At 41.7% G+C, this 216528-nt stretch overlaps 4 protein-coding genes across 21 annotated transcripts; 2 read left to right on the top strand and 2 right to left on the bottom strand.

Annotated features, from left to right (window-relative positions):
• The first annotated feature begins 5342 nt into the window (after positions 1–5342).
• apba2b (amyloid beta (A4) precursor protein-binding, family A, member 2b) lies at positions 5343–65535 on the top strand. Of its 5 annotated transcripts, none has more exons than XM_035159590.2 (15): positions 5343–5531; positions 18330–18380; positions 37472–37972; positions 38296–39422; positions 44146–44226; positions 45882–45921; positions 46441–46580; positions 52666–52701; positions 54761–54847; positions 57480–57665; positions 59508–59687; positions 61265–61477; positions 61617–61736; positions 62254–62394; positions 64135–65535. In XM_035159590.2, the coding sequence occupies exons 3-15, from the start codon at positions 37492–37494 to the stop codon at positions 64204–64206; spliced, it is 2904 nt and encodes a 967-aa protein (XP_035015481.1). In that variant the 5' UTR covers positions 5343–5531; positions 18330–18380; positions 37472–37491; the 3' UTR covers positions 64207–65535. The 5 variants fall into 5 exon arrangements, with proteins under 5 accessions (XP_035015481.1, XP_035015457.1, XP_035015465.1 ...); XM_035159566.2 differs by having other exon boundaries at positions 46435–46580; XM_035159574.2 differs by lacking the exon at positions 18330–18380 and having other exon boundaries at positions 46435–46580.
• A 1078-nt stretch (positions 65536–66613) lies between these two features.
• On the bottom strand, positions 66614–70924 carry sord (sorbitol dehydrogenase). The gene is made up of 9 exons (XM_035159610.2): positions 70748–70924; positions 70606–70639; positions 69920–70084; positions 69459–69618; positions 69198–69316; positions 68272–68337; positions 68002–68180; positions 67713–67834; positions 66614–67054 (listed from the first exon to the last, which is right to left on the bottom strand). The coding sequence occupies exons 1-9, from the start codon at positions 70799–70801 to the stop codon at positions 66889–66891; spliced, it is 1065 nt and encodes a 354-aa protein (XP_035015501.1). The 5' UTR covers positions 70802–70924; the 3' UTR covers positions 66614–66888.
• A 679-nt stretch (positions 70925–71603) lies between these two features.
• terb2 (telomere repeat binding bouquet formation protein 2) lies at positions 71604–75273 on the bottom strand. 2 transcript variants are annotated; one of them, XM_047340634.1, is made up of 7 exons: positions 75186–75273; positions 73671–73752; positions 73436–73575; positions 72474–72535; positions 72355–72401; positions 72166–72254; positions 71604–72028 (listed from the first exon to the last, which is right to left on the bottom strand). In XM_047340634.1, exons 1-7 carry the CDS (start codon positions 75196–75198, stop codon positions 71943–71945), a joined length of 519 nt encoding a protein of 172 aa, XP_047196590.1. In that variant the 5' UTR covers positions 75199–75273; the 3' UTR covers positions 71604–71942. The 2 variants fall into 2 exon arrangements, with proteins under 2 accessions (XP_047196590.1, XP_035015725.2); XM_035159834.2 differs by lacking the exon at positions 75186–75273 and adding an exon at positions 74414–74603.
• Positions 75274–94714: 19441 nt separating this feature from the next.
• tjp1a (tight junction protein 1a) lies at positions 94715–197414 on the top strand. 13 transcript variants are annotated; one of them, XM_035168550.2, is made up of 33 exons: positions 94715–95123; positions 116243–116456; positions 166736–166792; positions 167834–167958; positions 168093–168195; positions 168394–168706; positions 168975–169078; positions 169792–169960; positions 170179–170314; positions 170789–170800; positions 171687–171725; positions 174048–174187; positions 174552–174657; positions 175008–175158; positions 177052–177160; positions 177279–177498; positions 178596–178780; positions 179125–179220; positions 180069–180095; positions 182282–182364; positions 182759–182969; positions 183973–184073; positions 184250–184600; positions 185511–185762; positions 186958–187788; positions 187958–188040; positions 188249–188422; positions 188957–189063; positions 189217–189476; positions 189767–189921; positions 190007–190227; positions 191614–191757; positions 195032–197414. In XM_035168550.2, exons 1-33 carry the CDS (start codon positions 95032–95034, stop codon positions 195124–195126), a joined length of 5466 nt encoding a protein of 1821 aa, XP_035024441.1. In that variant the 5' UTR covers positions 94715–95031; the 3' UTR covers positions 195127–197414. The 13 variants fall into 13 exon arrangements, with proteins under 13 accessions (XP_035024441.1, XP_035024827.1, XP_035024577.1 ...); XM_035168936.2 differs by having other exon boundaries at positions 168972–169078; positions 191614–191697; XM_035168686.2 differs by having other exon boundaries at positions 168972–169078; positions 191614–191718.
• Positions 197415–216528: the final 19114 nt, after the last annotated feature.

Here is a 216528-nt window from a genome sequence, read left to right as displayed (position 1 = left end):
GCTGGTTCTGCTTTGCAGCACGTGAGGAATCTTCTTAATCTATTGTATTCACAGAGCATTCATCCTTGAGACATTCGACACAGACGGCTTTTTCCAACTCCATACTTCACATTGCATCAGCTCTCTTCCTCACGCCCTCTTTTTTCTCCCACTATCTCTGTGATGAATATTTATTAGCCTGTCACACGGTCTTCTCTGAACTCAAAACAACACATTCATCAGCCCAACTGCAGCCACGCTTTAATCCTCCAGCAGTTTTCACTATATTGTGTAATTTCTCAACAAAGACTGGTTTAGATTCCGGGACGTTGAGAGCTTCTCACCAAACTCCAGGTAATTTAAGAGCCATTATATTCCAATCAACACCATTATCACTATTGTTATGAGCATTGAAGCAACACAGCTGAGCACCTCCACCTTGGGAATAATGGGCTGTATTTTTCCAGCATATTTATAGGCCTTAAGATATGCACGAGAATGATACAACAGATGAGCAACAAATATGAGTCCATGTACACATGTATCACTGTGGTATAGCGTAGAGGGTCAATATCATGTTATTCATATAGTCTTTCATCGCCATCTTAAGTGCCCAGACAAGGTTTTATCCTCCATCATCCTCCACCATCCTCTGCATTTGTGTGACAAATGAGCAGCATTTTATAGCCTCTTCATAGATGGTCAATGTCACATCAAGAAAAAGAGAGATGGACCACCTGTCTCATGTAGAAAACCACTTTCAAATATTGATGTATTGAGATGCTCTGGAGACCTATCGAATCTCCTCCTCTTTGAAAAACACATAACAGCAGTCATTTTAGAAATACAAGCTGTAGTGATGATTTGATTCCGGCAGTCTGCTTTGTTGTTTTGTTGTTCTGACAATAGAGAAAGGATCCTTTTCTTTGCATACTCCAGATGAATGAGAAGACAAGAGTTATCTTAACACTGGTGCAAATACAGTACAATGATGTATCCAGGAAAGGATTTTTCTTTCTTTTATTGTTAAAAAACATGAATAAGACGATCATTTTGGTTCAGTGAAATGCAACCCTTTTAGTAAAGTGCTGTATTGTTCCACAAGTCCTTGACAATAGTATTAAAGTATTTAGAAAGTGAACAAAATACATCCTGGATCCACACCAAAAATTGATGGGTTCTTCCTTAGTCATGTCCTTCCCTCCACAAAATTTCAGATTTTTTAAAATTTCCATTTTGTTTTTTGCACAACTGTGCTAACAAACAAACGCAGATGTAAACATAACCTCCTTAGTGGAGGTAATTAATCTGGGTCACCAAACTGTTTGTAGTTGAGGAACATGTGGGATATGAAATGGACCAACAAATCTACATCTGACCTGCGATGAAATAAAATAAAAATCATGCAGAAGAAGCATTTCACATAAAGAGGAGGCCTAGAGAGAACAGAGAGGTCAGTGTTCTCAATCAAGCTGCAGTTTCAGTGGGTTAAAGAATGGCCATGACATGTTCAAAATTGCTCAATGAAACATGGATAAACTAATGCACCAATGAAGGCAAATCACTGACCCATCAGCACAATATTCAAAATACAAATCACATCTGTTTACTATGCAACCATCAAAACAAGACAAGCTCACATTGGTCATGTAAACAGTCATAATTGGAAAGGATGAAGCCTCCACCATGTGGCCAGCAAGGTCACTTTGTTCAGGAGGAAGTGGGCAAGGTGAGCTAGCTTCCGATGTAGCCTCTGTAGGTGGAGCCTCTGGAGGAAGTAGTAGGCAGGTAGTGAAGTAGGCAGGGTATTTCCTCTGTGGTTATTGCCAGATTATGATATTACACATTATTCCACTTAAAATTCTTTTAAATGTTGTGATAGTGGTGTGAACCATTATGGTTTGAAACTCTTTCATCTTATATAATATCCTTTTGTACAACAACATTTGATTTTGAATGTCCCAATAAAGACGTTTGCACTGAATCACCAAAATCGTGTCTAGTTTTAGCAAGATCAAATGTTTTAGTGGTCTGTCTGGGAAGCTACAAGTATTAATTATCCTCCAAGGCTATTTCTTTCATTACATTTAAAAAAAAATGTGAAACAGACCAGAGATCACCGGGGGCTAAAGCTTGCCATCATTACACAAAATGAAAGAAGAGTGTCAGAATAACAAACCTCAGTGGCTGGGGAAATTTTTTGCAGCGTATGAGATATTCAAATGAAGGAATGAAAGGATTGTATGAGACTGAAGGACAGGATTTATGAAATATGGATGCACTGACCCATTCAGAAACCTTTATTACGCAGCTTTGATTTGCTGCACATGTTTCGCCTCAATCTGATGCATGTCTTTTTTTAGTCCCTTCAGAAAGAATCCACACCCCTTAACTTTTCCCCCATTTTCTGTTGTGGAGATTAATTTATCAATCCCTAATTGTACCCATACATCCACACTCAATAAACAACAACGAAAAATTGAGAAAAAAATAGACTTCACATAAATATCCTTTAGATTTGTCTAGAACTCTATTGGTGGATGCCTGTGGAAAATTGAATTGATCGGAATTTGTTCAGAAAGACACACACTTGTGTAGATTAGTCACACTGCTTGTCAGGACAAAACAACATATGATGAGATCCAAGAAACTCACTTCAGACCTCTGTAAAAGAAAAACATGATGATGCATACATCAGGATAATGGTGTAAAACAAATGTTAAAGCTTTGCTGTGTTCCCAGGAGCACATTGGCCTCTAGTTATAAAAAAGGAATAAGGTTGGAACCACCAGGACTCTTCTTAGAGTTGTTGGTCTGTCCAAACAGAGTCACTGGCCAGGGAGGTAAACAAGAACCTGAAGACGGACTAACATCTCAGCAGTGCTCCATCAGTCAGGCCTTGATGGTCAAGAGGCAAGTAAGAAGCCAATGTGAGAAAAAGGCATATGACTTCTAGTGCCAATTTACAGAGATCCACCCTCATCGCCGGCTTTCAGGCTATGTTTCAATGTTGCTCCACCTGTGCTTCTGTCCAACCTCTCCAGGGGCTCTGTCTTTGCTACAGAGTTCCTGTTCATTCTCCTGCTTGCCTCACCATCCAGTGCACTCAACCACCTGCACATCCTCCAGAGAGTTCCAGTCTTAATCAATGGCCTCGCTGCGTTTGGAGAGACCCTGCCTTTGCCCGTGCCCTCCCAAGTGGCTCAACCTGTCCGTTTGGTCTCTGGGTCATCCTCCCAAGCAGCATGGCAGGTCTGTTCAGCCTGGAGGTTAGCTCTCCTGAGGTCGTGCCCTTCGGTCGGACACCCAGGGTCTCCTGCTTATTGGTTCTCCAGCCCTCAGGCCATCTGCTTGAGGTCTTCTGCTGTGCCCCTGCTCAGTGCAAAGGTTATTGCCCTGAGATTCCAAGCCCTACTTTTCTGTTCCCTGTCCACTGGCCCCCTGTGTTCCCATCAGGAGGGATGTGTCCGCAGAGTGCCCTCTGCTGCCCCTTTGTCTAAATGATGATGCACACAGGAGAATATATTGTAAGTGATGGCTTACAGGTTCAGAGTGTAAGATTAAGGTGAAAGGGATCTGTTGGCAGAAATTGAAAATAAAATAATCCTAGTGATGTTTTCACTAATGTGTAATCATCCAAATTGTACACTTTATTAATATTACTCTGTATTTTTTATCATATTTGATATTTAGATCATATGTTGCATTCTTAAGAACCAATTATTTGTTGGTAAAATAATGTCTTAAAAATGGATCAAGTCTGGAATCTTGTAACATTAGTGGATTTCTCTGCTGTAATGTTGAGACATGGCCACTCAGTGGCAGTGCTAGCCTCCAGCTGACATCTGAGACAGAAATTCTGTAGAGGCAATATTTCTTGTTAGGTGCTTCAAGGGTCTAGTTTGTAGTATTTAGGGGAATCTGTCAACATAAATGGCACATAATATTCATAATTGTTTACATCCGTGTAAAATCACTTGGGGTTGATTATTTGTTGTGTTTTTATTACCTTAGAATGAGCCCTTTATATCTATCTTCCATTGTGACTGACATGTTTCTACTGTGGTCCAGAATGGAAAAATCCAACACTCGCTCTACCTGAAGGGTCAGGGGTTTCATATTCTTGGAAGGGGAAGGTGACTGGAAGGGTATTCAGTTGGATGTAATATGCTACTTTACCACTAGATGGCACTAAATCGAATACACTTAATTTAAATCATGAAACCACAATGACCCCTCAAAGACCAAGTCGATCCATTGTCGTTTATGGGTCATTGCAAATTTGGAAGTTATTACAGATAATCAAATTTGTTCACATTTTACTAGCTATGCTTTATTGTAAGACTTTCACGCTTTTTCTGAAAATGTATATGATAATAATATTCAATGGTTTCTAAATCTTGTTGTAGTGCAGCAGATAACATTTCACCCACATGGTTGGAAGAGTTTTTGAGGAATCTGACCATGTTGTTAGGGCAGCAATATGTTTTATTTTTGGTTTTTGAAACATTGTTTTGTTGGCTACCTCTGTGACCCGAGTTTATACACGTATACACATTTACATGACAGCCCTGCAACTGGGGGCCAACTATAGACTGTATTTAAAGATAGACAATGTGACTGTACCCTAAAAGTAAAACCAAAACATCATGATTGCCACCTGGTGGCTGCTGTATAAGGGCACGGTTAGAGACAATATCGCATTTTCATGGAAGCAACGCTGCGATTGGCCTCGCCACAGGAAATGAAGGTTTTATTTACTTTCTTACTGAAATTGGAAATTAATGGAAGGCAAAGATTTGTCACTGATATATCTGTCTTCATCACAACTCCTGGCTCCTCGATGTCAGTGGTTAAAGTACACGTTGAATAACTTTTTCTCAAAGATGGCTTCAGTTAATTAAGGAAGTTTATTTGGTTATTTCATGTGTTCAAATGTCTATGTTATTTGATGCTGTAAGAATGGAGTGAAACGTCACGACTGACTCCTGATTGGTCGAGGGCGTGTATCAACTACTGCGCAGTGAGGCTCCGAAATGCGCAACATGGCAGCGTTAGCATCCGGGATATTTTAGCTTAATTCTGGATAGTAGTAGGAAATGGAAACGCGTCGTCCACGAGGATAACTTATCACTAGGAAGCTGTCAGCTAATCATGAAGCTAACATATACAAACTAATTTGAAACAATTGAAATCAAATTAGCTTTAATACAAGTATGTGTTAATATGGCGTCAATTGATTTTCGAACACATTGGGTTTTTGTTTGTGTTGACGTTTCTGTGGTGACGTCCACGGGTGGAGCTGCCCGGGCGGGGGTAGCGGGCTCTCGCGGGGCGGGCGGTGTTAATTCTCGGGGGCAGCAGACAACTGCAGTGGGCTCGCTCGGTGCTGTTATCCAGGTTCCGGGGCGCCGCTGCCAGCCGCTGTGCCTCCGTAACGTGACGCTCCTCAGTCGGTCAGACACACACCGAGTGATGCGAGAGCGGCCAGCGCCACCATCCCTCACTCGTCCGGACAGGAGGTGACTCGTTCGGCGCATGAGATTCCTCAGGTAAGACCCTGCTGTGGTTTAATAAATATGTCACGACGAGGAAGCTAATCGTCGATGAACCGCTCGGTCGAGCCGTTTAGCGTCTCTCCTCTCCGGAGGAGGAGGAGGAGGAGGAGCGGTGGATGGATGCTGATCTCCCCGCAGCCTGTGGATGTGTAGCCTGGGCGTCGGTGCTAGCAACGGGGCGCTGAGCTCTGACCGATAAAAACAAACGCATCTTCGGGTTGTGGAGAGGGATTCAGGTGGAGCGGCGTTTAAGAGACGAGACGCCGCCTGTGGAAGTGTGTTCACACCTAAGACTTCAAAACCCACGGTGATTCATCCCTGCGCAGCCCCGGTCTACGCCTCAATGTATCGATTGTACTTCTGTTAACCACAGGCCTTTAGTGTCTCATCTGATGGGGAAGGTCATCAATTTGTACGTGTCCTCAATGGTCCAAATTCCTGCATCGTTTAAAGCTTCATCTGCAGCTGCTCGGAGTTCTCTTCAAATGGCTTTTTCAACCCTGATATGTGCTCCTGTCTTTATTATTCATCCCCTTAACACACACTTGTCTAATTTAATGACACATTCTTTTGAATTTCTCCCATCCACGGTGCCAATCTATCAAATCTGAAGTTGAACACTGGAATCACTACACCCCTGCATGGAGCATCTACTGTAAGGTTTCAAGTTGCGTCGGTCCTCAGTGAAATTGATCTGAATCCTACACTCGGTGGAGGATTTGTCTGTTTGTCTGTTTGTCTGTTTTTTTGTTTTTTTGTTGTATTGCTTTCCTTCAGCGCCTTGCCTGCTGTGTACCACTCTGAGCCAGCACCAGCCACCGGGGAGGGCAGTTGCTGACAGGCGTTGTGTCTGGCTGTTCATTGTTCAGAGGGAGCTGGGGACATGGCTCGCAGCCTCTGCTTTGCATCATGCAACGTTACATCCAAACCATCTGCCCCTTGCCCTCACCCAGTCATGCAGAATGCTCCTCGGTCAGCCACTGTCCACTTGTGATGTGATATGTCTCCGGGCTTTTCCGAAGTCTTGTTGTGTTTGTTTTTTTCTTGTAGCACTGAGTGTGTGGTCCCTGTAGTTGATGCAGTCAACAGTGGGAAGACTATACACCACATGGTGTACATCAGGGTAGTAGCGGGAAACCTTATTGATGATACAGTAGGGTTTAGTTCTTTAAGACTTCCATTCAACATTCAGCTCTATTTCAAATGATAAAACATGATTGGTAGGCTCAGGAATATATAATCTTTTGCTCAGGCTGCATCAAATTTGACACTCTCATAGATGTCAGATGTTCCCTTAATATGTCCAATTGTTTTTCATCAAAATCCATGAATTATTCTCTGGCGAAATAACAAAATGACCATAAATGGTTAATTGTTAACAAAAGCGATACAAATATTCCTGGTTGTCCCCCTTTTGTCCAGATCTGCCCATGCATGGCCCATCCTTCCACACAAGTTTCGTGGAAATTAGTTCAATTCTTTTTGTGTAATTTTGTTTACAAACAAAAGAAGAAGTGCAAAAACCCACCAACAAACAAACTGATAGGGGTGTAAACATAGCCTCTTTGGTGGAGGTTTTCATACAACATGATTGGTTGAATCATTAGCTCAGCGATATTTAGATCTATTATAGTATATAAATCTAGAAGTAAATATTTGGATTGCAGGTTTCTGAGAATAAAAGCCAGCAGTTGGGAGAGGAGACGGAAGGAGCAGGGAAACAAAAGCTGTGGTGCAGTTGAGGAAGAGAGTGACGACCAGGACTATGGAGGATGAGGGCGGATAGAGGAGAGTAATGTATGGCTCTTAGAGAAAGTGAGGGCCCCCCGGAGAGCCATGATGGAAATCTATAAGGCCTTGGAGGATGCACACAACATGTTGACCTGCGTTGCTGTGTTGAAAAGAGGAGAAGCTTAGTTTTCATCATTATCCTGCTCGTCCTGTGGCTTTGTGTTGGTCTGTCGTCTCTTTTTTCCACATTGTCCCCTTGCGCATTTATCTCTGTTACACCCCTGTTGCGTCTCTCCATCTCTGTAGCCAGGGACAGCTTTTCTGAGTAGCACCTGCACTGAAGGACAAACACCCTCCTTACAGTCTGCTGCGTGGGCTCTTACTCCTGCTGCAGCCTGAGGATGCTAAATCGGACTCTGATGGGGGAAACAAAATAGGGCAACTGCCTCAGGCCCTGCTGCACAATTTATGAAGGATAATAACTATTTGGAAATGTGTGATTAAACCATTATCATATCAAATCGATCTAAACACTAGGTCTCATCAAACAACAATATCTCTTTAGGAGGAGTGAGTCTGTTTCTCTGTGGCAGCACGCATGGCCGTGCTGCAGGGAAATCAGTTATCTGTTACATAATATCATGTGTAATGTCTTCTTAAAAGCTTTACTCTGTATGCTATGGATTTCACGTGCCGTACATTTACATTGTCTCTGCTGTCTAAAACATGTTAGTGTGGGCGGAGGGAGAATAACACTCTATCGTGCCCTCTGGCAAAAACACGATTCCTAGATGATAAACCTACAGATGAAGCTACAGGGTGGGTGTTGATTTGCATGCAGCAAAACTGTTAGAAAAGGCAACTGCAATGATGATTTATGAGTAGGCTTTTTCAAGATAAGTGTTTCTGCCATGTTATTACGGACAATTGCGGTTCTTTAGAATTGCCTTTTGAATGAGCAATTGAGGCAAGGAAATTTCTGTCTATCACAGGATTTAGCTTGTGGACTTTAAGAGCTGTAAACCACACAGTCGCTGTGGTAACTAGCAAACAGAGACGTGCAGAGGGATTACGGTGTTTTACACCTTAAAGCTTGTTGTAGGTTAATCCACTGGAAATTAATTTATTTTAACATTATTCTTTACCTTTTAACTTACAGTCTTAAGTTCGCCTGACAGAAAAAGACTGCACGTCCACCCAAAAAAGGAATTAATTAACTGCATATGTTAAATATATTTCTTATCAATTAGGTACAATCATTTATTTAATTCTTTACTTCTGTCATCATTTTCAGAGACCAAGAAGCTTGTACACTCAAAACCCCAAAGATGTTCAAGTACAACTGCATGTGTGGCATTTTTTCCTTGATACTAAGATAACTAGGAGACTGCATACCTCCGGCAAGGCTAATTACTTATCTCACCATGTTAAAGAAAGTGTAAAAAACATCCCGGATTCTTAATCAGCATCCACTTTAACATTTAATGGATTTTCCTTGGGTCATGCACCACCCCTCCGCTTTTTATTTAATAGCTTTTGAGTAATCCTGCTGACAGAAACACAGACAAACAAACAAATATCCAGGAAAACATTACCTCCTTGACATAGATAATTATTCCTTGAGCAAAATAATTTTGCGTTAGTTGCCAGTCATCCAACTTTTTGATTGTTTCAGCCCTTTTTGGACTCACAGCCTGTATCATACACACCACTCTGGGCGCCATGTTTGTTTACATTCATGTCCCTGGAAGTAAGCGCCAAGCTCTATCTTTCCAATGATGATACATAAGAAAATGGCAAATTGTGATTGGCAGTCAAGAGTAGTGCATCATAGCTCCTGGTCACGATGCGGCAATAATTTATGACTCAATAATCTGACCATAACAGACCAAAATATCTTGTCGTCTCACCGCAGCATTATTCACCGTCTGTAGAGGATATATGTCCAGATGACATCATCACTACAGTCTCTCTGCTGCTTTGATTGTACAAACACTGAGCTGTTCAACATGTAGAAAATAAGATGCATACGAATCACATGCATCGATTTTCATACACTAATTGTAACTGCGAAACTTTAAACGATGCAAGTAAGTGGTCATCAGCTCATCTCTGGTGGTTGAAAATATACAGAATCTGTCTATTCTTTCCTTTCTATCGACCTTTATATTGTACAAGCTCATTTGAAATAGCACTGTAACCTGAAATATCTAAAGAGAGACTCAGTGATCGTCCTGCATTGAATATCTGCTGGCTGCTCTGCTTGCATCGTAATGACTTTATTCTTTGGCTATTTGCTTCCAAACAGATGCTATTCTTTTACTTTTTTCTGCGGGTTTATGGTTCAATCACAATTCACTGTTCGTCACAACAGTCCTTTAGTCAACTAAATGACTAAATGATGAAATGACTTACCATCCTCTATCAGATGTTGATGCTGCTCTAAATCAATATTCACATCACATCTACAAAGTTGACCTTTTGGATTTAAAATTCTCCACTACCATTAAAAAATGCCATGTTATATAACAGTTAGTCCATTGTCTATAAGCATGAATATCTTTGCAGGAGATGTGTCATCCCTTGTTGTCCAGCTCATGCCACTTCTAGTATTACACACATTAATATGACAGCCATATTAGTTCTTCTCAAGTTGTTTTGACAGTGCTGTCGCGTTCGATTTGGGTTTTTCCTTGAAAGTGTGATCTTTGCCTCTGCCTCTGTCGTGCTTTAAAAAAATCTCTCCAGACTTGATCTGGAGACAAATCTATTGCCTGTAGTTTTCATTTACTTGCTACTATGATCTCTCGTGGCTTGATCGGTCTTTTGAGAGGTCGAGGGTTATTCTCCATGAAGTGTTGACTCTTAGCTCAGTGATATGACCTGTTATTATCTTTAGTAACAGGTAAAGTAGACTTGTAGAAATCCAGGTCACATCCTGTGGATCAGTCAGGCATGGTGAAGGGCGCGCCGTTTCAAGATTTAGTCTTTTCATCGTTTGTGACGGTTCTTTAAATGTGTGCTAGTCTTTGAACCGTTGATTCATTGTTTTTTTTGTCGGAGTAGATAAAAAACCCAGGGTGCTTCAGCTACTGTATCAATGCTATATCGATAAATTATCCTCTCTGCCATTTTTATTATTATTCCTATCTCACTGTCTCTCTTTCCTGCTGTAAACTCTTTGTCTGAGAAGTCAGTCTCCAGAGTTCCTGAAACACCTTTCTTTGCTCTCTCCACTTTGTTCAACACATTAGTGACCTGTACTGTTACGTAATCAATATTGTAGCTAGTTGAGGCATGGAAAGCTTTGTGAGAGATGTTCCTGGCCCAAAGCACATGTTTTGTGCACTTTTCTCTGTATTCAAAATGACACCGGGTTGAGTCAAGTATGAACTTGACTAAATCAGTTCTTAACCATTTTATTAAATGCATGGTATTAAAGGAGAAAGTGGATCCTGCACATGCACTATAAAGTCATAGTAAAAACCCAGTGTAGGTTATAAATATGTCAATAAGCTAAGAGAACATTTGGTCAGAGATGAGGAACCTTTTTCCCATGATGAGCCTTTTAAATTCTTAGCCTTCGACAGTACATCGTGGGGCTGATGGACAAGTCATGTGTGCCTGAACACATGTAACACCTACTCTCATGACAACTGTATTAGTGCTTTTTAAGATTTTACTGTCAATCCTGTTTAAGCCAAATGTGTCCATATGGTATGTGCCCTAACCATTTTGGTTATCGGGTCAGGGTGAGGGAGTGCGGGAATGACCAGCACTAAATGGTCCGACCAGCAGGGAGTCGACCAGGGACCTGCTACTCAAGGCTTATGCACCATCATGGTATGCGTCCTAATCTTTGGTTTATCGGCTCACCCCAATGTTGAGATTTGAAACCCTTTAAAAAAATATAATGTGTCTGTAGATTATAAAACACAACTCTAATTTATGTGTCTCTTGGCATAAAGATGATGCTGAAGCAAGCAGAATCATATCCTGTTTCAGCGAGTTTCAGTATCCACAGATGATATCTACTGGCAATCCCTGTACTATATTTACAGTGAGCTCTATCTGGACCTGTTATCAGGTTTTCATTTCAAACTGAATATATTTTTTTGGACATGGCTTGCAGTCTGAATCAGCTGAAATTAAGGACCACTTTTTTTCCTAGTCTGCCTCAGCAGGATGGTTTAACACAACGTACCCCTAGTGGAAGTTAATTCAAACCATACTCAGTATGTTTGCTGAAGTTGCCCTCATTAACAACAATGTCAAGTGAACAAACATAATCTCTCGATGTCTTGTGTGAGTTGTAAGTAGTTGAAACTGCAGTTAATTTTCCCAAGTGTAGTTGTGTCCCTTGGATCCAATGAGGTGATGTGTACACACCTCCCTTTATTGGCATGCAAATGAGTCCAAATCAGTTTCACACTCTTTGGTTTAATCAGGTCAAATTGGGAGGAAAGCAAAATGGCTAAAAAGAAAGCGAGAGAAAGGAATAAAGAACCAAAGAAACGCTTCTCTCGCAGTGCTCTGTAAAAAGAGAAACCCATTCTCAGCTGCATTAATCATGGGTGACGCAAAAGAATCACTCCTCGAAAAACATTCAGTGAGAAAGACTTAAAGAATAAGAAGCACTGAAATACTCGCTGACTGGCTCTGTCTGACTTCTGTCCTCTTTCCCTTGTGTCCTCTTTGATATATCTGATAATGCTGATCTGATAAACTTGACCAGATGAAAAAACCTACAGTGCAATTGTAGGTACTAGGGTTTGAACTAGTTTGGCATTTGGTACTTCACTAGCTCTGTAACATTTGTCACTGTGTCACAGTGTTTGCATAGTGCTTCCTGTAAATTGGTATCCTATTAAGGGCACTCTTGTACTATTAGTGTTGACTAGTGCTGGTACAAGTGCTAAGCCAATTCAAAGCAAGATAGTGAAAAAGTCCAGTTATCTCCAAGAACAACTTAATCCAACCAGCTAATTACCCGAAGATAGCCCAGTTTTCCTTCGGAGCCTCGTCAGCCTCCTCTTCTGTCGTTAACTCATGCTCTCTCTCTCTTTTGCTCTCTTACCCTTTTGCCCAGATGTGCTCACAGGTACCAACATTAGGCACAGTTTAGTTTAACGTGAATCAGTTGGTAGGATTGAGTATTATGTTCCAACCCTTGTAACTTTACTGTTCTGAACCTCATGAGCAAGAAGAGATTAAAATATTTGAAAGATTATTTAGCTTCGGAGTTTAGTGGTGAACATCTTGTCAGTGTGGGACTTAATCCAAAATGGAATCCAAATCTATTGAATTTTGTGGTACAGTATGTTCGGAGTGCAAGAACATGAACACAAATAAACCATAATGATACGGTCAAGACCACTAAACTAAAGCGGATCAACTAAAATCGATATTAGTCAACTTTTATATACTGCATTTACTCAGCTGTTCATCATCCATTTGGCTTTCCTCGCTCTCAGCATGTCTTTGCAATTTTGATCATGTGCTAATATGTTTTCAGGCAATTCTCAGGCAGCATACAGCAAATGTTAATGGCCTTCAATTTGGACAAGAATAAGGATTTTAAAATGTATGCAGACAAAAGAGGCAGATATCGTTACTGACTATGTAAAGGCTCTGATTTGAAAAGATGACGTTTCATTAGAGCTAACCTTGGCTAAAAGTCAGCATTGTTAGTTTTCAGGTTATGTGAGTGTGTGTGCTAACGCTAGTGTGTGCATGACCTTAATAAACCCATTTTACCTTCCCTCCTGCTGTGCCGTGTGTCATAAGACGACTCCGCTCCCTCTGTATGCTGTCACTTATCTCATTACTTAGACCTTAGATGCATTCACCAGACCTGCTTATTAGGTAGCACATTTGTTTGAAGAGCAGCATGGCATTAGCATGTAGATGTGCAGAGAGCTTCACCTGCTGCTGCTGCTGCCTTTGTTGGGCAGCACAGACAAATTCATGAATTTCTTTTTTCAGCACTGGCAGATGGCTGCTATTGGAAGAAACTGTGTTTTTCTTTGAGATGCAAAGGTAAATGTTCTTCCATATGAAATGCATCCTGCTGTGATAAAAATAACTTTATTTGAATAGCACTTATCTAAACAAGGTTGCAAAGTGCTTCACAAAAATCCATGGCAAAAAGATGAATTAACTAAAATAAAAGGTATTCAATTCATTTAAAGTTTAAGAGCCAAATCATAACATAATAAGGTCAAGATCTTAAAATCTTTAGAGAAACACAACAGTTTCCACAATAAGCAAGCGTGATTGTGAATCAGGCAGAATTCTGTACCAGCTTCTGGGCCATTATTTCTACAACCAGACAAGTTTGTTGATTGACAGCATAGATGATTGTTCATTTGTGGTGGAACTGAGACCAAAACCTTGATACAAATGTCCACAATCTTGTTGTTGTGGTACTGAAAGATGGACCCGTGATACCTCTAACCTCTGTGTACCCCCATCCCACTCCAACCCTAACACGTTGACCCCGGCTCCAGTTGCAGCTTAATGAGCTCTCATTTCTTGACAAATGTAACGATGTAATTTATTAATGATTTAATTGAGTTTGTGTATGAAAACATGTAATGTGCTCACTCTGAGGTTAGAGTTTGTGAATACCACAGGAGTGTGGGGGGGGTTAATGCAGACACATCTAAGGAACACTGTAAACTTGATGGACTGTATACAAATGGCCCATGTGGAAGTCCCTGAAACCTGTATTCTCTCAAATTAACAGCAGAATGTGACTCCACTGGTTGCAAAAATCACTCCTCACTTGATTTATATTGTCAGTAAACATATTCATGAGGCGGCTCATCAGGCTCACCTTAACCATAACCATCTCCAAATGTGGTGACTGCAAAATGCCAAAGTTGTCATTCGACGTGTTATTGACAGCAGTTTCCATCTTTATGTTTTGTTTTTGTTGTGAGGTTTACCTGTTATTTACTTTTCTATCAGGGGTTGTTCCCTTTGGGCTCATTGCTAAATATCAGAGGAAGCCATTCTCCCTTCTTTAGTTGTTTCGCACACCATAAGCACATATAGAGCTTAGCTGTTGCTCAGTTATTGCTCTGGGACAGGACGTCACGTCAGCAGGGCAGTGAGCAACCTTGTAAAAATGTTGACGCAGTGTTAAATGTCGGGGAACAGCTTATGCAAGGTTTCAGAGCGAGCAGGGAACTGTGCGCCCTTGCCTTGTCATGTGAGACAAGGGAGAGAAGTTTGAGATCAATGGGGATAGATTTCCTGCTGAAGATTGGCTTTGATGAGCTGAGCTGTCGGCGTTCATACAGGTGTGTTGTCTATAGGTCAGCTGGTTTTTATGTGTTTGTTTTTGTCCTGACATGAGTGTACACGGTATTGAGGTATGCTGACTTTTCTCATCAACGTGCTGTTCCATCATATATTATCCCATAGGACTGAAATCCAATAATAACTGTCACTACTGTTTATTAGTCTTAGTTAATAGACCAAATTGAACAATTGACTGATTCCTAAATAATAGACAGGGCCATCAAAAATGATTTTTAGTTCAATTCCTAATTATGTTTTCAGTCTCGTAGTAGAACAGTCTCTACATGTTTGGGTTGTGATTTGTCAATGAAGTGATTATTCATAAAATTATTTTGTAACTAGTTGATAATCAGGTTCAAGAAGAAATGTGAATCAGTTGATTGTTTCAGATTGTCATTATTTTTGGCCACTTATTGAAAGGACAGAATCTTAGTGTTAAAGGAGGAAAGAGAGAGAGAAGGGAAGAACATTGCTGTATATTTAATATTTTGCATTCTTGGTCAAAGAGAAAGATGATTATGTCACTCCAGGGTTCTAGCAAATTATTAAATTATTTTAGTTTTCTGATTAATTTTATTTTTACAAGATCAAAGCATTAATCAGCGACTGCTTTGGCCCAGGGAAATCATAAAGTCTACTTCTGCATAGTAGAAAACTGTTGGTTTCTTTGTGTATAATGAGCCACAGTGGCCTGTTGAAGAGTTGCTTTTTTGCTTTTTATTTCTTATAATTTTGACCTACACTATGTTTTCTGCAATATCTTATATTTAGTGCCAAGCCTGAACTACTACTGTAACAGATAATAATGCTAAACAAGCCTATTCATTATTTAAGAAACTGTTTCTATATATTACCAATGTATCTTGAGGATGGAATAAGCACAGGGAGAAGAGATACAGGTGATGGAGTTGTCTCATAATCAGTCCATGGACCTTTGACTTGTTCATTTTCCTCTGTGAGATTCTCTGTTTTGTATTCATTCACATGCCCATGTGCACTCTCCTCGGTTGGACACTCATGGTTGATTGTTGCACTGCAGTAAAACAACTCTTGTCTGTAATGAATCTTGACTTTGGCAACTGAATCCAGGAAAAGATACACAAACAACAATACCAGCAGTTAATAATTAAATGTTTCTTGTTACCGAAACTGTGAAGCAAATATGATTTGGCTTTATTTACCTCACAGTTCCAAAGATAACCCACCGCTGGGAATAAGGCTATACAATCGTGTAAAGTTCCTAGATTGCAGCAGTCTCGAGTATCTTTTGGATTAGTGGTGAGTGTGATTTGCTGAGTGTTTTGTCTCAAACGCTGTTTAGCTGCAGTGTGCTGCAGTGTGAGTTGGACCTGTGGGACCAATACAAGCCTCAGGGCTGTATGCAAGTAGGAGGGGAGTCATGGTGAACTAGAGCAGTGGTGAGATGAGAGAGGCGCTACCATTGTAACCACTCCTAATGCACTCCTTCTCTCTCTGTGTTACGTTTCTCATGCATCTTGTGTGGACAAAAATCTCTTCACTGTGAGGGGACACACCCAGCATCTGAAAATAACTGGGTCCTTATAAGATAAATTTATTGTTCTATGTTCTATGACTGAAAATGAGGAGGAAAACACATAGGCTGTCATTTTTTGTAGAAATCAAGCTGGTACAAATTTGACATGATACGCAATTCGTCCAAATATATCTGAGCGTTCCCTCCTGTGCACGCAGTCAGGTTGAACACTTGACGTTGCTCCGTTCGTCTGTGGGGCCTCCTCTACTGCTGCTAACAGCCCTTTTTTGCAGATGAGCCTGAAGATTTGTTGTCAGTGAACGGTATGGTACGGCAAGCTGCATGGTACAAAAACGAGAAACAGCTTTACCTTTGTTAGTTACTTTGCCATCTGTGCTTAATGGCTTTGTTTGCTAGCATCCTCCATTTTCATAGCAAAACAAAGACTTACTTAACTGTTCAAGAAGGCATGCAATAGGTCAAGCTGGCAGTGATCGCCCTCTTCTGCATCATAAGGCAAACTACTTCAGATGGTCTAATGCGCCTGTTGACAGTATATTTTGAATTTGAACAGACATTACAGTTCAATAATGAACTATGACACCCACGTTCAAATGAATGTTTGAACTTCAAGGAAAAAGTGACAGCCCTAGTGTATAATAGTCATTTATAGCATTTTATTTTGGTGTGTTTCAGAGGAAATTTCTGGAGAAGCACCTAAATGGCTTTTTTCATTACACTCAGGCATTGCTCATGTTTTCTTTTCTCATGTTTCTGCCAAACTTCGTATTCCCCTGGAGGAACGAGTTCGCGAGTGTAGATCATTTGCAGTTCAAACGCTCATTTTGCTTCTCTCTTTATTCCCTCACTCTAACATTTGGCCAGATAAATCAATGCATCTCAGCTGAGGACCATAACATGTAAGTTGTTTAGAGTTTTTGTTTACAGCCAGCTGTTTTTGAAGATATTCGGTCACTTTCAACAGTAATTCATGCATAATCAAGTGTAAATCTCTTGATATGGTTTTGTGTCATCTCATGGGAATTGCAGCGGATTAGCTATTCTGTTATTTGGTAAATAGCTGCCCCTGTTGATATCTTCAACACATCTTACACTTTTTTTATTGCCTTCTGAAGGTACCACTTCACTCAACACATTCCCGAGTGGCTGCAGTGAAAGTGCCGTCATGCTGACACTATGCTGCTGCTGGTGTGTTTTCTGGTCAATCTGAACCAACTGCTGAGTCGGGACAGTAACCTTGAGGCTGTCACAAGGGGACTCAGGCCGTGAGGATGAGATCTGACATGTGGTCTTGGCTTAGTCGCAGATGGTGAAGCCCTGCTGACAGTTTGGAAAAATACAGCTGAGCTAATGTAGCTCCTTCACAAGGTTCTGCTGTAGAAATGTTATTGCAGGGCACTCCCTCTAATGTAGCCACACATTTGTCTCAAACAATGGAGGTCCAGAAAATGTTGCTTCTCAGATGCTTTGCTGTTGTGATTGTCTGCATAGGCTCTGATAGGTCAAGAGGGTATGCCATGGGGTCAAGTTGATAGTGAGTGCCCTCTTGAGACAAACCACCTCAGACGGTCTAATGCCTTGTAGACTGTATGTTTTGAACTCGAACAGGTCATTACACCTCGATTCACACTGGCAAATACATTGGAATGAATCTTCAAATTTCAAATAAAAAGTGACAGCCCTGCGGCAAGGTGATACGATGGTTTTTGGTATCGCTGTGGTGCAATGGTCTGTGTGGAGTTTGCGTGTTCCCCTTATGTCTGCATGAGTTTTTAATATGCAGATCGGGGTTAGGTTAATAGGAGACTCTAAATTGAACATGTGAATAGTTAAATGTTGGCCCTACGGACTGGCAACCTGTCCAGGGTGTACCTAGCCTCTTGCCAGATGTCAGCTGGATTTGTGGTATAGATAATGGGTGGATGGATATCTATAAATGTATCTCCAATCCAACATCATCTTCACTTCACTACTTATTTATTCCTGCACTGCAGCAGTGGCAGCTGGTTGGAGTTGCGGTATCGCAGTTCCATCGTCCTGCACTGAAGATATGAGATTGTCATATCTCTCTCTACTGTGACCCAACAATCCCATTTGACCTCATCTCCACTGGTACTTTCTGCACATGCAGGCAGGAGACAGTTCAAAGCTCAGTGTTCATGCCGAACTGTGTGTGTCTTCATGTGGGTTGTCAGTTTGATGCTCAGCTTGACGCTCTCTCTCCTTTTGTGCTTTAGGTCATCGCCTGGAGCAAATAAAAGAGCTGCTCTTCCTACCTACGGATATCAGTAAGTTAGCTTCACTGTGCCCCGGCATATTATTACAGTATAATGGTGTACTGAGTACTGTGGTAGGAATTCTTATAGTGTCACAAGAAAGTGATTTTAGTCCTCCCAAACTGTAGAGATGGTTAAAACTTTGGCAAACTTGCAGAACAATAATGACAGAATGACTTCTTCATAATGTGTGTGTTTCTGTGCACTGCTGAACTCAGACCTGTTGCTGGGTACTGAGCAGGCATAGATGCAGCAACCTCTGGGCCCGAGAGAGCTCCTTAACGTGCCTGGCTGTCCACTGAGTCATGCCATTCTGCGATACAAACAAACAGCAAAGGGAGGAGATGAGGAGAGGGGGTGTGACTAAAAGGTTGGAAAACAATGGTGAAGAAAAGAGTCGAGAGATTTTGTTTTGTAGAGGTTGATTTATAAAGGTAACATGGATACTTTTTTCAGTGTGAAAGGCTGCATTAAAGCTCGTATCTGTTATTTTATATCCATGTGTGTGAGTATTACAAAAGCAGAACACCTCTCCATAAGTAATGCTGTTACGGCAGTCCCAGCGACAGTGCTAGCATATTATGTGTTTGAGGCATAATATCAGACTTGTCCAGCTTGGGCATTATTATATTGCTGCAGTGGCCGGCAGAAAAAGAAACAACAGGCGACCACACAAATTTGGTGATATGGGTGTTTGTACTTCCCTCCACCAAGGCTATTGCCCCATCTCGTCATGTCAAAGCACTATTTCCCATTAATTATCTTGACTGTGATCGGCCATATTCTAATTTGTCCTGCCACAGTTTCGTAATGAGTACATTTGTTTTTCTCTTAACTTGCTGTTATGCTCCGTTGCTGCATTGTATAGCCGTGTGCAGGGCTATTTGCAGAAGCTATTTTGCTGCGTGCTTGCTATTGTCCATTGTCTTTGACGATGGTCGGTGTACCTGTCACTCAGCATCTGTTGCGTGCGAGAGTGACGATTTTGAGAGTCCACATCCCTTGACAAACAAAGTGAAAAAGTAATCTCCTTGGTGGAGGTAAATAATGTAAAATATCTTGTCCACATCAAGCTGTTCTTTAGAGGCACCAGTACAGGATGAGATGAAGTAGAGGGAGGGAAGCAGTAGGCAACTGTTGTGCTGATGGACGAGGAGGCAGAGCATCATGGGAGAACTTGGCTGAAGACATATTTTACAGGAGCGTAGGAAGCGCGTGCAAAAACAATTGAGCACCGTGTTTTGAGCTTCTCAACGCTGCCTCTGCTCATCATTTATTAAACTTCATCTAGAATATTCATCCACCCTGGTACAGCGTCATCCTCCTAGAGCGAGAGAAAATAACAGTGACTGTATCGTGCTGACACTAGAGGTGGGGAAATTAATCGGTTTTTTCGATGCAGTGACGGAAAGTAATCGACTCATGTTTTCCGGTAGGTTAATTTTTTTAGCGATGTCCCACGGCTGCAAAATTCGAACCACCGTTGCTATAACCAAATACATGTGGTTATCAGTTTTTGTGAGCAACAGGACAGACAAACACACACACACACACACACACAAACACAGGCTGCAGGCAGGAGGGTAGTACTTCCCCCAGATTATCACACAACGCAGAGTTTTTTTTTACTTCACTGTTGCCAAACAAGCGACGCCCTGTTTATCCAGGAACACAAATATTAATTCAGCAGGTTTACATAAAGACCGGCTCTAAGTGTGATTGATTAGAAAAAGAGCGGAGGAGCAGAATCTCTTGTTGACCAGCAGCGTAATGCGCCTCGATGCTGCCAGGCGGGGCCGCCCTGATGAAGGCTAAAGATGCAGCACACAGGTCTAAACTGAATGAATGTCAATTCAATGTGGAGAACACTGACCACTGTTATAGACTGACTGTTGTAGTCAGATGTTTGAATTGAAAACGTTCTTTTGTAAATAACAGCACAGTGGGATAACAGTAATGGTCTAAAATACTTTTTTAAAGCACAAATCATGAGGCTCCGTGGAGATGCACACCTCTCACAGAGTGATACAAAAATAATATTATGTATAGATATAAAATTCTTTGATGTATCGACATGCATCGATAAGCGTTTCATCATTAAATCAAAACCCTCTGAATCGGAATCGAATCGTGAGGTGCCTCCCCTAGCTGACACTCATCACAAACATTCTATCCACTTCAATATCACCCATTATTGACCTACTTCTTCCTTCCATTTCCCTTTGTCTGTATATTCTGTGTTTTCTTTTGACTTTGACGTCATCCTCTGTGGAGGGATTAAAGAGAGACAGGGCGGGGCTGTTTGTTCTGAGTTTCAGACTGTGGGTCTGAAGGAGTTTTGACTCCAGAACCAGATTATTGTCATGAGCCTCACACACACAAACACACTCACACTTGAGTGGGTCCTTAATCAGCCTCAAAATAGGTCCCCATCCATCTGCATGTCACTGATAGTGTTTATGGGAAATTCATGGTTGTTATGAATTCATACAGGGAACTTAGCCCAAGACTAGTTTTGGGGAGAGCTGCCTTTTGAATTTGTGTCAGCGCAGTGATGTGTGCTCACTGTGCCAGCTGCTCTGCTTCACTTATTCTGATTAAATACTTTGCAGAGGGAAGGACGGACAAAGAATCTGGTGGTCCCCGAACTTGTTATGAATCATCAACAGCCACAGTGTGTGCAGTAACTGAGAGTCACTGGGGAGGTTGATGCCTTGCTGGGAAGTTAGTCACATGCATCATCAGACTCGCTGTTAACTGTGCGAGGAATCCTCTGCATTTTTCTCATCATGAATATGTAAACAAATATATCAGTCAGTCAGTATTTAGTGTATATATCCAGTTTTATTGTTTGTGTACATGCATCATAGCATGCCAACCCACGAGCACAACATGTGGGAGGTTGCCATAAATGTTTGAGGTCCTGAGGAGGCTGTGAACAAAAACAATTAACATTTTATGGTTTCCATCAAGGCAATCTGACGTTGCCCTGCTCAGCTGGTAGTCCTGCACTGTGTCCCTCTACCATCGTGCAGCAACATACCACTGTTGTCTGTGTGATATCTAAAACCTCATAAAACCAACCGCTCTGTAAAAAATGCATTTTATGTGATTTTATGAGACAAAAGTATCCTCACAAACAGCATCATTTGAATTTACTCTTAATTTTTACTGCTGCATTACCCCTTAGGAATTTCTGGTTGTTAGCTAAAGATATAACTACTAAATATTGTGCGTTTTTCCTAAATTTAATCTTACTCTTTCCTTCAAGAATTTTTGAGTTGAGATAAGAAAAAGGTCAGGGCTTAGGGTCAAATAGGGAAGACTGAAAGAGGAACAGTGGTTTTTCATCAACATGCTCATTGAAGCCTCTACAAGTGAACATCCAGCTGAAGGACAGCATTGTTATCCACATGGCACTGACCCTTGGACACTTAAGCTACAACTAGATAGGGGAGAGGTCCGCAGTGCAGTTTACGAGCCAAGCAAAAAGACCAGATACAGAGTGATGTGATGTAAGGGGATTCAAATGAGAGCCGCAATAATCCCGATTTCTGTGGTCATGGGATCAGCGCAGCCGTTAGCTCTGTTTGTTCAGCCAGCGCTGCCGAGCACTGTCAGAGCCTCCTCTGTCCTTGCTGTCTCTTATGATCCCTGGCTCCGTCCCCAGGGACAGTGAAATTAGTACTCAGCACACCACAATGAAATGACTTAGGCAATGTATCTACAAGCTGCCATCTTTGGCATTGATTTATTTCTCCTCCGAACTGACCTTTCGTGGAATAAATAAAAGCACGGCAGTACTCTCAATGAGCAATTAGTACGTAGTGATGGAACATAACTCTGGATTTACAAAATGGCTCCAGATGGTTTCCTTTTGAGAAAATTCTCTGAAAACATGTAATGGTTATGCTACTATCTCTTCAGTTCACTATCATTTAAGTGTAGGAAAACTGGGATTTCAATATTATTAGTATACTTTTTTCGCTGCTTTAATAGCACTCCATACTATTTTGTACAACTGGCAGATGCAAAGTTGATCAAATAATGTCCATAATTCTTTTCTGCACTTAGTTTAATTAGTCATGAACCATTGCTGCATTTCTTGTCTCATCCATTTCATAAACTTGAGAGCATGAAAGCATTAACGTCTCATTGTGACAGCCATCAAAAATATGCTGTTGAATAACGTCTAGCTGTGTGAAGTCTGACATCTGCAGTGCCCAGATTTATGGTGTGTTTATTATGATGTGTGTCTCTGTAATCTGTGCCGTCTGCATTTCTACTTTGTATGTCTATAATTTTATACTCCACCTGCACTGGTTTATGCATTTGCTGATTTGCTAGTTTCTTTATAATGTAAAAGCCATAAATACAGTTTTATGGATACAGTTACTACTGTAGATCAGTGACTTCAGTTAAATGTATGATTTGGCTTCTTTTAAATCTGTGACACAGCTCGACATTCATTTGCACACGCAGCACAGTTCGGTATAGTCTCCTTTTCATTTCCTGGCGCGATGCTGCAGCATCTCAAAAAGCCAAACAATCGTCGGTTCCAGCTTCTCGTTTGAGAGGATCAGTTGCTTGTTTTCTGATAACGTGAACATAAAATGAAGATCTTTAGGTTTAGGGCTGCTGATCAGCAAAATAAAGACATTTAAAGAGGTCACCTTGAACTCTTCTCTCTATTCTCTGACATTTTGTTCACTTAACTATTACTGTAATCAGCTAATTGAGAAAATGATGACTAGTTGTAATCCATAAACTGTATATGAGGGTTGTGAGTTTTTAACTTTGTAAGTTCGAATGAATTTTGCATGTCACACGAGCCTGCTCTACTGCTGCTGACACGTAAGCCCACATTTATTTTAAGGCAGTTGCATGGTACAAAGACGTCAAAGTGTTTTGATAGTGCACTTCAAATACATTTTTCTCAAAGAGGATTTCTGTCATTTTAGATTATCACATTTATGTTTTGTATATGTAGTCCTCATTTGTCCCGGAAGTTTGGGTTTTAATTCGTTATTTTAATGCTATAAAAACAGGGTGAAACGTCATGATTGAAAGTTGGGACTGAAGATCAGCTCCATCCCCAGATTCCTACTGCGCTGGCTCCAAATGTGCAAGAAGGCACCATTTTTAATTGGGATATTTGGCCTTATTTTTGGATAGTGGGAAGAAGTGGTCATCCATCTTTCATTTAGAGTCTGTTTTCTAACCCAAGAGTTAATGCAATCAGGTGTCATAATGTGCCCACAGTCAGTCTCCCAGTCAACAATGATAAAATAGCCTCATCAGAACCTTGTATTTTGAGTCTATTCTTTTCTTTTTTGTTCCCTTTTTTAGTTTCAACAGAGTTAAACTCGTATTCTCCATAAATCTACCAAAGATTCTATGTGAACGTTTTGTGACTTTGTCTTCTCAAGGGATATTAGTGAGTCTTGTTTTTAATCATAAAATGACACGAAATCCTTAGTCTCCTTAACAGCTTATTTGATCTTAATATATTACCCAAGTCATTATCTCTTGACTCATTGGGGATTTGAAACGTGAGAGAAAAGGAAACAGATGTACGTAGAGACAGCTGTGATCAGGTCTGCAATCCGGCATATGTTTTTTTTGGTGTTTTTTTTTTACGCTCACCAGGGCAAAACCAGTGTGATGATGCCAAATGTGAACAGATTAATGTGCTCCCACCTTGTCTTGGTTTAACCCTGATTCTGAGTCAGCCTCATTACTAAACAGAGACTCCAACTGTGTTCTTGTTTCGCACGGTTTCCACTGAGCGATGTTAGTGAGATTTCCCCAATGAAATCTAGGTTTAGCAAATCCGCAATCTTTAAATAGCTTTGAATCATACATTATTACATAGCGGGGCCTGCCTCCTCTGTCAAACTGCACTTTCTGCCATGATTTCTGTCTCCTTGTTTTCTCCAACCTTCCACATCTGAAAAGATTCCCCAACCTCATTAGCATGGCTTTATAGTTGATATGAAGAGACTCACGGGCTTTTCTGTCTCTCTCAAAAGTAAATGCACTTAAAAATGGAACCTTTGTAGATTATGCAACACAAAGGAATCGATGTGATAGTTTCAAGTTTGAATGAGGAAGTTGCTGGGGGAAAATGAAAAACACACATAGTCGCTATGTGGGATGTGAGGGAATGTATTTGTGTGTACTCATTTTGGGTACCTCTTTAGGACCTTTCCCAGCATTAACACTGATTTTGTCAGGATCAGCAGAACTCCTTTGGATCAAAGCCGATCCTAATGGGGCAAAACGTAATTTCTGAGGTCCTGGGTAAGGTTAGGGATACGATGTGAATAGTTGTAAGGTTTGGGTTAGGCAAGAATTGCTCATGGTTATTATGGTTAGGGATAAGGTTTTTGTTTGGCTGTAAATGGTGAATAGCAGTCAATGCAAAGTCCTGATATGGATAGCTGTGCAAACTTGTGTGTGTGCTTCAGATGGTGGGCAGATTTCAATCTTCCATCCCGAAGACACTGTGTTTCCCTTGGGGTCAGTAAAGCATAAAGGCTGCTGGGAGGTGTGACACCCTCTCCTGATCCTGCCACTGCTTCAGGAGGATTGATGTGACAATTTCCACACTTAGGACACACACATGTTCACGCCACACTCAGGCAGTCAGGTGCAACAAGCTAAAGCCAATGTGTCAGCTCGCACTCACTGTCATACAGATCCAAGACGCGAGTACACACATGCACACACACAGATAAGCGAAATGCCAGCGCAACATGGGAGCGCACCGATTATCAGAAACCGAGCGTCTTTTGTGTCCGTCTGTCTTTTGTTCTTGTCAGGAGCGGTGCTGCTCCTCTGTGTGGCCGAGCAGCCGCTGTCTGTGTGATTAATCCTCAGTCTGTCAGCTGGCCAGCGGTGATACTGAGACCAAACAAAAACTCGCACAAAAGCGTCACAGCGTGCATGCTCTCACGCTCCATTTCAGGATGAGCAGATGTGTGCAGGTCGGACGAGCAAATCACATCACCGCAAAGGAAAAAGACGAGGAAAAGCAGAAGACGCATGGGAGCATCATGCTTTGTTTTCAATCCACAGTTAATTACAGTCAACACTTTGGTCTGTTGTTTTCAAGGCATTTAATTCGCAAATGCACGTATAGCCTAAACAAATATGTATAGATGAGGAAAAAGGCAAGCTCGAGCTGATGGAATGTGCAATACGGTGCGTGTGTATGTGTTTGTGTGCGTGTGTTTGTTCACTTGTGCGAACGCTGATGAATATTTCCCTCCTCTGTTCCCTGAGGGGCTGTGTGATTGATCGAACCCAGAAGTTATTTCATGTGCCTGCCACCAAACTGCATTAGTGGGCCCAGCCGTTACCACTCAGCCCGTCTGTCTCTCAACAAGATAAGGGGATATTTCCTGGCCCCAATATTGCTCGCTCTGTTTTGCGCTGTCACTGGTTACAATGACCGTCACCACATTCAATGAATATTATTAGCATTTTTCTCAGAAAGCTGTCGGCGTGGGAGACAGCATTGTGGGAGGAGAACTACACTGTTTTCGCCGGCGGTCTGATATCTGAGCGGACTCTTGGAGAATGGAGTGACCACTGCGGCGCATTGTCCAAACTAAATACAATTATGAGGAGACTGTCAATCATCCAATATCACCTTAACAAGAAGACTCCTGGCTCAGCATTTTTAAGCCGCAGCCGTTGTTCTGGTATAAAGGATCAGACAGAGGTTAAGAGAGCGAAGGCTGCTGTGAAATAACTGCTGTTGATTAAAAGTTGACAAAGAACGAGGATTAGAGGCCAGAGGAGAGAGAGCCGTTTCCAGTCAGGGGTCGTTCAAAAGGACTGTGAAAGACCTCTGACTGAGGGATCAGGTGGAGCATTGTGTCAGCGAGGGAGCAATTTCTCACCTTCATCTCGCCTCAATGTAATTGACAATTCAGGAAGAATGTAGCAGTATGGGTTAGAGGCTGGCTGTGTGCCAGGGTCCATACAACATGAAATAACTACTGTTCATCTGGTGACATTTATTCATGTGGTTTTACTCAGTGGAACTAATGGCCACAAAATCCTATTAATACTTAAGACGTAAGCCAGGATGTGTTGCGGATGTGCCAAAATTATGACAGTAGTATAAAGTCTGCTCTGGGGTATTATAAGAGTTTTATAGTCGGTCTAATTAGTTCTGAGGGTCACCACTGACTGGACTCGATGATATGGTACATGCTGCCATCGCTCTGTTACATAAGCCGTTTCTCAGACGTGAAGAAAATGGATCTGGAGATTTTCATTGACACTGGCATGGGCCCTTATCACCAAATGGTCCCAAATGATGTGGTCTTGCCAAATTTACATATTCATCTTCATCTTCTACGTGAATGGCACCTCTTTGTCCTGGAATATTTGTGTTCATGCATTAGAAAGGTCATCAACATGTTAGAAAGGTCATCTGCAATACTATAAATACTATAAATTAGTATTCATTTCCTGGAGACTTACCTGAACCATAACCACTACTTATTATTACCCAAGTTTTCCCCAAGTATCTGGTCATTAACACACACATTGACACACCATCTGGTTTTTAATCAGCACCATCTCCATAATCTGTATTATCCCCCTTTTTTATTTGACTATTGGATTAATATCTATTGATTGTGTTGTCACTCTCTAGTCTGGTTAAGCCAGAGCTGTGTGAGAGGATTTGTTGTTACATCCCAAAACAATTGTTATCCTGCTGCTGCTAATATGTTGATGTTTTTGGTAGCAGTGCAAACAATGAATGGGTGTTAGTGTGACATCTAAGCCGCTTATACCGTTTTACCTCAAGTTCATGGTTTTACAGATACTAAAAACTTAATGCTTTTTTATCTGTCTCACTCATTCTCATCAGTAACCAAGCCCAGTTGACAGCCTCAATTAAAGCCTGTGAAATCGTCCCAGTATGCGTCTCCCTCTGGGGACATTTAGCTGTGTTTAGCTCTCTGCACGCTGGGCTTGTCGCCAGGTAAACTTTACAGAGTGTTTCATGTTGCTTCTTCAAATGTAGGCCAACCTAACCCCATGGACCACCTGGCCAGGCTCACAGCCCACAAACTGAAATGTGTTGGCACTGTGAGTTAACCTGGTTGATAATTTCTTCTTTCTTTTTATCTAGTGGTCACATGCAGCATGTTTTTAAAAAGGCAAACTTTACAGTCCCGCTGCTTTTTATTCAGCTGATTATCAGGGCTCCAGACTAACTTTTTACATTGATCCAGTTCATGATATGGGTGTTCGTGCATGTGTGCATGTGCTGTCTGCAGTGCGCCCAAAATGTTTCAATGCGTATCTCATAAACTCTGGAGCAAATCAAAGAAACATAAAGTTAACTTCATAACTGTTAGTCCTTGGTCCTAATAACTTGTGATTAGTGTTGGTGTTTATTTTTAAAGTAAAAAGTGAGTGTGGAAGAGAATATTATCATACATTTAAGGTCACTGTGTCAGAAGCTGTAACATTCAAATGCAATCACATTGATTATTTTGACCGTGGTGTGGAGCCATGGTATCAAAGTTATGTCGATACATGTGCTCGACCAATCACGAGTCAGTCTCAGATGTCAATCATGACATTTCACCCTGTTTTAATAGCATCAAATAACTAATTAAAACCAAACTTACCAGAAAAATGAACACTTTGAACACTTTGAAATTTAAATTCTCAAACTGACAGAAACCATCTTTTAGAAAAAATTGATTTGTACATGTACTTTGGCTTATAAATTGGTCCATGTCCCATTTGCTAACGTGGAGGAGGCAGGGTTTATGACCTATACTGCAGCCAGCCACCAGGGGGCCATCAAGATGAATTGACTTGTCATGTTGCCCTTCTTAGTTTACAGTCAATGCCTGCGACGTACAGATAATGACTCCTTTTAAATTCCTCATCACAATGATCAATGCGATAACCAGTTCAATACCACCTTCCTGCCAAATGTGTAATAAAGGTAGAATTTTAAAAGTATGTGTAAATTAAACCTCTCTTCTTATAGGGGTGCATGGCAAATCAATGGTTTGTAAAATACTGTGCTCTGAACCAACAACAAATAGACATTAGGGAGTTGTATGAGTCTGAAGCCATGCTAGCAGCTCTGTCAGGCTTTACTGAGGCACAACGTTGCTCTGAGCTAAATGCTAAGGTCAACATGCAAACATGCTCGTAACTCCAATGCAAATGTGCCGAGGTTTACCCGATGACCAGAAGCGGGTAGCGTGTTCACCATCTGGGTTTAGTGTGTTACCATGTCAACATTTGCTAATTAGCAGTAAACACAGCTGAGTACAGCTGACATGAACGTCATTACTTTTGAAGGAATAAACAAGTTTATACATTTTCCCTGATGATAGAAGAATAATCAGGGGATCAAGGTAAAACAGTTGGTGGACCTGTGCCAACCCCAGCAACTACCAAAAAAACAAAATGTCAACAAAACGAAAGAACCTAATTGGGGAAACATTTCTTTGATTTCTTCCTTAATGAGTGTTTTATCCTTCTGGGGAAGGTCTCCCCTTTAGCTGTGTCTTGGATCCTGTTTTACACCACAGTGAATCTGTGTGGAGGCTCGTATGTTGCTTTTGTTTGTAAAGCTCTGAGCAAAGTATTGAAGAAAATGTCCATCTGCTGGATTCATTCTGCCTTCATTTGTTGTGCAGGAGCAAATTTACTCTTTACACCCAAAGTGATGCTGTTTCTTATGTTTCCAAAACTGCTAGATAAATAAATAATGTGTGCGAGCGTGCGTGTGTTTGCTCTGTAGTGGGGGTTATTTGATGATTGGCTGAGGCAGTCCTCCCCTGAGAGACTGCGCTGGAAAACAAAGGGTTGCCATGGTAACAGTCAAGGGTGAAGGAGGAGGGTGTGTCCGTGGTGTTGTGCTTGAAGTGGCGAGATGGACATTGGCAGGCGGAATGGCGGGGGGAGCGTTCTGTGGTCCTGTGCCATTCGTGCAATTCACCAAGTCTCTGCTCTGCCTCTCTTCCTGTCTCCAGCGTCGCACCCTTGTTGTCGTCCTGAAGCGAGTGGGAGGCTGTAAGGAGAACAAACGCTGCATCTCAATGAGACAGCTGGGGGGAAACTCATTTTCTCGCTCTGTCTCTCTCTGATGGGGCTTTTATTCTTTTATTTACAAGCCACATAACTCGGCATGGTCAGGTTATTACGCAATTTATCAATACGCTGTATGTTTAATGACGTGGAAGCGTTGTGAGGGTAGTTTAATTAGTTATACAGATGTAATCTTTGCAGGATCGAGTGAAGCAGCGATTACTTCATGGATCATGGAATTTTTTTGACATGCTCAATGTCTCAGAAATTCCTCTTCTCCTTATCATGCTTGGATGTGCTTCTCAGTTCTTTTTGGTCGCTTCTCTGAAAAATAGAATATTAGTATGGTACATCAGGAAATGTGGCAGCCACCTCAGGACACAGGATGGCTGGCTCGTTATTAGTGACCAAGGATTTCTTCTTTCCCAGTTATATGTCACAGCAGAGCTTGACCAAACCATTTAATGCCTGCATTTACATTGTTCACACTCTGGCTGACACAGTGCCCCTTTCTAGTACCCACAAAAAATAAAACACAACTGAATTTATAGCATAATGAGCCATGTAATTGAGGCAGATGGGGTAATTGGGGTAAACGTGGACATATAAAATAAGACGTTTGGGAAACAATGACGTGACAGCTTACTTCACAAATGCCCGCTGTTGCTTTGTGTAGTGAGCGTGTGCAAGAAACAAAAACAACAACGATGCTCACAATGTTCTGGTATTTGCTGAATCAAATCATAGACTTTATTGCTACCTACTTTTTGTGTTTCCATCTGGACTGAGATATTTTGTACAACTAAGGTCATGTGGACGGAATTTTTTTTAAGACTAAGTGGTTCAAAAATATCTGCCCTAGTGTAGACAAGGCCTTTGACCATAACCCTATAACCCGATACTGTATATAATATCAACCATAGAGAATCTGAATTTGTTCTTAACATGAGGGTGGTTTAACTGAGTTTAGATGTGATTTTCTCCATTCCATGCTTGTCCATCGCTGAAGAACAGAAGTATATGGAATAGATATGTACTGTAATTATAGAGAGAGAAAGAGGGAGAGAGGGCGTGAGAGCACACCTCAAATGAAACAGCAATTTCCTCAGTAGCAGCAGGTAGTCAGGTCTTCATTTTTAAAAGACATGAAGTAGAAATGATTATTTCTCTCCATTCTCACTCTCTCTCACAGTGATCTCCTTCATATTCCATCCCTGTTTGTCTGCTTTTAACTTTAGTAGACAGGTCTCATCTTTTTGACTTTTATTGTGAAAAATTGCCAAATAGCAGTAGTAAGATTGAATAGACTGGAAAATAAAATGACCTCAATATCCATACAAAGGTGCTCACAGAAACCTTGAATAATTTATTAACTCTCAACAATTGCCAGTTTTGAAAGATTTGGATGTAGCTTGTGCCTATTTCATGATCATAAGATCAACCTGATATGGGCACGGTGGTTCAGCAGTAAACTATGTTGCCTCACAGGTTCCTGGTTCAAATCCTGGTTCGGCTGGTGTCTTTCTGTATGAAGTTTGCATGTTCTCTCCATGTCTGTGTGGGTTTTCTCCAGGTACTCCGGCTTCCTCCCAAATTCCAAACACATGCAGATTGGGGTTTGGTTAATTGGAGAGCATATAGGTGTGAATATAAGAGTGAATGGTTGTTTGTCTCTATATGTTGTCCCTTACACTTGCATTGTCCAATGTCAGCTGGGATTGGCTCTAGTTTGCCTTCAGACAGTCGGCCATAACACCTGCAAGTTGCAATATATACTAGAATAGATATTATTATATCATAATCATAATAAGAGGACTATGAAGACTACACTTGTATTTTATATATGTGAGGCACTGAATGTCAAACTCACTCCGTGACCTGGCTCGACTTTAGGAAAAGTATGAAAAAGACAATTATGAAAGAAAAAAGTATCAGTGTCATAGTAGAAGGAATGAAGGAGACGACATGAGTCTGACATGGATGGAAAACAAGCCGTGATTCAGACATAATGCAGAAAAAGTCTTTTGCAGAATGCGCAGAGAATTTTTCATTAATGTAGAACCATCAGAAGAATCTACTGCAGGTTAAACAAATCTGACAATAGATCCAAATGGAGTGAGACACTCTCGGGTCAGTAACAATGAAAAGCCAGTGGTCCACCTAACGCTGCAGTTAACAGTGTGGCGACTGCAGCTGCCTTTTTGCCTACAGGATGTATCATTACTGAAATGAACTTGAACAAGAGAGAACACGATGTTTAACCTTTCCAGTGAGCCCACTCTTTACACTGTTACTCCACAGAGCTCTCATATGGACGCTCCTCATTGCAAACAGCTGAGCCTCAAGCAAAGGTGTCAAAAAAATGAGTTGGAAATTATTTTAATGAATCATTTTAACTCATTAAAAAGCAGATATGTCGTAGGTCATAACTATGTCATCGTTTCACTCCTCCACGTATCTGAGTGTTGGTGACCTCAGTGATTTTGACACCCTAATAGGATTTATTTGTGCATATGCCAAAGGAATCAATGGCGACAGTCATTTCTGTGTCACTGCATGTAAAGAAGACTGAAGCAGAACCATTATGTCAGAGTATGACCGATGCTCCTCTTTCTTCACGGTTCTTTCATGCTGTCATCACTCCTCACCGACCTTCCACAGAAACATTAGTATTCCCAAGAACCGTACTATGACCGAACCATCTGCTGTTTCTGCACTACTCGTCTTGCCTTCACTCTCCTTAGCCGTTCTTTAAGGCACACACACACACACACACACACACACACACACACACACACACACACACACACACACACACACACACACACACACACACACACACACACACACACACACACACTGAATAGATGAGATGACAGACCTGCACAAGTGGTCCCCAGCTATAGCTTAAAACAATTTAGATACTGCAGACAGGGTGGTGTGCTGCTGTTAGTACTGCCTCTGTGTGTTTGTGTGTGAGAGAAGCCTTTCTTAGTGATGAAGGTAATGGCCTGAATCAGTTCCTACATTTCAGTGCATTGTGTAGGAGAAAGATATTGTGTGTGTTTGTGTGTGTGTGCATAGAAAGAGGTACACAGTGATTGGTCCGGCTGGATTCTGATTTCTTTTTGTGCCACTCATTTTCTTTAGCCTGCTCATTTCTATTCAGGTTCGCATGAGCCTGGAGCGTATCTCTGTGTACATTAAGCAGTAGGGAGAGAAAGCACCTGCCTGGGGGAGACTCACTCAGACACAGTCTTTTAAAATACCATCTGCGGCCAAGTGCAATTAGAGATCTTGGAGGAGCATACTGTAGAAGAGAATACCGTCTGATTTTGTATTCGTTTTCAGAAAAGGCTGGACTCAAAGTGCAGACACCAGAAAGCAGAGACACAAGGTGTTTTGACATGTTAAATAGAAAATTTGTAACAAGACTAAGAAGGTAAATAGGCAGGCAGGCTTCCAAGCTAAGAGATCCAAGGGAACCAGGGCCCTGGTAGCAGGATTTGCGGTTATCTGGGTAACTATAGGTTTAGTTCAGGGTTTCCGGTCCTAAGAAGCTTGTTTACCTTTTAACTTATGCTGAACGGCTAACCTGCTCCGGAGCAGGTTGAGGTGGAGATGAGAGATAAACCCATATAAAATCTCCACCCACTGACCAATCAATTATTTCTCATCAACATGTCATCACCATTCTCAGAGGATCACGTTGAGCAAAAAAAAGAATCATTCAACAACTGTTCTCTCTTTGAGACTCGCTCAGTCAGTCCTCACCAAAATGACACTGCGCCGTGCACATTCTCCTTAAAGGGAAGGATAAGTGAAGTACCAATCGATGTCTGGTTGGTTAACACATCCAGTACATCTCAATCCCCCCCTGTTTCCAGATGCGCCAGGTGCATCCTGTCACCAAAATACCAAATGTGCACAGTCACGTTCCAATAGCTCCATATGTTTTTATTGACTAGTAATTGCAAACATTGCCACCACAGTGTGTCCTCAGAGTCAGCGCATGACAGTGTGTGTCAAACTCAAGCTCATTATAGAGGCTACATCATGTGATTGAGTGAAACGTTTTTCATCTCTCATCCAAGATGCTTCTTCACTACAGTTCCACAGGTCTCGTTAGTAAAGAACAGATTCATATCTCGTGTCCCTGAGTTATTTATCTCGTTCCTATTCGTTATTATGTCGTGGCCACTTATTTTATTTTTTTCCAAATGTCAGCAGGGGGCTCGGTAACTTACAAATTCACACAATCAGAGATTTTTTACCAGCTGTTCTTCCTGCATCTAGCTGCTGTAACTGTGCTTCTTTTAGTCTGGATAAAGTGTTTGTTCTCCTTGTACTCTTAAGTTTGCTCCTCCTATGTGAAATATGCGGCTGTGCTGCCAGTCAAACTTGTCCATGTCGGTGATTGGTCACATGCCGTAAACACCACCCCTTTCATGCATGCGCTCAGATCTTGATGAGGCAAACCTGTGTTGTCTAACCAAGTTGATAACCAGCTTCATGTGACCGCTTGGCCTGATTAGGTTAAGTTCTGGGTTGAACTCTCTTCGTAGTACTGGCCCCTGGTGAGGAAACCACACACAGACACAAACGTCCAAATGTGGACAACAACATCCAAGAGGGAAGGAGAAAGAAGAAAGTGGGCAGGAGAGGAAAGGTAAACGGAGCTGGAGGGTTTAAATGTCAACAATTCTGATATATTAAAGTTGTAGAAAAAGTCCAATCCTCTTGACCTAGAGTTTAAGATGCAGACCATGAAGCCGCAGTATCCTCAGGTCAAGTTCGACTGGGTTTCTGCCACCTCTAAAAACAACTGGCCAAATATATATATATTTATATAAAAAACTTATATGCAACATGCACAACAATAGTGTGGACAGTTAAGGGATTAAAAAAAATAGGGCGTTTCAAAAGTCATGGTCAAAGCCAATATCAACTGTTGGTGACGAAGGCCGACTGCATTACTTCACATCACCTAAGGTTGCTTTAATTTGCCCAAAGGTTTCATGTTACACAAATCACTGAGGCTACGTCTGAATTCAACTCCAAATACCATTGCAGAGGTGGACAAAACCAAAAAGTTTCGGTGCCACTGTAATAACTCTCAGATCAAATTGGTGTCACCGTGGTGCTTTGCCTGTCAAAGACGAGTAGAAAACACTTGTACTGAGGTGAAAAATACAGAGAAACTGCTGCAGAAGGAGATATAACAGATTCTGTGAGGAAGGTTTCCCTCACTAACTTCACTCTATGACAGTTCAACATCGACAGCCGCTGTCTTCAGATGACTGGAGCCACCTGTTGTGTGGCTAGACATGTGCCGATGGGACCTGGCTGTCAGCTGCTGGCTTATACGGTTTTCAAAAGTATATTATACCCAAATCTGAAAGTAGGGATGTTGTGTTGAGTAACGTGGCTGATTATAGGTTTGTGGCTCATAATAATTAAGATTCTGCCTTTAATGACAAATGTGGTGGAGCTTGTATGCAAAGTCATAACTATAACGTTGTATGTTTAGCTTTGTTTTGAATAGGATGATTGTTCTCATTCAGTTGAAGTCGGGTTGTGGATTCCTTGGTAAAAGGGCAAATAGGCAAAAGTCATACGAGTTCAGACATCCTCTGTGTATAAGCACGGTCTAACTTTTTGTATGACATAGAATATTCAGATTCTGTTCTAATAGTCTTTAGCAGGTTTGGCAGATCTGAGTGTGTGTTTTGTTATTATGGCATTATACCATTTATGTACAAATGCATGCAAATTCAATAAACACAGTCAAATTGGAAATACATGCCAGACAAAGCAGATTTGGGAAAAGCCACCTGGCTGGGGATTTCTAGGATTTCCAAATTTACTTGGCAGCTGTAGTAGCATTCAGAAAAAAATTGTTTAAAATATAACACAGATATGAAACACAGATGCATCAACAGTCGGTCAACACCGCTGCAGAAAATAAGGGCTTGTGAATGCATGGAAGCCAACAAAGAGAGGGTCAAAGGGTATCAGTTCCCAGGGGATGCGGTTACCCATAGTTACCCATCCTTACCCTCAGCTCCGGGGGAATTGGACGAGGCAGGGCTTGGTCTCTGCAGGAGGATGCTGGAATATAATGTGGAGGAAGGAGGAGGGTGGAGTCAGGGAGGCACATGCTGGGTAGCAGCTGGTGGGGGAAGGGAGGAGCAATGACGGGGAGGGAGGTAGGGCCGTTGTTACAGCGGATCCCAGTGCTTTTGTATCCTACATCCCAGCTCAGGACCTGAGGTAAGACAGACAGTCCTGATGTGTCTTTTTCTATATTTTGTCAGGTGCATTGATCATAGGTGTCCATGTGTCTCTGTGTATTTATTAGTGTTTATGACTAAATTATTGTCTCAGTGCATCTACTGGTGCTCTGACTTGGCTACCTGGTGAACAACTGTGTGTGTGTGTGTGTGTGTGTGTGTGTGTGTGTGTGTGTGTGTGTGTGTGTGTGTGTGTGTGTGTGTGTGTGTGTGTGTGTGTGTGTGTGTGTGTGTGTGTGTGTGTGTGTGTGTGTGTGTGTGTGTGTGTGTGTGTGTGTGGTGTACTAGGTTGTGCAGAGCTAATTAAGCAGTGTAATCACTGGTGATGGAAAATGTAATTATGGGGAAGTAAAATGGGGGAAAGCAGCAACAGGATCTCTCTGAGGACAGTTGTTCATGGCAACTAGGTGGCACAACAGAGCTGGGACAGGGACAAAATGGATGACAGGGCACCAAGGGCACACCTGGCAGAAAGAAATATACAGTAAACACATACTCTGAACTTAAAATGCTAAGAGAAATGTGCTCTTGTTGGTATAATTCTGTAATCTATGTGTGTTTTTTTCATTCATGTTTTGTAGGATACCTTTATCTTATTTGAGAAAATGTATGTACTGGGAAAAGTAAGTTTAATACTTGTATACTTGTTTGCAATGACAAGTTCATATTAAAAGCTACTACTATGTTTATAAGTGATGATGCCACCAAGTTGGCTACCTGCTGACTTTTCGAGTTTTTATTCCGTCTTGAGATGTTGCGTTCACATGAATCAAGTGTGATTATTCCGAAACCATGTTGAATTTAACCAATGACTGCCTTCAGAGAAAGCTACTATTTTATAGACACCGTAGGCTATCATATTTACGCCCCATAAGAAGACTGCTGTCCCTCAACTATTAAGAGACAGTTGTTATTAAACATAAAAGTGCTGGAAAAGACCGGCCTTTATTTTTAACTATTTCGTTATTGACATTTCAGAGCTGAAGATGTAGCAACGTATTTCCTCACTCACTTATTTCATCAGATACTTTCGTCTTCGCGCTAACCACAGAAACTTTTCTGTCTTCTCACCTATTTAACTCACTCTCGTACAGGAGAGGCCTTCATTGTCTCCCATGGTGACCATTCTCACTCACCAAGCTACTGGAGAATCAATAATAGTCTTGATTGAGCTGATCATTTGCAAACCCAGTGGTATCAGTGCACATGTGAAGATGACCTTGATTTAACTATTGATTCTTTGTGTTGCAGTGTCCCTTTAGGTTTATGTGAAGCTTGCATGCTTAGAAAGACTCTTCTCTTTGTGTGCATCGTTCAAAAGTTAAACCTGTGCAATATATCAGCACACTGTTGTGTATTTGAAGCCAAAGTTGTGCTAAGTAGGCACAAGAGAATTTCTCTGACTGTGGATAGACTGAACCAGTCTGCAGTGGTTTGCAGAATGTAAAGATTGAGAGAAAAATGCAGGATAGTGTTTTTAAGGATGTACTCCGTGTACTCCTCTTTATGCAGAATTTGCCATTTTGATGAGGGGTGGTATCACTTTCCTGCTGAAACACACAGTTGTACTTTTCCCCCTAAAAGCTTGAACGCTCTCTGGCTTTAGCCCTTTTTTTACTCAATTCTATTGCACTGCCTCTTGTGTATGTGTTTGCATGGGTGGATTAACAGTTGTATTTGATGTTGCTCTAAAGCTTTGCCCCCGTGTCTCCTTCTCTTTCCCAGGATCAAACCAATAAAAATGCATGGCCTGTAAGGCGCCAATCATGGCTCACAGGAAGAGGCCTGGGACGAGTGGAGGAAGCAGTATGGCTGCTCCAGGTCCTGTGTCCTGTCCTGCCCCTCGTCCTACAGAGCCATGTGACCTGAAACCCCTCCCCCCTCGACAACGCCCAGTTCGCTACCCCAAAGTGCGGCGTGATCCGAAACCTCTCCCCCACTCCTGCAAGGCACAATATTCCTCTGCCGAGACCCAAGACGTAGGTTGCGTTCATTCAGATGTGGATGTGGAAGCAGAGGTGGAGGTGAAGCGGAACAGCACCCAACCAGACGCAGAACGGGAGGATCCGCTGCCAGTAACACACTCTACGCCAGAACATGAGCAGGAACGAGAAAAAGACGACCACCACCCGGCAGACGTCCACGGTGGAGCTGACAGCCTGGATGATGACTCCAGCTCTGACTATATCAACAACACCTCAGATGACGAGGAAGACTATGATGACGGTGAGTGTGACGTCAACAATCTTCATTATTGTAAGCATTGAAAGAATTTCCTCCACTTTCATTGTTATTATTTTGCATCATCAATTCTACTAATTATTTAGATTCCGATTAAGCCTCCCAATAAGAATGTTGGGCAAACAAAAAGAGGATCTTTATGTTTCGTATACACTTTCTTTCATGTCAATCCCCACATGAAAACAAACTTGAAAACCATGCCTCCCAGTGTTATTAAGTGGTTTGAGATTAATGGGGAATCAAATATGATTCAGAGATGACCCAAAGATATTAAGAAACATGTCTGTTTGTGACCATAAACACCCCAGGACTGGCAGAGGAAGACGAGGGTGTGACTTACTACATTCGCTACTGCCCAGAGGACGACAGCTACCTGGAGGGTGTTATGGACTGTAGCAGCCAGGGTGACTGCAACCACAGCCAGAGCCACAGCCAGGGGGACTGCGCCAGCCCCACGCAGCCCATTGAACCCCACACAGACGAATGCCAGGAGGCTGTGGAAGGTTGGGCTGTGGAGGGAGAGGGAGAGGGTGAGGGAGGGGTAGAGGTAGAGGTAAGAGAGGAAGAATGGGTGGAAGATGAGGAGGGAGAGGGAGCAGTGAGGGAAGAGTGGAGAGAGGAGGAGGAAGAGGTTAGGGAAGAGTGGAGAGAAGAGGAGGAGGAGCCTAGGGAAGAGTGGAGAGAAGAGGAGGAAGAGGCTAGGGAAGAGTGGACAGAGGGTGATGAAAATGCGAGGGAGGAGTGGAGAGGGGAGGGCGAGGTCAGGCAGGACCAGTGGGCTGGGCGAGAGAGGCACAGGGTGGAGGAGTGGGTTGAGGAAGAGGGGAAGGTTCGCTGCGAAGTGGTGGAGCAAGATCCGGATGAGCAGATATACAACGGAAGGCCTGAACCCATCCTGGACCATCACCACCACAAACCCTCCCTGCAAGACCCCCTGCACAACCGAGGTGAGGAGGAGGAGGCAGAGAGTGAGGAGTACTGCCCTAATGAGGAGGAAGATGAGGAAGGTGACGAGGAGGAGAGACACGAAAGGGCCTACACCGGAGACTACTATGCCCCCGAGGACAATGGGAACTCAGTGCGAGTCTCTCCGTACCGTGGCCGTAAAGTGGTGGTGGTAGAGGGGGAGACGGGGGAGGAGGCTGAGGAGGACATTGACCAAATTGTCGCTGAGATCAAGATGAGTATGAGCATGGGGAGTCTAAGCAGCGGTACCGACCAAAGCCCAGATGAGCTGCTGCAGGACCCCGCACCGAGTGACTACTCTCTCGCCAAGCCCGACCCGGCCCCCTACCCACCTGCTCACCACCGGCACGACAGCAGGCCCAAGTCTCTGAATCTCCCCTCCATGCACCACAACAACCCTGACCTCCAGAGGGCGATCAAGGTGCATCCACGTTCCCCTGAAGACAGACAGAGATGGGCTCAGGAGCAGGTGAGCTGTGTGTGAAACAGAAGAACACGGATGTTGTTTTACAATGTCCACATTCACCTAAACACAATTATACTTGCTTTTATCTTTATACAAGCATCTGAGGTCACATGTGTGCAGCTGCACCACGATTTGTTATCAAGCTACAGTTAGCAAAACTACAGCACAGATTACAACAAAACTTAAGATGAGATGCGTCAGGGAAGAACACATTAGGTTTCTGTGCAGATCTGGATCAGGGTGCAGGGTAATCCAGGATGAATTTTTGTCACTTTCTTTAACATTGAGAGATGGGGCATTTTTCACCGTTTTGGGTGATTTCTCAGACAATGATTTAAGATTCTTGATGAAAAAAATCTGGCATGTTTTGGGAACTGATATTTACGAGTGTGTGCAGTTAAGTGTAGATTCGAAAATCTTGACTAAGTGAATTTAAACATGGTTTCATAAGGGGAGTGTCGGGTGAAGGTATGCATTACATTACATTACATGTCATTTGGCATACGCTTTCATCCAAAGCGACTTACAATTCGTTCATTCAACATCTATGAGGGGCCATTTAGGGATTCAGTATCTTGCCCAAGGACACTTCGGCATGCAGATGGGGAAGACTGAGGATTCTCTACCCCTCAGCCACAGCCGCTGCACTGTAGTTACTATAGTGGGATTGCCTTGTTTAGTTCATAACCAAAAACAAAACTGTAATCATGTTAACAATTTTCAGTCCAGTGATAATGTTTGCCAGAGAGTTTGCAAATGAAATTGCTTTAGTAGATTGCAACGTTTTTTCTAGTGTAATGAAAAGGGAGATTACTGAAACTGGTGTTATTGTAACCATCATAACATAAAAAATATAAAACATACAGTACAACATAAAAAAAGATATATGAAGGCGCTTATTAGCTGTGGTGTGCATGGACTCCATTGCTCTCCTGTTAGGTGTAAAAACTGTGTTAATGTATCTGCATCAACTAAGAAACTAACACATTGGAGATTTCTAAATATACAAAGGAATACCCATTATATAGCTCATGCAGTTAATTCAAACAATAATAAAGATCATTTTTCACCATTACCTTCAAAAAGGGTTACATTTAAGTTACTGCATTAATTCTCATGCAAAAATATATTTGTCCTTACTTTCATTAATCGTCTGATTAAATTTTCCTCTGTAGGTAAAGTGGAAACAAAGGCTCTAAGATGAACAGAAGGAAGATGTAATAAACACTACAACATAATAGTAACACAACAAGGTTAATCTGGTCAGAGCCCATTTAGAAAATGTTCTGTATAATCAGGTTACTTTACTGCTCTGTAGCACTGGGGGTGTTTAAAGGATCTTTGTGGTGAGGAGCTGGAGATGAGTTACAGGTGACATGCTCCACATTACCATCCAGAGAATAGCTGGAGCCTCACCCCTCCCCCACGTTACCTTGAGATGTCCTGCTCCTCGTCTCTCTCCCTCATACTGCATGAATGCAGTGTGTGGAGTGTATTTGCACACACACACGCTCACACACACACTCACTCTACAGACACCACGATAGACTCAAACACATGCTGGGCTCCCCCATCTTCTAAAAGTCAGATGGTAAAAGGAGAACAGTGATGGTCTCCTGTGGGCATCCTGGTGATACACACCTGCTCCACAATGTGCACATGTGCATGTACATTCGCTGTGTGTGCCTCATTCGTAACACAGAACTGGGTCACTCTGCGTAACTAGATTAAACTGAAAGAAAGAACACTGCAGATTCAGACGATTCCCAGTCTCACTCAAATGATTCTCGGGTTTTGTCCTTCGCTATCAATGAAATGTTCTCTCCGCACGACTTCAACTTGAACCTCAAACGAACTGGGACAACGATGAATTTAGAATCAGCTTTGCTGCAAACTGTGAAGCCAAAGGATTAGAGTAACAAAACAGAGGCAAGTCATCAAGGTGCACAGTGTGTTGGTGTGACATATTTGGGCAAAGTAAAGTATAACACCGGATTTTAATCTCATTTTAAATTGTGCTGCACCCGTGTGTCAGTGTTAAGCCCGTCTGAAATATGTAATTCTATTTTGAATCAATCATATTTTATCACTGTGTTCGACAAGGGAACTCAGTGGCCTCAGTGTTACCTTTAGCTGAAGGTGCTAACCAGAGGAGTAGCATATGTTACATCATTTATGAAGTATCCCGCTAACTTTGTCCTGTTGTGATCACACACGTTGGTAGAAGCTGCCAGTTTATTTCAGTGGTGCTCTCATGCATCTATTATGTTAATGAGTTCAAATTCATGCAGTGCTGACTGATTGATGATGAAGTTCTACATGTTGAACATTTGTTATTACAGATGAAGGCGTGTTAAAGGCTTAACGGATCACTGGGGATTCTGCACATGACAATAGTTTTGTCGAGCATTTAGCATTCCATCCCATCCAACAACAGAAAACACAAATCTCATCTTTAATGGTTGTTTGCACAATTCATCGGGCAACACGATGAAAACTGATGGGGGCTGCATGTTTCGATTTCTTTTTGCTAAGGAGGCGGCTGATGTCATGTTTGTCATAATTAATTTCATTTCCAAATGCACAACAGCACAGCGTGTTCCTCTGAAGTTCACTTTGTCTCTGCCAGGAGGAGGAGGTTTTTATTGGCAGGAGGATGTTAATGAGGAGTTGTGGATGGTAGAATGGATATCCAGGGGAATAAATGTAATCCTCCCTCTGTGGGATTATATGATGGACATACTGTACATATTAATACATATATGATGAGAGAAGAGACAAGAGAAAGAGCCGGCTGAAGGACGAGTGAAAGACAAAACGTGTCCATGTGCCCGACAGCAGCTTATCTTTAAAAGAAGGCTTCAGCTGTTAACGGATGATTTTTTTGTTTCTTACCTCCACCAGGGAGGTGATGTTTTTACCCCTGTCCGTGTTTTGGTTTGGTTTGTATGTTTTTTTTTGTAAGCAAGATTATCATATATGATTCTTCAGGTTTATCATCTGGTGTTGTTCCAGAGAGCTCTAGCTGTTGTATTTTTTTGTTTTGTTTCATGTCCGGGACTTGTTGGTCTGGTTGGATGAGACTTGTTGGATACATGTTTAAAGGTAGGGATGGTAAATCTGGAAAATGTAGCAAGAACAGGCTGCACCTCCTCCAATCGGTCCGCTTGTCAGAGCTATTCAACCTGACTCAAATGCTGCAGAAAAACAATTAATGAGGACTCGCTGTTATATTTCAATTGACGAGCAGTTTTCTGTGTATTCTGTGAAAAAGTAATTTTACTTTTGCATATTTCAGCCATGAAACAATCGCAGGGTAAACAATCCTCCTCACGTTAGGGGCGTCCTCCTTCAGCTTTTCTGCACAGGAATCATTAAACATCTTTCATTTTTCTGCACAAGAGAAATATCCGCCTACAAGCTGGAGCAGAACAAAATTATGACATATTTATATATTTTCTTACCAGGAGGGTTAACTGGCTGAGATTATGTTTGTGTAAGAATTGGATCACGTTTCCAAAATTGAATTACTTTTTTGAGGTGAACAAAATATAGTGAAAATAAATGATTGTATTCTGTTCTTTGCTCAGATTTGAGGAACACACAGTATCCCATTGTCACTGTCAGTAAAATTACAAGCATGGGCTCAACCAGCTTTTGAACATACAAATCAATCCACGTCATCATAACAGAAACACAAAGCCTTTCAAATCAATTCTGAAATCCACAGGTAACCAGTGCATTGAGGTTTGAATTTATAATGTGCTCATATTTAACGTTCACGAGAACCCATACTGCTGTATTTTATAAATGAAGAGGGTCGAGAGATTTCAAGGAACGTCAGGCAAACAATGAGGAGTGGCTGTGGCTCAGGAAGTAGAGCGGGTTGGCAGTTTGATCCCAGTCTCCCCTGTTCCGTGTGCCAAAGTGTCCTTGGGCAAGATACGGAACCCCAAATTGCTCCTGACAGCTGAACCGACAGTGTATGTGTGTATGCTGACATATGATAGAGAAGGGGCTGCACATGGTGAATGGTTGATTGGCAAAACTGTACAGTAAAGCGCTTTAAGTGGTCGTCAAGGCTAGAGAAACAAACCATTAGTTGGCTCGAAAATAAAAGCAGTAATGATCATTTGTCCATCATTAAAAGAAACTAGCATGGCACTCAGCAGAGCACATCCCTCTGCCAAGGCCCAACAGTCCCCTTATATTCAACCAAGCTGCACCAAATTTCACACACTATAAATATCCGTTCCCTAAATGTGCCAGATTTTTTTTCACCAAGATCCATTAATTATCCCCTGGGAAAATGGTGAAGAAGGCCTTATCTTGCAATGTTAGAGAAAGTGATCCGGATCAACACATACCTCATCCTTCCACTAAGTTTTGTGTGAATCTATTCAGTTGTTTTTGTGTAATTTTGTAAACAAACAAACAAACCAACAACAAGCAGACAAGGGGGTGAAAACATAACCCCCTTGGTTCCCCACTTCAGAGCCTAAGCAGAGAGATATTTGTTATCATGCCCAGAGGAACCTTTTTTATACAAGACTGAGCATACAAACATTCAAAGCCATCCACGTGTGAGTCTCTTGACCTTTCCTCCAACCTAGCTACAAGCTACAGAAGCACAGAGGAAATGTTGAGCATGCCTTTTTATTGTTTTTTTAAAATTCTATTCTACTTCTTATCCACTCACACCTGCTCTTGTGTGGTGACCTGCCAGGTGAGCAATGGTGCAGAGCAACCCAGAAAGCAGCAGCGCTCCGACCTCAACGTCCCCCTGGAGAACAACAATGTACCAGAGGTAAGATGTTGTTGTGTATTCTGTCTGCAGCGAATCCTTCATCATCTTTTAGATCTGTTGTGTGTTTTTTTTACACATTAGCGGGAGACAGCGGCGTTGTGTATGTGTGCAAGCCTGGTTGTGTGTACATGTGTGTGTGAATGTCTGAGTAATTGTGTAATTACAACATCAGCTCATGTCCTCTGCTTACGGCGTGATAGCGTCCTGGTAATTTAGTAGCGTGTCTGCCTAGGTTTTATGAGAGCCATTTTTCACAGGGATGTCTGCGGTTGACGTTTCCTGCACAGGCTCCACCCACAGTAGTGTGTCCTTGTGGTGGTGTAAACTTTGCGAATGTATAGTGAGCAGCATCCTACAGATCCAGTGTTTGAATCCCTTGAATTACTATTCACAGCTCGCTCTGTGGCCTCTGTAGCCTCCTCTAAATCCTCTGTCGTGCACCCTCCACAGTTTATCCCAGTGTGTGAAGTGGATGGATAATGATTTGCACCCTGTCTACACCCACTTTTGAAGTCCCCTTGAGCAAAGTGCATGTACACATCTCCTGCAGCATAAGAAGTACTGAGGTGTAAATGCATGTAGCTGTGTGAATTCAGGGCAGGACACTGCAGAAGAAAATAGAAAAGTCTGAATATTTATGATGCCTATTCTAAGCAGAAGCACCAAAGGGAATTTCTCTACAGGGATCAAGAGTTTAGCCAGTTTCCTGGCCGCACTGTACGTGACAGAATTTTCTAAATGCCCTTTGCGTCATCAATCTTTGAAACCAGGTGAGGGTGGGATGATTTGCATCTCTGCAAGTCAAGTAGAATCACATCAAACCTGCTGCTGAAAGCAACATTGATGCCAATGATGGAGAGACAAGGTCATTAAAACAACCCAGCTAAGCTGCTTTCAGACATGCACTGAACTCCGGAGATCCTCCGCAATTTCTCTGGAGGACGTGGATGTGTGAATGCAAATGTCCGAGTGAGATCCTCCAGAGTTTGTGCGGACTTTCTCCGCCTAGCCCTAAGTCCACAGAAAGTCCGGAGGATCTGATGTGAGAACACAGCAGGAGATCCCTCCCTGGATTCACAGCGACCAAGTGGAGGGTTGATGACGCTTTTAACACGCGACAGATGCAAAACTGAAAAATACTAAAGGAGAAATTAGGATGAAAAATGGGGCCATACAAGTAAAAGACACTGATGAAGATATCAAGAGAGTTTGTGGTGATAAGAGCCGACACAGGTGTCGATGTGATATAAACAAAATCACATGATCTCCAGAGAAGAATAAATTTACATTACAACCTAGCACTGCCTACTGCACCACCACTAGCCTGAATCCTGCGGAGAGTTTGTTGCTGTTGTGAACACGTCAGAGCAGAGAGCCTCCTGCTGTGTTGATCATGTGTGAAAGGCAAGCTGCGGAAAAAGTCCAGACCCAATTCTGCAGCGTTCCTTCGCAGGACATGTCTGAAAACGACTATTTTTGTGGTAGCAGGGCGACTTCTCATAAACAAGTGGCGGACAGGCATGCCAGCCAAACATTTCATTCGGATCGAAGGGTTTGATTGGTGGATTTTACTGTTTTACCTCCACAGTCATGTTTAATTCACTGTAAACATACTCACATCGGTTTATCTGTCTTGTCATGTTTCTGTCTTACAGCCAACGAAGAAGGGTGCATCATTCCCCAGCTTTGTCGACGGTAAGTTCATCTCTCTGCACATCTGTTTGGCGATAAAATCTAAATATTATAATTGCGTGGAACAATTCCATGTATTGCTCAGGCCTCAGTCTGTCACATCACAGGCCTGATAAAACTCTTCCAGCTTTCTCTCGCTGCCTCTGGGCGGATTCTGGCTCTAATAATGTGTGAGGGGCTGAGTTGCCTGTCTGCCCCCTGACTGGGCGTCTGAGAGTCCATATCTTCATATCACAGAGGCAGATTAATCTCAGCCCGGCCTCCCCACAGCTCTGCACCTCCATTAGCTCACAGCCTGTGGCCATCTCGCCGCTCAGTCCCACCCGGCCTGTCATCATCATCTCTCCATCTCCAGAGAAACAGTGTTTGGCTCTATTTCCACCACACTGCACGTCGACTGGAGTGATTACAAATAATACCCTCACCCCTCGCACAGCCGACCCTTTCAGTCTAACCACACTCTCTCTTCCCCCATGTCTCCATCGCTAACCACCGTCTCCTTTGCCTCTGGCCTAGTCCCAGGACCGTGTGAGCCAGAAGACCTGATTGATGGAATTATCTTTGCTGCTAACTACCTGGGCTCCACTCAGCTGCTGTCTGAGAGGAACCCGTCCAAGAACATACGCATGATGCAGGCGCAGGAGGCTGTCAGCAGAGTCAAGGTACTGAAAAACAAACCCACTCACATCAAGGCACACTGACTCAAACATGCAGAGAAACAAACCATTCCATAATCAGCAGGCCGTGTTTTCTTCAGTTATGCTGCTGTTTTCCCCTGGATGAGTGATACAGATCTAATCTAGGAGGCAATATAACCTTCAGGGGGATTTAGTAGCTGTTTCCACTCCACAGTCTTTCCCAGGGACCAAAACCCTTCCAAGGAACCCAGGACCTTTACTTTCCTTTGCTCAAGAGAAACCAGAAACTATATTTAGCTGCTGCACAATAGTTTCTGGTCCAGGAGTGAGACTTTAAATTAGTTCAGGCGCGGTTGGGATGGAGTCTGCTGGGCTTAATGTTGCTGACTGGTCAAACACAGACACTGCAGCTGCTTCATTCATAAAATAAGGAGGTAATGGGTCCCATTAGTATAAATGTTGGGATGAAAGGTGGACAATTCTTGTACTTAATTAACATTAGAAACAAAGTTATGTTGTTGGCTTTCTGAATAGTTAAAAAAAAAAAGAGAGATATTGAACAAAAGAGAAAGGCGGGGTCGAGAGATGAGAGAGTTTGGAAATGAACGTGGGAGAGGGAGCAGTGATGAGAGAACAAAGAGCATGAACTAGATAAACAAATCTTTGTTCTATGGGAGAAAAAATTAACCCTGATACAGTCAGTAGATTGTCTATGTGGAAACAGCGTGGAGTTTTTTATTCTACTTGTTATTAATTTATTACATCAGACTAAAACATCAACGCACAAAAGGATCAATGTGCTTCAAACAGTTATGTCGTTTTTTCTCATTTGACTGGTTGTATTTGCCTGATCTGACGCTGTTCTTCAGAACCAGGTAGAAAAGCAAACAGGATTGTGCAAAATTGACTTTCAGTTTCTCACTGTTTTTCCTCTGGCCCATTAATTGCTGGAACTACTTGATAGTCCCCTTGTGTAACACTGATTCAGCCTGAACAGCTGTGAACATTTGGACAATTATTCAGGTAATAGACAATCAAACATGTAGACGACGACAACAACCGAGTCGACCTGTAGTGGTTTGTGTTTTACATTTGTCTTATGTTTGAACGAATCTGCAAGTTTGGAAGTCAACCAGACACTGTAACTTATTAATAAACAACGATGTGAGTGACCGTCTCTCCTCTTAGAACTCATTGTACTGATAACTAATGCTCTTAATGCACAAGTGAATGGTTTACACAAGTTTGGTTTGACCAGCCAGTAACACAGTGATACAGCCTACCACCTGAATTTAGGTCCAGAGTTTAAAGTTCAGTTTTTGGTCTATTGGCTAATGGCTAATAGAACAAATTTTGCAATCTTAACATTTGTAGTATGTTGCAACTACGGCTTGAATCAGGCCACCCGGGTCCCATCACAATTTTTTTTCCATCTTTCTGTCTTTTCTCTGCGCTCTCTCCTTCTCTCCTTGCCTCCTCTCCTCCTGTCCCTCCCTGAGCTCTATCTTCCATCCCTTACTCATGTTTTCTCTCTGTCCATAGACGTAAACAAAAACTTTATAATAATATGAATGAATAAAGGCTGGTTATTTTTTAAGTGACAGTCAACCTGTTTCCAGTGCGTCCCTCAACAACTAAACAACAACGAAACTGCACTAAACTGAGCAGATGTGACTTAGACCATATGAATGGTCAAGTTACCAAAGCACTGGTTGTCTGGATTCGGAAAAAAACACTGATAAGATACCGGCAATGTGCCACCACATACTATTACACAGGCTTTTATTAGTTAGCACTCACTGCTACATTTAGCTTGTTCCCGGTGGCAAAAATGACACAACATTGTATCAAGCTGTAGTGACGGTGAACAGTGAGAGTCAAAGAAGAATCACAAAATGTAGTCAATCAACAGTCAATGATGTGTGTTATAGTGAAAGATAAGTGACGTAGGGTTTTTTCGGCAACTGCCCTGATTTATTTTATTCACCAACTTATAATTGTAATCTATACAGAAGACCTGTTAAGCAGCTTTACATGGCTAACACTGCATGTTTGACCCTATTTGTCACACGGTGTCTGAATACATCTCTCATGTCTCAAACGTACTGTGAAAAGCAGGATTAGTAGCTATTTTTAAACCGGGTCCTGATTGCTCCTTATAAAATTGAAATGGACATCAGGCTGTTTGGAATCCTGTTCATATACAAGGCATGCGTGGCCTTTTAGTGCAGCTGAAGAACTTATCCAGATTAGGCCGCGGGGCATGTGTCTGACACAGCCGGCAGGATAATGGGGCCGCTGACATGTGAACCTTATATTTCCCTTGTTGATCCCTGCTGTTCTCTAATAATGTTGTGATGATGATGTCCTCCGTGCAGTCTCAGAGAGATACTGCGGATGGGTCCAGTGCAGCTTAGAGGAGCTTGACTCATAATATTTTTGATGAGCTTGATTGTTTTGTTCATCACTGTCCAAAGTGCTTGTGTCCGGCCTTAGAGAAACTCAATAACTCCCTGTTTCTGGAGAGAGTTTTTACACACGTTTTTGCATTTCAGACACAAACTCCAGGATATAGATTGGGTCCAGAGGATTTCTGGACTTTGCCTCTTTCTAAGCCTGTTTGGTTGCACAGTTTCTACCCAAACATGTTCTCTTTTATCTCCCGATCATGTGAACACAAGCCTGGCTGGTATTTTTAAATATTGAATGACCTCCTGTGTCGTGGACTACTTTTAGAAAAGTACACATCTTACAGAAACTTGTAAAAAAGCCAACAGCTGTCTCGTGGGATAGGTCGGGAATTAAAAGAGTAGAGAAAAAATGCGGACACATGGAATCTGAACTATTAGTTCAGAAGTATGGAGTGAAAAAGTACATAGAGGCCAGTTTCAATGAGCTGTAGTTGTTTTTTTGGTGAAGAGATCTGTCTTTGGTTGGCTCTAATTCAGACACTTTTAGGTTTGTGTTATGTTAGGTAAATAAAAATAGAGAGACATGTTTAATTAAGAGCCAGACTGATAATTATGGCTCATCCTCATACTTCCCTGGTCCTACCACTCAGTCCTATCTTTCAATTTTACAGGCTTCACTGTAATTTGTCCCACTTCTACTTATAGGATTGAGGGTCATTAGTTCTCGTGCAGGCTCATAAATGAGTCTCAATGTATATCAAAGTGTGGCTGAAGAGCGGTTGATGCCTGCTGGAGTTTATATAATGATGCAAATCTGCTGGAATGTGATGGAGATACATTTGTGTAGACTGATACAACAGCAGGAATGTAGTACAGATACAAAATCAATACTTATTTTGACTCCTATCTTTGAGAAATATACATCAAACATGTTTGTCTGCAACATGAAATAATGTGAACGTTTTAAATGTTGTCAAGCACATTTCCTGAGTGAAACATCAGTTTGGCCTAAAACCAAAAAATATGTTTATATTAATATCTTTCAGAGTTTAAATTGTTGAATGTGTTGAAAGAAAATAGTACAAGAGGGTCTGATGCTAACATCCTCCCTACAGTCCTACCAAACAGCACTTGTTTTGCTTTAATATTGAGCTGGGAATAGTAAGTACACATGGTCGGCATAGTAACCATGAATGTGGCATGAAAGACTTCAAATTCACATTATGTAGTTTTTTTAATCCGATACTGACAAAGTGGAAATTCTGTCTTGTTAAAGATTCATTTCTAGATTCATTCTGAACACTCATAACTTAAAATCAAACGTCTCTCTGAAACCAAAAAAAAAGGACGACAGGGAAAGTTACAGACCAGAATCATAGTTTTCCTGCGTGTTCGCTGGTTTCAGAACTTTTTCACTGAGTGAGGATGCCCATCATGTCCACATCTGTCCAATCTGTGTTTGGTTCTACTCTTCCTCACTCCCTCTCTGTCATGCACAGCTTCCTAACCTGGAAACGTCTTGTCAGGATTAAAACCATGACAAACGATTGCTTTCACCCTTTTCCTGTTTCCTTCTGCTCAGAACGAGTCCACCGAACAAGAAGTTGACCGCAATCTATTTGTTCCTGGTGGACAAATCAAATAAGTGCACATTTAGTCTTTGACATTGAAACGGTCCACTGCTCACAGATCCAATGAACCATGTGTGCAGTGTGCAGCAGTCATGTATATTTTTGCAGAGCATCCAGGATCCCGATAAGTTGTGCGTACAAGTACAGGGCGGCACTCAGACTCTGCAGTGCTGAACTGAGCAAACTCAAGTTTGCCACATAAATTGTAGCAAGCCAGTATTGGTTATTTATGCAGATCTTTTTGGCGTGATGCTCTCTGTTTGATGTAATATTTATGCAGCTACACACTCACTCGTTCCTGCTGTCTAACCCTCCCCCCTCCTGCTCCGCTGCTCAGCAGAGCAGTAGATGCAGCTGAAAGCCTCAGATGCCCGTCTTTGCATTAGAGCCGGTCACGGAGGAGGAAACTTTACAAAGTGAAACCCCCGAAAAAACAGACTTCCCCCCCTTTGGGCTGTTTACTCTGCTGTTTTTTCCCCCAATTCGACTTACAGCTCTTGCACAGCTCTTGCACAGTGACTCATGCAGATATCCAACCTCATGTTCACAAATAAGATAATTTCCTCCAGTCGACGGCTGATGAAGAGAGGGCGCCACAGCTCAGCTTGAACCTGACACAAAAGATTTGCTGATTTGGGTCTAAGTGCTCAGAGAACCCGAAAAAGAGTCCAGCAGCTGCAGGGCCGAGTCCAACAGAAGATTTCCTGACGAACTTATCAAAAACATTAACTGTGTAAAACCGCCTCCATTTTGATCCAAGCTCCATTAGTGACTCAGCCTTGAATTTCTTTTGATGCAGTCTAGACAAAAAAAAAACAAGCACACAATTTGAATCCTCGCTCAGGGCTTTGCCCCGTCCCCTGCCTCTGTGAGTGTTGTTTATTTGTTCTCTTTTTCCGGGTAATGGTGTCTATAGATCCACACACACAACCTGAATTATTGACCTGTATTATTGACTCGTGAGCTGGGATGTCTGGGATAAGTATCATGCCATGTTCTGGTAAGTCTACTTGGATGGTAAAAAATATTATGGCTGATGATCAAACCACAGAACCACGCTGTTGAGCTCTACTGGTGGAGCAGCCTGTCAATCCCAAATAACCTTGTATAGGACATGTGATTGGACTGATTTCATCAAAGAGCCAACAATAGGTTAGGCGCAAATGCCCGTGCCTCCAGGACTTTTTTCCGACCATCAGTTTCGGAGTTTCAGATCAGAACTGCGGGACAATGCTCACAAATATCAGGGCAAATCCCCGAAAAGTGGGTGTCATACACTCAACTCTGAAATAATAGACTGCAATCGGAGTGCAGATGTAAGTCCCTAAAGTTTCTCTTGAAACTCAACTTCCAACATTTCGGAACTTTTAGATTTTTCTTCCAAGATCAAAATGTGTTGAAGAAACATTGCGAAAATAGTGCAGCAGTTTTGAAGAAGGAAAATCAAAATAAAAACAAAAAACCTTTAAAAGCCTTTATCCCATATTGAAGCTTTTAGAAATAAGAGCATTACCCACTGTCTTTCTTTTTTGGGTAAATGTTCTGACAACAAAAACTGACACTTGACACATCAAACTGATTAAAGAAATCAAAAAAAGCATTTAAAAACCCTCTTGAATCTCATATTTGAGCTTTATATAGACGTCAAGAACGCAGGAACTGTGTCAATCCATGTCTGCACGCTTTTCATTTGCTGTATTTAAAAATTAGAAAAAGCAATTACTATCCTCTGTAATTGCTGTTTTGATTTGTATCTGATAACCAACACGGCTGTGCAAAACGCTACCTCCAAAAACACACACATGCATATACAGGTACACACACACACACACACACACACACCCCCACCCACCCACCCACACCACTTCTCTCTCTCTTTTCCTCTGTCTTTCTCTCTTTCCCAGAGAGCAGCGATAGCACCTGCCGTTTGGTTTGAGGCTTTACTGTCTTACCTTCTTTTATTTACCTTCTTTATTTCCTCCTCCTCCTCCTCCTCCTCCTTCTGTGTTTTGTGCTCCTGTATCTGCTGACCTTGTCCCATCCCACCGCCTGCCTGCTGCCTGCCAGAGGGTACAGAAGGCTGCCAAAATCAAGAAAAAGGCGGTGTGTAATAAACAGAGCAAAAAGAAGACCCTTAAGCCACTTTCCCTCCACTCTCACCTTTTTCTTTTGCATTGCATCCGGCCTGTGTGCGTCTGCGTTGCCTCTTTCTCATCTGTGTCCTGCACATTCCTGAGTTCATACAGTGAGTTTAACAAATCTTTGTCACGTTTATTTCAAGAGCTCAGGCAAAGATGTTTTGTTCAATGCACAACTTTTTGTGCTTAAAAGCAGGAGAGGTTTTCAAACTGAGGTCCCACTAAGGGTTTACAGGTCCATACAGTATTGTACACTAAGAGCAGAATCTGGTGTGAGTTTTCATGTGAACACAAGGTCAGTTGGAAACTATTCACCAGTCTGTGCTATTTCTCTGGTTTCATTTATTAGTTATTACGGTGAATTAACCTGTACTATAAGCTGTGGGAAAGACTTGTATGGAGTCAACAACACTGTGTAATGGTTCCATGAGAGCAAAGATGAATGTTACAGGTAAAAATGACACATTGTATGTTCAAAACATTGAGGTATTGTTCAACAATAACCACCTCCCCAAGCGCTGATATATTAGTTGTATCTGATCTGTAATTAATTCCTGTATTTCACACTATGAATTTACCGAGATCACGAGAAAAGATAACAGAATTTTGTTTTGGTTTAGAGCAAAACATACTAAATATAAAAAATGAATGCATTTCACCTTAGGGCCAAAGAAAAACAACTTGATTTAAAACAAGAGAAAAGCAAAGAAGAAGCACTTATCACACTACAACGCTTATGTCATCATCTGCTGCAACTAGAATGTGTTTGCAAAAACACTATAAACACTATTTTCAACTACTTATTTATACATTGCACTTACATTGCCATCACCCTCCAGTAAGTTGAATTATGTATTTGTGAGATTCTGTGTTATTAACATAGTTTAAAGCAGCTACAGCTGAAAGTAAGTTTCACTGTTATTCTCAGTCATATCCTGCCTCTTCTCCCACTGGTGATCCTGCAGTGGAAAGAGGAATAAGACTTAATGTTATTACAAACTAAGGAGAGCATAAAAGAAAAAATAAATTCTGGCCCACATCGTTTAAATGGTTATTTTTTTGGGAGCATGGTACTTCTGGTCACGTTCTGTTGTTTCGCTTAGTTTTTCTTTTTTATCTTCTATTCATATGGGATATCTTTTATATCAGTTTGGCTTCAATCAAGTATGTCAGTGATAAGCGTCATATTTTAGTATCTGCTCTCGGAATCACTGAATTTCTTCCCTCAAGACTTCTGGATGCTTCAGTTAAACAGACGACTGATTCTCTTCTCACGTTGGATGAAAAAATCTGTTCACTGTTTTGCACCAAATCCATAAGACGAGTTGGATTTTGAATATGGAGCATTGCTGCAATCATACATACTAATAGATAGTTCTCACAAATCCTGTGCCCATTTGCTAATCACTGATATAATACAACATGTTACCTCAGATCATTCCTGAGTTTCTGTGCAGACTCAAATAAATTGCACACAGTTTATGAGATGAAATACTTAATCAGAGTTATATCTGTTTTATTAACAGTTTAGCACCATCGCCTCATTAAAATGCATCAGGCAGTTTTTATTCAATGAAATAAAATATAATTTTATTAGAGTCTGCAGTGATGAGAGGAATCTGTGCACAGACTCGCTCTGTGCTGAAGTGGCGTTGCTCTCGCTGGTGTCACAGCCAGCTGGTGAGGGCTGAGTGTAAAGCTGCTCCCTGTTTGTGTGCCAGCTCCCCGTCCTCGTGCCAGGACAGTTAATGTAAACTAACACCACTGCCAGACGCTTTTCTTTTTCTGCCTTTTTTCCCCCCACCTCACCTTTAGACTTAACCTGTCCATCTAACAAGCATCGCCCACAGCAGAACTTGAAACTACACATGCATGCATTGTGGATATTTAATCCAGGACCTTCCTACATTTAACCCCGGCACCATTCAGGCAGTTACAAATCACTGTTTAACATGAAAAAGCAAGTTTGGTACAAAGATGTTTGGAGTCAGAGGAGTTGATGTGTCTTCTGTTTGTTTGTTCAGAATACAGATGGAGACGCTCAAACCGTCACTGAGGTCGATCTGTTCATCTCCACCCAGAGAATCAAAGTCCTCAACGCAGACTCGCAGGTGAGTGTCAGAGGAAACACGCCCTTCATGTTTCTATGTCTTTGTCCATCAGCTGCAGGAGGAGATCTAGGAGGGTTTTGTTTCCACCCCTGTTTGTTTGTTTGTCAGCAGGATTACGCAAAAATTACTTCACAGATTTCAACAAAACTTAATGGAAGGATGGGACATTGGCCAAGAATGAAGTCCTAACATTTTGGTTGCAGACATGGATTAAGGGCCGGATCCAGAATTGTATCTCTTTCTATAACATATTGGATTCTCAGAGAATAAATCATGGATGTTGATGAAAAAATATTTGGGGACTGATTGATGAGTGTGAGCAGTTTGATGCAGTATCAAGAAAAAAGTCTGGATTTAAAAATGGTCTCTTGGGGGAGGGGGGGGTTCAGATGCTGGACCTTAACATATATGGCTACAAACTTGTAACTGCCACCAATATGTTGTTGAGATGTGGATTAGGTACAGAAACATTTTATATGTATCTTCACTAGTTTGACAACTATGTCCAAAAGAACTCGATGGATTTGGTGCAGAGTTAGATCAGTCTGTTGGGCCTTGGCGGAGGTATGCACCATACTGAGAGCCACTCTAGTTATTTATTTATGAGTTTTAATCTCATGACATCACTCTCAGAATTCCCTTTAACCGAGGATAATAATAGATTCTGCAAAGCCAAAAAATGTTGCACAAACATCTGTGCATGCAGGGTGACTCAGAGAGCGTGCACTGAGTAAGCTGTTTGACTGCAGCACAAGCTGCTCCTCCATGTTTTGTTTTTTTCATACATGAAAATTGGTATAAAGAGCCAAATTATGGCCACTCCTCTACTCAATTCCAGAATGGATTACATATGACCTTCTTCAGTTATGTTAAAGCCATACCAAGTCAAAACTTTTCAGATTGAAGTTTGGCTGTGAAGGTCCTCATGAATGTCAGATTATTTTTGTAATTACCATTATCAGTGTTTGTTGATCAGCAGGATTATGCAAAATCTAATGAACTCATTTCCATGAAATTGTGTTGAGGGATAGGTCATGACCCAAGAAAGAACCCATTGGTTTGTTTGTTGGTTTGTTTGTTGGTTTGTTTGTTAGCAGATTTATGCAAAAACTGCTTAAATTTCTACCAAATTGGACGATGGACGGGAGCTGGGAACTGATACAATTTTGGTGTGGATCCATGATTTTTCTTTTCTGTGAAGCATTGATGCAGATCACGAGTATTCAACCTTTGTGGAGTTGTGCGCTCAACAGAGTGCAATGCTAGTTTTTTGTTTGTAGTTTTTAATGAACAAAGCTTCCTTCAACTTCTGTAGAAGCATTGTCAAAGTTTTCTTACCATAAGCCGCTGTTTGTGTTTAAAGCAGCAGTACAAGTCTTCATTGGAGGTGGAGTCTTTGATAGAAGTAGAGATGTCTGTGAGAGCTCTGTAGTTCATGAGATCCCAAATCGAGCTTTGCAGTCACACTAACTGTTAAATGTATATGTGTGAGATTATGATTCATTTGCACTATTTCTGTCTTGGCTGCTGTGTCAGATTCTGTGTGTGTGCGTGCGTGCGTGCGTGCGTGGGCAGCCGTTTGGCAGAAACCAACGTGCTGCAATGCAGTGACTATCTTCCTCCCCTGTCCATCTGGTTGCCACTGGTGCTGGCGCTCTCGGCAAAGAGAGATTCTGACTAAAACACCTTCGTTGTGCAATTAAAAAGCTTGAAGCAGCTTGTATGGGCTTCCTGACATTGATTTATAATAAGAACAACTGCGACTGTGGGCTGGAACAACAACACTAATTAGGCTAATGCAATAAAAACAGCAGAAACAGTTAATGAAGTGAACTCAACTCAAATTAAAATCAGCATACTATCTTCAACAGTGAAGAAATACAGCTTCCTCTCAGCAAACCCACAGATTCTCCTTCAAAGTCTGTATCCTCTCTAAGTTGCTGCTTCATGTTTGTGTTCAGAAACGATACCTCATCAGATTTACATTATGACACAAGACAGTTATTAGGCAGAGTGAACAAATACGATTAAGCCATTTAATTCAGTTTGTTTCATCAACACAAAAACTCCATATGTCCAAACCCATTCAGAGTTATCCTCATTAATTCTGCATAAACAGTCTACTGAGTATTATTGAGCTATAATCACATTATACAACAGGTTTAAATTCTGGCCTGTAATTTTTTCTTCCAGCAATACTTTCATCTCACTCCGAAAGTGAGAGAGTTTTGACAAAAAGAGGCAACAAATACTGTATACAGTGTTTTTATTCTCAAATATTAACCGAAACAGGATGTTTACTGTTTGTCAGAATAAAATCCAGCGACAGGTATTTTGTTAATATGAAAAAAAGAAGATATTCCCCATAGTTTTGTTACCATAATGTACCAGAGATGACTCAAAACCTTACAGTAGAAATATGCATTAATACGCCATTTTGTTATCTCAGATGTACGATTGTTTCAGTTTGTGTGGTCAACAAGTATGTCAAGATTAATTGTACATAGATGATTATTTCACTTTCAAATTCACAAATTGAAACTCTAATAACTTTTATGGAAACTCTAATGTTGATGTTTGACAGTTGATTTTGTCTCAGATGTGTGTAACTCTGTGATTGTTGTGTCCACAGGAGACGATGATGGACAACGCTCTCCGCACTATATCCTACATCGCTGATATTGGGAACATCGTGGTCCTGATGGCGAGACGCCGGATGCCGCGCACGGCCTCACAGGACTGTATTGAAACGACGCCCGGGGCACCTGAGGCAAAGAAACAGTACAAGATGATTTGCCACGTCTTCGAGTCTGAGGATGTAAGTGAGTCAAGTGTTGTCACAAAGCTGTTTACGTGTTTATGAAAGAAAGGATTTGTTTTAAATCTCCACGACTAGGAGCAGGTGAGAGGTGACACAGATGAGTGTACACTGATGTGACTAAATGTTATTATACAATGTTATTTATGTCTTATTATATAAGAGGACGCATTTGGTAGATGAAATCTCTAAAGAGATGACACTTTTTTACTGACGGATGGACGGACATTTTAAGCCTCAGCACCAGTGAATTGTGAACGGGATATCTCAAGAATGCCTCATGGGAATTTCTTCTTATTTGGTAAAAGCATTAAGTTCGACTGGAAGATGAACTGATTTGATTTTGGTGTTCAGCGATCAAACGGTTAAGGTCATGTGACCGTACGTTGTTTTAAACACGTTATATCTTGAATGCCCAAAGGGAATTTTTTTATACGTGGCACATACATTCACTTGGACTTTTGGACAGATTTTGGTGGTCAAAGGTCGAAGTTGCTGTGACCTCACAAACCACAGACTGTAGTCTTCAGGGTATAATTCTAGTTTGCTTTAAGTGTGATTCGATTGTTTTATTTCATTTTCCCCCAAAAACTCTTAATTTTTCTACCTTTTTATTACAAATCTCACTTTTTTAATCTAAAAATTGTTATATCCGACCTTAAATGACCAGTTAGAGCAACCTACTGATGTGAAACGCTTTAAATTGGCTGGACCCTTTTCATTTATTTTCTGACCACAGAGCTGCTGCTCATCTCGTTGAAGCAGATCCTGCAAAGACTTGGCAACATTAACAATGTCGCTCAGAGGATCCAGCAACTCAGTGTCTGTGCCAGTCAGTGAAAAAGGCCAGACTCCAATCAATCCTCTCTTCATCAGAGTTTACTGCCAGGTTTTAAAGACTTCTTACAGTTATAATAGAAACATTTAGCTGCTCGTTCATCAACTTATAGACTGTGTCTGTTAATGAAGCTCCACTGGCTGCATGCACAGTTTGCCTAAGTTTGACTTTTTAACTGTTCTGCCAAATTCACAGTCTATTGATTTCAAGAGTTTGGGGCATTAATGTCGGCAAACTCTGTGTGAGATTTTAAGCAAGTATAGAACTAAGTTAAACAGGAAATGAGGTTAAACAAGGCTTTTTAATCTCTTGATCTATATTTTATCTCACGGCCTGGATAAGCCCACAGTTAGAATTTTGTACACGTCCATGTTTTACAAATTTCACTTTTTCCAAACTTCAGCTTTAAAGCCAAATTACTTGGGATGGTTCATAGCAGTGCGATGTAGTCACAGTTTATTTGTACTCAACCTCCACAACCCAATCAGATGGCCTCTTACTCAATAACCCCATAATGTGTAAAAAGTGTTTGAGCTCATTCTTAAACAGTCATATTTCATCCACTAATTCCAGTAACTCTGTTTGTCTGTATGTGGCTTTCATATCTATAACTGTTCATCTTATCAACTTCTCACTTGTTATGTGTATTGTACTGTTAGTGGCCCATGGTAGTGCAGTGCTGAATGTTGGACACGTGATATATTCACTGAACTTTGACTCGACAGGTGAACAGCTCTTTGTGCAGCAGGTGCTTCAGAGAATTTACTTTGTGTAGATTTTGTTTTTCTCTTTCCTGTTTTCCCTTCTGCTCTCCTCTCTACCAGCTAATAGCTAATGACAGTGAAAATCTATTTATATTATGTCTTAACGTATTCTTGGTGCACTCTCACTAACACTATTGTCCTATCAGATGCTTTTTTTCACCCCTGTGTTGTTGTATTTGCTTCTGTGGATCCAACAAAACACGATCACCAACACGTTTATGATTCCTGCTTTTCCTCCAGGCCCAGCTCATCGCTCAGTCCATCGGCCAGGCGTTCAGTGTCGCTTACCAAGAGTTTCTGAGAGCCAATGGCATCAACCCCGAGGACCTGAGCCAGAAGGAGTACAGTGACATCATCAACACGCAGGAGATGTACAACGACGACCTTATTCACTTCTCCAACTCCGAAAACTGCAAAGAGGTGGGTCGATATTAAGAGTAAAGTACACACATTAACACCATGTTAAGACAGAGTATTAGGGGCCATGTTGAAGAAAGAAATGTTATAATATTACTGTGCTCATCAAACAAGTCAGCCAAAAGATCTGTGAAACCTGAACTAAAGTTACAGTTAGGTTTAAAGTAAGTTATTAAACTCACCAAGACGCTTCTCATTCCTAATTTTAACCCTCAAACATTACGTGTAACCTAAAATTCATCATATATCATTTATTATGCCTTTATTCTCGTAAAATTACAACTTTATTCTGTCAAAATGATGACTTTATTTTTGTAAAAGTACAACTGTATTGTTGTAATATTTAAATGTTACTCTCAAAATCTCTGATTTTCCTCTTTAAGTGGCCCTGACACGTTTTATCTTCAAGTCAGTGTCTTTTCTCTGCAGATGTTTTTTTGTTTGTGTCAGTGCAGGAAAAAGACGAGACACAAACACTGAGCCTTCACATTTGTGGCACACATCTAATTATGCTACAGGCACTTCAGGGAAACACACGAGTAACTAATTAGACAGATTAAGAGGCGGATGGTACAGTAAAATCTACTGTTTGCCATTTAGCTTCTTCTTTACCTAACACTGTGCACTGGAAGCATCACTGCAGGTCTGAGGAGAGTTAGAAAGCGTGAAACAGTTTCTGCTGTACGAGCAGAGAAGCTCCACCACACAGCTGCTGCTGCGTTTCAGGCACACAAGCAATTTGTAGTGATGAGGAAACTGGGCTTTCCTGGAGCAATAACGCTTCCTAACCAACTGTGATGAGAATAAATTCATTATTCAAGGCTCCACGTGTGAGGAGCAAAAAGCAGGGAAATCTATTCTACATTAGCCCAATGGTTGGATGTGTAAAAGACTGTGAAATACAATACTCTTGGAATAAAGTACTAAACCACCACTAATCTTTGACTCTTTATGCTTAAAACAAACACACATTCAACCTGAACAGAAACAGTTTTACTAAGACGACACCAGGTGAAGGTTTGAGGTGCAGATTCAAAACTGTTCATTCAGCTGCTGAGGAAATTTACATTATGATTTGTCTCCGCTGTTAAGTAACTAACACACATTTGTATTGATAAATTGGTCTCTAGTCTATGTTTACAACTACACCCAAGTGAACTACACCCACAAGTGGAGGCTTGTGTGTGAAACAATAAAGTGAAGGATAATACAGTACAACACAGTTGTATTCATATTAAATATGTTTTCATGGGAGAAATAACTGTTGAGAAATACTGTTAATTAATGAACAATTAAAAATGTCCTTATATTCAGTCATAAAAAGCTTATATACTGATAAATGATAAATAGGGGGACAAGGTGTTTACTGTAGTGTTACTATGTTAATGAAAATATCATGATCATGATACAACAGATTTCTGCTCTGATCCATGGAAAAAGTCAAATAAGGTATCAGAAAGGAAGCATCTTGCTTTAAGTAAAAATAAGTTTTGTATGTGTTCTCTGCAAATACATGATGAAAAATAGACTGATGCAAAAAGACTGAGTTTGTTTCCCCCCCACTTGCTCCCGCTCCACAGCTGCAGCTGGAGAAGAGTAAAGGGGAGATCCTGGGTGTGGTGATCGTAGAGTCCGGCTGGGGATCCATCCTGCCCACAGTTATTTTAGCCAACATGATGAACGGCGGGCCGGCAGCTCGCTCTGGCAAGCTCAGCATCGGAGACCAGATCATGTCCATCAACAACACCAGCCTCGTGGGGCTGCCACTCGCCACCTGTCAGGGAATCATTAAGGTACAGAGACACTGGAGATGTCCAGGCTGCAGGAGGCAGCTGAAACTGGGAAATACATCTTCAGATTGTGCTCAGACATTTAACCACATTAACCTGTGGTAATTAACATGTTTGTCCATGTTTGCTCTGTGTGTTAAAGGGCTTAAAGAACCAGGTCCAGGTGAAAATGAACATCGTGAGCTGCCCTCCTGTCACCACTGTCCTCATCAAAAGACCAGATCTTAAATATCAGCTCGGCTTCAGCGTCCAGAACGGCATCGTAAGTTTGAATCCGACATCTTTTTCACCACCACCAGCATGTAGGTGGGCCACTTAGATATTAGTACAATTAGCAAACAATATGCTAAAATTAAAAACAGTATTAATATTGGCTGCTTTGTTGTATTTTGTTCCCATGGACAAAATATTGTATGTATTGGAATCGTGCAGCACGTGTACATTACCTGTCTCAGTTAAGATTAATCTGCTCATTATTTTAGTTCCTGTGTGTTGGAGAAACAGTGTCAGTGATAAATTACTGTTTTGACTCAGAAAATATTTACTCACCTAATACATTGAAAAAAAAAAAAAGATTGCTTTATCTTCAACAAGGATCAAATTGAACATGGATCTAATGTGCTTCTTTGTTCCCTTTTTAAACTTTGAAATAAAAACTTCTGTTGTGAGGGTCATACGCGTAATGCTGCAGTTATTTGACCCTTCTAGAGGCTTTCATTTTGCGATAGATGACTTTCAAAATGTTTATAACATGAGGACTTGTGTGTTTCACTCGTCAGATATGCAGTCTGATGCGAGGAGGTATCGCTGAGCGCGGTGGCGTCCGGGTGGGTCACAGGATCATTGAGATCAATGGGCAGAGTGTGGTGGCCACAGCACATGAGAAGATTGTCCAGGCCCTCTCGAACTCCGTTGGCGAGGTGGAACTGATGCACACAAATACACACATGCTCACACACACTCAAAGATTCACACAGAAGATTCAAGATTCAAGACTTATAAGAAATAGAATATAAAGACTAAAATAAAATACAATAAAATATATACCTTAAATATACATTTTTAAACTAAAATAAAGTATATTACTACCGAGTAGACTGAATGAATGAATTAAAGGAATACTGATATGAAATAAGTAATACTGATGAAATAAGTAATACTGATACTGCAAATATTGCTAGGTGCAGAGTTTAGAGGAGTGACAGTCTTATGGCAGATTGGAGGAGTTTAAAAGTCTTGTGGTCTGGGGGATGAAACTGTCTCTGAGCCTGGTGGTGCCGGCCCGCATGCTGAGGCACCGTCGGCCAGACGGCAGCAGGCAGAACAGTTTATGGATGGGGTGATAGGGCTCTTTGATAATCCTGTTGGCCTTCTTCCTACATCGCTCGGTGTAGAGGTCCACCATGGATGGCAGCTTCGTCCTGGTGATGCTAATGCATAGCAAATAACTGTGTTATTTTTATTGCTGTTTTATAATGTTAGGAAATGACTGTATTGAATAAAAGAGGGTGCACAGGTTGTGTATTTATATAAAGGGGCATTCAACAGATTATACACATGAAGTCCAGTTTACTTAAACAGGTCTTGTCAACCTGGGGCCCTGAGATCTTTTCTGGGGGTTGCAGAGAAAAACCTGATAAAAATATTCAAAATAAAATTACATATTTTAGAGTACGAATTGCTCAACCAATCATGAGTCAGTCTCAGCTGTCAATCATGATGTTTCACCTTGTTTTTAAAGCATCAAATAACTAAATAAAACCAAACAGACAAATGTCAGTGTGATAAGAACTAACTAAAAAGACAGACACCATCTTTGAAAAAGCTTTGGCTTCACATTGGGAGCTGACATATCGTCCATTTTTATGATCATGACTCAAGAGGTGGTAAACCACTGTACTGCAATAACTTTGATGAGTTGTTTAAACTTTGGCTTGTAGACGACACATTTTTACCAGAATTCCTACAAACTGAAGTGTTGTTGAGCTTTTACCAGGCAGGTCAAGTCCAAGAAAATGTGCAGTTCAGTAGCTTCATGGGAGCTGAAGGATCCAACTTGTTTGGACACTAAAAGTAAAAACACATCTCAGTCTGCATTTTATTTTGACGTTTTTGTTTTGGGGGGGTTTTATTCTGTCTCTGTGACAAGTTCCCACAACTCTGTGGAAGAGCAGATACTCCATCACTCTGTCACATGTCACCCTGCCAAAGAAAGAAAAACTGTGTGGAGGCAAGTGTCTGCTGTTGTGGAAGAATTCAACCTGTCACCAACTCTACATGAAAGAATATGTTGGGTTGAGTTTGTGCACGAGCGGATAAAGTTGTGATTGACTCTGTCGCTCTGGAACTCGGTGTGGTTAGAATACAAATTTTGTGACAGCCAGATTTAAAAAACACAGATTTTTACTGTCTGGAGGCTACGTCATTAAATATCTTGTTTATTGTCCATTCATTTTACTCTGCTAAATAAGGATATAAAAACTAGACTCTGAAACAACACCACAAAAATAAAACACACTGTTAATCAGGAGATTATATGTGATATAGAATTTTTGAAGAAACAACATAAATTATCTTTTAGGGTTTAAAAGTCACTTTAAAGACACAGCATTAAGCAGATTACATTTTTAATAATGTGCTTTTGTTTCTCTCACTCTCAGATCCACATGAAGACGATGCCGGCGGCCATGTTCAGACTTCTGACAGGCCAGGAGACGCCTATGTACATATGAGCGCCGGCCAGGGACCGTCCCACAGGACGTCGGCTGTGATTGGTTATCAACCTGACCAGTGACAGGACGGCGACTCCCCGTCCATTCCTCTCTCTCTATCTTGATTTCTCTCTTTCGTTGAGCTAATGACTTCAACTCTTCATCATTCCGTTGTCTGTGCTTAACATGCAGCAGCCATTTGATTGACATGAAAACCCTTTTTTTCCATATTTCCAGCTGGAGAGACAGCGTGTGTGTGTTTGTGTGTATATACATATATACACTGTTTATTTAATTTATTTGTCCTCTCTGTGCTTTCTTATGTGAGTCTGTGTGGACGGATGGACTCATCGAGTGAGTGCATCTCAAGTAATATTTTTTGTATTCACGTAATGCAATACGATACTGAAACTATACACCTTGTATACTTTCATTTTCTTCTCCGTTTATTTATTTGTCATGTAAATACATATTTTGCTAATATTGTGACTAGAGGCGGTGGGGTGGGGGGGGGGCCACGGCTGCTTTGTAAATATGGAATCTCGCTGTTGAAAGAGGACACGGAACTTGATGAAGGCAAAGACACAATTAAATAAAATGCCAGATATCATTACAGTTGCCATGAAAAGGGAGTGTGGGGGGGGATTATTTTAGTGTTTGATATGTTGGTAAGTTGATATAATGTCCATGTGAATCAAACCAATGCTTGCAGCAGGGGTTTATGGGAGAAACGCCATATCCATTTGATTTCCTTCATTTTACGGCAATACACAAGTTCAACCTCCGAGTGACAAGTTCAAGTCTTTTCTAAAGCTCATGTATAAAACACACTCACACCCGTTTAAATAACACGCAACCCAATACAACTATTAACACGCGTTAATTATGCTTTTGATATCAACACATCACACGTATGAAAAATATGACGTTTCTTTTTTTGCGTGCTCTCTACTGTGTGTTCATCTGTAGTGTTCCTGACTGACGCTCATGGACGCCATGAGTGGATTGTGAATGTAACTGTGTCGTGCGAGCTGTCCCATTGCCATAAGCAGTATTAGAATGTCTGTACATAAAGAGAAACGTGTCTGGTGTTGTGCTCATGTTAAAAAAACTAAACGACACAGCAGGTTTAGTCACTGCAAACATCCTCACACCTGTACGTTGGCTTTCAGTCTTGAGAGGGAGCGAGAGTGAATCACACACTGTGAAAGAAAAAAGAAGCCTTTACCGCAGAGTAGCGGCTTTACAATGCATTGTAGTGAAGTGGATCCATATGAACATTTTCTGTGTGCATGCCTCGTAAAAAGTAGTATCACGTCACTGTGGCAAGAAAATAAAAACTGAGCTAAACCTGCCTGGTTTTATTCCACTGGATTCTAACAGCAACCTGTGTCAAACTAAATATTGTCGTCCTGTGAACCTACTTTTGTCTTTTACAATTAGTCTGTTTAATATAGAGGTGAACAGCCAACATCCATCCATGATCCATATACTGTTGGTCCTGTGAGAGCTGGAGACAATTCAGGCTGACACTGGCTGAGAGGCGGGGGTGCACCCTGGACAGGTTGCCATCGTATCACAGGACCAACATACAAACAACCACTCACACTCACACCCACAGTCTCCAATTAACCTATCAAGCAGAACATGCAATGTCCCAGCAAACCGGGATTCAAACCTTCCAGCAGTGAAGCTAAACACTGGCACCGTTTAAAAACATGAAAAGTTATACACGAAAAGAATAGTTCTGATAAATCAAAATTAAATGAGCACAGTCAAACTTTAGAGCAAATTTTGCTCCAATAATCAATCTCATAAATTTGACTGAACTTTTATCTTTTGCTTTAGTGAGATTTATTTTCAGTTAAATTCTGAATTGTGTTTAACTGTCTGTGATATATATAGGAGTTCCTACGTGTTTCACAGTTTCACACCACAGACTAATTCCAAGTAGAGTTTGAACATGTGGAAATAAAAGCTGCTCACAGCAACTGGAAACTATTTTACCAGCGTAATGAACACATTATGCAAAGTGCATGTTGTCATTATGTCATGTTGAACTGAAGCAGGTCATGAGTGCAGTGAGTAAATGTTAATTAAATCTATAAATTAAATGTACAAAATGTCAATAAATTTAAATGGTATTTCAAAGATGCAGTTGGACCGACATGAATCTGAGCAGGGTTTTCTCATGTCCTGATTCCTGCACAGTTAAGTTCATCAATTTATTGTATACAAACGATAGAACTGTATATCATGACCATTATTATAATCACATACTGTTCAAGGAATTGATACAATTGCCTGTTCACTTTAAGGCTCTGGTTCCCCCTAGTGCCTAGAACTAGGAAATGCAGGTCCTGCAGTCTCGCTCATCTAGATATAAGTATAATTATCTATCTATGAAGAAACACAACACATTTTTAAATTTAAGATTCATTATATTAAAAAGTTTAATTACTTTGTGTAAACAAACTCTGCAATGTGTAAAATTTGCAGCAATGTAAGGAAATTAAAATGTTGGTTAATATTCGTACCATTTAATGCTGACTGTCTGATCTGCAGGTGAAACAACAGTCAGATCTGTTATTAGCGTTTCTTTAAACTACCTCTATTATCTCTCTTGGGGTCAATGTCCAGTTTCTAGTTGTCTGCTCGTCATGGTGAGTCGCTCTCGTGTGTTTTCGCTGCACTGGGGTCAGATCAGGGGTTCTGGTCGTTCTGGTCACACTTTAACATGACCTTTATCCCAACGCCCTGACGCGTGGTCTCGAAGGCCTTGGCTGCCTGCTCCAGAGGAAAGCGGTGGGTCACCAGGGGCTTCACGTTCACTTCACCTGACGCCAGCATGTTGATAGCCATCGGCCAGCTGCGATACAGGGAGACAAACGTTTTACTCAAACAGTTCATTCTCTGTGACCTCATCTCTACCTCCTTCAAGGACGTTGTCTTTTCACCACTGACTGTGTGTTGGTTAGTTTGGTGGAAGGATGGGTCATGGGCCAAGAAAGATCCCACTAAATATTGGTGCAGATCCGAACAAAGGTGCAGATCCAGAATTATTTTATCAATTTTCTTAACATTGCGAGATCGGGCGTTTTTTAAGATTACAGCGATAATCTTATATACAGTTTATATATATATATATATATATATATATAGTATATACAATATACAAAATACAGTTTACCAGGGAGAGAAATTATTGGATCTTGAGGAAAAAAGATCAGGGGACTGATATAAAAAGTTTCCACAATTTGTTGCAGATTCAAATAAAACTCCAGATCTGGTGGATTTAAGTACGGTTTCATTACGGTTGGGCTTTTTTCAGGTAACATACAGGGCTTCAATCTTCAATAGTTTCAGGACTGTGCAGAATAAAAAGCGACAGTTGGGGCTTGGCAGAGTTCTAAGTTAATTACTTCATGGGTTGAGCTTCAGTCAAAGACGTGCCTGGACCTGCCTCCCGTTTTGCTTTGAACATCCACATAAAGAACAAGATGTGAAACCAACGACTATTTTCTTACGTGTTGCAGTAGCGGAAAACTCCTCTGATGTCCACTTCTCTCAAAGCAGCATCGATCAGAGGAACAGTGACCATCTCAGAGCCGAGACCCACCAGCACCACCACGCCTCCCGAGCGTGTTGCCTAATAAAAAAAATGATTATAAAATTGATTATTTTATGAATCTACAGATACTGGAACTCTAAATAATGTGAGACCTAATAGGCGGCAGTGGAGAAAGAATTCTGATCATTCTTAATCAACAGTAAGAACACAACAAAGTGAAAATACTAAAGGCGAGCGTCACACACATAGATGGCCGTCCGGATGCAGCTCTCCACACCACTGCATTCAATAGTGATATGAGGCGGAGCTCCGAGCATGTCCTCCACACGCTTGGCGAGCTGCTTGGGCTCGTCCTCTCTCTTCACTGTCACCTGGAAGTCCGCCCCCAGCTCTTTGGCCACCGTCAGACGTTCTGGGAACAGATCTGAACGTGGGAAATGAAGAGTTGTAGAGACCAAAGGAAATCTTAATCTGAATGGTGTGTCATTAAAGTGTTTATAAACTGCGTGTGTTACCAGTGATGATGACCTGTGAGGCCCCCATCGCCTTGGCCACAAGTAAACAGACCAACCCAATGGGCCCTGAAGAAAAACAAAAAACAATACAACACCTCAAGACAGATTTGTTTTATTATAAACATGTTTTGAATTGGAATCGTTAATGTTGACATGTAAGTAAAAAGAGTCAATTACCAAATTGAACCTACACAGTACAACTTAGTGGAAATAATAAATAATACATTTAATAATAATAATTTCGTTTGGAGAAAATAATTACGACAAACCAAAACAGTGTAGCACAACATAACATGAAGTGGGGGGGACTAGATGGGTACTGAATGTGCTTTACCTGTCATGTGTTTAGTTCAGTTTCCAGATGAACTGGTATTGTAAATCTAATTATTTTTGAATTATTGAACAGATCCTAAACAAATTCGCAGTGTTTTTGTTTTTTGTATTTCTGTTTGTTTAGGTTTATTAATCATTCAATTGCTTTGTTGTTGTTGTTTCGGGAGGATGTAAAGTCATGTTTTGTATTATATTGTGTGTGTTGTTTGTCTGTTTTTAATTCCTTTACACATGTGACAAAATGTTCATTAGCTTGTTTTCGCCACGGTGGCTTTGTTAAATATTAACCCCTGACCAGCCGTGTTAAGGTTCACTAGGTTCACTAGGTTCACATGGTTTTTCCCTTGACTTTTGTTTAGTCAGTATGATTCTCACTTTTAGCACAAATGACTCAGATTCCTCTCAAGCAGCAACATGTCACTTAAACACAGACCACTCTGCTCTTTTATATGATTCTGCTCCATGCCCTGACATGCACTCTGTAATATTCCATTGGAATATTACAGAGTGCATGTCAGGGCATAGAGGAATATTACTACAATGGTTGCTAACTCGTTTTACCGTGTGGGATTGATGATGTTTTTTTATTTTACCTGCACCACAGATGAACACGGTGCTGCCGAGGGTGACGCCGGCTCTGCGGCAGGCGTGGATCCCCACAGACAGAGGTTCAATCAGAGCTCCCTCCTCATATGTCACATTATCAGGCAGCCTAGAAGAAAAGACACAGACAGCAGCAAAGGAGGAAAGGATACACGCAAAGGTTAAGCAAGTGAGTCAGTTGGCAGTCAGAGATCAGGCAGTTGTTAAGTAACATCTGATGCAATGCCGTGTAATCCTTAAAAAACAGGTACTTGTAGCAGAAGTTGGCGCTGTGCTTGTAGTATCTGCACAAGTTTCCGTGGTCAGGGGGTGTGGCACAGAAGAAGATGGTGGGAGACAAGTTGTATCGTCCGTTTTTGCAGAACTCGTCCATCTCACGGGGGACGCCGGGCTCAACGGCCACTCTGTCCCCTGGACAAACACAAGTCAGGGTCAGAGCAGGGGAAATGTGTGTCCTTGGGGTGGCTCACAGTGAACTTGTAACACAACATGATCACTAAGAGTGCTAAGGATTCTTTTATTTACTATACTCACTATAAGAAAACATGCTCCACACATCCCTGTTACTTTGTAAGGAAATAAAGGAATACAACCTTTTCAAATTCTACACAATTGTTTAAACCTTAAACAGACGATTACTGCAGTGCACATTACACAACAGACAGCCGTTATTATCTCACAGCTCTGACACACACACACACACACAACTTACCCACTTTAAGATGCTTGACTGCTGACCCGACCTTCACCACCTGCCCTGACGCCTCGTGGCCCAGCACCATCGGCTTGGTGACCACGTAGTCCGCGATACGTCCGTGCTGCCAGTAGTGAACATCTGATCCGCAGATTCCCACAGAGTGCATCTTGAGCAGAACATCTGGGGACAGGCGGGACAGGGACACGGTGATAAGGACTCATGTCCACACAGGGTCACTTCAGATGAGCCAGATCCCAGACCCCTCAATCATTTTCTACATATCTGATTTCTTGATTTGTTCAGCTACCCAAACAGATTGATATTCTTTTGTTATTTCTGTCTAGGATCAGATAAGTTTTAATGATCTCACTTGTTACAACAGCAGATAGTAAAAATTAGGTAGACAGACTAGCAAGTGAAAGTATAAAATAGATAGAAAACAGACAAATACAAGGAATATGTACAAAATATACACATTTCAGTGAATGAATATTATGGGTATTTTAAGTACTATGTAGTGTTGTTATGTCTATTTAACTTTTTTTGAATCTGCTGACAACTGACCAGAGGGAAAACGTCAGAAAATGTTTTGACACCTGTGCATTGTAAGTTGACTTGCACAAATAAAAAAATGCATTAATTTAAATTGCAGCTAAATTATCAACAAGGTGCATTTTGTCTTCTGAAAAAAGAAAAAGTACCATCAGGCCCTGGCTCTGGAATTGGAAGCTTTTCCTGTGAGAAATTGACAAAATGCATAAGAAACAAAAAAAGATCAATTGACTTCCAACAGGTGGTGAGTGACATGTGAATGAATGATCCAGGTCTGTGGCTGTGTTTTACCAGTCTGAGGTCTCCTTTCGCGTGCAGCACCACCGACAGATTCTCCTGAGCCATTTCAACAACTGAGATCAACCACAGGAACCACAGAACCACAGGAACCAGAGGAATCAAACCTTAGACTGACTCGTGTTTGTCTCAAAGTACAGATCTCTAGTTTACTTCCTGTCAGTCAGAGGGGCCGCCTCCAAAACAAAGCTCCTGATTGGTCAAACCTCTGCGGACCGGTCCACTCTGCGGGGATGGACGGTACCATGGAAAGAAATGGAGTTACGCGCATGACGTGACACGTTACTCTCACCGCTGCTGTTCTTTTTCTCAGAAACATGTTTACATTGTGTTGTTAATGATTATGAGTTATTATTGAGTCTGTGTCTTTTTTACATAATGCGAGATTTGTAACATAAACACCCACCACCACAGGCTGGAGATGGTACACGCTCATTTAAAAATTTCCTTTTATGCCGTTTTATTTTTACACCTATTGCATGTACACTATGTGTTATACTCTATAACGCTAATAAATATTACGTCTGTATGTATTTTATATATATATGTAATAATTGTGCTGTCTTTTAATCAATACAAAACAATAAATGTCATATTATATCATTTAGTTTTAAAGTTTAAACAATTCTTTCAAAAACATATGATACATTATTAAAGATATATTTAACAGTGATAAATACATGTATATATGATTAGAGCTTATACAGAAATAACTATGGAGTTGTATTCATTACTCTTTGATTTCCTTTCATGTGTGTTCCCTCTATACAAACCAAAATAAAAAATTGACGATTGTTGTTTGAAAAATTGAAAAAAAATGAAATCCAGTTTACTCAATTGACACAAGTACTTGAGTTTGTTGCCATTTCGGCCCCTCTATACTTTTTTATTGCAATACATGTACAATTCAAAGATTTTTGCATTCAAAACAAATGAAGAATCTACGGAGAACATTTGCAACATTTACCTTTTTCAGAACATGAAAAATCAAGGACTGTATTGACGGATACGACGAAATGATGTTGATTGAGTTCGAAAATGAGATCTGCCAAATCCCATTCATTTATTATATGTTTAAACACTGCATATAATGCAGGAAGATAAATCATTTTCTACGTCTTGCAGCTGATAGTAACACAACTGGTACTTGTTCCTCTTCAACACACTTTCCTCTCAGTGAATGTTTGATTTAACATTTGGAGCAACGGTAACACTCGGCATGGAAATCACACAGATCGCCTGAATATCTCTGCAGCTCGTCCATGCCGACATAACCTTGAGGGAAGAATTGAACAGAAAAATTTGGTGAAATGTTAACACAGCCAGATAACTTATTCCAACGGAAAATGTAAAATGGCTTATAATCTAAAAAAGTAAAGAATTTTCTCATGTAACATAAAACAAGGCTTCACCTGTAAGCGTGTTTCCAGCTGGATAATCCTGCAAATAACCACACGCGGCACCTTCACTCTCTGAGGACTCTGTGTCAGATGGGTCACAGCTGTAAAAAGATTTAAGACGTTTAGGGAATTCATTAGTTCACCGCACAGTTTACAATTCATTGAGATCTTATTCTAAATATTTATGTTGAAAACACACACTTGGTTCTGCTGACTTCTCCTTCACTGGACTCATCGTGTGTAAAACCCTGTAAAACAGAAACCAGCTGAGGAGTTAACTCGTTTATTTGTCTCTGTGTAAAGTTACTTTGTGTATTTACCTGTGTTGCTGGCTGCTCGTCCTCACACTCCCAAATCAACCTCCCCACTACGTTCCTCACTTCTGAAATTACAACCAAAGAAACACTGTATGAATTATGATTCATAAAATCGGTTTACTTTGAAATTAATCATTCATTAGTTTCCTTGTATTTTTGGCTCAACTATTCTTATCCCTCCACAAATTTATTATATCTATGAGTGATCTCTCAGATTAGTTTTTAGATGACTGAAGAAGTAAAACTACACCGTTTTTTTAACTGTGAAATAAAAACAAAGATTAAACATAAAATATGAAGAAGAAAAAAGGTTTGTGTTTGTGTAGATGTTTTATACAACCTCATAAATATCTTGGGATCTCGTTGTGGGTCCTGTTCCCAGAGATGGGAACTACTCATTAACCACAGTGAACAATAAAGTATAGATTAACTTTGTACCAGGGCTAGATTTTGTTGTTGGGCTCCTGCTCTTCCCCACTGCACGTGGCAGTTTCATTATTTTCCAAGGCATCCAAAAATGAACCAGTATCTTTTTAGCAAAAACGTGAAGTTCTGTTTGTTTCCTGGTTTTACGTGATAGTAGGCAATTTAATCCGATATGTTAACCTAGGCTTGAGGGAATAACCATGGGTATTTTTCACTCTTTTATCACATTTAACAAACTGAAAAATCAATCGATAATTAAGAAAAACTGCTGTAGAGGAAATATGTTTGAATAATAAAAACGTTTTTGAGAAGGGGAACCTCGACAAAACCACAAGGGCCACAAGATGGAGGACGGACAACCTGTTGAAGCTGATATTCTCCATTTGCAATTCAATTATTTAGACAGAATTAGAGTTGAGTAAAACTTCAACTGCCTGGAGCTGGAGCTTTTGAGGCCCCTGAAGGTCTGGGGCCACGGTTGGACGGTTGGTAATCCAGCTTTGTTTACAACTAATGAATAAACATAGAGTGGTCCTCACCGTCCTGCACGGAGGCTGGCGGCAGCACATAGTGACCAATGCACACCGACTTTACGCTCTGACGCTTCTCACAGGCCGACAGAAACAAGCTGTGAAAGATTGTCACCTTGTTCCACAGGTAATCTCTGCTCTCATATATCCTGAAAAACAAAACTCAAGTTATATCTTTAATGGGATTTTATAAAAAATACAACTTTTAAATAACAAATGTGCATATTTTTGTTTGTTTTTTCACCTCAGAGTATCTGGACATGTAGCATCCTCGCTGAAAAGATAATCTGCCGTCCTCCAACCAGCCACGGTCCCCCCCTCAAGTGCTGCAAGAGAAATGTTGTGGCCATAAAAGGAAGCTGAGACGACCAAATCAAAGTGTCTCAACAAACGTCCTTGTAGGGTCACAGATCCTAAACTAGATTTGTGGTGGTATAATTATTCCCCTGAAATCCATCCTGACTCATGATTGGTGGAGTGTGTCGACGGGACCATAAAACCACAGCTACAGCTCAGACTCTGACTGGAGGTGGTAACGAGTCGTCCATCTTTGTTAAGGTCAGCGATTACGGCTATTTACTTCTCAAGTGATTTTGATAGCATTTTTTTTATATATCATACACAATATATTTTGTTCACGTGTTATATTTATATAATGGCTATATAAAAAAGTGCCAATGCATTTTATGAATATTGATTTGTTGTTTTTGATCAATCAAATGTTATTACAGTGCACTTCACTGTAGTGAACTACAATAATCAGTGTATGTTTGTACTGTTGGTTGAATTCACTTTTTTGCAGACACACAGATGCATATTTAAAATAGCAGTGTAAAATATCTTTTTACTCTTGTTTTGTTTTCATTGTTTTCAGCCCATAAACTAGCTGTTAGCTGCAAACCAGCTACATGAATGAATGTGTCACAGTTATCATCAGGTGGTTAGCAGGTGAGCTCGAACCAGCTTCTCCATGTTGATGATACTTACTCCAGAAGTGGTGACGTGTCTCTGGCACACTGCAGGAGAACCAGGCGGACTTATTGTGAAACATTGTGTTTCTGATCATTCAGACACAACTCTCCAGATCATCTGGATTGTTTCTGTCTTTATTCTGAACTCTGGTGGATGCTGTTCCGCTTCCGTCACTGGTGGTGGCGCTAAAACCACCGTGATGCATTCACACACACTCTGAAACTGTCGGAAAAGTTCAAATCCGTGCAAACATTCGATGGACCACACCTGAGATTTACAAAGGGGGGAGAGATGGTGAAGATGCTGCGTCATGTGACAGGTCTTCTAAAGACGATTGTCACCGTTTGTGTCATAACTGAACCTACACAAGTAATTTTTAGTTTTGTTAGGACTGATTCTTCCAGTTCTGTGATTCTCTCCCACATCCAGGGACCAAAAGCTCCATGAACTCGCTTAGGCGCCCGAAAAAAAGATTACACGGGAACTCTCATCTGAATCCTCACGTTTATACGTTTTCTTCCATATCAGAGTAATCCAGTTATATCCTCAGTTTATAATGGTTCCCACACAAAGGTGAACTACTCAAAGCCAATTCGGCCAACAAGATTTTCCAAAATGTAAACAAATATAGGCTAAAACAGGGTAAATTTAGCCAACAGCGTAATTTACGTAACACACAGCAACATTTACGTTTGACATTACTTCCTGGTCGATGGAAAAGTTGAAGGATTTTCAACAGGTAATGAAACATCCAAAAAAACATTTAATTATACTGACATTTACTCACGTTGAACCCACATCCCCACATAGAGTTTGGCCAGTGTTTGAATAATTTGGCTACTATGTAATCCGTTTTGTTACCTGGCTGTTTTATGGCTGTTTTTTCTTATTGGGTACTGTTCAATCTTTTTAAACGACTTAAGATGGCAGCCTCTAAGTTCTTTATTTGATTTTTTATTTCTAGAAACACAGTCTGGGCAGCAAACGTTAAAATTAGCAAACCAAGACAATGCTGATAAGTATGTTTTTCAGGTGGTGCGGTCCATTTTGGTCAAAGTGGGTGTGAAATTGTGTCTTATTAACTGTATTACCACATTCAACTTTATGGGTGACAAATATTTAGTTTTTCTTCTGTATTCAAGGTCCTTTAATGTAAAAAGTAAGTATAAAACAGGTCTATGTGCTATACTAGTCAAAATGCTCAATTCGCAGAGAAATACACAAAGCTAATATTCTGAAACTGCCTTAAAATTAGCTGTCAGGACAAGTTTTGTGATACTGTGACAAAACTGTCACCACCCTCAACCATGTCGTCAGCACAGGGTATTTTCACTAGATCTCCATTAAGGAGTCTTATCAGTGTTTCTTTTCAGCCTCCTCTACAATCCTTTTAATCTTTTTAAAGCTATATCCTCCTGCTGATCATTGGATTACTTTTATCTTGCTGTTTTAAGTTTGCTGCTTTACACTTGAAAACCAGCTGTTATTGTGGCTGCAAACTTGCACCCTCACAGTTATAGGGTAAGGATGGGATGAAAGAAAGATAAACTGCTTGATGGCTTTGTCTCCAGATCAGCGACCCTGGCAAAGCGTAGTCCCAACTACCTACTTTTTCCATATACTGAATGCTGTCATGTTGCCGCTGGTAGATGTTCCTTTCTTGCACATAATTTTCTCTTTCCTGCAGTCCAAGTCAAACCATTCAAACATCCGCAGGGTTTCTTGACAATGGAGCGGTGGACCGCTCCTTTTACTGGTCATCCACTTGCCATTTTCTACTCTTGCTGTCCTAGTTGCCCAGTCTCCCACTTCCCTGATGTCCCAGATGATCAGTGGCCGTGCATGCTCTCGTAGCCCAAATCATACTGGCACTGCCCGAGGTCCGCTCAGAGATTCTTGCAGCTGAGGTGAGTGAGCTGGAGGCAGTGGTAGCAGGGCTCCACCGCTCCTGCGTTGAACCTCGATGCTGCAGTACAGCTGTCGCTTCCAGATGATCCAGGGGTTTGCAGTGGATCCAGGCCCGAGGCCCCGGTGTGGAGCTTCACACCAAATCCAGCTGGAGCTTTATAGACCAGATTTAACCGTCTGTTTGGCTCATCTCAGCACTGACCGACCATCTCTGTTTGGATTTATCAGTGACCTTTTTCACATCATAGTAGTAGATTACAATTCATTATCTGTGGTTGGCTGGGCTTTGTGTCTCACAGAAAGCAGCCAGCCAATCAGAGGAGAGCCTCAGAGAATAGAGACTGAAAAACTGAAAAAAAATCCTTTCCTGTACACATTGATAATGTTCTCAAATATATTGTGGGCCTTGTTCTACTCACCAAGTTGTAGGAATGATGCACCTGGTCTCCTCTGTGCATGTTTCCTAGATTTCAGAGATGTTATCTCAAGGTCCAGAGTGCTGTCTAAAATCTGAAGGTTTAGGTAGGTAGAGATCTGGACCCCGGCATATGATTCGCATCATTTTCAAGCATTTGCATTTGTTATCTTTCTCCTCATTTATGTACTGTTACCTTGGCTTGTCTCTGTAGTATGTTCAACATGTCACCACCAGGTGGGAGTATTTTACTACATATACAGTTAAAAACAAAGACAGTCAATTTTATGGCTTATACTAGGTCAGTTTTTGACAGTATAAGTAAAGTAAAATCCTGTATTCTGTTTCCTGTAGAAGTTTTGACCTGAGGTTTTTTTCAGTAGGTAAACCTGTTACTGTGTCATTCAAAGATCTTGATTTGAAGCTTTCAGTTCATAGGATAAAAGGTTTACCCAGCATTTAATTAGCCACATGTGGTAAAAATAACTCAAATTATCATATTATTATGTAAATCTACTCATGTCCAAGGACCAGAAATGGATTTGATTTGTTCTTATGGATGAGAAGCTGATATAATGTGTTTCATATCATCACTTCACTTGTGCTCATTAGTTCACACACAGTAAGATAATCGGATGTGCACTGACTTGTAGAATCACTCACATTTCTGACAGCACTCTTCTTCAGTACGTTGGCATCAGCACTTTGCTTTATGTTCTCTAACCTCCTCACTGGGGTTGTCTGCAGGTCAGGCGCTCTTTGCTACCACGAAGCAACACGCAGAGAACCCGCTGACTCCTATTTACAAATCCCGGTAATGTCGTGTAACCTTGTGTTTTATACCAGCGGCAGCCTATTAAGGAAGATATTGCTTCGCAGCACTATTGGAGTGATGCTGCAGGTATAACTGATGGGTTATGGTTGTTTGAACTCTGTGAGAGAGCCCATCACTCTGGCTTTACACCCTAGCTGCTATGGGTGTGCACATATAGAACTGCTTGGAAACCCAGTGAGCAAACCTACGCTGCCAGTTCGAGTGTAGCTGCTCTGCTTTGCATTATATTGACATAGCACGCACAGAGGCCGAGACTCCATGTAGGTTAACGATGATTTGTAATATATTGGGCAGCTCGCCTGCATATACTCGCGTTTGGTGACCGAGTTCCCTCACACCATACACACGACTAGTAGAGGGGGTTCAAAAGCAGTGATAACTCTGTTGCCATGACAACAGCGAAGCCACACCCTGTTTCTTATACCCAACCCCCCACGAACACGCTCGGTTCAGAACAAAGCAGTGGGAAGAGGAGCTGGTTGGTGATACATGTGCTGAGGCTTAATACGAGCAGAGGGACAGGAGACATTAATCATCCATCTCCTGTTGACTGACCTTCGGAGTAGAAAAAAAACCTGCTTGCTTTTCATAATAATATGAAGAATCTAATTTTGTGTTGGTTTTCCCTTTTTTTTTCTTGCACAAGAAGCAGTAGAAACCCCCCGGCACATTCATTTAACTATTTATGAAAACCATTCACTTTCTTGTTCAGAATTATTGTGCTAATTATCACCAAAACATTAGAAAAACGTATTTCTACATGTATTTCTTCACCAAATACAGTATATATTAAATGAATACTCAAATCTATAATACTATACATTGGCTAATTGCTTTATTGTCTCTTTTTATATCATTTTTAATTTCATGCAGACTGTTGATAAGAAAAAAAGAGCAAAATGAAGATGCCACATTGGACCATGGAAAATAATGTATGAATGAATTACTTTTTTTCTGACATTTTGTAGTTGATTCATCCCAAAAAAAACATTTGTTGTGTTCATGATTAAAATGGAGCACGGAAACAGTCGATTAATTGAAAAGATAGAAAATTATGGACTAGTGATAAAATGATTTCCTTTGGTCCCTGTGTTTTGAGAAGACATCATTTTAGTCAAATAGTTTTTCTGGTCTCTTGCTCTTATATTTGACTCAGGTCTCTGGTGTCCTCTGACATCCAGGAACTATTCACACTGTCTTAGTCATGTAAAAACTACAGGATCTGTCCTCATCTCTCCCCTCTGTGTTTGCTGTTGTGCTGTTTTTGTCCCTTCAGCTTCTCTCCTACTCGACAGAGAAAATGTCCTGCGGTGGCAGATCTGGCTGCCCTGGCCTCATCCATCTCCCCTCTGTCCCTTGCAATGCTGTTCCATTGTGTGGTAGCCTATTCTATTGGTATTGCAAGAGCTGTTTGTGGCAGTACATTTTACATCTGCAACCAAATTTGTGTTTTTCTCCAACTCGTTCCACAGATATTTTCTGGACTAAATTAATATTGTTTGCTTTATAAGATGTCACAAAATGTCGAAAATACCCAACACATTACCCAGGGTCCATAGTGTCATCTTTATGTGACTTGTGTTGTTCAAACAATAATCCTCAACCCAAAGTTACTAAATTTGGTATCATAGAAGACTGGAACATGAGCAAATATTTCCATTGGAGAGGCTGATACCAGTACTTTTCGTCTATTTTGCCAATGAGGTAATTGTTTCAGCTCTGGTGTGTAGCTGTAATAGTTAAATATGAAAATCATTATGTTATCGCACAGCTTTGTCTGTGGTATGATTTTCTCTTAGCTGTAGTCCTGGTACAGAGGTTCAGTTTTCCACGGTTTTGGTTTGTTTTCTGCTCTGATCTTACCTGATGTCAACGGGAGTCTTGGGTGATCAGGTCACAAATGGACAGATCTTTGTTCATCAGCTCCCACATGGGATTGGAATCTTTCTCCATATGTATCTCAAGTAATCACTTGTGGTTGGATCTCACTTTGCAAAGACCAAATCAGTTTTTGTTTTTAACCAGTCTGACCTCGACAGACAGCTCTATTGTGTGGGTGTGTGGGTGTGTGTGTGGGTGTGTGTGTGTTTGTGTGTGTGTGAGACAGAGAAGAGAGAGACAGCCAGAGTGGGGCAAAGAGGGACTGATTGAATCAATGCACTGCACACAGCTCTAGACGAAAATAAGATTTCAGCCATTTGAATCCGAAAAAAATAAAATCAATACCCTGTGAAACGGTCAATGTTGATATTGTAGCTGGCCACCAAAAATAAATGGAATCGCTAAGAAGTGTAGAACTATTTTTGGTATATTTTGAAACTGTAGAAGACTGTAGAAGAAGGCATTCCCACAATGTGGCCCAGGATGCATTAGTATCCACACAGCTAAAGGAATACCTTATCTTACAGCTTGGGACAGCTGTAAGATTAGGTATTCCTTTAGCTGTTTATACCATGCCTTCACAGGGTCTTGGACTCCATGAGCCTACTATATTTGAGATTGAAAAATACAGTAAGAAGAACTGTGCTTCATATTCTAGCGATAGCCACATTCACAGTGAAATTCAAGAGGATACACTGACACTGTTATCTTTAATGGAACATGTTCACCGAAAAGCTTCAATAACGAGCAGCGTAATTAAACATTACTCAGAAACAACAACACAAGAGCAAAAACCACAATCCCTAATGATTTATCTTCTATGCGAGGCCTTCAGAGAAATAGTGGGATGATTTTCCTGTACAGGGAGTTCTGGAACAAGGAGTTAGATCTTTTAAATAGTGTCCAGATGAGTTTCCAGACAAGCTCAATAACAGCCAGTGTCTAAATCAAGAGTTGCTGGCTTTGAATTCATATATTTACTGCTTCCAGACACCAGAAGATAGCCAGTCAGCATTCTCATATAGTACTTTGTCAGCGAGATGGAGCAGTAAACCTTCCAGGGGTTATATCTTTCAAGAGTTACAGAAGAGTTGATTTGCTATCCAATTTGTCACTTGCATTCAGTTTTGTTGTGAGTTAACTGAACAGTCTGTTATGTCCCCGTTTCTCTGCCTCTCTTTCTCTTTCCCCATCAAGTCTCTTTCTCTCCCGCTGAGCCAACAACATCAAAGCAGTGTGCTTCAAATCGCAGGTGTTGAAGGATTAAGGCCACCGCAGGATGGGGTTTTATTCTCAGCCTCATCTTTGATGTAATGTCTCTTTCACTCACCTGTGTCTCTAAACTGTAAAACAGACAGTTCGCCTGCAGCGTCCACTGCTAACCTGAAAATATGGAGCGTTTTCATTCTCACACAGCAACGTTCAGCGGGTTCAATTCAAAGAGGCTGCACCCGGGGAGAGAGAAATGTGTGCGACCAATGTCAGTAGTTACACAAATGACAGCAGCATCTGACAGTAAGAGGTTGAGACGGAGATATATCCTGTCAGATCATATACATTTGTCTTTAGTCTGAGATTTCATTGCATTGTTTATGTCTCTGTGAATCAGGTCATTGGAGAAGGTTTTATATGATTGAATTTTAGCCATGAAGTGACTGGTCAATAACTTAAAGGTTCAGTGTGTAGAATTTAGTGACATCTAGTGGTGAAGTTGCATGTGGCAGCTGAATACCCTTCAACTCACCCTCCCAAACATGAAAGAGAACCTGTGGTGGTCTTCAGTTGTCAGAAAAATTGAAGGTGTTAGTTTGTCCAGTCTGGGCTACTGTAAAAAACATGGCAGCCCCCGTAGAGATGACCCACTCCCGATGTAAATAAATATATATATATATATATATAGATGTAAGTATTTAAATATATAGGGCCCATTCTAAGGTAAAGAAAACAACAATTTGATTTGACAATTTAGATACAACACACTAGCGAAAACATCACTGGGATTATTTTTAATAGATTCCTTTCACATAAATCTTATACACTGGACCTTTAAAGTCTTGATGTGATCTCAATAGCTGTTGAATTCATGGTGCCCAGAGGATGAATACTCTTGATTTAGAGGATCCCCTTAAGATTGGGATCTACTGTACAGATTCCTCACCTACTATACCTAATCTAAATAATCTCATAAAGAGTTAAAACCAAATTGCAATGTGTAAATGTCTAAAAACAGCTCTAAACTCTCACATAGCTGAGTGAAAGTGAATCAGAGGTGAAGAGAAAACTTTTCCACAGTGACCGTTCTGGTGTGGCCCTAGCTGTAGGCTCCTAGCTGGCCTTTAACCCTGGCTGGGTTACCGGGGTCTGTTGGTGTGCTGAGGAGGGACAGGAGGGTACATTGCTCCCCAGACCGTTAAGAAACCATGCAGGCAACAGCTGAGCAGCGTCTGACGGTAGGTTGAGAGGAAAATTGTCACAGGCTCCACAGGCCTACCTTAAGGGGAGCAGGCTCACTCTTTGGCAAACATATACTGTAGACTTGCGTGATTCACGTGCACATGTATGCACGTGTTTATGCATACGCAAGGCTGCACAGAGGTATCGGTTAGGCAACACAGTGAGAGATGTATTTGAACAGAGGACACCTGCGAGACAGAAACTGCCAACAGAATCAAAGTTTTGAGTGACTGTAGCCAAGTTTGTGTCTCACCAAGGACCCGTCATGCTGCTCTGCCACACCATGTGTGAATGTTATTTGCCCTCATAGTTACTTCAGTCCACTGTGAGTCATCTTTCAGAGTTTGGAGGATGGCATCATTGAGAAATGGCTGCTCCCTGGGCTTGTCCCCCCACTGAGCACCAGCCATGTAGACTAATGACCTGACCTTCTTTTCTGTCTTCACTTTTCTCCCGTCATCATCTTCGTCTTGTTTCAGTCCGGCCTCTCGTTTAATGAAGCTACATTTCATCCAGCTTTCTCGGTTAGTTTTTCCTGTTTTTCCCAGCAGACAACAGTGTTTATATCCTTCACTTAAAGGTCCCAATGGAGTTTTCTTCTAACAAAACAAAGTCGTGTAAATTCAGTTTATTTTTTATCACAACACAGTGTGCATCCTTGAGGTCTAGCGAATGTGTTGGACACATATCCTGCAAATTAAATCATTGGTGAAGTAGATTTTTATGAAGAGTTTGCATCCTTCTTAGTTTATATCTATGTTTACTAGCTAGCAAATGTCTTTTTCTCTGCCTTTGTTGGTGCTTTGAAACACATTTCGGTGCTTTACTGCCTCCTGTTGATTAGTGGAACAGAGTGAAACCAATAACGTTTGGCTGCAGTAAGGTTATAAATCCTGAGTCCTCCATGTTAATGTATGGGACATGGACCAAACTAAAATGTCAAAGTACACACCAAATAAATTATATTTGAGTTTGATTTCTTCTTTTAGTTGGTATATTGTCCTCTTGGTGTGGTGCACTAAACTGCATTAAATAGAAATATTTAAGAGAAGTAGTAATACTTAACTTAGAAGTGTACTTTGTGCCGCTACTGGTAACAGAAAAGGTGAAGGCTTGTGAAATTATCCTGTAACATCCAGATTTTAAAATCTCACTCTGGTTTCTGTTATGGATGTTTACATCATTGCTGTGTCTGTAGCATGATAATTGTAACTATTAATATTGACCCATAGCCACTTATATGTTTGAAAAGTTTTCATGTGAACAAAGTTTACATAAAACATCAAAACTTTATCGTCAGCTTCTTTCATTTATTATGAACCAATGTAAACAGAAAGCAGACAGGAACGACCTAAAGAATATTATGGGACATCTGGCTTCTTTCTAGTTCTCTGACATGCTGTGATCTGGAGACCTGTTCCATCTTATTCTACCTTCACAGGATGCTCCTGTCTAAACACAGGCCCCAAATATCCTCCCATAACACACACACACACACACACACACACACACACACACACACACACACACACACACACACACAGCCATACACATACATAACCACACACACAATTTGTATTTTGGCACTGTCTCTCAAATTTAGATCTGTTTTGGCTAACCTGCTCTTTAGGAAATAAAAAAAGAACACATCTAAACTGTCTCCAGTCTTCTGGCATGTCATTTAATGAAGTTGTCTGTCTTGGATTGTGGAATTGGTACACACATTTAGGAGACATTGGAATCAATACTGTACCTAATAGGAATAGACAACCATTCATTATGTCATGTAGAAGGAATGCCCAAAGCCTAAATTAAGGAATGTTGTTACAAACAGTTTAACGATTTGCTCTGGTTTGTATGAGGTTGCTTATTTTATGGGTTTTCTGTTGCTTGCCAGCGCCATGCAGCAGAATGGCTGTGGCTATCAATATTGTGGCAAATTCTAAACTGTTGAGACTAATATGCCAGTTTGTGTTACTGTTGAAGATCTCCCCCAAGAGGCAATAGGAGCAGGCTGAGTGGAGTTTTTTGCACAGTGGAGCGCCATTTGGTTAGTGTTTCTGACTGTTGCTCTGCTTGTCACTGTGGGGCAGGAACGCAGATCGTGAGTCAGCCCACCGTCGAGATCCCTGACCGAAATTACCCACTAATTTACCTGGGGACATTTATGATTTCATCTTTAATCTGTCACTTCAAAACTTGTAACTTTGCGCTGATGACCTCAGTGATGATAAAGACGTGGCTTCCCTCCAGTAAGGATAATGATTTGTTGGCACTCTCACCCTTTTAACATTAATTAAGGTTAGGGCTGCAATGGTTATTAAAATGATGGATTCAACTCTTTTTTTCATCGAAGGAGTAGTTTAAATTCTGGGGATGTACTTGCTCCATTCTTGAGTCCATGCCAGGTAGGTGCCTTCTCCATGAGCCGACCTCAGACACTTCTTTTTGTTTCCAGACATTGATAATTGTCATTTTTGGTCGATTGATAAATCAATTAATCAACTAATCGTTTCACTGCTAATTGAGTTTGGGGAGGGTGTTGAATCGAATTTGGCCTCTTGGCTTGTTGTGGTGGATCACTGATATTTTCAGGAATTTTCTAATCTGGTCTACATGTGTTTTAAGGATTTCAAAAGTACTTATAAAGCTGATTTCTGTGACAGCTTGTGGGAGATAGTGCAGAATACTTGAGTCTTTACATATCTGTTGCGGCAGCAAACACACCCTGGTTAGGAAGCTCTGTAGCCATCTGGAGATAAGTGACATAACATTGGCAACTCTGCTCTTCATGGAGGACGATGTTTTGGCTTCACTGTAGCATAATCTTCAATATCTCTTAGTTTTATACATTGAGAGGATCAGCCTCTCTCTTTTACCTACTGAGTTCATGCAAAGTTCATGTTAAAAATAAAGGTACAAGCTTCCAACTTGTAGATTGTGTTCATGTCAACATCAATGTCAAAATTATAAGTGGAACACTTACATTTTCTAGAAGATATCTCTGACATACAGATTGTTATTCCTCCCAGCTGAAAACCACGCTGGCACATGAACTTGTAAACTCCACACAGAAAACAGGGTTCAAGCAGGTTCGGTTGTGAGGCAACAGTTCTAATTACTTCACCACCCTTGTTCCATCCATCCACCTACACCACTTATCCTTTAAGGGTCGAGGGGGTGGAGCCAACCACAGATGACATTGGGTGAGCGGCGGGGTAAACCCTGGAAAGGTCTCCAGCAGATCACAGGGCCAACATATAGAGACAAACAACAATTCACACTCACATTCATACCTACAGTCAAGCTACCATCCATCCCATATAACATGAATGCAACTTTAAACAAATTTACTTTTGTGCACGTAAGGAAGGAGGATGTCTTGGAGAAAAAATACAAGCTATTTATTGTATTGTTGGTTTCCTCCCAGTTAGACTGGAAAACATCCAAAGAAGGTGTCCTTGTCTGAACCACTTCAACTGGCTCCTTTCAACACAAAGGAGCAGCGACTGTACTCTGAGCTCCCTCCAGATGTCCAAGCTCCTCACTTTATCTCTATAGGGCGGAGCTATAAGACACTCTATGGAGAAAACTCTTTTCTTTTATCTGCAATCTCAGTCTTTCGTCATTACCCAGACCTCATGTCGGAACATACATGTCGATTGACTGGTAAAGCTCTGCCTTCCAGCTCATCTCCTTCTTCATCACAACGGTCGTCCACATAACTGCTGACGCCGCTTCAATCTGCCAGTCAACGTCCCGCCTCATCTTGCCCTAGAGACCCAAGATACTTAAACCCCTTTAATTGGGGCAGCAACTCACACCAAACACCTTATTCAAGCAGAAAACCATGGATATTTGTAATAATAATAATAATAATAATTTGTAAATATACCCTCTGTTGATCTGAATTAATTTGCCTCACTGGCTTCAGCAAAACTGAAGCAAATTGGGTTAAAATCCTAGGTAGCTTGTTAAATGTAATTCCATTCTCCCTGTCATTCTTGGAAATTCAAATAATTTACCAGCCAGCTCATCATATCAAGAAAGGATGCATAGTATGAAAGAGAAAGTCCCAAATCCTCCTTGCTAGACAGACATGTCACAGTTTAAAAAAAAACACTTTGATTGAGCTGATTACAGCATTGCTAAATATGGTTTATCCCTGGTTTTTCACATATTTTCTTCAATCTCTTGTCTCCATTAAGCCCTTTTTCCTGGGTATTTTCACTTTAACAATACAATATATATATGTGTGTGTGTGTGTATATGTCAATGTCAAATATAGTATACCAAATGTATAATGATAATTTAAAGTATGAACTTATTGACAAGTTAGTCTTAACTTAACAAATGCCTCCCTTTGCAGAGGTGCAAACTCATAACAGTTCACTAATTGAAAACCTTAAAAGCTGGCATTTGTCCACTAACCACAATAAATCGACTTTTGGGACATAAGACATAATATTCCTTTTGCTTGTGTCTTTAATTGTACGTATGTTTTGTCATATCTCTTTTAACACCAGCACAAGGGCAAGTCTATTTCATTTCACACCCTGGCTGTAGATTGTGCGTGCTCTCATGTGCTGCAGTTGTTGGTTCGGGTTACCTCTGCCTGTGGCGGGGAAGTAAGCCTGCTGTGACCTTGACCTTGGGCCTGCAGATCGACTCAGTGCAGCACAATCTCTCTCCCTCTCTCCTACACACCTATGCATATAGTCACCTTCTCACCCACTCCCATATACATCTTATAATTTAGTTTCAATATTTATGCCCGTAGGTATATCAGGCCACTTGGTGTAAATGGACTGCATTTAAATAATGCTTTATAGTCTTAACGACCGCTTAAAGCACTTAACACTTAAATTTACATCCACCCATTCGTACGCACACATTCATACAACGCTCCTATATGCCGTGCTTTTTCTGTCGCACTTCATTCTCACACTGCCATAACAGCAAGGGCAATTTAGGATTCAGTGTCTTGCCCAAGGACAGCTCGGCGTTCAGACCACCGGACATTCTGGATAGTGGACAACACACTCGACCTCCTGAGCCGCAGCCGTCCCTGTACGTTGGTGTGCGTAAGTTTAGCATTTTATGCGTTGTTATGTAAGAAATTCAACACAGTGCAGCAGTAGCAAACGGCAAAGGACTCTGTCATGCACTTACTTGCACACTCCTTTCCAATGTATTATCACAGGACTGTCTCATCTCTCCAGTCTGTTTGGTTTTTCCCATCCAAGCTTTAAAAATAATAATTCCTACAATTTTATTTGATTGATGCCCCTACACTTTTACCAGCAGAGACAGAACTCTATTAATAGAAGCCTACACAGATCAAAATGTCTCACTGCTGTTATGTCTTGACTCCATTTCAAACAAAGCACCTGGAACATTTATTCTTCTACTGTAAAATCGAAAAAATATCTAGGTCATGTTAATCAGAGAGATGGTTATTTAAGGGGATATCGTATATAACATTAAGGCAGCGACTGTTAAATATCTAAAGAAGTGTAGTTCTTCAGCCAATAAGCAACTCTCGCCATTTGAGAGCAATTTACTTTTGACTTTTGCAGGGCACTACTACTAAATAGTATTTCTACTTTTACTCATAGAGATATTTTGACATTGAATTCAAATAGTAATGAGATGTAAAATGCTTTCCAATTTTCTCTGGACTTCATTTTCTTTATATAAAAATCATAAAGCATCTTTGCCTCAAGATTTTATATGATTGAAGAAGGACTCTGATGATGCTTAAATCTCTAGGTCTCTAACATATAACATATATATAGCTGTACAGGTCGGACCACTGATACTTTTCCTCAACAAGGTATTTGTTGAGCAGTAATCTTTACACAGTCATACAGCAGCAGATATGCCTTACGCCTTACACATATTTGTAGGTATACACTGATGGTGAGACTATTTTCACTCCTCACTGCTATCGCTTTGATAAGATACACAGCGACAGCTAACACAGCACATGTAATGCTGCATGGCAGCACCTACAGCTCTGTACCATATGCAAACAGAGCCAGCGACATGCATGATTAGTTTAGACAATAATAAAATCTACTTGTGCCTCTGTGTGAGTTCATTTCTAGCAGCAGGAAATACTATACCAAGTTAACAACAATGTCAATAACTGTCTGAAGATAGAGGTTGTACTGAGCAGCTCCCAGGTGTGTATGTGCACAACTGTGGAATTGTAAAGCTGGCCATCGAATAGGTCTATGTCAACAAAAATCCATGGATTGTAACATCTGTTTTCTCATTCCGCAGATGTTTAAAATCACCGGAGGGTACTTCGAGCTTGACCTAAGGTGTTTTGACCAAGGCAGCTTACCCATTACCGATCTCTGTCTAATTGTCTTGGTCTTCTGTATTTTCCAAGAGTCAAGTGGCATCATGCTGCTGCTGGTAGACTTTCCTTTCATTCCTTCTGCCAGCAACAGAAAGGGGGACTGTTCCTTTCCTTCTCCTGTTAATCCACTTGCCATAATCTACTCTTGCTGTCCCAGATGCCCTATCGCCCACCTTACTAAAGTCCCTGATTGTCTTGGATTCTGCAGCTACAACAGGAAATGGGCAGGTGAGATATAAAGTGGGCCAGTACAGGTGAGGTGATTGCCCCCAACAGCCCAGGCTGATCAGGATGGCATTGTTGAAAGTCCAGAATCGTGGATTCAGAAGATCCCAGAATGGCACCCAAGAACTATCTTCAGGTCCAAACCCTCTCCAGTCAACCAGATATTGCAGCCTGCGCCCTCAGTTTACTGTCAGCAGCATTTCGACTGGCTCTACATTTACTGCAGGGGAGGAGGGAGTCTGGATGGAGTGATCAGGGCGTTTGACAATACAGGTGTGACCTTGGAACCATGGGAGGTGGAGTGCTCTGTTGTGGCCTCGGAAGACAGAGTCTCACAGCCACTGAGTTAATTACTTTAGAAGTTAGCCAAGGGCCCACTAACCTGGGTGCCAACTTGGGGGACACGACTGGGAGAGAGAGATCCTTGCTGGACAACCGCATCATTTGTTGGGAAAAGGGATTGTGGTGTTGGGGTGTGGTAGTTCGTCCGCCTTTTTCTTTGAATTGTGTTGTGCCATATGAGATACCATCTGCGGACCAAAGCCTAACACGATGTTACATTCATTAAGCTATAGTCTTTAATCTGTTATTTGCCTGGCCCTGGGTCAAACTGTAACTATCAGCCAGCAACCAACCTGTCAAAAGCTCTCCAATCCTTTTGTCTTTCTAAGTTAACCTCTTCTTTGGCATTGAGGAAAATGTCTGGAATTCAGTACATGTCTGAAAGTTGATTTAAAGAGTGAACTTAGGACTTGAAATAGGGGAGGAAGCAACCCGACTCGGTGAAATGCTAAATACATCTGGCCACCAGTACCTCTGCTCCCTAATCAACATGACATTAACAAATTGTCTAACCATTAGATAGTACCCTTAACCCAAGATGGATTATCCCAGTTCCAGATGTCAGCAACAGATCAGCCCACCTGGCACTTAAGTCTTTTGTATTATAGTGTGGTAAACAGTGTATATTGCTGCTGTGTGTTACTTGTGAAGTGTTTTCTGTTTACCAGGAGGGAGAGCTGCCCCCTCCCACACCTCTCTGTGCCCCGTTCATCACCTACCTCAGCAAATCTGAGTCTACACCGGGACACTTGGGAGAGAAAAAAATTCTCCACCTGGCAGACTGTTAATAAAGGTGACAGTGGGAGGGCGGGAGGAGAGAAGGCAGCAGGTGTCAAACTCTGCTGACTGGAGACACGGGGGCACAGGGCTTCACTTTACTGTCACGTTATACTGTCTATCAACACATACTATGATATGGTCTCACACACAGTTATCACGATGATTCCGTTTTCTTTACAACTGTCAGGGCAGAATATGTGTGTACATGTATCCCTCTTCCTAAGGAACCGTCCTTGTTTTCCTCGTATCCCTACACCCATGAAGCTGTGTCATAAATCACTGTCCCAGCGGCAACAGCAGTCATTTAGTATCCAGGGCTCGTGGCATTCGTCCCCCTCTGTTTAGCTTCCACCTCCAACACCTCACCTCCTACGGGCGCCACCTTAAAACTGTGTGATGCCGAGTGTTTTTTTTACTAAAGTGAGGAGTATCCACCTGTTACTTAACATCGGTGGGACTTTGGAGCTTTTATGGCTGCCACAGAAAACTGTTTCTGCCTTCCTCCCTCCCTCCCTGTAGTTTCGACCCGTGACAGAGCACGGGCAGGCATTTTGAAGTCGACCGACTGTGTCGCGTGTGTATGTGCTCCCACGTGAGCTGTGCATTTCACATGCATCTTTGTAGAAACAACAGCAGGCAAATTCATTTCAGCAACTGTTTCATTTACATATTGCATTACCCTTGGTTGGATTCATGTGCTTTATGCATCCGCAGCAGCAGCAGCAGCCTGCATGTGCTCTCCCATCACATCACTGCTCCCTGGCAAGTCTCACATACGTCACAGGCGTCTTTTTATCGTGCAGATGCTGCTGTTAATTATTGCTTTTTCCACTGTACATTACAGTGCTTGTCTCTATATTTTATGTGACCCTACATACAAGGGACAGGTGCTGCAAATGAGCTTCAGTTAGACCACCTACATACATCCTGTTGCGTTTCCTCATATAACAGTTTTTTTCTGCCTCATCTCTGTCAAATAAACCAGTGATATAAATATAAATAACTGCTTTAATGACTTCCTTTTACAGCACGACATTGTACCGCAGCAGTGTTGTTCCATTATTAGATAATCTTGCATTTTAAATCAGCTTGGAAATGGACCCAGTGCTATCTTAGATCTAATTTTAGCTCACCATTTACAATCCAAATTAAAAAAAGATGATCCCCTTAGTGACTCGTTGGTGCTGCTTATATTATTTAATTCACTGTCACATTTTAGTAACACGGCCATGTACATGTAATGGTTCTGTGCCTTTACTCAAAATTAAAGGTAAGCTACATCCAGCCTGACATATACTGTATGTGCACGCAATCTCTGTTTTTCATTTCATTCAGATTTTATTTTCGGCTTTCGCAGAACAGAAATCATAGTGGTGAGATGCAAATCATACCAATTGGTTTAAATTCATTAAGAAGCTTGAAACGTTAATATCTTCGTTAATTTTTCATAAAAATCGAACTAAACAATTAACGGATTAGGTTGCTTATTCTTTTTGTCAATGAATAATTTACTAACTGAGTAAAAGCTTCTTCTTCTTCATTATGCTTTTGCATTTGAAGCCATACAGTATGTTCTGCCAGGGCCATGTTAGCCAAGCCCAGAGCCAGTGTTACTGTGGAGATGTGCGTCTGGCAGAGAGCGATGAAAGCTCTGCAGAGGAGTGTTGAGTTACAGGATGCGAACAACATCCATCCCCGCTGCACTGACTGAAAGCTGTAGCCTGCAGTCGGTGTTGAGGATGGGTGGTGGCAATAGTACAAGTAGTGACAGATAACAGGTGGATGGTGACACACACCAGCCACTCTGTGACTAATTTCTATGCTGACAGTGTGTGTCTGTGTGTATGCTACTATATGCTCTGCTGATGTTGTCCATGTGTCTGCTATCGCTGTGCATATGCTTGTTTGTGTGTTTGTGTGCCTCGCACATGAAAGAGAGGCAGAGCGAGAGTGAGACAGGAGAACAGTCCAAGGCTACAGATTTAATCTGGCTGCTGTGGTCATGTGATTAATCGTGGCCAGGGGCCAGGGGATAGTGTAATTTATGGTGTGGGGGGGGGGGGAGTGTCAACACATTTGGATGGTTGCTGCTCCGGAGGGAAATCTCACTCTTAAACCAATCCAGTATTCTTCTCCATCTCCTCCTGACCCACTATAATATCACCGCTGGGTTTTGGGCGAGTTAGCCATTTAAAAGATGATGTAATAGACTCCGGCTGCAGTTTAAGTAAACAAATGTGTACAGTGTAAAAAATGCGTTCTGAAGATATTTGCTTGTGGCCATCAAGCATGTATCTCAATGAGAGAATACTGAGCACTTTGAACGTGAATTTATTTTGAATATTTGAGTTTATATTGAAGCCATTTGCACCTCAGAATAACCCAGTTCTGACTTGCAGAATAACCGGTCAGTTGATTTTTGACAGCCTGCTGTGGACTGTGCGTCACTCACAGTCTCTACTGTCCTTCTGGCTTAAAACCATATCACTGCTGTGGTGACCTCACCCTCCTCGGTCTCCTTCAGGCCACTGGTGTGCTTGTGCTTGTGTGTGTGTGTGTGTGTGTGTGTGTGTGTGTGTGTGTGTGTGTGTGTGTGTGTGTGTGTGTGTGTGTGTGTGTGTGTGTGTGTGTGTGTGTGTGTGTGTGTGTGTTTACTTAATCCTCTTTCCAACTCCAAGAACTGTAAAGTCACATCAGATGAGTTGGAGGAAATGCAAGGTGGGCTGTGTTGAGGTTTTTCTTTTTTGGTGAAACTTGCGTTGTTTTCATTGCTGCCAATATCAAGCAGTGCTGATAACAGCAGTTTCCCACTGACCTTCCCCACCAGCTGCTTACCACCTTGCACCATCCAACCGGAGTTACCTGCGTTTCCACTGGCTGTCGGACTTTTCTCCTTGGCAATTTTTGTCGTGGTGTTATTCATTCCTGTTAGAGTTTATATCTAGATTTACTCTTTGCGGCGCATGGGCCATCTCAAGAGGACAATGGTTTATACGCGGTGGTTCTTCCTTCCTTCATTCTGTTTATGAGTCTGAACAAATATGTAAATACAGGGACAGTTATGTGCTGTCTTGTCTATTGGTGCAGTTTCATCGTGCAAAACATGCGACACGATCCAGATTCTCTTTCAACTTCTTCAAAGGTTCATGGTCCTGCCCACTGGGTCTAGATGGAATCTGTGATCAGTCTTTATGGTCTTTACAGCCTTAAAGAAAACATACCAGCACACAGGGAGTCTCTTTGACTTAGATCTTCTGCACATGGACTCCCCTTCCCTGATTTCCCCCTCGTCCTTGAGGACGCACTAAAGACTCGTGTTTACTAGGAATTAAAATTTGATACAGAATCAATGAGGGAATTGATTAGCATCTGCAGGGTGTCCGTGAACCATCAGCCCCCATAGGTAGAGTAAAGGTAACAGGAACCTCACATTACTCTGTGAACTGTCAGGAAGAGATATTGCACATGAACATGTTTCCATAGAGACCGGAAAACAATAGAATAATAGTAGAGAGCAAGTTTATGAATCTGACAATCAACTTAAAAATCATTATGTATGTCTATTGGCATTTTTATGTATTTATACCGTACACAATTGATAAATAATTAAACACAGATATAGATGACACATAAAATAAACAAGATAAATGAATGATTGTTTCTACTGTTACTTTTGTCCTTTCAGTAGTGTTTTCTAATTAGCTTAACCGAGCTCAGTTTCACTGAGCCGCTGATGAGCTCATGTTGACTCTTGGTCAAACCTGCAGATCAGGACTGTGTGCACGGCTACTTAAGGAGATTGACATTTAGGCGACAAGGTCAGTAGTGGTTCAAGAGGACAACAGTCTTTCTAATATGTATAAGATGATTAAATATACCTAATATAAAATATACCTTTTACTTATCTTCAAGGAAATGTTTATACTCGATACGCATTGTAAAATAAATACATAGCCACACTGAGACTTTTGAGACCAATATCCATAAAGAAAATACTTTAATGTTTGTTAAATGTAATTCATTTTGAATAGCGACCAATACATCTAGTGAGCGTGACATTTAATATTTGGAAAAAAATATACAGTGCTCTCTGGTGGACAAGGTGTGACATAGTTTCCAAATGACCTCAAACATCATGTAAAATCTTTTAATTTCTAATATCACAAACAGCACAACAACAAAATAAAGAATGTACACGTTTCTTTTTCAAATAAGAATAAACCTGGTAAAATGAAGATAGCCACTGTGTAAATGATGAGATGATGAGATACAAGTTACAGTGTCAGAAATTATGAGCTGAGCTGAATTTGTTCAGCAAATAATTCAAATTGCATAGAAATACAGAATACATCGAATTAAACATGCACATAAACTCCAAGTAATCAGACAAACAGTTGGTATGGAAATATATATTCTCGGGAGTATATAATATAGTTGCTTTTGACACTTCACAGCAATTTGTAGCTTTATATCTTTAGGTTTGTCTAGCATCGCTGTTGACTGGCATTGGAATTCATTATTTTATTTGGCGGTTGGCTCTCATGTTCTCTACACGTTTCACTCTTGTGTTCCTCACCTCCCTCCTCCATCCACCTCCATCCTTCTCCTCTTTACCCAACTCCAGGTTCATTTCACTAATTGCCTCATTATAATAAACCTTGTACCTCATGAACCAACGTTTTCACCTAAAATGACGCTTCTGCCTCAGATTTCACAACACACAGATTTCACACAGCATTGGTTAGGTTCCCCTCTCTTAAGCCATTACATCGCTCCCTCTCTCCTCCTCTTCCTCCCACCCTCCCCCACCACTCATATCACTCCCCTACTCCCTCTCTCTCTCTCTCTCTCTCTCTCTCTCTCTCTCTCTCTCTCTCTCTCTCTCTCTCTCCTCTCTTTGAACACACGCGCACTCTTCCTTCCTACCTCGCGGACGTTTGGGTGCCACCGCCGCTCCATCCCTTCTCTGACTCCTGTTATTCTTTTTGACTCTTGTACTCCACACACAGACAAGGCGGAGTAAACAAAAATAAAAGAAAGAAAAAAAAACAAAACCAGAGAGAGAGAGAGAGAGAGAGGGGCGGGTGGGGGGGGGATGAGAGTCCTCGAACCACAACAATGACCCGGTCCTGACTAAAATTGAATGGATTAGCCAATCTATTCTGAGCTCTAATGAGATTAGAGAGTCAGCGCAGACATGGGTCGCGGCGGCGCGGTACCTCTCGTTGAGATCTCCGGGGAGCGTCTCCCCTGTCAGCGGTGCTCCGGACGTGGAAATGGCGCTTTTGACGGTGAGGATGCCGCGGATGCCGGGGGACCGTGACGGACCTTTACGCACACCTGTGCCGCTTCGGTGGCGCGCCAGTTTACTTGAAGTAGAAAGCAGCAAAGTGTAGTCGCCTTCAGCGGCGGCGGCCAACAACATGAAGTACCAGAAATACATCACGGTGATGCAGATGGCCATGGGAGTGACAGCCTCCAACAAAGACTGCCTCCCCACCAAGAGACAGCTGTGGTGAGTACATGGAGGAAGAGGAGGTGCGCGCGGTGTGCGCGGAGCGGGGAGCGTGTGTTTGGTGCGTGCGCGGAGCGGAGTGGCAAAGGTGGCGGGTCCCCTCGAGTGGAGAGAATCGCTTTACAGATATGAGCCTCTGAGCTCCGCTGCCATGTGAAGCTTCTCCCCCCACTTTGCCTTATTTGCCCGGGTCTCGTGTGAAGTTGTGGCTGAGCAGCTGTTGGCGGAAGTCGGCTGCTGCTGCCTCCATCTCTCGGCGCCGTAGACAACTGTCCACACACGCACGCACGCACGCACTCGGCAGGCAGGCATCCAATAGGCGCGCACAGTTCGGCGGCTCTCTTCGCAGCCGCGCACCGTGCGTGGGCAAGTGCGTGCGTACCGTGTTTATCTGTGTTTTCGCCTGGTGGACTGTGTTTGTTATGATCCGCTGGTGACGGTGAGTCGCACATGCAGCAGTGGGGGCGAGGCGGACAACACAGAGCAGGTGTATCCACAACATCAGTCTGCAAAACAAGGCTGAGCGCCGCTGCTCTCAAACCCTTTCACACGCACCTGGTTTTTTTCATTCATTTCAAACCTCTTTAGTTCCATTTGGTTCTTTTGTCTTTTTTCTTTTCCCGGGTCTATTTCTGTGACGTGATGTGTGATGTGATGTAGTAAAAAAAAAAAATGTCGGCTGATTTCTCCACTCTCATCACTTATTCAGTAGCCTCATGCCATCTGCATTCAGATCACAATGTGTGGGAGTTGTGCTTCACTATCATTGGCTGTGTGTATCTCTGTGTGTTTACTTTTCCATCATCAAACTCTGTTACTGTTATTTATGCAGCTGTACATTTCTTGTTTTGCACCCAGCTGCCTCCACTGAACTTACTCACATTCTTTTCTACTGGCTGCCAACAGTATTTCACTTTTCAGCTTTTGGAAACCACGTTCAGTTTCTCTTTTGCATTGGTTTTAGCCCATTGCATTGTAGGCGAGCCAACGTAGGTTAGTTTAACTATTAACTGTTGATTGGTTTTAAACTGAACATGTATGTATGTCAATCAAAACCTAATCTCCATCAACATCTCCATGTTAAAATCTGTCGGGAAAGGATTTTGGGGCCTTAAGTTTTCTGTTTTATTTTACGTTATATCAGGCCTTGGTTTCCCGCAGGTTAATAGTCTGGAGGGCAAAAGAGGCGGAGCATATCGAACAGCTATTGGCTTTTGAATTTATTTGCATTCATATGCACACAGCTGTTAATAGAGATTAGTGTCGTCTTTACCTATATATGTATAGTTGCTTTGGTTTTGTGCGGAGAAACGTTTGACTCGTGTGATAAAAGAAACTAGTTGGACTCTTAACACTCCACGGCGAATGGAAGACAGAATCTTGTCTCGGATATTGGCTGTGTACACCAGAAGAAGAGTATTGGCCGTCGTCCCTAGAGCCTAATTCATTATCAGAAAAAAGCCGATGGAGTCAGAGATTGGACAAAACCAGACGCTGGAAGAGGTCACCTTGGGTTTTGGAATAATTTTTCACTATTTAATGATATTTTATAGATGAAGTCATTGTGATGGCTAATGATAATGGAAATAATTCTTGGTTGAGGCTCCTGCTATGATATAAAACAGAAAATACTTTTACAAGCTGCAAACCAAAAATATGGGACATTATTGCAATGATAAAAGATGACGTGTATGTCAAAGTTATATTATTTTAATAATTTAATTTGATGTCGTCTAATGTGCCAATGGATTGTAAATTCATCGGTTGATTTCAGTGAGGAAGAGTTTATTTGGCTTTTGACAACATAGCAGAGGCTACAGGTCTTATTAGGCTAAACAGTAATTCTATATCTTTACCTAGTTGATATTAGAAGCCTCATTAATAAAGAAAAGGAAGATTAAAAAAAACTGACACAGCAGAGTTGTGTTTGGTCTAATTATAGGCTCTGATTACAATGGGCACACCCAGTTATTCTTGTTCAGTAATCCACATGGATAACATTAAACATGAGGCATAATCCTTCCAGATTGGCTTTACTTTACAGTGAGAAGAAAAACAGTGCTTTATTGTAATGGATGTCCAAACTGGTTCCTGAGGAGTCCGTGCCAAATAAAGGAACAAATGGCTTCATGACTGTGCATCCACAGTCGCCTGTAGTAACACACCTGGCTGAATCTAAAGTCATCACGCTCGGGAAAAGGATAGGTTTTCTCCTCTTAGCTCATGTGACTGCTGTCAAATGTGTTGCAAAGGACACTGTGGTGACTTGGTGTTGACACTTCTCCCTTAAGAGAAGCGCGGCGGTATGTCTGGGGCCATCACATCATGGGGGAAGGGGCACCGCCATTAAAACAGGATTACTCTATCGTCTGCGACAGCCACTTTAACGAAGCGAGGCTGAGCCAGCGTGTGCCTGCAGTGTGTGTTTCATGGAATCAGCCCATGCATTCACTCGCATGTCATGTCTGTGTTTAATCAGTGTGAAGCTGAGACTCAGGTTTGCGTGTGCACAAGTAACTCAGTTACTCTGGATACTCAGAGTGAGGTATAGTCATCAGTGCTCGTGGGCATTCACAAGATCTAAAATCACTTAGGCTAACTTCCACTAAAAGTTTGGCTAAAAGCTAATAGTAATATAATAGATATATGATGAATGGACAAATCTCATTTCCATCCATCCATCTGTCCATCCATCTATGCCTCCATCCATTCATCCATGCGCCCATCCACCCATTTGTGTCTGTATTCGTCCGTCCATCCATCCACCCCTTGCATCCGTCTCTCTCTCCACCCTTTGCATCTGTCTGTTTGTCTGTCTTTCTGACTGTCTGCCCATCCATCCATCATACATCCATCCCTCTATTCATCCATTTGTCTCTCTGTCCGTCAGTACATCCATCCACCCCTTGCATCCGTCTTTCTATCTGTCTGACTGTCTGCCCATCCATCATCTCCATACATGCATAGCCCTAACCCCCCATATGCATGAATGTATGTTCTGTTACTTGTAGTAGTAGCAACATGATAACCAGTTTGCTGTCATCCCAGAAAAGCTAATCATTTCCACCACTGATAGTCCTGTAGCTTTGAATTTGGTTTTCTCTTCTGCTTTGGTGACCCGTGCATGGAATCAAAACATTGGAAGGAACCAGACTTGCTGTTTAGACACACTTGAGTAATTCAACCAGTGGGCTGAGTAATCTTGAGATTGTTCAGGAAATATTACACCATGCTAAACTTGAAGTCAAATGTGGTTTGCTCTCTCCGACGGTTGAACAGCGACTGGGTGCAAAAGTGCTTGGATACTAGTTTGTGAGTCACTGTAAAGGAGATGATGCAGAAATGAACGATGATGGTGAAATCCAAGACAATGACAGCATGAGCACTGGCTGTGATAAAAGTAATGGCTATCCACACACAGGCGTAACACAATTTAGAACTGACTGAGGTTTTTATAGCCTCACAAAACACAAGGAGAAACGGTATGATTCTCCCTTTGACAAATAGATGAGGAGCTGGATGTGAAATCTTCCAGAACATTTAACCTCCGTGATTGAAAAACTCCCATCCATTATGTTTTAGGAGCTGTTCATTGCAACTATCATTAAAACATTAACCTGGTGTCATTTAATCCACTTCTGTTTGGGTATTTAGCATTTTCTTATGTGGTTGATGACGCGGGCGTAATGATGATCAGTGGCCTTTTTCTTGATCTCAATCCAGCAAAGCTAAAAGCTGAGAAGTGCATATCTTGAACTGCTGCTTTGGAAATAGAATATGTATGTACTTTGCAGACTCATCTGCAGTAATTTAAGCAATTATTGAGATAATGTTTTTCGGCAATATGTGAAATTTGAATGATGTAAAAAAACCAACAGCATCTTTGTACATTCTTGCTTTTAGTTGCTTTCTTATAAGATGATCTAGACTTCATTCATCTCTGTGGCATAATTACTTAATTTTGTGAATGCTGAAATAGAATAAAACATGAAAATGAGAACATGCACCCTACGGCAACGTGTAAACATATTAGATCTTGTCAGCCAGTTGCAGGTGATGAAGCTGTGAATGGATTTCTGTGCAGACCAATCTAAAGCGTTTGGTTTGTGTTTTCCATAAATCTGTCACATTGCTAGTGAGAGACTCCCTTCACTGAATGAAGAAGAAAAAAAACGTCATATACAACTTTGAAAGATCTTCAACAACCTCTTGAGTATAATTAGCCTGAGATGGCCCATAAATAATAATTAGCTTGATGACGTTACTTGAAACTGGTCATGGCTGTTCATAACATGTGGGTGGATTGTGCGCCAGATGTCTATTCTGCCCCTCTACACAGTGACAGCTCCGCCTGGTGTTCCCAGTCCACCTGCTTAATGATGCATAAAGTCAGCGTCCCCTCTTCCCCCCAAACACACACGCACTCATGCGCACGCACGCACGCTCACACACTCACACACACACCCCCACACACACACACACACACACACTGATTTGCCTGTCCACACGTCCTCCCTCCCAGCTCTTCAGAGGAACAGACACAAACACATACATGACACACACATTCAGCAACTCCTGTCCTACCCCCCTCCGCTTTTCCAGTTCCTCTAGTGGAGGCCATGATGCGTAATCTCACACAAACTGACAATGCCGCGCGTTAGTTACCTCAGCAGGAACCCAAGTCCAGGGTGGGCCTGTCATGATAATCAGTACTTTTCTCAAAAACATGCAGAAATACCCTTTTTTTTTCCTCTTCTGTATCTCTGGCTCCCTCTCCCTAAAGTCAGACAAGCCTGTTTCTATTAAAGTCATGAAGTCTGATCTTAAAGGAACACGAGTCATGACTTTTTTAGAGTCTTGGAGCTCACTGCTCCTGCTCTCAGTTCTTTGTCGAGTATATGCAAAGGTGCTTATGAGTGTGTGTGTGTGTGTATGTGTTTGTATTCAGTTTTTCTGTCCATTAGGAATTTGCATGTTCTTACTTTGGCAGAACGGTTGTAATCTCCTCTCAGATGGTTTATGCCACTAAAGGGAACAGATTACACAGGGTTTATTGACTCGTGGCTAACCCCCTTACCCCCACCCACTCACCGAGCATCCTGTGGTGTGTGTTTTATGTTTTTTGGTGTGGGTGTGTGAGTTAAAGTGTGTCTGTGTGTTTATGTCTATGGTTTTGGGCAGTCAGTGATAACTTTTCAGGTCGGATTTTGATAATGATAACTATGAAGAAGAAATACCTCTTTCCTTAGGATTTACTTTGTTGAGTTTCTACAGTTTAATGCTAAAACAATTTATATGGGAATTTATTTTATCCTGTACAACTCAGTTTAGGAAGACAGTGTTTTACAAGTGAGACATCTAGTGGAAATCACTTTGTTGATTTAAGGTGGCATAAAGCTGCTCAACAGGCCATATTCGTCCTATCACCCAGCTAGGGTTGCAGCGGCATACCAGTTTGAGGGTATACCATTTCATCAACTGCCTGTCAATACCACACCACACACACACACACACACACACACACACACACACACACACACACACACGCACGCACGCACGCACGCACGCACGCACGCACGCACGCACGCACACACACACACAAACATGTAGCAAAGAAAATGGCAGAGAGAAGCAAGACTGATATCCTCAATCTCCATCCCCAAAAAAAGCATTTAAGTCAGCTGCCTGGGATTACTTTGGACATCCCAAAAAGCAGCGTGGGGTTGTCCTGATTGACGGATATGCAGTGAGCCAAAATTTGTTAAACCATTTACAACTTTAATCTCTAATGAAAACAACCTGTGACAGTTTAAATGTCGATCATAGACTTCCCGAACAAAATCATTTTTATCATTCCGGCTCCTGGCTATGTCTGCATTGTCTGTCAATTCGGTTACTTCAGACTTACCAACAGACACACACCGACCTCAAGCTGACCCCATAAAGAAACACACACACAAACTATCCCAGCTCGGGGGTTTGACATAAGTGAGTGAGTGTGTGTTCAAGGTTCAGACAGAATCACTCTGACTGCACTGTTCTACCAGTTCTGGCAACTATTTTGAGCACGGTGATGGCATTTGTCACTATTTTCAAAACCAAACAATCAATCGATTAATTGATAGAATAATCAACAAATTATTTCATTAAGAAGTTAATAATTAGTTGCCATTGGATACAAAATAAATCAAAATAGTACCACCTCAACCAACTACATCAGTAAAAACCTGATTTTACATCAAGCAGGAGTAATATAATCTAAATCCCATGTAAATCTAATGTAATAATAAAATATATAATAGTATAACTTTTTCTTCAAATATTTTTAGCACATTTTCCTGACTACATCTTTACGTAACCCTTTATAATGCATGACTCTTGCGTGTAATGTAACTTTTACATTGTGGCAGCATTGATTTAGATGTTATCACACTGTTAAATCTCATTCCATAGAAGCCCTACATCCAGCCCTTCACGTCAAAATCGAGTTTTGAAATGTGCAATCGGTGAATAATGTACACGAGAACAAAGACAGAGTGTCAGTTATGTTCAGACATAGTTACAGACATAGTTAGGACTTTGTTGCATGTTGTTATTATTTACAGAGGAAACTATATATACTGTAGAAGGGCTACTAGCTAGCACTGTAAAGCACCTGAGTAGACAGTGAGTGACAAACACACACTGCTGAAGCATTTTTTTTTTTTGCATTTCTCACTGTACATTCTTCAGGCACCATTGAATTAGACTCCTAATTATTGAAGAGCAGGGAATCCAACCTAAATAATTGTTGATTAGTGGGGGAACTGAGTCAAGTACTGAAACCTTGATTGAATGTTGGCATCAAATGCTCGGCAGGATTCTTGTTTTAAGTATGGTTCTGACTAAAATGTACCAATGCTGAATTGTAACGTTTTTACCAAACAACCATCTGCACCTTCCTGTTATGGCTTGGTACAAATGTACACTTACTATATTCAAGATGTTTTGCCCTTTAATAGTTTTCCTTATGTTACTCTCTTTGTAGTGAAGTACTGAACCAATGAATCCCGGCTTGAGTCTGACAGCAGTCTGTATTCGTGTTGAGCCTAACTCTGGGTCTGGTGATGAGCACTTAAACAGCCTGTTGGCGGCAGTGATGATAAAAGAGGTCTATCAGAGACTCATTGTCTCCGGCCAGAGTCAGATGCGGAGCAGCAATGACTTTTAGAATCTGTGAGTCACACGTTCTCGGCCTCTGGTGACTCTCGACTGTCACAGGGGCTCACAGGAGGCTGACAAGATGGAATCCATCACTGCCGGCCCACAAATAGAGAAGGACAAAGCGGAGGGGGGTCCACTCTTCTCTGACAGAAATCTCAAGTTTATTGTTTTTCCTTGTTTTCCTCTGCCCGCCAGAGTTATTATTACCACCTGACTCAAGGCTGGCAACAAAAGGAGATCACACAAGATCGACCAGTCAAAAGTAGTTTATTCAACTGAACTCAAACATCATATTTCCTAACTTGTGAGGTGTGTTAGTATGAAGGGCATCAGTGGTGTCAGATGTGTGGATGAGTGAGAATATCGTGTGATGCGTGTTTGTTAGTGCAGCAAACCAAACAAAGGATCAGGTTCAGGCTGGTGCAGCAGGCCCTGCTGAGAGAGAGAGACACTCCCAGAAGAGCAGACTTATATGCATTCTGGGAAGGCCCACCTATGGGCAGGTAGGTGGCTGTAGCTCCACCCACCAGCACAGAGCAAGGTACACCGGCAGGCAGAATGAGAGGGTCGTCACACCCTCCTTAAGATGGGGTCCTCCTTGGATCCCAAAGTTGGCAAATACTAACGACTACCTGTTCAATAACTAAACCAACATATAATACTACAGATTTTAATTAAACACAATTAGGCATATTACTGTTAACCTGTGAATGTCTGTACCCCTGCAGGCAATCTCTCCCTGAGCATTGTGACTCCCCTCTGCAACTTTGGTACCTTAAGAAGCAATTTAAGAGAGAAGAAAACCAGAACAGACAGAAGGAGACCCTGCAGGGACCAAAACACAAGTTAACTTACAATCATAGCTCGGACATGGCATCGGCCACCGTATTTTCAGTTCCTTTTACATGTCGTATATCTAAATGAAATGGCTGAAGGAAAGACACCAACTAAGCCTTTGATTTGGGTTTTGGAGTGAGTGGAGAAAGGTTAGGGATTATGATCCGTGTACACCACTAAAGGTCTTACTCCACCCCCCATAAACCTCAAAGTGTTTCAATGCCCAGATGAGTGCCAGTGCCTCCTTTTCAATAATTGAGTAGTTTAACTGGTGTGAATTGAACTTTTTAGAAAAGAAACTCACCGGGCAGCCAACGCCGCTTTCATTAGCCTGCATCAATACCGCACCAGCTCCACCTTACTAGCATCAGTATACAGCGAGAATGGCTGGTCCATCTGCGGGGCTGCAAGGACAGGGCAGAACACAACAACGTCTTGGCAGACTCAGCTTCCTGACAAGCGAAAGACCACTCAAACTTAACCTTTGGGCTAAGAAGAAAGTGAGTGGGGCAACCACTGTGGAAAATCTTTACAAAACCCACGATAGTACCCCAACATACCCAAGAAACGAGAGAGTTCTTTCTTGGTTGTCGGAACAGAAACTGATCAACTGCCAATACTTTTGCTCTTAGTGGGCGCACCTGCCCTTGGCCAACTACCTTCCCAGGTACGTTACTGTTGCCTTAGCAAACTCACATTTTGCCAGATTAATGGTCAGACGAGCCCAGGTCAGACGGTCAAACAGTGCCTGAATGCGCTGAAGATGATTCTCCATGTGTCACTGTAAATCACCACGTCATCCAAATACAAGCGCAGCCCACAATCCTGACACCACCTTGTTCATTAGGCGCTGGAAGGTGGCTGGGGCATTACGTAACCCAAACGGCATAACTGTATAGAATACAACCCACTGGATGTAATGAAGGTGGCAATTTCCCTAGCTCTGAAGTTAAAGGAACTTGCCAGTAGCCTTTAAGTAGGTCAAACTTACTGACAAACTTGCAGAGCCCACCTGGTCACACAGTCCTCCATCGTGGGAGTGGAAATGAGTCTGGCTTTGTCACCTGATTCACCTTTCGGAGATCCGTACATGGTCTAAACGTACCATCTGGCTTCTTTACAAGTAAGCATGGGGAAGACCAACTAGATGCACATGGCTCAGCAATGTTATTTTCCAGCATATATTTGACCTCTGCTTCTAAATGCTCTCTTTTATCTGGAGACATACGATAAAGCGTTGTCTGACTGGCTGGGCCTCTCCACGTCAATATCATGCTCAAGAAGATGAGTACGAGAAGGTGCATCTGCAAACAGGCAGGATAACCCTTAATAATATTTACCAACTCTGTTCGCTTTGGTTCAGGTAAATGATTCAATATTGCATCAAGATTGGAAAGTGACTCGAGTTTTTAAGACGCCCTTTCAACATGCCATCATCTGGTGTATAACACTCATCCTCCAATTCTCCTGTCGGATCAAGAGGTGGCGCTGAAGGACCCACTGGAACTGCTGCAGCAACAGATGAAAGCGACCAGGACCTGGCACAGGAGGCGAGCAAAGTAGGGTTTTAACAAATTAATGTGACACAACTGCACAGCCTTCTTCCGGTCAGGGTCGAGATTAAATAATTAAGGTCGACACTTTCGGTCACGGTATAAGGGCCAGAGAACTTAGCCTGGAAAGGAGAGCCAACTAAAGGCAAAGTGCAGAACTTGATCCCCAGTACTAAATTCCGCGTTCCGCAGATCATGCAGACTCTTCTTTTATTTTGAACTGCCTGTAAGTTCTCTCTCGCCATTTTATTAGCCTGATAAAGCCGCAGTTTGAAACCATTTACATGATCTATTATGTTTTTGGGGGCTCCTTGGCTTGCCAGTCACTGTGCAGGAGGCTAAGGGCCTCGCACTGTGTGACCAAAGACCAGGTCATTGGGACTAAACCCAAGCTCTCTTGGGACACCTCCTGGCAGCTAACATCAGCCAAGGTAATCCCTCCTCCCAGTCACGGTCCAACTCAGTGCAATAAGCACGGAGTAGGACTTCAACGTTTGATGAAACCTTTCTAGAGCTCCCTGGCTCTGGGCATGGTATGCGCTGGACTGAGAATGTTCGACTTTTAACTGGTTCAGCACTTCTGCAAACAACTTTGAAGTGAAGTTAGACCCTTGATCGGATTGAATAATTTTGGGATACCAAAATAGACATAAACTGTGTCAGAGCTTTCAAAATAGACTTGGTGGTAATGTTTCTAGGATAGGCAGCCGGATAGCGTGTAGCCTGACACATCACTGTGAACAAAGTTACTACCAACTTTGGATCGTGGCAAGGGACCAACGCAGTCAATGATCAGATGCTCAAATGGTTGTTCCGCAAGGAATGGGATACAGAGGGCAGGCTTAATTATTTGATTTGGTTTTCCAGTCAATTGACATACATGGCAAGTTTTTGAAAACAGAAATGTCTCTTTTCAAAAGAGGCCAGTAAAAATGTCTCCTAACTCTATCATAGGTTTTCTTACCCCTAAATGACCTGCAATGCCATCATGAGCAGTCTGAAGTACAGTGAGTCTTACACTAGAGGGCGAACAATTTGTAAAGTTTCCTCCCCATAAACATTCCCTGGGAACCCATTTCTCACCAACAGGCCGTCTTGGAGAAAATAACCATGGGCTGCACTCTCCACCTCCTCATCAGGAAGAAGCTGGTTGTACAGAGCATGAAGTGTTGGGTCATCTTTGCTCTTTCCCAGGTCACTGCAAGACACAGGCAAGGGAAAGCAGGCACAAAGATACGGACTCTCTTTTCTTATCAGAATTTTCAAAACAGGAATCCCCACTGGCACGGCTCGTAGCGCGTGTCACTGCACAGGTGGGAAGTACCACTGAAGGGTTTTGAGGGACTCAGAATTTCCTACCTGGGAGGATATAGTGTCCACTGGCACATCAGGCCACACTCGACTGCCAGCCAGGTCATTTCCTAAGATGACCTGCACTCCCCATAGGCAAAGGAGCACTCCCATGATCACATCACCTTGCACCAGATTTGACACTAGTGTCAGTTTATGCTGAGGAGAGAGAAGACCGTTAAACCCATCCTCTGACCTCAACACTGGAACCAATGTTGGTCTCAGGAGAGAATGGCAACACAGATTCCACAATAAATGAGTCCAGAGCCCCTGAATCTCTTAATATTTTGACAGGTACTTTCCTCTCACTCCGACCAGTGAGACATAACCATTAGACACAAATGCAGCATAACCAGGATCAACGTCTTCATTAGCAGAGGAACTTGTCTGTTCTTGAGCCCAACCGGAACCTCAATTTTGACTTTAATGAGGCGGTTTAGTGTGTGCCTGCACGGCAATGACACGGCTCCTTTCTTGGACGAAGAGACACAGCAGCCGAGATGGTTTTCGAAATAAACAGGCTTTGATATTTTCCTCAGCATTGGACACTCATTTCGCAGTGACCCTTTCCATGACAGTAATTACAGACCGATTTGGGTCCAGCTTTCCCGTAAACCATGCTCTGCTTTACCTGAAAACCTTTCTGTCCTTCTAACCAAAACTTACCGGAGTTAGCTCCAACAATGCTCCTCGGGAGCAAGTCTCCCGACCACGGTTGTCACCAAAAACCTTTATGGGTCAGGACAAACTCATCTGCCAATCTAGCAGCATCTGTAACTCTGCTTACTTGCTTTTCCTGAATGTAGGTAACAACACGGTCAGGCAAAGTATTTTTGAACTGTTCCAGCAAGATTAGTTCTTGAAGATCCTCCATAGTATTAACCTGAGAAGCAGCACACCAGCGATTAAAGTGAGTGGATAACTCACGAGCAAACTCAGTGTGAGACTGCTTCTCTTTTCTGAGTAATCTGAATCGCTGCGATAAGCTTCGGTACCAATTCATATGTCCTAAGTACCTCAGCTTTAACCAACTGGTAGATACCACTATCAGTAACACTCAAGGCTGAAAGCCTCTGGGCCTTGCCAGTGAGCACACATTGAAGCAATAGGTACGCTCCGCGTCCGACCAATTCGTGCCTCTGCCAAACGTTCAAACAACACAAAGAAAATGTCAGGGTCCCTTTCATTAAACTTAGAACTAACCGTAAGTTGACAGCAACATCAAATGCGGAATATGAGGAATAACCAATCTGACTCTCCAAACTTCTGTGGCTTAGCCGGAGCTTTCCTTCACTTATAAGCTCCAACTTATATCGCTCCAACTCTAACTGTTGTCTTGCCTGAACATGGGCTAGTTCAGCCTCCGAAGATGGGCATCTTGTCTTAATCTTTCTAATGCCAGGGTATTTTGATGTTCCTGTTGCTGTTGTAGCAAGATAAGCTCTTTGTTGCTCAAATGTAAACCCAAGTCCAGTCAAAACAGGAGCCATTTTGGACATCCTAACTGGCCCAGTTACCTGGGAGGCTACATCTGAAACACTATCCATTTCTTCCGGTGCTTTTAAACTCCCACTAAGACAGGCAGAACCTCTTTCTCCACTAATTTGTGCTTCAATGTGGCCAACAATTCATCTTTATTTAACTTTTTTGGAAGTTCAACATCGTAATGCTCAGCTACTTTCACGAGCTGATCTTTTTGAAAGAGTTTAGCAACTCATCGCTTGGAGACTGAACAAAGTCGTCAATGGAAGCCATTTCACCAGTTCCCTGCCACCTAGAGGCACTTATCAAACAAGCAATTACTACAAACTAATACAAGGTGTTCCACTACTAACTAACAGGGTGACAGGCTGCTTTAAATAAGGAACCCCTTCCTCTGACTAGCTGCCTAACCAGTTCTAGCTGAGTAACTCATCCTAGACTTCATGCAGGTTAGTGGCAGGATAGATTAAGCACAAAGCCCAGTAACCGGTTAACCTTCAGCACGCTGAAAATCACCTAGTCAGTCATGGTAGTGCCCCGAGCAACTGCTCTAACCACTTACTGCACAAAAACAACAAACTAAAACAAAAGGATCAATGAGAGACAACTAGTGCCCCTCATTGCTTATGCCTAACAGGAAATAAGGGTTCCAAATAACTTAGCAGCCCTTACCTCTGCCAGCAGTTTCAGGAACCTACAATTTAACCAAACATCTGTGTGGAAAACTCCTTTAACAAAAGTTACATTTACCACTTTACAATACTACTCCTTTCCGATCCCGGACCAGCCCATTTGTTACCACCTGACTCAAGGCTGGCAACAAAGGAGATCACACAGATCGACCAGTCAAAGTAGTTTATTCAACTGAACTCAAACATCATATTTCCTAACTTGTGAGGTGTGTTAGTATGAAGGGCATCAGTGGTGTCAGAAGTGTGTGGATGAGTGAGAATATCGTGTGATGCGTGTTTGTTAGTGCAGCAAACCAAACAAAGGATCCAGGTTCAGGCTGGTGCAGCAGGCCCTGCTGAGAGAGAGAGACACTCCCAGAAGAGCAGACTTATATGCATTCTGGGAAGGCCCACCTAGGCAGGTAGGTGGCTGTAGCTCCACCCACCAGCACAGAGCAAGGTACACCGGCAGGCAGAATGAGAGGGTCGTCACTGTGACCATTAATGGGCTCTAACATAATTGAGGCTATTCATTTTTGGTTATTGATAATCCATCCACTCATTATCTATGCCGCTCATCCTTCGAGGGTCACGGGTGAGCTTGATCCAGTCCCAGCTGACTTGGGCGAGAGGAAGGGTGCACGTTGGACAGGTCACCAGCAAATTGCAAGGCAAGCACACAATGCAATAGATCTAAGCTGTTTGTCCAATTAACCCTAACCCCAATCTGCATGACATTAGACTGTGAAAGGAAGCTGGAGTACCTGGAGAAAGCCCATGCAGGCAGAGGGAGAACATGCAGACTCCACACATATATTATATTACAATATTATAAAGTAGTGAAGTAGATTATGTCTGCAAATGAAAAAGGGGCTGGTACTGTCAGTGGAATGGGTTGATATGTCTTCTGTATAAGATAGAGTTTTGTAACCTGTTCTAAATCTTGATTGTGGAATATTTTACGAGAACATAAATGACCTCCATGACCTACGTTTGATTTGTTGTTATTTGGAACAAGCTCCATCCCTGTTTGTCAGCCAGTGTAGGTGAAGCTACGGAGCCGAGAGAGAGCTGAGAGTCGTGTTTGTTGACTTCCTCTCTGCAGGGGTCATACACCGCTCGGACATGACCGTTGTCCCGTCTTTTTTGATGCACGTATATGCCTAATCTGGTCTGTCCATCTGTCAGGCCTGTCTGGCCTAATCAGAGTCTTGATCCTGCCACAGATTTTCTGTCCCCGCCTCTTCTGCCCAGGTGGCTTTTAAAGGGCTTACAGACCCCGACTAGTAAATAACAGCTTTTGAAATGTGTGTCCTTGTTTTTTTCCTCCTCAGACCTTTTTAAGGACGTTTTGAGCTGGCCAGGGTATTAGTCATTTGTGTCATTCTTCTACTAGGGGGGGGTCAATGAGGTTACCCGGATCAAGTAGGATGTGTCATGCACCTCTTGTCACCACTTGTCCCCTGAAGTAGGCGGGCGACCCTTTAGCAGAATGATGCATGTTCATCAGCTGCCATCACTTCCGGCAGAACAGTCAAGCTTCATGAAGCAGTCGGGGTGACCTCCAAGCCATGTACGCTGACAGTGCCCCCCTGTCCTTTGTCCCATTGCATTATGGTCTGTCTCCTTGTGCTGTTCGGCCCCTTTTTCTTCCACCTCTGCCCTGCAGCATCACACTCCTTCCTGCTCGGTTCACCTGCCTCCTTCGCTTTCCACTTCTTTTATCTTTTTCTTCCAACTTTTCCTGCCAGTGTGACAGTGGCCGTGGCAAGTGTGTGAGTTTATACAGGGAGGTAAAAACAGATGACTAACATACTGGCGGGGTAAAGCTTCTTTGAAAAGGTCTAGAAATAGAAATGTAACGAGGAAAAGTCGTTGCAGCTATTTTGGATTCACCACAGTCGCCCCGATGAGCTGGAAGATACGAACAAAGGCAAATCCCAGAATGGAAAGGCATCTCATCAGGACTCTTGGTCAGAACACAGTCCACTGTTATTGGACATGATATAAAACGCAGATGAAGATAATACACAGTGAAAAACACAGTCAGTCTCTAGTTGTAAGAGACACCTGCTTAGAAAAGGATGGGACATTTGTGAGGGGGATCATACAGTTTATTTGGTGTGTGTGTGTGTGTGTGTGTGTGTGTGTGTGTGTGTGTGTGTGTGTGTGTGTGTGTGTGTGTGTGTGTGTGTGTGTGTGTGTGTGTGTGTGTGTGTGTGTGTAAGACACCAGGAGCTTTGCTGCTGAGAGGTGTCAGGATTTGGACGAAGCACACCTGCTCTTGTCTCTGTAGTCCTCGCTAAGCGGAAGCAATTGTTCCACAAAGTGCTCTCCATCTGAAGATCTGTCATAACACCTCTGAGGTAACAGGACAATGTGGCCTTGTATAGCCACATTGTGCCCCCAACCCCCAACCCCCACCCCTCACACACTAGTAAAGCCGGTGACTATAGGCTTATGGAAATTATTTTACTGGTTTAAATTTAGTTATGTATTAAGATGTTGAAGTTAGATGTAACTGGCCTTTTTGCAGATGACTGAAGATGTTCAAAGCTGCTTGGCTTTGATTGAATATACACTATTAAGTTTATGCTTGTAAGGCTTTCGTATATTTTACATATTTATATAACTCTTATCACAATACTGTGTCACCTTATCATTGTGTCAGATTACATAATGAACCATAACCACAGAATACATATATTACTGTATTAGGGCTGACTCTTGCAAATTTCGGTGCCCTTGGCAAGCTGAGGAATGGCGGCCCCTCCCACCCCCACCATATCATTCTGTTCTTTGATAATGTCGAAAACATTAGACATTATCACTGTAATGGTTTAGCACTCTGACTATAGGGAGCAGTTATCCTTATAGCTAGCTAACAACTTGCTGTGGTGGAACGTAAATAACTGCTTTTACTCATTTACTTGACAGCTTTAGTTTCTGCTTGTATGATGAAGATTTTACACAATAGATAATATAGTATAACAACCTTTTAAACTACACTGCATTGCTAAAGACAAGTAGTTTCCAGTGGCTTTTGTCATCATACAAACAGCAGTGTGTAATCAGGGTCACATTTTTTACTAACAGCTTCACCAAACATTGACTTTTCCCTCTAGATTTCATTTCAACAAATGATCCAATATCTTAGCTAAAATATAATAAATTAAGAAAAGACTCCATGAGAACTTTGTTTTCTCTTACTTCCTCACCAATTAGTCATCTCAGGTCTATCTGGTGTCCTTGAATGTAAAACTGAATATAAAATAAGACACACTAGCAGTGAGATTGTTTCATCAGCTGCTTTTTTCAAGGTCAGAAATGTACTTTCATAATCTCTTAATGATGTTGTGCAACAATTTTTCACATTAATTATTTTTGTAAATATATTCATTTTATGTACTGCAATTTAATTATGTTTTTATTTAAAACAATATTATGATTGAATTATTGCTTTGCAGATATATGAATCAACTAATGTTTTATTTCTAAAATTAGGCTCTGTAACGTTTACACATTGCCTGGGATTCTGGGATGAGGTAATCTGGAAAGCTTTGCCAATGACCTCTTAAATCCAGGGCAGGAGGGAGATTCTCTATTTCGGGCTGAAGACTCATGTAATATTCATAAACTTTACTTCTCTCTGCAGTCAGAGCCTAATGTTCCTCGTTATTTCTTTATTTTTGGGCTATAAGATGCCGGAGTCGTCTGTTGTTTGTTCTTTGGGTTTGTGTATGTGAGAGCACACCAGCGTGTTTGTGAGTTTCTCCATATTTCTCCAGAGGCAGTGAAAAGTGAGACCAACTTCTGTCTGCTCAGACAGCCAGACTGTCTAATCCACTGCCTCGCACGGCTCAATATATCGTCCTGAAAATCCGCCAGCTTCACTGATGATGAATCATTCATCGGTCAGCATCAAGTGAGCATTCACACGTCTGCTCCTTCTGCTGCTCTACTTTCAATATTTGTAGCCTGATGTTTATGTTGCCTGTCTGGACCAGACTGTAGAGCAACAAAAGCTTCTGTCTTTTTTCCCCCACATGATTTGGCTAATGTTATATCTGTTTTACATCTGTGTTGATTTAAGTCTTTTAACTGTAACATACTGAGAGAGACAAAGGATGAAAAGTATCCACCTTAAAGGGGACAAAATCGGTTTATCTTGGGGAGTACTACTGCGTATGAGGAAAAACCCTTTTGTGGCTCCAGAGGGAGATGGTCAATATGAGGAATTTCCTCATGTGACATCACTTCAGTAATCTGGAGAAATGACCCAAGCTCTTGGCTCATGATGAGTGAGGCTGGGTTTGCGCAGAAATTTTGAGATGTTATTGGGGTTCAGTCACGTTGGCTGCCAATATACCTAGCGTAGAAGACGAAAAAATCTGGGTCGGGTTTGGGTTGTGCTTGGCTAATTTTCTCTCTTGCAGCCAGAGCTGGTTAATTCTTGGTCCATTTCCAATCCTTCCACCAAGTTTAGTGGAAAATCCTTTTCGTAGTTTTTGTGTAATCCTGCCGACAAACAAACCAACCAACCAACCAGCAAACAAACAAAGGGGCAGGGGTGAAAACATAACCTCTCTGGCGGAGGCAGCTAATGTTTTTCTAGAAACTACTCACATATCATAAAAAACACCATCATGGAAGCACTGATGTATAAAATCCTTCAGCCGAACACTTCATGTTTCTCAGTTTCTCTTCAGTGATTTCATCTCTTAGAGCAGGATAAGCGGAGTGAAATGCAGGTTGTATGCCCCCTTAAGTAACACAGATACAGTCCATGTCAGCACTCCTCATTCTTAGGAACAGCGTTGGTAAAACCCACAGAGCCACATAAGCTGCTTCTGGATGTGTGAACTGAGTCTCTTTGTAGAAACAACACTGGGATTACTGTGACGGTGACGGGGCTCCTCTAGATTCTGTGTGTGTGTCCTGGCTGGTGATAAATACACAAATGCATTGAGTACAGGTCACAGTAGAGGACAGCGACTGGAAGAGACTATAACTACGTATTAAGTGCAATAGCTCTTAGACTATAATTTACGAATGTCATCATCGATGTACATTGCTAATTATAGAACATTTAGAACCTGCACCCACATTGGTGGTACGCATCAGGATAACATTTGTCATATCTCATATCTCAGTTACGGGATGGATCACCTTGAAATTTTATACAGACCAATGACTCTGTATAAATATGGTCGCCCTGGTGGTTGGCTGCAGTATAGTTTATGCATCCTGCCCCCTCCACATTAATAGATGGGACATGGGCCTAAAAAAATCTAAATATATGTCGTGGGTAACTAGGTAGATCTCATCACACTGATTTATGAAGTGCTCGTTTTTTCTTAATAGTTTGACGTTAATTCGTTTAATTAAATAAAAAACAGGGTGAGACATCATGATTGACAGCTGACACTGACAAATCAAGAGTAATTCTAATCCGTCATGGTACTTTTCAACTCCTATAAGAGAAGTGAATGTGAAACATGGGGCGCGGCGCCTACCGCTCCAGAGAGTAAATCAGCAGGCATGTGACTATTTTGAATCAAACTATTAGGTGTGAATCAAAGCAGATACAAAACAGGTCTCCGGGCTGTTCTTCTTAAGTGAGAACTATTCTGCTGAGACGCCATGCAGCTCTCGTACGAGACACACTGAGCTGCTGTTGAGCTGCCTCGGGTTTTATTACTTTTTTTACATCAAAACAAGATTTGCAGCTGCAGAAAAGGGAATGTGAAAACAGAAACATATATAGTTAAATACACTGCCTTCATTTTAGCTTCTTTTTACAAAGGTTTGTCGTTTGCAGTTAGTAATCGAACGACTGCCTCCATTGTGTGTATTGAACCATCTATCAATACACACATTTTGAAATCCATACCCTGCAGTGGACATGAAAGCAAAAAGCAACATGTATCGACAGAGCTTAAGGTCTAAATTTGGATTTAAAACCAACTTACCATAAATGCTGTGACAATGCTGGAAGTAGTGATCAGCATTATTGTATTCCCGCGATGTCTCTGAGGAACTCAACGATTCTCAAGAGTGTGCACAGCGGCCATGTTGCAAGATGGCAGCTTTGATATCTGGTATACGTAGTTTGGCTTCATTTCTGGATAGTAAGAGCAAGTAAAGACACTTCCATCTTTACATAGAGCCAATGGTATATGTGCTGTTAAATTACGTTATGTCGTTATATGACTTTGCAAATGATTGACCTAAAATATGAACAAATATAGCATATCCATTTTTTTTACATACTGGGTTTTTGGCGACTCAAATTGAAGTCATTTTATTAAACAAACTTGGTGGACTCTCTTTCTGGGGATCAAAATGTGTTACTTTGTTCACTTCCTCCACCTCCAGACAGAAGTTTATCTTTTTTCCTTAGGACTGTCATGAGTCGTCAGCTCTAACACCATCTAATGCTTTCGTACAAGCCTTCAAACTGGCCGATCACTTGTCATTAAGATCCATCTCAAGTGCAACAAAGATCTTCTCCTTCTAAGGCTTCGTCCTGTGATGTTTGAATGTAATACACAGCTGAGGTTGTTATAAAGCTCAAATCAATGATTATTTCCATAAATAATTAGCTTTTATTCACAATTTTGTTCTTCTAATAATTGACCCTGAGATATTTGATTTGTAATCAAAGCTTAACATTTCAGATCTATGAAGTTGAAACTTCCCAATAATTAAATGTTTGCTTGAAAACTGACCCGAAAGGTTCATCGATTTTCTGTTGATCTCTACCTGGCTAGTTGTTGTATTAATATGATTATACTTACATTTGAAAACAGTTTTATTCTGCTAGTCCAAGCAGTCTGCAAATCATTCGTGGGAGTTATAAATATTTCCCATCTTGAGACACTAAAAAAATGACATTTTGTTCTATGTATTTTATAAGCTTTTAAAACCATGCCATTGAAAATTGTCAGCGTAACAATGAATCGTCAGTTTCCCTGACAATTCACTTTAAATTACCCTGGAAATCCCCTTCCTTTGCAGTCATGCATGTAAGAACCAAAGCCTCCTCATTGTGGGTTAATAATAGAAGACAAGTGGATGCTTTGTACCTACTCTCCATTCGCAGGCTACCCGCTGACATTCAGCCTAATTACTCACACTTGCTTGAATGGCCCTACAGCCAACAGGAGAGGATGTCCTTTAAAAAAGTAAAGACAGCAAGAGAAAAGTTATGTCACTTTCATCCTCCGGGCATCTTTATGTTTTCCCTCAGATATGCAGCAGTGCCTCCTCACACTGTGTGTGTGATGTGGACGGTTCTTTGGCGAAAGCTTGGCCATTGTGGTATTTAATGGAAGTGGTTATGTCATGTGGTTGAACCCACATGCAATACAGCATCAGAGACAGTTAAGAGTTCAAAACATATGAAAAGGTCTCTGACATGTATCTGCTCTCAATTAAAGCCGTGGGAATATTGTCACTTAAGTCATTACTGAAAAATAGGAGCTGAATTACTCTCTGTACAGCATAAAGCTTAAGGTCAAATAAAATGAAACAAATTACATTTACATGCACACACATTTACTCTATTGACCTGTAAATAAAGATGGCTGACATCTCTCCACATATCCCAGTATTTAGCTATGATGACATCATTTAGAGCCAGAATCTCAACAGTAGGGTTCGTAGAGTGGCTCCATGGTATCAAGCTCCGGCCAAAACAGGAGCTCAGCCAATTGCGTGTCTGTCTCGGCTGTCAATCATGACATTTCACCCTTTTCTTAGAGCATCAAATAACTAACTAATATTAAACTTTGTGGGAAAATATACATCAGTGATATAATAACTACATAAAACGCCCATCTTTGAAAAAAAATGATGATGTGTATTTTGAGTTTTTAGTTCTGTACATGTCCCATCCACTAACATGGAAGAGAAAGGATTTTCTACTTCTTCTATACTACAGCCAGCCACCAGGGGGTGATCAAGGTGTTTTGGCTTCAAACATTAACATCACCTCTGTTTCTTTGTCTCTCCGTTGCAGGGTGACCCCTTCAGATGGAGATGCTTCCCCTTCAGGCAACCCCGGCTGCTCAGACGGGGCTTCAGGTGCTACCGGTGGCGCTGGTGCTATGACAATGACTGCCACCTCCACCCTCTCCTTGCCCATGAGCCAGGGTAAACCCTCCCTGCGTCGCATCAAAGGCCGCATTCACCGCAGCAAGAGCCTGGACAGCATGGATCTCCTTGACGCCAATGTAAGGCTCACTCACGACTAACCATGTACAAACAAAGGAGGAAAACTGAGATACTCAGGCTGCAAATAACGACTACGTTCACTCTGACCTCTTTTCCACACTCCAGAGTTTTGAACAGGGCTTCAAAACCCAAAGATATGCAGCTTACTGTCATGCGACTTCAAAAAGAATTACATTTTCAAAATTTAAGAAGCTGAAACCAGTAAAACATTGTCATTTATAAAAGAAAAAAACTCTAAATTATTATTCCACTGTCATTAACAATTTGCAATTCCTTTCTCATCTCTCAACACATTTTGATTTATCGAAAAATTCTTTGATATATTCCAATTTAAATCAGGAAGGAATTGCAACACATGACAACCTCATCTGTAAAAAGTATTTAATAATGATTCTTTTATTAAATGTAAGCTGTGATTACATTACATTTAATTATTTTCAGATAACAATAAATGTCACATTTTTTATCCATTCAGATTCAACATTTACACAAGCTGCAGCTCTGCACACACACACACACACACACACACACACACACACATTTACACACAGGATGACCTTTGGTTATGCAATATTTCCTTGGTTTTCAGATGAGCACCGTTTAACACATTCCATATGTCTCTCTCTATGACTGGTTTATTCTCATGAAAAGTATTAATCTGATAAATGATTGGGTAAGCTGCTTGGACCTAAAAACCCTTACTAACTCTGGGATTGTCCATTCAGCTGAGAACTGCCTTTGGCCCACTCTCTCCACCGGTCATCTCAGGCGTACTTGTGTGTGTGTGTGTGTGTGTGTGTGTGTGTGTGTGTGTGTGTGTGTGTGTGTGTGTGTGTGTGTGTGTGTGTGTGTGTGTGTGTGTGTGTGAAAGCATGTGTTTGTACCTATGTGTGTGTGTGTTTGTGAGGGATGTGGCTTTTGGGAAAGCAACCAACAGTTTATGATGTAAAAGCATGCCAACTTGCTACTAATGCATGCTCGGTAAGGCTGATATTTTTGTGTGTGTGTGTGTGTGTGTGTGTGTGTGTGTGTGTGTGTGTGTGTGTGTGTGTGTGTGTGTGTGTGTGTGTGTGTGTGTGTGTGTGTGGCATGGGAGCGCGGTGGGCACTCAGATGCAGATAAATCTCTCTTCTGCACAGCAGCACTACTGAGTGTCTCTGTCCCCTCACTTCTTTCTTTATGTCTTGACCTGACCCTTTGTAGATTTCTCCTTAAATAAATGTTCACAGTGTGACGTTTCCGTGTCCACCCCCGTTCTTCCTCTCCATCTTGACGGTCTGTTGGTGTGTGTACGTGTGTGAGTGTGTTTGTGAGGGTGTGTGCTGCGTGCTTTTAGCTGGCCTTAATTGGGAGCTGCCTGGTGTGTGTGTCTGTGTGTTAGGAGTCATTATTCTTCCCCTCAAAGCAGCCAGCCTATCGTCAGCGCAGGAGAGAGAGGGACTTGGTAGGATTACGTTTAAAAGCGGAATTTGCAGTTCAAACAAGTAAATCCATTATTGATGTGAAGGAGGGCTGAAGGTGGACAGCGGAAGTCGCTGGGTGTAGGTGACAGTCAGGATCGTGTTCATCACAGCCTCGCCAACCCGAAAGACGGAACACACACACACACACACACACCTCTGTGTCTGCCTGACCGAGAGTGTCAGTTTGATTGACTGTTGGCGTGAAGTTTCCTGTCAGTTGCTAATTTTGAGACAGAGGCGAAAATATCTCGTAGATTCTCAAAACAACCTTGAGATCTCTGATGCATAAATCTTGACAGTGAGTCATCTGGCCTAAATCATTTCATTTTTCCCCCCATAACTTTTCAGACGTGATTGAAGTACCGGCAGTGTTTGGGTGGTGCCGGAGCAGCAGAGGCAGATGGTGAATGAAAGTTAGATGCGGCTTTGGTGTTATGTCATCGACAATAACAAAAACTTGTAGCACTCATGGAGCTCTGTGGGTCGAGGGGTGGGAAGGTGGGGGTACGGCATCCAACAATAGCAACGCTGTTACTGGGGTAAAACGAGAGCTGAGAAGTTTGAGGAAAATATATTTAATTGTTATTTTAATTATTCATATTGTAATTTCAGTTTGTGTACTAAATTCCAGGCCTGTATTTGTGAGGTGGTCTACATACTGTAATATTAACGACCCTGAAAACACATTTTTCCAATCAGCTTTTCCTGTACGTGACGGGGTCTTACATGAACACAGTCTTCCTTAAAAGTTAGAAAAGTTGTGGGTATTTCACATGATGAAACAGGGATTTCTAAAGCCCCTTTTCCACTGGTCAAAAAACTCTCTAGCACCTTGGGTACTCGGGGCAAACGGCATTCACTCATCGTTTTTTATCAACTCTGCGCTAATTTCTGCTTCTTCCGCTTTATTTTGGCGGTCCAGACGCTGACGTTGCACCTTTCAGTCACAATGTTATGATGCACATTGAACCTCCAGGTGTTGGCGCGTAAAAGCCATGAACGTTTTTATATTTTGGGAACAAGCTGCAACAGCGATTTCTTTCTTCGTATTGTGCAAGATTCGGGACATCAAACATGACTCAGCATGGGGAAAAAAAGGCATATTCCTCCGGCAGGTTTACCGGTGTTAAAAAAAACCTGCGTATACCTTCTCATTTTGGCGTAAATAAAGATGTTCTGTTCTGGTGTTGCTTCTTTCACTGGTTTGGCAATATCAGTAAATCTGTGCACCAATTCCTACAATGGGTTAAGACACTTTTGAAAAATCTATTCAGCTGTTGTCATTTTCAAAGATACATTAAAGATTAAATTAAAGATACCTATTTTTTTTTTTGCCATAGGTGAAGAAAAGGCACCTCAGGCATCTCAGACAGAAAGAGATATGCAGCTGACAGCTTTCTTACTTGTGATTTGTTCTTGTACAAGTTGTATTCCTCCTCGTCTAACTGTCTCTGATGTGACTAATGCAAAAAGGCATCACTGTAGACGAGCCAGAGCTGGAAACCGAGTCTCAGTGATGCTTCACAGTTTTATCTTTAAAGAGCATCCATCAGCCAGGATGGTGTTCAAACGGAGCCTCAAGAGAACTTGAGAATTCCCGCGGAAGTAAACCCCCCCTTCCTCCTCCGAATCCTTTCTACCCTTGTCTCTTTAGCTGCAACATTACGTACCAACAATAAATATATGTCCATATACAGCACGTTTCATCTTGTGCAATATTAAAATGTGGTCAATTTGCCAAGTTTCACTCTGAGGCATTCTCCATTACGCCTCTCCTTCTCCTTCTCCACAGATGCAGACTAAAAAAAGCCCCACTATCCATTTCACCTCAGCGAGCCCTCGCAACAATATTGGCTGCTCGGAGCATGTTACTCACGTACATTAGCTTTTACTGTGGACCGATCACAACATGGCCATGAGTCTAAGTCTGCCACATGAATAATAGATGGAAGAAATGATCCGTTTCACGATGAAGTGTTTTCTTTTTCTGTCTCTCGCAGATATTTTTGGGCGACAAAAACAGCACCGTGAAAGCAGAAAAAGTCTGTGGTTAAACTAGGTGAACCCCCCTGGGATTTCCGCTGCTATTTATTCAATACTGTCTGATCCCTCCTCTCCCCTATTTGTCTTCTAATGCAAAGTAGCTGCCAATGTGCACTTCACTGTAGAGCAAGGGATTGATTCTTTTCAACAGTGTGAGAGGATAAACACATCTCTTTCAGTGCGTGTGTGTGTGTTGCTGTAAAGTATGAAGTGTGAGTCCTTCAGCTGAGGTCAGAAATCCCTGTTTTTGGTGAGAACCCTGTGACGCAGCTCTGTGTCTTACTTGCTGGGCTCTAGTTTGGTTCCTGATAGATCTCGCTGCACGTGGCTTTAATTTTCCATTTGGTCCTTCCAAAAAAAACAACAAGGATACAGAACAAAGATTTCAAATGAGAAACAGACTTACATTTAGATTGACAACCATGTATTTTCTGAATTTAGTCCTTTAGGGTCTGAAAGGGAGTCATAGATCCGGTCACACAGAAATTCTCAATTTAAGTTTGTTAAGGACCATTACAAGTGAATGGGGATAAAAACAGACAAAATATAGATTGGTCAGTACCTTCTAATACATAATGCAATTCAGTTTAGAATGTTCTCATTTATTTGCCACCTTCATTGGTCAGGTTTGAATAACCTTAGCTAACTTAAACTCATCTGTTCAAGATAAAAAAAATTTGATCAATACTGTAGCGTTGGGAACAATTTAATATAAATTTTTCAGGTTCTAATCTTGTGTGCCTTCGTGAATTATTCATGCATGAATCTATCCCATCAGACGTGATTTGTGACGAGCTAACCCCACCCAATAACTACACACGATTGCAGCTCCCAGTAACTACACACTATCCACACATACATCTATCTAAGTACTGACATGCATGCACTAAAGCACCAGTCGTATTCTATATGTTCTCATACTCAACATACGCTGGACATATATGTATTTACAATGTCAGAGAAAAAACCCACAAAGAATTAACCATGTATACATGCACACATACAGGCATGCCTACGTGTTTACTGCATGCACAGCAGCAAGGCAATGTATAAACATGAGTCTGCATATATGTCAGCATATATTATAGACATGCGTACAGGACACAAGTTCATGCATTCCCAGCACATCTTCTCAAGCATAGTCATGCGTGCATGTGCACCTGAAGGACTCAGAAGAAAAGACAATGAGAGAAATGTTGATAAAGTGATAAAAGGTAAAGAAGAAGATTATTTTATGGTTTTTAGACGAGATTAAAAAACAGAAACAGGCCGAACACTGTTGTTGATACAGTTTAATGTCATCACCACTGGATACCTTGCTAATTGGTTTAATTCAGGCTAAAAAGCCTATTAACAGCAACAGGATCAACCTCAGTAAAAATCAATCCTATTTAACTGGTATTATAAACACTGAGATTTATACAGGAGAACGTCCACTGATAAACAAATAATCGTAATACATTTGAATGAAAGCAGGCATTGAAACATTCTTGATGATGAAGGAAAAAAGAACTCTGCAAACACGTAGTCAGCAACAAAACTGTAGGTACTTGGGTGCAAGTAGTTAGATTCAATTGAATATCAGCTGACCCTTGTTTCTGTGAACTACTTCTTGTAAAATACCAAATGTGTAAAAATCTGTTGAACTGCCACTTCCTGTGGACAATGAACACATTAACCTCATCATGTACTTGGTTGGGTGAGGCAGACCTGTAGGTCCTCTGCCGTGTTGATGGGTGCAGACACTCGAAGACTGACTGACGGGGAGAGCAGAAAAGAGAGATTACAAAAAGGAGTGATGAATGAGAGGGGGGTGTGGAGGTTAGACATGGAGGATGCAGGATGCTCCGCTGGGATGAATACATTTCCCCCTGGATAGACGGGAGGCTCTACAGACACCTTATAACTCACTTTCATCATCCCTCAGCAGGACACAACAGGACAAAATTACATTCAACATACAAGTCGTTTATCTTACCTGAGCTGAAACGGGCCTCTGTGATTATATCTCTGTGCCCGTGCTTTGCCTGGAACCTCCCTGTGTGTGTCTTAAAGGGATAGTCCGATACATAACTGAAGTAAATGGTGACCAACTTTAGACTTTAATAAAAACACAACATGCCTCCATACTGCTCGTGTGGTGTCATCCAAGTGTCCGCAAGCCCCGACATTAATATTCGACTGGAAACCAGGTCATTTACAGCGTGTTCTAAGCCTAAAAGTCCACTGATATCTTCCTACAAGGTGCATTCACGGACCCTCGGACACACCATCGTGTAGCTACGTCCGCTAGCTTAGCCACTTCCACCACACGAGCACTATGGAGGCATGTTATGTTTTTTCTGTTGTTTTATTACGTCTGAAGTCTTGGTCACCATTTACTTCTATTGTATGGATTTGGCTGCTACACAGTTTACTTCTACGACTCCAGAAGTGTTTTGTGGACTCAAACACTTCCCCCACCCTTCCATCGGCATAGTGCTGAGTGGATAATGAGTGAATTTTCATTTTTCAGTGAACTATCCCTTTAACCAGATGTGGTTGGCAGATATATGGATATAAGTGGAGTAAGGATTCCCTGAATTCACAGTTTAGTTTAAGCCTCAATTTTCACCATAATCCAGTGATTATAAAACTGACAGAAGTGAGACTCTATTTGAAGGGGGAAGCCAAACCTTCAAAGCAGTGGTGTCTTGGCTGCACACACACACACACACACACAACTATACACACACATGCTCACACAAGCTCAGAGGCACATGCTCACACAAACTGTGGAGGCTGTGAATATGACTTTTGTAGATATATGATGCAATAAAGAGAAAGCTGCACATGAAGTCAGGGGTTTACCTCGCATGGAGACTGTCTCTGCTTTTACCCTCCTCCGGGGGAAGCACTACATTTATTACGGAAATTACTGAACATAAATTCAAAGACAGACACGTATGTATTGATTTAATAATCACATCAATTCCAGATCAGGTCAGTGTTGTCATAATGCTGGAATAGAAATGATGTGTGATACATTTCTGCATATAAGTATTGAGTTATCATGGAGTCGTATTTTCTCAGCATGATAAATCATAGGAATGGGCTACACTTATATATGAAATATTGCAAACAGGCTGACAGGGGCATGTTTAACATAAGTATGGGCCATCCATCCTTCCACCAAGTTTCATGGAAATCGCTGCTGTATTTTTTGCGTAATCTTGCTGACAAACCAACAAACAGACAGACTGAGAGGGGGAAATAAGGGCGGAGTACAGCGCTCATTCCGGTTGCACGTTCACTGTTTCAGCTCATAGGGTTTGATCACAGGTCCGTGGCCGTGGGTGCCAGCCACCAGCGACGACCGACCAAGCCCCTCGTTAATCGTATTCACCATTAACCAGCAGCAGATCTATAGGCCTCAGCTCTCAGCTTCCCTACGGCTTTGATTTTGATCGGAAAGTGATTCATTAGCTGTTTAAATACATGGAGCCCTCTGCATAATGACACGCTCCCTGGCCCTCATGTTGGCTCATCCCGCGGCACTGTGCATCGGTAATGTCAAACAGGAAGGGCATGCAGGATCAATGTTGGTTCTATAGATAGATGAAGCAATGATCTATGACATGCACAGCAGCAGCCTGTAAGTGAGAAGGCCCCATTTAACGCAGGGTCATAGGGAACAGTTCACATGATATTAGATTAAATTAATCAATCACTCTTGGTGTGTGCGAGATGTGTGCAAGATCTTTGGAGAAGTGGCTGAAGGGACGCCTTGCTGGGTGCGCTGTGAGAAGCGTGTCTCCATATTATTATGTCCGGCGCTCTGCCGTCCTCTGTGTGATATTGATTGGTGGCATTAGGGAGTCTGCAGGTCAGCATTTCTCAGATGGGGACAGAGGAGGAGCGGGATGGAGGAGGTGCTAGAGGGTACGGGCAAAACGGGATGAGTGAAGGAAGGAGGGGAACATCAGGGGGAGCGATGGAAGGATGGGAAATCAAACGAGAGGTGAATGATGAATGATAATATTGATTGGAGAAAAAAAGGGGCGAAGGTGGGATTTCGCTCAGATGACCACAAGCTCGGCCGCGCCCCGTCCCAACGCTACAGTATTGATTCAGTGAGGTACAGCTGGTTAAAGATGACCTACTGTTCTCACCTTCACGCTCTTTGTTCACGTGTTTGTTTACAGTATATTTATAGTCATTTTTTTTTCTCACCACCACGTAGGTAGCTGTCAATACTGAATAAATAACAGTAAGCCCCAACCTGGCAGCTCTCTCAGGGGCAAATCACCCCGGGGTTTGCTTTCCTGCGAGATACCACCGACTCCATTCAAGGTGCCGGATAAGCTTTAATTTAGTCACAACATGTAATCCTCGTATCAAAACACTTCTCCCAGTTATTTTCAGCCCCGGTGACTGACAGTGTTTCCTCACTGACCTTCAGTAGCTGGGGTGTGTTTGATGTAATTTTAGCTTCAGCTTGCACATCCGTCCCCGTGCTGGTCCCAGCTCCATTTCTCGTCTCGCTGCTGAAATGTTTCGCTCTGAATAATTTATCTCACTTAAAAGCAATCACAACACCTTGTAGTCTCGAGTAAAATGAAGCTAAGTAGGATTATAATTTTTAATTTTTTCTTTATTCTCCCATCTTATCCCTGTGGCGGGAACCCCGTTGTGTCGGCTGTGAGCGCGCGGTCGATGGCTTCATGCATGAGATTTGTTGGATTATGAAAGAGAAGACTGGGTTAATTTATGACTCCCAACAATCACCTTGTACCACATGGCAGCAGCGGCAGCGTCGTCTAACGAGATGGGATGGATTCTCGGCAGCTCACAATTTAGGCCCTCTCCTCTGTTTCCATGGCAACACAATTACTTTACCCTGGGTGTGGGAGGTTAGGGTGATAATGTACAGTTTTTTTATGTTGAGAGAGCGAGCACAGAGGGAAACCAGGTCAAAGAGCGCAGTTTATTTCTTTCTTTTTGGTTTTGATTGATTTGATTCAGTAAAATATAAAATCTCTGTGCTTTATGTTAGAGCTTTTAAAGAGAGATTATTTTCTACTCCACCTAAACTCAGCTATCTTTGCATCAAGGGTGACTCTTACACAAAAAGATATTTAACCACCACATAATGATCGTATGTTTAGAGCTGCAACTAATGATCCGTGTGAGTATTGATTAATCTGGAGATGATTTTTCTCTCTTAGCCCAGTTAATTGTCTGTCTAAGAAACAACAGATAATTGCGAGACACTTCTCATAGATTTTCCAGCTCCCCAATCATACACACAGTGTTTGAGTCAAGTTCATTAAGAAAGATGGTTTCAACCATCAAATTCACAGCATGAAAAAACAGCATCTTCGTCTTCTGACCACAGGCTGCAATTGACAATCAATAAAGGAATCGAACCGCAAACACCCGAGAGACTTAAATCTTCATTAAGTGAGAAAGATACATGCACAAAAAGCTGCACAGGCACGCTCTCCTCCATTTTCCTCCCCCCCTCTCTCTCTCCTCTGCCTTGTTTATCTCCCATCACACGAACCGGTCGAGGCAGATGGCCGCCTCACACCCAGTCTGTTTCTGTTGCAGGTTAAAAGGGAGGTCAAAGAGTATTCGCTGGTTGTGGAAACTGTTTGGTTTTCTCTCTAGTATTGTAATTTCTCTGCCTTGAGATGATGGAGGCTGTGGTGTAGTGAGCTGAATCCTCGGTCGGGTAAAATAATTGGTTTTGTACTTGTCCTCAGTATTATGCTAATTATTGGAGTGTGACTTGTTTTCCTTTTTCAGCGTTAATTTTAGAATGAAATTGAAGCTCAATTTGTTTTTTAGATATTTTTATCCTTCCACATAATTTGAATTTCTTTTGTTGAAAATCACATTATTTTTTATTGTCTGTTAGTTTTCTGGTGAAGCATTATAATGACTATTGTACTATCAATAGTTTTTGTGTCCTCCACCAAGGCCCAACACTCTCTTTAAATTCAGTAATGCTGCACCAAATTACACAGACTCATATCAGTTTCCTAAATGCGCCAGGTTTGGTTCATCAAGATCCATTGATAAGTTTTTTATAAATCAGTCAAAATGTTGAAAAAATATCGCATTGTTAAAGAAAATAATTGTTTAATGGGTTCTTTCATGGGTCGGGCCCCCATCCCTCCACAGTTCATGTAAATCAGTTGAGTAGTTTTTGATTAATTCTGCTAACTAACAAACAAACGCAGATGAAAACATAACCTCCTTGGCAGCGGTTAATATCTTCTGCCACTGATAGATTTGACTTATCATGACACACATGTCCCATTGGGTGAAGAAGCTTCATATACAGAAAATGTGCAGGTGACTGTGCACCTGTATAAAAGACCTGACCATTAAATAATACTTAAATAAGTGACTTGTTATCTGTGTGCAGCTGAAAATATGTGAAGAAAGTCTTCAACAGAATATTGTCATCTAATGTTTTTATCACATCAGCAGAAGTGTAGACTATAGTGTCACCTCTGTCCCTTTACCTGTTTGCATCATATCATTAGTGTTGCCCTCTTTCAACAATGTCAGTCTCCTCAGTGCAGCAGGAACGTCCTCCAGAGAGGTCACTCTGTCTCTAACCTTTCTCTCCACGCTGGCACCTGTAGGGGCTCCCATTTCATGTTTGACTTTTATTCTCCCTCTCAACTAAACCGACCACCAGCAATGTGAAACTTTGTCAGGTGACACGCCCCAGGGGAAGTCATGATAGCAACCTGCAACCTGACTTTGTGGCATGTGACGGCAGAGAGCAGTAAAGCAAGTGAAAAAAGAACAACAACCCAAAAAAAAAATACATGAGAAAATGGGTTAGTCAAAGCCGACGGGTGCGTGGAGACGTGTGTATGTCTTTCTGTCCGTCGCTGCGTGTGTGTGTGTCTTTGTGTGTGCGTGCCTCGGGAGGACTGCTTGCTCGGGGGCAGGGGGGCTCTCAGGATGGATTCATCAGAAGCCAGAGGCTGTGCTGTGCACCATTAGGATCAAGGTTGCTATTTCAGGAAGCTACCTGCTGAGAGATGTACTCCGCTCACAGTTTTGATGGCCCCTCGGCCCGAGTGCATTAAAAAAGGCTGGGATGTCCTGTGCTGCTGCTGAGTAACTGGGATGAGACCTAATTTCCCAAACTGACCAGTTATTTTAGTTCTCATATTTTTATGATCATGACGTCAAAACCTGTATTTTAATGAATCATTTTTTATGTATTCTCAAAGTTATCATTAATATGCATAACATGCATTTGGAATAGTTTTATCCTAAAGACCTCAACAGAGATGTGTTTCCATGACATGACATTTTATAAAATTACATAACTGTCTAATGTATAACAGCAACAACGACAATACAGGAAGTGAAACTGCTTTCTTGTGTGTTGCTGTTTCTTAAATAATAGATAAATGATACATAATTATCTCTGACTCTCAAGATCTTAGTCAAAAAGGATTTGAATTCAAATTAGTACATGTGAAGGACACAGAAAGTGTGTGTTTGTGTGCGATTGTGTGCGTGTGTGCACGTTTCTTTGAGGAAAATGACTCAGCATCTTTCGCTGACTGACACGACACTGGAACAGGCTGATCTCTGTGACCTTTGGGGTTGAAGATCACGTCAAATTTATGATGCATGGGTTTAAACATGCATGACACGGTTTGATTCTGACGTGAATGTAAATGAAGTGACTCTGAATATAACACTGTTAACATTATATATACATATGATAACTGTTAACACATGATAATGTAATAAGCAGGTATAAGCACACTTATGATGCATATTTAGAGCCCAACTGATTTGTTGGTTGGCTGATATGAGCCTTTCACAGACATATCAGTGTCCGTGTTGTTTATTTGTATTCTATATATTTGGTTATGTTTGTTTTTCTTTTTATATATAGTTGTTTAAAATAAAGTCTATGGTCAGACTGGTTACACATATTTTATCAGATTTTATCTCATTATTGTTACTGTATTTGTCTTTAATGTCATTCTTCATCTATTACTAGCCTCCTTTTATATGTGCCCAAAGGAGGAGCTACTATTACAACATATAAACATTCATTAAATTGTTTATAAGAGACTATAATGTAGTTTTAAGTGGATATTTGTTTATTTAATGTGTCTGTCAATAACTCCTCCTTTGAGCACACATAAATAATAAATAGTGCTGTTAGCATGAGAATCGCATTCACATAATAAGCCAAACAAATTCAAAGCCCTTAGCACCATTATGCATCTGCCACCATCCACGGGCTTTGACACTGTGCAGTACATCTGTGTGGCCACTAACAGCGCTGTTGCTACACTGACATGATGTAACAGAACTGAAGCTCCTCTCCAGTCTGTGAAATCCAGGTCAGTGAGAGCTTTCATCCTGCAGAGGGCAGAGTTTCACCACTAACCACCACTGACAGAGGAGCAGACCACTGACCTCCTCAACACTGGTCTCCATTTTAACTGTCTCAACGGGAGTGGATGGTTTTGCTTTTCAGCAAAAATATATTTATTTCATATAACACACACATACACACACACACACACGTGCTTACACTTACACACCTCTCTTATCCCCTCTCATATGTTTCTAATAATTCCCAAGCAGTTAGTGAACTGATGTTCAGATGTGGAGAGAGCCCAGGAGCGTGGAAGGTAAAGATGAATCAGGCTGATAAAAAAATATTTTATCTTAACTGGGCGTCCATCAATCATGAGTCAAAAGAAGATGGATCTCTTCCTTTGGAACAACCTGTGAACTTCAACACTCTCAGATTTCATGTAAACAACCACATTGATTTCATATGTGGGCTCGATATGTATGTTTCACTACTACACAGTAGAACTTGTGGCAGATCTCCTGCCGCTGTCTGCACTGCTGTGGCTGCCTGTGACTTCATGGCTGAAGCAGATGCCAGAATATCTCAAATCCAGAAAACCCACTGGGGATGTGACTGCCAAGCAAAGTGACAGATCTGTGTGAAGCATCACATTAATAGGGTGAATAAGAGAGAGAGATGGGCACAGAGTCATCAGCACTTTATGTATATCTTCATGTCTAAAATACTGGCTAATGTGGAGGCAGTTGAAAGGTCAGCTTTTAGCAGCTGTGGCTGGTGTAACTCTGAGTGTGGTTGTCGAGGCCAAACATCAGCGTGACCCCTTGAACTGAAAGTGTAAGAGATGTTTGTACTGGGAGCAGCTGAACAAGACAAAATGTTCTGATGTTTTGTTCTTGTTGATGAAGTACAAAAGGCACATATGAACTCCACAGCACCCCTGCTCGTGATTATGAGGTGGTGTCGAGTCTTAGCTGGAGGTTTTTCATTAAGAGTGAGGGTGCAGGGAGAAGAGCAGCGGGGGATGACTGATCAGTCAGGTGATAGGGATTTTGTCATCCATGGGTCAGCGCCTCTTTCCCGGAGCCTGCCAGAACTCTGAATGACTGGCGAAAACAATTCTTTACTCCTTTCTACTATGTTCTTCGCTGTCATTTTCCATTGCCCAAGTACCATATCACCTTTCTACCTCTTTGATGCCTCTTTTGAGCATTAAATGTAGCCTGGTTGGTGCCATCTATGGTATTTTTTATTAGAATCCCCTCTTAGCTGTGACTTAAGAGCATTGTCAGAGGAACCCTGTTCAGTGAGGCAACCTCAAATAATATATATCTCTCGCTTTTTCTTTCCAGTGGAAGCTCCCTCAGAGTCTCAGTGATGCTGCCAACAGATTAACTGTCCTCATGTCCCTGTATCCCGCGTTATTTCTCCTGCTTGTTTTCTTTTAATAAAGCTGGCTGGCCTCCTTCGTCCTGAAGCAGGCTGGCAAACACACACACACACACATACACAGGAATACAGGAAGCCAAGGAGCTGCATGAGTATGACAGTGAGGGATGATGTGGTGGGAGACAAACTGGACAGAAAGGGAGACGTGTCGAGTCACTGGGGGCTGGAGTAGGTCACCAAACCCCCGTGTTTGGTGCAGTGACAGCGAATGTGACATCTCTGTGACGTTGTCCCTTTTGATCCCGTCTTCTCCGTGTGAAGAGCCGCGTTCCTGTCAGACAGACTGGAAGCCTGACACACATACACACACACGGGCACACACACACACACTCATAGCCATTGGGTTTGTCAGGAGCAAAATAGTCACCTGCTTTTGACTTCCCTCGTTCCAAATCAAATGATCCCAAGTTTGAACTACAATCACTTCTCTAAATATGCCTACATTTTTACACCCAGATCCATGAATTATTCTTGTGGAAAATGGCGAAAATGTGGAAAAACACCAAATCTCATCCTTTTACCAAGTTTCGTGGAAATCCATTCTGTACTTCTCGCATCTGGCTCACAAACAAACAGACGGGTTGAACACATAACCTCTTGGTTGAAGAAATAATTTGAACCCAGTATTTGTTGCACTTTGACAATCGGTCAGTTAAAATTCAAGCTTTGCAACCTTTATTGTTGTTGCTCATTTGTGGCAGCTGGATGTATTGGTGACCCCCTCTCTGCCCCACCAAGCTCCACCTCTCCCAACAACTCAGTCATCCAAGCTGCTGATGGTATATCCCTAATGGTGACCTATAAATAAAGCCCATAAATAAAGCAGCTACCAATGGAGAAAATTGATTTCCAGAAGCACGGAGGAGTGGTGGAGATTTATGCCCCCAGTCGGGCTCGGCTCCCATGCTGTATATCTTTCATATCTCTTTCTGATATGTTTTGCCCTTCATCCCTTTTTTTCCAGGCCATCACTCTGACCCGCTCAGAACAAAGTGTCCACCTCTTCTTTTCTTTCTTTTTTTTTTCTTCTCGGGATTATAACATTTGCCAAATCTCCTTTTTTCCACGTTTGATCTTTTCCTGGTTCATCTTCTCTTTTTATTTGCTCTCCTCACCTGGCCTGCAGCCGCTTTATTTCTCTCACTTTCTCTGACTGTCTGGAATTTGCTCATTTTAGGATTTTCTGTTTGAGTTTCTCAGGCTGCAGATCAGAGTTGTCCCAGAATCAAAGTAGCGTTTCTCTGACCTCATTATCATGGTAACAGTAGTGGACGTCATTACAAATATAATATATTATCCAAAAACATTGTTTTTAAGAAATTGTTGTGTAAAATGTTCTAATAAATACAGTCTTTCTTCTTTTTTCTTGCTGGGTTCTTCGACATTTTATTGCTGGGATCATCAGCAGTACATTGATCTGATCTGTCTAATCTGCGTGTTCAAAAGATCCCATCATTTCCTGTAATCCAGTCCTCTGATTCCCTTACATAGTTAATCCAACTACACAGTTACATATGGACAGGCTTGCTCCAGATCTGCACATTGTATTGCAGATGTTCGTTCTGCTCTAGTGTGTGTGTGTGTGTGTGTGTGTGTGTGTGTGTGTGTGTGTGTGTGTGTGTGTGTGTGTGTGTGTGTGCGCGCCTGTGTGCATGCATATGTGCCGGTCCGTCCTTCTGTTGGCATCCAGGTGCTTCAAGCACCAGCAGCCATAACAGACCTGGGTTTATTAATGTTGTTCATTTCCTTTCGTCTGTTTGTCTCTGGCTGCTTGGTTCCCCAGTCCAACATTCCACACACTCTGCTGGAATTAAGGGAGAGGCCTGTGGCGAGGCAGGGAACGAGCTCAGGAATGTCTCTGTTATCACAGGGAGAGAGGATCGAGGGAGGAAGGGAACGGGAGGTCAGGCCAGAGGGCCCCACCATAGTGAGGTTGACTTTAGTCAGGACTGCTGGAGTTCCAGGAGTTTCCACCATCAAAGCTTTGATCACCACTCTCAGCTCGGCTCACATTACCACAGAGGTGCATGCCTTTGGCTCAATCAGAACACATAGGAATCTAATTTTAGAGCTGCCGCTTTTTAAATCAATATCTCAACTGCTATCAGTGGCAGTGTCATGTAGATTATCTCACAGCCTTCACAGATGTCACACCAGGTTGGCTCTGCTCTCAGGCCACTTTGTGTAATGCTGAGGATCACACAGGCATATGCACTGACTTGCACACTGCTCGTGCAGGCGGAGGGACACATACACGGGGAGAAGCATCCCTCTGGGTCAGTCGTAGCTGGAGTCAGACCGTGTGCAGGCATATGCACGCATGTGTGGTGAGTGAACGTGAGAAACTGTCTGATAACGTGTGATCAACTGCCTTTGCCTTCATTTGAAGGTTGTGGAGTCAGCTTGTTGTATTGTTTGTCATTGTTTGATGTTATTGTGTTTAATTCAAGCCGCCCATGTATAAAAGTGAAGAGTTCTGTAGAAAGATGAGGAGATGTGTTTTTAAAGGTTGACGTTTTAAAGGATATTTCATTTTTGTTGATGACTCTCTCCTAAGAAAAAGTATTACAAAAGAGCGACAGTGAGCATATGTCTGCAGTTTGAACTGTGTGGACTCTTTGTGTTAATGTGAAGTCAGTATTTTGTTTGCTGATTTGCATCTTCTTACAGTCATGGCAACTGTATTGTGGGATTTGGAGATGGCAGTAAATTACATGCAGAGAACATAAGTGCAGAGGTTATAAACACTGATGGCTCCAATTAGATTAAAGCCCAAAATTCCAGGCTGGTGAGACAAAACCAGAATGTCTTCTCAATTTGAACCCTTTTGAATTTAAATGAGGTTTCAGAGCTTCAGTGAATCACTGGTCGAGTTGCAACGTCGACTCTGCAGCAAGAAGAACTTTGCTTCAGTTCTCCCTTCTGTATTATGGCCCCTCCATCTTTTCTATGGGTTTCTTGTGGGCGCTCTAGATTCCTTCCGCCCTAAAAGATCTGTGTGTGGGGTATTATTAAACAAAATACTATTTCATTACTGCTCCCTTAACTGCAGTTGAATGCCGGGTCCCTCATTGTGGCCACCCACGTTTCCTGAATTTCTCCACATTTAGATATAAGATATAAAACAGTGTAATTTAACTGACATTAATCCAGTCGTAAATGTCTGCTAGCAAACATTAGCCTTTTGGTGTCATGTTGGACTTTTGCTTGTGCTGCTCAGTTTTTCAATTTATCCTAATGCAACAAACAATGCACCACTTAGCATGAAGATAATGCATTATGACCAGTCAAAGCTTCTATATGGAATTCCTTAAGTCGAGTATTTCAGTGCAAACTTCAAATGAGGGGATTTCAGTGTGAAATCCATTTAATCGTGTCCATGTATAATGTCGCGTAGCTTATATCTAAATACAATGGGGATTATTTTCATCCTTTTACTATTCCTGATGTAGATGTGAGACAAGACATGGCATGATTTTGAGACTTTTGAGACACCTTGAACATTAACTGCAGCGATGATTCTCTTCAAAGTGGATAACACTGGGCTGAATATAACTGAACAGAACAAGAAAAGGTGAAAATCTATTTTGGTTATCATTTCACTGAAGTCACATGAAAAAAAAAACATAAAAATAGCCACTGAGCCAGAGACTTATGAAATATATTTTTACATCTCCCAGTTGAGGGTTAACTGCTGTGATTCAGACGCAGAGCTGTTGTCCTGCGGAGTCCTCGTGTGTCATAGAGTCTGACCTTCCCGCGGGACTGCTGCTCCTGCATATTACACACTGACTAACAGCATGACAGCACAACTAATCACAGCTCTGTAGCTGCGGTCTGCATAATGTTCCCTGTGATACACTCCGTAATTAAAGATACAGAGGACGGACAGCAACAGCACCATATGATTTATAGGTCCCTAACGTTTTGTATTTAATAAAAAGGAAAACGCAGAACTGGAATCACTTCAGTGCAAAATATAAACTATGACTTACACATACTGTAAAAAAAATTTAACATTTAGTTGATGTTGGTGAAGAATCGTTCATCTTTAAAAATGTCAGCTTGAGACAGAATTGAATTTATTTCCAACATTTACTTCCATATTTTTAGCTGTTTGTTGTACTTACTGTAATCATATCTGAATGAAGCAGGCTTTGTCCTGAGTGGTTGACTTTGGCTCAGCTTAGCATTGTTTAAAACCTGCAATATCAATGATAGCAGAAGTGAGCAGGCTGGACTGCTCGGTATAAACATCAGCAGAACAGTAGAACAGTGTGGAAGTTGTTTTTTTTACTCTGTGTTCCCATGGTGTTGTCAACCCATCAGTGCAGCTTCCATATGTTGTTTGCTGTACGTGTCACATGGTTACGCCAGTGGCACCAGTTCAACTGAGGGGGGGGGTGTCCCAGGTGATACAAGAGCTGTGAGCAAACAGAGGCCGATAACATCTCCATACGAAGCTCTTTTCCCTGTTGGTGATGCTGCAAAGGCAAATACTGAGAAAACCGCTCAAACACTTTCTGTGTTCTTGATTTTTTTTAAAACTTTTATTAGACTGTTGTTTATTTAAACAGAACAGAAGAGTGATGAACACAAACATTAAAGTTGAATCTAAACACATAATATATTGCTACCATACACTGCAGGCTATATGATGGACGACAAGTCTCCACTTCATCCCGCTGTCCAGAAATGAAGCTAAAATATCCTGGATCGTACCTTGCCATCTTGTGCATTTGGAGCCAGTGTCTGTGCAGTGGCGATCGGGTGATGGATGTATGTGCTCACCCATAAGAGTCAGTCTCTGCTGTGAATCATGATGTTTCACCCGGTGAAATAATAAAACTTCCCATAAAAATGAACACTTGATAAGAAGTACCTAAATTGTCAGAAACCATCTTTGAGAAAAATTTACTGGATGTATTTTGAATCTATAGTTTGGTCCATGTCCCGTCTGCTATCATGGAGGAGGCTGGGTTTATTACCTTTGATGCAAGGGGTCACCTGGTGACGATCAAGATGCTTCTCACACATTCTCGTCATTCAACTTTTAAATAATATTAATGTACAAATATCAATATTTTCCTCTAAAATTCAAACTACGATAGTTGTATTTTTATAATCAAACACAGAAGTACATGGAGTCCCATTATTTTACTACTGTCAGTGGGTCAGTTACATTAAAAGTGAGTCATACCATGTTTAGCACTTTGATATAGCGCTCTGTGGTTCTTCATATTGACGTTAAAATAAAAATCTATAAAATAATCAATAAAATAATAATTAGTTCTTAATACTTTTTTTTTTTTTTTTTACATATAATGCTCAGTACACCCTTCCTCTTTAACCCCTTTGGTGCAAGTGAATCTACATATCATAACCATTTCTTGCCTCTTTGACCTTTCCTCATTCGCCCTTGTTTCCCATACCAGATTTAAAATCAAATCTACTCTCCGCCCGGCCTGGAGGAACGATTCTGATACACACATTCAGTCTCGCCTCACATATGAGCTCACAGGAACTGTCTATATGCTGTATAATAGGGCACTGTAAATCCCTGCCCACCGCCCAGCTCAGGCCCCACAGTGTCCACACCAGTGTCCTGGTGGCTTAGACTGGCTTTTGGGTCCACTCCCTTTCTGCTGAGTTCATCAGGCTGGTCCTTTGAGCAGGGAGCCAGCACACTGCCTTGTGGCGCTTTCTTTCTTTTCAGGCGGCAAATGTGCTAAAACAGCACTCCATAATCACTTGGCATTATGGGCCGTTGTGTTGGGCATTAGTGATTAGAATTGACCAGTGGGATGTTATAAAAATGAGTCTGACAAGAGAACACCAAAGCTGATGAGTCTGGATCCTGGCACTGGATGGCAAGAGGATTAGTCAGCTAACACACTGGCTGGGGCTTCTGCAGGGTCGGGTCCCATCGCATCTCATCATCGACAGGCTCGAAGCGGCCCCTGTGGCTGCCGTGTCTCCATCCGCCTCCCTGGCTGCCTGGGTCTGCGTGGTTCCCATCCTCCACCGTTTCCCCTTCATCCATTTTTTCTTTTTTACCAAAAAACACAACATCATCCCCTGTGTTAGGGTTGGTGGATCACACAGTGTCATAAACTCAGGGTCCAACGGGTTAAGTGGCAGAAGAGATGCCTGATTGAGCTGTTTCTTAAGGGTTTGGTTTGTTTCTCTGTAACTCAGAGGGATCGAGATGATATTCTTGATTTAATACACTTATCAAACACACAGACACTTTGTCTATCTCCTGAAACTCACAACTAGGGGACGTGTTTTGATGGAGCACAGCATATCTCCGTCATATTCAGCCTCTCAAACACTCCACTAAGAGCACAAGGGTTTTCACTGACCCCTCTCTGATTTCATCTCTGATATTATCTGCCAATAACTACAGCACTCACCCGAAATCAATTCACCTCAGTAAATGTGGAGTTAATTAGTATGATTTTGTCTGAGCAGCTTGAACTGTTCAACCTCCCTCCCAGGGTGTAGAGTGCCTCTGCCTGTTTCTCTGTTTCTCTGGAAGCTCCGGCTCTTTCCCCTCCTTCAGCTTCATACTGCAGGAATGTAGCAGTAACAGGCAGTACCACGGGAAGAGTCACCGAGGGGTGGACGGGGGGTTGAGATGCACGTCCTTTATTCAGGCCAACGCCAAGTTCAGTGGACTTGAAACATTCCCTCATCCGTCACAACTTTGTGGTACAATATAGCGTAGTATAGCTCAGTCCTTTCTGTTATCTCATCTACTGTTCTCTCCCCTCTTTTCCGGCCTCTTGTCTTTTCCTTTGCCCTTATTATTTCTCCCTTTTTTCCTCTTCTTATCAACACGTACCTTCTAAATTACACTATATTCTCCCTCTTTCCTCTTCTAAGCTGGCCATGCCGGATTTACTATTCCATTTATCCTTTATCCTTTTTTAAATTTCTCATGATCTCATCTCTTCATCATCTTGTGTCGTCACCTCGGGATCAGAAACAGACGACACCAATGTGCCTGTCACGGTTTTGTGCTGCTAACCTCTGAACTGTTACTTTACATTGACGCTATTGAGATTTGACGTGTGTCTTTGGGTTTTAACTCCTGTTCTGAACCATTACACTCTGTGAAGTATTTAAAAACAGCTGGAAAGTTTATTTGGATAAGCGCTTAATCGATTAACAGTATGAATGTGTTTTATTTTTAATTAATTGTTTAAGTGACTGATTCATCAGTTCCAGTTGATCAAATGTGAGGATTTGCAGCTTTTCTTTGTTGTACAGTATATTATAGTAAACTAGATGTTTTGTTTTTTTTGACTGGTTGGACATTAGAAGATATCTAAAGATGTCAGTTTGAGCTGCTGCATTATTCTCTGACATTTTATTGACCAAATAGTTAATTGATTGATCAAGAATATTTGTCGCATATTAATTTATAATGGGTTTGATTCTTTTGTTGCAGACATAAATTAGAAGCTGTTTACAGTAATTCTGTTCAGATTTCATGCAACTTGCTCTAACCTCTTCTACTGATCACAAAACAATACTGTGAGAAATAAACTTGGCTGGTATCAGTTTTCTTAACCACTCTGCACAAACAGAAAACATTCATCACTCTATGAAAAATGGAGTCTGCTGTTTCAGCTACTTTACAACTCTGTATCTTCTCTTGTGACAATATCAGGACAAAGTGCCTTCAGACCAGGTTGTTCCTGTTTGGATGTACTGTAGCTCTGATTTGTACCAGGGTCAGATTAAAATATACTGTTTGTCCTTAATATCAAGAGAAAATATTGACATGTCCCCACACAATATGTTCTGTTGTAATTTAACTCCACTTTCACTTACAAATCCCGCACACTAAATGCAGGATAACAATAATACCCCACCACAGTCATACCAGACTGTTGGTCAATAAAAACCACACAGCTGTTTGTCACGGCAGTGTTTACACACAGATCATGTGGTGTAACTTTATAGCTGTTCTTTTCTTTCTTAAAGATTTAAGGCCACTCGTGTTAAACATTCAATGTAAATGAGTCATGACGCGTCACTCCATTCACACCAACAGTGCAGAGTAAAAGGACTGTTTATTTTCACACACACCAACAATGACACTGGCCTCCTCAGGTGCTGGGTGTTGCAGCTTTAAGTGGCTGGTGAAAGTCTGTGTTTATCGTTGTGACACGACCCCCCCATTAGACATGCCCTTGTTCTTTCACCATTGAAAATACAGACACATACCCCTACTGCTGATTTCCCTCCAGCTGAAAAGATTGTTACTGTTAACCCTCAGACATAAGCAGAAGAGAATTACAGTCATTATTTCAATGGAATGGCTGCTGTAATGGCTGTTTATGTCCACACCAAAGTGGCTAAATTTGACAAATGTGCCTGCTTACAGTTTGAAATACACATTTTTAAAGACTTCAGAGATAATAATACAAAAAATATCTATATTAATACAGTACATCTCAAAACAAAAGGTACTAAGTGCTTCACAATTAAAAACACAAACAGAAAAGAATAACCATGCTAAATGTGTGACAAGGTTAGAATATTTGAAGAGAGTCAACAATATGTAATGTTTTCTTGGCCTTTAAGTTTTGTTTATCAAAATGTCCACAAAATATCTCACATCTCACCATATTGGATTTGTTATTGACTTTGCCATATGCACAGGTTTAAATTGTGTTGTAGTTTAGACAGTAAAGTGTCAACAGCAGAAGGTCAATGGTTAAACGCATAATCATAGCAAAACCACAAGTTCATCACGTCACGTTACGTAAAAATGTAACATAAATGACGACAGGGAATTCAAGTGAGGAGAGCAAACATTATTATTATCTGTTTCAAAACACCAAGCTAAAAACAAGGCAAACTTGTCTTGTCAAACTCCTTACCACATGATGGCGCTAATACAAATATGGTCCCCTTCCAACTACAAAACAAGGAGTTTGTTCCTGCTGAGCTGTAGTGGTTTAACTTCTGATCCTGCTGCAGTGATGTAGAAATTTATTCTAGGGAAGTTAAGTGCAGCGCGACATCATTGAAACCTTAAATGTTGCTGAGCGTGAGACAGAATTACAACAATTCTTGATCTAATTAAACTTGAATAAGATTCAAATCTATTTAGTTTGCTTTGGATGGTGAACTTTTAAAGGGTAATTTTGAAATTTTAACCTTTTATTTTTTATAATTTAGTTTTTAGCTAAGGTACGTTTTAAAATTGCTTTCGAGTCGACGCGGTCTCCGCAACATGTGATGAAACTGTAGCTGAGCTGTTGGGCCCCAGCAGAATAAATCTTCACTGTGACGGAAGTTATTTGTGTTCGCGGAGCATGGCAGCCTGAAATCTGCAGCTGCTGCCTGTAATAAACTTGTAAATCTTGACTCTTCCTTAAAAATCAATTACATGCCACTTACATTATGTGTCACATGGCAGTTCAGCGCCTGCCGCCTGCTGTCGACGCAGTAACCTAAGCTGCAGCTGCCGGACTAACCGAGACATAATTCTGTCTCTCAATGTGCGAGAGAGAGAAAATCAACACAAACTGAGATTCCTCCATTCATTTCAAACCGCTCACTGCATGTTTGCTGTTACGATGGTAACCGTGTTTTCCTATTAATCGAGGCACAACCCTTTGATGTCAATGGTGACATCATGCAAGGTCATGCTACTGCTTGACGGGCGCTGTGCTAGTTCTTTCAAATATATGATATAGACGAGTCAACCATGGACTTTTGAAAAGAATAACACAACAAACAATCAATCAATCTTAAAAGTCCTATGATGTGGATGTAACCACTCTCAAAGCTGAGTCAGGACTTTGATCCCATAGTTGTTGTTTTTTTTATTCCCCAACAAATGGGCCGAAAAAAAATCTGACTATAATATTTATACTTTCCTACCTTTATCTCCACAACTGCTGAGTTCAGAGTGAGGTCATATTAGAGGATCAGGTTTCATCAGTGAAACCATTGTATAGATTGTGTTTCTATGTTTCTGTTATTATAGCCCAAGGTGGACCGTTACTTTTAAGTGCTTCCAGACAGTTTAACAGCTGCTTTTATTGCACCCTCTCTTACTCTGACTGAGGTGACACATAAACCTGTTGAAAGTAACAGTGCGGAATAATTACTGTATATTTATGTGTGGCTGCTTAGTATGTGACTGATAAAGCATCTCATTGGAGCAAGGTGAGGCCTTCAGGCCGACTTTTTATGCATGAGGTGCAGCCGTGCATCAGTACCTTCACTTCCCTGGCTCCAAAGCCACATACATAGAGAACAGCCGACACGCACTTCCTCTTTGCTAACTAGATGCAGACATGTGCTACATGGACGATGAGGATTGTTCCGCAGCAGGTTGAGGCTGATATACTTCCCTTCAGTCATGCTACACATTTTAATGAAAGCAGAGCTCTGTCAGATCAATCAATCAAACTTTATTTGTACAACACATTTTGTCCAGGTTAGTCAAAATCCATAATTATAAAATTCATAAAAAGGATCAAATAAGTTTTAAAATGTCAACAAAAAATGTAATAGATTTCTTTTTAACATATATAAATATGTAAATACATACATATATAAATATAAACCGTATAAAGACAGGCTGAAGAGATAGATGTTAAGCTTATAGTTAAAGATTTTTACACTGCTCTCAGGTCCTCTGGCCGACGACAGATTGATGAACCAAAGTGCAGAATATGATGGAACTCATTGTTTTGAAGAGGTTGATTCTCCTTGAAGAGGGTCACAGGTAAACAACATGCATAATTAAGACTTCATCAAAGTTTCCCAGTCGTATCAACAGTGAGGTTTGATTTGTTGGCTTTTGGGCAAGCTTCTTATAAAAAAACAATGTGTCTCTTTTTCAAGTGTATATACTCACAGATGTACATATCTGTGAGATGTGACATGCACTAACACCACTTGTATGTGGTGTTAATTCACATTACTAGTGTAAAACACTTTGACGTGTAATTATGAATATCTGATGATGTAAGAGGTTTTGTGTGGTCGGGGGTTCTCCTGCCGACCACAGATCTTTTTCATTTTATTTGCACTTTTTTGTCATGGCTCCAATCATCACCCACAAACGATTATCCATCCCTTGACTTGCTCGAATGTGATTTCGTTTTTGATCCTCAAGCTCACATGTTTTACAAGTCCACTAGAGCACTGGTCATCTGATTATAGGGAGGAAGTGAAGAGCAGTGTACAATCATCACTTTTTAATGACAACACTACAGCAGCATTGTCAAGGCTGAATTCAAATTAGATTTTCTGAAGTTGCTGTTACTATTTCAAAAGAACCATGAGAAAGTTCATATTACACATTATTACTGACAGTTCAGCAGCAGCAATGAACATAGAGAAAAACACTTTGATATTTTGCTTTAAAGTCAAGTCTGCTTTACTTATTCTCAGTCATTCCCCACAATACTGAATGGGTATTTGTATGTGGAGTGAGTGAACCCAGCAGGTTAGTATGTCGGAAAAATATTTCCATGCACCCACCTGACACTTGCACTCTGCACATTTGTGTAATTGGATGATAAACATCACATATAGGTGCAGCCTGGGTACAAGTTATTTAACACATCTCTGTGATATCAATGTTTTTTCTCTTTTTCTCTTTGCAACTGAAAAATCCTTGTTTTTTTATTTTATAGGGATTCCCTCTTTTTTGCATTAGGTAATTGTTGTCTTTACGGTTTTTGCTCACTTTTGTTATCAACCATAGAAAGTGGGTCATTGTAAAAAAAAAAAAGGCATTATTGTCCACAGAGTGTGATATGAAACTTTGGAGGACGGTCTGTATCTTCTGTCTGTGTCATGAGCTGGAGGACACACACTACAGCGCAGCACAGACATGGCAGAATACATTTATCTTACATAAACAAATAAGACTGGGCAGAAACAACATGCTGCATGAATTTGCTTTGTCTGCTACATTATAGTAACAATGAAGGGAAAAGGTTGGATTGTTTTTCATGAAGTATTTACTGGCAACACACACACACACACACACACACACACACACACACACACACACACACTAGACTGAGCTGAGTGCACTGCAGATTGTACCTTGGGATTTGCAGTATTTTTAATTTACAGTCTCATTCTGCAGCAAACAATGGGCTCGTCACACGGATGGAAAGCCTGACGTAATGGCTCGTTCTACCTCATCAGATTTACACAGTGTTTTTGACTGATAATGGGGGCTGGCCTCACACTGGAGTGAAAAATGGAGTGTTCAGAAAATCATAAGTGGCCGTTTGATTTCCTGAGAAATAATCACAGAAGTGGGAAAGTGGTGGAATGTAAAGTGGACCTGCAGCTCAGGCCTTTACTTGTTAAGCTACTTGAGATATTGCTGAGAAGCAGAGTGGAGTTCAGCCAGGTTCACTGCAGCACAGACACTGTTCGCTGGCTATAAAAGGCTCAGCAGTGCTTGTCTGTCGAGAAGAGAACGAGCAAGAGAGAGGCAGCGAAAGAAGAAAATGAGAGATTTTAGTTTGGTTGGTTGATCACAGGCTGCCTCTTGGAGTAAATGTCTCCAGGAGATTAAAAGAAGCCTGGTTCACTGTCAGTGACTGGAAACCCTCCATGGTAAATGTTGTGCGACAAACGCTTATTTTTCTTCAGCTCAAGGGCTAAGTGAGCAAAGCTAACCAAAATATCATCACATCAGACCTTTCTTATAACTTTGTGTCTTTGGTTGTGAATGAATTAGGGAAGAACACACTGTAATTGACAATTGCAAGTAAAGTTACCATAATAATACTTTTTAACTGTGTGGTTTCATAGTTTTCCCTAAAATTGTATCTTAGGTACCATTGTAGAGTCTTACAAAAGCTAATTTTATTTATGTGAAACATGATGAAAGAAAATAGACTGACTGGTCAGTTTTATAATAGCTGAAGTGGTTGGCCACTTAGGTCCTGACCACAGACCTTAAATAAAGACGATATGACAGCTCCCCAAAAGTGAAGCCACTGCATCTTGATCACCACCTGGTGGCTTCCTGCAGTTCAGGCCATAAATCCTGCCTCCTCTATGTTAGTAGACGGGACATGGACCAAACTGAAAAGTCAAGGTACACATCAAATACATTCTTCCAAGAGATAGTTTCTGTCAGGTATGTTCTTATCACAGTGATGTAAGGTGAAGTGCAAATTTTTCCACTGGTTTTAACAACTTATATGTTGTTATAAAAAAAGCTCACGATTGGTCGACCTTGATACCGGAACCCCCCCTCCCTGATCGCTACTGCACGTACTTTGGCTCCAAATGCGCAAGATGGCAGCTTTCGTATGCAGGATACTTTGGATTTATTTCTGGATAGTGTGAGAAAGTCTGACTGAAATCACTTAAGAAATTGTTGGAAGAACTGCCATGGAAATGTGTACAGAGATTTCTTGTCCTCAGTAAATAAATCCCCCTGACTTTGGTAATCCCTGACTTTGCCTCTATAGCGCCATCAACATGTTGACATTTTTAAATGGATTGGATAAAATGGATAAAATGTTGTACATCCAAACAAAGACCCATTGTGACTGTGGTGATCTTCTGACTTTTCCACTTGCATCTCATGGTGGTTCTGGAAACGGATTGCCATGAAATGTGATCCACGCATTCACGTCCCCCTCGGCATAAACAGTAATGACTTTGATGATTTTCCACTCGTGCCATCATCGGGTCTTTTTACTTTTAGAGCCGTTAGTCTGGCTATAGACTCTTCAATCTTATTTTTTCCTTTATTTAACCCATTAATATTATACCCATGCTGCAGTTCTGTCTTTGGCTTCTTCACAACAGCTCATCTGCACAGTACCTGGAAGAAGGGGAAATGACTTGAAACAATTTACATGTCTAGTGGAGGTCCAGGAGACCTGAGGTTTTATAACGATAAGGATATGTGTGTACACTCAGTGCTCTGTTGGCCTTATTTGCACCTCTGACGTCAGGTAATATGTTTGCACAGTCATAATAAAAGGTGATGTGTGGACAGTAACATGTAGGTTAAAAGCTTCTGACACTTCTGTGCTTCTTCTATTCTTAGTTTATTAGAGTTATTTATATTTCTTTCTTGTGTTATTTAATCAGTATTGGTTTATCAGAATTGGAGCATTCTAATTACCATGATTTTATGGTTGACTGCATTTTACATTGAATCTTAAACATGGTCTTACATGTTTCTTGAAATCCTGAAACCGCATTTGTGTTTACTGGTTGAGCCCGAACAATACTGACCTGGAAGGTAGAGCATGAATTTGAGAGATGCCTGCTAATCCGGTCATATGAGACTAATGTGGTCACAAACAGTTGGCCTCTTAAGTGGAGGTGTGACATTAGTATACGGATCATTAGCAGGTGAAACTACAACCCTTTCCTCTTTGGCTTTTACTGAGGGAAGGTTTCTCAAAATGAAATCCAAGGGATAGTAATATTCTAAGTACAAAGCTAAAAATATATGTTTTTCTTCGGGTTAAGAGATTTCAAAAGTGAATTGTTCCTGGTAACAATACTGCCCATGTATCCAAAGCCTGATGTAGCGTATGCATCTGTGTCATAGGTATTGTTGGATAAAGAAATGTGTCGTCATTACTGTGAATGTGGAGACTGTAATTCAGTTTAAATTTCGCTGTAATCCGGCCTGTAGTTTTTGTGTAATCCTGCATATTAACAAACAAATGCAGATGAATACACAAGGTAAAAATATAAGAGCTTCAGATGAATGTCAGTGTGGCCATTGTTAACCCGCTCCACAATTCTGTGACACGGATTGATAGAGAACTTCAGTTGGTCTCCTGTCTCCAGATGGTTTCTGTTAGTAAGAAGAAACATATTCTGTGTCGGACCTGCAGCCATGAGTGAACGGCTGCAGGAGGGAATCACACAGCCGCTCACAGACACCTCACTCAGGACAGATGAAAACAGGAAAACAACATCTGTTTCACACTAATGCAAAACAACTGCTCAGCATAAAAAATCACATTCCTCTTTATCCATCATCGCGTATCTGTGTGTTTCGTCACTTGAACGTCTCCGTGCGCACCGATGGCCAGCTTCATATTTTGCAGGATGTGCACATTATGCGGTTTCACTCTACATTAGCCTTTTTGCTGCAGGTGAAGCTGGGTTGAATGAACCCTGTGATGTGCTCCGACCAAATGTGGGCCTGCATGTTCGCCTTTGTTTTCCATGTGCCTGCTCTTCCATGAGTGCACCTGAGCTTTGAAGCTGCGTCCTTGTGTGTGTGTGTGTGTGTGTGTGTGTGTGTGTGTGTGTGTGTGTGTGTGTGTGTGTGTGTGTGTGTGTGTGTGCGTGTGCGTGTGTGCGTGAGAGAGAGAGAGCAGGGATGCGAGCATAGAGGACAAAGATAGCTTTGATCACGTTGGAGTGTCACTAATGTCTTGTTCCTCTCCGTCAGAACATCTGAGGTACCATCACAGGTGTGGATGAGAGTAAAGGGCGAGCAGCAGAGGAAAGACGTCTCTTTATCGTCATTTTTTAACGGTGATAAGGAACATTTTCCAGCTCAAGTTTGGTTATTTTGATTGCAAGGTTTTGTTAGTCGTGATCATGTTGAACATCCTGCTGTCCGCGCTGATCGATCCTGACAGGCGTTTCAGAAGCTTCAGAAGGAGTGAGCGACTTGCATCAATACTAGTATGTATCATCCCCGAGGCATGTTCAGCACGGTTGTGTCCGTCTGTTTGGTTCTTTCTGTTAAACCCTTGTGATGAAATCTGCAGGTGCCAGTCAATATCTTCATCAAACATGCTTTGCAACGAGTGAGTGTGTTCGTGGCTGATGTATGGCTGCAGGTTTTAGAGCTGTTCATCTGTCTTGATCCTCTTCTCAGTGTGACCCGGCCCTGTTTGGAGGTCGTCCTCTGCTTGCGACCCTCAGGACACGTCTGCTACTCCTGACTGATGGTATCTTAGCCTTGTAGGATTATGTCTGGTGGGAATTAGCCCCTCGGACCACCAACGCTGCTGCCGAGCCCTCCAACGCAGCAAGACGCACACAGAGGAAGTGATCATTAGAGAGGGAGCTAAATCGAGGGAATGTGATTGCACCGTTTATTTGGAAAAGACAGGGCGTGTCTCTGTTCATATCCTCACAATCACGTGGAGTGTAACAGTGGACATTTTTCTGTGTCACACTTAACCAATCACTCCACTTTAACATCCCACATTGTTTGCGGGGAGGAGAGAGAAGTAAACTGTGAAGCAAAGCCGGCTGAGATTGCTGCATCCTGTGGGTGGGGTGTGGTTTAGGAAGTCATAGGAACTTAACCGAATGGCTTTTGTGGTTTCCTGTGAAGTGGTTTAACCCCAAACACTGCTAATTTCTCTCTCGCCCTCTTTTTTAGAAATGTTTTCAAATGACCCTTGTTCCTTGAAACGACCCATTTTTTTTGTAATCTAATGCACAAGCCTCTAAATAAACACGGTGCAAACACAGAGAGGGGGGGAAGAGTTGTGGTCATTATGCAACTAACTTTTTTAATATTCAGCTCACGGTGCTTTTGCTCTGCAGGGCAGCATTCCTGTGCCTTTAATTTGACACCGGTCTTTGCTGCATTTGACAGAGGAGGACTGTAGCTGCACTATGGTCTGATCCTCCACGTTTATATTCATTTTGAATTCCTCTCTGCAGCAGAAATACACTGGCCATCATCTCTCAGTGAAAGAAAGTGAGCTTTCAGCATCGCCGGACACAGCAGCGTCGCTTCTCCTCATTGTATCCCGGACTGTTTACTCCGCGGGATAGCGGGGGTGGACACTTTTTTCCCAGCGGTATTAACACACCTAAAATGGGGGATTTAACTTAATTCCTGAGCACCCGCGCCCCTTACAACGTGCTTAAATGAAAAAAAGATGTGAATACGGGTGGTGTTCCGGACTAAATTGACGCCGCTCCCGTTTTTCCCGGAGCGCGGCACACCTCCGCGCAGGCAGTGGTCCGCTCCGCACAGACGCGACACGGCCGTTGGTCTCAGAGCGGAGAGCAGGGAGAGGTTCAGCCAGACTTCTGCCATTGCTCTGCTCCGTCCCGCTGGTGCCTCCTCCGCACGACTTTCCATCCAGCGGTTAGATCACCAGGCGTCCGAGGAAAGCTGCTCTCACCCCCCCCCCCCGGCTCTTTTCCCCTTTTTTATTTTTGTTTTATACTTTACCCCCCCCCAACAACTGGACTTTCCCCATGATCCGACACCCGGCCGCACTCACGCTAGCGTCCCGGGCTACGACGATACGAGAATGAACTTTGGACTTTCCGCACGGCTCTTCGTGACATGTTCCCCCCCGTCGTCCTGGATCTATTAAAATAACAACGCAGCCCGGCGTGGCGGCGGCGGCGGCTGGGCTAAAAAAAAAAACACACACGAGAAATTGAACTAGCGAGGGGATATTGGTTTCCGCCGAGCGACTGCCGAACGCAGACGGCGACAACTTTTAACCTGCCACTTCAGAGGAGGAGCGGGGCAGTGAAATGTCCTCCAAAGCGGCAAATAAGGTGGGTACCTGGGGCTTTTTAGGAAAAAGTGGAGAGTCCCTCAGCTAGGACGCGGGGCTGCAGGCGAGCGAGGGACAAACCGAGAGGCTAACAGCGCTGCAGCTTTTCCACACAACTTTGTGCACCGCTGCTAGCTGCCGTAGTGCAGTGGACCTTAATGGTGGTTGTGTTTGTTTGTGTTGTGTGTGTGTGTGCGAGAGAGGGAGAGAGTGCCTGTGTTTGGCTTGGGTGGCTAATTTGAAATCTACACCTTGTAGCATAGCTTACAACCGGCCATGCTGTTGGTATCAGGCTGGATATAAGACAACAAAGTGTTGGGGTTGATAACCCGTCCATTGAAAAGTCCCCCAGCTGTGTCCATAGAGGGTCTGAGCTCAGCCACCTGTTGATATGCACAGTCCCAGTTTTAATGGTTTGTTATAGCAGAGGCAGGGAATCAACCCCATGGATCTAAAGAGCAGGAACTTTGACTTTGTGTAGTTTCTTTCATGAAATACTGGAAATTTTGCTATTATTATTATTATTAGTAAGGGGATGGTAACAATGTAGGAAAAACAGCCATATGTTACCCATAGCATGATCTTAATATACATTCCCAATATACTCACCTTAAGAAAATTGCCTAAAATAAAACTTTATCTCTGCAGCATCCCTCCTCTCACTTGTCAAGTGGCTGTTGATGTGCCCGCAGCCTATTTTAAGGAACCACTATCTTGATATGTGCTGTTCTCAACCCTACCACTCGTACAAAAATAGCTGTTTGAATATTTGTTAAGCCCTGCAAAAGTTTCTACTCTTACATTTTAGATTATGAGTCAATCATTCCTGCTTAAGTAATTCGAAAAGTACTCTGGGTCAAGTGTTGTTAAACAGCAGAAGACTCTTCTGCCTTCACCGTAAGCGTGTGTTCCAAAGTGAATCATCCATTGTCACACATACACCTTGTGAAAGTGATATCTTTCAAAAACATTTCAATTTAAGTGGGTAAATCCTCATATTAGACCTAAATATGCTGTACACAGTATATTCAATTGTTCTTTTGTGTGAGGGGATTTATTTATTTCAGTTTGACACGTGAGGAATGTGCAGAGTTTGTCTAACAGAGGTAGAGATATTCAGGTTGGGGCGGTTGTTCCAGTCAGACGAAACTAGCTTCATCGTGTCAGCTGGTGACGTTACGCTGGACTGTACGTGACGGCTTCAGTCACACCTTGACATATTCGATTTTACTACTGTAGTATGTTTGCAGTTGGTAAGCAGTCAAACGTGTTTCATGTGCTTATTTGTAATTCCAGCGTTTCCTCTTCAGTTTCTGAATATTCTGGATTGACTTGGAAACAACATTTGAAAGTTTTAAAGTTTTAAAAGTGAAACCATAAGACCAGGATGACAGTTTTGCGAATGCATTTCCTGAGTTACTGTATATAGTTTTTAGTTGTGCTCTCGTACAATGAGCAATAATGTTTAGAGCTTAAACCAATAGACCAACAAAGACTGAAAAGTCTTCTTTGGATCTGAATGCAGACATGTGGTTAACCAGGAGTTGGCATGCTCACTATCTTTTTTTTATTAAGACTGCGTTGCCTGTCGCTGCTTTAGAATAAAAGCCGTCTTGAATTTAATTTGTGAAAAATGTTGAATTCAGAACCAAGCAGTATGTTACGTTTGTACCAATGGTAGGACAACAGCGGCACGGATCACCACTACTAGTGAGAAGAGACCAGCCTACTGACAGTTGATGATAAAAGGAAAGTGGGAGTGGAAGAAGTCATGCTGCCTGATAGCTAATGGGCAGACCGGCAGAATCATTGCATTAGTGATTACAGGTGCTTGCTAACTTTTGTAATGATGATAGCTAGGGCTGTGTGATACGACCATAATCTTATATCCTGATGTGCTTAATTTCATCTCCAGATAACGATACATATCACAATATTGCACATTTTCTGTAATAATCTAATCTTTCCTCTTTCATCTTTCTGATTCTTTGCCATATAGAGTCTCATGAGCAAAAGCTTCTTCCAGTGTCTGAGTGGGGGGATTTGTTTTGAGCACTCTACTGTACTATTGTGGCTCTCATCCATAGACTCTCTCTGTTCTGCTTGACATGATTTTTGTGTGGGTAGTACAAGACGTGAGTGGAGACTGGTCTGTGGCACAGTTTCCAAAGTATAGTTCTCTGATCATCTGTCAGTGGATTCTTGACAGTCACACTGGAAGAAGGTCCTCTTGTCTTTTTATTGTTTTACAAGCCTATCTTGTCCAACCACGAAAGCCTGGTAGACCTGTGTCTCTTTTAAGAAATCCTATCGACTGTTGTTAATGGGACACCGCCCTGATTAACACTGCGAAGACAGTAGAGACAATACACATCCAAAGTTGCACTTAGGGGTGTGACAGACTTGCCTTTAATACAATTTCTCGCAACAGATTCCATCATGTATTTTGGAAAATAGTCTGTGAAACAAGTGTTAGCCGTCTCTGTGGTTCAACCCTCAATATCCACATGTTTACTCCCACCTGACCTGACATAACACCAGACTGAGTCACATAACGATACCACATAAAGCGACAGTTAATGATGAACTCCAATAAAATGTTGCAGTTGTCTTCCAGTAATATACTAACATATATTACCTCATGTCTCAGAGGTCAGTGACACACTATAAGCACACAATACTGTGTGCTTATAGTGTGTCATTAGGTCAGTAGGATGTTTTAATATGTATTTAGCATTGGTTAGAAGAGAAGGTAAGCACTTTGTCTATCCCAGTATTAGATAAAACTGTCTTTCAGTTCATCATGATAGGTCTACACTACAAAATAAGTGTGTGTTAATTACTGGTTAGAGGAAATTGTATTTTATGTGAAGATCTTTCTGTTTACTTCCTTCCTTGACACCAAAGACAGAGGAAACGAAAGCCTCGACGGTTGCCTCCCTTTCCACAGTTGGTTGAAGTCGAACCTTCCAGACCTTTGAGTCACAGTCACATTCACAGGCACAGTCATCACAGCCATTCAAGAAATGTTTAGTTTTTCTTTCATGAATGGCCTTTTCCCCAGTTGGAGAACCAACCAAGCCAGTCAGGGACAGTTGGCGATTTTGCAAAGCTGTGTCAGAGTCACAGACACCTCAGGATATCTTGTAATGTCAGGATACATGGTCAGCAGTTTAAAAGACAGAAAGTCTGGCTGTGCTCACTGACTAATATTTGATGAAAGGATGTCACGTGAGCAGTTAAGAAACAAAGTCATAATTAATATAAACTTCATTTGGTCATCATTTACAGATAGGTACAATTGTCATATTTTATTTTTATGTTTTGTATCATATTTTTAATGGTATAATTTAAATATAGTTTTCAATGTACATTGTTTTTAAGTGAATCAATCATTTAACAAATATCAAACTAGTTGAAAACCACATTAATTCAGTGAAGAATTGACATTAACTCTTTGTCACTATGATAAATGTTGGCCTCATTCTCTGTGTTTGGCCTTCGGCTTTTCTTGCTAACTTTTGGGAAAACACCACAAAACAGAAATGTTATTTGGAGCATCAGCAGTGCCTCCAGCCTTTAGACTTGTGTTTTGAGAGGACAGACTGAAAGAAGTGGAAAATGCATTTGGATGGAGGAGGTTGTATTAATTAGAGTTGCACAGCAGGCCTCTATTTTGCTTTGATGATTACCCATCTCCATTTACATCAGTAAGGAGGGAAATGTAATTAGAGGACCAAGTGCTCTGGAGAGGGACAGAGTCCTGGTGATGTTTTTGTTCTCAGTCATAGGCTCCCTGTCCTTTTAGGAGAATTAGGGCTGATGTGGTAAGTGATAAACAGAGTATGGAGCAGCTCATGTTGGGTGTATGTGTGACGATATTTACAGGAAGTAAACTAACCTTTTAAAACGTAAATCTATTGAGGAGGAAGAAGGACCCGAGTAACGAAAGGTCTGTGGGAAAAAGAGGTTTGGAGATAACAGTTGTACGCGGCTGCTTACAGTTGTATTTGAAGGCTATGACAATTTATCATCTTTGCTAGGGAATTTTTCCATCTACCAGCCATCTTGGCCGGCTAGTAAAAAAGTAAATTTTGGACCTGGCTTGTACCACTGTAAATAATCAAAACCTTTTCCAGTAAAAAGAGAGCAAGAGTTATTTATTACAATTGTTCTAAAAGTCATAGACACATGGAAAAGCAATGTTTTCTACTGCACCCACCCACCACTGAATGTTTTACACAACCACGCCGTACTTGTTAAGCTAATAGTGAATTGCTACAAATAATCCAAAACGAAAGACTACTAGCTTAATTTGTTTTTTAACCAACCATCTAAAATTTCGTCACCTACACGGCAAAGCATTGTTTATATTTCTGTGTAGAATCAACACAGGCCCTGCGCCGTAGCCCACAATATTGTGAGCATGTGTGTGCTGGTGATCATGTGTCACTACAATCACACTTTACACACTCTTTCCATGCCACTGTGTGTGTACTTCAAACAATAGAGATTCTAACTGAGCAGATCGAGTTGGAGAACACCATTAGTCGAATCCGCTGAAGTAGCAGTCAGCTACTCTTAGATTAATTGATTGTCAATTTGGTGGTGACTATGAGGTTAGCTAGCACAATGGCTACTTGTTTGTTTATCATAAGTCACATCATCATTGTAATATTGAACAATATTATTGCTCATTGCAGATTTCCCTTATATTGGGCAAGCATAACTTCACAAGTAAACTGTATTAAGAAAAAAGAAGAACTAAATAACATATAACCTGGGGGGAATTACAGCAACTGCTGCCCAGCATTATGAAGGATGAGTCAAGAACCACACAAGACAACAGCAGTGTCCAGTTGTGGCCTCAGTGTAAAAAAAGAAAACACACACATACGAAGAACACAAGCCCTCACTTATTCCTTCTCACACTAACAGGCAAGTCTTTATTTGAAGGCCCTTGATTCAAAGTCCTCCCAGCCCTTTAGCAGAGCAGGTGTAAGCTGTCTCTGTATAAGATGAGAGGGCTGCCAATTGCCCATATTGAAGACCGCAGCCGGGGGCCTGTTGGTTCAGCTGGGCTTCAGTCTTCTGGCTAGTTTTCCCCTGGCTGTGACCTATCTGGATCTGATACCAAGTATAATTTATTACGTTCAAAAACAAAACTTTTAACTCATTTAAAATACACAGAGTAAGTTTAATGATTATGGCCAGATGCCCAGACTCAATATCCTTAAAGTGGAAAATAACCCCTCGTTGCAAAAACTGGATTGCAATGTGGCTACTGCGATCATCCTGGCTACTGCCCATAACAAGAGGCAGCAAAGAATCCTTATATGATCTCGAAAGGTAGAGGAAAACACCCAGGTATATTAATAAGAAGACAGGTTTTGTAACTTCTAGCTGAAATAAGGAAAACCGAATGTCAGCTTCAAGCCTCATCTAGTGGTGGAGGTCTTTCCATATAGTCAGACTGGTCATGTGGACTATTGGGACATGGGCCCCTGCATCAATGGACCTGTCTGTGTGACTGTCATTGGGGTATGCATTAGGGCATGTTGTGTGTGTCTCTGTTTTTGTGTGTGTGTGGAGTCCAGTTTTCAGGGAAGGCAGTCGATTGTGTTGAAAGTGAGCTCCATGTTACCCAACCATCCCCTCGTGTCGGACTCCAGATGAAAATATTGAGAGAAAGCAGTTGTTTGTGTTGTTTGAATACCAGGGGACTCTGAAGTTATCAGGGACATCTGACCTGCTTATCCTACCATCTCTGGAGGGAAATCCTGGGTAGATACTCACAGCAGGAGGCAGGTGGTCAGCAGAGTGAGGAAAAAGAAGGAAAACAGAAAATACCCTCTGAGGGAGGAGGTGATGTTGGAGGAGGGGTTATGGGAGGGGTGAAATGGAGAAAGGAAGGAGGGGGAGATGCATTGGCTTTAATCTGAGTCACATGGCAGATCTTAAAAAGACTACCTCTCTCTCCTATAATCACAGCATTATAGCTCTTGGGCATATTTCAGAGCACATTAATGACTATTTCTGTTTAAAGCAAATGCTACAGCAAAATATGATGGAGCAAATATCCAGACCGGGTCTTATGTGTGAAAGAATTGGAAAAACCATCCACAAAGTTACTCGCTAGGCTGTCATTGGTCTCTTGCTGTTTCTAGATAAACATGGGTGTGGATCTAAATTGCTGAAATGCTCCTCAATGATTCAACAATATCAGTTTCTGGAAAATATGACACAAAACGTGGGCCTTCATGTGTCATCCTCATCATCATGCTTCAGTTAGTTCTGCCCAATATTAGTTGACAGCAAGGTTTGTTGGTCATGTTTGACTCTGAATGGGCTGAATCCGTTTTCAATTGCATCTATTTTATACTTGAAATACGTGAAAACGTAACTTTCCACATTTGGTGTGGTTGTGTGAGAGTAGACCAATGCTCCTGGTTGAGATGAATGGGTGGAAATGTTGGTTAGTCCTTTTTTCCTTATCTAACAGCCACCCTATCAAAGCTAGGACACTCCAAGCCAGCCCTGCATCCTCTCTGTGATGGCAGGACAGGTCTCTGCAGGGATTTATCATTCCCACTACAGACATAGGGGATTTGACACAGGGTGTTTTTTGTGTGTGTGTGTGAGAGAGGAGATAGAGAGGAAGAGGGGAGGTACAAGAGTGTGCATGTGGCAGCCGTGGCTCAGCTGGTTAGGGAAGAGAGAAAGAGGCTGGAACAGATTCATCCCAAGGCTTGTTGTCCTACATGCCTTTACTCACACACACACACATGCATACACACACTCACACTGGATGTGTGTTCATTTGCTTATCTCCCACAGTGTTAGGAGTATAGCACTGTCTGCTCTGTGGGGGAAACAGTCATCAGCCCGTGGGAGACATTGTCAGCTGCTTTAGCTGAAATATAGAGACCTGCTGGGATGATAGTTCACACAGTAGATTGATATCTGCTATTCTTTCTCCTGCTATCACATATACACTTAGTCCTGTAGTCAACTGTATGTCTTTATATAGTAGCTGAATCATCCTCAGTTGTTGCAGTTGTTTCCTACATTCACAACAATCATTTTGGCCCTTATGTGTTGTAGGTGACAATTTGACCATCAAGAATTTCACAAAAAACACTTCTATGGTATCCTTGTCTCCTGTCCCTGTTCATTTGTATGAAAACAAAGACAATCTATAGTGTTAAATAGAAGATACTCATTAGATTGTCCCATGCTGGAAAAGAGCATTGTTCTTTATAGTGTTCTGAGATCTGCCATTGTATTAGCAAATCTTAAACCTGCTATTTCTTCAACTCAAGTTGCATTGCTTAAGCTGGCAAGGTTCCACCAAGTTCAGGTACTGGGATGCAGTCCAGTGTGTCCAATCTCTTCTTTGTTCCTTTACTGAATCTGCCTTAATGCACCTAGTCCTAAATATAGGATTGGATGTGCACTCAACTTTCTGCATCCTGATCATCACACAAGTACATCTGCTGAACTGCAGAGTGCACATCATAACAAACAGCAGTCAGTGGTTTCAAATGATATGACAGTGACAGCATGTGAGTGATGCAAGAGCTGTGATGAAATGTGTTGTTTCTATTTTAGGTTCACAGGTATTTAAAACCTTCAAAGTGTTGCCAGTGTTCATCAAAACAATTTCCTCTTCTCAGGTATTTACGGTGCCTAAAGAAATAGGAAGTGATGTGAAGCGGCTTTAATGCTGGTTATATATTTTTTAAATATAGAACTGTTTTTGACCCATCAGTCTCACATAAACGGCTTTATGTAAGCCTACTTTACTATGCATTATCAAGCTGCAGTCATTAACAAAACTCTGGCTTTCCTTCTGCAGATACTCAACAGTACAGGATTTGAATCATGGGCAAAGAATGTGATCAGAACAGTATAGATGTGTTTCTATCGTTCTTTTAGTCTGCAGTGGCCCTCCCTCAACAACGTACTGATTTTCACTCACTTATTGTTAGATGTTCTGATACCGATACCAGCATTGGAAATTCCTCCGATACTGCTGAAAATGCTGGTATCAGCGAGTGCACAAATCTATGTACCGATCATACACCACATCGTACAGGTGCATTAGGTCCGCCCAGATAAAACTCCAATTTTCTTTTCTCAGAAATTAATTCTTTGCTACACTACAGGAAGTCACCGCAGCTCCAAAACAGCAATTTCGCTGTACTGCTACTGGCAAGTGCTTTTTAGAGCAGTGAAGAAGAAGTGATTTCCTATAGTGTAGTGTTTGCCAGAGCTTGTTAAAATGTCAGCAATTTAGCAATATTTCAAACTGGAAAGCCCCACAAGTAAAACAGCAACGTGTATCGTATGCAAGACTGCAGTTTTGAGGGGTGTGTGGCCAATTACAACATTAACAATAGGTCATACAGCAATGTTAGCACTCATCCCTCCAAAACAGGGTTGATAACATACAACTGTTAAAATACATGATAAAAGTTGTTATATTTTTAAATGCACTGGTATTGGCCGATATGCAAAGTCCGGGTATTGGAATCTGTATCGGGAAGGGGATACATTTATCGGAACATATCTACTTTCTACAGATACTTTTCTTTAAAGGATTTGGATTATGTTCGAAGAATGTTACCAGGACAGTTTGGATGTGTTCATGTCATAGCCTACAGTTCGCATCCCTCTGAAAACAGAGTAGTGGTGTTCACTCATTTATTGCATGTACACTTTTGAATAACAACATTGTAAAGCGTCATTACAGATTTGCAGCATTTGTACTTTGAACATTGTAATTAGTGCATTAGATGCTTTGCAGGGTGTTAGCTCTCGCTCTCGCTCTATCTCGTCAGGGTGCTTTAGAGTTCTTGCTAAGTTGTCATTAGAAGTCATTTATGTATTATCTCTCTTGTGCTCGTGAATATCGTTAGAGAATGCATGAACCCCCTCCCTATCTCTCATCTCTTGGGGGAATGGTAATTATGTTGCCAGTCGAGTGCTGGGAAAATGGCCGCTCAAACAGTAACTCATTAATTCACTATAGATTCGGCCCCACAACATGCCTATTGTGGCAAAGTCCCGAGAAGGCCTGGGAATGCTGTTGAGTGGGCTTGGTTTCTTGTTTTATGGCAACATGTGAATCTGCAGATTTGTGGTTGTGGTTCAGTGTTACGTAGTTTGGAAGATGTTGTGTAACTTGAAATTTGAAAGCCGATATATTTTTCTGCTTGGTCAAATAACTGCCTGCTCCACATTTGAACATTCAAATTTTGCTCTAATCAACATAATCATGTATAGTCTTTGGAGGAGACTATCTACATTTGTCCTTGCTGATAGTAGCTAATTTTTGCCACTGTGTACTCTGGAAACAGGCAAACATGAGCAGAGTGAAAGAACCCTATTGAATCACCCCTTTGTTTCATGTGTGTGTGTCCCTGTGTGGCTGCTAGCCCTTGTGGTACAGAGATTTTGGCCACTGTCAAACCCAGCCATAGTGTGACTTGGAAAAACGTAATTTTAAAAACCCCGATCATACAAATGTTTCTGTGTCTCAATATTTACAGACATTCCTGGAACACTTTGAACTGTACCACTTAATTTGTAGTGGTGTTTGCAATCAAAAAGATCCAAATAAAAATCTGGATCTAGTGAATTTAGATTTGGTTTCTTAAGATGACTGTTGGGCCTTGGCAGAGGTATGCACTCCACTGTAATATTCTTACATTAGATGTAATTTTATCCAAAGCTACTTACAATTAGTGGATTCAACATCTATGAGGGGCCATTTAGGGGTTCAGTATCTTGCCCAAGGACACTTCTGCATGCAGATAGGGAAGACTAAAGGACCGAGCTGCTGACATTCTGGTTGGAGAACGACCGCTCTACCCTCTCAACCACAACCGCCCCCACAAAGATCTGGATCAAGATGTACAGGGGTGTCGAAGATACTGTTTCATTTTATGGTATTAAGTTATTAAAGAATCAGTAAGACTTTCATTATTTTGGAATTTGTTAAAAAAATGTATCACAACGCATGGTAACCTTGGTCATATGTTTCCATTTGTTGTGATTGGGCCATTTACACTGCGATAACTTCACAGGAACTACAAAACTAAAAGTGAATGAATCTTTTAACCTCAAGTCCACAGTCAATGATGTAGTCACTGATACGTTTGTATTGTGTTATCTGATACTGAATTGACCCAGTCCCATTTATATCATCACATATGGTGGTTACGCTGATCTGTGGCCTTTCACTTTGTGCTCATTGTCAAGGAGATAGTAGATACGTAGTTGGGATAAAATTAAACATAGAGGGAGGTTTAGGCTGAAAGATCCCGAACATGAGGCAAGGAGAAGGTGAGAAGGGAAACTGTTGTCGGCCTTGTCTGCTTATCTGCACATTCCTGCAGAGTCTCTGTGTGTGGTGGGTGGGGTAGGGTGAGAATACTGATAGTTGAGTTTACTGTGATTGGCTGAATCCAAAAGTTCCAGTGCTGGATCTGGTTATCGTTCACAGTGCCTTGGCAAAAACAAAGTGCAAGTCTAGTGGGTGGATGTGTGCGTATTTGTGCAAAGTCTGTTTTGTATGCACGTGTCTTGATGTAGTCCATGGACTATTTCTGTCTGTTTCTGGTAACCAGAAACAACAATGAAAAACTATTTGTGTAGCCAATGTTCCTTTAAAACATTCAGTGCTTCTCCACCTCATATGCACCACATATCAGCCCACATATGTATTGATACCTACAATTCTTATTATACTAAATATAGATAGATTTGGCTCATGCAGCAATTTCCTATTTCCTAATAGAATAGAATAGCCATAGTATTACAGGATAACATATCGGTAAGTAGAGATGTATTCATGTTATTGAGCATCTGTGCCAGTGTTGGACCTTTCCTCCACCTGCACACTCCAGAGAACAAGAAAGATAAACTTTTTTCAGTCAAACATCTTCAAGTTCTTAACCATTTAACTTTTGGGAGCTTGGGCCCTCAAATCCCCAAAAAGTAAGACAAGGTTATTTGAAACTTTGAAGTTTGTGTGAAATCCCCAGCTTGAACTAAACCAATGTGAAGGATAGTGGAAAATATAGAAAGTCTGAATCCCCCCAGAAGTTACCACTCCCCTCTGTGACCTCAACACTCTGCCTGTCTCTCTAGGCAGAGAACAATTAGTGTGGTTGAGCTGGGATGACTTTGCTGCTGGATAAGCTGCACATGAGATGCTAGCCTAACCTGGCTGTATGCCTCAGCCAGTGGATAGGAGTGAACCTACTGCACTATGGTCAGTGGAAAAAAATCAGAGCCTGGACCTGAGCCAGAGACTGCGATCAAGCTTTTGCTTTATTGAATCAGAAAACATTACCTTTTTTTTTTTTCTCAGCCAAGGAGGTTATGTTTTCACCCATGTCTGTTTGTTGGTGTATCTGTTAGTAGGATTATGCAGAAACTACTAAAGCGGAAGGAATGAGACCTGGGAAGTAAAACAGGCAAAAAGTGCAAGTAGATGTGAAAAATGCAATATATCAGTGTAGACATAGACTTGCCATTTCAAGTTTTATTTTATTTGAGTATAATAGCCGATATAAAGTGGTCTTGGGTAATTAATCTCTTTGTGAACATCAACCAATAACTTCAGATACAGGGATCGGATTTCCTCTGCTTCTGATACCTAAACTTAAACACAAGTGCTCATTTTCCTTTGTCAGTAGAAACCTGTATACCTTTTTGTATGTATCTGATTAGATTAGCAATTGCTTTAAAAATCCAACAGGCATCTTTATTGTGGATTTTTCTGTGGCTGATTTTACCACAGTTCTTTGTTCGTTAACTCTCTGTACAGTGTAAGAATTTCATGTAGTCAAAGCTTGGATAAAACATTAACAGTCTATCCATCTGCTAGTTGGCAGGATGGTACAATTTAAGAGAGTTAAACATGTGTTCATCTTCCCCGCTACTTCACTATCATCCATGTCCAAAAGCTTAAACAGTATACTGTATTCTTGGTGACATGACAGTGCTCTCCAGTTCATCCATCCATCCATCCATCCATCCATCCATCCATCCATCCATCCATTTATTTGCTTTCATGAGACAGCAGCCGTAGACTACAGAAGGAAGCATGGCTCAGATTAACGTTTTAATCCAAAAGCCTGGATTATAGGTTTTGTATTTTATTCCTGCCCTGACTATTCTAGCAGTGACTCTGTGTCAGATAGTTTTCAGTCAGAGGTGTGTGAGTGTGTGTCTGAGTGTGTGTATCCTCTACGTTGTTCTGAGGACAGTCCTGGTGTTTTTTTTAACTGAGCCGTGTGACAGAGTAGAGCTGCTGTTTGAAACTAATTAACTCAAGCATATATGAGCATGCCAGCACAACGGCACATCACTGCTGACTGAGGCTCTGCATCATCGTCATCGTCATCTGCCTATTGGCTACTCGCCCTCATCTGCACACCCATGTGTGTATTCAGCCCTCTCTCCTCCCATCACAGTCATAACCTGCCCTTAAAATGGCTACAGCTGAACTCATCTGTTTAACACCGAGGTGACGCAGTTATTTTGCTGGGTTTGTTTACATGTGCACTTTACGGGGCAGTGCACACTAATTTGATAGACAGAATGTAAAGCTTACATTAGTGGCTCACATGCATGAAATGCTTGTTGTTGAGTGCCTGCCCTCCAGAAAGAGCATGTGCATGTGTCTCTAATTATGTTTTGTTTGAGTGTACTGCTGCCTCATTCTTTCCTTTGGGTCCAGTAAGAGGGGAGATATAGTTACCATGGATACAATTGCCCCAGTGATGGGACAAGCTGCTGGTACAGGGTGGTGACTCTGAAATGTTCGTCTTCACTTCTCTCATCTCCTCTCCCCTCCCCTCCCCGTCTTCCTCGCCAGCTGTTTTTGATGCAGTATTCTGACCCCTCTGCAGTACAGTGTATTTATGTTGTTAAAGGTTTTTCATGGGTCAGTGCTTGTTGTTGAGGTTGCATATGTATTTGTGTTTACAGGAGTGCCTAATAACCATGAAGAAATACTAGGTTTGATCAGTGACAATAATTTGACCTTGAACACAATTAAAACACTTTACAGTCCTTGTCTTAAATGCGAAGGCCCCTTGCCACTCCCTCCAAGGGATTTCTTAGCTTGTAGGTCGCAAGACGAGATGAGTTTTTTTTACTAGGAGGACTTTTCAATAGTGTGCACAGGGATTTTGCAGCAAGCTGAAGCTATTTCCTGCAAACAGGAAGTGGAGTGTTTTCCTGTGGGTGCCGTGGCTGCTCTTGCTTACATCCTGTCCCGGGCTATCAGAGAAGAGCAGGCACACTGACCTAAAGCTTTGTCAGGATTTTTCCTCACTCTTTTCGTCATCGAGAAAGTAACGCGTCCTGCTCACCCCTTACTCTGTATTTCTCTGTACCTCAAAATAGCCTAATGTGAATAATGAAGTGTATTCGCCGAAGGGCAGAGATGTCAGTCATGACCTATTTTTCTATCCTTTTTTTGTGTGTTATTTGCCTGATATGTCAGTTTTTCCTCAAAAAGTACCTCTTAGACTTTGCATTTGATACACCCACTGTATGAACCATTCCTTTGGTTCAGATGAAAGGGAGCAGATGAAGGGGGTTGGTGAATAATGGACCACCGGACAAGACTTTCATTGGTGAAGCATTGGTGAAGAGCTTCTAATAAGGCTGGATGATAAAGCCCAGATTAACATTTTCATATCAGTCAATATCAAAAGTTATCATGATCAGTGTTGCAATATTATTTCATTTATTTTTAAAGTCTGTTTTTTCTCCTGAGTGAATGTTGTGGTTTTAAATGATGAGCAGAGAATGACAAACACTTGATAAACACCAAAAACAAACAGAACAAATCTGTGGTGGATCAGTTATATGTTATACCTCCACACTGTGATTGAACAATGCATAAGAATTACATCGCAATATATGGGACCTTTGCTTTATTGCTATTGACAAAATTATATTGCGATAATTGTGTATATTGTTTTTTTTGCTCAGCCCTATCATCTAAACTTCCTCCCAGTTCATGACTCATAAAATATGATCTCTGTGTCACCTGCCACTTCATCACGTTCCTCATCCAGTTCATAAAGATAATTATATAATAAAAACTGAGGTAATTAGGGATGTATTCGTCTGAACATCTCTGTACTTAGTTATTATTGTGTACTAATTATCCCCAACTACAGAATGTGACGCAGGTCAGCATGTTCACGGCTATGTCTGGCTGAATGCTTTTGTTTCCCAAAAGTTCAGTGAAGCTCATCAGCTGACTCTTTTGCACAGATTCTTAAGACATTGGCAGTGTGCAGTCACTTTGTATAGATCCTCTGTAAATGTGAACAAGTTTGATGAATATGCAGAGTGAGAGGTTTGCGTTGGAGACTTGCATGCTTGACCTGACCCTATTTATCATAGCTTTCTGCAGCAGGTTATTATTGTCTATTTCAGCACTCATTTTTCCAGTCGCTTCATCAGTATGCCCCAAAGAACTGGATTAGCCTCTGCCTTTGAAGAGCCTGAGTGAGCTGTTATCATCTGGATTGGACTGTGTGCTATGGTGGGCCGGGCAGGGCCAAGTCAGGCTGGCTGTAGCTCGAACAAAGAGGCCCTGTAGTGTTCGATCATGGCTTGCGCATGTGAGTTTGTGTCTGGTTGTGTGTGTGCGTACGTGCCTGCGTGCACTGGCAAGTACACACGTGTGTGGTTTGTTTCTCAGCCCTGGGCCTTGCTGGCCAGAGCTCAAGTCTGACTAATATGGATATATAAAATACACTAGGCTGCCGTCACTTTGTGCAACATCAAACACACCATTGTTTCTCTGCGACTTCAGAGATAAAACTAGATTTACTCCAGAAAATGAGGCACACTTGAGTTCATTTTGGTCTGGTTTGTTATGTGATCTTTGGTAGTGTGTGATCTGAAATGTTCCTGTAACAAAATACTTGAACTAACCAATTAGAGTTTTTTTCTGGACAGAATATCCCTCTCTGTGGATAGCTCTTTTATGAAAGTTCCTCTTCCAAACCACATAATATTAGCTATTGAAATTCACCCATTTAAACTAAACACTTATTGTTCTGATGTATTCTAATAATTCCTAGCAATTGACATGATTATGTCACATGATTTTGCTGTGGCCAAGGCTCTATCAAATGCTCTTTTTTCAGTTTCCTCTGTGTTGCTGTCTTCTCTCTCCACTGCTTATATCTCACTCTCAATCAGTCAGCCTGTTAATTATCACTTCACATCGCAGGGATTAATTGCTATAATAATCTCATCTGAGAGACAGAGCTGTAGTCCCAGTGGAGTAAATACTCTAAGCAGCCGTTTACCCAAGTTTCCCATGCTAACCTTCTATCTGTAATAAAAGTTGCCTCGTTTTTTTTTACTGTGTTGTTTGCCTGTGTTACTTCTCTTTTCTGACAGAGCTTCGGCACATGTGTTTTAACACCTGCTTTGAAATTTAGATTAAGCTTATTTTTAATTAATATCCTGCTTAACACCTCACAGAACTATCTCACAAGCTGTCTTGGTTTGACTGAATATCTGGGATTTACTGTATATGTGGGATTTTAACTCTCACAAGCTTAACATAACTACACATTCCCCTGCTTTTGCATCATTGAAAACCATTTGAGTTGTTAAACCAATCGAGAAAAGTGTGAAAATGCCATGTTGCAAATCAGCAGTATATTAGATAAAGGATGACTCTTTCCCTCATCTACTCAAATGTTAAATAGTAATTCAATTTAGGTCAGACTATTAATCCAAATTCTCCTGATGAGACTATGACTCATACACTTGACCAATTGCCTCTTACAGGAACAAGCAGGTTTACTCCCTCATGGCTCATACGCCCTCCATGTGCTGTAAGCCCTCCCAGTAAGGTTTATGGTCAGTTTTAGACTAAGTGGAGCACAAATATGTTTAACATGGGTTTTTGAGTCATTTTTATTCTCTTGTAGCTTTTGAGTAGGGATTTAATGGTTCAGTGGTCATCATTCATTTGTTTATGAGTAAGTTAAAAGACTCGGGGCAAAATGATTAGAGACCATGATATCAGTAAGTTCCAATATTAATGGTTCTGCTCTGCTAAATTTAGGAAAAAACGTACTATTTATTACCGCTACATAAAATATATCATCCACATTTTGTAAACCGACTTTCTTTCTCATTAAGACATTTGTCTATCACGTATTTTCACTTTTCCCAATCCAGAGGAGAGATCTCTGTCTCGGATCCTGTGAGTGAGGGGCGGGGCAGCTCTCTGACACACTGCAGCGCTATGCAGCCCACACACTCACACACAAGACCTGCTCTTAGTGAAAATAGTGTAGCTAAATGTTAAACAGTGCGGTGACACTTCACTAGATGCTGACAATAAGTTGGTGGGAGGTCTTTCACATACACTCAAAGAAATGCAAAGGTTTTGACTGCCTCACAGTTACATATTTACTGTCCCGGCTCTGTTATGTATGTTTGCAGCCTGGAGCCCACACACAGAGTGAGCTCATTCTTATGAGCATGGGTTGATGATTAAACGCAACCATTAGTCAAATGATTGTTATGGGTGTGTGCCCATAAATTCACTGAAATAGTCAGAGTTTTATCCGAGCTGTCTTCATGGAACTCATAATTTGTATTTTATGTTAAGATTATGTAAGTGTTCATCGTCCAGAAGGTTTTTACCAGGAGCAATAGGCCTCTTCTTCTCCCAAACAAATGGACCCGTTGATTATATTTCGTAAAAATACTGAATAAAGCAGTTTCACATTAAGAAATCATTGGTTCTCTAATGCTCTCGGGCAAACACAGGATATCAGGAGGAGCTGGGAGAGTTTTTTAGTTTTTTTTAAGATCCAGATGTCTGATGACTAAAATCCTTGAAGGTTATAGTTATGTGCTTGTTATAAGTGATGGTTATGTGAATTGAAACGTTAAGAAAGTAATCAGCTGGAAATGTCTGGCCAATCGGCCAACAGCCAGCTCTTATGGAAAACTCTGGTTGTATAAGCAGCCTACAGCCTCGCTCCCACTGCCTCCCCCCCCTCTCTCTCCCTGCCTCTCAGTGCAACCCACAGTTCAAGGACAAGGCCACCTGCCTGCCTGACCGCCTGGTCACATGACCCTAGCACACTGTTTTTTTTCTCATGGCGTAGCCCTTCTCTGTCTGCCTGGACGGCGGGATGGATGAATGGATGAATGGATGGATGAATGTATCACAAAACACTTTGGAGGAATAGATGTGTTTGGGAATGTCGGGGGGAAGCCATGGTTAAATGGGTCAGGTCCCTTCACACAATAGTCGCATTACTGTGGGAGTTGTACGGGCAAATAGGGAGGGAGAGAGAGGGGGACACCGAAGCCCTCTCCGCCAATTATGGACATAAATAACATCCACACAGAGCTGCCATGGAAATTAGGGTCATAGGGTTAACTGTGTATTCTGGAGGTGAAGGCCAACTGATTCATTGTCATACAGTGCAGAGGAGTGAAAGGGAAGGACTGAAGCACAAACGCAGATTAGGAGACCTACAGTTAATGCAGGTGAGGTGTTCACTGAGTCACCTGTAAACACTAACATACCTCTGCCCTCACAGTCCACTGAGCTGCAGTTCCCTGTTGGCCAACACTCTAGACTTAACTGGGCAATTGAATAGATGATAAGTAAAAATAAAAATAAAACCCCAGCAAATTCTTGTATTTGAGAAGCTGGAACAATCAAATCTATGTTTTTTTTCTTGAAAAATTCCTCAAGTGATTCTCAGTTTATCAGAGAAGTTGCCAGTTAATGTTGTGTTGATCAACCAATTGAATAATCAACTCATAGTTATATGTTGAAATTGCGACCTGGCCCTTTGCTGTGTCTTCCCCCATTTTCACGCATACAGTCATGTCAATAAAGGTGAAATTCCCGTCTTTGAAACAACTGAACTGTCTTTGACACCTTGCAGCTATAAACACAAACAAAACCTATGATCTCTTTTCATCTTATCTAGATCCAGTATCCGTCCTCCATTTTTGCTTTGTGTTGTTGTGTCTTTTTCTCAACATGTCAACACACAGACAGACACTCTCACCAGCTGGCTGTTGGTCTGTCTCCTCATCATAGGCACTTGGCAGCTCTGCAGCACGAAGTGTCTGTAAACTGTATATTTAGGATAAGTGAAGGTGCTGACAGTAATGACCACGGTGATGTTAAAGATGATGGGTGAGAGGGTTTGGGGATTAGGTGATGATAAAGGGGTGAGGGAGTGAGATGGTCGCGATGATAGGGTGGACAGATGACATGGTATGTTATTTTAAAAAGCTGATTATAGAAGGTGCACTAAATGAGCACCCTGCCATGTGTGTCAGTGTTTATGTCTTTCCTTCTCCTGCCACATTAGACTGAGCTCAGCACTCTGCTGCAGACAGCTGTACCATCAGTGCCTGCAGGCAGACACACAGGACAGCAGCAGCAGTGGTGCATCATCAGTCGGAGGGAAGCTGCAATTTAAAGCTGGAGATGAAGCAGTGTGGGGGGTTAAAAAAAAACAGCTTTGAGACACAAATTGAGCAGTGTCTGTTTAAACTAATGACTAATAATAAACTAATAATATCTTTATCACATTCATACATTTACAAATGAAGAGTTTTCTGACATTTACTGTGCTTCATACGGCGAAACCAGCAATAGCCAATTAAAGACATTGACGTTGAACAATTCTTGATAAATCGTGCATAAAGAGAAACCTGTATGATGTAACTGCATTAGAGAATGAGTGTGAGCAATATTTGTATCAGAGGAGCAACTAAATACTGTCTTTGCTTCAGCTTTCTCTGGTGACCCAGCCAGAAATGATATAGTAACGTTCCCCCAATCTTTGCAGCCTCAGTCAGCCACTGCCAGCTGTTTACTTGTGCTGCTTTCAGTCATAATCTTTTCACATGAAGACATTTCCAACTCCAGGACTTGGTCATGCAAATAAGCAACCATGTTTGTGTTACCGGTAGACAAAGACCAACTCTGCCCACTGAGCAGTAGATTGAGGCAGTGGGTGTACATGTCTTTTTTAGATAAGGGATGCACCGATCTGAGTCTGATATCTGTCAGAGTCAAATTGTTGGCTTAGGGTTAGTCGAGTCATCTACTCGTTGTGCTTGTGTATATTAGCATCATGCATGAGCAGTGTGCCGGTAGACCCATACATTTTGCCTGAAGCAGAGTTGAGTGAACTTAAAGCAAAAGGTCAGCACTGAAGTTAAAAGGTTTTTATGCTTTTTACTGAGTTATCACTGTTGATTTTTTTTTTTTCAAGCTTACAAAGATTTGAATCTGTTGCAGAATTATTACAGTTCATTTACACGTGAACATGTATCTAATAAACTGATGTTTGATTACTGATCCTTTCCCTCTTGTGTTGCAGAGTGCAGCGATGGAGGAAACAGTAATATGGGAACAGCACACAGTGACCCTTCACAGGGTAAGTTTTTACATCTCTTTAATACACTCCCCTGTCTCTCCGGCTATCCTGTTGTATGTCTTGTGTTTTCTTCACTTTTTCCTCATTGTTCCCCTCGGTCCTCTGCTCATCTATCTGTCTTCTGTCACGGTACTGAGCGGGCCAGCTGTAGCGGCAGGATGTGTGGTCATGAAACAATAGTCCGTGAGCGCAGATGGCAGGAAACAATGCTAAGGAAGACAGAAATCAGCATTCACTTCCTTACTACTTCATTTCACTTCCTTCCTGTTGGCAACATATTCTTCTCCTTCACATAACTCCAGGAAAAGTGGGAGATGAGACTTTTAGGCTGTTTTGCGTTTTTGTCCTTTTGTATTGTCACATTTAATTATGATAAATTGTACCTCCTTAATTCACAAGCAAATTTAAGGTTGATGATTATCTCTGACTACCCTCTGACACATTATCAGCATCATGAGGTTAGCCATCAAAGTATTGTGTGAAGCACTTTGTAACCTCGTTGAGATAAGTGCTATACAAACAAAGTTATTATTATTATTATTATTATTATTATTCAACGGCCTAATACCTTGCTATGAGACCGTAAACTCTACTTATTTGATGCTGTTGTGTCGTGTAGAGCACCTGTCTAGACTGGCTTGCTTGCTGTAATCTAATTAGTGAGCGGCTTTATTGAGGCTGAAGGAGCAGCCCAGTGTGGCCTGCGGTTCTCAGACTTACAGCTCTCCTGTGTTGTTGTGGTTGTAAGATTATCCATTTCGATCACATGGCCTGCTCCCTTGGTGCTGGCTTTTGCGCTGGCAAAAACACAGCAGTCCTCTAACCCTCCACTGAAACCTCATGGAAAAATCAGCTAAATAACATGCAAATGTATGGTTTTGTTGCTGTCTATGGCAAATGCACCAGTTCTGTAAACCCCCCCCTTAACACAACATATTACTTTCCTTTTCAATGATAATTAGCTTGCAGAGAGTCAGAAATTGTGTTTACAGCAAACCCACACGTGTCAAATATATCTGCCATGTATTTCTGTGTGTGCAGGCCCCAGGATTTGGGTTTGGCATTGCCATCTCAGGTGGCCGAGACAACCCTCATTTCCAGAGTGGAGAAACATCCATTGTGATATCTGATGTGTTAAAAGGAGGTCCTGCAGAGGGACTTCTACAGTAAGTGTCTGAATATATTGCAATAGTTTTTATTTGATAATTATGTAATATCCCTGTTCCATTTTAGTCTTTACAGATAGTAACTATACTTACAACCTAGAAATGTTAATGCATTGCTTTTTTTTCTTTCTCAGAGAAAATGACCGTGTGGTGATGGTCAATGCTGTCTCTATGGACAACGTAGAGCATGCCTACGCTGTGCAGCAACTCCGCAAGAGTGGCAAAAATGCAAAGATAGTAAGTTCAACATCTACCTGATTTAGGGTGAAATGTTATTACAGAGACCCCTGATGTTAGACAGCATGATTTTGGAATTGCATTGATTCACCTTCAATTCCTTTTTTCACAGAATGTTTTTGCAACATTAACAATATTGAAAGTCTGAGTCAAAAATTTTATGTTCATCTTTTAAAATACTTTGTCTCTGTTTTCAAGACTATCCGTAGGAAAAGGAAAGTACAAATCCCTGTTTCGCGGCCAGGAGACAGGGAGACAATGTCAGAGCATGAGGAAGAGGACAGTGATGACGAGGATGACTATGAGCACCACAGTGGTCGTGGTGGCCAAAGTGCCTATGGAGGAGCAAGTGGAGGCACAGCCAGGCGTGAGCGCAGCAACAGCGGCAGACGGGATCGCAGTCCCTCGCGGGAGAGGAGCGTCTCACCGCGCTCTGACCGCCGTTCACAAGTCTCGTCTGCTCCTCCCAAGCCAGCCAAGGTCACCCTCGTCAAGTCCCGCAAAAACGAAGGTGGGCAACACAATTATGACTGTAAATGCTGTACAGTAAAACTCAATTTACATAAAACTAAATTAATACTATGACTATAAAACACAGAAAAATATTATTTACATAAATGACGTATTCTTGAGTTGCTCATCTTTAATAGAACTTGAAGAAAAGTGCAAACAGTGTCATCAGAAATCCAGACTAGATAATCTTATTTGCAAAGAACTAAGTGAGGGTTAGATTGATAGGCTCTAATATAATTTTTAATGATTATTACCTCTGAAAGCAGAATATGGACTCCGATTGGCCAGCCACATCTTTGTGAAGGACATCTCTCCCGAAAGCCTTGCTGCCAGAGATGGAAATATCCAGGAGGGAGATGTTGTACTCAAGGTGAGAGAAAAACACGAGAGTTTTTGAGTAAGACATGTGCATTCAAATGGGAAAAACACAAGTAATGGGAATGTAAATTGATAAATGTTATAGAAGGAGTGAGTGGGATGGAAGAAGTATCAGGTATTTTTTTTACTGACCGTGTTCACTAGTCTGCTGGGTTAATCTGTGAGCGGCTGAAAGTGTCACACAGAGTGAGGTCATACATCATTAATATGCAGGCTCACCAGCAGGAATACCACACATTCCATTATTCGTCAGAATTTGTATCCAGTCAGTTTCTGAGGAGAAAAAAAAAAATCCTCTTTCATTTTAAAGAGATGCATTTAAACTCTAATTGAGTGTATCAATCGTTCTGAAAAGAGGCTGAGACGGGTTCAAGTTGAAATTCGATTTCAGTACAAGGAACAATTGAAACGAATACTTAGATTAAACTTTTGCTTTATAAACTGTATATGATACAATACAACTTCTGTGTCTCTGATAGTCTAATTACATGAAACAATTTTAATCTTGTTTGTAGCCTCCTCTTCTACTCTTTATTAATGGAATAATAATTGTTAATCTGCGGTAGAACGAAGGCTTTTCACAATTCCTCCTTTCCCCGTGCTCATCTAATAGTTTGCGCATTTGTGGCTTTACAGCAAAAATCTGCAGAGATGATAACTTGTCTATTCAGGTCTTGTGCTGACCAGCCTCTCTTCCTCTGACAGATCAATGGCACGGTCACAGAGAACCTGTCACTGATAGATGCCAAGAAGCTGATTGAAAGGTCAAAGGGCAAGTTGAAGATGGTGGTGCAGAGAGATGAACGTGCCACGCTGCTCAACATCCCAGATCTCGATGACAGTATCCCATCAGCTAATAATTCAGACAGAGATGGTGAGACAACAAACATGGAGCAGTGCTTTATTGTTGATGCAGCTGAGATCTAATCGCTCAAGTGTCTCTTTTTTACAAATAACAGATCTATTTTTAAACACCAAGAAGAGATGATTTAAATCACAGCTGATATAAAATGAAACATTTCTTGTCATTTTAAGTCTACCATGATTTACATCATTGATTAAATGATAACACATTTAATGTCAATTTCACAGATATTTCAGAAATACATTCACTGACATCAGATCATTCCAATCGATCCCTCGGGCGAGGTAGTCGATCACGTTCGCCCGACAGGCCTGATGCATCGGACCATCTCCGTCACTCACCTCGGCAGATCAGCAATGGCAGGTAAGGGACGTGCACACGCACACACATACAAGTGTGTGATGGGACTGCAAATCTGGTGGCGGGACACCTGTCACGCATGCCACAGTCATACATCCATACTCCCACGACTGCAGCATCATATATCATGTTCACACCCACAGGTTGGTTGATGCTGTGTAAGCACCTTGCACCACTAATGCATAAATCAATAGATAAAGACATGGCATGCATAAAGCATCACACTCCCTCTGGAGCCATCACTGAGTTCCAATAATGCTTTGCTCAGGAAGGGCCGAGGACGAGAGGACGGATTGATCCATTTTGTGCTGGAATAAGGGCGTGTTCTGAAAAATATGCTAAAATCAAGCAAAGCTGGGTTTGTTTAATGCAAATGTTACTGTTGTTACAATTTCTCTATTAAATAACCTTTTCTTATCTTTCAATTCATCTAAATGTCCATGCTCTCTCTTTGTTCTCCTGTTTTCTCACTGCCAGTTGGAGATTTCAGTAAGTCGTCTTTGTTGTAGTTTAGAGGTACATAGATTCCTGTAGCTGACAAACACGTAGATGGCAAAATAGAGTTAGAGGAATACATTAACGTGATTGTAGTGTCTCTGTCTGTGTGGAGTGTGTGCAGCACGAGCAATGTAAGCAAGGCCGAGATAGTAATCTCAGTCGAATGGGACAAGACGAGTGCCTGTATCTTGCAGACTTGAATCAAAGAGAACGTGTCTCTTTTGGGAACAGACCTATGCTAATTCTGTCATTTGGTGCAGTGAGAAAAGACAGAGGGTACGTTGCTTGTTTCTCTAAATAGTTCACTGTAAATACTATATCAAATACTGTTTGATACTGTGAAGTAGAGGTGGTTATTAAATCATGGGCTTGAATCTCATGCTGCCTTCAAGCACTTTTCTGGATTTAACTTCACGTTCTGGATTTAACTCTCCAAGTCTTTGATAACCAGACCTCCTTTTCATCATGTTTGTATGGGCTTTCATGCTCCAGACACAAAAACTGCTACAGAGAAGATGTGGCCAAATAGAAAAATAAGCAGAGGTGCTAATTATGAGGCATATACTTCAAACTTATCTATAATCAAATTTCACCACACTTCTATATTCTTGGTGAGTTAAAGGTCTGGCTATGTGAGATATGAGTGTCAAATGTCTCATTTGAACGGGATACACAAAACTTAAATTTAGCTGAAAACCAGTAACCTCATGGAGACGTTACTTGATTTTCAGACCCCACACACCCTGTTGTTGCTCAGAATGCTGCTGCTAATTTAGCTGTCTTACTAGATGACCTGTCAGTCATGTAGTGTGAATAGATAGACTACCACTTGACTAGATGAACAGACTGCAGAGTAACCATACTTGTCTCAATGCAGGACGAGAGCAGGTTCGCTCTTGCACAGATTACTTCCAATGTAAGTGAATGCATCCTTCTGACAACAGGCCAGTATTTGTTTGTTTTGATAATTTAGCTCTAATGTTTATTGCTCCTTTTATTTATCTGAAAGTAGAAGGTCAAAATGTATGAAAATCTTGTTTAACGTTGAACACTTTGAGTGATTTAATATGAAAAGCACCCAGATGGAGTTACACCTATTTCACATGGACGGTGTGTGGTTGAAGAAGTTTAACTGAGGAAATCACAGTCTTGATGCACCAGACAGTGATTTAAGGGAATATTGTTATCTCCCAGTTTGGGAGGGGAAAAAGGAATTTGACATACTTCCCACAGAGCTTTTCCCCGAGCCACATGGTTCGCTTAACCTGATTGGCTGTAGGGCTTAGAGGCATTCTTTTCCCGGGGACATAACGCTGCTCCATAATGCTGAATACAACAGATCATCAAATACGCTCTTCATCACAAAGTGTCTCTCAGTGAGCATGAGTGTAGTTTTTGCACAGGGCAGAAGGCTCTCTGTGATGTCCTTCAAGGAATACTTAAAATCCACTTACTAAGCATCATGGTTCAACTTACAGATACATTTGTGTGAGTAACTTTTTATGTCTTTCAGCTTTTGTTAATTATATGTTTAAATATTTTATTATTAGAGTTTTTTCCTGTTGGAACATCTAGTCGGCTTTATGCTGTACATATGTTGAAGCTTGTGGGTGGAGATTAAAAACACTGGGACTGATAGACTCTGGTGTGGCAGTGTTATGTTATATATTTGTCATTGTTTGTTGATCCTCATGCAGCCACATCTCTCCCTCTCCCTCACTGACTTGTGCTCTCTCGTCCGTACCTGTAACAATGTCTTAGGTAGGGAATTGAACAAAGGCTTCTGTCAAATGGTGTTTGTCAGCATGAAGCCTTTTTTAGCACCATCCTGCTGCAAGGAACAGCAGATTTAGGCCACAACAGTCTCTCTCTCTCTCTCTCTCTCTCTCTCTCTCTCTCTCTCTCTCTCTCTCTCTCTCTCTCTCTCTCTCTCTCTCTCTCTCTCTCTCTCTCTCTCTCTCTCTCTCTCTCTCTGCCGTTCTGTCTCTCTCTCTCTCTGCCGTTCTGTCTGTCCCTTGCTCTTGCTCTGTTTCTCTCCCTCCTTTCTCCCCCCTTGTGTCACACTCTTTTCTCATTCATCCATTACAAACACAGACACAAACCCACGCTGTCTCTTTCTCTCTGGCATTACAATTCTGTTATTTATCCTCTGGCAGCAGCTGTCATTTACCCTTCTTTCTCGACAACACACTCCCACACGGGTCTTGCTGAGGCTGATGCTGCTGACATATAACATTGCCCAGATCAGATTTGTGTGTTTCTGTGGTTAGAGCAGCTGGACAAATTCAGAGGCAGCAGTATTTCTCAAAAGAGAGTAAATGGCTTTACATTCACCTACATACGTCTTTGCTGTACATTGTATATTTTCATACTATTCAAGCTAAAATAAAAGAATGGGACATGTTTCTGTAGTGTGAGCTAGTGGTACAGCCTGCACCTTCACATTCTTCTACAAAAGCTTCTGAATACAGCTCAAGTACTGTGCCAGCAGGCAGTCATGTGATCACACTGGAATTCAACCATTGTTTTAAGCAGCAGTCCTTTCTACTCTGTTGGACACAGCCCACCAGACTCATGGACACACACACACACACACACACACACACACACACACACACACACACACACACACACACACACACACACACACACACACACACACACACACATAGTTTTACAGTTTTACCCTGTTTATTTTATCCAGGTTAAACAGGAACTTGTGCTGAAAACTATCATGACTCTAGAGTTTATGTTGGGAGACTCTGTCTCTTTTCTTTCACTGCTTGTGCTTTCATTGGAAAGATTACTGTACGCTCAACAAAATGGGAGTTCACATCAATCTTGTAATCTGGAAATTAAAACAATTTAAATTATTTCTGCTCCAATGGAATTTACAGTGTTGCTAGTTTCTGGTCCGGAATCTGTTTTCTTATTGACATTCTGCATATACCAGACAATTAATAAAAAAGATTTAAAAGAAAGAGAAGAAGAAACTCAATGTACATTGTCTTCAACAGAGCCGCGCATCCTTCCTTAATTGCTTGTTGCATTGTTATCCAGCTTTCTGTCCATGTGCCCTTATTAAAATAGTTCATGGTCCATTTCATTTCAGCAAAGATGTGGCACTGTGTCATTGAACGGATGCATTAATGTAAATTGTCGGCTATAAACTGTCATTGTTTACAGCATTGCAGGTCCACTCTCACTGAATTGTGTGCATTGCTATGGTTTATTTCAGCCATCGAAGTCGAGATGAGGAGCGTGGATCCAAACCAGGGTCCATGTCCACACCGGTGAAAAGCTCTGATGATGGAGTTTTATCACAGGCCAGTGACCAGGCCAGTTCCAGAGATGAGAAATCGTTACCCCCGCTGCCTGGTACGGACCCTCCGCTCACTATCATGAGGGATGAGTGCAACTTTGACCACATTGCATATTTCCCCATCTTATAGTAGTATAGACAAAGTGAGATCCAAAGTCAGAGATCAGATAAACCTTTTATCCTAAGCTCCATTACTGTTTTAAGGCAGTTAAAAGCACAATCTCAACTGTTTTTTGTTGTGTAATATCTAAACAACACATCCTCATAAAAAAAAAAAGACTTCACTCTGTCAACATCTAGGGAAAAAATCTGTATGTCACAAAAAATACCCTTAAACCTAATGCAGTTCAGCACAGTGTATACAGGTTTTCTTAGAATTAAGTATGTTATTCTGATTTCTGTGTTTTGAATTTGTGGCAGAACCAAAACCAGTGTATGCACAGCCTGGTCAGCCTGACGTGGACCTGCCCGTCAGCCCCTCTGATGCCCCTGTACCCAGCGCCGCTCATGATGAGAGTATTCTCAGGTAAATATCTAAGAGGCAAAGCACCTCACAGTATTGAGTGCAAATTATAATCATGTTAATAATAAGTGAACTCGATAATTCAGTGGCCTGGCATCAAATGCGAATTGGTCTGATTTGTGAAAGCAAATAAATCTGAGCTTACTGATTGGTCTGGTTTCCAGGTTTGAAAATGAACCTGCCTGCCAAATGCTTAGTTCTATAAATTGAGTTAAAGAAAGGTCAAGAGATTTTGGTCGGCTTTTGTTACGTCTTTTTCTGCTTGCTTGAGTAATTTTCTGTGTCTCTTTTTAAATCAATGATGTGCTGATATTTTTGCTCAAATATGTCCATCCACTTGTGTTGTTCTGCAGGCCAAGTATGAAGCTGGTTAAGTTCAAGAAAGGAGAGAGTGTCGGGCTGCGGTTAGCAGGAGGGAACGATGTGGGGATTTTTGTGGCAGGAGTTTTGGAAGACAGTCCTGCTGCCAAGGAGGGACTGGAGGAGGGCGACCAGATTCTCAGGGTATGTTTCACTCCATGTCTTTAACAACACGACTGTTATTTACTCTCTGGAGTTACTTGAACTAACATGATTTTTTTAATCCGAGAATTCAGCTACATTTTCCTGGAGAAAGAGAAAATATTGCAATTTGATGTTCGGTTTGAAGTTTGTTTTCACAGCTGAATCCGACTATTTATAAACTGGTCTAAGAACTGTCCTCTTCTACAACCGAGGGCCTTCTTTTACTGCACAATCAAAATGCTCTAAGAAAAGCAACTCCTTGGGCGACATTATCATACATCTCTTGTAGCAGCTGGATGAGGGTGTAAAGGGAATGTTGCTGCATGAAAACCCAGGTTCTACACTAACCAGGAGTTTGTAAATGTGTTCTCTAAGTCGCATGCAGATATATAGATTGACTGTCGCTCGTCAGCCTGATTCCAGAGTGCTGTCCTTGAAAAGCCGTTTTTAAGTATTGTTTTCTTCTTTAGTACATTGCTATTTTTTTTCATGTCACATGGGTGAAAGTGGGAAGAACATCTGGTGTTTTTGTCAAAATAGACAAGCCATAACTGCCCACACTAACTTAGATCATCAGTGTTGAAACTGTGTGATCCCATGGACATAATACATTTGGTTCTGTGTACAGAGATCTTGGGGGATACAGTACAATGTATCTGTCAGTCTGTGAGTCATTCCCAGGCCGTGCCTCGTGTCAAAACACCCCTTGTTTCCAATGTGAAAACACAATAGAAGTCATTCTATCATTCTGCACTTAGAACAGTTGACTGTCTGTTTCATTGAATACTAGTGTAACATTGTTGCTGGGATGATGGAAACCCTCTTGATGTCAGTGTTGGAATCATTCTGACATGTTTATACAACAGCCAAGGATTACACCTGCTGTAACTGAAGGGATCTGTCCCTCAGAGGCTGGACGTACCACTTATTCTCCCCATGACATTAACAAACTACAATGGCTCTCAGTAGAGGCGAGACCTCCACCAAGGCCCAGCAGTCCCCTTATGAAACCTTGTTTAAACTCACTTGATCCAGGCTTTTATTTGTATCTGCACCAAATAGCACTGTTCAAAAATATCACCCCAACTTTTTTGTAACAAAATTGAATCAATTCTTCCTCAGGTCATGGCCCACCCCTCCACAGTTTTTCCATGGAAATCGCTTAAGAAGTTTTGGGGTAATCCTGCTAACTAACAAACAAACGTAACCTCCTTCATGGAGGTCATTGCATTTATCTGATATACAAAGATATGCATTACCTTATTTCTTTATAAATACAAAAGCTTTTTACCCCCCCAAAAGTCGATCTTGTTGTGCCTGTGTTCTTCCCTCTGTACAAACACATCTCAGAGACTTCCAGGACATTGTTTTCCATGTTTAAGCTGCTTCCCTTTGGTCATGGTGTGCTTGTGGAGATAAAGACGTCAAGCCCTCCTGTTTCTGGGAAGGATAAAGGTGTCTTTCAGAGGTTCTGTGACTCAGCCCATGTGTTTCTACTTCCCCTGCTGCCCCTCAAGCAGAGTCAATAAACAGCAGTTATTGTGTTTGGGATAGCAGCAGGAGGCGAGGTGGAGTTTGCTAGGTTGTAGGCAGAATACGTCTCCCTGCTTCTGTTGAGGAACCATTTTTCCTCTGTCTCTCTTTATCAGAGAGAAATGCGGTAGCACCCTAGAGTTTGTTTTGGTTATTGTGGTTGTTGTTTTTTCCTGTATTTAGTTATTTGATAAGAACAAAAATTAAGTTGGTAAAAAAACTGAAGATAAAAACACTGTCATCCAGTTTTAAGTATTTAAACTATATATATATATATATGCTATTAAGCATGGCGTGTCTAACTTGCTGTTTTGTCTGATAGTCTTAATTTCTTTTACCTCTACTCTTTGGCATGTGCAGGTGAACAACGTGGACTTTGCCAACATCATCCGAGAGGAAGCCGTGCTGTTTTTGCTGGATCTCCCAAAAGGAGAAGAAGTAACTATTCTCGCTCAAAAGAAAAAGGATGGTGAGTGACGGCCTTGCAAAGTCCTCTGTCAGCAGATCAAACGCATCAGGATTCAAAACCAGCTCATTTGAAAAGTTGCTGTCTTGAACTCTGTTTTCCTTTTCTGCTTTTTCCCCAGTGTATCGAAGGATAGTGGAATCAGATGTGGGCGACTCCTTCTACATTCGGACACATTTTGAATATGAGAAAGAGTCACCGTATGGCCTGAGCTTCAACAAGGGCGAGGTGTTCCGTGTTGTAGACACGCTCTACAACGGAAAACTGGGTTCTTGGCTCGCTATCCGGATTGGCAAGAACCATCAGGAAGTGGAAAGGGGCATCATCCCAAACAAGAATAGGTAAAAGTTTCAGGACACACCTTTTATACCTGTATAGCTTGTTCTGGCACTTTATGAATGGGCAGGCGTGGAGGCAAAGTCACTGAGCACTAACTCACAGCACATAGACCTTCATCATAATATGATGATTCAGTACTCGGTTGATCTCAGAGTAGGAAGGACTTACTTGTATATCAAAAATTTTGACTCAGAAAAATTTCCAGTTCCGGGTCAGTGTTTTATATTCTAGAAGTGTTCTTAAAGTGTGATATATTGAACACATCCCATGTGTCAGGTAAATGGTCTACAAGTATTTACTATGTGAGTTTTGCAAGGACTTTCTGAGGCCTGTGTGCCTGAGGATGTGAAGTACACTGTACATCATCATCTAGCAAACAGCATTGTTTTATCAGACCTGTCTGAGTAGCCTTGAACATGCTCCAGCAGTGTTTACACAGAGATTCCTCACTGTCCCGCTGACAGAGAAGACGGAGCATGCGTTTTTATCACATACATTAATCACTATGAAATACTGTATATCTCAGCCAAGTTAAACCTTTCCCGCTTGATATTCTTTCATGTCATGAAACCATGAAATCACACTGAGACTTCTGTAATATTTGAAAATATTTAAAATTATAACATTACAGTACATCAAAGAAAGACCATTATTATTCAAAGCCTGTGGGAAGAAGGGCTTTGCCTCTGTTGCCCTAAGGCCTCTTTCTACTTTCTCCTTATCCCTGTGTGTTGTTTTCTACGTAAAAACATATTGACATATACACAATGATATATGATAACATCACTTTTTATTGAGCTTTGAATTATATTGTAGCCTAGACTTTAAGACAGCATTTCAATTAGCCTAAATCTAAAATGGCTTTTAATCCATGTTAAATTCTTCATGCGCCTTCAACATGTTTAATCAGTGATGGCAAATACATCATAATCACTTTGACAACCATTTAGAGTTTAGTATGTACAATGGAATTATAATTATATTTGCCAGTATACCACCATGGTTTCTGCTCCAAACAGTAGTAAGATTGATTCAGAATCCCTGCAGTTATGACTGAAATCCCAACAGTTGACCCAATTCACATTTATTTCCTGTACAGAGCTGAGCAGTTATCCAGTGTGCAGTACACCCTCCCCAAAACACCAGGGGGCGACAGAGCGGACTTCTGGAGATTCCGAGGATTGCGAAGTTCCAAGAGGAATTTGCGGAAGAGCAGGGAGGACTTGTCTGCGCAGCCAGTTCAGACCAAGTTCCCTGCGTATGAGAGGGTGGTGCTGAGGGAAGGTAAGAGCAGATCATTTTATAATTGGCAGAAGACAGAGTTCAACTTTATAGCTTAAAGAAATATGAATGTGAAAGTTTTTCCCTATTTCTTAGATCGAGCAAATTACTTAGGTCTTAATATTTAAATATATTCTTACATTAACAAAGGACAGATAGTAATGTAACCCTAAAGACACAGCACAGATGTTTAGATGTTAAAGAAGAGTGGATGGGAGGGTTTTTATCTCACTTAGCTTTTGACTCAATTTTGAATTTCATACATTAGTTACTGTTTCTAATGTATGATTGAATATTTCAGTGTTCTAGCCTTTGGCAATCTTTATCCCATGTTCTTGTTCTTGCAGCTGGGTTCCTCAGGCCAGTGGTTATGTTTGGACCGATAGCAGATGTGGCCAGAGAGAAATTGGCCAGGGAGGAGCCAGACATATTTGAACTAGCGAGTAAGTAATAAATCACCCGCCTCCCTCTGTTCTGATGTTCATGTTTTGTGTAGTGACTGACTGGTTGTCTTAGGTGATCTGAGGTAATGTTTTATATGCATCCCGTTGCATAACGCGTAAGCTGAGGGCTGTTTTACTTCTCATCAAATATTTACAGTAGTGGTCAGTGTCCAATAGATACTGAAATCACTGTTGATTTAGTGACTACATTATTATTATACATACATGTATGTAACTCACTTTGTCAAGTCTGAGGTGCTCTTTTGAACGAACAAGAAAGGTCAGGATATGAAAAGGTTTTGCCTCTGGGAGGTTATAAAGATATTTTTAGATTAGAGGTTTAACACATAAAGATAGCAAAATCTATTCTGCCAAGTTTTTCATCTCACTTTGTGACCCGTACAGTGACTCTCCCGACTTGTTCGCTGTAAGGATTGACACAACATCGCACAGCAAACTCCAGAATACTATTACTGCTATGAGATATTCCCAAATTAATTTAGTTTTGTCTCATTCATCGAGTTGTTTTTTTAATTTCCTACTGTTTATTTATAGCTTCTCTCTTCCCCCTTTTTGTTTATCTTCTACTCTTCCACACTCAGAGGAGAGGAACACACTCCTTTTTCAGCCCTCATCTGCCTCTTCTTACTTGATGAAACTGCGTCTTTAATGTGTGGTTTTATTTAACACTTATTATTAAATTTCATTTGGTTTAAGAGCACAAACACATGTCTCTGCAACCACACACACAGACACATTCAGTACACACACCCATGAAAAGTAATTCCATTCCATGATGTTTTTTGCGCAACTGCAGTGACGTTTGTATAACTGTATTTTCTTTTCAGAAACACAGAAACAACAAGGAGGGGAAAGTATGTCACTTAGTGCATCAATTTTTCTTTGTTTTATTTGATTCATTGAATGGCAGATAATCTATAAACTAGTGTCTGGTGGCTAGCTGCCCTTTCTGTAGATGTTTCAACAATAGCCAGTGTCTGGTTAATGTGCAGAGGGGAAGAACACGCGATTTAAGACTTTCCATTTGCCATCACAATTGGCAGCAACACTCTTATCAGTGTATTTCAACAGGGATACCCAGTGTTACACAACTTAACACAGAAACGGGATACCTAAGACTCAAGAAATGTTATATCACACTGACACAGATTGATTGCTCCACACTGTCAGTTGGAGACTTGTTTTTGCAGTAAGAAAGATAATTCCTGAAATTGCTGTTAACTCTAAATAATTATCATGTCCAATGCAAATATATCAACTAAAGACTGAACAGATCACATTTTTCCCACGTGAAGCCACATGGGAGTTTTTCAACATTGATAAACAAGCACTTTGCTGGATGATTTAGATTTTATTATTTTGTGAGTTTGTCTGTTACTCGACACTCTTTGCACTGTGTAGTATCTACAACACTAAGTCAGTGTGATATCTTCTCCTGTCCCTCGTTGTAGAGGTTGTGTGTAAATATTGATAAATATAAATGGAAATCTTTTGTCATTAAATTCAGTGGTATTCCCCTCCCTATTGCAGGCTGCATTATGTAGAAAGACAACAGCAACGCAGCATGTTTAGCTGTGGAGTTTGATTCGCAGTGAAAGCTGAGATGTGTGTAGTAAATTTTTTTACAAACGCCATGTATAAATGCAAAAGTCATAAGAAATGAATCATAGAATTATATATTGACATTAACCTATGAGACTGAAAATGTTGACTTTATTTACACATTTTTATGAATTTGTTTCACCTTCTTTTTTCCACTAATTTGCCATTGAATTACACCACGGTAAACAAAGTGGCAGTTTATACCAGTTAACTTGTGGCTCTCATCAAAGGTCAACGCTAATTAAGGCTTGAGGCTTTGTGCTATATATTTCTATATGATGTTCAGAACTGTTGAGCGCATCCTTGTATTTTCTCAAGCATTCAAAACGATACCGACAAGACTTACCACATTGTTATCATGAACTAGTAGAGAATCTAAAAAGTATTTACCATATTTTTGGTGTGTTGATATGTTAAAATATCTGTATGCATAACCCTGCATGTAGAGCAACAGTGGGTTCAAGTAATTGCAGGACCAAAATTATTCTGTGCAAAATATAATGACAATAATTCATCATTTGATGGCTCTAAGTTCTGACCACAGTTGAAAGTTGGCTTGTGTTACCACTACTAACCGTGATGCTATTTCCAAGTTAAGAGTCTGGTTTTGTACAGAGCTGTCAATGGTGTGTTTCTGTGCCTGTCCCACTTCTTATAATACAGTGATGGAAGTATAAAGTGTCTTAACAGATCAAAGTCCCGATCACTCAAAGATCACATTTCAAATTCAGAGACGATACTGAATCAAAACATGTCCTGTTAAAGATAGCTGCATATGCTTGAACCTCTGCATGCATGGCTGTATTTTTATTTATTATTTATGAAAATGATTTGGATAGCTCTGGCCAGGTTAATCACAAATCCTATAAGAATATTAGAAATTAAAGCCTTAAGTCATGACTTTACTGAACAACCTGGTGAGATGACTGCCCTCTTTTGAGCCTTCTGTTTCTAGGCAGGAAATCATTGCTTATCTTTGTTTGAATCACAAACCCCTCTACACATCCTTGCTTAAATCCTTCAGGCTTACAATGACACTGTATTCTCATCAAACCCAAATTACCCTCCTGCTCTTGTATGTGCATATTTCATTTCAGTGTTGCTCACATAACACATTTCCTGCACCATAATTTATACTGTTACATGCAGTTGCACGCACACTACAAACACAGAATTTCATTTTCTAAAACCCACCCAAATTACCTAATGACTACTGCATGGATTGGCTGCTGTTCTCATTTTGACTTTACTATCTAGCTGTTTTCATGAACGTACACTTGTCCTCTCCTGTACGGAGATTATTATTCTGTAATTAAAGCTCTATTCATGGGAGTCGACAACTGCACGCTACTAAGACGTCTAATTGGTGCACAGCGTGTTATTGTTGTTTGTCTCTCGTGCTGATGTGATGCAGTAACTGTCCTTTTCTCCTCCATAGAGAGCGAACCCAGGGATGCAGGAACCGACCAGAAAAGCTCTGGCATCATCCGCCTGCACACCATTAAACAGATAATTGACAGAGTAAGTGAATCTAGATACACACACATGTTATAACAATATCACACAGGATACAAAAGATTAAGATATAAACATGTTTTGGTAGATTTGCTACGGCAATGAAAATACGGCAGTGAGCCACAATAATATTCACAACTCACTGCAGCCCTCTGGTGTACAATGCTATTTAATATTGTTAGGCGCTTGAAGTTCCACAAAGGTTTATGATGGCAGGTTCAGTGATGGACTGACCTCAAGATATCGATTTTTTTAGTGTAAAATAAATCATTAAAGTGTTTGACAAATATCGCTCTGTTATAGTCCTTAGCTAAAATGTTATGAATGGTCAATACATGGAAGATAAGCACTTTTACACCTCATTTGTGTGTCTCTTCTTGTTTGTTTTCTGTATACGTAGGACAAGCACGCAGTTCTGGACATCACCCCCAATGCAGTGGACCGTCTGAACTACGCTCAGTGGTATCCCATTGTGGTGTTCCTCAATCCCGACACCAAGCAGGGCGTCAAGAACATGAGGACCCGCCTCTGCCCCGAGTCTAGGAAGAGTGCCAGGAAACTCTATGACCGAGCCCTCAAATTGAGAAAAAACAACCACCACCTCTTCACCAGTGAGTCCAGTAAAAGGGAGAGAGAGGAGTAGATTGGTGATTAAATGGGGGGGTGTCCCCAAGGAGGGAGAGGGGGATGGTGAGAACAGGAGAGATTTCACGTGGACACATTTCACAGATAGTTGACAGTTGAGTGCCGCAGTGTTTGAGGCTGTCGCTGCACAGCACTTGTTGTGTCCGGCCCTGTTCTGTCAAACTCCTCATAAAAAGCTTATTCAGCACTGGCCGTCACACAGAAGCACTCCCAGGCCCATTTTCTCAGCCTGCGTGCTTCCTGTCAAGGGATGTGGGGAGACTGTGCTTTAGGAGCTTCTGTTGATGATCAAGATATTAGGGAGGTCGTAAAGAGTCTTCTCTAAGCTCACATTCAGTCTTTAAAGTACACAAGTGAACTCCTTACACAATCTTCAGTCTCAACACCTGTGACACAGTGAGCTGCATCCGTATCTCTATGCTTTTCAGTTATTCTCAAAATCAGGCCATATAATAATTTTAGGAAAATTACTTACTGGGGAAACAAAAACCCAGATAACTGATGGTAAATCATGAGGTTAGATATAATACATGAGATAAGGATGTTTCCTTCAAATGCTTCTGAAATGAGTTGTTATCTCTTCTTTTATAAGGACGGAGACCTGCTCCATGATTTCACATTTATAACATCTCTTCTCAAACATGGGATGGGAGGGACAACATGATTACTTTACACACTAGATACAGAACATGACACCAATCCACTGAGTTGAATCACACTTCAGCTGAACCAAAAATTTTAACTGGGTCCCAAATGGGGAAATAGCCACATTGCCTTATTACCTTAGAAAAGACTCGGAAGTCCTTTACAAACACAATGTCAATCACGTCAAGGTGGCTACGTGTATATTCAAGGGCATGTCTAAAATGAAGTTTTAATTATGGTCCTATGGTGGGAGAGAATTTCTTATTGAAAAATTGTCACCGGATGTTTTTATTCTCTTTTGCTCCTCCCTCTTTGTGCATTCAGCAACCATTAACTTGAACAGCATGAACGATGGTTGGTTCGGAGCACTGAAAGACAATATCCAGCAGCAGCAGAACCAGCTGGTGTGGGTTTCGGAGGGCAAGGTAAGACGCGCACACACACAACACACACACACACACACACACACACACACACACACACACACACAGACAAATGGATGTGAATCAAAACGAGAAAACAAGAGTACTTAATGAATCTGAAAGGCAATTTGCAGACTGGAATTTTCCTTCTCCGTCTCACTTTATTCTTTCTTTGCTAGGCTGATGGGGCAGCTGAGGACGACCTGGACATCCATGATGATCGTCTGTCCTACTTGTCGGCACCAGGTAGTGAGTATTCCATGTACAGCACCGACAGCCGCCACACCTCCGACTACGAGGACACCGACACAGAGGGTGGAGCTTACACCGACCAGGAGCTGGACGAAACACTGAATGACGATGTGGGTCCACCCACGGAGCCTGCCATCACCCGCTCCTCTGAGCCTGTCCGTGAGGATCCACCCGTCATCCAAGAGCCCCCTGGCTACGCTGGCTACCAGCACACGGTGCAACCGGACCCCCTGAACCGCATCGACCCGGCTGGGTTCAAGGCACCAGTGCCGCAGCAGGTAGCGTTTCTGAGAGGTGTACGTCTCCCCTGTTGTCTGGAGGACGTTGTGTGCGTTAGAAGGGTTTTCTGGAAGCGCTATTGAAGGCGTTTTTTTATTTTTACAATTATTCTCTCTCTATCTACAAAACAGTATCAGTGGCAAAGTGAAAACTTTCGTGGTCAGGTATTTATCGCAATATATAAATATTATACATATATATAATATATATATCTATATTTATTACAATATTTATTCAATCTATTTTCCTCTATATGTTTGTTGATTGATGTTTGTGAGTGTGTGTTTTTTATTTTTGAAAAGGAGAACTTGATAAGTTTTACTGTTACTCTTGTACTCTGTGTTACGACAAGCTTATCGGTGTGACTGTTGCTGATGTCACTGCGAAGAGAAACCTGTTTGTCCAAGTGTGTGTAACAGTACTCACCTATGTGCACTTCTTAACTTTGTTTTTTCTGTGATTGAGACTGTGACAGTATGACACCAGACAGTATTATCTGCATGTTGGCAATGCCCATGTTAATCCAGTGTAACTGTGAAATGTATTTATCGATACCCGATTGGCCCGTGTGATAACCAAATCTAAACATTTGTCATCTCATGATGTGTTAATCACCATAAAAAGGGAACAAAAATAAATAATTGTATTGTAACTGTAGAATTAAAATCACAGTAGTATTCTATTACAATGAAAACTTGTCCTGCTGCTAATTCCTAACATCCGTCACTGGTTGATCGACAGCTACTGTTAAATGTGAAGTCTGGTTATTGGCTGTTTGTATCAGTGTAAGCTGTAGGCTCAAGTGAGGAGCAGATCAAAGTAGAGGGGCTATGAAGGAGGTAGCACTTGTTGGTACTGCACCATAGTGTGTCAGCGCGTGTTATTAAACATTTCTGAACCACTTCACAGAAAGCAGAGGCCGCTGCCGTCCCTAGCATCCCCCAGCAGCCTGAGCCCCTGGCTGAGACAATGCCCCCTGCTGTCGACGTTACTGTAAAAACTGTAGGGGGCGTGAGCCCTGACGAGGCTCCTGCAGCTCCCCACATGCAGCCAAGCCCCGACCCAGAGGCTGGCTCGCTTAGGAGGCCCACCCCTGAGCTAGCCCGTCAGAGCGTCACGCCAGAACCTCTACAGTCTGGACTGGCCAGTTCTGAACCAAAGGTATCCATCTACCCGTCTCTGGATGCTCCGTGACTCGGCCATGCTCAGCTCAGCTCGGTCTGACCTGGCAGAACTCCTCTGCCGCTGCCGCTGCTGCTGCTGCTGCTGCTGCTTCCTGTCTACCTACCTACCTACTACCTCCTGCTGCAATGCTTTTCTCTCTTTCCTTCCGCCCTGCATGTGTGCTGACCACAGCGCTGCCCAGAAGAGACAGAGATTGTGTGCGAGTGAATGGTCGTGCAAAAGTGTGTATGCGAGTGCACGTGCAAGAGTGCGATGGTAAACAACAGTGGGCTCGGAGGTGATGGCTGTATGTGTTACGCCTACATGTAGAAGATCAGTGGACATCCTGCAGCTCTCACTGTTGCTTATCTTCTCTGCATGGCTCCGACATGTTTGCCTCATTCTCTGTTAACCACTAGACGTAGCTCTGTGCTGTTTTTATCAGTCAGATTGAATGGATCGTTTCCTTGTGAAAGTAGCCAGTAATTTTCCAACCAATTTAAAGAGATATGTTCTTCAGGTTTGGATTGGATAATTAATGGTTACTTCTTAAATATGATGATTTAAATATGTTTTTTTTGGACAATGGTTATGTGCTTGTAATGTTAAATATTATTGTGGCTGTTTAATTTGCCATCATAATTGCATCAAGACAGTGGGTGACATTTTTCCTTGTGAATGTGGTGCACTCCACGATGATGATGATGATAAAACCATCAGTTATTGGGCAAATTTCAAATTACCTTTCTAATTAGTTCACATTTCTATATTCCATTTCAACATGAAGTGAAGACGAGGGCACCCAGGATTCATGAAAAATGGAACTCGTTGTTTTGTTGTAGTTATTTATTTATTTTTTTTTAAGAACTTTATTTAATTTCAGTGTGCTGTTGTACATTGTGATCTTTTTTTTTTTTAATGCTGCGATGGGTTTTCATGCTGCCGTTTCTGTTGAATCTGATGTATTATCTGACCAGTAATCCCTCCCTCTCAGTTTCTCTATTTCAGGTCTTTCCCTTCTCATTTTCTTCTTCTGCAATTAATTTTCACGGACTTTAATATTTTCCGTTTCTCGTCTTTTAACTGACTTTCTGTGTGTTGAGTTTTTTTTATATCATATATTTTATATCTATATGTTAGTGGAACCTGTGCACATTTTAACCTGATCTTTTGTTGTGTCTTTTTCCAATAGATGTTTCAAAAGGATCCATACAGCACAGACACCATAGGGAGAACCAGTCACAGTATGAAGCCTGTGGCCTACAACCCTCAGCAGGGATATCACCCTGACCAGCAGCCGTACAGAGATTACGACCACCCCCCGAGTCGCTATGATGTCAGCAGCAGTGGAGTCAGCAGCGGAGGTGGTTACCGAGAACCAAAGTATCATGACTATGACTCTAACCCACCCTTCGAGAACAGTGTGCCTCACTACGACCAGCAACAGTGGAACCCCTACAGCCAGCCGCTCCCTACTGCCAATTCTCAGGGCTACGATCCCCGTTTGCCATACGGTGACGGCCCTGACTCCCACTACACCCCTCCTATCCGCTACGACGAGCCCCCACCTCAGCAGGGATTTGACGGACGGCCCCGTTATGGTAAACCAACGGGTCCTGCACCTGTCCGTTATGATGATCCTCCAGCACCAGGGCCTGACCTGCACTATGACCAGGATTCTCACCTGAGTACGTACCCTGCTGCTGCCCGCTCCCCTGACCCAGCTGCCCAGCGACCTGCCTATAACCAGGGACCAGCACCGCAGCAAAAAGGCTACAAACCTCAGCAGTATGACCCTGTTCCTGTGAACTCTGAAACCAGCCCCACACCTCCTCCAAGAGCAGAGAACCCCTCACCTTCCCCTGTGGACCTTCCAAAATCTGCACCTGCCAGAGATGAGCCACGTGAGGACGACCCAGCCATGCGGCACCAGTCAGTCCTGACGAGAGTCAAGATGTTCGAGAACAAACGCTCTGTGTCCGTGGACCGAGCCAGAGATACCGGGGATTCATCTGGAATCAGGGTAAACTGTTTTGATATTTATCATTTGATCTGATGAAATTACAATAGTTACTAGTGTACATAACTTGTATTGTACATTTAATTTTCAACATCTTGTTAAATAACCATATTAGAGGTATTTTTTTTTTTATTATTATACTCATAAGGTGTGTTGCTTTTTACCCCTGTAGGCAGCAGATTTACCCTTGAAAGCAGGTGGAGTAATCCCTAAAGCAAATTCTCTTAGCAACCTGGATCAAGAGAAGACATTTAGGTAAGCTCACGCTTAAACTTCACTAATGCTGCTGATGCTACGTTTTCTTTCACAAATTTTTCAGTGTAATGTGGGAATCTGTGCAATTAGTCACCTTAGTTTTCAGATCATTAAACAAGATGCCCAGTCACCTTTATTTGGTTTCGTTGTACATTCCTCCGCTGCTTTGCCTTTTATTCAACTTTTTCCCCCCTCCACACCAATTCAGAGCTCCAGAGCCCCAGAAACCTCCCAATGTAGCTGACGACATTGTGCGCTCCAACCATTACAACCCTGATGAGGACGAGGACTACTACAGGAAACAGCTGTCCTACTTTGACCGGCTCCAAGTTGGCCCCACCAAACCCCAGCCACAAGCACAACCAACCCACAACAACTACAGGTAATGCTCAGACCCATCCACATTCCAAAAGCGTTAAGCGTTAATGTTTTAATTAAATGTCTCTGTCCTATTGATGACCTTTTTTGCAGGGGCAGGTTCTTACAATTTTGCGTTCACAATGTTTACTTGGATCAGATGATTTGGACTTATTAGAATTTAGTGGTCAAAGGCCAGAGGTCAAGGTCACTGTGACTTCAGAAAACAGGTTTTTGTTCTTAACCCAAGAATTCAGATGCTAATTGTGACACAATCCAACACAAATGTCTAAAAGGATAAAATCGTAAGTTGATGAGATTTTACATCCACACAGTCAAGGTTAGCTTCACTATGATGATGTTCAGAATTTTCTGTTAAGCACTTCTGTTATTCAACATCATACCACGGGAACAGAAACTGAGATTGTGACCATGTGCCCTGCAATTTGTCTGGTTGGTGGAGGCATACTACCATGGTGATATATTTAGATCCTCTTAGATAGATAAAGGGGTCTCTTTCAACTTTGTTGAAATGTCAAAATCCTGTCTTGTGATACAGGACGGAGTCAGTGGAAAAGCCAAGTCCAGTGGAGAAAAAATATGAGCCTGTTCCCCAGGTTACACCGTCGCTGCCACCAGCCACACTGCCCAAACCCCCAACTGAAGGTAACATTCATCTAATTTTCTAAACAAGGAAAAAAGATGTGTACAGAGACGCTGACTGATGTGTTTACCAAAATGTACATACTTTTTAAACAAATGAAAATACACACAAAGACTACAACTCCCACTAAAAGACTCTTGTTGATCCACCCATAGCCAAGCCTCCTGGCCGAGAGGAAACTGTCCAGACCAACTTCCTGCCTCATAAGAGTTTCCCTGAGAAGTCTCCAGTTAATGGCACAAGTGACCAGCCTCCAAAAACAGTCACTAGCACCGCGGCTCCAGCAGCATCAAGCTACAACCGCTTTGCGCCCAAGCCCTACACCACCTCTGCCAAGCCTTTCGCACGCATGTTCGACAGTCCGAAATTCAACCACAACCTTTTGCCCAATGACAAGCCTGAGATTGCTCCAAAGGTAAGAAGAGTGTTGCCAACGATCATTTTAGTGCAGTAAAGTGGGTCAATTAAATGATGCATGGTGGGTTACGCTGTTGAATTTATTGTGGACCCACATTTAATGTGTTTGTTTTTAACTGGCAAATGCAGAAGAGGCTACATTTCTTTCATATTGTGTTACTGGAATCAGTAAGTGTGTGAAAGTTAACATAAACCGTACTAAGGCCTATTCCAGCATTCAGATTAATTTCAGATTATTTACTAGCTGCTTTTTGTATTTAACTCTTGACCCCTCTCTGTTTGAATCAGGACCGGAGCTCCAGCCCAGTGAAGCCTCAGGTGAATCCTCAGCCCCAGAACACAGACCATGACAGCGGTGTGGACACGTTCACACGCACGATGGACCACCGCTCCAAATACCAGCACAACAACATCAACGCTGTGCCCAAGGCCATCCCAGTGAGGTAACAATCTCACACTCACTACACGTTCAATGGAGAGTATTTAGCGGAATGTGAATGCATGATGACTGAAAGTATCTGTCTCCAGCCCCAGCGCTCTGGAGGATGATGACGATGAAGATGAAGGCCACACAGTAGTTGCAACAGCTCGAGGAATCTTCAACAGTAACGGTGGCGTCCTGAGCTCCATTGAGACAGGTGTCAGCATAATAATCCCACAGGGCGCCATCCCTGATGGTGTGGAGCAGGAGATCTACTTCAAGGTCTGCAGAGACAACAGCATCCTGCCACCGCTCGACAAAGAGAAAGGTAAGAATGAAGACGCCTGAGGGATTTCTTTTTTTCAGGTTTAAATTGTTGGTTGTTTTATGAAGCCAGTTCAAATGTCTAGTTTCAGTGTTTTAAGTTAAACAATGCTTGTTGTCTTTGGGTAGATGGGCTGGATCTTAAGTAGGACTGTGCTGTTTGACATTATACTAACTATTGACCGAGAGACTATCACCAATATCTGATTTCCGTAGCGATTATCGGATTATTTACTTTAATTATCTAAAGTCAATATTCTTAAAAACAATGTTTGAGAAGCCAACGAGTCAATGTGAAAGCAGTCACTCACAGTGATGAACCTACAGAGAAACATCACCCGAATACGATGCTCCCGTCTGTTTGGCTGAGCTCTGAAGTGATTTTCAACTCATTGTTTAAACTGTCCAGTCTGTAAATTTACTCTTCGGTTCACTCACACTGCTCTCGTAGCCTCATTGTCAGCGACAGCAGGTCCCTGTGTGAAAAAGCTCCAAAAACCCATTGTACACTCGCTGCTCATTGGCAAACAGAAACACTGGGTAACAAGCTGGTTAACAGAGTGAAGCATTTAAAGCAGCTACAGAGCCAGTTGTTCCCCTTATGAGTTGATATAGACCAGTAACAGCTGAAAGAGAATGAAAATACTCTGCTGTGAATGGAAATGAGCCACTGATTAGTAATATCTTCACCATATCAACTTAAAAGGTGAATATATGATCATGTTGTGTGCACATCACTGTTAGGAAGTGACTGAAGAAATTACTTGTTTCTACTCCTAGTATTTAAAGTGTTTTATTGGCGGTGGGGTAAATTTCCTAAATATTCATTTTACAGACGACCATAAGAAAAAGTGTTGAGTTGTGCTCCCTCTAGTGTATGTTCTTTATGTTGGTACCTTGACATATGTGACTAAACCAGCCAACACTGCTGTAAAGTCACATTTTGGGATGTTGATGACGGACTGGTCCAGAAAAGCATGATGAACTTTACTCTAGTTTAATTAATCAGTTATTACAGGTGCACTTATATATAATTAACAGATTATATTTTTTATCTGACAGAAGCCTCTGTACGTGCACTGTGAGGGATGTAAGCATATTAAAAGTGAAAGAGATGTTTTTTTTATCATTCCTGGACATTGGCACTTAATTATCAATCAACATGGCAATTCAATAATCTGTCAGTATAAATCATTGTCCAACCGAATTACATGAATCTTTATTTTATTTGCATAAATAGTTGTAGTCGTCAGTTCTGACTTCTTTCAGGTTGATTTTATTCCCAGTAATACCAATAAAACCACAAGCCTACGAGAACTGTAGGGAAATAATGCACTGAAGACCTGCCTGTGTGTTTCTAATTTGAATCCTGCTCTGTTTGTGTTCACAGGAGAGACTCTGCTCAGCCCTCTGGTGATGTGTGGACCTCATGGCCTTAAGTTTTTGAAGCCTGTGGAGCTGCGCTTACCTCACTGTGCGTCAATGACCCCTGATGGTTGGTCTTTTGCTCTAAAATCCTCCGACTCCTCGTCGGGTATGCTGTGCTCTCTCTGTTCTTCCGGGGTCGTTTGGGCTGGCTGTGTGACAATTTGATGGTTGTGTGTCACTGTTCAATGAGATTTTACCCCGAGTTTTGGTTTTCCTCTTGTTCAAAAATCACTTTAAACCAAATAATTGATTTATTCTCAAAATGACCTGAGAATCAATCTTGGGGGAAAATCTGTCTTTTTTTTCATATTATGGCTTCAGGTTGATTAATTTCCATCATTTATTTCTAAGTTAACTCACCCACACAATCTCTCATTTGCTGTATCACTTGTTTTGTTAATGTGGTGTTTATTAATTTCACATCCTGAAACTTCAGTATTTCCCTCTTGGTTTTCACCTCTGAGTCCCCTTAACAAGTTCCTCTCATTTCATTTAACATGCTTGCACCAGATGCTTGGCTGTACTGTCATTTAATTTCATCAGGTAGAATTATAGTGCATGCTCCTCTGTGATTTTCTCACATAGCCACCCAAATCCTGACCTGGAGAACAACGTATAGAGACCCTCTGGAAACTGGGACACTGTCATAGCCAATAATGGCCGTCATTATCCTCCCCCCTCAAAAAAGAAAACATTACACAAAGACATCTTGTATCATGTCAAAATATAGCCATCTAAATTTAGCTGCCTTTATCCCAAAGGTCTTCCTCATTTCAAGGAAGCTTTCAGGTGGAGAGAATTATTGTCAGTTATTTTTTTTTCAGGCTGGTCTCAGCTTGTTTGCAAAGATGAGGCTGTTAAATTGGATCAGGGACAGACGGGGAACCTGAAGTATGCAAATACACAAACTGTTCTCATGGGCAGCAGGAGACGAGCATTCAAGCAATTCTTTTTAAAATTGTAATTTAGATGATGAAGCTTAATTCTCACTATTTTCTGGCTGATGGGTCCAGACAAGTCAAATCTAATGTTTGTTTTTTAGACATGACAGGAAAGATGCAGGAGAAACAATTATTAATAGTTTATCACCCAATAAAAATCTATTTAAATTCACAGAATATTAATCATTCAAATTGATCAGTAATTTATTCAGAACAGAACTTGGTCAAAGAGCAAACGCTGCTTAAATCATGTTAATGGAAACTAAATCCAAACCAGAGTCGAGTAAGTGGGTCAACATTTGGTCTGAAGAAAAATTCAGGTAATAAAGAAAACCAATATTGAAGAAGGACCCGGGGCTAATATATAAGTTCAATTTTCTTTTTCAAGAGATAAAAAGAAGAGAACAAAACTGAGGAGAGTAATTCATTTCTCCTCTCACTTTTCTTATTACCATCCTTCTCGTGCCCCAGCTTCAAAAACAGTGGTAATTTTGGCAGTGGTCAGGATTAGCTGTTAATTAGCCTCATTTTACTTGCCGGGCTGAATGAGATGTCCGCTCGCTCCGTTGTCCTGCTGAATTGTGGGAGGATTATCAGGCCGCTTCGTAATCCTCTTATTGTAAAGCAAGGCCACTCTCCAGCCTCCTCCTGTCTCCTTCTGTGGCTTCTCTTCACTTCCTCTCCTCTTTCTTCCTGGACACCTCTCTGTGTCTCACTGGCTCTCCTCTGTTTACTGTTATTCTGTGGATCGATATGTTTATTTAAAGCTCTGTGAAAAAACGATTCATGTTAGCAGAGACAGAGTTTGTCTTGAAAACCACAGGAAACTACTCAAAAGTCTTTATTTTAAAGTTACAATGTGGAGGTGTTGACCACTATAGACACAATGTAGCTTTTTTTAATAAGCATGTACACACACAAGCATGCATGTGATGTGATGCCCCATGCTGATGTTTTCACGCTGTTTCACTCTTCGCTTGGTGGTAAAAGTAACATCCCAAGAAAGCTAGCTATGCACCAGAAAGAGTAAAAGAAGAAGAAGATGACTCGATATGGCAGGTTTTATATATTAGGTTTAAAATAGAAAATTGTAATGTAATTGGATGTTCATCACCTCAAACAAGTATATTATTTCTGAAAAATTTAAAAAATGCCAAATAACATTTTTGCATCATGTGACAACAGAGACAGGTCACATACTCATAACTCCAATGCATTGTAAGTGCGTGAGAGAGAGAAAATGTGTGGTTTTGGGACATAGAGCATCAGTCCTGGGCGTAAAATCTGTAATCACGCCTTCAAAGAACTGAAGTCTGATTTAGAGCTCTGACCACCGAAGACCAACTGTGGCAAACTTCAGTCGGAAATTTAGAGTCAAAATCTCAGGATGTGACGCACAATGTTGCCACAACACACAACCAGTGAGTCACAAACCACATGAAATCACAGAGAATACACAGGCTCCCATTGTTTGTGTCATTTCTGAATATAGTCCAGGAAAAAGCACACACAATGGAGGGATGTAACAGAGGCCCAGATGGAGGACACAAGCTGATGCTGTGCCTGTTCTCTCATATCTTTCCTATTGTTATATTTACATTGTTGGGCTAGGACTCACATCAACCTCAGATTGAGAAGTAGGAACAAGTTGATGTCTGACACAGATCGAAGAATTCGAACAGCAGTTAGTCGTCAAGTTTGTCAGATTGTTCTCAGAAGGAAATAGAACTGAACACAAAACAAGTTGGAGGCCAGGTAAACAGGTGAAGGCTCCTCATGAGTCACAGCATCTGAATCTGAATCACACTTGGTCAAGACAGGGTTACAAAATATGGATCTTCATGAGTTGAAATGAAGAAATGCATTTGTTATGTTTGTGGCTTTTCTTCCTTTAACTTAGCGTCTAAATAGACAACAATCCTCTGATTATTCATCGTCTATATCAGTCAAATTTTACCACGATACAACGAGTGTAAATTGACACTTGATCTCAATAAGCAGGTTGTACTTACACTGTCACATGTAGAGGCTGTCCGCTGTATCGATGGACCTCTGCCAAGCCGCCTCTGCTTACTCTGATTGATTACTGGAACTTTGCTCTTGGCGCAGACTCGTATGTTTATAATTGCAATTACACCGAGACCTCGCAGTCACTGGGGTCTAATTTTCAGTCAACAGGAGACCGGGGACGTTCAATAAAACAATGACATTGCTTTTATTAGTTTATTTTCCTGCTGCGCTGCTTGGATTTGAGCCACAAACTCGCAGTATCACTCAAAGCGGCTCGTAGTCAATATATAAAATCCAGCTCTGCACTCAGGGCTGTTTCAAAATGAGACCAGTGTTTTTCATGACTTGGTCGTTCAATGGGTTTTGCGGTGTGAGGAAGTCAGTGATGGTTGTAAAATACATTACATTTGCCGCCTCCTCTCTCCTCAGGTGACCCGAAAAGCTGGCAGAACAAGTCTCTTCCCGGGGACCCCAACTACCTGGTGGGCGCCAACTGTGTCTCCGTGCTCATTGACCACTTTTAAAGACGGAGACGGGGCCGGCAGGTGTGACGTTACTGAACACGGAGCCATGGTGGATAAAATGAAGACGACACACATGAGACGTTTTCAGACATGACCTCCAGAGGAACTCCAGCGAAAACTCCAGACTTTCTCCAGAGTATTCCTTTTCACACATGCGGGACGCGGCAGGAGATCCTCCGCTCGGGCGCGTTCACAACAGTAACACATTTTTCCGCAGGATTCAGGCGGGGGGTTGCAGCAGCAGGCAGAGGCAGGAAGTCACATATTAGTCCCGCTGCGGAGATCACATGTTTTTGTTTACAGAACATCCACACAGGCGTCGGCCCTTATCACTACAAACTCTCATGACATCTTCGTCAGTGTCTTCTACGTGTATGGCACCGCTTCTTTTTTTGGTATTGTTTTTGTATTTTTAATTCTTTGCGTCTGTTCCGTGTCAGAAGTGTCGCCAACCTCCCGCTCGCTCCCGGTGAATCCAGCGGAGGATCTCCTGCAGAGTTCTCACATTGACTCCGGACTTTCCGGAGTTTCTGTGGACTTTACACAAGGGGGCCGGACGGAGAAAGTCAGCAGAAACTCCGGAGGCTCTTACTCTGACATTTGCGTTCACACATACGGTCCCGACGGAGACAGTCCGGAGGATCTCTGGAGTTCAGTGCATGTCTGAAAGCATGAAAGAAATCTACACACACACACACACACACACTACACACTACACACACACAGATGGATGCACTGCAAACACACACCATAGAATGGAGTATGAAGAAGATTGGCTCTGTGCTGTTTACCCACAGAAGAAGGAGAGACTGATGATCACTACAAGTTATTCCTGAAAACAATTTCCCCCAATATGAGGTTTTGATGTGAAATGAAGTCGTTGATGATGCATGCCCCATTCCACTGAGGTTTAACTTTTTATATAAGGCGATGTTTATTGTAATTTTTACATGAATATAGATGGACGGACGGCTTTTGAGGCAGCGTAAATGCTTCAAACATATTTATGCTATATATGCATACAGTATATATAGTAGTATAGAGACGATTTACTTAAGTTTAAATCATGAATTCAGTCAAGATCTTGTCGTTTTTCAGTTCAGCTGACTTGAAAACAAACCACGTTTATTATTTTTTCCTCCACAATGAAGGTTTGAGGCAGACGTGAGATAAAACAAGAGATGGTGACGTGTGGAAGTTTCTGTTGAAGGAGTTGAAAAAAGCTCGAGCTGGATATGAACCCAAGTAGCACACTTTTATAGAGAAGTTCTTCCTCCACTCCTTTATTCTTCCTTTTCCTACGGTTACATCCTGTAGCTCTTATTTCTTCCCACATCTCTCCTTCCAGCCTGAGGGAGATCTATGCATGTTCTTGACTCAGGTCCAGTAGCCTCCTCAGTTCCCTCCTCACATCTCTCTCTCTCTCTCTCTCTCTCTCGCTCTTTCTTTTTCTGTCTGTGCGCTCTTGCACACACACACAAATAAGCAGTGATGCCTTATCTGCAGATTATTCACTTTTCATCAAGAAAAAAAACAAAACAAATAAGTTATGATAAATTATGGTATAATGTCATTTGTTTTTGCCATTTCATATTTTTTGTGGACCCACTGTATAAATGAACTTGGGTTTAGCTCACAATAACAGTCGATAAAGGATAACGAAGGTATGCTCTTCTTTTATCTGCTATGCATTACTTAAAGAAAAGAAAAAAACAGAAACCAGAAAAGAAGTGGCTGTAAATAAAGCTAGCATATTGCCTTGTTTCTTTTGTTTGTAAATGAACTTTTTGTATGTCTTTCTTTTTTGTATAAAACTTAGAGAAAACATGTGGAAGCGAGTGAACATGCTTATCTTTGTATTCTGGATATACCCTCGAGCCTTGGAACTTATAACCTAACAATAACACATCACACATTTTCTACCAATATATTCACCCTATGTTACAGTCACAACTAAGGACTTTTTTTTTAAACGGCTATTTAAGGATCAGGATCAAGTACTTTGGCTAAAACACATTTAGAACCTGTTCTTTTGAAAGGGTGTGCTCTCAAAGTGTTCCCCTCACTGATTTGTGATACTGGATGCTGTATCGTGTGCCCTTAAATGTATTTTTGTACTAATAGACAATATATAATGTATGGCACACCAGTACCATTTTTATTTTTAGATATAACACGGCTTTAATTGGATATTAGCTCTTCACGTGTGGCTGACTTTTTTTTTCTCCTCTACAACACAATTTTAAGTATACCACTGTATTAATAAATAAAATCATTTTTAAAGTAAAGAATGTGTCTGAAAGGGAGTTTTTTTTCTTTAACTTTTTTAAAAGATCTTTTTTGAAATAAGGAACTGATTGCTGCTTTCTTTCCATTTTACCTCAACTGAGCAAACCGCTGGGCGATATGGTCAAAAAGTATATCAAGATAAAGAAACATATCAGTTAATACTGATAACTATGATAAGTGTCACATTATTTCTTTTAAATATAAAAACAGATTTTTGCTCCTGAGTGAAGGTTGTGGTTTAAATTGTTTATGAGCAGACACTCGATAAACAGCAATACATTTTTACAAAACTGATCAATTACATGCTATACCTCCTTACTGTGATTACATTGTATATTGCTAATATACAATAAATATTTCATGAAATTTATAGTGTGATAGTTATTGATATGGTTTTATTGACCAGTTTTAAACGATCACAATTTCAATTTGGCTTCCTGTTGTTACTATATACATAAGATTGATTTATCATCGGTTAATCTATGAAATGTCTGAAAACGCTGATCAGGATTTGCCAGAACCATTTTCAAATACCTGGAAAATAAATTATTGATCTGTAATTCTCATCATTGATGAGTTTGAGGCTGTAAAATTGCAGTTGCATGTCTCATGTTTCACAGGTAGGTGGCGCCGGTGAGCCCTGGTTGAGTTTGCTACGCAAGGTCAGAAATACACACACAAGTCCTTCAGCTTTGATTTGAAGTGTCAGGATGCAACAGAGATAAACTCATCACACTTCATTGTTTCTGTTCTATTCATTTTGCCACTGGTTGAATAGCAATAGTAATAATATTATTATTATTAATATTATCTTTATTTATATAGCAGCTTTCATACATGAAATTTAGCACCAAATGCTTTACAATTTACATAGAAGGTCTTTAGACTTTAGGAAAACAAGATGGAAATGAAAACCCAGTAAAAAACTCTGGATAAAAACTCAGTGGTCTAAAGAATCAGACCACTGATGAATGTAATAAACTGAGGTTACGATGAATTTTAAAACCATAGATGAAGCAAAACGTTTTCTGTATCAGGGACTTCTGAAGTGAAGAGGTACATCTTCAGCTTTGGACTCATCTGAATTTGTAACAAGCTGAAAATGTTGGTAAAACAGACACCAGACAAACTGCTAATATAAAAAACACATCACTAATGTTCAAGTCTCTTTTCTTTTCTAAACCCTCATCGTGTGCAGAGCATGCACCTCCTGCTCAGTTTGCTCCAGCAGCTCTGCACTGAGATGAAGGACAGAGGATCCAGAGCCACCGGTCAATGACACTGCAGTTCTGCTGCTGCGGCTCTGATCTGCAGTCACGTTGTTTCCCACCAGGTAAACACACCTGAACTTCACATTTTCATTTCCTTCACCTTTCCACTCAATCCTCGTGACATGGTGCAAATGTGTCACGGTGCATGATCCGAGGCTGCAGATCTGAGCAGCAGCATCAGCAGCATCATCAGCAGCAGCATCACCAGCAGCAGCAGCAGCAGCAGCATCAGCAGCAGCATCACCAGCAGCAGCAGCAGCAGCATCATCAGCAGCAGCATCACCAGCAGCAGCAGCAGCAGCAGCAGCGGGTGAACCACTCACTCGTTGGCTGCTGAGTGAAGAGAACACCTCCCCCCTCTGCTGCTCCACTATCGTAGTAAAACACGCTCCGTGCAGCTCGCCGCCATCAGACGCGCACCGTGGCACATCTCCAATGCGCATTGTGCGTCCCTGCTGCTGAGCTGCTGGATCCGCTCTGTGTCGCCTGTGAACCGCCGCTGGAGCCTCTCACACGAGGAAACTGCGGATATTCAGACGCCAGATAAAAGAGGGAAAAAAACCCCGCAGAACTGGTTTCAACTCTGTGGACGTGTGCGTGTGTCTTTTCTCTCACAGAGTGCGGGATCATCGCCTGCGGTTCACGCGTGTTTTACCCACGCTGCTCCATCCCTCCTGCGTGGAGTTGAGAGGCTGCAGAGGACGGAGCTTGACAGCGTGACAATGTGAAGCTGCTCCACGGCTGCAGGAGGACGATGCGTCTGCGCTTTGTGCCATTTCTGGCTTTTGAGGAATGGACTCTTGTCCGGAGCTGCCCCCGAGACCAACCTGTGTATTGTGTGTGTCTGTGTGTGGGGATATGAGGTAACACTTCATGTGTGTGCGCTTGTGTGTGTGTGTGTGTGTGTGTGTTGTGGTAAACATCAGCTCCTCTCGCCTCTTCTCTCCTCCCTCCGCCGCAGCGCGTCTCTAATTGGAGCGACTCCGGAGCGTCTTAATTGATGGAGATCGGACACTGACGGAGAGTTTTCCAGTTCCCCGCAGGCTGAACCTCAAGCACCCAGCTGCAGTGTGGATGTTATTCTCCTCCTCTGCTGCAGCTTTGTTCGGTCCTTTCCATCCGTGACGATGCCGGTGAACGCGCTGCCCCGCAGCGGCGGCGGCATCTCCGGCCCGGGGTCCCTGAGCCCCGCGTCGCTGTCCCGCAGCCTGTCCCGGCTCAGGGAGCACCGGACCCGGACCAGGATCATGCTGGCGCTGGGGGTCTCTCAGATGGTGCTGGGGAGTCTGATCCTGGCCGTCAGCTTCGCGGCTCTGGCTCTCACCACATCACCCAGAGTCCGACACTCGTGTCCCTTCTGGGCAGGTTTCTCTGTGAGTACACACATACACACACACTGAGCAACACACACACTGAGCAACACACACACTGATGAACACACAATGAGCAACACACACTGAACACACACACTGAACACACACTGAGGAAAACACAGTGAGGAACACAAACTATGGAACACACACTGAGTAACACACACTGATGAACACACACTCAATACACAATGATGAACACAAGCTGAACACACACCGAGCACACACTGATGAAGACACGCTGAACACACCTGAGCAACACACACTGAATACACAATGATGAACACAAACTGAACACACTTCAGGAACACACGCAGGTGAACACACACTGGTGAACACACACTGATGAACACACACTGATGAACACACACTGAGGAACACACACTCAGGAACACACACTGATGAACACACACTGAGGAACACACGCTGATGAACACACACTGATGAACACACACTGAGGAACACACACTGAGGAACACACTCAGGAACACACACTGATGAACACACACTGAGGAACACACACTGATGAACACACACTGATGAACACACACTGAGGAACACACACTGGTGAACCCACACTGGTGAACACACGCTGAGGAACACACGCTGAGGAACACACACTGAACACACACACACAATGATGAACACACACGATGTAGCTGAAGTTGCATCACTAAAGAAAAACAATATAATCAACCATCCAGACAATAAAGGAAATATTATTTTGTATTGATTCTAATTCAACACTTGTCTCATGGGCTGTAGATACAGATGTTATACGTATACACGTTATATATGTTCACTATTGACTCAATTTAAAAAACATTAACACAATGAATTTCTAAGAGGTTGAATTATCAGACATGTGAGTACATGAGTACCCCCACACACACACACACACACACACACACACAGTCAGAGTCATATGAGGAGGATATTTTAAATCTAGTGCTCCATCCTCTGTGTGTGTGCAGTATATATATATTTTTTTATATATATATATAGTTTGGTGGGTTCTCGGTGAGATGTTGTGTTTTTGTACATGTGAAACTTTCATGGTGCTTTGTGTAAATATTTATGAACACACACTTCTTTGATTTTCTGCCAGAGAGGAGGAGGAGCAGGAACGGTCCATTAATTATAGAGGCAGTGGGGCAGAGTGCAGGGGTGAGGGGAGGTCTGTGGCACAAGGGCCATCTGTGGTGTGTGTGTGTGTGTGTGTGTGTGTGTGTGTGTGTGTGTGTGTGTGTGTGTGTGTGTGTGTGTGTGTGTGTGTGTGTGTGGTGAGTGTATCATTACAATAGGTGACCAGGGCAACGCACACATTGCCAATCAGGACTTCAGGCTGATTTTTGTGTAGCATGTTTCAGGTCTGTCATTCTGTTGTGCTACATCTTACATTCTGTTGTCTTTGCGCACCAAATATACATCTATATATATATATATATACATCTTTGTGCCTCAACACACACACACACACACACACTCAGGCAAAACCTCAACTGTGCTTTTTTTTTGGTTTGATGTGATTCATTCTGTTTTCCAGCCCACACGGAAGCTATAAAACTCCAGAAACACAGCCGCAGTGGCAAAACAAGAACACAACGTCTCTGCAGACAAAAAGAAAATAAACCTGCAACAAAATCACTCTTCCTGAAACACAACTCTTTTAAAAAAATTATTATTCAGAATAATCCACCCAGAAGAAACTCATCCGACCCTAAATGATCAATGAAACATTAAGTGGATCTCATCTTCAAATAAATCAGAAGCTTTTCATAATCAGGGAGACATGTGAAACTACCGGTTTACAATCTGCACAAACGTTTCGAATTCTGCTCCACAAAATCTCAGAAAGTAATCAGAATGCATCCAAGCAAAATGTTTGAGATAGTGATGGGTTGTTTGCTACTGATTTTTATCAAGAGGGATTTTATATAAGATATAAGACGAGGGTATAGGGGGAGGTTTTTGTTCTTATAGCTCTGAGGCTGATTCTGGTGCTGGAAACAAAAGAGCCTGCTCAGTGCCATCGGCCACAGTGGCGCCAAAAACCCAGATAATGTGATTGAGGGCAGCTCTCCATCTGGAGACGCTGGGGATGGAGGTGATTTGCCCACAAGCAATCACAGTGGAAGTCACTCGAAAAGTTTAGAGACTTAAAATGTCCCTAAAAACAATTAAAAAAACACAGTTTAAAATCTTCAGATGTAACAATCAGACTTTTGTGTAAAAGACGTAGCGTCCACAAAGATGTGTCAGCTCTGTGACAGTTGGCGCCATGTTTTACAATCTGGTCTCTGATGTCGGATTATAATGGCAAAAAATGCAGCGTCTCCAGTGATTGGAAAATAGGAGGGAGCTGATTAGATTAGAAAACTGTGTCCCTCTCTCTCAAGAATTCAGTTTGAGTGAATAAGACGAATCGGAGGCGTACGGGAGAGTTGGGCTGGTTCTGCCTTTTGTGATTTAATCTAATAAGAGTGTAATTGTACACAAAAGCTGCCTTTGTACAGCTGTAAGAGTCTGCAGAGCTAATCTACTCCTAATTTCAGAGAAGGGAAGGGTTCCCTTTCTCTGCTCGACGTGTGTGGGTGTAGAGTGTGAGCAGTTAATAGGCTTCATGGTGGTGGGCCAAGTTTGTAGAATCAGAGAGGAGGTCATAATCCTGAATGTGTTACAAACGCTTTACTGCAGTTTATCCACATTTTTATATGAAGTTAGCCAAAGACAGATATCTCTCCTCAAAGGGATAGTTCACCAAAAAACGTAAAAAAACTACAGAAAAAAACAGAAAATGCCTCCATACTGCTCCTGTGGTGTCGTCCAAGTGTCTGTAAGCCCCGACATTCAAATTGGACTCATAACGGCGTCAATTACACCATGTTTTTAGTCTAAATGTCTTCTTGATTTCCTCCTCTGGAGCCAAGACAGCACAAGCTCTCGCCCAAGGGCATGCACGGGGTGCGCGTTAGCATCGCTACTTCCAGGAGCAGTATGGAGGCATTTAGTTTTATTTACCTTAACGTTTTTTTTTACGTTTGAAAAATCAATCCCCATTTACTTCAATTGTATTGGATTTGGCTCCAACGCTGTTTACCCCTGAGACTCCTAAAGTGTTTTGTGGACTCATAAACTTCACCCACTCCTCCATCGGCATAATGGGGAGACGATAATGAGGGAGTTTTCATTTTTCACTATCCCAGGGTATACACTGTAAGCGTAGATGTCAATGTATCCACCAGTCTGTCAGTGCAGCTGCTATAATGGTCCACACCAAGCGTCTCCGAGTGGACCACAGTGAAATAACGACATATCTGTGGTGTCCAAATCTGTCCACAGCTGTCCTGCAGGCATGGATTAAGAAAACATGTTCAGACCTTTGAATCAAATAGCATTCGGTCCCATAAAGGATCCGATATTGTCCGTTTGCGTTCGACTCGCAGTATACCGCCCCCTTGTGGTGCCAGTAGACAGACGTCTCTAGAAGCTGTTGATTACCAGCATCAATGCGAAACACGCACAAGAAGTCAAACTGCTAAATATGGTTGGGGTGAGGGTCCGGTGTTGTTGGGCAGACTCTCCCATGGCGTCAACGAATGACTTTTGCAAACGATAATGGTCGTGGTCTTAAGGGGGCAGATGTGGGGTCTGGAGGCTGCAGCTGGACGCTTCTACCAGCCTTTAATTGTTTGTTATTTTTGTGGATATGACGTCTTTTCCATTGTGTTAAACGAGGTGTAAATTCTCTGTGCGAGAAGAGCCCATCGTGGCAGGAAGTCACTGTGTCGCTGTTAGTTTATTGTAAAATATGCTGCAAACCAAACAAAGGGATTATTTTTTCCAACTTGCTTTGACTTTTCTTGCCGTTGCCTTTATCTTGAGCTTCTGCCATAATGGTGACCAGAGCTAATGAGGAAGGTGACGACAAATCCTTAATCCCTCTGCGTCCGTGTGTGTGTGAGTGTGTGTGTGTCTGTGTGTGAACTCTGTAGGTGGCTGTGTGTGGTCACTGCGGGACATCATTACGGATCTCTGTATGATGACTGGTATTGTGGGAATTCATCACGGTCGCAGCAAGAGAATGAATAATCTTTACATCCTACACAGAGCAATCACTGCTGAGCCCGGCTGTCCCTCCTCCTTCTACACACGCACACGCACACGCACACGCACACGCACACGCACACGCACACACAAATATATCCCATCTCTGTGTTGTGCATATCAGTTGTTCTGTGTCCGTCATCCTGATTTTCCACACGCCAACATTTCTACATCTTTGATGTTCAGCGCTGTGTGTTTGATAGCATAATATCTCACACATACACACACACGTGCGCACACACTTGCCTGGCCAACAGAGAATAATCCTACAAATATCTTGCTCTTCCTTGAACCCAACCCAAGGCTTGTAATCATCCCCACACCCTGGCTGTAACCCTTCAGCTCGGCAGACAAGCAGTCAGCCGCTCTGTCTTCCTGTCGATGTAATTTGGGTGACAAAAGACGACGAGGGGCTGTAACGCAGAGCGGTTCAGACTGTGGGGCTGCAAAGTCGGTGAGGCTCAGCATTCAGTCGCCACTGCTCTGCACCGTGTGGCCAGATTAACCAGCAGGTTTACCTTCTGGCTGTGGATCGCACCTCCCTGCCGGCCAATAAATGAGGCGTCGCGCTCGAGCGAGCCATAGGGCCTCCGCAGCTGTCGACAGCTGACGTGCAGAACAAATTACACGTCACGTCTCCATTAATTAAGCTCGGGACAGATCCATGCATCCAAACACACAAATCTGCCTCATGTCCGGCCACAGAAACTAAAGATGCACCTTCCCCCTACTAAGATGTTTCCCCTGCAGCTCAATAAAAGAACGGACTTCTCAGTTTTTCCTGGTTGTGTGAAACAGCCTCTACCACTCAACAATCTACAGACTCTAACAAAGACGGATTAACACGGAGTTCTTGGTGTTGGATGTGAAGCAGCTCTTTCTACCAACCATCAGCAAATTGTGTACTAATCTCTCAGCATATGCATGTCTGCAATAGAAGGCAGTAAAGGGTATTATAGGGAGGGGTTGTGTTGTGGAGCCATAGCTTGGGGCTCTCTACTATTGGATGGATTAGCGAGAAATTTTGTCTTGAGATTCCTGGTCCCCACAGGAAGCATCCTGCAGACGTCGGTGTTCGCTTTACGTTTCATTTATCGCCACCAGTGCGTCAAAATCTTCAATTATCATGTGAATGATCTCGTTGGCTGAATTGATACCAAACGCTGCGTCTTACACCTGGAAAGTGTCGAAGTGGCTCTAAACACGACATCTCTGCGAGTTTCAGACACAGTTGTCCTTTTCCATTGTTAAACTGGCAAATGCACTTGCACCTGTCTGAGCGCCCATGAGCAAACTGCTCTTAAAATGGAGCGTGGTCACGTGCATTGCTGCCATATTGCTGTGTTGAGGCTCTAGAAAGTGATTGCGCGATTGACCAATAAATGTTGGCACATGCAGTATTTCAGTGTTAGAACATTTCTGCTTGTTTGATGCATTCAATGCAACAACCTTTTGTTCTGCCATTAAAAAGGCAATAGTGTATTTGGACACGTCATGTCCTAAACCTAACATGTCCAGGCTCACAGAACTGCAGGTCAGGGTAGAGACTTGTGTGTTTTGGGCATTTAAATGCATAAACAGAGTCAGACTTTTATTTTCAGTTGTTCGTGTTGACGTCTGGAGACGAGAAAACAAGCAAAAATACCAACGATGAAGCGGACACAGATGAACAGTTCGTCTCTAAGTGCTACTGAAGCTCTCATAGGAAATGATTTTAGCAGACAGGTTTTACATTTCTAATCAGGTTGTTGTAGGAAAATCATGTAAACACTCCTGTTTTTCCCTGAGTGCTGTTTGCTGCTGCAGTTCTGGAGGCAGACGGAGACAAAGAGGAGAAATGTTTCATTTGATTATTTCTGCTTTTCTGCGGCGAGGGAGTGTGAATCATCTTCAGTGAACTGGCTCATTAGGCTCAGGTAGTTTCCTGGCAACAGGTCCTAACCGCTTTAAAATCCACACTTTTATTGTATCTCAGCCCAGATGAAAAAACCTTGAAGAGAATAAACGTAAGGCCAAAATGTATGAGAGTAAAATTGAATTGTTGAAACTTAAACTTTCTGCATATAAACCTTGTATTATGGTTCAACTTTGCATGATCGTAAACAGGTCACTGTTGATTGGTCGGATTCACAGACAGATACTTGAAAGTGAAGTCTGAAGTGTTGCTTTGGAAATCGTCATTTTGAACCATCCGTCTTTCTGTTGCATTAGAATGAAGTAATTACACATGCGCTTGTTGTCAGGGATACGGAGGCAGTTATTTTTTTTTTTCTTTGCTTTTGGCTTCACTCATGACTCGACATCAAAGTGAACAGAGAAGCGTGAACGTCAGTCGTCTTTCTCTGCCTTCAAAGTGAATATCCACACTTCCACTTTGGTGTCAAGTGAATATTTAGCTTTGTTGTATGATTTTAGAAGAATTAATACTTTCACGCCCAATGAAACCCCCAATAACATAATGTAATGCTTAAATAGCCAACTATTATCGAAGATATGTTGTATTTCATTTTTTTGTATTATTGAAATTAGCTCCGCGTTGATTTCTATTTCAGTCCCTTTTGTGTCACTAGTGCAGCTTTTATTTCCTTCTCCTTTATCTGTAGTTTATTTTCAGCCTAGTGACACGTTTCATTAATTAATAATTCTACAATAACCAACAGGGATTGATTAGTGTATTCACTAATAATTCATTAATCCATAAATAAACTGAATTACAAAGTAAATATTTGAGAAAATAATTGACAAATGAGTGGTTCCACAGTGAATAAGCACCTTGTACAAAATACAGTATTTATAACACAAATAGATAATGGAATCAAAAAGTTTTAAAAAGAAAATTAAATAACTGGATGGAAAATGGAATGAAGAACACAGATTTTATTCAAATGCATTAAAAGGACATATTTTCTGTTTCCATTTGCGTTTTCATTTTTCTGCTGCTTTTTCTTTTCCTGTTAGATCTACAATGAGTCATTAGCTATTTTTAGCCTCTCTGTGACACTTTGTAAACAACAATGACATATAGGCTTTATGTTATATGAGACACAACTTCCTCTAACATCTACTGGTGGTTGTGCAGAAGACCTTCAAACGTACAAGGTAAATTCTCCAATAAAATAATTACAGGTTGTAGCAGAAGCTCAGAGGAATTCACAGCCATACATGACCACCACCTTTTTTTACTTTATATATATATATTAGGTCACAACTGTACAACATGGCAGCCTCAGTTATGTTGAACTCGTTTCACTAACTTGAATCCTCGCATTTCTTCGCCTCTGATAATTTTTAGGGGGTGTGGCCCCACATTAGCTCATAAATGGGCCCCAAGGTGCTTCAGGCCGCCTCTGACAATACGTAATGGCATCATGAGTTTGTCAAGCAGCCATTTTATTATATGATCTGACCAGTTAGTTGTGACAAGGACATCGTTCTGGGACTCAACACAAAGCTCCACGTTGTTGTTTTGATGCAGCCATCTATTCCCAGCTGTCAATAGAGGACGTGGCTCCTCCACCACCGTACTCATCTCATCAGTTTAGATTAAATGGAGAGTGTGGTCAGCACACATGCTCTCAGACCAGACCACTCACGGCCCGACCGCCCGTCTTAAATCTCATATTGATCAGCTAATTAGATGGATTCCCATCAATCATCCGACTTATGTTTTACTTTCATTTTTACTTGACCAGTTGGTGTTTTTTTCTAAATATTTCTGCAGTGACCTCGTATTTAAAGCAAATACGTGGTGGCGTGCTGATGTCATGTAGTTTTAGAGCTCAATCTGTCCCGAGGTGTCACTGAAGAGTTGTAATTCACTTCCCTGCTGCACCTTTCCATAATAAGTAAGTAGGCACTCAGGCTGCTGCTACTCATTACTCTGAGGACCCTCCAGTGCATCCTGCCCCCACTCCAGTGCTACCAGTGAGCACCATAATGGTGGCGAGAACAGTTTGTCCTTGCTGCCACTTCAACACACACATACGGTGTTGGAGAGGAACTAATATTCCAGCTTTACTTTATTTCCCTTTCCTTGAAGAGCTTTACCGTTGAACGCCGAAGACACATCCAGACTCTCTGCTTCGTTTGCTCCTGCATCCACTTGTACTCTGATATTTTTGGTTTGTTCATGATCCGTGTTCAGCATCGGGAACAAGATGATCTGAGCGTCGTCGGTGCGTGCCAAGCTAAGATTCGAGTCCCTTTGTTACACGTCATCCCGCTTTCTTTTCTCCCTTTGCTGTGCATCACCAAGTGAAGCATAGAAGCAACCTAGCTGAAAACCTGGCATTGTGCTCCTCCTGCTTAACGAAGCAGTCATCTGTGTAAGGCAGAGAAAAAAAGAGAAATGTGCAGGTTGTATCTGAAAATATTAGTCGTGTCCATTGCGCTCGGTTTTGTTTTGTGGGGAAACCACATAAAGGGAATCATCTGTGCAACAGTGTGGACAAACGGTTCTTCACTGAGGTCGTGTTCATACTGACAATAGCGATGTGACAGAAAAACGCAGCTCTCAGAGACCGCTGCATTGACACGTGTGAGAACAGGTTTGCATCCTCTCCGTGCAAAGTATATGGGACCGGCCAACCTGGTGTAAGTGCACATACCTCTTTAATCATTCAGTTTTAGGTTTGAAGTAAATGGCAGATTATTTTATAAATCAAATATGAAATTTAATGTTAAAAAAAGAAGAGCGAAAAGTTCTCACATTTAAAATCCTGGAAGCAGCGAATGTTTTGGCGTTTGAGCTTGAAAAATTTAATTTGGGTGTTTATTTTTCTTTCGGTTTTAATAGCTGGTCTCTGATGAGCTTGGGTGTGTTTTATTTCATCCTCTCATCAGTGCCTGAAGCAGCATCTTCACACTGCTGCTGTACAGTGTGATTTTAACACTATTTTTGGTCCAATAACCAGCTAACGTCACACATCAAATGAGAATGAGATAATACAGGCGTGTATGTTGTTAACATTAACATCAGTGTGGGAACAACGGAAATAGTGTAGCTGAGGGTTATATTTAGTGTTCACTGAACGCAGGATTGCAAGTTGTTCATTATAATCTCCCAGTTACATCAACATAAGAGAACATCAAGCTTACACACTGAGAATTTACCTTTCACCAAAGCAGAAGACATTGTCTATCCAGAAGTTAGATGTCTTATTTGTACATTTTAGATTAGGGAGTAGATGCCAGTTTTTAAAAATTTCAAATAATATTTTGTGGGCATTTCAGCTTTACTGATCGAGGTCAATGAGCGTGAAATGGGAAGAGTGAGCGGGGAAGATACCGAGCAAGAGGGCCAGATTGTTACAGAAACCTGGAGCCGCTGTGGCAGGACTCAAACAGGGACTTAATGTCATTTAAGAATTTTTAACCAAAGTAATTATCATGATTGTAATGTTGGTGAAAAGCCACATTAGACATTCATTATTATTCCAGTCAGAGTATTTTATATCCTTTTAAAACATGACTAGAAGGGAAATTTACATACCTCACAGTGATCAAACACATGTCTGAGCCTGCACACATACACACACACACACACACACACACACACACACACACACACACACACACACACACACACACACACACACACACACACACACACACACACACCATTACATCTCTGCGTTACTCACTCAACACAAAAAGACTTTTACGCATCATTTTGATCTTTGAAGTGAGTGAAGCTGGTTTTGATGTGTGATGAAAGCAGAAACGTTTCTGATCTTCTGCACGTTTTCACACGAGAACTTACCCTGAAAATACATGAGAGGAGGAAACAGAGAGAAGGAGGGTCATGTATGTGGAGGACTTATTTTATATATTGTTAATGCATGATATATATGTTTGTATGTATGTGTGATTGCCTACCTCCTCCTACCTATCTCTCTTTTATAAGCCCTCTTTCACTTTTGTTCGTGGTGCGCCTCTGTGTTGCTCTGACCCGCAGCCAGGGAAGCGTCTGACAGAACGCTTGATGCTGCACTTCTTTACAAACAGCCTCGACCCGGCTGCCAGCAGGTCTGTCTGCAGACTGTTGAATAGAAAAGGCCGACAGGGATGAACTGAGCTCGCAGGCAGGGAGGGAGGGGAACCGGATCGGAGAGGCCGGGGGCAGAGAGCGAAACCGAAGACGACCGGAGGCAAATGTGTTCCGTGAGCTGGCGTGTCGTTGCTTTTATGAGATGCTGCTGCACTGAGGAAAACAGTCACAGGTGCAGCGACTGTACAACACCTGTGTTTACATTTATTCTGCTGCCGGGTTCATGTCATGTCTGGAAAGAGCAGCTTTAAGACCCAGACTCTTTTATTTGGACTCAATGGAGAGTTTTAGTTCCCAGTGAAGTGACACACAAACACATCCTCCTGACCTGTGTGAAGATATGTTGTTATGAAACGAAACGCTTTTCAGTGGCGAGCTGCAACAAGCCACGATAAGCGTGAGGGTCTGATACCAGCGCTCGCAGACAGATGGAGCTTTGTTGATGTGTTTGACTTGTATCCTCTACCTGCTATTGAGCTGTAACTTCTTCCTGTTCTTACAAAGCTGACTGTCGTCAGTCCCCACTGCTTTCTATAGCTGATCAATGGGAGAGCCTGCTGACTGGAGCCTCCCTTTGTTCTATGATTAGCAACTGTGGTGTGTGGGCTGCTGCTTTTATGTTTGCATGCGTGGGAGGGGAAGTCATAGGTGTGTAAATGTGTGCCCATGTGTACTTGTCTATGTGGAGCTGGAGTCGGCGTAAAGGTCGTATCCCTCCTCCTCCTTTATCTCTTTGAATGCAGACCACAGAGACGTACAGGCAGATGATCAGAAAGGAGGCTGTGGCTCAGGAGGTTGAGTGGTTCGTTAGCTAATCGCGAGGTTGGTGGTTCGATCGTTGGCTCCTCCAGTCTTCATGCGCGCGAATGGGTGATAGTGACTCGAAGTCTAAAGCGCTTTGAGTGGTCATAAAGACGATAAAAGTGCTATATAATTGCAGGCCATTTTCCATTTATTTGTGTTTATTGAGACGGGCTCAGGCTGCAGATACGAGAAGAGAGAGCAACAGTTCTGTTTGTCTCCCGCTCCCTGAGAAAGCAGCCGACCGCTGTGCTGAAAGCAGCTTTCAGGGTTTAATCAGGTGGCGAGGAAGATAAATCAGAGGCTCCAGGACGACCTGAGAGTCTTACGTAAACACAGTTTGTTTTTTCCACCTTTAGCATTGCAGCAAACAATACAAGTTTGAGTTTGAGCACAAAAACCATTGCATTAGTTTTAAAGTGAAACTGGAGCCTCCAGGTTCTGTTGCAAAAGGAAGAAAACCATCCATCCATTATCTACACTGCTCATTCCTCTGAGTGGGCTGGAGCCAATTCCAGCTGACATTGGGTGAGAGGCGGGGTAAACCCTGGCCAGGTCGCAGGAAAGACATGGAGACAAATAACCATTCACACTAACACCTACGGGCAATTTACAGTCTCTAAATAACCTAGGCTAAATGTCAGTGAATGTCATTGGACTGGAGAACATGCAAACTCCACAAAGAAAGACCCCGGATGGCCGTTAGATTATGACCTAGAACTTTCTTGCTTTGAGGCCACAGCGCTAAACACTGCACCACTGAAAACTTTCAAAAAGTTCAATATCCCATTGACATAAAAAATACGAATGACCAATCCAGCAACAATCATCTGGCTCAACACCCTTTGGTGCAGTAAACTGTATGTCTGGAAAAGGATGGTACATTACAAAAGACTGAGACTGTTAATCAATGTATAATCAGAAGGGGATTTAAAGGTGATGAGGGTGGGAACCATCCCCTTTAAACCAAAATGACCAAAACATCATCCCCCTTAGTAACCTGACATTTCAGCCGTCCCCTCTCAGTCATCCCTCCTTCCCCTATGAGAGAGCAGGCTGTGTGCTGACAGAGAATTTGTGTGTGCAGGTGAGCGTCCTATAATTAGTGCTGCTAACTAAACCACGTAGTCCACATTTTATTTTCAAAAGTTGAAACCGAATGACCATGAAAAGAACAGGAGGACAGCGCTCTCTGCCTCGCTTCCCTCCTCTGTCCACACAAACACACCGACCGTCAGACTCACCATCAGCAGCCTCAGGACAAATCCTACCCACCTCGTCAGTGGCAGGTTTTCATCCATAAAGATTTTACTGTCTGCGGCAGGCAGGCGGGATGCAGCATAAACTCTGCAGATTGTGGTTTCACTGGGCATGTTCCTGCAACAATCATACAGTTCCCTACTGAAGGGGCGTTGCTCCCCACACCCCACCCGAACCAATCACCTCCAAAACATAATATTCTGTATACCCTCCCAAATAATATGCACACCAAGGTGAAAATATCCCCCGCTACAAATTCACAAATCACCTACCGCCTGTGAGTCTTCCTTGTCCAAACATAGCTGTTTGTCAGAGTAGGGGAAGGTCAAGTGGCAAAGCCTATAGAGATTACAGTTCCAATCAGAAAGTCATAGTTTCTTAAAGGGGACATAGCATGCAAATTCCACTTTGTTAGTGCTTCTACAGGTTAATGTGGGTATCTGGCATGTCTACCAACCCAAAAACTCTGGGGAAAAAACACTCGCGCGTTTTGTTATAGTTCCTCTAAGTCAGAAACGTCATGCTTGAGCGACTCGATTGCGCTTCCTGGGTATTGTGTCGTAACAAGGAACTGGAAGTCTCCCTACATGGTCTCGGCAGTGTTCAGCTCTACTGTATGCCGGGTTACAGTAGTTACGCCGGGGTACAGTAGTTACGCCGGGTTACAGTAGTTACGCCGGGGTACACCGGACGCGGAAGCGCAGCTGCGAGGCAGCGCAGCTGTTCTCAAGCCGCGCAGCCGCCTGGCTGTTCACACGGGACGAGCATTTCTCCGCTGGTCAGCCCCATAGACTGTATATATAAGGTCAGCCCGCGATTCTGCTTTCTCCGCTTGTTGTTGTACCCGTTGAATGTCGGGGTTCGGGGTAAATGATGGTCTTCATAGCCCCCCACCCTTCTCTTTCTCTCTCTGTCTGTCTGCTTGTGTGCTTGTAGTGGATGGGCAGAGGGGGACATTTAATTATGTGATTGGGAAAATTAAAACTCCAGGACAACAAGGGGAATACAAAGTATGGGATGCATATTTGATAATTTATATCATATAAAATATGTAATTTATATCGTTTAAAATCATGGGGGGAGAGGGGGGAGGGGGGAGCTGGCTCATTAGCATTTAAAGGAACAGGCACTCAAAACAGGTCACTCTGTGGAGGGCTGTTTTATACAGGGTAAAAAGGGTGCTGTTTTATATGATCCTTGTGGTATTTTGACCAAAGTATGTTACAGACATTTCATTAAGACCCCAAGGAACCATATCAACTTGTGGTAAAATGGGCATGCTATGTCCCCTTTAAGTTAGTGGGGGGGGAAATGACATTTTGAGAAAATCTACAGTCGTCATCATGAATATCGGGGAAACTGTTCTGGTGATATACAAGAAAATGACCTTTGTGGGAGCTGTAGTTTGTCAGAATGCTAATAAGTTCATTCATGTAACTGCCAAAATCACCAACAGCTCAGATTTTAAATTGACTTTCTGTAATAGACTCTCATTTGTGTTGGAGGGAAAGTAAAGGCCTCAGGAGGATGGAGGCAGCTGCTGCTCCGCTAACGTGCTGCTTTTCTATGCAGCCTGTGTCGACATCATGTCAGCGTGTTTCAAACACAGAGCTGTCACATCAACTTAACTCCTCTTTTCAGTGGCACAATCCGGGGGTTTGTGCTCAACAGATGTTTGTAGCTTTGTAAAATAGGCAGAGTTTGAACTTCTCACTCAAACAATTTCTTCATCCTTCACAAAACCGCTTTTCTTTCAGTGTAAGTTTGAATGCAACACAGTGAATCTGAGCTGGGATGGGTATAAGAGCTTCAACAATTAGTCAGTTATTCAATTATCAGAACATTTATCAACTATTTTGATAATTGTTTCATGATTTCTGTTGTTTACAATCAAAAATACCAAAAATTTGTTTTTTGTTTTCAATCTTTAAAAAGTCATGATTTGTAAAACTAAACAAACTGAATACATCACTCTAGGTAATAATATTTTTTTAATTTCGATCAATCAACATGAATAAAATAACTGGCTGATTAATCAATAAATCAATCAATGAAAGAGCTCAGTAAGTTGCTGCCTTGGTTTGAGGCCTTGAACAAGACGGGGACACAGGTCAGATTTTCAGAAAGACTGAAGATTAAAGAGAAATATTTCATCTGGTCTGGGAACGCCTCAGGATCCCTCAAGAAAACACCGTCAGCAGGACCTCACATTGTGCTGCGTGAGCTGGTGGCGTTAGGACTTTGGCTCTCTGCTCTGACAAAGACATAAAACCAATTTCCTGTTGAAAACAGGTCTCACACACACACAGACACACACACACTAATGTTTTCACTCTTAAGCTCATATTTTGCTGGTAATAGTCTGAATTATGCATTTCCTTGTGGTTTCTCTGGGGTCATCAATGCAGATGGGACTGGCAACAAAGAGACAGGTCAAACAGTTAATCGCTGGACATGTTTCAAGGACTTTGTATCTGAACACTCCGCCGTGCGCGTCAGACAGCGAGAGAGAGAGAATGGAGAGAGAGAAAGACAAAGTACAGGACAAAAGACTCGTCCTTTTTGACACTTTAATCAGCACAAACCTCCAAAGCAGACAGGTGGGATCTGATTTTCTCTCCACAGCTGAGGTTTCTCTGTTCTCCCGCTTCTTGACTTCACCTCGGCTGCTCTGTCGCTCTTCTTTATAATTATTCCAGAACCAACAGGGAAGCACTCTCGCGAATCTGTTGACTGAATCCATTAATTTGCTTTAACAAGGTTTTTATTGTTATTGCAGGAACAGAAGATGCACAGCCTCATACAGTAGCGTCCTGGCATTTAGTTACTGTATAGCCATAATTTATTTGAGGAAATACAGTTATCCTAACAGCAACGTCACATTGCAGCTCCAGACGACCGCAAAACGCAGCAGATCTGTGAAGACACACAAAAGACAGCTGTCTTTATCTTTTATCAAGTGCTGCCTTCTCACATTTTGTAGTTTTCAGTTTCTGTAGTTTTTGCTGTGAAGCGTCACAAGGACATCGGAGGTTTTGAGGAGACAGATCTGTTTACTTGCTGCTTGTTGATGAGGGTAAACGTACTAAATGCTCATTTATTTCAGTTTGTCCTTCGGCTGGAGTGGATTGTGGGAGTTGCTCTTTTGTCTAACTTAATTCACAAGTTGGTCTTTTGAAAAAATGCTTTACGAGGAAGAAAAGTGATTTATACTGAAATAAGAGAAGGGGGAGCGTTGGTGCAGAGTTCAGGCGGGGGATGATGGGGAATCTGTGTTTGCTCAGAGCGAAGGAGGCCAGCTGGCCCCTGGGCCGTCAGCTCCTCCCTCAGGTTGATATTTCAGCTCCTCCTCCTCCTTACCAGCGAAAAATGTTTCTCTTGGCATCACTTCAGCTTGGTTAGCCGGCCTCATCCCCCTCCCACCTTCTCATAATCTATACTCCTTTTGACAACTCACTGCCTCTTTCTGTCCCCAGAGGTTTCATCTCTGTCTGTAGGATCCATGTTTCAGCCGTGCCTGGAGGAGTAGGATTGCTTTTTTATATTTGAAGAGTTTGCATGTTTCTGTCACAGAAACAATGTCTCTGTCTTCTTTTTTTGACAACTTAGGCAAAAGGAAAAATTCATCTCAACCTAAAGTTTTCATATATACAGTATATGTGAAGAATTTCTCTCTCTCAACACAGGTCCACATAAAACCACATCAGAAAATAATTTCTACTTTATTAACTCTCACTCCTTGTTCAGCAAACGTTTCACTACCACAGCACTGCAGTGGTAGAACTAAAAACATGCTGTATATAAGCTTTTTTTGCACTAATCAATACCTCCCTCACTGTGCTGAAGACGAACCAGAGCCAAGACTGGTTTCATGACAAAAGCCTGATTATCCCCCGGCTCACATACATATACAGCTGCTTTTATCTGGATCACATAATCATAACATGTAAATACACATAACTTTATGTCTTATAAACTCGGAAAGCTTTTTTTTGGCCTGTAGAACTGCACCTGAACAGAGATCCCTCTGCTTGAAAACTCTGCGTGTGTGTGTGTGTGTGTGTGTGTGTGTGTGTGTGTGTGTCAGTGACTTGGAATTTTTCCAGTTTTCCACATAAATTACAGAAAGCTTAGTAAACAGCCATGTACAAGTTGGCGAGTTTTTATGTTTGCTAACCAAATCTCAGTCATAATGTCGTCCTCAGTCCTCAGACTTGAAGGCTGAGAGGCTGAAATGGCAAAGAACATTTTGTGC

The sequence above is a fragment of the Hippoglossus stenolepis genome, chromosome 1 (assembly GCF_022539355.2).
Source record: "Hippoglossus stenolepis isolate QCI-W04-F060 chromosome 1, HSTE1.2, whole genome shotgun sequence".
Lineage (NCBI taxonomy): Eukaryota > Metazoa > Chordata > Actinopteri > Pleuronectiformes > Pleuronectidae > Hippoglossus > Hippoglossus stenolepis.
This window is presented reverse-complemented; position numbering and strand designations above follow the sequence as displayed.

Bases quoted from the DNA above. Each gene is read 5' to 3' on its own strand.
- sord (XM_035159610.2), bottom strand. From the start codon at position 70,801: ATGGCTCAGGAGAATCTGTCGGTGGTGCTGCACGCGAAAGGAGACCTC. The intron at 70,085-70,605 runs GTACTTTTTCTT...GCCTGTCCCCAG, and splicing joins TCCAGAGCCAGGGCCTGATG to ATGTTCTGCTCAAGATGCAC. The intron at 68,338-69,197 runs GTAAAATAAAAA...GTTTTTCTTCAG, and splicing joins CGTGTTCATCTGTGGTGCAG to GGCCCATTGGGTTGGTCTGT.
- apba2b (XM_035159574.2), top strand. From the start codon at position 37,492: ATGGCCTGTAAGGCGCCAATCATGGCTCACAGGAAGAGGCCTGGGACG. The intron at 39,423-44,145 runs GTGAGCTGTGTG...GTGACCTGCCAG, and splicing joins AGAGATGGGCTCAGGAGCAG to GTGAGCAATGGTGCAGAGCA. The intron at 45,922-46,434 runs GTAAGTTCATCT...CCTCTGGCCTAG, and splicing joins ATTCCCCAGCTTTGTCGACG to TCCCAGGACCGTGTGAGCCA.
- tjp1a (XM_035168475.2), top strand. From the start codon at position 95,032: ATGAAGTACCAGAAATACATCACGGTGATGCAGATGGCCATGGGAGTG. The intron at 168,196-168,393 runs GTAAGTTCAACA...TCTGTTTTCAAG, and splicing joins GTGGCAAAAATGCAAAGATA to ACTATCCGTAGGAAAAGGAA. The intron at 184,074-184,249 runs GTAAGACGCGCA...TTTCTTTGCTAG, and splicing joins TGTGGGTTTCGGAGGGCAAG to GCTGATGGGGCAGCTGAGGA.
- terb2 (XM_035159834.2), bottom strand. From the start codon at position 74,492: ATGATCAGAAACACAATGTTTCACAATAAGTCCGCCTGGTTCTCCTGC. The intron at 73,753-74,413 runs GTAAGTATCATC...TTTCTCTTGCAG, and splicing joins GACACGTCACCACTTCTGGA to CACTTGAGGGGGGGACCGTG. The intron at 72,255-72,354 runs GTGTGTGTTTTC...ATCTTTTTACAG, and splicing joins GGAGAAGTCAGCAGAACCAA to CTGTGACCCATCTGACACAG.